At 39.5% G+C, this 288,358-nt stretch overlaps 4 protein-coding genes across 6 annotated transcripts; 1 reads left to right on the top strand and 3 right to left on the bottom strand.

The window, feature by feature from the left end:
- Nucleotides 1–97,056: 97,056 nt before the first annotated feature.
- phip (pleckstrin homology domain interacting protein) lies at nucleotides 97,057–198,270 on the bottom strand. The gene is made up of 40 exons (XM_002936206.5): nucleotides 198,005–198,270; nucleotides 197,823–197,881; nucleotides 197,638–197,667; nucleotides 197,102–197,161; nucleotides 179,540–179,690; nucleotides 179,353–179,451; nucleotides 170,056–170,216; nucleotides 166,199–166,420; nucleotides 164,789–164,889; nucleotides 164,055–164,125; nucleotides 162,580–162,680; nucleotides 162,118–162,158; nucleotides 161,488–161,586; nucleotides 160,959–161,106; nucleotides 159,265–159,399; nucleotides 158,133–158,261; nucleotides 157,164–157,389; nucleotides 150,965–151,102; nucleotides 148,049–148,232; nucleotides 141,892–142,012; nucleotides 139,363–139,497; nucleotides 135,450–135,541; nucleotides 134,445–134,676; nucleotides 133,500–133,619; nucleotides 133,010–133,117; nucleotides 131,852–131,976; nucleotides 127,977–128,059; nucleotides 127,073–127,184; nucleotides 125,311–125,372; nucleotides 124,703–124,858; nucleotides 124,483–124,603; nucleotides 120,520–120,645; nucleotides 118,156–118,228; nucleotides 117,634–117,684; nucleotides 107,162–107,311; nucleotides 106,393–106,545; nucleotides 106,069–106,232; nucleotides 105,424–105,689; nucleotides 103,892–104,050; nucleotides 97,057–99,359 (listed from the first exon to the last, which is right to left on the bottom strand). Exons 1-40 carry the CDS (start codon nucleotides 198,045–198,047, stop codon nucleotides 98,659–98,661), a joined length of 5,508 nt encoding a protein of 1,835 aa, XP_002936252.2. The 5' UTR covers nucleotides 198,048–198,270; the 3' UTR covers nucleotides 97,057–98,658.
- An 18,801-nt stretch (nucleotides 198,271–217,071) lies between these two features.
- Nucleotides 217,072–226,209, bottom strand: hmgn3 (high mobility group nucleosomal binding domain 3). Of its 3 annotated transcripts, XM_012962994.3 has the most exons (7): nucleotides 225,995–226,209; nucleotides 220,944–220,994; nucleotides 220,468–220,497; nucleotides 220,277–220,327; nucleotides 218,070–218,183; nucleotides 217,864–217,963; nucleotides 217,072–217,585 (listed from the first exon to the last, which is right to left on the bottom strand). In XM_012962994.3, exons 1-7 carry the CDS (start codon nucleotides 226,007–226,009, stop codon nucleotides 217,572–217,574), a joined length of 375 nt encoding a protein of 124 aa, XP_012818448.1. In that variant the 5' UTR covers nucleotides 226,010–226,209; the 3' UTR covers nucleotides 217,072–217,571.
- A 16,439-nt stretch (nucleotides 226,210–242,648) lies between these two features.
- Nucleotides 242,649–263,562, bottom strand: lca5 (LCA5, lebercilin). Its single transcript, XM_002936211.5, has 8 exons — nucleotides 263,199–263,562; nucleotides 258,105–258,476; nucleotides 254,925–255,454; nucleotides 252,861–252,998; nucleotides 249,500–249,596; nucleotides 246,863–246,996; nucleotides 244,979–245,120; nucleotides 242,649–244,461 (listed from the first exon to the last, which is right to left on the bottom strand). The coding sequence occupies exons 2-8, from the start codon at nucleotides 258,472–258,474 to the stop codon at nucleotides 243,722–243,724; spliced, it is 2,151 nt and encodes a 716-aa protein (XP_002936257.3). The 5' UTR covers nucleotides 258,475–258,476; nucleotides 263,199–263,562; the 3' UTR covers nucleotides 242,649–243,721.
- An 8,192-nt stretch (nucleotides 263,563–271,754) lies between these two features.
- Nucleotides 271,755–285,294, top strand: sh3bgrl2 (SH3 domain binding glutamate-rich protein like 2). Its single transcript, NM_001016155.2, is given in 4 exon segments — nucleotides 271,755–272,083; nucleotides 275,170–275,355; nucleotides 282,726–282,806; nucleotides 284,815–285,294. Coding segments are annotated over 4 exon segments (321 nt in total). The 5' UTR covers nucleotides 271,755–272,038; the 3' UTR covers nucleotides 284,824–285,294.
- The last annotated feature ends 3,064 nt before the right edge of the window (nucleotides 285,295–288,358 follow it).

Genomic DNA, 288,358 nt, shown 5'->3' with positions numbered 1-288,358 from the left:
AGAATAATTCTTAACGAGCTACAGAATTGTACAGTTGTCATAGTAATTAAACAAAGCTTGAGATATGGAGCTGCAGCAGCCCTTCCAGTACCCTTCAGCCCTTGGGATTCTTTTTTCTTTGAGACCAATCCCAAGAAAGCCACCTATAATAAGGAAGCCCTGAAATAGGCAAGCCTCTGTACAAACCTGGCCAGGAGTATATAGCAGGAAACTACATTTAAATCTATCTAGTGTGGTGCTGCTCTGTCCTTCTGTGTGTGACATGTACCTCAGGAATTTCCTCTCTTTTATAGTCTCTCTTTTGAAAATTGGTACTGAAGGTCCATAGTAGTTCCATACCTCAAGCTATGAGCATCTTTCATTTTTACCCTTAAATGTTTCTGTATTTTACATCAATACTGTTCAGATTATTTAAATCTATATCCAGTTATATATCTATAAATTGTTTTAATTGCTGAGTTGTCCCTTCATTACCACCATATTTGTAGAGTTTTGATGCAATTATCTTCTTCTTTATTTTTCTCCATTTGCCTCCAGGACATCCGCCCCCTGCCTAATGTCATATGTGGGGTATATTCTGCCCCAGGGTTCAGGTATGCTGAAAAGTGGAAGAGCAATGGGATGCACTTGCTTTTATCGACTAGGAAAATCCCATAGCACCCCTGGGCAAGTATAAACAATTCCCTCCCACCGGTCAAATATTACACATATAGAATGTGGGGGAAGTTAACTCTTTCTTACACTTTTATTCTATAGCCTTTTTCTGGATTCCATTTGAGATACAGTAATTAGGATAATGTAACCTGGGCAGCAAGTTGTGTTGTTTCATATAGAGACAATGGATTTGGATCCTGTTCAAGGTAAATGGCAGGGGAGTTGCTTTTCTAAGATGATGAACTCAAGCAGCTCTTGAAATTGTGTTGCTATACTTCACTAGGAAGTGGTTCCATGTTACAGCATCATTATTTATGTGCACTTTCCAGCAACTCAGCATTGTTGTCTTAATTGTCCTTAATGAGCCACTAATGTATATATAATTGCTCCCAATTTCAAGCACAAATGCTGCTCTACTACTTATTGCACACTCAGGTCTTAGAAAGCTGGAAATGCGACCAAAACCACTGCATTGCAGTATTGGATGTCCCAAAAGATGGAATAAGTACATTCATATTTCTGCCAGACATGAAAAATTATATAAGATTCAGTTCTAGCACAGAATCAAGTCAGCAAATGAAAAGGAAAAGGAACTGACTTGCATCAAAAGTTTGGTGTAAATGATTTGTTATGTAAATCAGATTAGAACTATGTTCCCTTACAGAACTTAACAGAACTGGATAACTGGAAGTACAATGCATTTCTTTCTGTGTTAAAAATCCTGTAAGATTGTTACTCGTGCAACAAAGCTGTTCTACCCATATATTAGAATAATTATGTTCTAAATGTACGATTCCTTTTTAGGCACATGCTCTTGTACTCCTTGTACAACATGAACTCCCTTGTCCCTTCAGTACGAAGTGCTGGCAGGTGTCTCATGCACCCAGGCACAATTCTTTCCAGTCCAATTTGAGAGCACAAACAAGAAAATAGCTTTTTGCACCTTTCATCTTGCACACTGTAATGAATGAGCTCTAAAATATTTAAGGTGATAGGTAAGCTACCAGATTGCACAGCCATGTGGTTTTTCTTTCCAGCATTTACGAGAGAGGAAAACCACATGGCCGTCCAGTGTCGATCTTGTAGCCTGTAGTTCCAATACCATGTCTCCAATCTCAGTTAGTGGAAATATATCAGAGAAAAGCCCCAGCAGTGTAGCGAAACCAAACAGATCAAAGCCACCAGTTCATTAGTCAAAATTGCCATCACTCAAAGGTGTATATCACACAGCACCAATTGAATCACACAATTCTAAAACAGCACACAAAAATAAAGAAAATGGTTCCAGCAATCAAACTAAATGATAGGAAAAAGGGGGCAAAAAACAAGGTCAATGTGAATAATTTTAATTGAACAACACTAAGCAGGCATCAACCAAAATCAATAAACTAGCCTATAAAGGCCAACAACCCAAGCTCTTCATTAATTCCTGCAGGGACCAGTGATTGGAATTGGTAAATCCACCAGCTCTCCTGCAGGAAAGACTATTCAAGATTGCCTCCACGTATACCCAATTTGACCCGCTCTAAACCTATACATTTTAAAGAATCAATCTATCTCTGTACTCAAAGGAGCACCCTTCTCAGCATCATCCCTAGCACAGCGAATAGTGCATGTATTTGCACCCATTTATGCAATTTCTGCATAGAATTTCTTGCATGTACAAATCAGTAAAGTTTTACAATTGATAAAATCCTTGAGCTTGTATACTATTTGATGTTGAGAATCCCACACAGTATCAGTTCTATCAGCGGCCACAAGGAAACATGCCTTTTAGGGATACTCGGCTACCCAGTTTGTTCACCAGACTGAAGTGACTACGGGTCAATGAGTCATTAAGGCTTTTAGCCTTTTTAGCTGTCAAAAGTGGACAGGTAGGTAAAGTGCATTTGAAACATTCAGTTTGATCCCTCAATGCTTAGTGAGAGCACAGTGAAGGTTTTTCCATTCCAAGTAAAAGGGAGTGATAAATCTAATATAAGTAGTCCGACCGGTGGTACATGTCACGTTAGTGTGGGCACACGGGTACTGTGAGAGGGTTTTGGTATGCGCCGGGCCCCTCCAAAGACTCTTTGCAGAGGGGCTCAGCGGTGTGTCAGAATGCTCTTGCTATTAAAAAATTTGGTCTGTATGTATCTATCGTGGAGATAGCAAATTGAGGTACTAAAGCTAGGGCATCTTTTCGCATTGCCTCTTCTAGTTCTGGTATTTCCCCACATCATTGGTGCCGAATATTGTTTAATTAAGTTGTATTGAACTGCATTAGTCCAGTGTACATACAAGTCTTTTGCCAGCTCTAGTCATCTTAAGTATAGCTCCAGGGTAGTTTCGGTAACCAATAGTAGTCTAAAAGGCAATTATGACCAGAAGACAGCTCCAGGTTTGGCTCCAGCTCTCTAATCAACATAATGTATATACTCCCTGGTGACTGTAATGTCTCCTAATGTTTTCAGGGACCAAGTTAAAGAGGGAAGATATTTATTGCCCCGTATAAGGGTCTATTTGGACCAGATCCTCTGTTTCCTGTTTCTGCCTTTGATATCTTCTTTTCATTTTTGAGTGTTTATCTTTTTACCTACTTTGGCTTGAACTGGATTTCTGTATTGAAAGATATGTACTGTAAGCCAGGACATCAGTAAAATTGCTTTGCAAAACATTTCTTGGCCTTGGAAGATGCATTCTGGCAGCATTAATGAAAAGGTAACAATTTAACTAAGCCAGGAGAATGCAGAACTAGGACAGGAAAAACGTCAATGCATATTAATGCACACTTTGAGTTCTTAGGAGTAATTTTTCCATTCATGAGTTAGTCATTTGCAATGCTGTTGCACTATTTCCAGGATATAATGATTAAGCGTAATGGCACACAGAGCAGTTTTAAGCATTTCTGTCGCCCAAGCCTTGTAGTTACTTAAGAAGGGACAAAGTACTTGAAACCACCTGTAAGGGATTAATTAAATGTTAAAATGTTGCTTTTCTTTTGTTACATAGGGTAGTCCCTAGATGGCAGTGTGGGACAGTAAACCCCCTTTAGAAGATTCTGGAAGGAGGTGGTGCTTTAGTCTCAATCAGGAGCAAGTGGGATTGTCTTGGAAAGTTTATACAAGATAGCGGTTAGTGTGACCCAGCCTTATTTTGACTGATGGAGAAGAAATAGGCAATTAACCCAAGGGGCCTTAGGTCAGCTACCACAGAGAAGTGCCTAAGATGAGCCTGCTATATGTGCCACATAGATAGTCAAGCTTGTGGTAGACCATATTTCATGGAGCTCACTGCAGGTGGTGGAAGACAGAGGTAGGCCAACTAGTTGCGCATCTGGGGCTCCACTGAGTATGAAGGATGGGGTTGGTACCCTAGCATTACCTTACCAGTCAGGGCCAGAGTTAAATTTGCAAAGGACTAGATAGGCCCTTTATCTGCAATAGGCTATACCCCTTCCATATGTGTTGTGTCCTGGGTCAGATACCTGTATGCCACATGGGTTCCCTGAGTGAAGGAACAGTCTTACAGAGGTCAGTAAGGAGAAGCTGAGTCTATAGGAGATGGCCTTCTCCTAATTTTGAACTTTCTGGATAACATGTTTCCGGATAATGGATCCCATACCTGTATACAATTTCCCTTTAGTTTATCAAATATCTTTATGCAGTGGCTCACAAATTCACATTGTTGTGAAACCCACTAGGACACACAGATTAAAGGCATTCTCTTACAAGAATTTCCAGTGTTTGCCTATCCCCTTGTTTAAGTGCATACATAGGGTTTATCCATAGGTCGAGAGATCTCATTAAGTACCATTTGGTAGCTTGAAAAACAAATCATTAAGGGCCCATAACATTCTTAAATGTTAAAAGGTTATAGACTGGAAAGTTACTGCTGGAAGAAAATTCCAAGCACTAAATGGTAAAGCAAAACATGTACTGTAATTATAGCTCTAATTAATGTAGAGGTTATTTCAAAGTGTAATATTCAAAGCGAGGAAAGATATGTATTCAGGTCAGTTGCAGTGCTTCTGTTACTAATATCCCCAAACTGAACACATTCAGCCTCTGTGTCTGGGTGCTGATAATCAATGGACTCCTGTGTTAGCACTTGTCTGTTTCAACATTCTGGGCAGGTCTCCACATGGCACTCACCAAGCAGGCCTGGATTCACGGCGATGTCACAAAGACCCAGGGCCCAGGGCGGCACAAATTTAGGGGAGGCATGCTGCCCAGCTGCACCTAAACTTCAGCACGTCCTGCCCCCAGTGCTCTATTTGTGAGCTAAATGGAAGCACGTGAGTGAGATCCTGAGCTGGGGGAATTGGGGTGGCCTCTGGGTGACGAAATTATAAATCCGACGTTGTAAGCAAGCGCAAAAGTACCTCAGGCGAAACATTAAAACACTTACTTTGTTACTGAAAGTTATATAATTTCCATTTGAATATAGGGTTGCCACACGGCCGGTATTTTACTGGTCTGCTTGATGTCAATGTTGTTAATAGGAAAAAAAAATACAAAAATATAGGAAGGCAAGTATTTTTTTTCCAGAAAAGGTGGCACCCCTATTTGGATATCAATATACTGTACATGTAGGTCAACGAACGTGTATATACAAATAATTACCCATCACATAAGCTTGCACCTATAGTATGCATACCAGTTTGAGCAAATTACATTACATTAGAGATCTCACTAATAGGCCCCTGCAGCCACTCCAAGACATTTGTGGTGCTACTACTTTTAAGCAGGTGAAATGGAATATAATAGGAAATAAAGAAATGATCTGACTTAACTAAAGAAATGTGTCCATTTACTGCATTTGCTTTCTCATGCACTTGAATGGAGTGCCTCAGGAATCCATGCCCAACTTACTCATAAATAGTAATTCATTTCAACTATCCTTGGTCTAATCGAAGTGGACTTAGCAGATGTTTGCTAACTAGGATGTGTCATCATTTGTTATATGCTAATACTATCTTATGTTCTAATGACATAGCTTCCTCATGTCCATATAATATATACACATATTGTATTTAATAAAGATATAACACAAAGAAGTCTCCCTATGGTAACAGCAGGAAATTACAGAGAGAGTGCACGGACAGATATAATAATTAAAGGGGCAGAATAAACCCTTGTATAACATGAATCATCTTTAAAACACGCAATATACACACGTGAACTGTCCCCAAAATAAAGACTAGTTATTTGGGCAAATGTATGGCTAAACACATGCCAAAACCATTTTTTTTTTAACGTGTACCATCAGGTTCCATATTGTGCCATAGAAGTTCCACTCCAATATGTCAACCAACACTGTGTCAATCAGCACTGGAACATTTTTCGAATTTAGAGCAGTTTCCACCTAATAGCAGCTGTTTTGCTTATGTTAGATACAGACCAACATTTATATATTATTCATGAATGAATGAATGTATACTTTACTTTATTTACAGTTACGGAAAAGTTACTATTTTTGGGAAAAGCTGTCATTATATTTTTTGCGTGTATATATTTTATTTCTGCCAAGCTGACAGCTCTTCAGTTAATCAGCCAACAGATCAGCTAAGCCTCATTCCAGGCAAGTCTTCTGAACTATAATTCAGGTTTCATTTTCAGTGCAATAGCTTGCAGTTCAGTATCCTGTCTATTAAGAGCATCTCTTCTGAGACACTGGAGGTGACTGATATTCAAAATTCATTCTTACCTTTATGGGAACAACTCACAACGTGGGATCTGACTGGTGATCTCAGCATGCTACAGCACCACTTTTTTTATGTGTTATTTTTCACATTTCAAGAACTCCAGGAGAGTTTAAAAATAAGAATAATGTTCTAGCAAGGATAACATTAGGGGTGTATTGTTAATGCATATAAATATTGTTTGTAGCCCTTGTATACCTTTCAAGCATTTTCAAAAGTACCCTTCAAAACTTCCATTGTTTGGAAGGCCTTTCTCAAATCCAGCTTCAAAACATGAAACATTCTACAGCAAAAGTAAAACAAAAAAGAAAAAAGACAACCCAAAGTAATAAACTAAACTTTAAATTATGATTATGTTAGCGACCCAGTTTACATTTTGATGGAGTTATTGATTGATTATAAAAACAGTCATTGGATTCATATTCAAAAGGATCTATGTGATGTGCAGGAGAACATATCTAAATACCGGAATATAGATGAGTTTTTAGAACTTAATAACCATTTGAAATCTAAAGTAAAGAAAGCTGAGGATATGGTTTTATTACGCAAGGCTAAAAAATTGAATAGAGATAAACAGGACTATGAGAATAGTAGAGTTTACATGAGGAGTCACTTTAACCTGAAAAAATATAAGACATATGGTTCAAAGCAACAGAGATCAATATTAATGGGATCACGGTCATTTTAACATGTGAGGTCATCACATCATGTGTCATCATTTAGCACTGATGATGACTCTCATGTCACAGACAATAGTGCCTCTTTCTGCCCCTCGTTGTCCTCTGCTTCTCCTCAGCGTGATTGGGAGTCTAGAGCGGCTGAATTATTTCATGATATTGGGTCCAATTCGAGACAGCCATACAGGTTCCGCAGCTCTTGGGCATACAACAACTGAATAAGTGGAGGTATCAATTAATTATTGCATGGCCTCTCCCTTATATCCAAAGTCCAATGCCCCCCTGTTGGTAGACCGTTAGCATCGGACATATTCATGTATCCCTCATGATCATTTGGATAAATATGGTCTTTATGATGAGGTAATAGGGTTGATTCACTAAAGGTCGCTAAGTTTTATCGCATGCTTTTTTTGCGTTAAAATTGACGCGGAAAAAAACCGCGCAATTCGCTAAAGTATTATCGCATGCGTTAAGTCGCATATCGCGTGCATTAAATTTCACGTGCGTTAAATTTCACGCTACCGCGCGCCGAAATAATACTAAGGCATGATTCACAAACACTTAGACGAGCTAAATATCGCATTTGTCTGTGCGAAAATATCAAGAGTGCAAGAATGAATTTTCACAGAGAGGAATTTCACTAGGTTCAGCTTGGCAAACAAACATTATAAGGATAGAGCAGACAATTTTGCATTTTATTATATACCTTATTTTCTTGTTCGTTAAGTCCGATAGGAGAAAATTTGCACTTTCAAAAATATAACCCATAACCTCTACCTAAACAAGAAAACAGAGATTTCTCATTAGCATAACAGAAGCAATATTTTTTCCACTGGAACATTTTCTTACCAGGCACAGAACTAACTTATTAGTTTACTATCCCCCATAACCCCAGCTCTATCCATTAGTACTGCAGTTTTAAATCCACTGGGTGCTTCCGGGCCTCAGTCCAATGTAGTTTATACACTGAAACAATTCAGTTGAACCAGGAATACATGCTGCAAGATAATGTTTCACAGACATTTATTTATAAAGTGAAGCAGGCAGTTAGTGAACTATACATTGAAAACTAGCCAGTTGTTGCTTTTCTGATCCTGTGCCACTTTAGGCACTGGGTAATCTGATATGCACCAGATTTGTTGTATTCTGGCTATTTTGTTAAATTTTGGTATATGCCCAATGCCAAAGGGCTACATGTTTAGCTTTCTGCTTTTCAACTTGCATTGTTTTAAAAGCTATGAGTAGTTGACTTGAGAGCTATGAAAAGTGAAATGTGAAAAAGAGGTCCAATTATAGGATTTGAATGTACATAATTATTCCACAACAGCAGGATATTTAGATACCATGCTGGTTTTCCCCTGACTTTCTACTCATATTTATGTTTTCCAAGAAGCTTGGCAGAAATCCTTCCTAGAAATCTGAAAAGTAAAGACTGAAAATCTGCCTTATTTTCTTAAGAACTGCTCTAGATATTCTAGTAATGTAGATGTATGCTGCCTCTCCTGGGCTCTATTTATATTGTTGGGTTTTACCGTGGCATGAGCATATTTCGGTAGTACCATTTATCTACACGTCTGTGCATAACCAACATCAGAGAAAGGATAAAAAGGATTAAAACAGCAACATAATATAAGAATATAAGAATAATATCATTGTACAGCTAATTCCATAGCTGCAGTCTTATGCCTTGTCTCTTCCTTTACTTGATTCATATGTACTTGATTATTCTTGTTTAGGCACTGTTTTTTTTACAACTCTTGAGTTGTAAAATTGTCTTTAACAGAGGGCTTCTAAACTTCCCTTGGACTGGTTAGGAAAAGAACATGGGTAATAAACAGGCCAGGCCAGAAAGATCCATTGAATATATTGTTGGTGTATGTTGTGTTACTCATTGGCCTATTCTGGCTGCTAAACAAAAAGTATAGACTCAAATTAATGTCTTTAAAAATACAAGTACTTGCAATGGAGCCAAAAGCTTACACTCCATACATCAATACTACATACTACTAATACTAATACCTCTACCCCTAATCATTCACAATTGGAATGATAGCCTCAGTGGAACTTAAGCCTAAGTAGCCCTAATGCATCTAATTCAATATTGAATTCAGCCTTGTTTTGGTTATCCCTCATTAACAGGATGCATTTATCTAATATGGTAGAAGTTTATATCCCCATGGTCTGTACATTCAACCATATGTACATACATACAGTGCATACATGAATACTGGGTCTATATATAAATCAAGTCCAAGAGAAAGATCTAAATGCCTTCTCTTGCATATTTACTCTTGAGGTGAAGGTCACATTATCCTAGACAGAACATCACCTGTAGTGTTGCTCTAAGTCATATATGTCAAACACAAGGACCGGGGGCCAAATCCGGCCCACTTGGCTGTTTTATGTGGCCCTTGGGGAGTGTGTCTGACCATCCAGCCTGATCAATTTCCATTTTCCTCACATAGTAACTAAGACTAAGGGGTATATTTATCATGCTGTGTAAAAAGTGGAGTGAAGCATTACCAGTAATGTTGCCCAAGGCATCCAATCAGTAATCAGATTTCAACAGTAGCAAAGTATCTATTGGCTGCTATGAGCAACATCACCGGTAATGTCTTACTTCACTTTTTACACATTGTGATAAATATACCCCTTAGTATCTTACTAAGTATATTAATAAAAAATTTGGCCCGCGACTTAGCCTGTGTTTTACATTTCAGCCCCCTTATGTGATTGAGTTTGACACCCCTGCTCTAAGTGTTTTAACTATACTTCAGAGATGCCTCCCTTTAACTCTTTTACTGCCAAGCACGTATGGCATACGTGCTGGCAGTAAAAGGGCTTAAACGCCAACGACGTGTCTCATACGTCGTTGGCGTTTAAGCGCTGCCCTCTGCAGCGGCGGCATGTGCCGCCGCTGCAGAGGGCTTCTAACAATGACAGCCCCCCTGGGCAATGTGCCAGGGGGGCTGTCATCAGGGTCCTGCGAGCCGATCGCTCGCAGGACCCTCCAGGAAGCAGCAGATGCGATCGCATCGCATCTGCTGCTTCCTGCTTCCTCCCTCTCCCCCAGCGCCGGCCCAAATGAGGAAGGAGGCGATCGGTCTTCAGGAACAGGTAAGGACTTTTTTTTTTTATTGCATTTACACACTTTTACACACTTATACACACATTTACATACATTTATACACACTTACATACATTTACACACACTTACAGCACACATTTTAGCATTTTTTTTTTTTTTTTTTTTTTTTTTTTTTTTTCATTTTTCACACTTTTATACACTTATTTACACTCATATACACACTTACACACTATCACACAACTTTTACACATGTACACACATGTATACACAAACACTTTGGTTTTTTTTTGTTTTGCTTTTTTTTTTTTTTTTTTTTCATTTTACCACTTTGTTTTTATTTTCTTTTACCTAAAAACTGTTTATTTTGACAGCGTAACTATTGGATCAGATATTCTGGCCACTAATTACACTGTCATGTAACTTATTTTGTTGTTTCACTGATTTGCACAATTTTTGTGGTTTTATCACATTTTATCCCTATATAAGTGTTCCTGATCTGTTTTTAGCGTAGCTTTGGCAGGTGTAACTTTGGTGTACAAAAATAACTTTACCTATTTTGAATTCATCAGAATGTGTACTTTCCAAAAATATATGGTTTTCTGGGGGTCACTGTATAGTTAGGGGGGGGTTACTGCACATAATACACTGACAGGGGGCTCTGTGTGCAAAAGCTGAGCTGGCAGGCGAGAAATCCTTATGCGCTATTTTCATTTTGGGTTCAGTACATACCGCAGACTTTGGTATATCTATGCATATTGGGCATCAATCTGTTCAGTAGGCCTCTGGTGTTCCTATTTGGGGTGACTTGCCTTTGTACGCAAGAAATTGTGTGAGATAAATGCGACAAATTGCAACATTTTTAGGCAATTTTCTGAAATGTCATAAAAACCAATAACTTTAGGAAAGCTCTGCAGATTGGTACTTTGGTGTAGAAAGGATTCTTTACCCTTGTTGGATTTGTCAGAATGTGTACTTTCCAAAAATATATGGTTTTGTGGGGGATCTGTATAGTTAGGGGAAGTTTTGGCACATAATACACTGACAGGGGGCTCTGTGTGCAAAAGCTGAGCTGGCAGGCGAGAAATCCTTATGCGCTATTTTCATTTAGGGTTCAGTACATACCGCAGACTTTGGTATATCTATGCATATTGGGCATCAAACTGTTCAGTAGGCCTCTGGTGTTCCTATTTGGGGTGACTTGCCTTTGTACGCAAGAAATTGTGTGAGATAAATGCGGCAAATTGCAACATTTTTAGGCGATTTTCTGAAATGTCATAAAAACCGATAACTTTAGGAAAGCTTTGCGGCTTGGTACTTTGGTGTAGAAAGGACTCTTTACCTTTGTTGGATTTGTCAGAATGTGTACTTTCCAAAAATATATGGTTTTGTGGGGGTCTCTGTATAGTTAGGGGAAGTTTTGGCACATAATACACTGACAGGGGGCTCTGTGTGCAAAAGCTGAGCTGGCAGGCGAGAAATCCTTATGCGCTATTTTCATTTAGGGTTCAGTACATACTGCAGACTTTGGTATATCTATGCATATTGGGCATCAAACTGTTCAGTAGACCTCTGGTTTTCCTATTTGGGGTGACTTGCCTTTGTACGCAAGAAATTGTGTGAGATAAATGCGACAAATTGCAACATTTTTAGGCGATTTTCTGAAATGTCATAAAAACCAATAACTTTAGGAAAGCTCTGCAGATTGGTACTTTGGTGTAGAAAGGACTCTTTACCCTTGTTGGATTTGTCAGAATGTGTACTTTCCAAAAATATATGGTTTTGTGGGGGATCTGTATAGTTAGGGGAAGTTTTGGCACATAATACACTGACAGGGGGCTCTGTGTGCAAAAGCTGAGCTGGCAGGCGAGAAATCCTTATGCGCTATTTTCATTTAGGGTTCAGTACATACCGCAGACTTTGGTATATCTATGCATATTGGGCATCAAACTGTTCAGTAGGCCTCTGGTGTTCCTATTTGGGGTGACTTGCCTTTGTACGCAAGAAATTGTGTGAGATAAATGCGACAAATTGCAACATTTTTAGGCGATTTTCTGAAATGTCATAAAAACCAATAACTTTAGGAAAGCTCTGCAGATTGGTACTTTGGTGTAGAAAGGACTCTTTACCCTTGTTGGATTTGTCAGAATGTGTACTTTCCAAAAATATATGGTTTTGTGGGGGTCACTGTATGGTTAGGGGAAGTTTTGGCACATAATACACTGACAGGGGGCTCTGTGTGCAAAAGCTGAGCTGGCAGGCGAGAAATCCTTATGCGCTATTTTCATTTTGGGTTCAGTACATACCGCAGACTTTGGTATATCTATGCATATTGGGCATCAAACTGTTCAGTAGACCTCTGGTGTTCCTTTTTGGGGTGATTTGTCTTTATCTGATCTTTATCAAGAAATTGTGAGAGATAAATGCGGCAAATTGCAACATTTTTATGCGATTTTCGAAAATGTCATATAAATCTGCAAACTTAGGAAAGCTTTACAGCTTGGTACTTTGTAGCAATAAGAAATATTTACCCATTATAGATTCGGGGGGATGTGTATTTTCCAAAAATATATGGCTTTCTGGGGTGAATGTACTTTTTTTGTAGCATTATCCCACATAAAGGATGTAAATGTGTTGATTTTGCAGGAGCTGAAATGATAGATCATATGGGGGTATGTTCCCATTGGGGCCCCTACATGCCACATACTTAGGTAAACCTATACATATTGGGCATCAAACTGTTCAGTGGACCCCTGGAGTTCAAATTTAGGGTGTTTTATCTTGGTACCTAACACTATGTGGGAGATAAGATGCTGCAAAGTGGAAGCTTTGAGGGGATTTTTGGAAATGTCATCAAAATTGCTAACTTTAGAAAAGCTGTGCGGCTTGGTACTTTGGAGTAGAAAGACATGGGTACCCATTTTAGATTCGGGGGAATGTGTACTTTCCAAAAATATATGACTTTCTGGGGTGAGCGTACTTTTTTGTAGCTTTATCCCACATATAATGATGTAAATGTGTTGATTTTGCATGAGCTGAAATGACAGAAATGACAGTATATATGGGGGTATGTTCACATTGGGGCCCCTACATGCCACACACTTAGGTTAACCTCTACACATGTTGGGCATCAAACTGTTCAGTGGACCCCTGGCGTTCAAATTCAGGGTGTTTTATCTTGGTACCTAATGCTATGTGGGAGATAAGATGCTTCAAAATGGAAGCTTTGAGGGGATTTTTGGAAATGTCATCAAAATTGCTAACTTTAGAAAAGCTGTGCGGCTTGGTACTTTGGAGTAGAAAGACATGGGTACCCATTTTAGATTCGGGGGAATGTGTACTTTCCAAAAATATATGGCTTTCTGGGGTGAGCGTACTTTTTTGTAGCTTTATCTCACATATAATGATGTAAATGTGTTGATTTTGCAGGAGCTGAAATGACAGAAATGACAGTATATATGGGGGTATGTTCACATTCGGGCCCCTACATGCCACATACTTGGGTAAACCTATACATATTGGGCATCAAACTGTTCAGTGGACCCCTGGTGTTCAAATTCAGGGTGTTTTATCTTGGTACCTAATGCTATGTGGGAGATAAGATGCTGCAAAGTGGAAGCTTTGAGGGGATTTTTGGAAATGTCATCAAAATTGCTAACTTTAGAAAAGCTGTGCGGCTTGGTACTTTGGAGTAGAAAGACATGGGTACCCATTTTAGATTCGGGGGAATGTGTACTTTCCAAAAATATATGACTTTCTGGGGTGAGCGTACTTTTTTGTAGCTTTATCCCACATATAATGATGTAAATGTGTTGATTTTGCAGGAGCTGAAATGACAGAAATGACAGTATATATGGGGGTATGTTCACATTGGGGCCCCTACATGCCACATACTTAGGTAAACCTATACATATTGGGCATCAAACTGTTCAGTGGACCCCTGGCGTTCAAATTCAGGGTGTTTTATCTTGGTACCTAATGCTATGTGGGAGATAAGATGCTTCAAAGTGGAAGCTTTGAGGGGATTTTTGGAAATGTCATCAAAATTGCTAACTTTAGAAAAGCTGTGCGGCTTGGTACTTTGGAGTAGAAAGACATAGGTACCCATTTTAGATTCGGGGGAATGTGTACTTTCCAAAAATATATGACTTTCTGGGGTGAGCATACTTTTTACTAGCTTTATCCCACATATAATGATGTAAATGTGTTGATTTTGCAGAAGCTGAAATGACAGAAATGACAGTATATATGGGGGTATGTTCACATTGGGGCCCCTACATGCCACATACTTGGGTAAACCTATACATATTGGGCATCAAACTGTTCAGTGGACCCCAGGCATTCATATTTAGGGTGTTTTATTTGGTTACTTTATGACCTGTAGGAGATAAGATACTATAGACTAGAAGCTTTGAAGCGATTTTTAAAAAAAATCACAAATTTTGATAAAAACCAATAACTTTAGGAAAGCATTGCGACTTGATAGTTTGGAGTAGACAGACAGTTGTGCCTATTCTGTATTCCCCAGAATCTGTTCTTTCCAAAAATGTACAATTTTCTGGGATAAACCTTCTGTTAGTGGAATTTTGGCCTTGAAATCCAAAGTATGCAGTTTTTTTGGAGCAGTGCTTTGGGAATTTGGTAGTGTACTGCTGGGAGTTTTTGACCTATACAAGTGAGAAATCTCCATAAAACTATATATATTTGGTATTGGCACGTTCAGGAGACATGGGACTTTCCAAATCAGTTGTATATTCGTGCATAAAATAATTTTTGTTTCTAGTATGTGTGATTATATTATGGAAAATTTGATTTTTTTTGCATTTTTAGACATTTAGAAGCCTATATCTTGTTACAGAATTGGAATTACACAAAAATTCTACCATATTTTGAAAGCTTAGGTTGTTCTGAAAAAAACGATATATTGTTTTCCTTGTTAAACTAAAAGTCCCCCCGAGGAAAGGCCCCTAAAGTGAAACAGTGCAAAATGTTCAAAAACTGTCTGGCAATACAAGTTCCGCTTTGACCAAAATGGCTGGCAGTAAAAGGGTTAAGCCTTATGGCACACCTGCAGCCACTTCCCATTCATACAAATATGAACTGGGTTATCAATGGCAAATGCAGGCAAATGAACATTACTGAGCAACCCCCCACATGACAGCACAACTATCTGCCATCTGTTGCATGTTTTTACATTCATATTGGTAAGAATATCCTGTGTGTCAAAGGGCTTAGGGCAAAATAGTTACTAGTTTTACAGTCCGGTAACCATAACAATACAATGTTATTGTCTTAGCAGAGCAACCATTGAAATCAACTTTGGAAAGATTAAATTTCCGTCCCAGCTGGCTATCTTTTGTGGCTTTTGCCTTTCATAATGTTTCCCCATGAGTCACATTTGTACTTGCAAGCATATTAAATTTACAGTTTATCTGTCTACTAAATTCAGTCAGTGTAGTTAAATGAAATTAGGGCTGTTATGCCACAATGTGCAGAACAAATTAAGGCACTGAATATTCCAACAACAATCTACCATCATAACATGCAACAGGAGATTTCTATTCTTTCAATATAGAATAAAAAACAACATACTTAGCGTTAAATGTGTAAACCACCAATAAAAACAAAAAAAGGGAAAGAATATTACATTTGATACAGAATACATAAACGGCGAGCATGATTTCTAAAAACACAACCTGAGCATACAGAAATGGGAAATTGCAATGCATTAGTGTTTCTGTAATAGAACTATAAATGGTGAGTTTACAAGTGTTATTCCCTGGAAATAGAACAAGGGAAGGTGCTGTAAAAGGTGTGTGTAATCCCCTAGCCCAGAGCAACAGAAGGCAATGGGCAATTACTGATGCACTACCCTGCATATGAGAAAAGAGATGAAAAAACTTCACATTTGGAATCAAACTCCCAAGAGGAGTAACATAAAACATATTTCTCTCATGTTAATTGTCTCTTTTAAATTTGACAGTGGGAAAAGAAACACCTTGATTCTGACAAATCCAACATGGGTAAAGAGTCCTTTCTACACCAAAGTATTTTTGGAAAGTACACATTCTGATGAATTCAAAATAGGTAAAGTTATTTTTGTACACCAAAGTTACACCTGGCAAAGCTACGCTAAAAACAGATTAGGAACACTTATACAGGGATAAAAATGTAATAAAAACCACAAAAATTGTGCAAATCAGTGAAAATATCAGTGAAATAAGTCACACTAATTACATAAGTGTAATTAGTGGTCAGAATATCTAATCCAATAGTCACGCTGTCAAAATAAACAGTTTTTAGGGAAAAGAAACTAAAAACAAAGTTGTAAAATGGAAACAAAAAGTGTGTAAACATGTGTAAAAGTTGTGTGACAGTGTGTAAGTGTGTATATTAGTGTATATAAGTGTGCAAAATGAAAAAAAAACTGCTAAATTGTGTGCTGTAAGTGTGTGTAAATGTATGTAAGTGAATATAAGTGTGTGTGTAAGTGCAAAAAAACCCCACCTTACCTCCCCTGAAGCAGGGATCGCAGTCCTGGTCCTCCTGCTGCAGTCCTCATCAGTGGGCCGGTGCTTGGGGGGGAAGCAGGAAACTTCTGCAGAGAGAATCTTTGACTGCCAAACGACGAACGAGTTGTTGGCAGTTAAAGCCTTTTCCTGCCACAACGTATCCCATACGTCGTTGGCAGTAAAACAGTTAAGGGTCTTGTTCACTCAAGCCAAACTGCCACCTACAGAAAAGGCAAAGAAGAGGGGGGGCAAAAGAGGTTTAGGGGTATTATTTGATAATGTGCAATGAGCTGTGGCATTTTTTACATTTTTAAGTTTGCAAAACATTTTTCCTAAAATATCTTGTGTTGTTGTGAAATTTTACCTTCTCAACTGTATTAAGTGCTGGGCAACAGGGTTGCCCTTTGTATCAGTAGTGAGAGTATGATAAAAAAAAAAAAAACCCCAAATTTCCCATTGACTTTGATAGGGAAGATTTTTAAACTGCTGCCACACTTACAGCTTTGAAGCTACAACCCCCAAACTTAAATAACATAATCATGGGGTCACCCTGGATGAAACAGTGACATTTGTTGGATGACCCAAAGTGGGAGGGGCCAAAAACAGCCAATCAAATTTTGCCCTTTGACTTTAATGGGGAAACTGAAACTGCTGACAATTTTACAGCTTTGAGGCTACACTCCCCAAACTTGAATCACATAGTCATGAGGTCAGCCTGAATGAAAATATGATGATTGTTGGATGCCCAAAAGTGGGCAGGGCTTTGAACAGCCAATGAGATTTTACTTATTGACTTGGCGGAAATTCAACCTGCTGCCATTCTCACAGTAATAACCCCAGGGTCCCCAAACTTTGCATGTGCGGGTAACTGCAGTTCAAGGTTAGACAAATTGGGTGGAGCCACTAACAGCCAATCAGATTTTACCTATTGACTTAATCAAATTTTATTAAGACTTCATGTTTTTCAAACCAACATGAAGTTTGTTCTCAAACTTCCCTTTCTAGTTTAAAACAGCCCTTTATATCACCGGGAACTGCAAAACAACTGCCTGTTGCTGCCTTTGTCTTTTAAAATAGTAATAAATAAGGAAATATAGAGTTGTAGGTGGTTGCCTAACTAGCTGTATGGTGAATATGGCAGAAGCCTCAATTAAGGCAAATAGGATATGATGTTCCCTATTTTGAAATAAATCCTAATCCATGGCTTGGTGACACTGTGACTCTATATGAAGAAGATGAGTTTGACTACTGCTCTCTTTCTTTTACAGCCCTAGATATTCTACCAGAACTACATTTTTCCTTGATTAGATATTTTTTTTAAAATATACTGCTTTTGCTAGTGAGACTGAAGGACAGTGAATTGTGTCCATAAAGAAACTGGTGATTTTACCTTCAACACCTATGTTATCTAGGATTTCTAAAGAATAGTTCTGAAATGACTGTACTTACGCGTGGCAGCAATTTATCATTTACAGGTGCCATTTAGATTCATTTCATTGGAACATGTTTGCCCTCAGAGGCATGGCGGTGAATGAGAGAGACAGCATTTAGGCAACTTGAAATGGGATTTTATTTTACAGAACAGATCAATATATATCGATCAAAACCTTTACAGTAAGGGGAAAACTATTATGGAAACACAGTAACTGTTTTTCAAAAGTGATATATTACTAACAAGATTATGTAAGATCATATTGCTCCCAAATTAATTCTTTAAAAACATATGCTAATTTTCCTTTAGATGATATATTCATTTATGCCCATCCTTTTACCTTTTCATCCTTTTGTTTCAAGGCATTTTGCATCAGTAATGATTACACCATGCCATGCTCGTTTGACTCAAACCAATCTATTTATTCTTACCAACAATTAGTGATGATTTTCCCCAAGTGCAAAAATACAGGAATGAAAAAGAGCACTTATCTAAATTGCATCGTCACAGTAAAAATTCCATTAACTTAACCCGTTTCCTCTACTCATGCACTGGGATATCTCTTTTGATGCAGCAGTAGCAGCCTTTGACCTTTGCCATAAGCTCCTGCGGATTGACCGATTCACTAAAATAGTGATGATATATTTCCTTATATGTGCTATACAGATGTGCTACATAGAAAAAAAAAACTAAGAAAAAGGCAGCACTCTTTTTCTAAAAAAGTATACTTTATTCTGTTAAATATAAAAACAAAAGTGGCTGCTGGGAAGCAAACAGCCTGACGCGTTTCTTGAAAAACCCTTAATCATAAGTTCTGTTCTTTGCACATTTTGTAGACTACTTCACTTCCTCCAGCTTTGCATTCCACCCTCAAGTGTTATTCATTTCCAAGGTCATAGAAAGTCAATCCACCCATGCAATAACCAAAATGAGTTGAGCATTTACATGGCTAGCTAAATAAGAGCAGTACAGAGATGATATTAGAGCTTTTATTTTTTTATACCCAGTTGGAAGAAATCCCTCCCTCCCTAGTAAGGACATCGTCTTACTCCACTGATGCTCTGAGACAGATGGGCGGCTACAAAAATATCTTGTATAGCAGCTGTTTTAAGAGATAGAGTGATTGGTGGACTGAATAATGACTTTGCTGGAGGTATCAGATTTAAAATACCCATTTGAACTATGTTATAGACCAGGGGTGGGCAAACTTTTTGGCTCATGGGCCACATTTACTCACCCCCGGGCCGGACCGGGCCAGGGCGGCAGGGCGGGCAGGGCCAGGCCAGCGTTACGCCCCCTTCGTCTCTTTAATTCCGGGCCGCCAATGACACCAAGTCTCGCGTGATGAGACTTGGCGTCGGCGGCGGGCCGGATTAAAAAGGCCAAGGGGCCGGATGTGGCCCACGGGCCGTAGTTTGCCCACCCCAGTTATAGACTTTATAGGCACTCTTGTGTGGTACTTATGGAACTATAATGTCCATACAAGGGCAGGAACATATAAACTGTTAAATATGCCTCTATATGATGTATCTAGCTTTGTTAAGGAGTTAACAACACCTTTCTCAACTTCTTTGTATTCTAGGAACATTTGGTAAGTCCTTCTTGGGCCTAAAGTTATGAGTATCCCCATTCCCAGTGGTATACCACAAGAGCCAATGCATGATATGCCCAACAATGCCCATCTTATGGTATGGAGATGCCAATTACAGGATAGAAAAAAACAAGGGGAGAAGCAGCACATTCCCTTTGTAGCCAAGTTTATTCATGGAAGCGGCTATTTTACGTAGACATTGGGGGTTGTTGAAGTCTGCTTATCCTAGAGGTCTGGAATTCAATAATACCCCACTGTATCATCTTCAATAATCCCCCACTTGCCAAGTGTGTGTCCCGCACACTTGGCAGCCGGTTGGTGAGATTTGATTGTGTCGGGGGACAGGGTTGCAACATGCACTCTAGGGAGATAGGTCCAGAGGGATGTATCCCTGTCTCCCCTGCAAACAATGTTGCTGTGTAAGAAAAGGATGTTATTTTACCCATCTGCAAATGGGATGTAAGTATCAATTGGAAGGACATTTTACATATTTAACCAAATTTGTGGTATATATGCTTGTCTGTCCATGTGGTCTCCTCTATGTGGGGGAGATAATTTTGGAGATCAACATTGATCCACCATATGTAAAGGTAAAACATTTTAACAATATTGGCCATACTGATATGGATTTGAAATGTATGGTGTTGGAACAGGGGGGTGTCCACAATTATGGAGGTGGGGTGTGAATTATTGTTGAGGAGGAGGGAGGTATGGTGGATAAATCAACTGGGAACTTTAGCATCAAATGGATTTAACAAAGATTTTGATTTATATGTCTATTTATAATGAGTTCCCTGGTTTTTTTTTTTGTTCCTTGTGTTTTCTATTTGCCTTGCAGGCTTGAATGGGTGCCATGTATATATACCATGGATTCTGTTCTAAGGAGTGTTGCTATGTTATTATGCTTATGTCACTTCCCGTTTAACCCTTTAAGAAACAACCATTATGTGGATCATTGATGTTTTGCTCCTTGCTCATGGCTTGATAAAGGTGCTTGTGAGCACCAAAATGTTTTTGATTTTGGGCTATGTTATTTAGTATCATTTAACTGCATTCAAAAAACTTTATTGGAGTGCCGAGTCATTTTTTGTTTTTTTTTGTATACCGTGTCCTCAACAGTGGGGACTGGTTGCTGGGGACTACAGGCACCAAGTATATACGTGGGAGTGCAGCATACATTTATATATATATATATAGTATAAAAAAGACCAGCAACACCGGGATTTCTTGTGGAAAAATCAAAACATATATTTAAAGTACATAAACAGTTTGTTTTTTTTCCATACTATTGGAACCTTTTACCGAGCACCCGAGGTATGTTATGTAGCGGTGTGCCATCCTTTGTTTATATATATATATATATACTGTATATATATATATATATAATTATTATGAAAATTACTGAAACCTCCAGCAATCAACCTAGGCTTCCTGGGAATGCTGTAAAGTAAATTCCAGTTTAGAGCTGGAAATCTGAATATTGCATTTAAGCCACCATGGGGGTCTAAATAAATTAATCATTGCTAATATACAGTCAGTGTTAATCAGCTTACTGATGACTCAATGGTCCAACAGGATTTTCTTTCAAGAAAAAAAAAGCATAAGGCTGAGTGTGCCACTCCCTCTTTGGAATATAGTACAAATTTGCCCAATATTCTACAATGATTACATTTCTCATGATAATTACCTAGGAGGTAATTGATTAAATATAACTAGCAAAGCACTGTATGTTTTTGAGCCATTTTGTAGCAAACTTGATTAATCTAATTAGAGTTTTGTTATGCACATTCTGTAATTCCATATATGTAATACTAAACAACTGAGCAGGTACCCAAACAGATGCGGTGAACAGATTCTTTACTTCAGATGGAAAACTGCAATACAGGTCTTCATCCTGTGGTAATAAATCCTTCATTACAAGCTCCCTAAGCATGCTCCAATTATGATCAATCACAGCGTTAGAACTAACTAACTGAGGCTTCAGCACCTGCTACTTTATAACAATGATCTACAGAAGAGAAAAAAATATATTCATAGGGGTTCATTTGGAAAATCTTTGTGCCAAAATTCAATTGTCCTCAGACAAAGGACATACAGTTCTAATTTAAATCCTGCTTCGATTTATTATATAAGGAAAATGCTTTGACAGCTTAGACACTCTTTGTGGTAATTGGCTCTTCTATGATGGGCAGGTCTGCAAATTAAGATGCTCTAACCTGCCTTGCATCAGTAAGAAATACATATTAAATACTGTTATGGTGTCACGGATACATGATGCAGTTATACTTCCAGTAAGTGGTGCATTATGCACAGTACAGATGGAGTGATAGTAAATATTATGGATAATGAGGATCCCATAATTAGACAACAGGATGACAACAGGCGTATACGGGATATGGGATCCCATATTCATATGACCTTAGGTGAACAAAAGTAGCAAACTCAAAGGATTTCTACATAAAAAACATAGACAGTAGTGATGGGCGAAAAGTTTCGCCAGGCATGGATTCGCGGCGAATTTCCGCGTTTCGCCATTGGCGGATTGTTTCGCGAAACGGATGAAAAATTTCGCCGCAGAAAAATTCGCCGCACGTCCAAAAATTGTCGCGGCGTCAAAAAAGAATAGTCGCGGGCGACGAAACAAGAGCCGCGCGACGAAACAAGAGCCGCGCGACGAAACAAGAGCCGCGCGACGAAACAAGAGCCGCGGGCGACGAAACAAGAGCCGCGCGACGAAACAAGAGCCGCGCGACGAAACAAGAGCCGCGGGCGACGAAACAAGAGCCGTGCGACAAAATAATAGCTGCGGGCGACGAAACAAGAGCCGCGGGCGACGAAACAAGAGCCGCGCGTCGAAACAAGAGCCGTGGGCGACGAAACAAGAGCCGCGCGACGAAACAAGAGCCGCGCGACGAAACAAGAGCCGTGCGACGAAACAAGAGCCGCGCGCGACAAAATAATAGCCGCGGGCGACAATTTTTTTTGTCGCACGACATTTTCGCCGCTTCGCAAATTTTTCGCCGTTTCGCGGATCTTTTCAAAGATTCGCGAATTTTTCGGCGAAGCGAAACGGAACAGATTCGCTCATCACTAATAGACAGGTATAGGATCTATTATGGGTAATGCATGGGACTTGGGTTTTTCCAGATAAAAGATCTTTCTGTAAGACCATAAGACCACTAAACGTCATTTAAGTATTAAATTCACCCAATTGGATTGTTCTGTCACCAATATGGATTCATGCAGCTTAGTTAGAATCAAGTACAAGGTACTGTTTTATTATTACAGAGAAAAAAGAAACATTTTTTTAAATATTAGAATAATTTACTTTAAATGGAGTCTATGGGAGATGGCTTTCAAGTATCCATCCTAAAGTATCCATCCACTGTACATGGAATACCCCAGAGACTGGGCATCACTCACTAGGTTTTAAAGTACAGTCAGGGCAGTATGCTGATCAGATTCCCAACTACAGAGCAGGTTTGGCCTTATTGAGCCTCATCAATGTGGGGTTTTCTGATTAGTAGATATGTAGAGCCATGGAAGTGGATCCACAAAAAAATCCAGTGAGTTGTTCAATGTAAATGTAAATTTTAGGATTGATACTGAGGGGATGATGTATCTATGTTCAAATTAAAAGGGCACTAAAAAGGGCACAAAACAGTGTGCGTATCAATGCTATTTGCAAAAGAAACTTGTGCCCATACATTCCCTCTGTACTTCCGAGTCCCTGTACTTGTGGGGAGTGTCGGTGCTTCTGCCCAGCCTGCTCTGAAAAATGATGCACAAGTACACACACTGACAACCCAGTTTCACGTAAATCACATGATGCACAAGGCACATCGTACATAATTGTGTCACATCTTTGCACATGGCTGCACTGATGCTGGAATTCTGGGACAAAATCATGGCAATTTGCATCTAAAAACATGCACTTAGCAACATGAGCTGCATTGTTAAATGAGCCTTCTGACTGCTTGATGTGTATTACTAGGAGTAGCACAAATCTTCTGCCAATCCTTTGTGTTACTGTGTGTTATTGTGAGTGTGTAAGAACAAGTATATAAATCATATTTGTGTTAATGGTTTTTGTTAAAAGTGTTTTGTCATCAATGGTTCTCTCTAAACTGCTCCTACTGTATTTTATTATGCTGAAACATATACGGTATATCAGGAATAAATGCTTCATCAAATTGCACCTAAATGCCTTTTCTGCTGTTGTGTAAGTGAATATTTCAGACTGCTCAGAAGAATTATACTCGGTGGAATAAAGGTTTAATTGAATAACAAAATAATTAGGCCACTTCTATATTATATAATCTTAATGATGTCCAGCGGCACAAGGTGAAAAACTGAAATTAGAAAATGCTTATATTTAAATTCTGTACTGAATTGTGAGTGAACAGTGCACAGCACTAATGGAGGCTGGCTGCTCAAATAAATTATGAGAGTTGAGATTTTTATTGAATGCTGCCATCTTTACTGATTAAAGTCTTTACAAAAATGAAGTTTTCGTTGAGGTCAGTTTTCTTTCTGTGTTTAGATGAGTTTTCATCTTTCTCAAGCAAGGGCTTCCTAATAGTTGTTCAATGAGGGTAAACACAATTCCTCTTTGCATTTTATTTTTTATTCTTTAAAGGAATCATGTATTGGTACGGGACTTATTATCCAGAATGCTCGGACCTGGAGTTTTCTGGATAAGGAGACCTTCCTTTATTTGGATCTTCATAGTTTGTCTACTAAAAAATCATTTAAACATTAAATAAACCTTATAGGACTGTTTAACCTCCAATAAGGATTCATTATATCTTAGTTGGGATCAAGTACAAGGTACTGTTTTATTGTTACAGAGAAAAAATAATTTAAAAAAATCTGAATTATTAGATTAAAATGTAGTCTATGGCAGCTTTCTGTTACGTATTTCATATAACAGATCCCATACCTGTACCTCATTGTTTAACATGAGTTCAATAAACAGGGCTTAAACTAAAACTATACATTTTTTGGCTGTTGCTTTAATGAAGAAGAATCAATGTTTGTTGTTTTATCTTGAGCTAAATAGGGCAAACATAACTGAAGCTGTTTCTAGCTTTCTGATTCTTGTAAAGTAGCAAATCATATATAGGTATCGGACCCCTTATCCGGAAACCCATTATCCAGAAAGCTCCGAATTACAGAAAGCCCATCTCCCATAGACTCCATATTAATCAAATAATGCAAAATTTTAAAACTGATTACCTTTATCTCTGTAACAATAAAACAGTGTCTTCTAACTGATCCCAACTAAGATATAAATAATCCTTATTGAATGCAAAACTATCTTATTGGGGTTAATTATTGTTTTATTGATTTTTTAGTAGACTTAAGGTATGGAGATCCAAATTACAGAAAGACCCCTTATCCGGAATACCCTTGGTCCCGAGCATTCTGGATAAGGGGTCCTATACCTGTACCAGTGCACAAAATAACCCCTGCATTATGGACTGTATACCAACAAAAGTCTGTAGTGGGGGGGGGTTGCTGATACAGATCTCATAATTGCAAGTTTACCTTCCTCAGCTAATTACAGGGGATTTAAGTAAAATAATATGCCTTTTTATATTTTAGATTTATCTTGCTCATATTGAAAAAAGTTGATTTAAGGTATATACTGCCCTTTTAAGATAGATCAAGTTTACTTTACCCTTTAAACAATGTTCAAAGCATATCTCAATCAGTAGGACTCAATAATCACACCCAGTAATGTCTATGATCTCTGCATTCAGGCCAATGTCGTGATATACTGGAACTTTTTTGGTGCGATTCTCCTGTAAATAGATGTGTCTATGTGAATGACTTGGATTAAAATCACTTGCAACTTTCAGAACAGCTTTGGCTATCCCTCCAGCTAGAGATCATAAAATGCACAAGTTTATTAACATAATTCACTAGTAGGTAAAACCTGTGTGGAGGCTGCTCAAAAGTCACCAAATCAGATTGCAGCTAAATAATTCTAAAGCAAAGTCCAATGCAATGAGGAAGTTAGGGTCTGAGACCCTTTTGGTCCTGTGTGTCTGACTGCACCACATCTCAAAAAGTTACTTAATCAGCAGAATATGTATTTTCCTTAAAATATTTATTTGGTGTTTAAAGGAGAAATAAAGGTAAAAACTAAGTAAGCTTTATCAGAAAGGTCTATGTAAATACAGTCATAAGCACTCACAGAAACGCTGCACTGACTTCTCTGTGAAAAGATTTATTGTGTCTGTAATTCCTGTGCCAGAGACACGCAGCTTTCTCTTTCTCCCCTGTCCTGCTCCCCCCTCCCTCAAGAATGCTAAAAAATCACTCCCCCCCCCCCTTAGAAATGTGGATCTGAGCCAATCAGCAGGAAGCTGACTCGTAGCGGCAGATTTATCAAAACACGAGTTTGAATCCCAAATGGGAAAAATTCGGATTGGAAACAAAAATTTCTGAAGATCGCAAATATCACGAAAATGCTTACAAAAAAATCGTATTAGTCACGATAATATTCGTATTGGAGATCCGAAAGTCACAAAATTTTCGTACCGAATGATTGTAAACAGCAGCAAAACCGATCCGATTTTTTTGCGCTAAAAATACAAAAAATCCGAAAGTCGTGCAAGCGTCGAAAAAGTCACAAAGGCGTCGAAAAAGTCGCGCAAGCGGTGAAAAATTCACAGAAAATACGATTGGACCAATCGAATGAACGCTCGGCGCGTTCGTGGGTAAGTAAATATGCCCCATAGTCTAACTAACTGAGCATGTTCACTTGGTCTGGGTGACTGTGCAGGAGCGAGGCATAATGGGAACTTTCTTTACACAGCTCAGCGTTTTTTCTTCCTGTTTGGCTTCTGATCATCTGAACAGGTGAAATATGGGGAGACATAAGGGCACTATTGAGAGAACTGAAGGTATGCCTGCAGCTTCTTGAGATTAACTCTTTATTAGCCTTTTCTTCTCCTTTAAACTTCAAGCCGGTTTATCCCACCTTAGCCGAGGGTGGGCAAGGTAAAGACCACCAACCAGCACAGCCCCTTGCGGAGAGTAGCCTGGAAAAGTATCTGCGTCATCAGGATGTGTACCTTAGCAGCCAAGGATCCCTCACAGCCGACTAAGGATCAGGGATCCATAGTCTGAACCGTGGTCCTACTCTAAGACTACAGTGCCTGTAGGGAAGAATCCAGCTAACCTCTCCTGGTTGGAGCCAGAAACTGCTCTTTCTAACTCGTCTCACTATCTCACTTTGTTGATCCTGTTCCTGATCCCAGGCTCAGTGAAACTTCCACCTGAGTTAAGAGATGCAGCCTTTCCTAAGCACTATATTGAAGTGCAATGGGAGTGGTCTACCTATTAACCAATAAGGCACATATGCAAATGGAACACTACATACATGGGTCTTTGCCCAGTAACAGGATAAAGAAGTAAAAGGTAGGGTTTAAAGCCATAGGGGCATATTAACCCTATGGGTCCCTACATGTATGATGTTTTGTTTATATTTTTTTTATTACATAGGAACATTAATATACCCTATAAGACTGACATATTTCTGTTACCTGTACATGAGACCTACACTTTGGTTTCACCATTTTGCGCTTTTGTGAAGTTTAATATTTGTTCTCCTGAAAGGACTAGCAAAGCAAAATAAAGGTGAAATAAGGGCAGAGAGCTCTTATCTAAGCTGCACAGCATAAAAGAAAATGGAAAGAAATGCTTCCATTTATGTCATACTGTAGGTTGAAAGGCAGCTAGAAATTATCTGGCTACAGTTTAAACACAAAAGGGAAAAGGAAATTGCAAGCAAACTGTCTAATCCATGTTTTTATGATGGCCAGTTTTTATGATTATCCAGAATAACTCCTGAAAAGAAGGAAAAAGGGCAGTTCTCCTTCTCAGTCTGGGCATATGTATTTACAGCACAAACTGAAAAATCAGGTTAGAACCAAACAGTATTTTGACCATTACATGATGAGTAGAACATTCCAGGAGACAAAGAGCAATTAAAAGCACAAAGTTTTAGAACAAACATTAGTTGTTTAACAATAAACACAGCCATATTGTTTAATTGCACTGCCAATACACCATTAATATCAGAGAAGATGTTATGCTATTAATGATAACCATATTCACTAAATTCATGAGTTTTACACAGTTATTAAAATTTTATCTTTGTATTTACATTGAGGGGCACATTTACTAAGCAATTTTGAGAAAAAGTCGATTTTTTTTTTTACTTCTAGATATTTGAGATTAACTAATGGGTTTCTGTCCGTGTTCAATTTTTCCAATATTGTTTCTCAAAACAATTTTTGTTTTTCGAGTTTTTTAAAATACCTACCATAATTCATGATTTAATACCGTTTAGTTAACTTTTTTTTTCAGCAAAAAAAAAATTCTGCAAGTTGATCTGTCGAGTATCATTGAGTCCTATGGAGGCTTAGAATAGAAGAGGAATAGGAAAGTCAGTAACAGCCTGTCCTTGACACATTTTCAAAGGGAAACTAATCCCATTAGTTTCACATGACATCTACGTGCCCAAGATCCCACATTGGTGTCATCCTTAAGAGCACCTGTAATTCAATATTTGGTCTCGCACCATTTTCCCGATTCATAAAGGCAGTAGAGGTACAATACAGTAGACATGGACTCTAAAACGTCAGTCTGCATTTCCTTTCCAATCAGTCATAAAGCTGCCAGCTGATGGTAAACAGGAAACTCAGTTCAAGGGAGTGTTTAATAATTATATACAAAAATCACACAGACTAACAGAATTATCGTATTTGAATAGAAACTTACCCCCTATTTAGGTGGGTCCAGGTGCTCATGCCCCAGACCATCAGCTCGGGGAGTCATGCAGAAACATACAATAACAGATAGGCAGGCACATCTGGGGTCCCTTTTGCGTCAAAAAAGTTGTCAAGAAGCAGCTTGTAGTGTTGATAAAAGTATCAAAATGTATTTAACTGCAAAAGCCTTACGCGTTTCGTACCTACCAGGGTACTTAATCATAGGCTCTATGATTAAGCCTATGATTAAGTACCCTGGTAGGTACGAAACGCGTAAGGCTTTTGCAGTTGTTTTTTATGGAATAAATACATTTTGATTCTTTTATCAACACTACAAGCTGCTTCTTGACAACTTTTTTGACGCAAAAGGGACCCCAGATGTGCCTGCCTATTTGTTCCTGTATGTTTCTGCAAGGGAGTGGTTACCCTTGACTTTTAGTATAATGTAGAGAGTAATATTCTGAGACAATTTGCAATTGGTCTTCGCCTTTTATTATTTGTGTTTTTTAATTATCCCACTTTTTCTTCAGTAACTCCCCAGTTTGCAATTTCAGCAGCTATCTGGTTGCTAGGGTCCAAATTACCCTAGCAACCAGGCACTGAATTGAATGAGGGACTGAAATATGAATTGGAGAGGCCTGAATAAAAACATAAGTTATAAAAAGTAACAATAACAATAAAACTGTAGCCTCACAGAGCAATAGTTTTTTTACTGCTGGGGTCAGTGACCACCCCCCCCCCATCCCAATTTGAAGACCAATAGAAAAGTTGCTTAGAATTGGGCATTCTATAACATACGAAAATTTGACTTCAATATGAACCAACCCCTTTCGTGTAAAAAATGACTAGTTTTAGTATATTTTGCCATTTACCATCTGGTTTTGCCTTGAAGTATGCTTTGTTCTGGTGCGGTATGTTCAAAATCCTCTTTTGTGTTTATGTTGGTTATATGCGAGTCTATACAAATCTCCATAAAATTGAATAAATATGGTATTGGGGTGCTCAGGGGTATACGGTGCTTTCAAAGTCAGCTGTGTATACAAACATATAAACAATGTGTTTGCAATATATTGCTCTATATTGACCCAAAGTAAAAGAAAACACACAATTTTTAAGATTTGCATGTAGGTTTGTAAAAGTTTATCTGATGCTCAACGTTCATTTAATTATGCATACAGAAGAGGATTATTGAAGATATGTAATAAAAGTAATAAATGAAAACTAGTTTGCATAAAAAGGAACATTTTGAAGCATTTCCCAAAGTTATATCATTTATTAGATAATAACTACACTGCCAATTTTAACTGCACACAGGGCATTTTATTAAAACCTGCTGTAATAACATCTTTTTTAAGTTACAAAGTTACATTGTTACAAGTTACATTGCGGTGCAAAATTTGAGCAAACTTTTTTTTTTCTACTAGATGGGTCTCTAAATCCTTGCATATTCACAAAAGCTATGTTAAGTGCATCGGGTCTAGTAATCTAGAGCAACTAATCAGCCAGCATTTACTGGTAACCCGTGTGAAAGCAAACATCTTATTGGTGGATATGGATTACTAGACCAGGTGCGTTTATGCTTTTAATTACATTAACAACAATTTACCCTAATCCCAAGAAAGTGGAAATCCACAGAGGCACCCACCTTTACCGAATGCCTAAATAACACAAATGACATTAGACAAATGGAGGAAATAACATGTATGATACATAATAAAAGTGCACACTACTGGAATATTTGGACACCGTGGTTAAATTATTTAAACTCTTTATAATGGTTAATCTCGGTCATTCAGATCAGCTCTTGACTTTACAGAAAATTGCATATAGAATCCTTACTGTATAAGTGAATATGTAGACATGACTTGTTGAATGCTATTGCTAAAAACTCAATTGTTAGAAACGAAAAAGATGTACAATAACAATGTTCCCCTCCCCATACCCTCCCCTTTTCCTTCTGTACCCTTTCCCGTATATAAAAATTGGAAAATAAAGAATTGAAAAAAAAAAAACAAAACAACAATTTACCCTAAAATATCCTCAATAAAACCTAATGAGAAAAAGACCCCAAATAAAGTGCAAAGTTTCTATGTGCCTCCCTTTATCCACCCTGCCAAATGCAGGCAGCGCTGTATCCATTGTGGGGCAAAAAGATCATCCTGGGCAGTAATTGTTTTATGGCAAGGGCTGGGCACAAAATTGCTCCCTGCCCTGCACATAATAAATGACCACTTATAAGTTATAAATATACAGGTATGGGATCCCTTATCCGGAAACCCGATATCCAGAAAGCTCCGAATTACGGAAAGGCTGTCTCCCATAGACTCCATTTTAATCAAATAATTCAGATTTTTAAAATTGATTTCCTTTTTCTCTGTAAAAATAAAACAGTACCTTGTATTTGATACCAGCTAAGATATAATTAATCCTTACTGGATGCAAAACAATCCTATTGGGTTTAATTAATGTTTTAATGATTTTTTAGTAGACTTACGGTATGAAGATCCAAATTACGGAAAGACCCCTTATGCGGAATACCCTTGGTCCCGTGCATTCTGGATAACGGGTCCTATACCTGTATTAGATGACATACATGGAATGCAAACACAACATAATTCTGCTCCTAAGAAATCATCTACCTAGAAAATGTACATTTTCTCATTCATCTGACAAAGGCTCAATACTCACCTGGACATCTGTGCTGCCATTCACTGCTGGTGACATTTAGTTTTTAGCCTGAAAATTCACATTTGTGCAAACATTAGTTTGCATTTGTGTGAATGGCTGTAATAAACCAAAAAAGCAAATCTGAGCAGAATGCCTACAGACACTTCCCAGTAGCCTTCATCTCATACTATGGCTACCCATAGGGCCCAACCACATGGTTAGTTTCCCACGAAATAGTTTTTGAATATGCAACTCATACCCAATTTTTAGCTAAAACATTATAGAAACTTTGTGGAAAAATGTTAACATGGTAAATACTCTGTATTTATGACACTTATAAGCCAACGAATGATCAGAAATATGTGGCTTTGAAAATAGTTTTTAGGTGTAAGGCAAAACAGGGATATTGCTTTGAGTTGCTTTCATTAATCTACACAAGAGGTAATTGATATTAATAGATAGGTGTCTTGTATATAATAATTAAATAATTTCTCATCTCATTTTGTGCTGCTTATAAGCAATTAGCCTTTTTTTTATTATTTAAAATTGTATTCCTATTTAATCTAGAGAATAGCAATGATTCTGAAGTCCTCTACTGACCATGAAACTGCCGTTTATAAAGATGAACCTGTAAATCGTCAGCAGAGTGGTCATTCTAAAAAGTTCATTATGAAATTACCATGCACCGGTAATTTTCAATAGTTTGGTCAAAGTTCTAAATGAAATGCTGAATTTAACAATTGGTATGGAAAATGAGCTAGTAACAGTTCATTTATTCCTGTTTACACAAAGGAAAAATTGAAGAACAGACGAGCGTGCCCATACTGTTCCTTTACTCAATGATTAGTTTATGGCTTCTGTTCATGCATTTAGAAGAACATTGTGCAAACAGCTAACTAGACAACAGTTGGTGCTTTCGCTGGACCACTGACCATATATATGTTGATTTACAGCCAATTTAAAGTGTTTTATTATCAAGTGAACTGCAGCTTCAAAAGGCAGAATCAAAATAATTTGTATTGGAAAGTCATATGTGCCACATTGGTCAGCTGAACCTGGAGTTCTGAGCAGAAACCTATTAGTAAGGTCTCGCTAATAATCACTAGGGATTACAATTTGATTGGATGGTGAGCTATGAGCTGAAAAGGATAAATGGAGAGAAAATATAAACTATAACAATACACTTTTCAACTTAATCCATGGGTTTATTTTATTCAACATATATTATTAGGTCTAGCTCCCCTTTTATTAAAGAATCAATTTTCCCATAGACAGGCAATTAGCAATGTGATTTTGCCACTAACTAAATTGAGTTTTAGAAGTAAGTCTGCAATGTTTACAATTGACCGATCAAGGTTTTTTTCTATTGTTCAATGCTGAACATATTGATTGTATTTTTAAATACCTAGCTTTAGGCTGCTAGAGTGAAGATGAAAAAAAATTCTAAATCTTTTTGATTCAGTGTAAAATGCTACATCAGGAGACCGAAATAATATTATGTAAACCCAAGAATGATAGAATAAAAAAAAGCCTGGTCATATCAGGTGAAAGCTTACAGTATGAATCCTCTGTATTGTCTCCTAACCCTTTAATAATGCTATTAAATTAAATTACACAAGATACATTTAAAGTGTACCTGTCACCCAGACATAAAAATCTGTATAATTAAAGACCTTTTCAAATTAAACATGAAACCCAAATTCCTTTTGTAGTAGCACATCGATACCAATTCCAAATGGCATATATAGTGTTTGGGAAGCCATGTTTTTACTGATCTTTTCTTTATGTGAATGCCTCAGCTACTTTACTTCCACTGTTCTAATGTTTAATCTTTGTTTATTGTATTGTAAATGACATGTGCATATTGTGTGCTTTGTAAAGGTGGCCACACATGTGCGACCATCGGTTGAACGAAAGATTGTTCAATCCGCCACTAATGTTCAGGGCTGAAACGGCAGATAAGGAGGTAGAAACAATATGATTTCTACCTCCTTCTGCCGATTCAGCCCTGAAGGCAGATTTTGCTCAGGCGCCTTCTATGGCGCCCGATCAAAATCTTTTAACCTGCCCAATCGACCGATATCAGCAGCCTCCTGCGATATCAGTCGACTCGCCGACTTGCCATACACGCACCGAATATCGTATGAAACGAGGTTTCGTACGATATTATCGGTGCGTGTATGGCCAGCTTAAGACAACTGACCATGAGTAACCCCACCTCTGATAAAGTGCCAGATGGAGCCATGAAGTGTATCAAAAGACTTAAATATCCTGTAATATGATTCTGAGGGAGTATTGCCCTAATGCTTTTAATAGAAGGACTAATAAAGTATTGTTTCTATTAATCTAAGATCCCATGGGTAGTCCCATGGAAGTAATGGAAAAATCTGATTTTATCCATCGAAAAAAACAAAGCAATAAAACATTGCCATTACAAGACAATAGAAATGTCTATTTCATAGTTATTATATAAACCATTAATAGACTTCATGGAAAATGTAATCTAACCTTTAGTTAAAAAACAAAAAGTATACAATTGTACCCAACAGCACAATATTAAAAGAGAAGATAAAGTATTGGTGTCAGGAACCGTCGCCGCTCCCGCTCCCTACCTGCTCCTGGTGTGCGGCGGCGTCTTCCTTCTCAGCGCGGCGAATCCAAGATGGCGGCGCCCAGGACTCCACGTGGGCGCAAGGACGCCGGCGCGATGACGTCACGCGCTATGGCGCCAAATTCAAACTCAAAAAGACGCCAGTGACCCAGGTTCAATGCCCGAGTATAGCTCAACATACCTATTGTGTTCCTGGGTCTCTAATATTCTTATCTGCTTCCTGTTGCTGGTTATTTGCCTGTTTCTGACCTTGTACCTTGCTGCCTGCCTTTAGTGACCTTTGCCTGAACCTGACCTCTCTATTGGATTATCCTGCATCTGTACTTCGCTCGGACTCGCTGGAAGCGGCCTTCCTCCTTGATCCTGACTTCACCTCTCCCGTGGGTGCCGGAGGCCCCCGCTGACATTATACTCGGGCCATGGATCCCGAGGAAGCGGTACCGGACGTCGGAAGAGCCCTTCGCGGGCTGGCGTCCCGTATGGAGGCTATGAATCCCAGCAAGTCAGAATTGGGCAAGTACTTGATTCCATTTTGTCCCGTTTGCCCGTTACTCCCGCTGTCGCGGAAACTCCTCCTGCTGTGGTGGTTTCTCTGCCAGCGATGCCGCCAGCTCGTGAGCCACGAATACCTCCTCCTCCGCGCTACAGTGGCAATCCGCAGTCCTGCAGGGGATTCGTGACTCAATGCCAGATTCAGTTTGAGTTCCAACCTTCCCAATTCTCCTGTGAACGAGCGAAGGTGGGCTACGTTATGTCTCGTCTGGAGGGCAAACCACTGGAATGGGCAACTTCTCTCTGGGAGAGTCAGTCACCCCTGACATTTGATGTGAAGGAATTTCTACAGATGTTCAGAACCATCTTCGATGCCCCTGGTCGGGTCGCTACTGCCTCTTCACGCCTGCTGCAAATCCGCCAGGGCAGTCTCGGTGCCAGTGAGTATGCCATAGACTTTAGAACCCTCATGGCGGAAACTTCCTGGAATGAGGAGGCTTATAAGGCAGTCTTCTATCAAGGCCTATCGTCCCGTCTGAAGGATGACCTGGTATCCAGAGATCTACCTGACTCCCTTGAAGATTTGATTGCTCTCGCTATTAAGGTAGACACTCGCCTTAAGGAACATCAGGCTGACAAAGAGCGGAGTAAAAAGTCTCATCCAGTCCTGGCTCCGCGCTTCCAGAACCCTATGATACCACCGTCTTCCCCGCAGTTTACCTCTTCCCCTTCGGAGGAACCCATGCAACTTGGGAAGGCTCGACTATCTGCACAAGAGAAGCTTCGGAGACGCCTTTCCGGCCTATGTCTATACTGCGGCGGACAATCCCACTTAGCGGTTTCCTGCCCTGTCAAGCTGGGGAATTCTCCTGCTTCAAGTAAGACTATTGTTTCTTTTGCTGGTAGTATTGTTCCTAAGTCAGCGGAACAATCTCACCAATTTCATGTTCCTGTGCAGATCCGGTTGCCCTCCCAGGCAATTCCAGTCTCAGCCTTCCTTGATTCCGGAGCTGCAGGAAACTTTATGGACTTGGCATTCGCAAGAAAGGTTGGCATTTCCCTCTTTCCAGTGACTCCTCCTATTCGGGTCCTCGCCATCGATGACAGACCTCTCTCCACGGACACCATCACTTTAACCACCGGTGAACTATCTGTGCAGATTGGAGCACTACATCTGGAAAAGATGTCATTCCTGATCATCCCATGTCCTTCGTCTCCTGTTGTGCTGGGGTTGCCATGGCTACGACTCCATAACCCCTCCATTGACTGGTCATCGGGTCAAATCTCCCGTTGGAGTCAGTACTGCCAAAGACATTGTTTAATTCCTCAGCCACTCCAGCGGGTTACAGTCTCCTCTACGAGTCTTTCAGCTCTGCCCTCCGTCTACAGGGACTTCTCTGATGTTTTTTGTAAAAAGTCAGCAGAGTTTCTTCCCCCGCATCGACGGTATGACTGCCCTATTGATCTCCTTCCTGGAATCATGCCACCCCGTGGGCGGACCTATCCCTTATCCCCTGCGGAGACGGCTGCCATGAAGGAGTATGTCTCTGAGAATCTCCAGCGTGGATTTATCCGTCCTTCTACCTCTCCAGCAGGAGCTGGCTTCTTTTTTGTCGAAAAGAAGGACGGTGGACTCCGCCCCTGTATTGACTACCGGGGTCTCAATAAAATAACTGTTAAGAACAGATACCCTTTACCCCTTATTTCAGAACTTTTTGACCAACTAAAAGGGGCCAAGATTTTCTCTAAGTTAGATCTCCGTGGGGCCTATAATCTCATCAGGATCCGAGAGGGCGATGAGTGGAAGACGGCTTTCAATACCCGTGATGGGCATTACGAGTACCTCGTGATGCCCTTCGGCCTCTGCAACGCTCCAGCCGTCTTCCAAGAGTTCGTAAACGATATTTTTCGGGACCTCCTGGGGAGGTCTGTTGTCGTGTACCTGGATGACATCCTTATCTTCTCTCAAGATTTGGAGACCCATCGCTCCCAAGTCAAAGAGGCCCTTTCTCGCCTTAGAGAAAATTCTCTTTTCGCCAAGTTGGAGAAATGCACTTTTGAAGTACCAAAGATCTCCTTCCTGGGCTACATTATCTCGTCTAGGGGCTTCGAAATGGATCCTGCCAAGGTATCTGCTATCCAGAAGTGGCCACTCCCCCAGAGTACTAAAGCAATCCAGAGGTTTATAGGATTTGCGAACTATTACCGCCAGTTCATTGAAGGCTTTTCTTCACGCATTGCTCCTATCCTTTCCCTCATCCGCAAAGGAGGGAGACCCAATTGTTGGCCCCCTGTGGCCCTTGAAGCCTTCCAGTCCCTGAAGGATGCCTTCATTTCAGCCTCTGTTCTTCGACACCCGGAGCCCCATCTACCCTTCTTTATTGAAGTCGACGCCTCTGATGTAGGAGCAGGTGCTATTCTTTCCCAGAGACATTCTGCAGATGGTAAGCTCCATCCATGTGCATACTTCTCCAAGAAGTTTTCCTCCGCCGAGCAGAATTACGACATTGGGAATCGTGAACTCCTGGCTGTCAAACTCGCCCTCGAGGAATGGCGACACCTCTTAGAGGGAGCATCTCATCCGGTCACGATCTATACCGATCATAAGAACCTAGAATTTCTACAGTCTCTAAAGAGACAGAATCCCCGTCAGGCGAGGTGGTCGCTTTTCTTCTCCCGTTTCAATTTTGTCCTGACGTATCGTCCTGGGACCAAGAATCGGAAGGCAGACGCCCTGTCCCGGAGTTTCTCTCCAGAGGATCGTCTACCTATAGAGCAAGAGCCTATCATTCCTCCATCCAGGATCATTGCCTCTGTATTGCCCCAATTCGCTGAACAAATACTGCTAAGCCAGTCTGCCGCTCCTCCAGATACTCCCATAGGGATGGCATTTGTACCTCCTGAGTTACGCCTTCCCATTCTCCAGCAGACTCATAGCTCCAAACAAGCCGGCCACCCTGGTTCTGAAAAAACTCTTGAACTTCTTCGACGCCTAGTTTGGTGGCCGACCATCCGCAAGGATGTCCGAGACTTTGTCGCAGCTTGTACTGTATGTGCCACCACTAAAGCCAGCCACTCTCGACCCTGCGGTCTTCTGCATCCTTTACCAGTACCCTCTCGCCCATGGACGCATTTGGGTATGGACTTTATTGTGGAGTTACCGCCCTCCTGTGGTAACACTGTCATTTGGGTAGTGATTGACCGCTTCAGCAAGATGGCACACTTCGTACCCTTGAGGAAACTCCCCTCGGCTGTAGAACTGGCTCAACTCTTCATACAGCATATCTTTCGTTTGCATGGTTTCCCTGTGGAAATTGTCTCCGATAGGGGGTCTCAGTTTGTGTCCAGATTTTGGCGCTCCTTGTGCAAGTCTCTGGGAGTATCTCTTCAGTTCTCCTCGGCCTATCACCCTCAGACCAATGGGGCAGCAGAGCGTGTCAACCAAGCTCTTGAACAATTTCTGCGAAACCATGTTTCCCTTTGCCAAGACGACTGGTCAGATTTACTCCCGTGGGCAGAATTCGCTCACAACAATGCCAGTCATTCCTCCACTGGAAGATCTCCTTTCTTGTCAGTGCATGGTCAACATCCTTTGGCCTTCCCTCAAGATTTTCTCCTCTCCGAAGTTCCCGCTGCAGATGACCTGGCGGCTCACATGTCTGTTATCTGGGCTGCCACCAAGTCTAATTTGGAGAAAAGTTCCCTGGTACACAAAACCTTCGCTGATCGTCGGAGAAAGCCTTCCCCTCCATACAAGGTTGGTGAAAAAGTCTGGCTTTCTTCCAAGAACATCCGCTTGAAGGTACCATCTCCGAAACTGGGTCCCAAGTTCCTGGGTCCCTTCTCCATCTCTGAGGTGATCAATCCAGTGGCTGTCCGTCTACAACTTCCCCCAGAGATGCGGATTCCTAACGTGTTCCACGTTTCCTTATTGAAGCCAGTAGTGTTCAATCACTTCTCCTCTGCTCAGTCCCCTCCTTCTGCCGTCCTCGTGGATGATCAGCAAGAGTACGAGGTTGAGAAAATTCTAGATTCTAGGCTCTCCAGGGGATCACTCCAATACCTCGTCCAATGGAAGGGATTCGGCCCTGAGGAATGCTCCTGGGAGAAAGATTCTGATGTACATGCTCCTCGTCTTGTGAAGGCGTTCCATGGTCAATTTCCTCAGAAGCCTCGGCCTGGTGGTCCAGTGGCCCCCCGTGGGGGGGGGGGATACTGTCAGGAACCGTCGCCGCTCCCGCTCCCTACCTGCTCCTGGTGTGCGGCGGCGTCTTCCTTCTCAGCGCGGCGAATCCAAGATGGCGGCGCCCAGGACTCCACGTGGGCGCAAGGACGCCGGCGCGATGACGTCACGCGCTATGGCGCCAAATTCAAACTCAAAAAGACGCCAGTGACCCAGGTTCAATGCCCGAGTATAGCTCAACATACCTATTGTGTTCCTGGGTCTCTAATATTCTTATCTGCTTCCTGTTGCTGGTTATTTGCCTGTTTCTGACCTTGTACCTTGCTGCCTGCCTTTAGTGACCTTTGCCTGAACCTGACCTCTCTATTGGATTATCCTGCATCTGTACTTCGCTCGGACTCGCTGGAAGCGGCCTTCCTCCTTGATCCTGACTTCACCTCTCCCGTGGGTGCCGGAGGCCCCCGCTGACAATTGGCCATTAACTGTTGCTTTCTTACAATCCCTGCTAAATGAAATCTATTCCACTCTTTTCAGCAGCACTTCACAGACAAGACATTGACCAGAACAGTACTGTACATATTACCATTATGTGTTGTAATGATATTTTATCACTTTTTAGAAATCATCCTCAATGACATAACAACTGTCATAAACCCAACGTACAATCAGGCAATGACAAACAGAAATTGCTTGTGTCATCAACTTGCCATTAGGCAGCCAACCACGGAACTATAATCTGCAGAACCATTCACACATCATGATTACATTAACAGTCAAAACAGAATATTGCACTCTGATTATGTTATCTTGGAAGAAACAGCCTTAAATTGCCTAGTTTTAAGAGCTCAAATATAGATGCCAGGATGAGCTGCACTGCATATTAAACAGAATAATTATGCAGTTTTCTCTGCATTGAGCAGTCTGGGTTACGCAACAACCAGAGCAAAATCTTAGTGTATTCGTTAATGATGTAAAAATCCAAGTGCCTTAAACACTATGTAAGTAACAAAGACTGCGTTCAAGGTAAGCTTAATTATAACAATGCACTTTCTAATTTGTCCAACAAATGGGTATACATGACAAACAGCCAAATTAGAAAACTAAAAATGACCTTGAGAATAAAAAGGGAAAAGTTAGTGTAATTATAATTCTGTGAAATATTATGGAGGCAGGCTATGTACATAATATAATAGTTTAGTATATTCTATTCCTATCACTATACAGAGCAAAAGTACAACATTACAATATTTTTTTCTAATGGAGCAGTTTAACAAGTGCTATGAATAGGTTTTTTGCACTTTTTGTTTTTAACAGGAAAAAAACTATGGTTTTTGCTATTTCTCTAACTAAACAGGGAAACTGAAGTTACTCCATTTTTGGTCCTTGTGAGGTTGATAATTAGATTACCAGTGCACAGATAAGCAGAAGTCCATTATTCAGTGGGATTACCTGATCTAAATATCTACCTCATCCCTTTTAAGGGCTCTGGCACACGAGGGAGATTAGTCGCCCGCGACAAATCTCCCTTGTTGCGGGCGACTAATCTCCCCGATATGATATCCCAACGGCGAAAATGTAAATCGCCGGTGAGATGGCATATGCGGCCGCGCGATTTGTGGAAATTGTTGAAGTTGCCTCTCGAAGCGGTGGGATGTCATATTGGGGAGATTAGTCGCCCGCAACAAGGGAGATTTGTCGCGGGCGACTAATCTCCCTCGTGTGCCAGAGCCCTAAGGGGTGATCTACAACATTCTATTTTTCTAGGACTGCTGCAATTACAAGAACTACAGTTATATATATAAACAAAAATATATTGTAAGACTGACACACCCTGTAAAAGCAATCACAACTTTTATCATAAATGTGCACAGAATAATCCAAAATTGAGAAAGGTCCTATTAAGGAGCGTAACGTCGGATTATTCTGTGCAATGTGTTCACAATAAAGATGTGATTGCTTACAGTCTTACAATATACAGTATTTTTGTGTATACTATATTTGACTGTGCACCCCGTTAAATACAAAATTTTTGTATCAGAGTGCAGACACTACAAGGACTGATATATATATATGTATATATGCACTGGCTGAACTTGATCGACTATTGTCATTTTGCATCCCAAATTAACTATTTATGGGAGGCAGTAAGGAACATAATGCTACATGGGGATTAAACAGGAAACCCAGGTTCTGTACTACATATGGACAGAATGTAGTACAGAACCTGGGTTTATGATATACAGAGGAGTGTGATTAAACACGGGGGTATACTAATGCAGGACCCTGTGTTGCACAACATCTTAGTTAAAACTCCCCTCTTTACTTTCAGGAGAGCTAGAAATGTAGCTTCTTGGGTATCCAAAAGTTTGTACTCCACTGCTGTATATAGCAGGTCCCCGGTTTTATACCAAGGAGATCCTGACAACTATACATGAACCAGGAATGAGGCATGCCAAAACATACTAAATCAGAAACAAAAGTAAATCCTGGGTTGGATCATAATACTTGGTGCACTCCAGCTATGGAGCATTCAAGGGTATGCCCACGTGCCATCCACATCTTTGCCTTCTCTGTTTTTAGTACTGCCAAACACAGGCAGCAGTGCATACCTTGTGAGTCCCAACACTTTGTACTTCATACTAGGATCTCAAAGAGTGCCTCAGTGTCAGACAGGCAGGGTGGGTGATAAGTGCAACAAATATCTCTAAACTATTTTTTGCACTTTGCACCTAGCCCCAACTTAACAAATAAGTCCTGCTGCCTGCTTGTTGCATTTATTATATCTGGTTTGTTTCTCTTTATCACACTTTACTCCCAATATATAGCACATTGTTGCACAAGATGCTGGTACTTCATAAACTGAAATAGTAATGATAATAGAATTGCAGACAAATGGTCAGATCTGTAAAACCGGAGTCATAAATCACTGAAAACAACCTGCTAAAATGTTAATTTGTACCTGGAATGGCTGCCCATTGTTCCATGGTCCCGCTTTTGTTAAAGAACATTTATCTGCATTTGAGAGTTGACAGAAAGTAACCTTTGCTACAATCTTATTACAAAAGCCATCATATCTAGCATGCTAAACACACGCAGCAACTTTTCAAAGCAAAGTGCTTTGGCCTGAAGAAAGACCTAGATTGAACTTTCCTGCTTCAACCACATGAGGTATATTTAGGGGAAAAAATCACATAAATCATTTGAGGAGCATCATGACAAACGTGCTGGAAGTTAAGTATTTGTGGGTCTTTTTGGATTTGGTCAAATTTCTTTTACCAAATCTCCAAAATGAACAGCTATTTTACACTATTTCCTTTAAATAGAAATTGTTATTCTTATTCATATCATATTCTGCATAAAAATATTAAAATAAGCTGCCTCATGCTGCTTGGGTATTTAAGATGATCTTTTAGATCTTAATGAATTAATCATCATGACATATTTATAAATCATTAGAAAACCCACAATGGTTCTTGTATTTTAATTAAATGCTTAGGTTGTTTTAGGAACTATGGTGCTTCAAGCTATTTAATTAGTTCTGAATACCATCTGCACTATGTAGGGATCATTTTATAAACCACTCTTTATTGTCAGTTTTTAGCTGTTAAATCATTTGCAATATCTTAAAAGTATGCATCTAGCAGTTGGAGGAATTATTCCCCACACTGATAAATCAGGTTGCATTGCATGATACTTTGCACTCCATTGACAGTGAACACCAGCTGACTGCTAAGCAGTGAGTGCTACCAGAACATATCACACATCAGCAGTGGGTCCCAACATCAATGGCCATGTTATCACCATGTTATTAGATTTTCAATCTAATCCTTGAGCACACACTTATATGGCAAGCAAGAAGTGCTGCTTAAAGGTGATGAAAAATTAAAATCACTGGGGGGTGCCAAATATTAGGCACCCATTGTGATTAAGATTGCTTACCTGATACCCCGGGGCCGGTGCTTCTATTTGCAGAAAATAACACCAGCGTTCCTCTTCCTTCTCCTGTCTCTGCAATGCCAGGGCTTATGCATGAACAGTACAGTAAAAAAGTCAACTTTTTAGTTTAAGTGCAGCTTTTCACTCTACTGTGCATGCGCAGCTGGAGCAAAGAAAGAGGATGGAAAAAGATCGCCAGCTGGCATATGCGGTTTCTTGCTGACAGGAGCACCAGCCCTGGGTATCAGGTAAATGAATGCAATCACTGGGGGTGCCTAAAACTGGCCATACACGCACCAATAGCATCGTCCAAAACCTTGTTATATATGATATTCGGTGCTTGTATGGTGGATCGGCAAGACGACCGATATTGCAAAGGCTGCGAATATCAGTCACCCCGCCGATCGGGCTGGATAAAAGATTTTGATCCAAATCTACATTAAGGGCTGAATCAGTAGATGGAGGTAGAATTCCTATTGTTTCTACCTCCATATCTGACAATTCAGCCCTGAACGTCAGTGGGGGAAACAATGGTCGCAGAAAAGATTGTAATTGCTATGTGTATGACCACCTTTAGATTTTGGCCCCAATGATCCAAACTTTCCTTCTCCTTTAAGCAGCACTTCTTGCTTGCCATATTAGTGCTCAAAGATTAGATGTTTCCCCGTCTGCTATGTTTTCTCTTAAAAGCATGCATTTTAAGGTGGCAGGTTAATTGGCTCCACTAAAATGTAACCTTGTGAGTGTATAAATGCTAAAGAGAACTAGAATGCAGGCTTTACTGGGGTAGGGACTGATGTGAATGAACACTTTCTATGTAGCACTGTGTAACGTTTCTTCTAAATAAATAAAATATATACATATAAAAACAATAAAACATATAAAACAATGTACCCCCTGTAAAAAAATATAATAATATTATCGGTCACTGAGGCGTTCCATGACCATGTAAAAACACAAGGCCACTTATTATTCAATACATTTCATGATTTTTCATACCAAGCCTGAAGCAGGGACCAAAGTACTCCCGACTAAGATAGCCAACAATATCCTTCCTTATATTTTGATCTATTTTGGTCTTGATCTCTGGCTAATACAGTACAACTCTCTGCTCCCATCGTTCATGGACATCTTTTTAACATACAGATACAAATTATTTTCTACTGATTTGCCAATACCAAGCTAGCTTACATATACTGTAAATACTATTTCACTCATGAGATCTTTTAGCTTGTTAAGTAAGTAATTTATTATAAAGATAATTGTAATGCTTATTACACCTGAACCAACCAGCTATAACTCTTATGAGATAGTTAACAGAATGAATGTGCAGTGGCAAGGAGGGGCATAAGGTTAGTGATCTATAAGCGGGCAGGATCTCCAATGAACAGCTGATGAGCAAATGCCATTACCTTTGTAGCATCATTAATGTCATCAGATTGAGTAAAATAATATTATTACACAAGGCAAATCTGTTTCAGAAGATCCATTTTTTAAATTTGCCCAGATTCTAAAAAGAGAGCAACATCATTTAATAATCTGTACGAATGCTAAAAACAAACAAAAAATTCATCATGTAGGAGATAACTGATTTGAAGGCAATGTCACTGTCATGGGCCTGTTCCAATTTTACTTCTTTCCTTTCTAGCCTAAGCTTTAACTATAGCAGCCACTGTAGTGCCTCCTCGATTAAGGCAATAAAGAAGCGATGTACCATAATGTAGGCAGCCATAGGTACCGGATAGGGAGAGATAAGTCAGTCGAGGCTTATAGCCTTAGGGAAGTGAAGGGAAGGGGAATAAAGTAGTAAAACAAACAATAATCTCAGCAGGCAGGAAACTATATGTAATCAGCACCTACTGTCCAAACCTTGAACATCAGAACAGTGCAGAACTAATAGAGCTGTGCCAGGCAGAGAGTGAAGGCAGCATGATAGCATCACAGTGTGCCCCACAGCTTTATCAGTTCCACAGGGGGGTTCTGAACAACAATGAGGATTGGATAGACTACTGCTGCAGCAATATTCACCTTCTGCAATCCGGCAGCCTCCTTCTGGTCACAGCAGATGTTTATGCTTATAATATTATTGATTAGTGCTGTGCATAGAATTGTACCCTTTATCTACCGAGGATATACAAACATTTAGCATGAAAAATAGTAACCTAGCTTTACAGTTAGGATGCGTAAAACATTTTCTACTCCGAGAAAAAACACTGACTCAATATAATGTATTTCACTTTATAATATTATAACTGTTCCATTTGATCATCAATTGAAAGAAACCACAAAATAAAAATGCAGTCACTTTTTTTTTTATTTCACTGGAAATATCAACTGCCAAGCCACAAACAAATGCGGGAATCATGAATACTTCAGAAAGCTATTTACCAAGGGGAGACAATACTCCAGAAAAGGGTAATACTTATTAATCCTTAATGAGTTTTAAGCATGGAAATATCGTGCCAGCAGAAAAGAAGGGAAAGTGAGTCGTATACGCTGCCTGATATTTTCAGCGCTACTAGAAGTCAATTGTATGTGAACTATCAAAAATGGAATTGGTTATTGTAAAATAAATTTCAGTGAAGCCTGACACATCCCTTCAAGGATTTCCAAGTTGTAAATAGTTTTTAAATCATTTATGCATTCCAGAGAATGCAATAAACAATATGAATGGGCGCCAGGCTCTTTAATTTAAGAGACAGAATGTCAGTTCTTTTGAGCTCAGGAAGGTTTAAAGACAAATTTGTCTTCTTTGGTTTCATACTGATGATATTGCTGGTTATGGTTATTTTTTGTACATGCAGTGTCAATGATCTCTATAACTTGTGTATGGGTTCCTGGGCCCTATGCTATGATGGAAAAAGGGTCTCACACATCAGTGCAAAAGTCACCTGAATACTCAGAAGGTGAATCTGATGGGTCAGAAAGTTACAGTGTGAATAAAATAAGATTTTGGAGCCATTTCAGAACTTTATCTCACAACATAATTGCATCAGATACAGAGGAGCTGCACAGCCCATGAAATGGGGATTTATAAACAATCTTCCTGCTACAGAAAAAATGCTTCAGTCTATCAGTCTTTTTATGATGTTGCTATATACTGTACATATTTGTATACGTCTGCAACTGTAAGATGAACCCATAAATTATCAGCAGGGTATAATTATATCAAATATTCACTTTTGCCTGAAAACTATTTGGAATTCTGTGTGAAGTGCATTCATTTAAGAAACAAATTTTACTTTACTTCTAATCTTATTGATGCGTTATTAGGGGGTAGAGAAATCCATTTACTGGTGACTTACCCTGGTCATACATGCAGCAACTTTCAGTACAGTTATGGGCCAACAATGCCAAATGGTATCTATGTACCATGGATATTGGTCCGTTCATCAGTTGGACAGGTTTCAAATTTTCATTTGCCAATGTCCTTTCGGCCACTGGATGGCGCATCACCAGATAATGAAATAATCTGGCAGCCCCTCTTCGCCTCCTACTGTTCCATTCAGTTAAGATGATAGAAAGGTGGAAATGCCCAGGGTGATCAGTCGGATACATCATGTATGGCTGCCTTTATTCTATTTACTCACTGGCAAACAATATAACCCCTGTCTTGCTCTAAATCAGCCATTTTAGATTTCATCTTAGGGGCAGATTTATCAAAATTTAAGTTTGTTTAAAAAAAAAAATGAACACGGAAAAAAATAACCGCAACAAAACTCATGCGGCTTTTCTTCTCGAATGCTAGCTTATTTAAAGTGATACTGACAGCCAATTAAAAAAAAATTTTTACTCCTGCTGTTATGTTTTAGTTTGTGTCAGCTTTAAATTCCTTATAAACTAAATCTACAAAGTTTTTTCACTTCATAATTATGGTAGCACGAATTACAGACCCACGGAGCAGCAATGTTTGTTGAAATGCCTCCCAAGTGAATAAATATGCCCAATCACAAACCTGCAACGCCCCTTCTGCATTCAGCCAGTGTGTGACATAAGCTCAGCTCCGTTGTCTATGTGTAATGGGGAGGGGGAGCCCTTAGAAGCAGGCAGGCAGACAGGCACTGGAGAGCTTATGCTGGCCCACTATTTAATTCTTCGTGGGAAGAGCAGAGGGGGGGGCAGCCATTTGAAGTAGGCAGGCAACGGAAAGATCAAGCCTGCCTGCTATCTAGCTCACAATGCAATGCTATGCGAGGGAGGGAGGGGAAGCTCTTTGAAGCAAACGGCAAGCTGAATCCTCCCAGTTTATGACTGATATTGAGATTTATGACTGAGATTGAGAAGCTACAGTCGGGTTGCCAGACAGTCGGGTTCAGGATCTTCAGTAGGATTTACGTAGAGAAACAGGACTTTTAGGAAAAAAGTGTCAACATGACCTATAGGTAGGTTTGGAAGTAGGTTTATATTTTTAAAACAAATTTTTTGGTGTCAGTATCACTTTAAGAAAAAACATGAAAGAATATTCCTGCATGCATTTCATTTCAGAAAAAAAAGAATTTGCGGTGAATTTCCACATTTCATCATTGGCAGAGTTTTTTGCAAAATGGGCACAAAAAATTACATGCATCAAAAAAATTGTCATGCATGTCATTTTTTAACGTTCTTCATTTTCCACGTTTCACAAATTTTTCGCCATTTCACAAATCTTTTCAAACTTTACGTTGAAGCAAAATGGGACAGATTCACCATCACTAATGGGGATATATATAGATTAGGTTGTTAAAATAAATTCCTGCTGACTGCTATTGAGGTTTTTTGTGGCTTTTTTCTTTAATAAATATAGACTATTTGTGGTTCTTAAGAATATTCTTGAGTATATCCCGTTTCCGTTTTTCGCTCAGTTTTTTCTCAACTCTTGAAAAAATATTAGCTACAAAATTGCCAAGGGGTGAACCTTGCATACGGGAAATAAAAAATGTGTAGTGCTTGTTTGCTGATAGAGGGCTGAGATCTGGTGCCTAGGGCAGTGCCAAAGCTAAATACAGCCCACATACACAGGTCAATAAATAAGCTGCTGACTTTGCCTGGAGGGACTAAGCTGGCAGCTTTAAGCAGCCTGTGTATGGCCAGCTGTAGCTTAGGCAAAGTGGCGGTGGAAGATAACAGAACCCTATTAAATTCTAAATAAAAATAATTATGACATTTGGCAGTCACCCCTCTATTTTTAAAAACCCAGGTCAGAAACCCACAGCGGCCTACAAAACTTTTTGATTAATAATTCAGCTGCAGTGGACCGATCATAGCTTTTTTGGGAGGATAATGGGAGTTGTAATTGAACAGCTAGAGTGGTGTAAACTGAACAGCGCCACCTTCCAATTTGATATAAATTAGGCCACATGCAGTGTATGATTTAATTTCTGCACTCTGCAGGTCTTAATAAGTGAGTGGCATTGCATATATTTATGCATATACAGGTACACCAGCCAATGGATTGTAAATTTTAATGTACTGCTACTTGTCAGAAAGAACGATATGTTCCCGTGTCAGTGTGAACAGTCATATAAATGATAGTATCCAGCTGAAAGCTCATTAATGTATATATTAAAATAGGAATCTGCCCTGAAGTGCACTCTGTCAACTGCATCAAAGTGAAATGATAAAACACATGATTAATTATCCCTGTTATAGCTCATAGCTATCAAGATTGTAATGACACTGCTGAATATACATATAATTAATTACATAAGTAAAGTTATAGTTTTCTTCATTTTTTATAAAAATACAATTGTGCTTAATGCAGAAATATACATTTCAGTGGTTTTAGATTTATTTGTCTATTTATTATGTAATTGCACATGAAAGCAGAATTTGTTTGTTGTCTTCAGTTCTTTTCATCTCCTTGTACCTCAAGAAAAAATTCAAGATGGCCATGCATTCCATTGTGAAATGCATGGCCATCTTGGATCTTTTACAGAAGCCAGGCAGGGGAAGCATATAGAAAGACAAGCAGCATGGAAACAGCACGAAAGAACATTGGTTTTGGTATTCTGCCTGTGCATGTGTAGGTGAGGGAATGTTTTCAATCTATTCATGTCTGTATTCATCTTAATGGCATGTCTGGAGTTAATAGAGTGCTCAGTGGCCATTTTTCAGTGATCTTACTGGCTTGTCTAGGGTTAAGGGAGTGTTTATTGGCCATTTCTACAGTGATTATACTGGCATGTCTGGAGATAATATGTTGATTATCCTTTTTCTGTAGCAATTACACTGGCTGGGTTAATATGCCTGTTATACAGGTATATTTTATTTAGTAATTATACTGGCTTACAGTATCTGGGGTTAATATGCTTAATTTACTGTAGTAATTATATATGTTTGTAAAATGGGTGTGGTATTTAGGGGCTAAAGGAGCAAGATAAAGTTGCAGGAATGGACCAGTGAGTTTGCTTGTGGCTGGCATTGGATAGATTTCCTCCAAAAACTCTGGTACAAAAATGTATGTGCAGGGTAGGTACGCATGCCTAATCTTGACAAAGGTGGGAGACTCTGAGATGCTGGCAGAGATACATATTAATGTGTGCAGGACTGACAACAGCAAAAGTGTGAGAAAACACAGTGAGCCCCCAGAATCAGTGGGCCCCAGACAAATGCCCCTTTTGCCCATTTATTAAAGCGAATTACCCACAATTTCACAATACATTAAGGTAGACAGAGCCTCACTGCTCTTTAAAAGCAGTCAAAATCACTTTCCAGTTGGAAAAAAGTGACAGGCGCCCCCTCCTTTTTTAAGAGTGTAAAAAACATGGGTAAAAAACTTGAAATGTAAACTAAGGAACTATACCTAGTCTGGGGGTGATTTTTGCTTATCAAGCCCTTTAAATTCTGATTTGTTTTTGGTTTGTTGCCAGCCTGAGATGACAAGACTGTGTTTTAGCAGTTATGATTCTGAAATATATTGCCTGCTGGCCTTGGATGAATCACGGTTAGCAGCATTTCATGATCTAAAGGAAAGAAAATGCCAAATGTCCAGCATCAAATTCCCTCAAAACTCATGTGTTTGCTGAATTCCCTTTTAGATAAGAGTATAAATTAGTTAACAGTTTGTTTCTCCTTCTTGCAAAGAGCTAAACTACGGCCTATTTCATATTAGAAATAGATTAAAGGGATTCTGTCATGATTGTATTGATGTACTTTTTATTTCTAAATTAAACTGTTTACATAGCAAATAATTCACTCCACCATTTAAAATGTCATTCTTTAACCAACAAATGTGTTTCTTAGCTGTAATATTGGTGTGTAGGCAGCCATCTCAGTGCATTGTGCCTGAGTCTGAGCTTTCAGAAGGAGCCAGGGCTATACATTAAAACTGCTTTCCGGTTAACTATTGTTTCTCCTACTCCCATGTAACTGGAGGAGTCCCAAGCCAGACTTGGATTTCTTACTATTGAGTGCTATTCTGATATCTACTAGGAGCTGCTCTCTTGCTGCCTTGCCATTTTCCTGCTGATTGGCTGCTGGGAGGGGGTGATGTCACTCTAACTTGCAGCTCAGCAGTAAAGTGCAACTGAAGTTTATTAGAGTACAAGTCACATGACTGTGGCACCACAGGAAATGAAGAATATGGCTAGCTCCATTAAAATAAATATTTAAAAAATTTGTTTGCATTTTTAAAAAATGGATTTCAGTTCAGAATTCTGCTGGAGAAGCTCTATTAACTGATGCATTTTGAAAAAAAAATCATGTTAATAAATCGAACCCTACATCAGCTACCTCAGACATTGTAGGTACTGCCTGGACTATGCTGCCTGTGTGTATGGCACACACAGGGAGCATAGGGTAGGTAGATTAAGGCACATAGGCAGCATAGGGCAGGGAGGGTATGGCACAAACAGGTAGGGCAGGCAGAGTATGACACACACAGGCAGCATAGGACAGGGAGGGTATGGCACACACAGGCAGCATAGGACAGGCAGAGTGCTGCTTGTGTGTGTTATTCTCTGCCTGCCCTTTGCTGCCTGTGGGAGGTAAACCTGGCAGGGGTTTGTTAGCAGTTGAAAATAGCCATTAAATGGTCCCTAAGGTGTGTAATTATGTGCTGGGGGTTGCTGTGCTATCCACAGGGGAGGAGGAGGCATGTGGATTTAAGGGTATATCTTAATATGACATAATGTAATTCTTTCACATATGAATGATGGTTGATATCCCCACAGTAGGGATCAAGCATTTGGGTTTTTGCTGCACTACCACCATTGTGATAAAATGGATGTGGTTTGAAGTGGGTGTGGTTTAAAAAAGGGGAGTGGTCAAAACTGGCTTCCATTAATCGGCCCTCCACCATGTATGCTAGAGAAATTCCATCCCTCGGCACCACAGAAGTTGGACAGCACTGCTGTAGAATATTCATATTACTGTAGGGTTGCACCAAACTCAGGGTAGAGCTAAATAACATATTTTTGCAGTATTATCATTCATTCTAATCCTTGTAAGTTGCTGGAAAATTAAAAGAAACAACTTTTTTCAGATTTTCAGTGCAATTTTATTTTTTAGACTTTGCTCTATTTTAAACTGCCAAAATGGGGTAAGGATTTGGTTTGTCATTCTGATATAACATTTGCGGAGGATTAGGTATTCAGCCAAATGATGGTTTCTTTGTATCCCTAGTTGGTACAGTCCAGTGTTACCCAACAGTTGTGTGACTGGAGTGGCTGGCTCAAAGCTGCCCTTGTGAAGTAGGCAATGCCCTTGTGCTCACATGTCTGAATCACTGTGACATAATATTACATTGATTAATCCAATGAGATTCAATTAATTGCAGAGCACCCTAAGGCAATGTACAACTGGTTAAAAGTTAGATAAAATTGGATGATAACATCTGAATAGGCATTGAAATTTGCAATTTAAAGACTCCTGCTTTTTGACCACAAGTATTGTCACTGGTATAGCAATTACAATGGATAAGATGTCAGCAGTAATGTATGGTGTTATTAAAATCAATATGCTAACAGAAAAAAGGTGCATAACCTTATTTGACCTCATTTGAAGTAGAATTAAATGAATGTTAGTCAATAACTAATTGCTCTAATACTGTTTTATAATGAGAGGAATGTGTGCTTCTCTGTTGGAGAAACTCATGTTATTTATATTTGTTTATCTATGAAATAAATAAGAACACTTAGAACACTGGAAAAAAGAAAAAAAAAATATTATAATTTTTAGAATAATTTATTCTTTAATGTGTCTTCTATATATTTTTTATGGAAGTGAAAAAGCATTATTCTTTTAAAGGCAAGAAAAGTATTAATTGTTCTCAGCTACTTATTGAGTTTCTCATAAGTTTATAGGTGCAGACCCCTTTTTACTAATATGCTATATCGCCTAATGCCCTGATAGGCTGACTGCCAGTCCATTTTCCTCCTGCTCACTTTTGCCTTTCTCTGCTCCAAGAATGCTTGTGCATAGTTCTGTATATAATTCCTAATGATGTCACTGGCTGGGGCCAGGGCGCATTGAGGTCAGGTCCTTTGGTAGGCCTCATATGCCCAGTCTGACACTGGAAGTCTGACAAGCATGCCAATTGCTATGACAGTAATAACAGAAAAAAACTAGCAGTTAGCAGTTTCAATTCGCAATTTTACATTTTTAACCTCTCCCTTTAATATTTAGAATATTGTTTGGGGGTAGGTCAGAGCCTCTGTTCTTTTCCAAGTGTCCAGTCTCTGGCCAGCTATCAAAATGTAGGATAACATTTTTTTGGTCATCTTGTCTTTCAGATCTGGGACTATACAGGTCAGAGCAATGTTTGGGGATCAGGGTATTATGATGTTTAGCGTGTTTTCCACAATGTAGAACACTTATTTGCAAAATATGATGTAGCTTATTACAGCTCAACCACATATGCAACACAGTTCCTTTGTTTTTACAGTTCCTCCAGCATTCTGCCAATGTTCCTGGATATATGAGGGTAAGTTTCTCTGGAGTTAAATACTATGTATGTAAGACTTTATAGTAGTTCTTTAGGTGGTCTGCACAGCTTGTGTTCCCTGGTGTCTGGTTTGTAGATATTTATAAAACTCAGATTTATGGAGGCCAAATTCTTTTTGTAGTTGATCAAAGGATTTCAGGTGTATGTGGACTTTAAAGTAACCATTCCATATTTGTCCAGGTACTAAGGCATACCGGAACATGGAGCTCTAATGTGCGCATTGGATTGTTGAGTGATGAAAAGGGCATTTTGTTTTTGTAACCAGTAAAGGATGCCCAAACTAGTAGACCTGCTTTAACTGTATCAAGCATTACTGACTTAAGCAGTTTTTCGGGGGTCAAGTGACCACAGAATTTGTGTTAAGGAATACGGGGCGAGATAGTATTGTTTCAACTCTAGCCATCTTTTATTCTGAGAGGGTAGGTGCCACAAGAATTTTTGGGCTAGAATTTTGGCTCATTGTACCGGGACCTGGGACCGCCAGGCCTCCTTTGTTGATAGTCAAAGTCACTAAATGGTGTGTGATCCTAGGTTTCCTATGCTCCCAAATAAACCTATTTATTAATTTTTGGAGTTCATGAAGGAAGGGAACCAGGACTGATATCGGGACCATTCTAAATTTATATAACCTTGTTTCGTACGATATTCTGTGCATGTATGGGGGTCAAAGAGGCGAAGGCTGCGGATATCGGTTGTCTCGTTGATCGGCCAGGTTAAAAGATTATGATCGGGCGCCATTGAAAGCGCCCTAGCAAAATCTACGTCTAGGGCTGAATCAGCAGGTAGAGGTAGAATTTCTATTGTTTCTACCTTCATATCTGACGATTCAGCCCTGAACGTCAGTGGAGGGTGGGAACTATCTTTCATGCAGGCAATGGTCACACGAAAGATCAATATTGCTACGTGTATGGCCACCTTAAGGAGAGTGGCTAGGAAGAAATCTGAATATATTTGTAGATTTGTAGATGTTGAAATTTAACAGGCCAACTTTCTTTCTGGGTTGAAGGAGCGACAAATTCCAGCCCACCCCCTTCCCCCAAGAGTTCCCACTTTTGAATACAAACCTGCATTTGTTTTTTCGTAATCAGTATGTTTACTGAAAATAAAATTCATTCAAAATAGGGTTTTGAGCCATGATATATTTATTATACATTATATACTCAGCTACTGAAATTGCTAATCTTAAATGAATCTCCTGGAATACCAGGGATCTAAATTATAATCTAAAATTAAAATTTAAAGTTTAACAATGAAAAAAGTAAAGCAACTAAAACTTATTTAGGCTAATCTGTATAGTGCATAGCGATATCCTTTATTCAAATAGCAACCTTTTTACGATTTCCCAAAGGCTAGAAGGAACCCTCCGCTTTGGCAGTAGGAAATTTATGCTAGTTTCTTTTGAATATTGTCTGTATTTTATTGACATTACAAATGGTTTAAAAAGTACTTGTAAAATCTCAGTCTCATTTAGTGACAGAGCACAAGAAATATTATTTGGACCAGTTCATCATGTGGGCAATGCAATGGTTGGATACAATAGCATCCTCTACTGCAATGGCCCCCAACCAGTGGCTCGTGAGTAACATGTTGCTCTCCAACCCCTTGGATGTTGCCCCCAGTGACCTCAAAGTAGGTGCATATTTTTTCATTCTTGACTTGTAGGCAAGTTTTGGTTGTATAAAAACCAGATATACTGCCACATAGAACATCCTGTTGGCTTCCAGTTCATATAGGGACTACCAAATAGCCAATAACAGTGCTTATTTGGCACCCCCATGAACATGTTTTATGCTTGTGTTGCTCTGCAACTCGTTTTACATTTGAATGTGGCTCATGGGTTAAAAAGGTTGGGGATCCCTGCTCTACTGTATAACAGTTATCTCTACAGTTTCAGTCATTTATAGCAAGATCAACCTCTGAAAAGGGAAACAAAGGAAACAATACTATTCAACATTTTTAAAAATGCAAATCAATAGATAACCATAGCAATTATTTTTGTAATAAGAAAAAAAAGAAAAACAAATAAGACAGAACCTGACAGGATGCTGATTGTGATCCCACTAGTAAATATAAACACAGTACCTATCCTGGGGAAAATTGGTTTATCATCAGGAGAAGAAAGGAAAATGGCTTCTGGGCTTTCTGGTAGCAAAAGATAAACATAATAATCATCTTTCCCAAGCCAGGGCAGCAGGAAATACTGGATGGCCAAATGCTAAAATCATTGAAAAGGGAACTATATAATTAGACATTTTTGTATATTGTGTTATTGTATATTAATGTTAAACATTATATTTTTATATTGATATAGTGTGGCTCCGTTAGAGGGCCTTGTAATTGTACCTACAAACTTTACCTACATACATTTTTTCATTGATTTCTCAGTACATTTGATGGACTATTTACAAAGCGGTGCAAACCGCCATGTTTTTTGCACACTTCTTGCCTGAATTTGTCCATACTGTATACATGAGGTGCGGGCTGGAGGCACATCATTCAGACATGCAAGTTAAGGAGTGCAGCCAGGCCCAAGTGCTTTTTGAATGAGCACTAAGGGGCATGCTTTTGCGTCCATTAGTGCTCTAGCCTGGGCCATATTAAAGTACCCTCTTTGTCTTTCCCTAAAATATAGTAAGGGTTTGTCTTACCCTAAAATATAGAAATGGCTCATTTATAAACACTAAACATGCTGCTAAGTGCAGTTTTCAACTGGAAATCAAATCTCTATCCCAACAGAATTGCAGCTACACTGGTTTTTAAGTGTGCAAGTTCTGGCAATTATTGTTAGATGGTGGCACTTCCAGTGGTGACAATAACAACATTAGACTGTTATTCATTGGGTGTTAGTTAGTCAACACAACCTGTCTGGCAGAACTACTGTCACATTGTGCACAATTAAGCAGATAGGCTGGGCAGGCATTAGAGGAGTGTTCCCCAACCAGTGGCTCGGGGGCAACATGTTGCTCGCCAACCCCTTGGATGTTGCTCTCAGTGCCCCCAAACCAGGTAGTTATTTTTGAATTCCTGACTTGGTGGCAAGTTTTGGTTGAATAAAAATAAGATTTACTACCAAATAAAGCCCCCTGTAAGCTGATAGAATGCATAGAGGCTGCCTAATAGCCAATCTTAGCCCTTATTTGGCACCTCCATGAACTTTTATGATGCTTGTGTTGCTCTCCAAGTCTTTTTTCATTTGACTGTGGCTCACGAGTAGGAAAGTTTGGGGATCCCTGCATTAGAGCATCCTACAAGGACAAGAAATATGTTTGAGAGCAAATACCTTATGAATGGCAACTTTGCATTCATGTTTGCAAATTTCATGATTTAAAAGCTAGTTAAGGTACATTATTTTATATGAGTCATCCTCTGTGAACAGGTTTGTAACTGCACAAACAATAGCAAATCATAAGAAGGAAGTGTCACATACAACTGTGATCTGGATCTGGATCTCCCAAGCTTCCAACCCACCCTAAAACTGTTAAAATTTGCTAAAGTAAGCCTAAAAAGTAGCTTGAAAACAAATAATTAGAAACTTAAAACCTTTTGCACATTGGTTGCGTGTTTTTGTAAGGTAACAGCACACAATCAGGTTGCACACTAGTATAAATCTTCCACTGATCAGATTTAATTAAGGATGCCAGTTTTCCCTTCCTTTGTCCCCCAGCAGCACAACAAAGATAACCTGTTGTGGTCCAAGGAGAATACTAAATGTCAGACTGACAAAGCATCTCTTTGTTTTTCCTTATGTGACATTCTAGATTTGCTGTCTCATCAATAGTAGGTGACAAGAAATTGAATATGTAAACACCTAACTTCTCGCTGGGTCAGCTATATTACTTAACAACTAGAGTTCTGTTAAGATGTTTGTCATGTAACCTAGCAAAAACTTGGTGTGCACAATAGTAGGCTACAAATTAGCCATAGCAGTATACCTCTGTTTCTTGGAGGATATAGAGGATATAATTAAAGTGGCAAGACACACAGTTGTGCATTAAAAAACAACCCGAGCAGGATGAACTTCTAAAGATAGCACACTGTCTCTTACAACTCATAGTAATAAAAAAATGAGAGAACATATAAGTTATAGTAAAACTTTAATGAAATACTAGATAGAAATGTGTAATCTTTAAGCAAAAATGGGAAAGTTGTGCTCAGCACTAAAATTTTAATGGCCTAAACCATTAGGCCATTAGTTAAGACCTTGAAAGCAGTTAAAACTTAGTCCCTGTGAATTCATAATGAATCAGATGGCATTGAGAGTAGGACTGACCAGTCCGAGGGTGACTTTGACGTAGTTGGCCAGATTGAATATATTGAGTCTTAACCTAAGTCCCACCTAAGGTGACTCCTGCATTGCTGCCCCCCCTTTGCCACCCCCGTGCTTAAATTTACAGCATTGGTGGGGGTCCAGAGGGGGCCGTATCGCTAGTGGAGAGAGCACAATTGCACCCTATGCACTAGCAGCGACAACATTTTCTTTTAAAATATGGAAATTCGGCTCTTAAAGTTACCAGGAGAGGCTTTTTGCCGCCCAGTTGCATTAATATCAATGCTGCGTGTTTATCACATTAGAGATAGATAGATACAGAAAAAAAAGAGATAAAGGAATCCTCAGGGTGTTATAATATGAAAATACCAACATACCCGTAAATAACTATTACAGTAAACTTATACAAAGAGAAATGCATTAATATCTTTATTCATATGACACTACTTGTATAAGCAGCATTGTAATTGTCACGGTAGATTTATTATATAGATGGGGGAACTTACAAAACAATAAATAGAAATAAACATATACTTTTACAAGATTAAGTAATACATGTTATGAGACACAGAAGGAACAAGGACCCTTCCCTGTAGTGCTTGAGATTTTCAATTGATGCAAAAAAGGGTCATCTAATACAAAAATGCACTACTGAAATGGGGACACAGTAGGACACTATAATACATAATACAATGCTCTTCCCATTAATGATTCTAAAAGTTTAAATATAAAGTACCATTGCCCACTCTGAGAGCTCATTTTTAAATCATTTGTACTGATAATTTCCCAAGAATATATTCTCTTTAAGCAAAGCAGTTGCTCCCACATGGCCAGTCCTCACTAACTCTTGCATTCCATTCTATTCCATTCTGTTAAACTGTTTTAACCTTTTATTATAAAATATCCTAAAATCTTCTTATAAAAAAGTGGAATTAATACTTGTAGCTGTCTTTGCCATTTATAAATCAGATAAATAAATATGAAATTAAACTGAATGAAAGACAAGAACAAAGCGTTTGGGTAACCTTCTGTTAACTGTGTTCTTTCTACAGCAGAATAATGTAATCTCTTTATCCAAAAATATGGTACATTAATAAGGATGAAACATGTTTTCCTGTTTCACAAACAAATCTATTTACAGCATGTACTATTATTTTATAAAACAAATATTTAGATGATAGAATAAGATAAAAAAAAAAAACAAGATAAGGGGATGACAATTTTATAGTAATAAAGTTAAACCTGACAACATGGGGCTCTTTGCATTTGTAAATGTAGCTGTATACACTATTTGGATAGGTTTTACACATCTAAGAAAATAGAACATACAGTACAATCTGTAAGAGACATTTATTGCCACTCACAAGAAACACATATCATAATCATAGTATAGTAAGTTCACATCTTAAAGATGGCAAACAACATTTCCAGCAAGAAAATTGTCTCCCAGTGATGGCAAAATCCTCCTCTGACAAGAACTCATTGACAGTTATCCATTCTTGGAGCAAATAACCTGCTAATATAATTTGCAAACTTTCTGAGTGAAACATCACATTGCAGACATTATTTGTTAAAGTGTCCAAAAATGAAAGAAAGCATGCAACCATTTTTGCTATGATTCTGATTAATGACAACAGAAGGCTAACTAAATCGAATTTCTTTTTAGTGTAGAATTAAATTTCACTAGAAAGATAGGTATTTCGCCAATTAAAGTAAAGTAAAAATATGAATTCAATGTTCCCTGACAGCAAATGTAGAGAAACTATTATCTGCTAAGTCAGAAAATAATTTAAAAGGCTGCTGACTTTTAAACTGTGTCTTGATCCATAGGAGAAGTATTCAGTTGACTTATTTCCCCTGGATGGCATCTCAGAAACGATGACAGGTTCAGGCTGTAAAAAGTATGGCTGGAATAGATGCTATCTGTCATAGTGTCCCTCATATTTGCAGATTAGAGAACAGATGAAAGATAGTTGCATTGTATAATGGAGATGCTAAAGAGTGAGATTAATTACCGGATCAGCTTCCCTAGGTTCTATCTTTTTGATTAATATGGACACTCACTGCTTGAACACATGGCCTGAAATAAGTTATGGTTATGCTTCACAAAACAGAAATTGTTGTAAAAGTGAAAAATGTTTATGCAGTCCCCTTGGCCTTTTAAAGGCTAATGCTATTTAAGGTAAACCATCACAATGTTTCTTAATATACATGGATTATTATGCATCATAACAGAATGCATTGTTATCAGTTGGATGAATCATCCATCTGCTTTAGGTTTTCACTTGGAGACTTCCCATTCAATATGTAACATGAAGAGTGTATGCATATAAAAAGGCAGCCTTTGATGTACCCTATTATTGTTGCTAACCTACAAGTTGCTCTACATAAAACAGCCTTCCCTTCAACTTAGAAAATGTAATTGTAAATATTTTATGCAGCTTTAACTGTGCATGTCCTGCAGGCTCTAAGTAAGTGAGTGAAAGAGAGTGTTGTGTAGTGATGGAGGCATCATCAGCAACTTTTTAACTGGTCATCACTTTTATTTGTTATGGTTTCCAAATGTTTCACTTTCTTCTGTCTTTTTACCACTTTCAAATTAAAAACTTGAAAAAAAGTATTGCTCTGTGATCTTTCTGTTCAGACCTTCTCCTTTCAGTTTCTCATGGTTGCTAGTATAAACTGTGTAAACTGGACCCTAGCAACCGGATAGCTGCTGAAATTCCAAACTGGGAAGCTGCTTAACAGAAAAAAGCTAAATAATTCAAAAACCACAAAACAAATACATAAAAAACTGATCTGAAAAATTCTAACATAAAAAATACACTACCAAAATAGAAAATATTGGAACTTTACTTGTTGCTGTGTTAAAATCTAGAAACAAAGATATGGGAAAAACATTATTCAAAGCATTTGAAACTCCGGAGATTCTCAGACAGCCAAACCTGAACTCAGCATGTTAGACAATGAGGTTCCTTGGTTCAGTTGGGAGGGGGGCAAAATAATCTGTATCCCTGTAATATACTGCAATTCAAGAGTAACAGAGCCTGATTCAATATCTTACTACTAATTATTTTAAGCATATATACAGAACAAAAATGAATTTGACTAAAGTATGCAGTGTAATTTTCCTGATTGCAAAACAAAAGTTTATACAAAAACTGCATAAAACAAAACAAAACTGTACGTGTTTAAATAATACAAAGCTATTGCAATCAGCTCCCCATCCACTTATTGGCCAGTGCAACAACAGAACATTTGGAAATATAGGATTTTGTGGTTCTGATTAACCCCAAAGCAGCTCTCTTTACCAGCTGGAGTCCTGACTGAGCATATTTCAGAAGAACAACCAATAAGTAATTACAATAATCAATTTGCGAAGCATGCTTTGGAAAACTAATTAGTGAATGTGAGATTCATAATGCATAATGCTCAGGTGCAAAGAGGAGATTTTCACTGCTTAAATTAAATGTGTCCTGAGAAAATACTGTAATCAACATTATTTTACTGAATAACAGTTGTTAAAGCATTGCATAATTGTTGTTACCAAAGTTATTGAAAGTGAACTTTGGAAAACTTCTTTAAATATAATTATCTTAATAAACTCTTATATTTGTTATGAAATATACTTTGTTATTCTTGACTTTGCTAATTCTTATTATAGCACAGGGACATCCAAATTGCTGCCCTTCAGCTATTCTTGAAACTGTGACAGCAGCAAGGGCCAACTTTAACTGCAAAACCACAATGAGAGGGTCATGTAAACTGCGTCTCATACAGATGCACATCTTATATGATCTCTCCAAAAGACCACATAGTATTGTAGAGATGGAAACCTATGGAAGTGATCACAGTTATAAATCTGAGATACTGTGAAGGGCATTAAGGGTCAAAGCTTACTTAGCTTGTTCACATAAGCTACGTTCAATTCATACAAAGGAAAAACTGTTCGTACAAAGGGGGTAAATAGATATGGCTGTGTAAGCCATAAGCATCATCAGTAAGAGTGATGAACAATGTTGTTTACACAAAAGTTGCAGACAGTAATATGGTATCTATATGTCAGAAAATCAGATAGTCACGCAGGATCTAAGACAAGAAGATAACTAAAACCCTCTAAGATTAAATTTCCAAAGGGTGAAGATGGAAAAGGGCAAGAGTATGGTGCTAAAGTTCAAACCATGAAATTCACTAATAGCCTGGTACTGCTAGCAGGAAGGAGGAAGCACACAATAGGGGGCACAGATTATACATGAAAAAGATTTCAGAGGAGCAAGCTGTATATTGCCTTTAATATGGTTGCCAGTTCATGTACAAAACTGGGGGCAATTCTTGCAAAATCAGCTGGAAAGGCAACTGTTTGTATTTAAATGTAATCAATTGAGCCCAGAAACCTTAGATGTGACCCTGCTTTTGTACATGATCTGGTAACCTTAATTCTCTACTATCTGATGCAGCTGGAAGCAAAGGGAAGAAGAGTGGCTGCTTTGTAATTTGGTGAGTAGGAACAGGCAAATATTTAAAAATACATAAGGCTAACATAATGAGGAAATTCACTTGAGGCTATTAAGCACTAAAGAAACATATATGGTACTCAGCTGAAAATCATACTTATATGGACACAATGGAAACCTACAAATAAAGCTAACCTTGCAACAATATATGCGCCCGTGTCCTCAAGGTAAAGGGTTTATTACTGTGGCAAATGGTCAGGGCCAGGGAAGTCAAAGAAAGCTCAAGAAGGTACAGTTAAATATTAATAAGATTATAATCAGTAGAAAACGAACATGCATCAGTAGTGATCCCTAAGGTGTTTTAGTGGATAAATCATTATATTTAGCTGTGGTATAAAAGTATATTTTTACTGGTAATGTCAGGAGCTTCTGAATAAACAAGATGTTTGCATATTCGACAGGCAGATATGAATGTATTTTCAAAACTATGAAAAGTACTTAGAAAGCAACACATAAATAACAAATATGTGTATATATATAAAAAATGTTAATGGTGTATTTGCCTCAGAAAGAATCCATGCAGAAGGTATTAGAGGGATCTCAGCAAGCCAGTCTGACCCTCTAAACACAACTGTGGTTTATGTAATGTTATGTAAGGTTATGTATCTGAGATGTAAAGTGTATAAAGTACAGTGTAGGCCTCCAATACACCAAAGGGGATGTAACTGAAATATACAGACTGCTGAGATGGACAACTAAGCTAAGAAATTGTATGAAAGATCCTAGTTCTCAAGAAATGGTGGCCTAAAGAAATTCAAATGAGGCAGCACTTAAGTTAAACACTTTGATATTATTCTTGCTCTAAACCAGATCATCACATAAGTCATGTTCTGAGTGACACTAGATGAAAACATTTTCTTAGTGCCACTAACATACAACAAATATTGCCGTACATATACTTTTTATGGCAAATATGTATAGATTAAGGTAAACATTAAACAAGAGCTGCTTAGCCCAATTAATTTAATGAACTCAAGTTTCTGACAGCAAACCCTTGGCGCAGTGGCATAACTATAGAAGGGGCATAGGTTCCCCATGACGCCTGGGAAATATGCAAATTGTTGGTCATGATGTTGTGCATTGGGTCCAGCCCCTCAAGTTGCAACCCAATCACTATTTATTTTTAAAGATTTTGGCCTAACCATATACAGACTTCATTCTGGATTTTACCGATTTCATATTTCAAAAAGGCATCTCACTCTTGCTCAAAGAAGCTGTTGTTTACAGCTTATTTACAATTCTACATTTCAGGAACCTTTTTAAAATGAAAATCTACTTCTATAGTGGACTAAAAACATGGGCTGAAAATATTTTTGACAATGTAAATCATATCCTATAGTAGTGCAGTGAGTATTCCCGCTGAAAGTAATGGTAGATCGAATAAAGGTTAGCTGTTTGAAAGTTGTGCTGAATTCTGCCTGAAATAGCATGAAATAGGGGCATATAAAATTAAAATGGATGTAAATGTTAAGATGTTAAGAACCATTGGTTGTTAATGGTGTATAATTTTTTCATTATACCAAGAAGTACTATGTATAGTTAATGGTTCAGAATAAAAACAAAAAACAGAAAACACACATTGGCTAAAAAAATAATGTAACTTATATATAGTAATAATTGAGTAAACAGGTTGTCATGGTATCTCTTTGTCCAACTAATCTGGGCTTCTAACATTATTATTGTTAATCCATCCTTTCTCTGTGATATACTTTGATGTTCACAGCATGCAGCATTCTGTGTATTGGCCAGGGCATGAAAGTATAGCAAAACCATGAGTCAGCCTTCTGCAATTCATGAATAAACAATATCTCGGGCAGAGCAGAGCTACATGATTTATCGTTTGAACCTTTGGCAGTGTATCTGTGTTGCAAAATTAATCCTAATAATTGCTCTCTTAGGTCAGTGACATGACAACAGAGATCACAGATTTACTATACATACAATACTTTCAGTTCATAAGATCCTAGGTGCTTGTCTGAAATCCATAAAGCTGAAATTTAGCTTTGTTCTTATAATGCATATCTTAGTCATTTTACAGTATACACAGAGGCTAAATATTAGCGGGGCTGGTTCTTTGGTTTCAAGCAGCTGGCTTTTTGGCACTTTGCAAATCAAACAATACATTCATTTACACACTACATTTCACTTAAGTCTTTAAGTGCTGATTGTCTTTGACCTTGCTGTGCTGCATTGTCAGTAAACATATGGCATGGGACAGAACAAAGTGAAACATCTATGGCATTGGCACTATGGTAATTATTATGCTGGTGCCATAGATTCTATGCAATTAAAGCCACATTAAAGGCATAGTTATGAATTTCTGTGTTTTTTTTAACATACTGGCAGAGGATTTGATTCAAGAAGTACTAAAGGCTAAAAACTGAATTAGGCTAGAAGTTCTGTAAATTATTTATTGGCGCTGCTGTGCCAACCATGCCATGGGTATAGAAGCCAGTGGCTGTAATGAATCATGCCTCTGAAGCTCTGTATTGCTTTGGGGATTGTCGTAAAATACAAAAAAGCCTATAGATCCAAAAGAAAAAAATCATTTTAAAACCTACATTATCACTAATCAACTGTGAATCTTAATATAGACTGAACCAGTTTGTAACTATGCAATACACAAGGGAACTAATTACTATCCAAGCAGAATGTAGACTTTATAGATGTTCTGTTTTTAAGGGACTGAACTGCAAAGTCCATTTGACACCTTTAAAATATACACGCTGCATAGCTAAATGGTAAATTAGGTCAGGTGCACATCCCACAGCAGTGTGTGAAAAAATAAAAACAAAAGGATAAATCTGAAATTATTTGTATTCTGCAAACGTGCATTAGAATTTTTTTGTGAATTGTCCAAAATATTTTAGCATTTCCCCAATCTGAGCTGATACTTTCTGTGCCACCTGCTATAGGGCATTCCTTTCCATAAAGGTCTATTTGAGTAGGACTGAACTTTGCAGCAAGTGGTATGAAGCATGAGGTCCAGTTATTCACAAAGAACACAAGGCACATTTCAAAAACCACTAAACAGAGGGAGTTGATCAATGCATATTCCCTGGTCCCATGGTTTCTTAGTAATTTAGTATTCTGTGCAAATGCATACATATTTAAAAACAGGGTATTTAGTTATGATCTTATGATAATGAAATTGCTAACCCACCATATCACAGTAAGGTTACGCCATAAGGGGTTTAAGCCTGCCATGCTTGTATAAAATTACCCTTAATTTTCATAAATGATAACCTTTGGCCTAAGGAAGCATCTGAACATGCCTTTTTTAACAGATAGCTTACCTTCTCTTATGGTAAGAGATTAAAAAGAGGTTTCTGCACTAGCAATCTAGTTGCTCCCCCAGGGAGCAGGAAAATAGCCTGATGCACCCTTGATTTGTGGAGATATCAGACTTCTACTTACATTAGCATCAGTGTTAATTTTAAAAATGTGTTTATTATCTTATACTCTATTTAAATTAACTTTTGGCTGTGATTAATTATTACTTGGATATATTTTAAGTACATCGCGATATACACTCTTTAGCTTTACAAATCCATTTCTATACAATAAATATGCTAAACAATCTCCACACAAGACTAAATGGAAATTTCAATAAACAAAGTACCTTTAGATCCCCATAATATTGAGCTCACTTGATTAGATTATCAAAATGCCAAATGATTCAATCAGGATATTTATCACAATAAAATATCATGTACAGGTGTGGGATCCCTTTTCCAGAAACCCGTTATCTAGAAAGTTCCAAATTACAGAAAGGCCATCTCCCATAGACTCCATTATAAGCAAATAATTCTAATTTTTAAAAAATTTCCCTTTTCTCTGTAATTATAAAACAATACCTTGTACTTGATCCCAACTAAGATATAATTAATCCTTATTGGAGGCAAAACACTCCTATTGGGTTTATTTAATGTTAAATTATTTTTAGCAGACTTAAGTTAAGGAGATCCAAATTACAGAAAGATCCCTTATCCGGAAAACCCCAGGTCCCGAGCATCCTGGATAACAGGTCCCATACCTGTATCATGTACATAAAATATATGTATCACGGCTTCCCATTGATAAAGAATACATTCTGTGTTGTCAGATTTCCTACGCCCCATCCTTTAGTGGTCCATGAAGGATGTTGTAAAGAATTACCCTTCATTCCGGTATCAATGAAGTTAAAGCACTAAAGCGGGTATTATCACCTATGTACTCTGTTATTGTTTAGAGTCCAGCTGAAGGCACCGGCCCCCCTTACTTGGATGGATGCTGTTCTCAAGCTTGGTTCGGCCTTGAGGGTCATGCCAGCTGTTGTGGCATAAGAACAGTTCTTTGTTCGAATTGGCAACACCCATACTCATACGTAATTACGTTGTATACTACCATGACACAAAGGGGAATATTTATCATGCTGTGTAAAAAGTGGAGTGAAACATTACCGGTGATGTTGCTCATAGCAGCCAATCAGATGCTTTGCTTTGGTTTTCTAACTGTTGAAATCTATTTGTTGATTGGTTGCCCTGGGCAATATCACCAGTAGGGCTTCACACCACTTTTTACACAGCATGATAAATATACCCCAAAGTCTATAAAATCCCAGTGCTGTCTTTGTTCTGGTGTTTGGTTCTTTGCTTTGTTCAGAACCCACGGACGTATCTAATAAACCTTTACTTCAAACGACTTTCGGTTATCGGTGTTTCGGTATCTGAAATTTCGATAACACCATTAAACAAGGAATAACTTACAAACTCTCACAACCATCAAAGCCCTTTATTCTTCGGCACCTCACTACATTGTGTCCCCATACATTCCTGGCAGACCCCCCACTACTACTGTTGTTTTCCATCTTAAACCCTTCTGTCTCGTTACTCCTTATATCTGGAATGCCACCCCTGAATTCCTCCAGAGAGAATCCTCCCACTCTTCAAAACTAAACTCATTGACTACCTCTTGGAGCACTTGCACAGCACCTGATCTGGGAACTAGCACTTATATTTCAGTGTCACCCACTGTAACCCGCAGCGCATAAGTTACCCTCACATTTAGAATGTAAGCTCTACAGGGCATGGACCTCCATTCTTTTAACTATTTGGCACTTAGCTCTGTAGAATCTTTAATGCAACTGTACTTTGTATTTCATAGTATTTATTTTGTAGATGTCTTTATCTGTCTATTATTGTATTTACCCCCTGTAATAATTTATTGTTCTGCTGCACAGTGCTGCATAAATAAGTAGTGTTATATATAAAAAAATTCATACAAAATATACAAAAAAATCATTATTGGGAGAAGACAACCCAGTAGTTGGAAGAATATTTTATCTTTAAAAAATGTACCATGGACACTTTTTTTTCTTGGTATTAGACTTTATTCCTGTGCAATATGACTGCAATAGCATAAAGGTGAAAAGTCGAATCTGGTTAACAACAAATTGCTTTCATTACTTAAAGTTATACTAACAAGTTTCTATAATGGATAAGAACATGTCAGTATCACTAGTAGTAACACAGGACTAAAACATTTTTTGTTAAAAAATCACAGCTGAGCCGAAGTAACTAGCCAGTTCTGACTCTCCAATCAGGCTCTTGTTCTATGTGGTGAGCTGTTCTATTGCTCATGCTGAGCAGGTGGCAGTAATATCCTGCAGCTGGCTGGAGTATTGCTTACATTTTCACCCTATAGAAGGATTGTGTTGCTAATAGCCCAGTGTAAATAACCAATGGAATCGGCATTAGAACATGGAAATGTCAGGGGCTATACATTACACTGTGCAGGGGTTATCCCAATCTTCTGTTACTACCATTAATATAGCTAAGGTGGTGGCAAAGATAAAGGCTCTAAGATAGGCAGAATAAATAAACCACTGCTGATAATACATAATATATAAACCATGAACCTCTAAAGTGAGAGGACTGCAAGGGCAAAGACAGACCGACTCTTCCACATCCGCATCAAAGCGTCCGAAAATACCTTGTAATGCAGAAGAAAGGGTCTACCTCATGTAAAATGCTTTCTAAGGCTAAGGTTTGTGATGGCTAGCAAGCAAACATTTTTTTAAAGCCTAATACCTGGCACTGTGCAATTGGGTATAGCTAAACAGTCTAATATTAAATATTTCATTTCTATTTTGTCTTAAATAAAGTCACCTTCTTTCCTTCACTGATTCTTATCAGCTCCCATTTTTCATTAAAAAAAACCTATACAGAGTAATAGATAAAATCAGTTCAATTAATTTATAAATACAACCAACAATTCCCCTCTAACACAGAGTTCTTTCAAATTGCCGATTTCTTCTTAAACTGAATACTAAAGCAAGGTCAGCAGATTTTATTGTTGCACAAAGTAAGGCACACCGTAATAACTGCATTTCATTGCATTATTTATTTTTAATTGGATTATTCTACAATAAACAAATGTACAGCACAACTTTACGCTCTGTTCATTATTACAAGTACACTGTACACTGTATAATTAAATTATATACGTTTGTACTTTTCTCTGATCTGTTTATCTAGACGCCTATTTCAGGACTGATCTAGCTCTATACATTCTGCAGAACAGAAAGTCTTCAGTGTAATAATAGCATTGTATTTTCCCTTCCCAATGAATACCCAAGATAAGGGTGTTTTTGTGTATGTGCTTGTCTGTGTTGACTTGACCCATAAAGGGATAATTCAACACAGGAAAGATCGTTCCTTTGCCCAACTGATGTTCAGGGCTGAATATGGAGGTAGAAACAATAGGAATATTACCTCCACTTGCTGATTCAGCCCTAAACGTAGATTTTGCTCAGGCCCCTTCAACAGCACCTGATCAAAATCTTTAAATCCACCCAATCAACAAGACGACCGATATCCGCAGCCTTTACGATATCGGTCATTTTGTCAAGCCGCCATACACGCAATGAATATCGTATGAAATTAGGTTTTGTATGATAATATTGGTGCATGTATGGCCAACTTAAGGAGGCTCATAAAAGATGAATGAGGCAGGAGAAATTGTATCTTAAGCAACTCATGTTCACTACCTCTAATTTTCTAAACACCTGTGGTAGGAAAAAGAAGCGCACTCAGAGGTGGTATGCAGCAGCAGTGCTAATAATATACATATACAGGTCTTATCATTTACTGGGAGTTCCCAATGTTGGACAATACTCGGATATAATAATGTGCATGGATTTCATGTTTTTTTGTGTAAACTATACATGCTGGGGCCTACTGCAATACAGCTGTCCCCTGCCATATGGGAGACTCCCCGGGTGAGTTACGTAGTCATAGCATCAAGCGTACTTGATGGTGTAAGGCAGTGCTGTCCAACTGGCGGCCCGCCTGGCGACCCCCCTCTGTGTGGCCCCCCACCTGTCTGGCTGCTTTGATGGCTTAACTTTGAGCAAGCATTAAATGGTATCAGTACTGAGATTAACTGGCCCCCTGCATGGTTATCACCTCAGATTCAGGCTGTAATCCCTCTGTATTGTTTAAAAATGTAATCCCCTGTGTTTTTCACACCTTTTAATCTCTGTATTGTCCACCCCCTGCAGTGTTCACACCTCAGGCTCAGACTGTAATCACTCCCATTGTTCACTTCTTCACACCTCAGACATAGGTACTGTAGGCAGGGTATGGCACATACAGCCAGCATAGGGCAGGCAGGGTATGGCACACACAGTCAGGGTAGGGCAGGCAGAGTATGGCACACACAGTCAGGGTAGGGCAGGCAGAGTATGGCACACACAGTCAGGGTAGGGCAGGCAGAGTATGGCACACACAGTCAGGGTAGGGCAGGCAGAGTATGGCACACACAGGAAGGGTAGGGCAGGCAGAGTATTGCACACACAGGCAGGGTAGGGCAGGCAGAGTATGGCACACACAGGAAGGGTAGGGCAGGCAGAGTATGGCACACACAGGAAGGGTAGGGCAGGCAGAGTATGGCACACACAGTCAGGGTAGGGCAGGCAGAGTATGGCACACGCAGTCAGGGTAGGGCAGGCAGAGTATGGCACACACAGGAAGGGTAGGGCAGGCAGAGTATTGCACACACAGGCAGGGTAGGGCAGGCAGAGTATGGCACACACAGGAAGGGTAGGGCAGGCAGAGTATGGCACACACAGGAAGGGTAGGGCAGGCAGGGTATGGCACACACAGTCAGGGTAGGGCAGGCAGAGTATGGCACACACAGTCAGGGTAGGGCAGGCAGAGTATGGCACACACAGTCAGGGTAGGGCAGGCAGAGTATGGCACACACAGTCAGGGTAGGGCAGGCAGAGTATGGCACACACAGGAAGGGTAGGGCAGGCAGAGTATTGCACACACAGGCAGGGTAGGGCAGGCAGAGTATGGCACACACAGGAAGGGTAGGGCAGGCAGAGTATGGCACACACAGGAAGGGTAGGGCAGGCAGAGTATGGCACACACAGTCAGGGTAGGGCAGGCAGAGTATGGCACACGCAGTCAGGGTAGGGCAGGCAGAGTATGGCACACACAGGAAGGGTAGGGCAGGCAGAGTATTGCACACACAGGCAGGGTAGGGCAGGCAGAGTATGGCACACACAGGAAGGGTAGGGCAGGCAGAGTATGGCACACACAGGAAGGGTAGGGCAGGCAGAGTATGGCACACACAGTCAGGGTAGGGCAGGCAGAGTATGGCACACACAGGCAGGGTAGGGCAGGCAGAGTATGGCACACAGAGGCAGCATAGGGAAGGCAGAGTATGGCACACACAGGCAGGGTAGGACAGGCAGAGTATGGCACACACAGACAGCATAGGACAGGCAGAGTGCTGCCTGTGTGTGCCATACTCTGCTTGCCCTATGCTGCTTGTGGGAGGTGAACCTGGCAGGGGTTTGTTGTGGGAGTTTGTTAGCAGTTGGAAATAGCCATTAAATGGTCCCTAAGGTGTGTAATTATGTACTGGGGGTTGCTGTGCTATCCACAGGGGAGGAGGAGGCATATGGAATTTAAGGGTATATCTTAATATGACATAATTCTTTCACATATGAACGACAGTTGATATCCTCACAGTAAGGACCAAGCATTTGGGATTTTGCTGTGCTACCACCATTGTGATAAAATAGGTGTGGTTTGAAGTGGGTGTGGTTTTAAAAAGGGGAGTGGTCAAAACTGGCTTCAATTAGCGGCCCTCCACCATGTATGCTAGAGAAATTCCGGCCCTCGGCACCATAGAAGTTGGACAGCACTGGTGTAAGGTGATAACATCAGCCTACCAAGTATGTTACTGAACTACACTTAAAGGGGAATCTAAACCCCAAGGAAAGGGAATAGTTTAAGGAGAAATTCTTTCTTCTAATTCTTTTAGAACAAATCTCATCTACATTACATTGCCACTCTGCAATGAAGGCTCTTTACCAGTAAACTCATCTCCCCCTGTAATGTAATTTGTAAGATGAAGGTGACGTTTGGAGAGGTGCAGTAACCCATAAAAAACAGTAAAAATGTTTGCTTGTATTTAGGTGACCAGTAAATGTTCCTGCTGATTGGTTGAAACAATCAATTAAATCTTTTACTATGGAAACCCTCTGGTGATCTCACAGCATTCATAGCTGGCTCCATCCATCACAGTTCCATTTTTTCCATTCTGTCTATTTGTAGAGGAAGACATATTTCTGGTTTTTATGCTGTTCACCTTCAATCCCATCTCTGATACACTTTTCACCTGTCGCATAATACTTTCCTAAAGGTCTTGCATTCTTTAAAGGGATTATAAACCCAACCATAACATTGTCCCACTGCGCCCCCTACATATAGAGATAATTATGTCATATTTTCCCTTCATTATAATTGTATGACACTAGAATCAGAAATGGGTATAATAAATAGACTTGTTTGGTGCTGGGAAACTGTGCTTAAAGCTTCTAACTCCAATTGCAGGAACAAAGAACATGGAGCCAGATTTACACATTGGAGGATTTATTGCATTTTAAAGCAGTCGCTGTCTATGGAGAGTTTGGGAAGTTTTCAAAAAGTGTGCAATACTGCTTTAAGGACACAACCCTGGTAGTGATTTTTGTTGCTGAAAAATTTACGAAACTGCAGAAAAAATTCGCAAACTGGCCAAAAATTTGCAAAATGCGGATACCTCACGACTTTTTTGACACGTGCAACTATTTTGACACAACCGTGCCCTTTTTTGATTAAACCATGTCTGTTTTTTATGCGGCAGCAAATTTTTATTATTCTAAGTTTCTTTTCCCCATGTGTAGATGGTGATGCTTAGTGCACTTAATAACACCACTGCATATCAGTAGCTCTGTATCAGCAGCTATCCACAGGGCTACAATCCATGTCAGCAGGGATGTGTGAGGGCTGCTACACCAGGGGCCCCGACTGTCCACTTACCCACTGCCAGCCCCTTCCTCCCCCCACGTGTGTACCGTATACTCAGCCGCAATTGGGGGAGGGAGGGCAGAGGGGAGTGGCAGGTGGAGATTGGGTCTGGGCTGGTGGGGCCCACTGGGTTTTTTTCTCGGTGTGCCGCTGCCCCAGTCTGAAACTGGCTACAATTACATCTAAATTTGTCATTACAAAACTTAGATAGATCATATTTAATATACATTATCTGTAAAGGATAACAGTATGAGCAAGAACAGCTAAACACATTAGCAACAATGCCAAGCATGTCTTTAAGTGAAACATCAATCATTGAGCTACATGACTGTTCGGGTTTATAAAGTCTTCAATATGGCAAAATGCAGGGATTTTGTCACTGATGCTATAAACTCTTTGGAGCATATGCCTAATATAATTAGACTCAGGGGGACTTTAATAAGGCACAGATGTCAAAGTGGCATGTTGTTGCATCCCAGTTAACATGCAGACAGTGGCAGGATAAACGCTACCAGCTGCGAGGAACAGAAATCAAAACTGTAAGAAAATGAAAGCAAACCTACGCCAATCTACACTGCAGTCTGGAGTTGTGACCAAACTAGAGGAGGCAATTACCATGCTGAGATACTCTAGTGAAGTGTGCAAACAGATTCTAACGGGAGAGGAAGACAAGTGCTGCTTGAATGTTTTTCTATGGCAGTAATCATGGGTTTTTATTTAAATAACAATGCTACTAAAACTGGATTTTCTTTCAGATGTTTTTATATCGGATGTTGGACTATACACAGCCATTTGAAAAAACACATCACCCTATGTCAGTTTTTCTACATATGTGGACAAACTGTATTTTTTTTAAAAAAAAAAAAAGGAAAAAATGACTGTGTAAATATTTATTTAACAAACAATTAACAGATATGCCAGGCCCTGATGCAGCAAAACAGCCCTAAACCATAATATTTCTACAATTATGCATTATAGTTGGCATGTAGTTATTTGGGTAAATGCTCTCTTCGGTTTTAACCATACATGTTTTTATCTGTCCATGGCACATTGTATCAGAAGTGCTGGTGTTTGCCTATGTGTCCCTGGGGAAAATTTACTCTTGCCCTATGTTATTTCTGGAGAGCAATGGTTCCCTCCTGGCACTCCTCCCATTTAGATCTAATTTGTGCATATTCTTTCTAATAGTAAACTCATGCATTTTGGCATCAATAATAGTGAAGGCTTCCTGTAACAAAATTCTGTGTTTCTTTTAGCAGTTTGTGTTCTGCTCTAGTGCTGAACTTGCTCGAGCAACTTTGCCTGGGAAAATTGACAGTTTTTCAAATCTTCTCTACTTGTAGATGATCTTTTGGATAACGGAATAATTGATGTACAATTATTAAGCAATCTTTTTAAATCCCTTACCAGACTCCTCTTTCCTCTCTTTATAAAGGCATCAGAGAACTCTTTCAATTTGGGCTTGGTGTTATCACATACTTTAAACACAAAAAGCAAACCAAACTAAAATGTCTGGGGTTTTAATAAGACAAGTAAGGTTCTACAAAAAACTCTCTTACAGTGTTCTTATCATTAACACCTCATTATCATTGACACCTGTAATTTTAAGTTAGTGCTACATTAAGCGTACTACCTGTTTCGACATGTGAAATTTATGTTTATTTAAATTATGCTACAGACTGTGGAAAGTAAATGGTGGATGGCATAAATTATAATACTTCACATTCTTTCAATATTGTTAAAATAAAAAACAAATATCTGTATGTTGAAAATTTTCAAAAAAAAATTGCCATGTGGTACACTTATAGTACAGTACCTACTGTACTGACTCATAATAATGTTTCATTAATTAAGCTGCACGTTAGCATTAATATGTTGCTTCACTCCCTAGTAGTATCTTTCTGTAACATTACTTGCAGGCTGTGCACACAAAGGCTGAATGGTACCACTAGAAGTGATCTAGCAATGCTTTAATTAAAGTTATTTTTTAATAAAGCATCTACCAGAATAATATATCTCCATAAAGCTAATTCCTGTCTACAGAGCAAATAGATACAGTGCTTTCAAAATGCTAACCAAAATGTTGGTCCAATAAAAAAACATGTTAATATATGAATGATTGATTCTTAACCTATGGGTCAGGATAGAAAATTGAGCCATCATGCTTTTTGTGGCTGGTCACCATAACCCCTTATAGTAAAGTGAAGGTTAATGCAAGGAATGGTGCCAGTTAAGGCAAAATATCTTGGATATTCCATGCTTTGTCATTACTTCATTAAATGTCCCTGGGGTGAGCTAAACTTTGGAGCGCAAAGCTGAAATGCTGAGAAATGTTAATGGGTAAATCCCCTAGAAGTTTTGCAAACAGCCTAAATGCTGATATGAAGCATTACAAGGCAATTCAAATCTCAACCTAATTGCAAAGCTCAGGTGTGTATGGTGTCTCCTGAAGGATGGCACCACCATATTGGAACCCCACAAGTGCTACACACCATCAGCACCATATTTGAGCCCTTATAAATCCAAATCTAAAATAAATTATCAACACAATGCACATTATTTCAACAATAAAAGTGAGAGCTTGCATTCTAAAAGGGAGAGTGTGATGTAGAGTTCCTGTTGGTTAGAATGCTGATAGTAAGTTCACTATATGCAGATTTATGATTTACATGCAAGTTCTGCATGCTAAAATTGAGATGGAAAGGGGCATTGCAGCAAGGAGTTAAAGGAAGTTATTTTTTTAAATATGTAAATGCAAGTTATACACTAAGGGGCTGATTTACTAATCCACGAATCCGAATCCCGAATGGGAAAAAATTAGATTGGAAACGAACATTTTGCGACTTTTTCGTATTTTTTGCGATTTTTTTTTTTGGCGCCGTCGCAACTTTTTGGTGAATTGTCGCAACTTTTTCGTAGCCGTTACGACTTGCGCGAATTGTCGCAACTTTTTCGTATTGAGCGTTAGTAAACGGCGGGCAAACCTTTCCAATTTTTTCGCGACGGCTACGAAAAAGTTGCGACAATTCGCGCAAGTCGTAACGGCTACAAAAAAGTTGCGACGGCGAAGAAAAAAAATCACAAAATACCGATCGTTACGAAAAAAACGCATTCGGACTCTTTCGATCCGTTTGTGGATTAGTAAATCGCCCCCCCCCCCCCAGGTGGTAGTATTTTGGGGGGATCCTTAATTGAAAAAGATCTTTTTTAGATCTTTTTAGAAAAAGATTTTTGTAGATAACAAGTAGTCTAATTCCAGGCAGTGTCATTCTGTGGCTACTAAAGCAAATAAAGTGCTGTCTTTTATAAAAAAAAAAAAGGCATTGGCTCAAGGGATGAAAACATAATTTTGCCACTTTATAGGTCCCTGGTAAGGCCTTACCTTGAGTATGCAGTGCAGTTTTGGGCTCCAGTCCTTAAGAAGGATATTAATGAGCAACTAAACTGGTAAAGGGGATGGAAGATTTAAACTGTCATGGTTGGGGTTATTTTCTCTGGAAAAAAGGCGCTTGCGAGGGGACATGGTTGCTCTGTACAAGTACATTAGAGGGGATTATAGGCAGATGGGGGATGTAAATTTTTACCATAAAAACGATCAGCGTACCAGAGGCCCCCCCTTTAGAATGAAGGAACAGAATTTTCATTTCAAGCAGCTTAGGTGGTTTTTCACAGTGAGGCAGTGAGGTTGTGGAATGCCCTTCCTAGTGATGTTGTGATTCTGTTAAAAGAGACATATTGGATAAATGGAAAAAAAACCTAATTTTGTAGGCAATTATGAATAATATATGGTGCTGGTTTCACATTGGTCTAAAATTGAATATAATGTCTCCTTTAATATCTACAATCTACAGTTAGTATTGATGTTGGTATATATGGTTTATATATGTGAGTGTATAGATAGGTAAGTATAGGTTTGTGATAGGTGCTGGGTTCACTTGGAAGGGTTGAACTTGATGGACTCCAGTCTTTTTTCAACCCTATGTAAGTATGCATGGACATATAAGGGTCATAGAAGCACTGAGACATTGCATATTGGCCGAGAAATCGCTGTTGGTTTGACTTGAAGCTGAAACATGATTTTCAAAATTTCTAAGATGTTAAACAGCACTTTCTTCTGTGTAAAAGCCCTTATTATGACCTTAACAAGATGGTAGCATCTTTTACTCTTTTTCAAGCTTGCAAATTACAAAGTTTATGACTTGCTTACAAACATATATATTTAAATTGTGCCATCTAGTGGGAATGTAGTAGATACATTTTATCAATAAGAGCATTTTTAAGCAGTGCATTTTGTAACAATAACTTATTTATCTAACTTAGTGTAAGACTAAAAACAAAATGAATTAAAAACTAAAGCCACTATCCCTATAAAGATATTAAAAACTAAAATATAACATGAATTCAAATTTTTATTTCCAACATATAGTAGAATGTTCAGTTTATTATGTAAAATTGAGGTTTCACTGTATATATACTGTATTACAAGTATTCAGTTATGTTATTTATAAGTTATTTATAAATATATTCCCTATTAAAAGTAGTTTGTGGCTGTTTTTCGCTATTGCTTGTTCTGCTGGTTCTGATTAATCAGTATTTTTTTTAAGAGTTTCCAAATGAAAATCGGTACTTTTCCCCATTCCAAATTAGGCCTGCCATTTCAGTTATATTAAGTTCTAATTTACAAAAAAGGCAAACATGTCACCAATTAAGAGAGGTTTTGTTTTTTTAGGTATTACATTTTGATTAATTTTGCCATTTTGGATTTGCTAAAAATGGAATAAAAGATTTTTAGGCGATTGTGTCAAGAACCATCTGATTATTTAAGTAAGGTTTATTTAAAACCAAATACTTTTGTGTTTAGGCAATTCATAACAAACACAAATGGATTTATAAATAAAAGGGTGTCTTAAAAATAAAACTTTGAATTAGACTTGCTTCTTAACTTTCATTTTCTGATTTCTTGAATAGGTTAAAAGATATTAACAGGTTTTGCTGCAAAATAGAATTCACAAATCAGCAGCTTTCTCTGAATATGCAGAGCACATTGCTAAATATATCACTCCTTACCTCCCTGGGGATTTTAAAGCTGTATTGACAGTTGGAAGGAAGTAGTTCCTTGCACCCAGAACAGCTTACTAATGGGGGAATGTAATAAAAGTTGTAAACTGAAATAAAATGTGCACAAATAAGAATAAAAATTTGCATTGCGCAATGTAGCATTGTTCATTAAACTGTTATTGTATTGTGAATTTTATTGCGCATTGTAGACTTTTTAAGGTGGTGTTTTGGAGCAAACTTAACAACTTTTTCCTTAAAGGAGAAGGAAAGGCAAAGTCACTTGGGGGTGCCGAAATGTTAGGCACCCCCAAGTGACTTTAATCGCTTACCTTTTACCCTGGGCTTGTGCCCCTGTTCCGAGAAAACCGCACCAACCCGGGGTACCTGTAGTGAGCGCTTCCTGCTTCCCTTTCCGAAAATGCCAGCGGTCGGCGCATGCGCAGTAGAGTGAAAAGCCGACTTCTCTGTTAAAGTTTGGCTTTTCACTCTACTGCTCATGCGCGCGCAGGGAACCAGAAAGGAGGAAGCGATCGCTGCTACCCCGGGCTGGTGCTGTTCTCTCCTAACAGGGGCATAAGCCCGGAGTAAAAGGTAGGCGATTAAAGTCACTTGGTGGTGCCTAACATTTTGGCACCCCCAAGTGACTTTGCCTTTCTTTCTCCTTTAAGAAGATTTATTACATACACTGCGCACTGGCGCAAACAATAACATTTGCAAACTGGTCTCTAAACAGTTTCCACTTTCGCAATGCCCATATAAAATTTGTGCAAAGGCAAATTTGTTCACACAGAGGCACAAATTTTAGAATTGCGAATAATTTTCCCGTTACAGATTTTAATTACATTCCCCCCTAAGAAAAAAAAGACAAAGAAAAAGAGGGGTTGCCCACTTGAAGCTACACAGTTAATATTCAATTGCCACCCCCATCCCAGTGTGCTGGGGGGCTCAGTAGACTTGTTTATAAGACATCATCATTTCAATATAATTCAACCCACAAAAGTGTTAGGAGGAAAAAAATGGCCGCAATACATAAAAAGCAGAACAGCACCAACTTAAAGCACTTGATATTGTATAATGGGAAAAATTGGGAAGCTGAGAGGAAGGAAGCTGCTCTCTCCCTATGGGAGAAGAGTAAATTCCCCTTGGATTTAGCAGGCAACATGCAGAGCATTAGAGACTACTTGCTTTTATTTAATTAATCCAAGCACAAGCCTTTATTAGCTTTAGAAGCCCTTTATAAGAATAGATTATATGAAATGTAATTTATGGACTAGGCATTCCTATTTTGTCAGTTTCCATATAAAAAAGACACTATGCAGTCAATTCAAAAAAATGTTGTTTATCCTTACTAACAGGAGCAGAATTATTTTGCTTTAAGCTGTTATTTTCATTATGTAATGTGAGAAAAGCAAATTAGCAAATATTGCATATTAGGTAAACAGCACCATCTACTGACTAGAAAATATAGCAACCTTACTTTTTGAAGCAGTTTCTCTTGATTAGGAATAAGGTTTTGCACGGTACTTTATGTCATTATTAATAGGAATTAATGTGTCTCAAGAGCAAGTGAAATCATTCTCCTACTCTGTATGATTTTGCTGTTTGTGTACTTTACGGCTGGCAGAGGTTTAGGATGCATAAATATATTTTCTTGGTTTTGTATTACACAGGAGATTTGTAGCTGTTACAACTAGCAGGTTATTTGTTTCCTTTGAGAGCAGATTAGCCTTCTTGCCCCACAACAAATCTTAAACCTATTTATAGAAAAAAGGAGCAATTACTTTTTTCCTTGTGTGTTCATATGGACAGTTCTAAAAGTCACTACTACTAAACCCATTACTGAAACAGTGTCCTTAATACAGATAACTAATGTATTATGATGCTGTTATGGAATATGACATAGGAAAAGAGAGTACAGTTAAATAGGTAACAGATAAGTATGACAATACAGCTGTAAATGACAGCACAATGGACAGTGCTCTCACCAAGAACTCGCCTGAAAACAGAGCAAATATTCCTTCTGGGCAATAGTTAACCAGGTAGGATCTCAAAGTACTTGTGCCTTCCTGCCATGTTAGGAGCCACCAATGAATCTGCATGGCTACATAAAGGGCATAGGGTGCCATACCACATCACATACTTATCAAAGGAAAGATTGTTATTGTAACATGTATGGCCACCTTAACTGTCTTCTGTATTTTCCAGCAGTTTTACCGCTGGTGATTTACACTGACACCAATGTTAAGTTATTTTCAGGAGATTTGTCACCTGAAGGTAGCGCAGATTTCTCATAGGTGACACATCTTATTTGCCATTTCCATTAAGGTTGAAATACAACATGAATAGTTTAAGGCAAGAGAATAAAGATTACAAAGGGCCTAGTTACAGTCAGCTAGCAAGCCAACCATATTTCAACTCAAGGAAAAGTATGTTCAATGCAGTGTTTCTAAGCAAATTATACTGTTTGTTGTGCTAACAAACTGGCCTTTTTTTCTCATTTAGGTAAGTGTTATATACAGTGATTTTGATAAACTACAGAGAAGCTGTAACTTGAAAAACTGGACAACTCAGTAAACATATGTAGGGGATCAGAGAACTCTTTCCCTTGTTTTTCTGTCTGTGACATCACCAGTGCACTGTTGGAAAGAGAGATCCGGAGTGAGTAGCCAGCTACTTACTGTTGTGTTCAGACTACAAAGAAAGAAGTCTGCTGGGCTGCTGGAGATTGCTAATTCCTCCGTGTGAATCTCCATGTGTGTCCCCTGGTGAGGACAGGTATCGCTTGAGTGCCTGCTATGTGGGAGCAGCCGCCTTTCCAAAGGGAAAGGTACTCTGGGGCAGGTAGAGCTACCTGGGGGACTTAAGAGATCTTGGGAAAGGGACTGAACTGAAAAAAGGTTTTTTTCCTATCCAGGTCAAAGTGTGGGACCAGGCACCTTAAGAGACTGTGCTAGGATTGGATAGACTGCAAAGGTTCCCCAGGGCAGGATTATCAGTTATCCATATGGATGTTATTTACTTTATTTCAACTGTTATATAAAGTTATCCTTGCTGCAAAGTGTGTGTAATCATTTTCCTAGTGGAATTTCCCCTGAGGTGTGCTCCTCAGTGTCCACTAGGTGGAGGCACTACACTGTGAATCCCAGTTTCCCAGTATCCTTTAACTATTGCAAAGTAGCTCAGGGGACTAAGCACAAGCCAGATAAGTAAGTGTAATCCAAGATTTGCAGTGTGCCAAGAAAGGGTTACACATAAGCCCGCCACATTTCATCATACAGCAGATTGCTTGGAAGATCGGTGGCTTGTCTATTAGGATGCTTATGCATAGAGAAAGAATTAAACAAATTTGTTCCAAGCACACCAGTCTATTCAGTATAAAATTAAGATTGCCGCAATACTGTTATGCAGCTTCAAAAGTTTTAGCAACCTTTGAAATTGTATAATCCTGTAACAAGATATAGGCTGAAAATTAAAAGAAAAAAATTCTTTAATACAAAGACATAGGTCAGAAATAATTTTTTCATGCACAAATATACAACTGATTTGGATAGTCCCATGTCTCGCATATGTGCCAGTACCAAATATGTACAGGTTATACATAGTATAGTATATATAGTATATATATGTCTTTCTTCTCCAAACAACTAAAGTACTATTTTTTTCCTTATTGGTTTTTATAAAAATGTATTACAATTTTTAGAAATAGCCACAAATCTTCCAGTTTACAGGGCATTATTTGCCCATATAAAACAACCTGAATATGAAAGCCAGGGGTTTATAGTATAACAGTTTGATGTCCATTGACAGCCTTTGCCTGCCAGCATGTATTAGATATCTGTTTGGCTGGCAAAGTATTAATTAACCTGTCTAAGAAAAGAAAGAGACTAAATAGATAATTAGATATGTAATTTTATCATACCCAAGAATAATTAACTGTAGGGTTTGTGAAATAATGACCATTTATGAGTATACTGGCAAAGAATGTGCTATGCTCTTTTGCAAATATAGGAAACAGGTAAGGGAACAGAGGACTACAGAGCCTGACTGTGAGAGGAGCAATACAAATGAAAGATGCACAGGTGCCAGTGGCGCAGCTCCCTATTAGAAAACCCCATAGTGACCATGTGGGGGGACACAGGTAGAGGGGCCTGGTAGGCATAGGAGATGTAGTGGGCTAGGGATAACACAGCAATATGAACTGGAGGCAAGTACAAAAACTTTGGCCTGGTGGTGCCAAGCTACATCACTAACAGGTGCTTCTGCAACAGAATAATAAAGGAATTCTATCATGATTTTTATACTTTTTATTTCTAAATTACATTACACATTGCATAGCAAGTAATTCACTCTACCATTTAAAATTGTATTCTTCAACCAACAATTGTATAAATTGTAATACTGGTGTGTAAGCAGCCATTTCAGTGCATTGTGCCTGATTCTGAGCTTTCAGAAAGAGCCAGCGCTGCACATTAGAACTGCTTTCAGATAACCTATTGTTTCTCCTACTCCCATGTAACTGGAGTCCCAAGCCAGACTTGATTTTCTTACTACTGAGTGCTATTCTGATATCTAGCACTTTTAGCAATACAGGTGTCAGGTAGCTGATGTCTTCCTACCTCCCATTGTTCTGCTGATCGGCTGCTGAGGGGAAGGGACAAGGGTGATATATTTCTAAATTACATTGTATATTTCTAAATTACGTTGTTTACAAAACAAATAATTCACTATACCTTTTAAAATGTTATTATTGAAACAACAAATGTATGTTTTGTTGTTGTAATATTGGTGTGTAGCCATTGTTTACATAGCAAGTAATTCACTCTACCATTTAAAATTTTATTCTTCAACCAACAAATGTATAAGTTGTAATATTGGTGTATAGGCAGCCATCTCAGTGCATTGTGCTTGAGCTTTTAGAAGGAGCCACATTAGAACTGCTTTCAGGTAACCTATTGTTTCTCCTGCTCCCATGTAATGGAGTCCCAAGCCGGACTTGGATTTCTTACTATTGAGTGCTATTCTGATATCTACTGGGAGCTGCTATCTTGCTACCGTAAGGCTTCCATAGCTGCAGAAGGAAAGTGACGTCACAAGCCACGGATCGCCCGTTGAGAGAATAACTGTGCAGCTCGGGGGATACCTACACTGCTCTTTAGTAAGTTCCCGGCCAGGATATTTGTTATTTTTAATAGGGGGATTGTAAAGCTTTATATGAAGCCATTATGGTACTAGTATTCTGGTAATTGTTAACGGTTCTTTACTACAATAGGAAAGGAATGCACTTACCCTACTTGTCAATATTATATACAAGCATCTGTGAAGTTGGGTATAACCCTTGGGTTTTATATTACAAGTCTCTTTCCCGATATCTAGAAATGTATTGTATTTAGATAACAGAACTTGGGGGATAACTATTATATAAGAGAAACCTACAACTTGCAATACCACCATTGGGTGTACCTACTCAGAGAGGGAGCTAGATTCAGGAGAACAGATTAGTTACCTGGCTCTCTATTTGATATATATGTACTGTACATATATTGCTCTTTTTAACTTCCACTTAAGTCTGATTGCTTTTTAAACTTCTAATTGTATCTTATTGTTTTTAATGTATAAAAAAGCTCTATATAAACAAACAAACCCCTTCCTTTTCTAAGAATCAGCCTTGGAGCAGCTCATTATCAGGAGGCACTTCATTCATTATTAACTCCCCCATTGCTCTGTGGGATTACAAATTGTCAGGAAATGCTAAATTGGGACTGGCTTCATATTCTTGTTCACTGCCAAAAAACAAAAATATGCACATTTCTAAATGAAATCTGTAGTCAAAAAGTAAAAATGATGAAGAGTAAAAATAATATAACATTACCACTAGAGGTCACCAAATATGCTCGTAGTGGATACAGGTTCTGCTCCCCCTTGTTGCGGCCCTAATTAGAACATTGTGTGTAGATGAATAAAGGGCATTTTTTCTTTATAATTTTACTGGCACTTATATTTGTGATCAAAAGGAATTAATATTTATTCTGATCATATTTTTATTAACCCTTTACATGCCAGCAGAAATTCACATATCAGTTACACTCAGTGCCAGATTGTATTTGAACATTTTGTGCTCTCTCATTTTATGGGAATTTGCTGGGGGAGAGGGGGTGTAGTTAAGATAGAAAAATATATATATAATTTTTTTAAAGGAGAGTCTGAGCTTTCTTTCACCAACAAAAAAAAAAAAGAAAAATTGGGTTTTTTTATGATATAGGGATTTACACCAGAAAAATATCTTATTTTATGGACAAAAACTAAAAGCCTCAGGTCTCTGGAACGTGCCAGATTTCGGACTTCTATAGATCCCCAGCAGTAAATTACAGAAATTTCAAAGCACTAAAGCAGGATAGAGGTTTTGATGAAATAAAAGCATCTTATCTCTTACATACTATAAGAGCAGGTGTTGACTATTGAGTACTCTGGGCTCCCTGTTAAAAGCCTACTTATCTAATTAAGTTTGAGAAACTTTGTATCTTTTTTTATATTAAGTACAGGAGATCAAAGGGAAATGAGCAACTTTTCAATAAGAATCTGGGACTGTGGGCTAAGCTGTTAAAATAGGGACTGTCCAGAGAAAATAAGGACAGTTAGGAGGTGTGACACATTTGTTGGTTCAAGAATAACATTTTATATGGTAGAGTGAATTATTTGCTATGTAACAGTGTAATTTCGAAATAAAATTAGAAATAAAAGCACACCATAAAATCATGTCAGAATCCCTTTAATAAATATATAATTAGCAAAATGCAAAACTTGAGAAAATTATTGGTTAGTAATAAGGAACACCAGTGACAACACAGTCACAACAGACAAATGTATGTATTGCACACTAAAGAAGAGAAGAAGCACAGAATTGCACAGTGGGGAAGAAAATAGGCACATAATTGGATAATGCACAATGTATTACTTCTTATGGAACAGAAGAAGAGGGACAAAATTGCACAGTAAAGAAAATAAGTAGCACAGATTTACACAGAGGGGAATAGAAGAAGAACATCTACACTGGGGAAGAAAACATGCACAGACTTGAGCAGTGGGGGTTAAAAGGAAGAATACAATTATAATGCTAAGAGAAGAAGCATAAAATGAAACACTGGAGAAGAGAAGTGGTCCAGGATGGTGCAATCGGGAAGAGAAAAAGCACCGAACACTTCGGAGAGAAAGGAACATCACATCCAATCCATGGGTTTTCTGGTGGAATCCAGCACAAAAAATACAGTGGCAAAATATGCAAATGGTGCAGATTCTTCAATCACCCTATCAAGAAAAAGGGGACTCTTTTTCCTATATAGTTCATCAGGTGCAAAGGTCTTCGGCCCCTCTCACAAGTGAAAGGGCCCCCTGTATCATGGATGGAGCCTAAGGTGCAAAGTTGTTTGGCCCCTCCCACAAGTGAAAGGGCCCCCTGTATCCTGGATGGAGCCTAAGGTGCAAAGTTGTTTGGCCCCTCCCACAAGTGAAAGGGCCCCCTGTATCCTGGATGGAGCCTAAGATGCAAAGGTGTTTGGCCCCTCCCACAAGCGAAAGGGCCCCCTGTATCCTGGATGGCTCCTCAAGTACAAAGGTCTTTGGCCCCTCCCACAAGCGAAAGGGCCCCCTATATCCTGCATGGCTCCTCAGATGCAAAGGTCTTCTGCCCCTCACACAAGCAAAAGGGCCCCCCGTATCCTGGATGTTAAGGTCTTCGGCCCCTCCCACAAGCGTAAGGGCCCCCTGTATCCTGGATGGCTCCTCAGGTGCAAAGGTCTTCGGCCCCTCCCACAAGCCAAAGGGCCCACTGTATCCTGGATGGCTCCTGGGGTGCAAAGGTCTTCAGCCCCTCCCACAAGCGTAAGGGCCCGCTATATCCTGGATGCTAAGGTCTTCGGCCCCTCCCACAAGCCAAAGGGCCCCCTGTATCCTGGATGGATCCTCGGGTGCAAACGTCTTCGGCCCCTCCCACAAGCGAAAGGGCCCCCTGTATCCTGGATGGCTCCTCGGGTGCAAAGGCCTTCAGCCCCTCCCACAAGAAAAAGGGCCACCTGTATCCTGGATGGCCCCTCTCACAAGCGAAAGGGCCCCCTGTATCCTGCATGGAGCCTAAGGTGCAAAGGTGTTTGGCCACTCCCACAAGCGATAGGGCGACCTGTATCCTGGATGGCTCCTCGGGTGCAAAGGTCTTCAGGCCCTCCCCAAATTAGCTTCCCAGAAGGGTTGAAAATTTTCAACTTCTGTGTTTACGTGACAAAAAGGCCGAATCCCGAACCGAATCGCAAACTGAATCCTGGATTCAGTGTATTCCTAATTTTAAGGCTTCATAGGACTCAATAGTATTTGACAGCTCAAACCTGCTGAAATGTTTTTTTTCCATAAAAAAGGTAACTTTATGTTAATAAATCAAGAATTATGGGAGCTAATTTAGAAAAATAATAATTTTTCGTCTAAAATTTCCAAAAAAACACCAGAAAAATACCAGAAAAAATGTGTACTGACAAAAGCAGTCATAAATGTCGAAAGTATCTACACATAAAAAACAAATTTTCTCAAAATAACTGTGCCCCTTAACCCCTTAATTTAGCTATTTACATCTACTGAAAAACTGAAAAATGCATGATTTCCCAAAGTATACAGCTTGTAGGGACAATAAAATAAAAATAGTGCATACAAATTTTCTTGGCTGACTATACAGCTTCTACCAACACATCAAACTAACTGCATCTAACTAACCCATTATCACTACAAAGACCCAAATATTTTTGGGAACTACACATTCCGTTGAACTGCAAAGTCTCACTCAAATGATGCTTTCTTTCCTCTGCTGAACCCTTATCTCTTTTTTCCAGCAATGCCTGATATTATGAATTTCTGTCACAAATATGACATTGGTACAGTATAATATATACATGCTTACACAGAGATGAATAAGCTGGAGGGCCAAACAGAAAGGGACATATCGCCACACAAAATACCCGTTTTAATCTCCTTCTCTCCCTGCCCTTTCTTTGCCGTTGTGCGACAGACTTATCTTTTTGCCCCCGTGCTCCTATATCAACCATCTGCCTTTTTTCTGACATGTCCCACTTTTTAGTATTTTGTCATTTTCTTTTTACCTTTTTAATCTTTCCTCTTCTATTCTACTTACTCTTTCAGTTATTTTGTCTGTCTCCTTTCTGTAAGTCTCTCTTCCCTCCCATTCTTGCCTTGAGATAGAGAGAGACACTTAGCAGCACTAAGGAGGGATTGGCTGTAGCACCTATTGCTCCCCTGCTCCTGGCTTGTGACATTCTCAGGTGAGGGCCGGGCCAGCAGTGCCACCTGTGAGACTGATCTGCTACAGACTGTTCAAAGACTGTTCTTTGTTAGGGGATGTCCCACAGATAAGGCTGGATGCCAATTAGCCCCCCTCCTGACACCCACACAAACAGGGAAATGTAGTTTGAAAACCAGGACGAAATTTAGTGTGAGCAAACCAGTGCTATTAGGGGCCGTATTTTTTTTTTTTTTTTTTTTTTTTTATTGAGCCCATCTTCAGGGCCCACATAAGCACAGTGCCCAATAGGTATAATCAGCCTAAGGCGGCTGCCACCACAACCTCTACCATGGTGAGTGTACTGCAAGCTTTCACATTTACTGTTCAAGTGGTAAATGGCTACATCCCCAGCCAATCACCGGTTGGCTTACACACTAGAATATATATGCCTTTTATAGTGTAACTCTATATTTGTTTGGTCTTGTAGGCCAGGTGCTGTCCAACTTCTGTGGTACCAAGGGCCGATAACTGAAGCCAGTTACCTTTTTTTTTAAATCGCACCCATGATATCACAAGAGCTTTTAAGACCATACCCACATAAATGGTGGCAGCATATAATTACTATCCATATGCTAACAAGCTTCCAGAACAAACTGCCAGGTTCACCTCCCACAGGCAGCATAGGGCAAGCAGAGTATGGCACATACAAATGAAGAGCTGGGTATCCCAAAAATTTAACTAGTCACAAACAGAATAGCCTGTGTTATCTCGTGCCATCTCCCTGCTGTGTCAGTTGCCTCGCGAGGCTTTTTCGTCGATTTGCCGAAATCGCGCCGCCGCGTGTGCCATCCCACCGGCGACTTACACTTTCACCGGTGGGATGGCAGGTGATGGCAACTCGGGGAGATTAGTCACCCGCGAACAGGGAGTTTTGTCGCGGGTGACTAATCTCCCCGTGTGCCAGAGCCCTTAGGCTGTTATTCTGTTTTTAGACAGCAGGTGGTGCCTGGAAAGTGAACACTTTGGGGGGGTCCACTTTGACACCAGGCTTCTCCTGCCTTATCTTTATGTTCTTTTTTCTGGAATGGAGGATGCACTAAGAGTGATTAAGATGACCCCCCTGGTAAAAGCAAATAGAGCACTAGCCTCTGTTGTGGGTAATTACACACTGGGCTGTTTCTGGGCACTGCATCAACCTAGGTGCAGACCATCACAGCGTTCATTTGCCTGTAGCTACACAGAGCGAAGATCAGGCTGAAAATGCAAAAGCAGGCCGGGCCGATCTCCACTTCCACTGGGCTCTATGTAGCTGACAGCATTGCCAATCAGCGTTCTTTGACTAATCCAATTGGTACAACGTATATCAGGTGCATAATCATATTTTTTATATCGTAGTTTGGCATTTTTCCCTCCTCTCTTCACACATTATGCAATTTTGTTTTCCTCAATAGTTTAACTATTAGAGCTCCCAGATCCCTGCATAGAATGGGTCCAGACAATACATAAGTTCAAGTAAATTTTAGTACAGTCAGCAATGATATAAATAATAGGAACTGGACTTAACAGCAGATGATAGTTTCCTAACATCCCAGGTCTTAATAATTAATCTGTTAGTAATGTCACTCTCAGCACTCTATACCAGCTACATGTTCTCTGCTTACCCCTATGCATACCTATTGGCCTGTTGGTGTATTGAAAATTGGTCAGATATCAGTGCTGCACATGGCAACAAAAGGCCCTCTCCCAAAACCAGCCTAACCACAAAGAAAAACAGCATAAAGTACAGGTACTGTTTTATTATTACAGAGAAAAGGGAATCATTTAACCATTAAATAAACCCAAAAGGAGTGTTTTGCCCCAATGAGGGGTAATTATATCTTAGTTGGGATCAGTTAAAGGTACTGTTTTATTATTACAGAGAAAAGGGAAATAATTTAAACATAAAATAAACCCAATAGGGATTGTTCTGCCCCCAATAAGGGGTAATTATATCTTAGTTGGGATCAAGTACAGGTACTGCTTTATTATTACAAAGAAAAGGGAATCATTTAACCATTAAATAAACCCAATAGGGCTGTTCTGCCCCCAATAAGGGGTAATTATATCTTAGTTGGGATCAAGTACAGGTACTGTTTTATTATTACAAAGAAAAGGGTAATTATTTTTACAAATTTGAATTATCTGATAAAAATTGAGTCTATGGGAGATGGTCTCTGGATAACTGATTTCCAGATATGAGATGCCACAGCTGTAGAGAAATAGACACAGATATTTACCTAGCCAGTGTATTGTATAAGTCCCATAGGTCTGGTAGAACAGACTATGACATGGAGTCAAATTAGAGTGCGGCTGTGTTGGGAAGGAACTGTAGTTTGCTGGTCTTTCTGTTCCACCATTCAATTGTAAATTTGCTTATCACTAATGTTTCCCAAACTGACTACCCTGGCAAACTGATTTAGCTGGAACTAAAAGTCCCAGCATTCTCAGCTGCCAAAATGGTGAAAAATTAAAAATGAAAAAAACAAAAAAAAAAACATTTTTCCATGGAACATGGAAAACCATTTTACTAAACATCAGCAACCCCTATAGCATTCCTGACAATATAAGTATACTAAGTAGGGTTGCCACCTTTTCTGGAAAAAATACCGGCCTTTGTATAGTTTCTTCCCTATTAATAACATGGGGAGCAAGCATCATTTTTACCAGATGAAAAAAAAAGGATGTTTGGGTTTTTGCATATTTTCAATAAATCAACTCCAAACTCCACCTTTTTAAGCACATTCCTTCTATACTTAGAGGTGTAAAATGCACTGGCACATTCATGATTTACACACAATATGTCTTTATTAAGGTTGGCAGTCAGTCATAATTGAATAAATTAACAAAATATTTATGAAGCTATTTATTTGGAGCCATTGTAGGTCTCCACCAGTAGCACACCATTATTAAATCTAATACTTTTAAGTAAAGGTGCAAATCTAAATCCCAGAAACATTCAGCCAATTTGGCCAATTAACAATCATTCATGTAGCCCCCTCCGTTTCCATGAAAATGCAGAAATCCAGCAGAGGGGTTGAGAAAAATTCAGGGCAGCCATTGGAGCCTATGGGAGTTTTTTCCCTGCAAAACCTGGTGAAAAATTTTGCTCATCAGAAGCTATTATTATACACATATGTGTAATATATACTTGGAATAAATTAAATTGGTTCATTCTAGGAGCATTTCAAAATCCATCTCTGGATAATCTATGTCCTTCATAGATAGAAATCACCTTTTGGTTTATCAGTTTTCGAGTTTGTGAATTTTCATATAAAATTCTCTCTTATCTATTAATAAGGAAAACTCATTTGAATAAAAAAAAACCTTGAATTTTTAGCATTTACAAACTTGAGTTTGAAAAATATGGCTTGACTTTGCCTAGGACAACTCCGATTGACTTCTATAGAAATGTACAAGATTTTTGATAGTGAATTTTTACTTTCGATTTATTTGGTTTTTGTACTTATTAAATAGCAGACATTCACATTTTTGAAACAATTTAAATTTGAGTTTTTCTAGCACAGAAAAAAAAAAATTAAACTGGAATGTTGATAAATCACCCCCTTAGCCATGGGTGGTCTCTTTGTTCTTATCTTCTACATATTATTTATTACCAATCGAGTGATGTCTGAGAACCAGTATCATTAAAGGAGCTGCATTTAAATGTCCTCCAGCCGAAAAAAAAAAAAAAATCTTTATTTTTCAATTAGTAAAGATTAGCTGCAACAAAAATCGCAATGGAGAAAAAGTAGCAGTTGCGTGTAAAAAAAGGAGATTTTGTGTACTCACCGTTAAATCTCTTTCTCTCCAGTCGCTTGGGGGACACAGGAACAGTGGGGTATAGCTGCTACCACTAGGAGTCAGGACACAACAAAGAAAGAACTTGGCTCCTCCTCCACTGGCTATACCCCCGGCAGGCGGAGCCCAGCTCAGTTAGTACCAAATACGCAGGAGTGAGCGAAATATTGCATTAAAAGACAACTTTCTAACTATATACATGTCTGGTGAACGCAGTGATGGCCTCTCTCTGGGAGGGAAGTCCTGTGTCCCCCAAGCGACTGGAGAGAAAGAGATTTAACGGTGAGTACACAAAATCTCCTTTTCTCCACTGTCTGCTTGGGGGACACAGGAACAGTGGGGACGTACCAAAGCTGTCCCCGAAAGGAAGGGCGGGAGAGAGGCCTAGGTGGGTTGTTCCACTGCAGCTTGGAGCACCTTCCTGCCAAAGCGGGTGTCAGATGCAGCAAAGGTGTTGAATTGGTAGAATTTGGTGAATGAATGGACTGACGTCCATGTGGCTGCTTTGCAGAGTTGCTCTGCTGAAGCTTGGTTCCGGAAGGCCCAGGACGTACTCATCCCTCTCGTGGAATGTGCCTTTAATCCAGAGGGTGGCTCCTTGTTCTGTGCCGTGTAGGCTTGTTGGATTGCTTGCTTTATCCAGCGGGACACTGTTGATTTTGACGCTGGGGTGCCCTGTCGAGGGCCCGAAGGAAGGATCAGTAGGGAGTCCGACTTCCGGATGTCTTGGACTCTGTGTAGGTAAAACTTGAGGGCCCTCACGGGATCCAGGGAGTGAAGGGCCGCTTCCTTAGGATTGGAGGGCGAAGGGCAAAAGGTAGGGATGATTATCTCCTGATTTAGGTGGAAGGAGGATACTACCTTGGGTAGGAAATGTGGAACCGTTCGCAGGACTGCCCTGTCATGGTGCAAGACAAGGAAGGGGACCTTGCATGATAATGCGCTGAGTTCTGAGACGCGTCTTGCAGATGCTAGAGCCAGAAGTAGGACCGTCTTCCAGGTGAGCCATTGCAGAGGTATGGAGGCTAGTGGCTCGAAGGGCTTGTGTTGGAGGGCCCGGAGGACTAGGGTGAGGTCCCAAGTGGCTGTTGGGGCTCGGTCGGACTGGGAGGATCCAAGGCTCTGCCACTGATAGGTTGATGAGGTCTGAAAACCAGGTCCGGCGGGGCCAGTGAGGAGCTATGAGTATGAGAGTTGTGCGCTCCGCTCTGAGTTTTTTGATTGTCCTGGGAATGAGGGGTAGGGGGGGGGGAAGGCGTAGGCGAGGTGGAAGTCCCAGACTGAAGTTAGGGCGTCGACGTCTAATGCCAGCGGGTCCCGGTACCGGGCGATGAAGTCTTGGACCTTCCTGTTTTGCCTTGAGGCCATCAGGTCTACCTGTGGGGTTCCCCACTTTTCCGTTATGTCTTGAAAGATTTCTTCTTTTAGTGACCATTCGTTTGGGTCTAACGTCTGCCGGCTCAGGAAGTCCGCCTCCCAGTTTAGGAGGCCTGGGATGTAGATGGCCGATAGCTGGGTCTGGTTGCGCTCCGCCCATCGAAGGATGAGCTTTACCTCGTTCATTGCTGCCCTGCTCCTCGTGCCCCCCTGGTGGTTGATGTACGCTACGGCTGTGGAGTTGTCCGATTGGACTTTCACTGCTTTCCCTGTCAGGTCGTGCTGCCAGCGGAGTAGCCCGAGACGAATTGCCCTGATTTCTAGGAGGTTGATCGGGAGGATCTTCTCTTCTGGGGACCATTGGCCTTGGGCTGTCCGGCCTTCTAGAGTCGCTCCCCATCCGAAGAGGCTTGCGTCGGTCGTCAGAATGTGCCAGCTGGGTTCCCCGAGGGGCCTGCCTGAGGAGAGGTTGCTGGTCCGTAGCCACCAGGTGTGTGAGGTTCTTGCTTGTCGAGACAAGCGGATCTCCTGAAGCAGGGACTTCTGCTTCCAGGAGGCGAGAATGTTCCACTGCAGTTCTCTCAGGTGGTGTTGAGCAAAGGGGACTGCTTCGATGGTGGATACCATTACCCCTAGAACCTTCATGCAGAATCTTATCGAGTGGGTCGGTTTGGACAATAGAGACTTGACCAGGGACTGTAGGTGAGCGATCTTGTGCTGAGGGAGAAGGACCCTCCTGGTCTGGGTGTCAAATTCCATGCCGAGGAAGGTCATGGATTGGCTGGGAGTTAGGGAGGATTTGTTCAGGTTGATGTACCAACCGAGTTCCCGGAGGGTGGACATAGCTGAATTGAGGGCGGACTGTGCCTCCTGAAGAGATGGTGCCTTGATGAATATATCGTCCAAATAGGGAGTTATTGATATTCCCTTGTTCCTGATCACTGCCGTGGCTGTCGCCATGATCTTGGTGAAAATCCGCGGGGCTGAGGCTAGCCCAAACGGAAGGGCAGTGAATTGGTAATGTTGGTTTTGGAAGGCAAATCGCAAGAATTTCTGATGGTAAGGGAAAATGGGTACGTGTAGATAAGCATCCTTTATGTCGAGGGAGGCCAGGAACTGTCCCGGGGTCATCGCTGCGATGACCGACCGGAGGGACTCCATCTTGAATTTCCGAGGCCGAATCAGTTTGTTGAGTTCTTTGAGGTCGAGAACTGGTCGTACCGATCCGTCTTTTTTGGGGACTACGAAGAGGTTTGAGTAGTAGCCCTTGAATCGGTCGCTCTGAGGGACTGGTGTGATCACTTCTGCCGCCAGGAGCTTGGAAATCACGTCTAGAAAGGCTCTGCGTTTGGAAGTTTCCTGTGGGAGCCTGGACATGAAAAATCGGCATGGTGGGGGAGAAACGAATTCTATGCGATAGCCTGTGGACACGATTTTGTGAGCCCATGTGTCTTGAGTGAGTGAGAGCCATGCGTTGGCGAAATGGCGAAGCCTTCCTCCAATGGCCGTGTGGTCTGGAGGATGTGCATAGTCATGCTGAAGGGGACTTGTCGCTTGGTTTGGAGAAGGTCTTCCTGCCTTGCCAGGCCGATCTCGGTTTGTTTCCGAAACGGTTCTTGCTTGATGTCGTTTGGCGTGTGGGGGATGATCTTGAGTGCTTATTTTGTGAGCCACGAAAGAACCGTCCCCTGCGAAAGGGGGTGCAGGTGTTGGGTTGTGGGAGTAGGGTACTCTTGCCCCCGGTGGCTTGGCTGATGAGTTTGTCCAGGTCCGGTCCGAAGAGGAGTTTGCCCTTGAATGGCAGGGAGGTTAGTGACTTTTTGGAGGAAAAGTCTGCTGACCAAAGCTTCATTCAGAGGGATCGGCAGGCTGCCACTGCCAGGGCGGAGGAACGGCTGGCGAGTTGTGCAGCGTCTAGTGCTGCCTCACAGATGTAGTCGTTTGCTTCCTTGATTTGGGCGGCCTGTTGGGAAAGTTCGTGACGAGGGGTCCCGGAGGCGAGCCCCTGAAGAAGTACGTCTACCCAGGATTGGATCGCTCTGCTGACCCATGCTGTGGCCAGAATCGGACGCAGGGAAGTGCCCGAGGCTGCGAAGGATGAGCGGAGAAGGCTCTCCATCTTCTTGTCCATAGCATCCTTGAAGGAGGAAGCATCAGGGACTGGAAGGGCTGTAGTCTTGGATAAGCGGGAGACTGGGGCATCCACTGATGGGGGAAGAGGCCCATTTGTCGATGACATCTGGTGCAAAGGGATACAACTTCGTGAAACGGCGGTTTACTTGAAAACGCCTCTCTGGTTTGTCCCATTCTTGTTGGATAATGAGATCCAGTTGGGAGTGTGTAGGAAACACAGGAGAGGACTTGTTATGTCTTTTGAAAAGCGCCTTGGCGGAGTCCGAAGTGGTTTTGGGTTCCTGTAGGTGTAGAGTCTCAATAACCGAAGAGATGAGGGTGTCCACTGCCTCATAGGAATGTTTGGCTGGTTCGTGCTCCTCTTGGTCTGAAGAGCCAGATAGCTCTCCCTCAGATAGGCTGTGTTCCGGCAGTATAGGTGAGGGTGCTATGGAATATTCTTCGCTGTCCTCGTCTGAGGGTGATGGGGCTCTGCGCTTGGAGGGTTTGGCCTTGGGATTGTCTAGGCGCGCAAGGAATGCCTGTAGCTAGCTGGGAAGCCCATTCCGGGACTGGCTGGGCATCTGTATGTGGGAGCTGGGTGGTTGCTGTGGATTCCTCCTGATGTGGCTGGTTCCCTGGAGGGGGAGCAGGCCCTGGGAGTTCCGGATCAGGCTCCCGTGGTTTGCAAGAATTACAAATGGGGTCCTTATGACCCGCGGGGAGGCGTTTGCGACATTTGGCACAAGCAAGGTATTTTATTTGTGCTGAGGACGCGCCCCTAGAGAAAAGGCTATCATTGGAACCCTCAGACATGATGAGGGGCTGTGAGGATAGCGTGGGAGAGGAGCTACATGGGAGAGCGAGGGAGTCCCAAGGGAGAGTGCCTGCAGTAGTGGCAGCAGCTGTACCTGAGAGCCGGAGTGTCACCGCTGACTCTGATGCTGCGTGGGACCCAGGCAGGCGAAGGCTGCTTGGAATAGGCAGGCAGTCCGGTGGGGGCCCAGTAAGAAGGGTGCTGGCCTGAGGGAACGCAGTCGCCAGTGTCCTAGTGTGGCGCCAAGAGCAGGAACATCCGCTTCCGGGTTGCGGAGGAAGAAGGGGGCGTGGCTAGCGGGCGCGCGAGAAAGTGGCGCCAATTTCAAAAAAGTGATGGCGCCAAGAAGAAGCCCGGTGCTGCCGCCTAGAAGTGATTGCCCCTAGTGTACAGCGAGACAGTGCTCCTCGGGGGGGCTTAGATGGTGAGTGAGGGACTCCCTGGTCTCCCTATATAGTGGCAGATGGCTGTTAAGGGAGGGGGGGGGGTGGTGGCGATAGCCCCACTACCTTACCTGCCGAGCCGGTTGTTGCTCTGCAGTTTCCTCCCCAGTCTTCCGGCCAGCTGCTCTCTTTCTGTAAGGAGGAGAGAGTTGCTGCTGGAGGTAAAGTGCACCCAGAGTGTTAGCCCTGGCACTGGTTACCCCGGAGACTTCTTCCCACGTTGGAGGATGCCCGGGGAGACCCTCTACTCAGTGTAGGGGTCTTGGCTATCCCCTAAGACAGGCTTGCTGTCCGATAATAAAAATAATCTAGTAGAGAAAATAAAAAGATCCTGCACTCCTGAGGACACAACAAAAACTGGGCTGGGCTCCGCCTGCCGGGGGTATAGCCAGTGGAGGAGGAGCCAAGTTCTTTCTTTGTTGTGTCCTGACTCCTAGTGGTAGCAGCTATACCCCACTGTTCCTGTGTCCCCCAAGCAGACGGTGGAGAAAAAAAAAGTTTTTGCAGTAGTGCCACCACCGGTTCATTGCTGGAACAGTTGAGAACTGTCTGTTCACCCCTTAATAAATATGCCACTTACCACACGTGGGTGGGATCCTTTTATCTAGGCCAGGACTTTTGTATACATTAATTTTGCAGGTTTTATTATTTATTTATTTATTTATTTTTTTTTTTTTTTTTTTTTTGCAACAACTTGTTCTTGGAAAGACTCTTGTACTACTACAATTAAAGTCCTCAATAATGTATCTATTGTATATACACTAAGGAAAATAAATGCTAAGCCTTTTGTAGTTCTACATTGAAAGTCTTCAAACACTGATTTCTCTACTGTACATACCAAGAAAAAAAAAGTTATTAGCCACATTTGTCTTTTCAGTACCTCCTGTAACCATTTTTTTTCCTTTTGCTACTGATACACAATTGAAGAAATGAATTCCTATGTTCCTATTTTGTCTGCTTTACAATGATTTTGTATCATGTATGGGTCTTTAATAGTGTTTCCATTCACTCTGGCTAATAAAGAGTTAATCTCAAGCTGCAGGCATACCTTCAGTTGTCTCAATAGTGCCCTTAAATCTCCCCATATTGCACCTGTTCAGATGATCAGAAGTCAAACAGGAAGAAAAAAACGCTGAGCTGTGTAAAGAAAGTTCCCATAATGCCTCACTCCTGCACAGACACCCAGACCATGAACATGCTCAGTTAGTAAGACTTGGGGACACATTCATGAAAACGCGAGTTCGAATCCCCAATGGGATAAATTCGGTTTGGATATGATCATTTCTGAAGATGGCAAATATCATAAATATGCTTACGAAAAAATCGTATTAGTCACAATATCGTATTGGCGATCCGAAAGTCACAAAATTTTTGTATCTGAACGATTGTAAAACGCAGGAAAACCTTTCTGACTTTCATCCTTCTGTGCAGGTTTTTGGAAGCCTCCCATAGGACTCAATGGCACTGTGCAGCTCCAACCTGGCCCAAGGAAAGTCACGATACCGAAGCTTGAATGAATCCAAAACTTTCGTACTCGGTGCGACAATAAGATTTTGTCGCACAAATTTTGATCGCAAAGTACAAAAAAGTTGGGTGGGGGGGGGCACTAAGTAAATATGGTCAGAATCTCTAAAAGTTTAACTCTCAATATGCATAGCACTCTAGGGCACAGAGAAGCAAGACAATTTTTTGCAAATAAATAGGTGATAAGTTTGTTTATGTTTGAGGAATCCAAAAATGTATTTTTGTCTTTGACTATAGATCCCCTTTTAACAAAACTTTTAGTGGTCTGTGTTCCCTTTTCTATCACAACCACACAGCCGAATGAAGAAAACAGGAGGACATAAGAATACAATTTACAACATAATTGCATGAAAAGGTCTGCCCATGACCCAAAAATGGGTTTGTTTTCCAGCACTGAGAACAGATGGGAAACCCCTAAGTGAGGACAGCGAGAAATGTGTCCAGATAAAGGGCTATAGAACTTTTTTTTTTTGTAGCAGAATTTTGTATCCAAAATGTTTATTATTTAATAGTCAGTGCCACAAAGCTACCCATAGAAACTACCACTTACCAATAGTAGGTTACTCTGGCAAAAACTGCTGCATGCTCATAGACATCTACTAATGTCAGTTAGCAGCCTGCTGCCCAGGCTATTTTGCGCTTGCAGTATCATAATACTGTATGTAAAAAAATGTTGTTGCAGCTGACACACATTCTTAAAGCAACCGCTTTAATAAATAAATCTACTTAAATTTCTGCTAGCTATCCAAACGTCTTATTTGCACTGTGTGTGGCAGGTCTAAATATGACACTCTCAGAACAGTTTTCTGGTTAACAAACATGCTTTTTATTAAGTATGAATGAATGAATAAATGAATGGATGTATTTTCCCCACAGTATCAGGGCAAGGGCACACTAAGCATTTGACTCCATTTGAGAGATCCACTTCTAGGTTTAGCTGCACCGATTGCAGCTAAATCAAGCATCGTAGAGTGGAATCAGTCTGAAAAAAACCCAAAAGCATGCGTTTCTGTTGGGCCGATCTCTGCTCTACTCAGCCTGAAGCTGTGCCTGTCAGTGCAGCTATAAACCTGAAAGCGTATAGGAGCAGATCCTCGTCCTTCCACCTGCATTTTGTAGCCAGGTAGGGAAAAGTGCATCCACTCCTATACACTTTTGGGTTTAGCTGCACTAACAGGCACAGCTACATATGTAAAGCCAACATATGCAGCTACTTCTTACTAGAAAAAATTGGAAAGAAATACAAGACACGCATATTAAATAAGATTTTGCTTTCATTTTAGATTTACTTTTGTCAATGTTATGAACATCAAAGACCAGAATAAAATAAAATAAAAACAGTGTGCATTGACATTACTTGGTAAAAAAAAAAAAAAAAAAACAAAGAAAAAGAAAAATGGTTGACCTTTCAGTAATGGAGAGTATACTATGAACCTGTAAAATCAAACTACTGGATGACATGTTTAAAATTAGTTTTATATTCTACCACTTTCTAAAAAGTTGTGTAAAAGATTTCATATCTGGATTATAAATGCAAAATGTGTGTAAATCTATGTGTAATTACACATACATATATACACATATGTACACATTTAATATATATATTTATATACACATACACACATTTGCAATGCAAGTTAACATTATTAAAGTAAACAAAGATATAAACAAATAAAAAGGTAGTTTGGTAGTTTCCCTATGAAGCAAATCATTTCAAATCATTAGCACTGCAACACTGATTACAACCATACAGTACTAATGTACATCTGACTAAATTAGGTTTTAGCATTAGAGTGTATCTTACAATATTTGCTTTAATGTTTTGCAGAGGCATATAAAATGCACTGCATAACTATCTAACTCTGCATCTAACATATCTTTACGGTAGAAAACACAACCAAAAAGTGTATATAAACAGTTGTGTCCATTTGTTATTAACTAATAAAACATTGAGAAGGCAACATCTTCATAGCAATAAAAGAGTATTGCTAATATCACATTTATGGTGAATTTCCAGGAAAAGTTTAATTTAAACCCCTAGAGAACAGTTTACATATTCTAAAAAGTCTTTCAACAAAGATGCCCACTGCACCTTTTTTTTTTTTTTTTTAAACCAAAAGTACCAATACAGGATAAGTGAGCACAGCTTACAATACCTTAAGATTAATATACAAGTTTGCTTTGTATTTATGTTATATACACAAACATTGTGCGCAATTCTGACAGTCAGAAATTCTAGGCTTTAACTGTTTTCAGTCTCAGTCTTTGGCACAATAAACTGATTTAAGTATGGGTACAAATATCAAGGTCTGAAAAATTAGACATAAATGAAATACTTTCCAATGTGGATATATAAGTGAATATATATAAATATATACTGGGAAATATATATAGTATATTGTTATTTCAATGCTAATGTGTGAAAACACATAAGCCTTGTTTGTTTGCATTACCATTATAACTCTGCAATTTTTAGGATATAAATGTGCTAATTTCACATTTGTTTTCACTTCAGACTTCTGGAATAACTACCATTAAAAAAAACAATAGGGTGCAATTTCTGAATCCAATGCAGTGTACTCTCGTTTGTTCAAAAAAAACCCTGTTCTTTCAACATTTGAAAACATTGCATGTGACTAAGCATGTTGTTGGTTTTTGAAACTATATGAATTCTGAAGTGCAAAACCTTACTTTCTTTGAAATTAAATGAAATTTGGTGAGATAGAATTTCACTGTATTAACATCAAGCCCAAGAACTCCCAATCCATTGTAGCAGCAAAGAAGCTGATGTATTTCCAATCATGTCTACAGCACGGCTTTGATTTGAATAGGTTTCCAAATGCACAGCTTGTTAACAGTTACCAGCCAATTAAATTTGCTTTTGCCTTTTCTGTCAATTTCCGTACCCTTCCCCTACTTGAAGTACCGAATGTCAAGGAAGTGTCTTCAAAAAGCAGCTGTCTTTGTTCCTCTTCCGAATCTTCTTCATTGTAAAAGGCAGTCCTCCTTCCCTGATTTCTAGTTCTCATTTGGATTTCAGTATTGTTTATGTCTTCAGATACAGTCAAAGACTCACCCTCTGACTGATCTGACTTTTTACATTTGCTTCTGGTTTGTATTTTGACAGTCTCCTCTCTTTTAAGCTCATGTGCAGAAGGTGCTGGAATAACAGCAACAAGACTAGTTGGCTCTGTCTTTACCTTTGGTTTTCTACCCCTTCGTTTTTTTGGTACCTCATTCTCAGTCTTCTCACATGGAGCTGCATGAGAGTTGCAACTGGAAGAAGCAGGTTGTTCTTTGATTTTACCAGTTTCCACAACAGAATTTGGAGGCTTTTGTGAGACACTTTGTAGAGCTTCATTCCTTGGGTATTTAGGCTTCCTCCCCCTTTTCTTCGGTACCACCTGAACAACTGTGATTGTTTCATAGTTATTGCTGTTGTTAAGGATGACTTTAGGTTTACGACCAGGCCGTCCCTTTACAATTGGCTTGAGTGGTTCACTGCTGTGTCCATTGACTTGAATGCTGCTTGCTTGATGCAAAATCTCTTTTCTGTCAGCTGTAAAACAAATACCCACAAATTTTGTGTAAGCTCAATTTTTCATTACAGGAAAACAAGGATTTTTAGAATAGTAAAAGGCATTAAGAATTTCAGCAATATAAACACATCTACACCAATAAAGAGAGCGAGGATTTGTATTTATCGGAAATCCGTTCTACAAAGGCATCACAACTAAAGTTGTAGTATCAGCAATCAGAAAATCAGACAAAAGACTAATGTTTTAAAAGCAATGACGGAAGAGCATTAAAAAAAAAATCAATAAATTACAGTTTATTATAATATGAAGGCAAAAGAAAACTGCGTCATTTGGGACAGAGGGAAAACGATTTAAGTACAAATCCTAGATTTCTGTGATGTCCCTACAGGAAGCCTAACTAATAATCTTCAAAAAGTACAAAGAACAGAAAATTTTACATATTACAAGTATTTAATAGGATTTTTGTTACTCACCTTACTCACCATTAAATCCGTTTATCTGGAGTCGATAGGGGGACATGGGGATATGGGGTTAAGCTCCACCCTCCTGGAGGCAGGACACTTGATTTACAAATTAAGGGGGTATGCCAGGTGCCGGCTTTACCCCCACACTGTACCCGATCAAATCAGTTTGTACCAAAAAGTGCTTTTACACCGGATAAGAAAATGATAAACATGCAGAACAGGTAACCGAGGAAATGTTCCAACTACTGACCAACATGGCCAGAAACTTGATAGGGGCGGGAAGCCGTGTCCCCCTATCGACTGCAAAAAAATTATTTATAATATATATAATTAAATCTGTTCCTCTGCTGTCGATAGGGGGACATAGGGAGCATATGGGGACTAAAAGGACAAGGAAAGGCTAAGTCACTCTGGGTTGCCAAAATGTTAGGCACCCCCAAGTGACTTTAATCGCTTACCTTGTACCCCGGGCTGGTGCCCGTTAGGAGAAAACAGCACCAGCCCGGGGTACCTGTAGCGAGCGCTTCCTCCTTTCTGCTTCGTTTTGCTGGCAAATTCCCGGGACCGGTTAAAGTTCGGCTTTTTCACTCTACTGCGCATAAGCGTGAGCGAAACAGGAAGGAGGAAGCGCTGCAGATACCGGAGAGAACAGCACCAGCCCGGGGTAAGGGGTAGGCGATTTAATTCACTTGGGGGTGCCTAACATTTTGGCACCCCCAAGTGACTTTGCCTTTCCTTCTCCTTTAAAGCAGCCCCAGCAAGGTGGGATACTAGACAAAAACGTTGACATATTACTGCACCATGGCATGCAGCACCTTGCGGCCAAAGGAGGCCTCAGCCTCTGTAGAATTTTGTAAACGTGCACAGATGACCAGGTAGTTGCTTTGCTGATCCAGGGAGGCCGAGTTGTGCCACACCCAAGAAGCCCCTATTCACCTCATGGAGTGAGCCCGGAGTCCATCTGCTGGTTCCTTTGGACAGCAAAGCTTGGCAGATGGTCTCTCTGATCCATCGTGCAATTGTCCACGGTGAGTCCTGGATGGAACTACAAAAAGCAACTGGAAGCTAAGAAAAGGAGGACTCTATGTCCAAACTGTGAAGACATTGTTCCTTGTCATTTTTAGGATCCGGACACAAGGACGGTACTACGATCTCCTGGTTTACGCGGAAGGAGGACACCACTTTAGGTGCAAAGGAGGGGATTCTGCTTAACACTGCCTTACCCTTATGAAAGATCACAAGAGGGATTCCTTTGTGGCCTGGGATAGACTGATCATTCGAGACAGAGGTCCCCCCCTTTTCCATGCTCTTAGTATGTTTGCTTGAAGGGGTCGTAGATGAATCTGCACAAATAGTACTGCCTCGATGTAGGATACCATTGTTCCAGAACCTTCATTGCCTGGTAAAGGGTGGGATTCTGGGAGCGCAAGTAACATGCAGATCAAGTCTTTGATCCTGTTCGTTTTGTCCCAAGGAAGGTATACTGTCTGCATCAGGGTGCTGAACTCAAGACCTAGGAATGTCATCTGGTGCCTTGGGTGATTGATAGTGCATTGATGGTCCAGTCCTGAAGAAGTAAAATTGCCTGTTGTAGGTCCTCCCTGGCCTGCTCTTCCATCCTGGCTTTGAGGAGGAGATTGTCTAGATAAGGTGTCACAGAAACTCACTGAAGTCGCAAGGTCGCTGACATGATGGCCATCAGTTTCGCAAATAGCCTGAACGTTGACAATCCAACCGGTAGCGCCACAAGGGGATTGTGCTGGTTCACATGGTTCGGAGGTAGCGATGATAGGGAGGCCAGATTGGGACATGAAGGTAGGCATCCTTGATGTCTAGGGACATTATCCCCGCTCCATTCCTCGAATTATAGACTGGAGCATTTCTACTTTAAACCGTACAGACCAGATGAACTTGTTTAGGCATTTCGGGTCTAATACTGGCCGAAAGGAAACGTTGTCCTCTGGAATGATAAAAAGGTTGGAGTAAAACCCTAAGAATTTCTCTGGCGGAGATACCGGTCCGATCAGGGGCAATTTTTTGTTGACACAGGTATCTGAGGAGTGACGAGTCCACACCTCCAGGAATCGCAGCAACTGTCCCGTAACAGTTCTGTCGACTCCAGAGGGGTGCCCTGTCAGACTGATGTTGGCTTGTCGTTTGGAGCCTTGTTGGACTTCTTTGAAGGATAACTCGTCTCTGGAATTGGACATGAAATGTGAGCACTGAGGTAAGCCGCTACATCTGCCAAACCGCCTGCTTTTGCCACAAAAAAATGTTCCCCGCCTGGCTGAGTTAGTGGAACGGGACTTGGGCTGGAAAATAATTTTTACCAGTTCCTCCCCGAATACTTGTTTCTTTTAAAGGGGAGTGAAGTCACTTCTTTGAACTAAGATCTGTCCACCAGTTCTTTAGCCTAAGGTCCTGTGTGCCGCTACAGCTAATGCTGATGTGCGGGTGATAATCTGAGATGTGTCCAAGAGTCCCACTCATCCTGTATTATGTTAAGATGCTGGTCATGTGATGGAAAGAGGGCCGGTTACCTGTGTTGACTCTTAAACACTCATATTCTGGGACTGCAGCTCCATTGTCTGTCACCCCCTTGATGATGCCTTTGATATCATGATTGGTATCTGGTTTCTTTCCTGGTCCTCTTTTTCCTCTGCCCTGGGGGAAGCAATGGATGGGGGGAGCTCCCCTTCTGAGTCTGAGGAGCCCAGGTCCACAGAGGAGACATCCGAGGGATTATTGGCACTTGAATAACCTCTGGAGCCCTCTGATCACTTGCTCTTACAGCTGGGTTTGTGGCTAAACACAGCTAGGGCTTTTCCCAATGAATTGGCAAGGGTAGAGGAGTCCCTGTAGGGATGCCAAGGACTGGGATAACTGGACAGCCATAAAGGAGCTGGTGGGTCTGCAGAGTGGCAAGCCACCAAGTCTGAGGAAGTGTCCTCCAGCGGGGAATCCCCAGGCTGTGCTACAGTTGGGTTAGAGTTAACCCCTGCAGCAGAGATTGCCCCTTTTCCCATGGCACAAAAGAGTGGGCCACCCTGGCATTTGGTGCAGGCGAATTATGTCAACCTGTGCTGCTGTTGGTCCCCCCGCCCTGGGGAATAGTCCCCCTGACCTACCTTCTGGCATATTTATCAGTGGGAGAGTTAATCGGTTGGAATGGGGTAGGTGAGCAGGGATGGACCGTGCAGCCTGAAGTGAGTATGTGGGTCTGCTGCTTCACTACTCCATGTGTAGGAGCTGGGTGTAGCAGAACTGGTGTCAGTATCTAATAAGCTACATCTAAAACTTTCTAGTGTTCATTAGAAGGAAGTCAGTAGGAGGAAGTGCAGTTTGCATTCCGCTTCTTGGCGGCAAACTAAGGAGCGTTGTTCTGCCAAACCCTCCTCCCTGCAGTTGCGATAAGATGTGCCCCTTCTTGTGCCAAGAGTAAAGGAGTTTGTGAAGGCTTGCACCGGTGAGCATTTGGAGCAGGGAGAACCCTATGCGGATCAATGGCACCTGAAAAGGAAGGGGGGGGGGGGACTGAGTGACAGCATCCGGAGTAGCAAGCTGGGAGTAGAAGCAGCCAGCAGAGAGGAAACTGCACACTATACTTATTATTCTGCCACCCCAGCGACCTACAGCTTCCCCCCCAGCTCCATCCTTCAGCGATCTCCTGCTTCCTCCCTCCTTTGGCTGCGTCTGTCCCCCGGCTCCCAGCTGCGCGCACACACGGGGCACAACCAACCAGGGCCTGTAATTCTTTAAAGGTTGCCACGGAGTCGGCGGCCAGCTGTGGCCCGTGGGCCGTAGTTTGCCCACCCCTGCCTTAGCTCCTATGGTTGGCAAACCAAGTCTCAAATTGAGCTCAAATTGTGGCCTGGTCATTCAAATTGTGGTAAAATGTGCAACTTAAATGTACCCAGTATAACCAGCAAGCACTAAATGAAATGCCAGGCATGATGAGCAAAATTACCCACAGGCGTTGTGTTACACGATCTGCTTTGTAATACCTATTTACCTAAAATGTCAAACTTGTTGTTTACTAAGCTCTTCTTTAATAAATAAATAAAAAAAATATTTTAAATAATTATTACCACGCAGGGCCATGTTTGAAGATGCTTTCATCCTTCGTTTCAATGGTTTATCTTTCTCCAACTTTTCTTTGGGCACATTGTTCTTGATTAGGTGATTGGATGCCTGGTTGGGACTCGTATTCTGGCTTTTGAGAAGTTTTGCAGCATTTTCTATCATAGCTGTTTGTGGACAGAAAAATTAGTATTTTTTTCAGAATAAATCCACCTCCAAAAGAATGGGCATGTTTGTTTCTTATTTCCTTGTCATACATTACTAAACAGTCTCCCTGTTTGAGTAGAATCACTGCACAAGTCATCATCAAAATGAAAGTGCCATAGTCTACTTAACCTACAAATGAAGCAGACTTTGACACATAAGTTTTATTATTAAAAGTGTATCAGACAATAACATTTGATCCAAACTGCTGGCATATAGCCATGCTCACACTAAGAAATATTCACCAGGCTACGGGCGATTAATCCACACATAACCCCTGGTGTACCTTGACAAGTTGATACCACATGGAGTTCTATCTTAAAACTGTCACCAAGTATATAATGTAAATGATTGTACTTAATGATGATGTAAGTGCCAAGTTACTTTATTTTATCTGTTTTTCCTTTGTTTTTTTTTGTTTGTTTGAAAATGCAAAAAAAAAAAAAAAAGAAATTTTCACCAGACTAATATGTTAAAATAGATGGTCCACAAGACACTGAATTCCTGAAATACATTGGCTGCAAGCATGTTTGGTGCCTGTATATGTAATACTGGGGGCCTGCAACAAATTTAGCTTTTTATATTTTATATTATGAAACTAGTTAAATATACATTGTCATGGCATAATCACCCCCTTTTTATGAAATCATCTATTTTTTTTTTTTTTTTTTAAACAAGCTCCTGTAATGAAAATTGCATACTGCCCAATAGTCCTATTGTTTAGTAAAAACGCCACACTTTTGGCTCACCTAATCAAATATTTACTCAGTCACACTTACTTCACATTTTCTAGAACAGGCAGCCATCTCTAAAAAGGTATTCTCCCTTCCTTTCCCTCCTTGCTTCATACTGCACATGTGTTTCATTCCTCCCCCCCCCCCTCCCCTCTGCCAGATCCGCTTCTGATTGGCTGGAGAACAAGTGTAGCTCAGAACAGCAGACAGGATCAAGTTACACACATGCTCAGAGAATAGGAAGGGTGCCGCTGGCAGCCTACAGGAAGGACAGAGATTTCAGTGATGTCACTGTAGTCTTCACACTGCTGTAGGCTGCCAGCACCATATCTCAGAGAAGCAAGCAGGGATCTGGGAATTTAGATATGCAGTAAGTACTTAAAAAGAATGCCTTTAGACTTACTTTTAATTTATATTAACCTTTCATTGTCCTTTAATCATTGCTTTCACCCTCAATGTTAAATCAGTCACACCAATCAACAGTTTAAAAAATATTATTGGGTTGGTACACCTTTACATTAATTTTTAGTACATTATAGACATTCCTATTCCTAGCAACTTTGCAATTGGTTTTCGTTATTTTTAAATTCTGAGAGCCATACCTGACTTTCCTGCCACTGTAGAATGATTAGACTTTGCAGTCAGTTGTTTAGGTGTTCCAGATGTGGTTGGTTTCTCAGGAACAGCAGGCTCTACCTGACGTTTGTAACTCCTGGTTCTAGCCAAAGTACTTGGTTCTGTTGCCTTGCCATTTACCAGAGAGTTTGTCACCTTATGTGCTACTGTGCGTTGGTGCACTGATGCAGGGGACATAGTAGTGTTTTCTGAGTTTGGCTGCTGTTTAACATATCGTCTTTTTCTTTCAGGACTATAACCAGAAAACAAGCAAAAACCATTAATATTCCTCTGTGCTAAATAAAGCAAGACATGAGAAAATCTTTTGGAAGCAAACAGATGTTTGTGCAGACATATTTCATGAATATAACATAAGCAACTATTGATGTGGGATATCTATAATCCCACTTTTGTATGTCACTGACCTCAAGCTGGCCACATATAGGTTGACTAATTCAAACAAATCTTACTCTCCCTATATATAGTACATTTTCTGGATTTTTGGCTGATCAATAGCGATTATATGTATAAGAAAATGTAGGAATTTACTTAGAAAAAAAGAGGGTTTTTTTGGTGGGGGGGGGGGGGGGGTTAGGCCAGGAGATTAAATGATTGCTTGGTGAAAAAAATACCTGGACGCAGGACTGCTGCTGGAAGAACTGCTTCTGTTCCTTTTCCTTCTGCTTTTGGTTTTAGTGTTTCTATTGTGAAATCGCAAAGCAGACCTATAATCAGCTAAAATGTTGCTCATTCTTTCTTCAAAGAAAGCAGAAAGTCTTAGACTCATACTGTATATCTAGCAGAAAAAAAAAACACATAAGAAAAACAAAAGTGATTTTAATGAAATTTGGAGGTAGCAAATGTATAGTAAGGAATTTATAATAAAATGTAGGACATTTAACACTAGACATTTGTTAACATGATAAATACTAAATGTTAAAATGCTAAATTCACACCTTTGATCTTTTGCTTGGAGTGTAAGCTTTTGAATTGCTAAAAATCAACCTCACATCCTTGCTAAGCTCCAATGGAGTTTCATAGTTTCCAGCCTCTAATGTTTCACGTACTGTCCCAAAATCCATTGGCGTGTCAATGATCTCTCTGTAATCCTGAGGGGTAAAAAAAAAATTACACAAAAATGTATTAAATATTAATTCAAATGACAAATTGTTTAGTGATTGCATTGAATGCAATCAAGTAAATCCTTTTCACACACAGTACATTTATACCTCCCTATTTGTTCTGAAATACTAAAATTGATTATTTCATGCAGAGAACCAAGAATACAAACTGAATGGATAATATAAAATTTGGAGTCCCCTGTGTAATTAATGAATTATATTGTCCTGCAATAGCACAGTTTCTAAAGGACAGTAACCGCAGGAACCGAGTGCGCCTAATATCTAAACCCATCATAAGGGCACCAAGGATAAAATTAATCAGTCATTTTACACAGTCTTTTGGTGTGAAGCTAAACTGAGAAAATGGATTATATCATATGTCTAAAGGTATCTTAACATAATATTGTCAGAACCAATACTAAATAGCAGTATGGAAGCATTATGGTCATCAGCAAAACCCATTGCTACAAGCTGCAATTGCGTCTTACTGAGTTTGTGAATACAGTAATCTGAGGTTCTATTTTAACAAGCAGATCCACAATTATAAGAGTAAGATAGGATAGAAAACCCTTTTTATATAAAAAAAAAAAAAAAATAAACTTACAGAATATTCCAGAAGGTCAACTGGCTGACGAAAAGGTTCTGAATCTTCACACTGGAAAATGAGGTTTAACAGTTCCTCACATTGTTTCTTCCAGGAGTGAAGATCATAGGATGGTGCCCTACTGCGTAGTTTACGCCTTGGTTGGTACTCCTGGCAAAAAAAAAAATTATTATAGGATTAACCACTTTACTTTCAAATTTCATTCACATGTCATGAGGGATTCACAGAAAACATTTTTGGCAAATCCAAATTGAAGCCTTAGCATAAGAAAATTAGCTAAATGTTAAAGAAAAAGAATTCAGCAATCTACAAACAACCTAATTGCCACCTTCTGCCTCTCCTTCGTGCCAAAAAAGGCTTTGATTTAGTGCAGCTTTACATATAATTTCATACATCGTGTGGGGATACTTTTAAGCATATAACGTAAGGTCCGGTTTAAGGGTTCATTTATGTACCAGGCATGTATTACATTATATGCCTGAAGTTATAGAGCACTAATGATGACAACCTATTTCATCATCAAAAGATGCAAAGCTTGTCTGACTACAAAAAACAACTAGAAAGGGAAGTTTGAGAACAAACTTCATGTTGGGTTGAAAAACATGAAGTCACTGAATGGGCTCCGCCCACTTTCTCTAACCTTGGACCCACAGTTATACAGTAAAAACCACTGTGCAAAGTTTGGGGACCCTGGTTTTAATACTTTAATACTGAATGGCAGCAACTTAAATATCCCCACTGAAAGTCAACGACATCTGATTGGCGGTTGGTGGCTCCACCCCCTTTTTCTAACCTGGAACTGCAGTTACCCAGTGACTAACTCTGCAAAGTTTAGGGGCCCTAGGATTAATAGTTAAAGAACGGCAGCAATTAACCCTTTAAGTGCCAGCCGAATTCATCATTTCAGTTCCCCCCAGTGCCAGACGTTTTGTAAACATTCTGTGCTCTCTCAATGTAGGGGCTTTTACTGGGGGCAGGGTTAAGTTTAGGTAGGCAAACTATATATTGTTTTTTTCAGGAGAACCTGAGCTTTCCAAATCTACCTGAGTTTTTGTGTATTTCCACTTCTGGAACAAGATTTAGAGCTTGAAATACAAAAAAAAAAAGAAAAAATGCTATTTTTCATGATATAAGGATTTCTACCAGAAACATATTTTATTTTATGGACAAAAATTCAACTGATTTGGAAAGCCTCATGTCTCCCGAACGTGCCAATACCTGATATGTATAGTTTTATTGAGATTTCTGACTTCTATAGATCAAAAACTCCCAGCAGTAAATTACTAAATTTTCAAAGCATTACAGCAGAATACGGCATACTTTACATTCCAAAGCCAAAAATCCTGGAACATTAGGTTTACCCCAGGAAACCATACATTTTTGAAAACTACACATTCTGACGAATCCGAAATGGGTAACTATGTCTTCCAACTCCTAAGTACCAAACAGCAATGCTTTACTGAATTTAGCATTTTCTATAAAAAATTATGAAAATTCTAAAAAATCACCTCAAATCTTCCACTTTCAAGCACCTTATCTCCCACATAACATTAGGTACCAAGAAAACACACCCTAAATATGAAAGCCAGGGGTCCACTGAACGGTTTGATGCCCATTGTGCATAGGATCACCGATGTATCTGGCATTTAGAAACCCCAAAAGGAAGTTAGTACATACAAATTGCCCAGGAGATCTCTTTTGCTACTGAAAATTCAATACATTTACTGCATTTTCTGTGGGGTAAAAACACAAAAAAATACATTGACCCCCCCAAAACCATATATTTTTGGAAAGTACACATTCGGACGAATTCAAAATTGGTACCCATGTCTTTCTACTCCAAACTACAGAGTCGCAATGCTTTCCCAAAATTGCCAGTTTTGATGAAATACCTAAAAATCACATCAAATCTTCCACTTTCAAGCACCTTATCTCCCAGATAACATTAGGTACCAAAAGAACACACGCTAAATATGAAAGCCAAGGGTCCGCTGAACAGTTTGATGCCCATTGTGCATAGGATCACCAATGTATCTGGCATTTAGAGACCCCATAAGGAAGTTAGTGCATACAAATTGCCCAGGAGATCTCTTTAGCTACTGAAAATTCAACACACGTACTGCATTTTCTGTGGGGTAAAAACACAAAAAAATACATTGACCCCCCAAAACCATATATTTTTGGAAAGTACACATTCAGGCAAATTCAAAATTGGTACCCATGTCTTTCTACTCCAAACTACAGAGTCGCAGTGCTTTCCCAAAATTGCTAGTTTTGGTGAAATACCTGAAAATCACATCAAATCTTCCACTTTCAAGCACCTTATCTCCCACATAACATTAGGTACCAAGAAAACACACCCTAAATATGAAAGCCAAGGGTCCGCTGAACAGTTTGATGCCCATTGTGCATAGGATCAGCATTGTATCTGGCATTTAGAGACCCCATAAGGAAGTTAGTGCATAGAGATTGCCCCAGAGGTCTCTTTAGCTACTGAAAATTCAACACATTTACTGCATTTTCTGTGGGGTAAAAACACAAAAAAATACATTGACCCCCCAAAACCATATATTTTTGGAAAGAACACATTCGGGCGAATTCAAAATTGGTACCCATGTCTTTCTACTCCAAACTACAGAGTCGCAGTGCTTTCCCAAAATTGCTAGTTTTGGTGAAATACCTGAAAATCACATCAAATCTTCCACTTTCAAGCACCTTATCTCCCACATAACATTAGGTACCAAGAAAACACACCCTAAATATGAAAGCCAAGGGTCCGCTGAACAGTTTGATGCCCATTGTGCATAGGATCACCAATGTATCTGGCATTTAGAGACCCCATAAGGAAGTTAGTGCATACAAATTGCCCAGGAGATCTCGGTAGCTACTGAAAATTCAACACGTTTACTGCATTTTCTGTGGGGTAAAAACACAAAAAAATACATTGACCCCCCAAAACCATATATTTTTGGAAAGTACACATTCGGGCGAATTCAAAATTGGTACCCATGTCTTTCTACTCCAAACTACAGAGTCGCAGTGCTTTCCCAAAATTGCTAGTTTTGGTGAAATACCTGAAAATCACATCAAATCTTCCACTTTCAAGCACCTTATCTCCCACATAACATTAGGTACCAAGAAAACACACCCTAAATATGAAAGCCAAGGGTCCACTGAACAGTTTGATGCCCATTGCGCATAGGATCACTGATGTATCTGGCATTTAGAGACCCCAAAAGGAAGTTAGTGCATACAAAGTGTATATACTGCAATATAAGCTACCGGCATGTGCATTATGCGGCATAAGACCCCCTAACAGTTAGGAGACTCTAGAAAACCATATATTTTCCGAAAGTACACATTCTGACAAAACAAAAATGGGTAAATACATCTTTCTACTGCAAACTACCAAACTACCAAACTACCAAGCTATGCTAAACAGAACGGTTTTTATGACATTTCTGAAAATTGTCACAAAGCTTGCATTTTACCCCATTATGTATCCCCACATTTTGTACCGTATCAACATAAAACATTCTAAATATGAACGCCATGGGTCTACTGAACAGTTTGATGCCCTATATGCATAGATTTACCAAACTATGTGGTGTACAGGGGCACCCAAGCAAAAATAGTGCATATGAATTTTCACATAAGACGCTCCGGCTCATGCAGTTTTTGCACCCGGTATGTGTATTATGCGGCATAAGACCCCCTAACAATAGAGACCCTAGAAAACCATATATTTTCCGAAAGTACACATTCTGACAAAACAAAAATGGGTAAATACATCTCTCTACTGCAAACTACCAAACTTCAAAGCTATGCTAAACAGAACGGTTTTTATGACATTTCTGAAAATTGTCACAAAGCTTGCATTTTACCCCATTATGTACCCCCACATTTTGTACCGTATCAACATAAAACATTCTAAATATGAACGCCAGGGGCCTACTGAACAGTTTGATGCCCTATATGAATAGATTTACCAAACTATGTGGGGTACAGAGGATGCCAAATTGAAATACAGCAGACAAAATGTCCATGTGCAAAGACAAGTAACAAAGAACAATGTAAAAAGCCCTAAAATTGATAAAAATAAAAAAGAAATCACTAAAATCATTTTTTTTTTTTGCCTAATAATATCTGCAGGCAGAATAACAGTTTGAGTATTTTGGCTTGGGCAAATAAGTTTTACAGACAAAGTCAAGCGAACAACAACTATGCATAACTGAAAATGCTATAAAATGGCTAAACATGCAGTAAAAAACCCAAAAATGCACCAAAATCACAGAACATGTAGTAGAAACACCAAAATAATACACAAAAGGTATTGCGCAGTGCGGTTAGCGAATACGCTATCCGCAAAGGCAATAAAACATTTTTTTCAGGCAAGAATAAAAACGATGCGATAGAAAAAAAAAAAAAATACAAAATTACATAAGTGTGTAAGTGAGTGTGTACACGTGGTAAAATGTGTTTTTTGTGCATGTGTGTGAGTGTGCAAGTGAGTGTGCAAGTAAGTATGTGTAAGTGTAACTGTTCTGAATGTGTGAAACCCAACAACTACCCAAAATGTATGTGTTTGTGTGTAAGTGTGAGTATAAGTGTGTATTAGTGTATTATGTGTGTGTATGTGTGTTTTTTTACACTTACCTGGGACAAGCAGGCACAGACATCGTGTGAAGGTGGGAGGAAGGACCCAGGAGACGCAGCAGCTTCTTTCTGCGACGCTGATCCGGTGAGTATGAGAAGGGGGGCCAGGGGGGAGGGAAGGGAGAGCAGGAAATGTCAGGCACGCATAGACAGCGTTTCCTGACATTTCCTATGGGGCCCCTGGGCGATCGCGCCCCAGGGGCCACTCGTTCCCCACCTCTGACTTGTGTCTGGAGGCTGGGGAACGAGCGGGGAGCGAAGAAGCGGCTTGAAAAGCCGCTTCTCCGCTCCCAAACCCGGAAGTGCCCCAGGACGTAGAATCTACGTTCTGTGGCACTTTGGTCCTTTAGTACCCAGGACGTAGATTCTACGTCCTGTGGCACTAAAAAGGTTAAACCAATAAAAGTCAATAGGTGAATTGTGATTGGTGGTTCCGCCCACTTTTTCTAACCTTGAGTTGAAGTCACCCAGTGGCATAAATAGTTTGAAAATTACAGCATTTTAAATTTAAACCAATAAAATTCAATGGATGAAATCTGATTGGCTGTTAGTGACCCAATCTACTTTTCCTATTTTTGAACTGCAGTCCCCCAGTGACCAACTTTGTAAATTTTGGGGACTCATTGTGAGGCATTCATTGTGAGGCTGACAGCGTTTTACACTTCACCATTGAAAGTAAATAGGTGAAATGTTATTGGCTGTTGGTGGCCCTGCCCACTTTTTTTTCTAACTTTGAATGGCAAATACCCAGTGACTAACTCTGGAAACTTTAACAACCCTGGAATTAACATTTAAATAATGGCATCAGTTTAAATATAAACCAGTGAAATCTAATGGGTGGAAATGGATTGGCTTTTGGTGGCTCCTCCCACTTGTTTGGGAACCCTGACATAAATAGTGTGAGCAAAGCAATATTTTAAATATAAACCAAAAAAATTCAATAGGTGAAGTCTGATTGGCTGTTGGTGGCTCCACCCACTTTTTAAAACCTTAAAAATGCAGTTCCCTAGTGACCCTGTTGTTAATACTGTGAGAATGGCAGCAGGTTGAATTTCCCATTGAAAATCAATAGGTAAAATCTGATTGGCTTTTGGTGGCCCCGCCCACTTTTTTAAAACTAAAACTGTAGTTCTCTAGTGACCAACTGTGAAAAGTTTGGGGACCCTGGTGGTAATACTGTGAGAATGGCAGCAGGTTGGATTTCCCCATTTAGAGTCAATAGGTAAAATCTGATTGGCTGTTGGTGGCTCCACCCACTTACAAAAATACCAAAAACCTTAAATGCGTAGTCACCCAGTGTCTGACCAGTTTGGGAACCCTGGCAATAAACCAATAAAAATCAGTAGGTGAAATCTGATTGGTTGTTGGTGGCTCCGCCCACTTTTCAAAACTAAAATTGCAGTCCCCTAGTGACCAACTGTGAAAAGTTTGGGGACCCTGGGGTTAATTCTGTGAGAATGGCAGCAGATTGAATTTCCCCATTGAAAGTCAATAGGTAAACTCTGATTGGCTGTTGGTAGCTCCACCCACTTTTTCTTACCTTGAACCCAGTTACCTGGTGCCTAACTCTGCAAAGTTTGGGGACCCCGGTGTTATTACTGTGAGAATGGCAGCAGGTTGGATTTCTGCCAAGTCAATAGGTAAAATCTGATTGGTTGTTCACATCTCCGCCCACTTTTGGGCATCCACCAATCATCATATTTTCATTCAGGCTGAGCCCATGATGGTGTGATTCAAGTTTGGGGAGTGTAGCCTCAAAGCTGTAAGTTTGGCAGCAGTTTCAATTTCCCCATAAAAGTCAATGGGTACAATATGATTGGCTGCTGTTGGCCCCTCCCACTTTGCGGGGTTTTTTGTTTTTTTTAAAAACAAACCTGAATGCGTAGTCACCCAGTGACTGACTGTGCAAAGTTTGGAAAATCTGGCATCAAACCAATAAAAATCAATAGGTGAAATTTGATTGGCTGTTGGTGGCTCCGCCCACTTTTCAAAACTTAAACTGCAGTCCCCTAGTGACCAAATGTAAAAAGTTTGGGGACCCTGGGGTTATTACTGTGAGACTGGTAGCAGGTTGGATTTCCGACAAATCAATAGGTAAAATCAGATTGGCGGTTCACAGCTCCGCCCACTTTTGGGCATCCAATAATCATCATATTTTCATTTAGGCTGACCCCATGACTGTGTGATTCAAGTTTGGGGAGTGTAGCCTCAAAGCTGTAAGATTGGCAGCAGTTTCAATTTCCCCATTAAAATCAATGATTAAAATTTGATTGGCTGTTGTTGGCCCCTCCCACTTTGGGGTCATCCAACAAATGTTGCTGCTTCATTCGGGGTGACCCCATGATTATGTGATTCAAGTTTGGGGGGTGTAGTTTCAAAGCTGTAAGTGTGGCAGCAGTTTTAAAATCTTCCCTGTCAAAGTCAATGGGAAAATTGGGGGGTTCGGAGCGGCGCCACAAAAAGACGGGGGGCCGGATCGCTTAGAAAAGCACAAGCAACCTTCTCCGCTATAGGGCGAAGAAGTGTGGGGAGTTTGGGTATTGTACCCCTAAACCTGTAGGAGGAGTAGCGTTTAGAAAATGGGGGGCGCTAAGAATAATAATAAGAAGAAGCGGAAGAATAAGCTAAAGTGGAAGAACAGTATGTTGGGGTTTTCAACCCAACATAACTAGCAATCTTTACAGTGATATAATGGCTTCATTAAAGCTTTATTTTGTGTAAAGATGGTATGTTTTAGTGGTGGCATGTGTATACCGATGACTTAGAGGACATAAAACTTGCATATGCATAGTCATAAAATAAACATGCAAAACTTACAGCTATAAACACTAATACTTGCAGTCACAAACAATGAGACCCAATTTCCAATTAGTGCTTTGCAAAATATGGATTTTAAATTAAAAGAATAGGCAGAATGCATTTTCAACACAAGTTCTACTTATTGTGCTCTTTCTTAAGAAAGGTGTTTTAAGTGTATTTTGTCCCTTTAAGACTGGAGAGTGCTTGCATGCTTGCAGGGGCACAGATTGCTTGTATCAATTGTTTTCCACTGTGGTCAGTATTCTGAAGAAGTAAAGAGGTGGCCACCAAACACCCCAAAGCAGGGGCAATGCATAAGAGCAATTACGAAAAAAAATTGGGGGGCTGCGCTCTATGTGCACTACCTGCAGTTTTTCAGTGTTAACCCCCCTACCTGTGAAATAACCCCCACAAACTACATATTTCCAAAAAGTGCACACCTTCAGAGGCACCACTCTTCTCTTTCTACATGGAAAATTGTGGCCACAGTCCCTTGCAGAAGTCAGCACTTTGGTCAGAAATCAAGGAAAAACCAGATACAAACCTAGATTTCTCCCCAAAATCTCAATGGCAACTACCAAAATTTTATTAAACATCAATCTGCAAGTTCCCCTGAATAAAACAATACCCCATATGTATGGGTGCACATAAAGACTGGCCAAATCAAATAACGAAAATGCAATAAAACCACTAAAAGCAATGAAAGAACAATAATTGCAATGAAATCAGTGGTCAGAGCCCTGGATCCACCAATGTCACTGAAAAACCAACCTTTTTTGGGGCACTAAACATGCAATAAAGAGCAATGCAAAGAAAACACAAAAAAATCACCTAAACCAACAGAAGATCTACCAACGACACTGCAGAAGCAACATTTTTTGGGGCACTAAACACGCAATAAAGAACAACGCAAATGTAATAAAATTAAATCACGAAAATGCAATAAAACCACTAAAAGCAATGAAAGAACAATAATTGCAACGAAATCGGTGGTCAGAGCCCTGGATCCACCAATGTCACTGCAAATTCAGCAATAGAAAAGTTAAAATGCAATAAAATAATTAAAAAAAACAGAAATCAATTATAAAAACGCCAAAAACACGAAAATCCAACCAAATTAATCAAATAAATTATAGAACAAGATCAGAAAAAGTTTTAGTGAAAAAAAAATACTGCCAAAGAAAGCAAAGAAAGAAAGAAAATAAAGGAGAAAAAAAAGTGTGTGTGTGTGTGCACGTGTGTGCGTGTGCGCTTGGCAAAGTTGTCTGTGTGTATGTGTGAAAAAGTGTGATAATGAGAAAGGCAGAATTTTTTTTTTTTGACAGTTTAGATAGAAACAAGCAAAATAAACAGTGGTGTAGAGTTGTAGTTCAGCTCACCCATGGCAGGCATGTGACCAGGGGCGACCAATCCAGCAGGAAAGCAGCAGGGGGGTACAGCAGTCACACGTGCAGGCAGGAGAGGAGGCGGCGACGGTAGGGGGGCGCTATTTAAAGGGACAGCAGTGGACACGTCATCATCGCGTGCCCACTGCTGTCATTGGCTGAGGGACCCGATCGGCGGCGCTGGGGGGAGCGGATCCGTGAGTATGTCTACCTTTGCTCGTTACCTAGGGGGTTGTGGGGGGTTTACAAGCGCTGCGCTGCTTTAATAGCGAGCTCAGCGCTTGTAAACCCGAAAGTTCTGCAGGACGTAGATTCTACGCCCTGTGGCACTTACCGTATATACTCGAGTATAAGCCGATCCGAATATAAGCCGAGGTACCTAATTTTACCTTAGAAAACTGGAAAAACGTATTGACTCGAGTATAAGCCTACGGTGGGAAATGCAGCCGCTACTGCTAAGTTTCAATAATCAAAATAAATACCAATAAAATTACATTAATTGAGGCATCAGTGGGGTATATGTTTTTAAATAAAGAAAACAGTAAACTAGCTCTGTAAGTGGAGAAGAAGGTCAACAAAAACAACAGGCACTGGAGGGTCTGGTTGCGGGTGGCCTAATTTGCACACAAAGGAGAGAGGGTGCTAGTCTGGAGGGACCCTTGGCACCTGACTCGAGTATAAGCCGAGGGTGACTTTTTCAGCACATTTTGGGTGCTGAAAAACTAGGCTTATACTCGAGTATATACAGTAGGTACTTTGATACCCAGGACGTAGATTCTACGTCCTGTGGCACTTAAAGGGTTAATGCACTAACACAGAAGCTTTTAAATACCACAGAGACCATAAAGAAAGCAGGGTCATACTGAAGGGTTATGTGACGGTGACCATCATAAGATGTTATCTTTTGAAGTCACTAGCAAATGTATGCACTTGCTAGAGCTGCCCCAGCCAAGAGAAGAATTCACAAACACTTTCTCCATATTCACAAACAGAAACCCGCCTAAATTCTGACTCAACGACTTTTGTAAATTGTCTTTCAAATGACATTTAAACAACATTTTAACAGCTTTTTCCCCCTGCAATTTTTAAAATGGTCTTTACAATAGACAATACACAAAAGGTATGTTCAACACAAGCCTTATTCATTGAACTTATGTGGAACAATGGGTTAAACTGCCCCCTTTAAAAGGAACAGCTCTTTGTAAAAAAGTAAACTAGTTAAATAAAAAATATTTCTTATACAGTTAGCTGCAGTGGGAGGGTGTCTAACATAATTGCCAGAATACTACGTCCTCCTTTCAGCTGTCTAATATCTTAGTCAGCGACATGGGGGTAGGACACATGGGACATAACTGTTCACTTAGTTTGCTTTTGATCCTGAGCACACGGATCAGATTCAAAACCAAAGAGTTATGTCCCATATGGGCCTCCCTCAAGTCAATGATTGGTTACCGAGACCACTAAAAGCTGCAAAGAAGGAAGCAGTATGCACCAGTTCATTCCAACCTTAACAGATTATATTTTTGGCTATATTGGAATTACATTCGTAATTTTGCACAGCCTATCTATTTACCCAGTTACATTTTTACACTGAACTGTTCATTCAATATTGCAGAGTATACTGTACTTTACCTTTCTTTTTCTTGTGGAAGTTCCAGGAACATCTGCATCTTTCTCTTCTTCCTTATAGATGCAAAGCAACAGTTTCATGTATAAATGGTTTAAAAACATGCACTTCATTAATATGATAATATGTGCTATTATACTGGACCAATACATAGCACTAATACACATTGTGCTTAAAATAACACAATCCTATTTCTCTTTTGCATTAAGAACAGCAGAGCAAATGTTTCTACATTTGTAAGTTTTAAAGATACTGTGACATTTGAGTTTGGCATCTCTCAAATATTTTAAAGAGCTATAGGTACATTTCATTTTTATTTAGTAAAAAGGCATTACATGGGCCTACACAAGCTGTGGCCACTTCTCCCTGCTGTTTACTGCCATGTTCATTATCATATGCCAACACCCTGTGTACACTTCTCTAAAAGTCAAATGAATGCTTATGTAAATTTTATGTATTTTATTTTTGGTCAGCAGTGGCAGCTACAGTAGCGTGCGTTCTAATTTTTTTTCATAAATTTAATTTACCTCTTCAGAGTCTGACAATAACTTCTTCTTCAAATTGTTGTACAGTGGAATGATATCATAACAACACTGGTCTCTGAAACCAAACAAATGTAAATTTAGTACAAATATCCGTGTAGTCATTATCGTTTGCACTATGCAAAATAAACAGACACTACAGACTACTACTACTTACTTTAAAGGACATGTAAAGCCTATATTTGCCTACAATGTATATCACTTGGGCACGCCTCCTCCACCCAAATGGCATCACTTGTACTGCATATACCCCCTTCCGTTTGCCAGCACCATCACATTTTCCTAAAGCAAATAGCAGCTTTCATTTTACCTCTGATACATAATCAGATACAATTAAATCTGCAAACAGCATACACACACACAGACCCTTATTCAGCATACATTTCATCAGGAATACAGGCTCACACAGGCAGAACTGTCTCTGATAAAAGTCCTGCTTTGTTTGAGCACTGTAATGGTAAAGCTGAGCTCAGGAGAAAAAAATTGAAGCAGACAGTTAGAGCTGAGTTTCTATGGGAACCAGCAATGCCATCTCTTCACTGGCTGCTAGACTGGGGGGCGTGTTTAGTAATCTGAGTTTAGAACAACTGAGCAAGCCCAGAAGCCAAAGCAAATTGCTGAGGGAGGGGGCCCGAGTAGATTACAGGAGGAGAAGCAAATCTATGTGTGTGTATTGAAAGATTTTAAAGAGGCTGTTCACTGATTACATTTTTTTGTGTGGGATTTACACTTTTCTTTTAAATACAGTTGGAGGTATTGGTGATCTGAATAAGTGCTTACATTCATTTTCTATAGATTTTCATTTAAATCACAGCGGTAGATCTATCAGCACCACGGCAGTTACCAAAAATAACAAATTAGCTATTTGTATCCTCTAACTCAGTGCTGTCCACGGCCGTTCACCCACCTCTGTGTGGCTCCCCACCCGTCTGGCTGCTTTGATGGTTTACCTTTGTGTAAGATTTAAATGGTATCAGTACTGAGATTAACTGGCCCCCTGCATGGTTCTCACCTCAGATTCAGGCTGTAATACCCCTGCATTGTTTAAACATGTAATCCCCTGTGCTGTTCACACCTTTTAATCTCTGCATTGTTCACACATCAGGCTCAGGCTGTAATCACCCACATTGTTCACCTCTTCACACCTCAGACTGTAGGAACAGTGGCACTGTATGTACTGCCTGTACTCTGCCTGTCCTATGCTGCCTGTGTGTGCCATACTCTGCCTGTGGGAGGTGAACCTGTGCCCTTTTCAAAATACAGTATTAAGCAGTATGGCAGCATTTGATATTCTAAAGAGAGTTATGCGTTAATTCTACAGCAGATTATACAATCCCACTGAACTGGGCAGTACTACAAACACAGTCCGAAGAAGCTCCTATTAAAAGCTTTCTATTACCAATATCAGTTTGAGGCAGGCAGCTAAGATCAATAGTTATAGAGTTGTTACAAAAAGCAGTGCGGTTATCATTAATTTGATTTCACATTGGTCAGAAGGAATACATTCCAGAGCAGCTTCTTAAAACTGTGCTTCTTTATGGAAAACCCTCAGCAGGGCAGCTGGATTGAAAATTCTTTGGCCAATGCTACACTTTAATGGCTGTTTGGCAAATTTCAGCTCAAAAAACACAAGAGTATGCTTTTTCACACCAAAATCTGCTCTGTCGGTCTCCACACAGGCCGGTGCCATTCCGGTTAGTGTAGGTACATGATATAAGGCACAGAAAAATGGGGGAAAAAAAAACACACAGAAGTGAAGAAGCAAGAAGCAAAAGAACAAAGAAAAAGAAAAAGAAAAAAAAATACAACTGCACAGGAAAAGCAGACTGGCACAGTGCTTAACTTATGTACTGCTGCCCTGCAGCACTGGGGAACAAGATTCATTTGGGGATCTCTCCGTGCCAGTTCCAAGTGCATTTCAATGTGTATAATGTGATTGTGTTTCCTGTGTCTAAGACTTTGAATCTGTTGACATTAATTCTAAATGCTCTCGCTTGAATATGTGGTGGGGATGCTATTTTATTAACTATTGCTTAGTGCTAAGGCTATAACTCCTTTAATATCCAAGTGAGTTTTGCCTGATAATGATGGGGGTTATAGTTTAGGGCTGCAGTTTACCAATGTCTATTGATCACTGAGATCATATGTGTAAATTATTTAAATTTAAGAACACATATGTCAAATGAACAAATTATACTGTTTTTCCCAATAAGCTTTAAACAAATCCTTTACTCCATATTATTTGACCAAAAATGATAATTTACATGTACAGGACAAAAGTATATGTAACTGGAAAATGTAAAAAAAAAAAAAAATTAAAAAAAAAAAAAAAAAAAGCAATAAACATACTTTACAAAGTGCAGAAGGACATCTATGACAAGTTTGGCAGATCTCTCAATAGGACTTCCTGGTTCATTAAATGTCCGTGTATTATGCTCTATATAACGCACCTCCCACATCAGTGATGAAAGTCGTCTATTAAAGGAGACAAAAATAGTGTTTATTATTATTAGAAAACTTCTCCCAAAGAAAAAAGTACAAAAGCAAAACACAAAGATGCTAATGCCAAAACAGTGCTCAATGTTTGTTTTAGATAAAAATGCACTAATGAAATAAAATGAGTATCCTCAACCACAGTCATAAATATAAAACCGTGTGGCTACTGTGAACCAAACAGCCTGAAGCATTTCGGGAAGAACTCTTAATCATAGGCTAATAGACAGCCTGTGTGCATTTCTTTTTAACTCTTATAAACAGTACCATCTATAGCTCAAAATACCAATACATTTAAAAACAATGTAACAATATAAAACAAACTTCAAGGGACCAAATAAAAATAATTACTAAGATGGGTAATATTCCATCTGGATTTTAAGCCTAGAGGAATACTCATTTCAAAAATCCAAAAAGCTTCTCTCAGGTTAAGAATACGTAAGAAATTGCCACCTCGCAGTTGATTTTGAACCTTTTTATTCATTTGAACTTTCAGGTCACAGGAACCTTTCTGAGTGCAACTTCTAAAATGTGTACCTATAGGAGACCTTGAGTTAACATCCTCTATAGAGCGAATATGTCCTTTTTAGAGAACGTGTGATATGGTCAACGTATTGTTTGTGGCAATTGAAACACTAATAAATACAACTCCTCTAGTATTTCAAGTACCATAGGTTTTTATTTCATTCGTGTTATGTGTTACATTGGATCTAAAGGCTGCATCCTTTGAAACAAAATTTACAGGTTTTGCATACTCTAGATCCAAAGGGAAAAGTTCCCACACTACGTAACCAATTAGATTTATCCTGTTGTGAATTCACCACACTTGGAGTATGCAGCCCAAAGTTGGAGCCTTACGTGATCTATATTTAATTGGATGGGGCAGTAATACGTTTTAATCAAGGATCACTATATAGAACTGGTAAAAATTTCCTAATATTACAAGTCTTTCTATATTCCGCACTGTATTCAGTTGAAAAATAAATATTTTTAAAAAAAGTGTTCGTTTTTTTAGGGTTCTGATTTAAATAAATCATTACAATTTCTCTGTTTTGCTTTATTATATGCAGATTGAACAATATCTTTCGAGTAACCTCTAGTGTGAAGTCTATATTTCAGATAGTTTGCCTGCTCATCAAATAGTTTTATAGTATTGCCTGCTGATGGTTTTGTAAATACTTTGTTTTCAATTGTATGTGAAGAAACATCTCCAAAGAGACTGATATATAGGAAATCAATAGTCAAATCATGATGTGTCATGGTGAATTGTAGATTGAGGCAATTATTATACTCAAAAAAAATTCTTTAATGATTCTATAGTACCCTGTCAAATCATAATCAGGTCACCAACATAGAGACCATACCATATTATGTCTTTCTTAAAGGGGTTATGGCCTCCAAAAATGTAGGACCGCTCCCACCAACTAATATAGAGATTGGAATCGGAGGGGGCAAACAAGACAACCATAGCGGCCCCACATTTCTGGAGAAAGAACTGCCCATCAAAAAAGAAAAAATTATGACTCAATAAAGATTGAAGTGCCAGAGAAAAAAAACAAAAAAAGTTTGCACTAATGGCTACCTTTATGAACAGGAGTCTCAGAAGTGCAGGTCAACAATATACCAATAGAGGGGGAAAAAAAACACCTGCATTGTTAGCCTTAAAGGGGAACAATCGTGAAATTAATAATCATTAAAATGAATCATCACATGAAGTTATAAAAGTCTCTAAATATAATGTATTACAAATTTTATACAGTTTTTAATATATATCAGTTATCACTGTGCTCCCTCTGGCAGCTGCTTCTCTCAACCCTGCCCCTAGCCTGCTATGAAGTCGGGGGCGGATTTATCTTACTGACAGGTATGCCTTTCATTGGCCGCCAGTGCTGTCAATATTGAGCAGTGTGTGTGTGTGAGTGTGTATATCTGGCTGTGTGTGTATATATGTCTGTGTGTGTGTCTGTGTGTGTGTCTGTGAAGAAACCGTCACAATAGGTCAACTGTGTATGCAAACTCACACGGGAAAATATAAAAAAAAAAAAAAACCTCTATTGTGTAAGATTTTCCTAAAAAAAAAAATAAATAAATAAACTTCAGATTTGTAAATGTTTTTTCCCCAAGTTTGTGTTTCTGATTGTAATTCCTACTCTGAACCCTGAGGGGAGCTAACAAGGCAGAATTAAATGAGGTCAACTTATTGATAGGGCTCTGAAAACCCATTTTAATTACGGTTTGGTATGGTACAGGGTTGGCCAAGAGTTACACTAAGGCTAGTGCCACGCAGGGCTGGATTGTCTGAACTAAGACCAAGAATCAGCCTCTCCACTGGCATCCGCCTTCTTCCTTGCCTGCACGCAGTACCACTGCTTTTTACAGGGTGCGCACACGAAGTGGATTTCAGCTCTGCAATGTATGAGTATGCATTTAGGAACTGACACGTGTGTACGCACCCTGGACAAAGCAGTGGTTCCGGGCGCAGGCAAGGAAGGCTGCCGATGCCAGCGAAGGGGATGATTCTCTGTGTTTTTCCATATGTGTGGCATTAGCCTAATATGAGAATGTTCTCTAGGGCATTTCATTGCAATTATTTTGAACACATAATGCAAATTCTGGGAAAATTCATGTGCACTATTTTCATTTAGGGTCTATACATCCAACATACTTTAGCAAGAAATTGGGTGAGATGTGGCAAATTGCAACATTTTTAGACATTTTTCAGAAAAGTCATAAAAACAACTAAATTTAGGAAAGCTTTGCAGATTAGTACTTTGGTGTATAAAGGATTCTTTACCCATGCTGGAATTGTCAGAATGTGTACTTTCCAAAACTATATGGTTTTCAGGGGTCACCCTACATTTCTGCAGTTTCTACCCCACATAAAGCTGCCACGTGTTTATGAATTAGGTAAAAGGTAAGCCATGAAATTAGTGTGCACAAGGTATATTTTGGGGTCTCTAAGTGCCATGTGCTTTGATAAACCTATGTACAGTGGGCAAACTGTTCAGTAGACCTCTGGGGTTCATATTTAGGGAGTTTTATATAGCTACCTAATGACCTATAGAAAATAAGATACTGCACTGTGGAAGTTTTGAGGTGATTTCTGAAAAGGTCATAAAAATCAGTAAACTTAGGAAAGCTTTGTGGCTTGGTACTTTGGAGTAGGAAGACATGGGTACCCATGTGTACTTTCCAAAAATATATGGCTTTCAGGGGGAAGAGCACTTTTTTGTAGTTTCATCCCACATAAAAAGATGTAAATGAGCTGAAATGACAGAAATGATAGATCATACGGGGGTATGTTCACATTTGGGGCCCCTACATGCCACATACTTAGTGTAACCCTAAATATCAAACTTTTCAGTGGACCCCTGGCATTCATATTTAGGGTGTTTTATCTTGGTACCTAGTGATTTGTGGGAGATAAGATGCTGCAAAGTGGAATCTTTGAGGTGTTGGAAGGATACTTTGCCTTCAGCATAGGAGAGGGCGGGACATTGCTACTGGTTTTGTGACATCACAGCAAGATGTTGCCACTCGCATTCAGCAATCACTTGAACTGACTCTCTGAGAAAGGCTTCTAATAGTCTGTAATTGTATTTATTTTATTTAAAAAAGTAAGCATTTTTGGTAAACAAATTTATGTGAGAATATTATTATTATTCATTAGTTCTGTCCATCTGAAAAATTAAATTTTCATGATAGTTCCCCTTTAAGGTGGCTATACAAGAGCCAATAAAAGCTGCTGATAAGGTCTAACATTATTGCAGAACAGCCATTGTTTATATGCTTATATTGCTTCTATTTAGCAAAACAAACCTATAGAATCTGTTCTCTAGCCGTTGCTTGATTGTGCTTAGATCAGTTGGATAGGCCACAACAGTGCTATACATAGGATAGGCTTGGAGGTCAACTGGAGCCACAAAGGCTGAGGCAATATCTAAAAAAAAAAAAAAATTATAACATGAATGAGAAACAAGAAAACACAAATGATAGAAGTTGAGAATCATAAATCAAGAAGTCCATCCATCAGTATTACCTAGCGTCATTAACTGATTGATCGCTGCAGTAATTCTATCACACTCTTCATCTCTACTTCTGCAACCCCACTCTCCATCAAGACTTCTATAAAGCAATGAGCGAACTTCTTCTTCTATTAATGGGACACTTGTGCCAAGCTCTTCTGGAAATACAGCTACCAAATATAAGACAAAAATGAAAATTAAACTCACTAGTAAAATTTATTTAAAGTATTACACACAAGTATTTCGTTTGTTTCTACTTTAGACTTATGTCACACTTATGAAACATGTGGTGCCTACGTAGGGCAACTTGCAGCACCCTACACTTGCAACTGATGTCAGTGGAAAGCAACTTGCAGCAAGTGAAACAGGACTGCAAGCAGGACTCTGTGTGACAATGTCCTTAGAGGTCTGAACATTCAGTGGAAAGACACAAGACAATCTACATTAAACCAATCTCTGTAGACATATGGGTGATTTTTTTATTGTTTAGGGAGTCTAAAAAATGCTACAAAAAAAGGCTGAAAAAAAGCATTTTTTTTTAGTTGTCAGATAGGTTTGGGGAGGCTTCACTACCGCCTTTTTAATTCCCCTTATTTTTTTGTTTTGTTTAAAGAATACTAACCATTATCAGGTATAAGTTCCATGTCCCAAGGACTCATCTTTTCAGTGTCTCCATTGTCCCAGCTAAAATAAATATAATATGGGTTAGAGGATGAAAAATGGGGAGATCAGTCGCCCGAAGTTAATCTTGGCTACAGCAGGCAACAAAGTGAATCGCCGGTAGAAAGACATACACAATGCTGCTGGAGGACACTTCACACAACATTGGAAAAACGAAGCGATGCATATGCTCATTTTTTAACTGCCCCACACCCTCCTCGACTGCTCCCCCTCCAAGCTCCCTCCCTGCAGCATATATTCTCTTCAAAAGTTCCCATGTGATGACCTGCCTTAAATCTGCAGCTCAGCGTAGAGGTGTTTAAAGGCACCATCTTGCCCTGACTTCTGACCTCTCGTCAGTTCTTCTCCACATCTTGCTGGACCATAGGCAGTCAAAAGTGATTTAGGAGGTAGATTTGGCTGTGCATGGTCGTGCAAGATCCATGTTGGCAGTCTAACAAAAGAGGATCTGAAGATGGGAAGATGCCAACTTTGAGCTCAGCTGCAGCAGCTCTGCAGATTTATGGCAGGTCAGCACACAGGGACACCTTTAAAGGAGAAAGAAAGGCTAATAAAGAGTTAATCACAGGCTGCAGGCATACCTTCAGTTCTCTCAATTGTGCCCTTAAGCCTTCCCATATTTCTCCCATTCAGATGATCAAAAGCCTCATAGGAAAATAAAACGCTGAGCTCTGTAAAGAAAGTTCCCATAATGCCTCGCTCCTGCACCAAGACCGGTGCACATTCTCAGTTTGTAAAACTATGAGGAAGCTTCCTGCTGATTGTCTCAGATCACACATTCCTAAGGGGGGGGGAGTTCTTAGCATTCTTGAGGGAGGGGGGGCAGAATCTGCCATCACATCATCACTCAGAAGGGCATTCCACAACCTCACTGCCATGAAAAAACACCAATGCTGCTTCAAATGAAAGGGGTGGCCCCTGGTGCACTTTTGGGGTTTTTTTTGGGAAAAAGAACATCCCCTATCTGTTTACAATACCCTATAATGTACTTGTACAGAGTAATCATGTCCCCTCCCAAGCATACTTTTTCCAGAGAGAACGACCCTAACCTTGACAATCTAACCTCATAGTTTAAACCTTTATCTCATCACCTTTACAAGTTTAGTTGTACGTCTCTGCACTCTCTCCAGCTCATTAATATCCTTCCTAAGGACTGGAGTCCAAAACTGCCCTGCATACTCAAGGTGAGGCCTTACCAGAGACCTATAAAAGAGGCAAAACTATTTTTCATCACTTGACTCAATACCCTTTTTTATGCAAGACAGCACTTATTTGCTTTAGTAGCCACAGAATGACATTGCCTGGAATTAGACAACTTGTTATCTACAAAAATCCACAGATCCCTCCCCAAACACACTACCATTTAGTGTTTAACTTAAATGTAAGTTATTCCTACCATAGTGCATAACATAGCAAATGTATATAGAGGTGTATACTGCCTCATTATACAGTTAAATTACAAGGCACAAATTCAGAATCACTGTTCTGGGCCCAGCAGGGGCCAGCTCCATTTATGAACAGATGATTTATGGGCATATATGAGGATACCCTATATTTCAACTAAACTGTTCAGTATGAATATTTTTTTAATTTAAATCATCACATATTAAATAGTATACACTTGACCCTTTGATGAAAATCAATTTATCTTTATTTAATAGTTCATTCACTCTGAATTGGATAAATCATTTAGAAATACTTGCCAAACATTGTAGCATTGGAATAAACTGTCTGGATAGTCTTGATGAAGTGGTTCTTGGCTTTCTATGGTTCCAAACCACCAAGCATCATCAATTACAGATCGGAACCGGTCACCTAGACAAGATGGATGAATGTTCTGATGAATACCATTAAACAAAAAGAAATTGTATGTTTGCTTTCAACATTAGGATATTGTAAGTCTGAATACAGCTGTGGCCCCCATGTCCACAACTATAGAAGGCTTATTTATTACTGACATTAGAAAAAACGGTATAAAAAAATAAATAACAGAATATGAATAATATCAGATTTGCTACCAGACTGTTGATACCAGATTGCTTGGCCCCCCGGGCCAAAATAGACATACCATATAACTGGACATACACAAGGATGTCTAATAGCCTGAACTGCAATTTCTTCCAATGTACCATTGATCTCTTGATTAGGTGCATCAGAAGTTGAAATTTTTAAATTGGACAGATCATGTACGTACGTACGTACGTACGTACGTACGTACGTACGTATAACTATTTATAAAGCGCCACAAGGGTACGCAGCGCTGTACAATCTTACAAAATACAAATTACACACAGGGAGGACAAGTGTTATAAGAAATAAATACAATAAATATATATATAAATGCACAGATGTATATGTAGATGTAATATGACAGAACTGCAGATAGAACTGCCATAAAAGCTCGGGCAGTGAAGGGCCATGACATGCATGATAGGAAGTGATGTAATGCGCATGCATATCACTTTCTACCACAAAGCATACTTCGTCACTTCCTTAACATGTGCTGAACATGGGCTGGTCCACTGAAGTTCGGTGCCTAGGACAGACCGGACCAAAATACAGTACTAACTAGGGGCTAACAGATAACAAATTAATTATTTTACAAACCTATGCTCCATTGCCTGCGTCTTGCTTCGTCAAACTGCTGACGGAGAACCAGAAAGTCGATCACATCCGGCATGTCATGATATCTAAGTATCAACAGTACACAGCGATTAACACTCTATGAAATAGAATGTGCTACATTCTCAGTACTGTTTAAATAACACATTATTTTAGATGAAACAGCACAAAAAGCTATTGGAAGCATCTCCTTTCTACCTAGTTTCAGGTAGTTGAGCAAATTGCTATATTATATATATATATATACAGTGGTGTGAAAAACTATTTGCCCCCTTCCTGATTTCTTATTCTTTTGCATGTTTGTCACACAAAATGTTTCTGCTCATCAAAAACCATTAACTATTAGTCAAAGATAACATAATTGAACACAAAATGCAGTTTTTAAATGAAGGTTTACGTTATTAAGGGAGAAAAAAAACTCCAAATCTACATGGCCCTGTGTGAAAAAGTGATTGCCCCCCTTGTTAAAAAATAACTTAACTGTGGTTTATCAATTTCAATTTTCAATTTCAATATCAATTTCTGTAGTCACCCCCAGGCCTGATTACTGCCACACCTGTTTCAATCAAGAAATCACTTAAATAGGAGCTACCTGACACAGAGAAGTAGACCAAAAGCACCTCAAAAGCTAGACATCATGCCAAGATCCAAAGAAATTCAGGAACAAATGAGAACAAAAGTAATTGAGATCTATCAGTCTGGTAAAGGTTATAAAGCCATTTCTAAAGCTTTGGGACTCCAGCGAACCACAGTGAGAGCCATTATCCACAAATGGCAAAAACATGGAACAGTGGTGAACCTTCCCAGGAGTGGCCGGCCGACCAAAATTACCCCAAGAGCGCAGAGACAACTCATCCGAGAGGCCACAAAAGACCCCAGGACAACATCTAAAGAACTGCAGGCCTCACTTGCCTCAATTAAGGTCAGTGTTCACGACTCCACCATAAGAAAGAGACTGGGCAAAAACGGCCTGCATGGCAGATTTCCAAGGCGCAAACCACTTTTAAGCAAAAAGAACATTAAGGCTCGTCTCAATTTTGCTAAAAAACATCTCAATGATTGCCAAGACTTTTGGGAAAATACCTTGTGGACCGACGAGACAAAAGTTGAACTTTTTGGAAGGTGCGTGTCCCGTTACATCTGGCGTAAAAGTAACACAGTATTTCAGAAAAAGAACATCATACCAACAGTAAAATATGGTAGTGGTAGTGTGATGGTCTGGGGTTGTTTTGCTGCTTCAGGACCTGGAAGGCTTGCTGTGATAGATGGAACCATGAATTCTACTGTCTACCAAAAAATCCTGAAGGAGAATGTCCGGCCATCTGTTCGTCAACTCAAGCTGAAGCGATCTTGGGTGCTGCAGCAGGACAATGACCCAAAACACACCAGCAAATCCACCTCTGAATGGCTAAAGAAAAACAAAATGAAGACTTTGGAGTGGCCTAGTCAAAGTCCTGACCTGAATCCTATTGAGATGTTGTGGCATGACCTTAAAAAGGCGGTTCATGCTAGAAAACCCTCAAATAAAGCTGAATTACAACAATTCTGCAAAGATGAGTGGGCCAAAATTCCTCCAGAGCGCTGTAAAAGACTCGTTGCAAGTTATCGCAAACGCTTGATTGCAGTTATTGCTGCTAAGGGTGGCCCAACCAGTTATTAGGTTCAGGGGGCAATTACTTTGTCACATAGGGCCATGTAGGTTTGGATTTTTTTTCTCCCTAAATAATAAAAACCCTCATTTAAAAACTGCATTTTGTGTTTACTTGTGTTATCTTTGACTAATAGTTAAATGTGTTTGATGATCAGAAACATTTTGTGTGACAAACATGCAAAAGAATAAGAAATCAGGAAGGGGGCAAATAGTTTTTCACACCACTGTATATATATACACACACACACAAACAGGAGCACACCATCCAAAAGATCAGAGGCCCTGGGTGCTGGCAAAAAACAATAATAAAGAAGCAGAGAGCCGCACACACAGGGACTTTGCAAAAAGATAAAGCATTTATTGAAAAAGATCCGACATTTCGAGCACCAACAGTGCTCTTCTTCGGGGACAAACCAAAAGGCCGTGTGCATCCACCCCCATTAAATACCCCCCTGTGTAGAAAAAGGCACCAGTCCCAGTCATAGTAACAATGGTAACCATTGTAAACAAATCAGAGATAAAGAACATATAGTTGATCACTATTATCTTCGCAGAGAAACGAAGTGGTGGAAGCACATTGGCTTCTCTCCAATATCCACTGTCTTGAGGAAAAGTAATCAAAATGTAATATTCTTTATTAGAAAGTTACAGCACTGCACAATGTAACTGTGCATAGGGTACTTTTAAGGAATACTTGAAGGTGGTGTAAATCTTGGGAGCAAAAAAAAAAAGTAAGTTTGCTTTATTGCATACACTGTGCACTGGTTTAAACTATAAAATTCACAATCTTTCTTACACTGGCGGAAGAGTTCGTTAAACCGTTTCAAGGTTCACGAAAGCTATATTTGTGTAAAGGCACAAAACAATTTTTAACCGTTTAATAACTTTTAGCACATTCCCCATATGCTTAATATATTCATAATAGGTGCTTGCAGAGGATCTCTTGTCTTTGCATGAATTGTGAGTTCACACCCTACATGCACCCCCTCCTAATGGTTTAGTGGTGAGTTTAAGTGGCTAGCAGAAGCAGTGGCTATCTTTGCATTGTAGCCTGTGAAAATGTTTAATGTATAGTAGCAGAAATCATATTAACCAGGTGTCAACTGGTGAAGGTATGACCAGTGGATAATGGAGAAGTAAACTGCCCAAAGCCTGAAAGACATGTCCTTTTTGGGGACCAGCAACAAGTTGGAATAGTTGTTGCTTGAAAGCCAAAAAGCGCTTTAAAAGGACAAGGAAAGGCTAAGTCACTTGGGGGTGCCAAAACGTTAGGCACCCCCAAGTGACTTTTAATCGCTTACCTTGTACCCCGGGCTGGTGCCCCCGTTAGCAGAAAAGAGCACCAGCCCGGGGGGTGCCTGTAGCGTACGCTTCCTCCTTCCTGCTTCATTTTGCCGAAACCCCACGACCGGAACATGTGCAGTAGAGTGAAAAGCTGACTTCTCTTTTAAAGTTCGGCTTTTTCACTCTACTGCGCATGCGAAGCAGGAAGGAGGAAGCGCTGCAGCTACCCCGGGCTGGTGCTGTTCTCTCCGAACAGGGGCATAAGCCCGGGGTAAAAGGTAGGCGATTTAAGTCACTTGGGGGTGCCAAACATTTTGGCACCCCCAAGTGACTTTGCCTTTCCTTGTCCTTTAAGTCCCATTGAAGAAAAGTACTATTTAAATAATTTCTACCTTATTCAGTTCATATTAAACATAGGTAAAATGTAAAAATTTCAGAATAGAACTTAAAACTGCCTTGCTGACAAATATTGTTATACAGGTATGGGATGTATTATCCAGAATGCTTGGGACCTAGGGTCTTCCGGATAAGGGATCTTTCCACAATTTGGATCTCCATACCTTAATTAAGTCTACAAAAAGATCCTTTAAACATTAAATACACCCGATAGGCTTGTTTTGCATTCAATAAGGACTAATTATATCTTAGTTGGGATCAAGTACAATGAACTCTTTTATTATTACAGAGAAAAAGGAAATCCTTCTAAAAATAAGAATTATTTGTTTAAAATGGAGTCTATGGAAGATGGCCTTCCCGTAATTTGGAACTTTCTGGATAACGGGTTTCTGGATAATGGGTCCTATACCTGTACTTTATATCCCTTAATTTGAGCATAAAATTTCAACACTGGCTGGAAACCCAAACCAAATTTTAATAAAATCAATTTTCTTGAGCTTGCCTGCTACTTGAGTAATTGTTTCCTTACTTCATTGTGAAAGCTCCGCCTGTCAGTTTACCAGTGTCTGAATCCAGAAAAGCTAGCTTGAGACAACACAGCGTGGGCAGTCCCACTTCATACTTTATTCCAACAATTTTCATGAGTTCTTGCTCCTGCAGAAACATAGATCAATGAGAAGAAGCTTTTTACACCTATATTTGTTTTCAGTTTTTCTTAGCCTGTTTTGCGATTACACGAAATATACAAATGCATGGCAAATGTTTTCCCTCTGTTTTTGTTCTGCTTCACTGGACTATAGAACAGGCTGACAAAAATATATCTTTGAGAAAAACAAACTTTACATATAACAGATATTTAGACATAATTTCCTTCAGTCTTATTTAGAATTATAAATCGGTACTCCCCCAATCCTAAATGCCAAAATGAGCCCTGTCAACTACTAATACTGTCCAACCTAACCTATGTTTTGGAAATTCAAATAGTGTTTTTATGCACCTCTTCTACATAAGCCAAAAGGAATACATCACTTCACAACTTATCATGGTGAGGGAGGGGTTGCATTAAACAGACGTCTGAAAAATAATCTTACATTTTGTTTTATATATTTACGTGTTAAAAACACTATTTAAAGCATTATAATGCCAGATTTAATACTATAACTTAACAAAATTTACAAGATGATCTGGAGAAAGAAAACTGCTAAAAACGTATTTGTTAAAGGAACATTAACACTAAAAAATGCAACAGCTTTAAAGTAATACAAATATAATGCACTGTTGCCCTGCACTGGTAAAACTGGTGTGTTTGCTACAGTAACACTACTATAATTTATATAATACGCTGCTGTGTAGCCACGGGGCAGCCATTCAAGCTGTAAAAAAGGAGAAAAGGCATAGGTTACATAGCAGATAACAGATAAGCTCTGTACAATACAATAGTGTTTTATCTGTTATCTGCTATGTGCCTGTGCATTTTCTCCTTTGAATGGCTGCCTCCATGGCTACATAGCAGCTTATTTATATAAATTATAGTAGACTTTCTGAGGTAAACACACAACTTTTACCAGTGCAGGGCAGCAGCACATTATATTTTAGTTACTTTTATACACTTTCATTTTTTGGTGTTACTGTTCCTTTAATAAGTGGATTCTGTCCTATATGGGAAAAGTAAATGAAAATCAATTACCCGTAACTCCATTTTATGCCAGGGCTGTTTTTTGGGATTAATCCGATAGATCTTATTCTTCTTTGCCATTTCTACGTATGCTTCATGACCTTGCCGGAAATAGTAAACCTGAACAGCAAAAAAATGAACAATGTAAGTTAGAATAAAAAAAGAAAAAAATATATACATAAGTATTATCGGTTTTTCACTTAGACATGTTTGGAAGTGGGGAAAAATGGGTAATTAAGTAGGATGTTGGCACTATAGCACTTAGCCTGTTTCCAAGCAAAGGCAGGAAGGCAGAAAAGTCTTTCTGCAATTGTTTTCAAAACCTTGTGGCCTTTTTCAAGTTTCTTTGGTAAACCTAGCTTTTCTTTTACACACAAACAGATTTGTAAAACATAAATCAACTTTCCAGTTGTAATTCACATTTGCAGATGTCTGCATTTTGGTATTTTTTAAAAGCATCAAGGATATATGTTCAAAAATGTGTACCCCAAATTGACAATACCTCATCACCCATTTGTGGCACAAAAGGACAACGTCTAGGAACAGTGTCTGTAATCCAAGCAGATGGTAGCCATTCTTCTAGAGAGAGGCCTTGTTCTGTCAACTCCCCAATTGGTAATCGCTAGAGAAGAAAATATGTATTTTAGTGTGCATTGCTGCACCTTTCATATTATTTCTTAATTCATGTTTGTGATACACAAGGTGTATCTATATTTTTATAAAACAGTGATAGTACAAATGGGAATTGTAAGCTCTTGCAAGCAGAGCCCTCTGATGCAATTTTTTCCCCGCAAACCTCGTTTGTTAAATTATTGTAATTTAAATTGCACTGCATACATTGCTAGTGTTATATAAACAAATAAATGATGAAGGTGTTCAAACACTGCAATACATAAACATATACAGTCACAAAGATTTGCGCCATAAAGACAAAGGTTAGAAAACAGTTTATTATGAAAAAAAAAAAAACTGAAAAAAAACAATTATGACAACTAGGGCAAAACATGAGTTGTGTAATGTCCAGTCTAATTAGAGCACAGACTTTCTCAATATAAAAGTTTTTTCCCCCTTTCATTAATAAAGTGAAATTGAAGGAGAAAAAATATCTTGCACTCAAGGTTGAAAACTATAAAGTTTCATATAATACACAAAAGCCATAAACACCTGTACAATATATCCTTATAAACAAGGCTAAGTGATATTATGAAAGCTTAGTGCTGTCACAAGACACAATGAATAGTAAGTCCGTTGAGTTTCATGGCCTATATAAAAAAAGGCCTGCACAGGCATGCACTGAACCCATGATTTTTTTTTCTTGTCAGAAACAGGATTCTTATTATAATTTGACAATAATATTTGGTCACAAATATTTGGTCACAAAAAAGGGCAAAAAAAAAAATTAATAATGGAAAAAGACTATTGGCTTTTGTTGAAGCTACTTTACTACCTTTTGCTTCCTCTCTTTGGGTTTTTTTTTCTTTGGGGAAGATGATCCGTCTTTATCCTCCATTCCTTTCTTTCTTTCCTTCTTGTTCTGCTTTTGTTTAAACTTATCAGAATTTTCTTCATCTTCTGAGCTGCTTTCTGCTTTCTTTGTTCTGTGTTTCAGTATTTTCTTTGGTGGCTGCAGGTTGATTCCAGCATCTGCAGTCCAGTCTGAATAATCACTTGAATAGTCACTAAAAGAAATTAAATGCTCAATAAAAACAAATTACTAGTTCAAAAATATATATGATATCCATACAAAGGATGCTCTAATTTTTAATAGACAATATAGGATGGTCAAGTTCTGACCAACACGCATGGAGAATGGTTGTACACCTATAAATGTCTGAAACATTGTCCAGAACATAAAAAAGTATTCTTTTAGTATAATTTGTCAATAGCAATTTCCAGTGTCTTTCTAGGTTGAGTAATTATATGATAGTATTGTGTCAGCAATAATCACCTAGATGCCAACAATGTGCAGAACACCAAGGGAACTAAAAGCTGATGTAAGTGCGCTGCTCAGATAGTTTTTTTTCTACAATCATCCCTTTTTATTTAAAAAAAAAAAAATGGATATGTATGGGACCTGTTATATGGTCAGGACCTTGGTTTATTCGGATAAGGGGGTTTTTCTTTAATTTGAATCACTATATCTTAAATCTACTTAAAAATCATTTAAACATGAAATAAATCCAATAGGACTGTTTGACATCCAATAAGGATTGATTATATATAAATTGGGATCAAGAACAGTCTGCAGTTTTTTTGTTACAGAGAAAAAGGAAATATTTTTAAAAATTTAAATCAATTGATTAAAATTAAAACTTTGGGAGATGGCCTTGGACATGTCGGACATGTTACTCACATATATATAATAACTTATTGCCCCACTTTGTTCATTAACATCATGGACGTCTTTGTTTGGCGTTATTGCATAAAAGGTAAGTGATAACAAATCACTTACCTTGAACTACCATCACTATTCCATTCTTGTTTTTCATCCTCTTCAGATGTTGCCCCACTAGCAGCAACTGCTTCGCTCTCGACATAGGCTTCCTAACAAAGAGATGTATTAATTTCTTTGTTTAAAGGAACATTGCAGGATAAATGTATCAATAAATGCAGATAATAAAACAGATTTCTTCTCATTCATCATTGAAAATATGTTTTTTTTCAAAATGCATCAGTTAAAGGATAAGGAAAGTCAAAATCTATTAAGCACACTATTAAATAGTACTACTATTGCTGGCTTGCCTAATGAAAGATTTACAGCGATACATATACTAGAACTTACATACTTGTTTCAGTGAACGGCGCCGCCATCTTGTCCAGCATGTCACAGAGTGTCTCCCCCCCCTACCCCACAGCATGTCAGAGATTGTCCTCCACTCAGTTCAACTCAGTTCAGATCTTCCACTGCCGGCAGCACCCCCCCCCCCCCCCCCCTGCCACAAGTCGCTCTGCCATACAGCCTACAGGAAGACCTATACCATACTCACCCACCACCCTTCCCCGTCGCTCCCCGCTCCTGCCACAAACCGTCCTTTGCTCCACACACCTGCCCCCCCGCTCCCCCCCCCCCACCTGCATGGCACAGATTCACCGTCGCCATGGCAACCAGACACTCCTGTTGTGTGCACATGCACTGCCTATAGTCACAAGTCCTCAAGTCTTGGAAAGGGGCGATGCATTATGGGGATCTTCTCTACCCTGCTCAGCGTTTTTTTTTTTCAGGTTTGGCTTCTGATCTTCTAAACAGGTAAAGTATGGGGAGACTTAAGGGCACTATTGAGACAACGGAAGGTATGCCTGCACCTTGAGATTAATTCTTTATTAGCCTTTCCTTCTCCTTTAATAGAGCTTTTCTAGCAGAATACTGCATTGAATTTCATTTTTCATTTATATTTAATTTTGAAATTTTACACTGGGCTAGCCATATTCTTCATTCCCCAGGGTGCCCAGAGCCATGTGACCTGTGCTCTGATAAACTTCAGTCACACTTTACTGCTGAGCTGCAAGTTGTAGTGATATCACTCCCCTCCCAGCAGCCGATCAGCAGAACAATGGAAAGGTAGCAAGATAGCAGATCCCAGTTGATATCAGAAGGCACTCAAGTCTGGCTCATTACTCCTCCAGTTACATGGGAGTAGGAGAAACAATAGGTTATCAGAAAGCAGTTCTAATGTGTCGCACTGGCTCTTTCTGAAAGCTCAGACTCAGGCACAATGCACTGAGATATCTGCCCACACACCAATATTAAAGGAACAGTAACACCAAAAAATTAAAGTGTATAAAAATAATTAATTTACTATGTACTATTGCCCTGCACTGGTAAAAGTTGTGTGTTTGCTTCATAAACACTACTGCAGTTTATATAAATACCCTGTTGTGTAGCCATGGGGGCAGCCATTTAAATTGAAAAAAGGAGAAAGGGCACAGGTTACTAAGCAGATAACAGATAAGCAGCAGATTCCCATTGTATTCTACACAGTTATCTGTTATCTTCTTATGTAACCTGTGCCTTTTCTCCTTTTTTCAATTTAAATGGCTGCCCCCATGGCTACACAACAGCTATTTCTATAAACTACAGTAGTCTTTCTGAAGCAAACACACAACTTTTACCAGTGCAGGGCAACAGTACATTATATTTTAATTATTTTAAAACATTTTTATTTTTTAGTGTTACTGTTCCTTTAAGGTGGCCACACACGCAGCGATTGTAGATCTTTTGTGCGACCACCGGTCGCACAAAAAATCGTACAATCCGCCACTAACCATTCAGGGCTGAAACGGCAGATAAGGAGGTAGAAACAATAGGATTTCTACCTCCTTCTGCCGATTCAGCCCCGAAGACAGATTTTGCTCAGGCGCCTTCTATGGCACCTGAACAAAATCTTAAAACCGGCCCGATTGGCAACTTGCCACACACGCACCAAATATCTTGCGAAACGAGGTTTCGCACAATATTATCGGTGCGTGTATGGCCAGCATTACAGTTAGAATACATTTGTTGGGTCAAGAATAACAATTTAAATGGTAGTGAATTATTTGCTATGTAAACAGTGTAATTTAGAAATAAAAAGTACACCATAACACCCCTCAAACTAATGAAATTTGGGAGGAGACAGGATGGCCTCTGCCCAAGATGTAAATCCCCTGGGGCTAACTTCCTTCAAATGATTTGGTCCTGCCCCCTCATACACGAATTCTGGTCCAAAATAATGGAAACACTGGCAAGCGAACTGGGTACACCAGATAGTGGACCCAATAACTTGTTTGCTACAACTCATAGACGAAACGCTATCCATCAAAGTGGCAAGAGTTAGGCTACACACGCTCATGTTCTATGCAAAGAAAACGGTAATTATGCGCTGGATGGAAGATAGCCTTCCCTCCATAACATTCTGGAGACAGCTGATGGATGGAGCTCTCCCCTTCATTAAATTAACTTATGAAACAAGGGGTGCATATGACAAGTTTGATAAGATCTGGGGAAACTGGTGCAACCAAGATAACTTGGATACATAACTCACCTCCTTAAATGGAGTGTGTCCGACCTGACATAACTAAACACAGTAACCTATCTAGAGACAACTGCAAGCCTAACGATAGTATGCTTGCTTGTACTGACCTAAACTCAACTTGACACCATTCCAATGTCAGTATATCAAACACTGTTTTGTATTTTATTGTTCTGTGATGTTGTAAAATTAATAAAAAATTACCTTAAAAAAAAAAGTACACCATAAAAATCATAACAGAATCCCTTTAAAAGGGTAAGGCACATAAAACTGCATATTTCTCCACTCATTTCATCTAAAACTTATTTTTTGGGATGCTGGATCCAGGATTTAGTTTAGGATTTTGCCAAATCCAAGCACTTTTTGTAGGATTCTGATTTGCTGCTGACTTGCTGAAACAGATCTTGATAATATAATCCAAATTATACATATAATTATATATTGTGTTATAAATTCAGCAACATGCAGGGCATCAGCCTCTCGGATTTAAGCATGAAAACATGTTTTAATGGGAAACCAGCAGTGGCTAAAACACCCTTCTCCATCTGTATCAGCTTATGGTAATAAGAAATTTAAAGCGCCATGGCTGACACACATGGAGCGGTGACCTTTTACTGCTCCATGTACGTGACTGAGGGTGCATTCCATTTATTATCAGGCGTAGTAACAAAGCACCTTAGCTGCCTCTGACCAACCGAGAACAAAAATAACAGAAGACATAAGAAAAGCAAAGTCAGAACAGAAGCTACCTGAAATGACTTGCATGATTCTGAAAGCACAGGATCATGTTTTATCAACTAAGATTGCTGCCTAGTCATTACATTTTATTTATTAAAAACTACCCATAAAAATCACGGCAGTATCCCTTTAAGTAATGGGTGTGAGGTACAGAGATAGGCCAAGATGCTGGTGTAAAGTTGTGTGGTGATTGCAAACAAATATTTGGGGAGCCTATGTGTCACTATTACTAACCCACTACACAGGGCAGGCATTCATTCCCCTTCTAAAAAGTCGACTGGCCTAGTACTTGCCAACTGAAATATGCACAATGCAGAAATCACCAAGAAGTTCATCACTGAGCCCAGGCAGAGCTGCACGAGAACAGGCAAGGTGGCAGCTGATGACTCTCTATAAATTACATTGGGGCAGATGTTTAATGCTTAGAATCTTAGAACCTCCAATAGTTTCTTTCATTTAACTTTGTATAGAAGATTTATGAAATTGATTCTTTCCACTTTAATCATACCTACTGCACATTTTCTCTAAAATGATCAATAAAAGCAATCAAATCACAAAATGAAGCGGTTATTAGCGGACATGCACATGTGACGGAAAGCAAAAATTACAAAAACTTACATCTGATGAGCTATTCTCAACATCTTCAGTAGGCACTGCTTGTTCTTCAGGAGCAGCTCGAGTGCGGTAGTTGTATGAATTGGATGACTGCCTTTTAGGGTCTTCAATGTCCAGTAATAGTTCCAGGGAGTGGTTCTACAAACATTTTAAACAAAATGTAAGAGAAACAGGGCAGATGGGAGTTAGAAAAAATACTAAACATTCAAAATAAAACATAATATATAATTGACCTATTAAAGAATCTAACCAATTATTTTACTATGTCAGCCACATAGTTTACCCCAAAAAACTACATTATACTACTATATTCTCATTACTTTAAAATACTTCTATTTTTGGTGTTACTGTTCCTTCAAGTCTGTGGCTGTGACTTTTTACCCTGTGTAAGCTTTAAGGGCTCTGGCACACGAGGGAGATAAGTCATCCGCGACAAATCTCCCTTGTTGCAGGCGACTAATCTTCCCGATATGATACCCCACCGGCGATAATTGAAATCGCCGAAGTTGCCTCTCTATGTCATACCGGGGAGATTAGTCGCCCGCAACAAGGGAGATTTGTCACGGATGACTAATCTCCCTCGAGTGCCAAAGCCCTTAAAGTTTACACAGGGTAAAAAGTCACAGCCACAGACTTGAAGGAACAGTAACACCAAAAATAGAAGTATTTTAAAGTAATGAGAATATAGTAGTATAATGTAGTTTTTTGGGGTATACTACGTGGCTGACATAGTAAAATAATTGTTAAGATTCTTTAATAGGTCAATTATATATTATGATTTCCGCAAATCATGCAAATACGCCGCTGTGTATGCCATCCCACCGGCGATTTACATTTTCGCCGGTGGGATGTCATATCGGGGAGATTAATCGCCCACAAAAAGGGAGATTTGTCACGGGCGACTAATCTCCCTCGTGGGCCAGAGTCCTGAAAGGTAGCAGTAATAAGTAATTTAATTGGTGCATAGATTGTTCACAACTTAGATAAAGATGAAGCAAGACTGACCATCATTAAAGACCTCAGAAAAAATATTTACAGCAGTTTCTTCCGGTTACAGTGAAAGCTGCATTATTTCTTGCCATGAGATCTCTGAGGGAGAACACAGCCCATCACTAAATGGTGGATCAAGGAAAGGATGTAAAAGGGCAATATTTACTGATATATATTCCAGTTTGGCGAGATTCTTTAATCTCTTAATTTAATTTTTTTTTTAAGGTCACTTAACAGAATATAAATTATCTGTTGGTTAAGTATTCATACTGGGGGTATAGTTTTTGTTTAATAAGGATTCTTGCACTGATCTTTGGCTTTTTCCTGACATTTGCCACATGCCCACTCTGGTTTAACTGTGTACGCTTGTGGAAAATAAAAACATTACTTAAACTTAAAGGGGTTGTCCACCTTTGAGTTAACTTTTACTATGGTTTACTACTGGTTTTATTGCTCCTGAGGAAGCGTGCCATTTAGCACACGAAACGCGTTGAGAGTTTTCCTTTTGCCATGCTGTTTTCTCCAAATTGTGAGTAGTCTGCACTGTGCAGCTTTTGTTCTAAAATAAACGTAATCACACTATTTCTTGTTCTCTTTTTCTGGTACATCCTATTGAGGATTCTGGCTAGACCTACAATCAAACTGCAAAGTTTTTTATTATGGCCTGTATCCAGTGATATCTGGTGAGCATATATTACGTCTGCACAAGTGGGTGTTGATTCACTGTGCACACATCACATCACTGTTACTTTCGCTTTTACAATCTGCACTATATGTGTTTTTTGTTTGTATTTTCCATGCGCTTCCAACATTGCATCCGTACATAATTTTGAGACCCAATCAAAGGGGTTGTCTAAGAGGGAGCTGCATATTCGAACACCTTAACTGCACTGAAGACTTTGTACAAGACATTCCACCAAGAGTGCTGAGTTTTGGTATATGTTCTATATACCACTTATGATGTAGAGAGTAGATTGGTCTTCATTTTTTAATATTTGTAGTTTTTTAATTATTTCAGTTTTTGTTTGGCAGTTCTTCAGCTTGGAGTTTTAGCAGCTATTTGGTTGCTAGGATCCAAATGGTTAAAATGAAAGACTGATATATAAATAGGAGAAGACCTGAATAGAAAAACAGAAGTAATATAATTTAACGAAAACAATTAAACTGTAGCTTCACAGAGCATTTGTTTTTTGGCTAGGGGGTCAGTGACCCCCATTTGAAAGCTGCAAAGAGTTAGAAGAAGGTGGCAAACTATGAAAAACAAATAATGAAGAAAAGTTGCTTAGAGTACTAAAAGTATTCCCCTTTAAAGGGGATGTAAAGGCAAAGATAATATTGCACTTAATGCTTCTCCAACTAAAAAGTATATTTGCAATATACTTTGGTTAAAAAACTGTACCGTTTCTTTCCCTCTGGAATCAGCTTACAGAAATCCTTTGATGGCAACAGCTGGCCAGCGCCGTTTAAGTTTAAAACCAAAATGGATTCTGAAATATTGGTGTAATTATGTGGTGGCAGTATTTGACAAATTAAGTTGGTTACCTTGGAATATGAAACTTTGCTTTCTCTCACAGCATGATTTGTAATGGTTTTCTTTTTGTCTTCTGCTTTGTACATACGAATCTCCTCTTCTCCTTTTGCAGTTCTCCATTCTTCCTGTTTACTGGGAAACCAAATAAATGTTCATGCTCTGTTTCTTTTGTTTCACAAGGACACAGGCTCGAGCATCAGGCCAGAACAAAAACACTAACTTTATGTTCAGATTTAAATGTATGTAAGCATTAGTTTGACTCCACCTGGCATTTTGTAACCTCAAGCACCTTAACTGCCAACAAAAACAGATTTTCAGATAACTCCACAGTTTTCCCAATAATAGGTTTATTTTAGTAATAAGCGAATAAGGAATTTCTGAGGAAAAGCAAATAATACCTAGTCCCAACACATACATGAAACATCTTTGGGGGCGAGAGGTTGAGAGGGATTGCGATGGCTGCTTACACACCAATATTATAACTAAAAAAAAATATATATTTGTTGGTTCAAGAATGAAATTTTAAATGGCTATGTGCTATGTTAACATTGCAATTTAGAAATAAAAAGTATATCATAAAAATCATGATAGTAAAAAACAAAACAAAAAAATCACAACACCCACCAAAACAACGCCCATTGCCATGTACTTACAGGTATCTGTGGCCTAAAAAAGGGATTTTGTAAAACTTACCGTAAAATCCTTTTCTCTCTGAAGTCTGTGGGACACAGGGCCTCCCTCCCTGGAAGTGAACTTCTGAGTTTCCTGATTACATTGTTGTACATAATTAGTTCAGTTGAGTTTTCACTGTTACCTTTCGTTGCTATACAAAACTGAGCCTCAGGCAGCTAGGCAGAGGGGTATAGCACAGGAGGGAGGAGTTTTTCCTTACAGTGTCCTGCCTCCTAGTGGTGGAAGCTATACCCCATGGTCCCTGTGTCCCACAGACTTCAGAGAGAAAAGGATTTTACGGTAAGTTTTACAAAATCCCTTTTTCTCTGTTTTGTCTGTGGGACACAGGGACCATGGGGACATACCAAAGCTGTCCACTTTAGAAGTAGGGAGGGAGGAAGCGAGGCTTAGATATGATCGACTACAGCCTGCAGAACCCTCCTTCCAAATTGTGCGCTCTCTCGCTGAGTTCAGATACCCGTCTTGCTGAAGCGACGACCATGAGAAAGATAGTCTTCCATGTAAGCCATAATAGAGGAATGGTGGCCATTGGTTCGAATGGTGCCTCTTGTAATGCGCGTAGGACTAGGTTAAGGTCCCAGGCTGGGATCGGCGCCCTGTATGGGGGTACTAAGTGTGCAACCCCTTGGAGGAAAGTGCGCACGTCGCTGAGTTCTGCTATTCTTGTCTGAAAGAGCACCGAGAGTGCGGAGACTTGAGACTTAAGTGAGGCAAGTGAAAGGCCTTTAGTTAGACCGGCTTGAAGAAATTCAAGTATATAGGGGAGAACTGATCCCAAGGGAGGTGTGCCTGATCGCACCACTCCTTATAGCGCTTCCAGACCCTATTGTAGTTTTGTGCGGAAACCGGTTTCCGTGCTGCAATCATGGTGTGTATGACTCCTGGGGAGAATCCCTTACGGCGAAGGACTATGGACTCAGTAGCCATGCCGTTAAATGTAGTACTCCCGGATTGGGATGGAATATGGGTCCCTGAGAGAAAAGATCCTGCGACAGTGGCAGGGGCCAAGGATCTGCCCTGCTGAGGTTGACAAGTTCCGAGAACCAAGCCCTTCTGGGCAAGTGTGGGGCTATGAGGATCACTTTGCAGTGTTCCCTCTTGATCTTTTTGATGACCCTGGGTAGTAGCGGAAGAGGGGGAAACACATAGGAGAGAGGGAAGTCCCAAGGTGTTGTTATGGCATCTGCTGCCATGGCCAGTGGGTCCCTGTAGCGTGCCATAAAGGCTTCGACCTTGCGGTTGTGCCTGGACGCCATGAGGTCCACGTGTGCGTGTCCCCACATTTGTGTGATGGTCTGAAAGACTGATTGCTTTAGGGACCATTCTCCCGGGTCGAGTGGCTGGCGACTGAGATAGTCGGCCTGCCAGTTTTCCAGTCCTGGGATGTATACTGCTGATAACGTGACGTTGTGGGCTTCGGCCGAGGACAGAATGAGGCTCACTTCCCTGAGTGCTGCGCGGCTTCTGGTGCCTCCCTGATGGTTTATGTATGCTACCGTGGTGGCATTGTCGGACTGTATTCGGATTGCCAGTCCGGTGAGCTGAGTCTACCAGTGAAGGAGTGCCCGGCGAGCCGCCCGAAGCTCTAGTATGTTTATCGGTAGCTGTGTCTCCCGGGGGGACCAGAGTCCCTGAGCTGTTTGGGCTTGGAAGACTGCCCCCCATCCTTGAAGGCTGGCGTCTGTGGTAAGTACTAGCCAGTGGGGGTCCCTCAGGGACTTGCCCATGGAAAGGTGCTCCTGGTGAAGCCACCAGCGAAGTGATGACTTGGTTCTGGGGCGCAAGACAATTGGTTGTGTCAGTGACTTGCGTGTCCACTGATCCAGAATATTCCACTGGAGCTCTCTGAGGTGGAACTGTGAGAATGGGACTGCCTCTATGGAGGCGACCATTGACCCTAGGGTCCTCATGGCAAACCTGACTGACGGTAGAGGTGTGGTCAGGAGATGTCTCACCAGCGATTGGATCTTGGCGATCTTGTCCGGGGGGAGGAACACTCGTTGGCTTCTCGTATCGAAGGTTAGTCCAAAGAATGTGATCCTCTGACTAGGAGTAAGGGTGGACTTGGAATAGTTTATGGTCCAGCCGAGGCCGGAGAGAGACCGGAGCACAGTGTCTCGGCTGAGCTGTGCCGCTGCATATGAGGGAGCCTTGATAAGGATGTCGCCCAGATAAGGTGTTACGGATAGGGCCTGTTTTCATAAGCCCGCTGTGACCACCGCCATCACCTTGGTGAAAATACGGGGGGCTGTGGTCAGGCCAAAAGGAAGCGCCTGGAATTGGTAATGGTGCCCCTTGAAGGCAAACCTCAAGAATTTCTGATGCGGTGGGAAGATGGGAATGTGTAAGTAGGCGTCTTTGATATCTATCGCTGTCATGAATTCCTGAGGGTTCATGGCCGCTATGACTGACCGTAGTGATTCCATCCTGAACCGAGTGAAGCGAATGAAGGTATTGAGTTGCTTCAGGTCCAACACTGGACGAAAGGACGCGTCTTTTTTGGGGACAATAAAGAGATTGGAGTAAAATCCCCGGAACTTTTCTCCGGGAGGGACCGGCGCGATGACCTGTTCGGAGAGCATGTGCTCCACGAGGGCGAGAAAAGCGTTTTGTTTGAGTTTCTCTTGTGGAATTCGAGACATGAAGAATCGAGGCGGAGGAAAGGTCTCGAACTCTAGGTGATAGCCTGAGGACACGATTTCGTGTATCCAAGGATCCGGTGTGAGTTGGAACCAGGCCTCTCTAAAGGAACGCAGTCGCCCGCCCACTGGATAGGGGGGTTTTGGCTGCAGAATGTAGTTATGTGGATGTGGGTTTGTCGGATGGCTTGGATTGGGTGCGCCGGTTTTGCCAATTGGATTTGGGGCGATTCTGATAGCGGTATTTGGGGCCTGAGTTTTGCGGAGAGAAATCTCTGCTGGAAGTGGAGGCCTTTGATGTCTTGGAGGAGCGAAAAAAGCGGCCCCGGCGAAAGGACGTGCGTGCCTGAGGTTGGGGAAGAAGTGTGCTTTTTCCGCCCGTGGCCTGACTGATGATTTTATCTAGTTCAGGGCCAAAGAGAAGTTTTCCCTTGAAGGGAAGGGTAGTGAGCGACTTTTTTGAGGAAAGGTCCGCCGACCAAAGTTTAAGCCAGAGAGTACGGCGTGCTGCCACTGAAAGGGCCGACGCACGGCTGATTACCTGTGTCGCATCCAGGGAAGCCTCACAAATATAGTCGTTGGCTTCCTTGATTTGCGAGGCAATATTGGGGAGATCTTGCCTATGCATGCCAGAGTTTATCCCTTCTATGAGGGAAGAGGACCATGATTGGGTGGCCCTACTAACCCAGGCCGATGCTAAAACTGGCCGTAAGGCTTCTCCAGATGCCGCGAAAATGGCTCTGAGGAAACCCTCCATTTTCTTGTCCATTGAGTCCTTAAAGGACGAGGCATCAGGGACTGGTAGAGCCATGTGCTTTGATATGCGAGATACTGGAGCATCGACAGAGGGTGGAGAAGACCACTTGTTGAGCATATCCTGTGAAAAGGGGTACAGCCGTTGAAAACGGCAGTTGGCCTGAAACTTCTTTTCCGGATGTTCCCATTCGGATTGTATAAGGGAATCTAATTGTTGATGAGAGGGAAAGACCAGAGCAGATTTTTTGCCTTTTGAAAAGGGAGCTTGAGGAATCGGAGGAAGATTCCTGTTCCTTAACATCAAGGCAACGAAACACAGCAGAAATGAGATTATCAAGGGCCTCAGAGGATGATTTGTTAAGGTTATCCCCTCCCTCTGCCTGGTCGGAGGAGATCTCCCCTTCACTAAGGGATTGCTCTTCCCAGGTATGAGAGACTGATGGTGACTCTCCATCGCTATCCTCCTCTACTAGGAGGGGAGCAGGTCTTTTAGTGTTTTTTGTGCGGGAGTCCCCTGAACCCTGGTCTAGTTTATCTAGCAATTTGTCTAGGCATGCCGCCAATTTGGGTATGCCAGTAGATAAGTGCAGAGCCCATGCAGGAGGATCCTGATTGGGCACAGGTGACTGAGTGAGGGTATCAGGGATAGCCATAGGAGGGACATCCCCCTCTTGTGCGTTTACAGTAGTGGCAGTGGTTTCCTGTGCCTGGGTAGGTAACTCAGCAGGCTGACTAGTGCAAGAGGAACACAAAGGATCTTTGCGGCCTGATGGTAGGCGTTTACGGCATTTAGCGCAGGCTAAATATTTGACCTTGGACTGGGTAGCCCTAGAAAATGGACCTTCTGAATTGCCCTCAGACATGTTGTATAAGCAAACAATATGAGTGTAAGATAGCTCACAGTATGCACAATATGTAGTAAATAACTCCCCAAACACTTCCCTATCCCATGCAGCAACTGCTGCAATTACCAGCTCCTGCTTCCCAGAGGATTTCGCTTTGCTGTGGCAAGGGTCCCTGTGAGAACCGCTTCTCCCCGTATACGTTTCTGGCCTTGGGAGCCTGTAAAAATGGCGATCCTGGGTCTGTGCGCAGCTCCGTGTGAGGAGGAGGGTGCGCGCCGTTTCTAACTATGTGCGCCACTTGGCGCGAAGCAGTAGGCGGAAGCGGAAGTGGGAGGAAAGCGGAAGTGCGGAGGTGAAGGACCCGCCCCCTGTGTATGCGCACCTTGGCGCGGATGGGCCCGGAGTGAGCGCTATGCTAACGGTGAGCTGGAGGGGAGGCAGGGCTGATAGGGAGTGAGGAGTATTAGGTGTAACTCACCCTTGGAAGCGCTGGTAGGTCTGCTATATCCAAGCAGGCAGCGCGTGTGTGCAGGACAGTCACCTATTCCTTAAGAAGGTAAGGTACACAACTGTGTGGCTTGCTCCAAGAGACTTACTAGCCCCTGCAATGCAAATCCCACGTAGGGGGAAGCCACAAAGGAGTCACTTTCAGTAAGTGCTCTGGGTCGACCCCTGGTGCCAGTATAACACTGGCCGAAGTAGTTATGTGACATCTATTGTGAGAGATGATCCTGTCTCCTTGAGGACACTGAAAAAACTGAGCCTCAGGCAGCTAGGCAGTGGGGTATAGCACAGGAGGGAGGAGTTTTTCCTTACAGTGTCCTGCCTCCTAGTGGTGGAAGCTATACCCCATGGTCCCTGTGTCCCACAGACAAAACAGAAAAAATATGTTGTACTACCTTCTCCTCCTCAAACTGTAACTTGGTATAACTACACTCCAAACATGCAGTCAGGCTGACTTCTGAAAAAATTGACCGAAGTGTGAGTGAATGTGATGGGACCTTAGAGTGTCAGCTAAAATAAATATGGAAACAGGTTCTAATAAAGCCTAAACCCCAGTGTACAGTGATTGGTTGAGTTGCATAATATGTTGTTGAAATTTCAGTCCAAAGTAGGCCTCTTGGGCAGTACAAGGGACAAGTGATATTAGACAAAGTACTAAAAGTATGAACTGAAACTACGGACATTGAGGTTTTATCCATAATAAATTTGATGGGCATGGCAGATGGATTTACCTTAATACTCCAGTAGAGAGCTCAGGAACAACCACTCTTCTACTCCAAGCAACAAGATCTCTTTCAGTTGCAATTTCACTTCTTGGAGCATTGCTATGCATCTGTCTAACACCCTCAATTTGTCCACTGCGTCTTAATCCAATGTTTGGTGGTGAATGGACTTCTGAAGAAGAGCTTACAGAGGCTGTACAAGAAAGAAAAAAAAATGTAATATATATATATATATATATATATATATATATTATAAAGTTTGAACTTTTTTTTTTTCCCCTCATGTGCTGACATTCTCTATTTCACTGTCTATGCCCTATGCTTTATTTCCTTATTGCCTCAACTGGCATCAAGTCACTATAGCCTCAACTGGCATTAGCCCCTATTGCCTTAACTGGTACTAATTCCAGATTGCCTTCGCTGATCTAAGTCAGGCTAACTCTGGGATCATAGGGAGTACCATATAATTTTTATTCTATTATTTTTCTTAATTTTGAAATATCCACACATTTGTTCCACATGTATGTGACCGTGTCTATTGGTTGTGCACTTGTGGTCATTTTTTTCTAATGAAACTTCATATTGGGGCGTGTAAATCGGCCAGCTTGTAGGTGCTCTAGGCGCTATTATGTAGTACTATTCATCCTAGCAGGGTCAGCATTCTTGTGCAGCTGGTGAGCGTAAAATGGTTCATGGCGTGGTTTACAATTGCACCTCTGTTAACAGACCGCTACGTCTTAACCCTGCACCCGCGTCTGCTACAGCATAAAGTTTGCTGCCTTTCCATTTTGATTAACAATTGGGCTTACTGCAAATGGTGTGAGTTATTGTTTCATCCTGCAAGTGGCGTGATTTATAGTTACACATCGCAAGTGGTGTGAGTTATAGTAACACCTTGCCCTACTGGTTGACTTTACTTGTGAGGTAGTATCACCTCTAGTCACGCAGACTTCTACGTATTGGTGCAGGGCACTTGAACCTGCCACTGCCTGCCAGCTGACCCGCTGTCAAGTACTTCAATCTTGCTTGACACTCGATGTGCCTATGTGTCTAATGGATGCAATGTCCTAGATGTACCCACCATACCCGCACGCCAGCTAAGTAGCGCTTGTCCTGTGTAATTTCATGACTTGGTGCTTCCATGATTGGGCACTGCTCGTGCAAGTGATGCAATTCGCTCCAAATGATGATTGAGAGACCACACTGTTACACTGTTTCAGACACGCATGACTCTGTCCTTCATGAGTTAATGTGGGCGATTCAATACTATTCTCCCTGATTTGCCTTGAGTCCTGCTGTTGTTTCTCTGTTTGTCCGATATATCGTGTGAAACTTATTCCCTATACTTTAATGTTTAGATACTTTTTGCAACATTCTTTCACTTGATACATGTGTCAAAACCTAATAACCACTTACACTTAACTGCAACACTTAACACTATAGTTTCACCTATTTTCACTCCATTTTACTATATTTCTTTGCCCCTTTTTGCTTCTTTTCTCCATGCTGTTTTGTGGGAGGGTACTTAATTTGTGTGTTGGTGTTAAGTCTCTTGGTTTGGCCCTGAAGAAGAGTACTGTTTGTACTCAAAATGGAGTTATTTCAATAAACTTTTTTTCCCTGAGTGTGCGTTACTCTTTCTCTCTCTCATATTATATTATTTATTATATATAATTATATATTTATTATATATAATTATATATTTATTATATATAATTATATATTATATATAATTATATATTTATTATATATATATATATATATATATATATATATATATATATATATATATATATATATATTTCGAAATTTGGATCTCCATACCTTAAGTCTACTAAAAAAAATCAATAAAACATTAATTAAACCCAATAGGATTGTTGTTCATCCAATAACGATTATTTATATCTTAGTTGGGATTAATTACAAGGTACTGTTTTATTACTACAGAGAAAAAGGAAATCAGTTTTAAAATTCTGAATTATTTGATTAAAATGGAGTCTATGAGAGACAGGCTTTCCGTAATTCGGAGCTTTCTGGATAACGGGTTTCTGGATAAGGGATCCCATGTATGTATGTATGTATGTATGTATGTATGTATGTATGTATGTATGTATGTATGTATATATATATATATATATATACTGTGTATATAACCATAAATAGGTAGGATGTGGGTAAATAATTTTTGGGTTTTAAACCATACATTTCTTCTGCTTCTTACTAAAATTGGTTACAATATTAGACAAACTATACACACTTCACAAATATGAACTTCAACATCAGTCTCCTTGAAACTACTCTTACAACAATGACACTCAGGGTGACTGCAATTTCGAACTCCACTGGCAGGTGACAATATAATCAACTATGTTCATGTATATATGTTATGTTCAATAAGTACAACAACAAATGCAGAGAAGTGCACCTTTATGTAAAGAAAAAAATAACTTATTTTTTATTATAATTGAGAAATGTGTATTGGGTTGCTTATAAGAGCATTTGTAATTATAAATGCCACCTGCATTGTTTTCCCTTACTAGTATGAAAGCTTTTTGTTTTCCCTTACTAGTATGAAAGCTTTACTATATTTAAATTTTAGTCTTCCCTAAATCTCAAAAATTCACAGGCAGGCTGACTTCAACATTGCTTATAAACCTCCTACAGTTCAACCTGCAGTGGACAAGGAATCCAAAAAGAAGAGTGCACACATGGCCGAGTGCACATGGCCTGATATCCCCCAAAAAAATGGTAACACGTCAACATTTACCAAGAAAAAACTTTTGAAATAAGGCACTCCAAAGGTTTGTGTATCCTTGTTGCATCTTACCACTAGAAACAATACATTTTGTTTTAAAATTTCCAACTAGGCAGAACACTGTCCCTTTGATGTATAAATCCAGAAAAAAACAACAACTTTATTCTTACCTCTGCCCATGCGGCTGCTGGAACCACCAGATGTGTCTGCATTCATTCTCTGGTCTTGCTCTAGTTGAAGCCTTTGAATCAAGCTATCCAAAGGACTCACTTCATTGTCTGATTGCTGGCTGAGTACCTGGTTCATTCCTGCATAAAACATGAAAAAACATAAGAAAGTCTTAAAATTAAATTACATTTTTAAATTTTTTAAATTTAATTAAAAAGTAAAGCAAATTGAAGTATATCGGATACCAATTTTTTTTTTTTTTTTTTACCAATTATTACTGAATACAATTACACATAACTAAGTCAAGCTTAAAGAACAAGGTAAGGCTACTACTCTATTCTACAGTATATCATAGAGGTCCCTTGTGTGTATCTGACAGGCAATTTTGTCTTTTTTTTTTTTTTTTTACTACTTCTGTCTCCTGTATTGCCCCGTGACAGGTTTCACTATTCCCCTGCGTTGCGCCCGCCATATTAGTTTCAATGATGTAATAAACATGGCGGCCATCGAATTAAATGCGCATGTATCTGGCATTCAGGCAGGGCTTTGTAGGGGTGCGTGCTCCTACTCAAGAAGTAGAAGCCGTGCACCCAAAGATTAGTTATACGCATGTGCCACCCGTTCCTCCATCATTCTGCGCACAATCAAAAGCCTTGGTCTTGCTGAGATAGAGATGAATCACAGGAATTTTTAATAATTAAGTTAACGGTTTTGCCCAATATGCAGGGATTGTATTGAAAAAGAGCTTAATTTAGAAGGGAATGGAAAGGACAGACAGCATCACTATAGGTATGACTTTTAACAGAGGTTAACTCTTTCATACCCTTTTCTTGTCCTTTAATTACTGAATTCACTCTTCATTTACTTGACTGCCTTTACTGTATTTAATGTCTTTAATTAAAACAAAACAAAAAAAAAAAACAAACATTAGGATCACAAAGGGTGTATTTTATGTAAAACATGCATAGGGAGTCCACCAATCACTAAAGGGATACTTTCACCGATGGCGCTATTAACATAAATTGAAACTGCCTTTGTACTAGTAGAGTTAGGCAATTTCCATCAGGGTTATGACACACAAGGTCTGCCTGCAGTCAGCGACAGCTAAAAGAGGGAATTTTGTACTCTCACCGTAAAATCCTTCTCTCTTCACCTACATAGGGGGACACAGGCACCATGGGGATGAAGATCCTGCAGCAGGAGAACCGACACTAAGCAGTTAAGTGACTCCTCCTGCTCTGGGCTTCATCCCCTGCCTACTTCCTGTTTTTCTCAGTTTTCGTACAGAAGAGACGTCTCACCCCGGAAACAACAGCAACAACAGCCATGTGAAAAGAACTTATCAGAGAAACAACATTTACCGATAACTTAAACTAAAATCGAATAATCAACCATCACTTAAATCACCATCAGGTAATGTAGGTGAAGAGAAAATGATTTAACAGCGAGTACAAAAATCCCTCTTCCTCTTGACTAGATTGGGGGACATAGGCACTATGTTCCAAAGTTTGGAAAACTGTGGACAAAAGACCCGACCGCAGCTTACAGATCTGCTAAGCAGATGGCAGACTGCTCGTTAAGTACGTAAGTATGAGCAGAATGAGTCTGTACCCCAAAAGTTGGTACCCTACATTTAATTGCATAGGTCCTTAGGATATTGGATCTAATCCATTTGGCAATTACTGCCTTGGAGGCTTTGTGGCCCTTCTTGGGCCCGTCAGAACAACAGTATCACAATTCGGATACTGCATGTTAAGTGTGTGGACTACATCCAGATTGTGGTGTGCTGCTGGTTGGTCTTGGGTTCCTCCGCAAAAAAGATTTTTAAAGGGCTAGTCCTGTTTGTAGACAACGCTGCGGAATATGTTGGCGCTTTATAAATAAATGTTAATAATAATAATAATAATAACAGAGTGCCAGTGCTTTTGTCGCTATTTGGTCTTGAGTTCCAGATAAATGGAGAGAACCACTATATCTTGATTCAAATGGAATTCGGAATTCGGAGACTACCCTAGGAAGAATTCCAGGACTGGTCACAGTACCACCCTATCACCATGAATGAGGGCTTGCACTACAAGCCGTCAGTTCCTAAATCCGTCAGGCGGAGGCAATTGCCAGGAGGACCACCACCTTTTGAATCAAGTTGCAAAGGGATGGGAGTCCAGAGGCAGAACAGGATCATTCTGTAGCATGGACAGGATCAGCCCTGCAGAAGATATCTGGCAACTTTAGGGAGTAATTGTCCTTGTGCAGACCTTTTTGTAGGAGACAGAAAAGACTGCTTTCCTCGAAACACCCGAGGATCTGTGTTGTTGTGTTTACACCAGGCAATAAGGGCTTTCAATACCCAGTGGTAATCCTCGTTGATAGCGTTGTTTGCTTTCCACCTAGTTGGTATGACAGAAAGTGGAATACCTGATTTGGTCAAGATGAGGGCCTCCAGAGCCACAATGTTAAAGCCCTCTGAGGTGAATTCAGATGGACCAAAATGGTGCCACCAGGATGGTGTTGAGTCTATTCCTCTTTATCCATTTGATGACTTGTGGAAGCAGGATGAGGCAAGGACATGTGGCCATGGAGCTACAAGAGTGTCTACCTCTACCGCAAGAGGATCCCTGGTTCCTGTTTTAAACCTGGGTAGCTGCTTGTTGTATTTGGACACCCTGAGATCCACTTCAGGTATTTCCCATTGTTTTACAATCATGTGAAAGACCTCTGGATGGAAGCTCAATTTTACAGGATCGAGGGTCTTGCAACGGAGGAGTCAAATATCCAGTTGTCCACACCTGGAATGTGTACCACCAAAATCTCGAGTACTGTTTCCCCACTGCCCACTCAAATATCTTCTGTGCTTCTGTTAGCATTGCTGGACTTCTTGTGCCCTACTGATGATTCACATACATGGCCGTGTCACAATGCTGGATTGTTTCCTGACAAGATGGCCTCTCGGGAGTTCTGTGCAGTTGAGAGCGAGAGAAAGATGACTCTGAATTCCAAGATGTTGAAGGGAGAGACTGTTCTGACCTGCTTCACTGACCCTGGACTGCGTGGCAGCCAAGGACTCCCCCTAACCTCAGATACTCACATCTGTGGTTATTCCAGTCCATTGTTTGTGGATGGCCTTCCTGGAGAGGTATCTCCTGGGTTGGAGTCACCAATTAGAGATACCCTGAGTTGGGCAGGGATTGGAATAATTCTGTCCAGGTCGTGACAGTTCTGTCTCTGATAACAGCAGATGAACTGCCACAGAGGTCTAGTGTGTAGTTGTGCATACGGAACAGCCGAGAACTACGCAACCATTGTTGTGCACACTGGCACGAGTAGGTGGACTGGGCCCTCTCTCTTGGATGTGGGGATTTGACTCTGAAGAGTTGATACCTTGGCCTGCAAGGGAAAAACCTTCCACTCCAAGGGATCCAGGATTAGACCCAAGTATTCTTTCTGGTGGGTTGGTGAGAAGGCAGATAAGAGATAATTGATTATCCAGCCCATTTCTGTCAGGATCTGCAGTACCTTGGACAGGCGAATAGCGGCAAAGCTCCATGAGGGGGAGGGGCCTTGACCAGAAGGCCGTCCAGGTAGGGTATGACCTGAATGTTCCTGTAGTTGAAGACCTGACAGTTTAGTGGCTATAACCTTGGTAAATATGTGGGGTGCCAAGGACAGATCAAAAGGGAGCGCCGCAAACTGCTAATGCTCCCCTGCTACACAGAAGCGCAGGAATGCTGGTGGTTGCAAAGGAATGGAATATGGAATTAGGCACCTTTGATATCGAGTACTGCCAAGAAATTCCCAACATCTAGGGACACAGTGAAAGAATTCCATCTTGAGGTGGTGGTTCTGGACAAAACAACAGAGAGTCTTCAGATGCAATAGTGGGCAAACAATGAAGGGACTGGAATAAAACCCTTTTCCCCTTTACAGAGGGGGCACCAGTTGAATCACCCCCAAAGAGCCGAACTCAAAAATTACCCTTATGACCGCTGACCTCTTGGGTTCCCTCAGACGGGAGGAAGGAGTAGAAACTCTATTAGATGTCTGTGGATTTGAGCTGCAGGACGCTGTTTGGAGGTGCACTTGGATCACCATGCCATCTGTGGATTCTTATTCTGTGTCCTAGTTCTAGAGAAAGGAGAGAAAATGGCCTACATCTGAATGAGGGTACTTTTGACACCTGTAGTTTGAGTGATAATCTAACTCAACTCAGAGTAATTGTTTTCCCAAGAAGCAAGAAGGAGGACTTGACTGATATCTTGGAAGTTAGGTCTTTAAACACAGGAAACGCCGTGCAGCAACCTATTTGGCAGATGCACTGGCAATTAGCTTAGCAGAGTCTAGAGCTGCATCAACATATATGCGACTGCACTGGCCATTTTGTGAGAGAGGGAGGTTGGTAGCAGAATCATCAGACCCAATGAGTTGGGTGAATTTTTTACCCAGTTCCAAATAGCTGGGGTATCCTGTAAAAGACCCTCTACTTCCCTTTGAGTGTCTGGGCCTGCATTGGATTCCACCTCCGAAAAACTTACTCTTCTTTCCCAGAGAATTCCTCCATGTTGTTCGGAAATCAGGAGAGGAGGAAGGGGGGAGCTGAAAGAGCAGCTAGATGTTCTAGGACTATCTGGAGTCTCCAGTGTCTGGCTATTTCTGTAGGACTGCCAGAGAAGGAGATAAGCATGCACCAGTCTGAGAACAGGTGTGCTGCCATAGCAGACGCTGAGCCAGATGACAGACCCATAGCCAAGTGGATAGTAGCAGGTGATTGGCTTTACAGGATGCCACACACACAAACGGTCAGTGGTAAGTTTAGAGGTTTTTTGAGTAAGGCATCCTAACAGAGTGATTCCTTTATAATACCTATGCCTTAAATCTTATGGGATCCTCTCTGAGGCTAACAGAATTAGACAGGAGGGGGTGAAAGTTGGGAAGCACTGAATAGTATCGGGTAGATGTGATGTGCTGTGGGACAGAGTGAAAGAATATCCACATAATGTACCACATATACCTTTAAAAGGTCAGAGGAGTATTAGGATATATCTTTTATTAAGTGGAGGAACTGACTGGGGAGGCAGATGACCCTGGATTGAAAATCTGTTACAGGAGTCTTTAAGATAGCCCAGTTAGATTGGAGAATGAAGTCACACTTGATTCAAGATGGCCACAGTGAAATGTCACGTGATCCACGATGGCCACCGCAAAATCTTGTGTGATCCAAGATGGCCACCGCAAAATCTTGTGTGATCCAAGATGGCCACCGCAAAATCTTGAGTGATCCAAGATGACTGATGAGAGTTGGACTGCACTAAGGACTTGGCACCAAAATGAGACCAGGACTGAGAAAAGCAGCTCTGAAGGTGTGGAGCTGCAAGAATAGTTTGTGTATTGAGGGGTGGAGCGCCGGTCGTATAAAGGGTTGGGCCGGCACTGCACTTGGGGAAGCTGTGGGGTGATGGAGGGTGGAAAACCCCTTGTTGCCAGCCTGAAGTGTCCAAAGGGGTTCCCTGTAGTAATGGATCGGTGCAGCCTCCATAAAGAGGGAACAAGATCCCCCCAGGGATAGGTGGACCTTAGCCTGCAGACCTCCAGAGAGCGTAAAGTCAGTGGGCAAAGAGTGAGATGTAACCTCTTAGGCTGGAGGGGCTCTAGAAAGACAACTTTGGCCCATGTGGCATGGTTTTGGTAAGAATCCCAACCACTGCTCCAGAGCCCCAAGTGTCAGTCCTCCTTCTGAGGACACTAAAAGAAAACTAAAATGTATTTTGTTGTTTTTGTAATATTGGTGTGTAGCCATTGTTTACATAACAAGTAATTCACTCTACCGTTTAAAAATGTATTCTTCAACCAACAAATTTATAAGTTGTAATATTGGTGTATAGGCAGCCATCTCAGTGCATTGTGCCTCAGTCTCAGCTTTCTGAAAGAGCCAGCGCTACACATTAGAACTGCTTTCAGGTAACCTATTGTTTTTCCTACTACCATGTAACTGGAATAGTCCCAAGCCGGACTTGCACCCTGGGAAATGAAGAATATGGCTAGCCCCATGTGAAATTTCAAAATGTTGTTGAAAAATAGATTTCAATACAGGATTCTGCTGGAGAAGCATTATTTACTGATGCGTTTTGAAAAAATGATGTTATGTTAGTATTCCTTTAAAAATGTTCAAGTAAGAAACTACAAAACTTAAAGGATTTAACCACAAACCTGAGGACGTCAACCCCATTTGAGGAATAAGCTGTTCATCTCTACAGTTTTCCCGACCAGGGACCAGTCGCTGATAACGTGTTGGATGTGGGTTACCATCAACATCTACTAGAAATGGAGGGGGCATAAGATGTGGAGCCTGTTGTGTTTGTTCATCCAACACATAATTGTTAGCATCCCGTATAAGAGGCCGATAATCACTGTGAAAAAACATCTGGTCTGCTATCTGCAATGGGCAAATAGAAGAAAACAAAATTAAACGGTATATATTTCTTCCTTAAAAATGCCAGTGCACAGTATGACAGGTACACCTAAAATCTGCCCCTTGCACATTTGAGAGTTGTGTAGCCCCTCTTTCTTCTCACTGTAGAAGTTGCAGTGTCAGATAAACATTTAGATGTGACAGGAATATGGACAAGTGATTTTAAATGGTTTTGCTATCTTCTAGTCATCAGTGTTCACCACAGGTTGCATAAACTGTGCTCAACAATCACAGTGGTGTTAATGTTATGCTATGGAAAAGTGGCATATATTAAATGTGAGTGCAGAGGATGCTTGTTTAAGATAGCAGCTTTCTACAGCGTAAACAATCTACAGTGTTTTCACAAGTGGCATGTCTGTTCTGTGCATTATACAAGCTCTCGATATTATAACTTCTGCAAAGTGTGTTAAAAAACTAATCTAAATCAGAATCTAAATAGTCTTCGTTTAATGTACTTTTATTTTGTAGGTAAATAATATTTGATGCTACTGTATGCAAACTCTAAATAATAAACTTTTCCAACCCTGCAAAAATCTGAAAAAGGGAATGCATTACCAGCTGTCTAAAGATTATATACCCCAATAGAAAATCATGTAACAATGAATATTAATGTACAAGAAACTTGATTTGTACTTGTGTATGTAGTTACTGGTTAAGTAACTTGCTAAACTGCCAAGATAGTTATGAATACTACATTTTTAATTTACCTTATCATACTTGCTGCTGGAACCAAAGCCAAATATCAGTAGATGGCCATGGGAGTCCGTACAAGCAAAGTGCTGTCCATCTGGCGAGCACTTACAGTCAAAAACAGCTCCATGACCTTGTCCCTCAATCTGTTAAACAGTTCATAATTAGCTTAATGTAAGAATGCCCATTGCTACAAAATAATCATTGATGAAAATTATAAAACATTGCAGGGGAGTTGCTTAGCACTATATGAACAGAACAAGACATTTGTCTTGATTGGCCTGGTAACTTTAAAGGACATGTAAACCCCACACACAAAAATTTAATCAGAGAACAGCCTCTTTGAAATCTTTCAATACCTGCCACACTGGTTGTCCAGAGGTTAATAGTAAGGCTGCAATATGTCCTTAATCCCTTAGATTTCCTTCTCCTCCTGTAATCCACTTGCCCCCTGCCCCCCCTTTGGAATTTGCTTTGATTTCTGGCTTGCCAGACATGCTCAGTTGTTCTAAACTCAGATTACTAAACCCACCCTCCAGTCTAGCAACCCGTAAAGAGATGGCATAGCTGGTTCCCATAGAAACTCAGCTCTAGCTGTCTGCTTCAATTGTTTTCTCCTAACCAACTCTCATGAGCTCAGCTTAAACAGCACAGAATTTTTATCAAAGACAGTTCTGCCTGTGCAAGCCTGTATTCTTGATGAAATGTATGCTGAATAAGGGTGTGTGTGTGTATGCTGTTTGCAGAATTAAATGTATCTGATTATTTATCAGAGGAAATTGGCCACCGGGCGAAAGCTGCTATTTGCTTTAGGAAAATGTGATGGTGCTGGCAAACGGAGGAAATATATGCAGTACAACTAATGCCATTTGGGTGGGGGAGGCATGCCCAACTCATGTACATTGTAGGCAAATGTAGGCTTTACATGTCCTTTAAATACTCAACTGCTATATTAGTAGTATCACAAAAGTCAAATTTTAAAGTGCAACCAATTTTAAACATTACAAAGTATCAACATAACATAAAATGAGTGATATTCAAATATAAATAAAAAGTAATTTGTGTCCATTAACCACAATATTACAAGCAATAAGACAAAGGCAACTAAAGGGGAGCAGGGAAGATAATTAAAACAAAGAACTAACATACCATGTTGAAGTAAGATCTTATCTTCACGCCTCGTGCTAAATCCCATACTATGACGTTTCCATCATGACCAGCAGAAAACAAAACTCTTGGATCAAAGGGGTGCGATTCTAGCACAAAAACCTCATCTTCATGACCCTGAGGAAATTTAAGCCCAAAATATTAGGTTCACAATCCCTTGTTTTATAAATATTAAAACACAGCCTTATAAAAATGCATAATTGTCTTTGTTAAACACCTCCACTGAACTAATCTTACGTTTTCTTTCCTTGGGAATGCGTACCTTTAAAGGAAAAATGCACCAGTATGTGGAAAAACAAAGTGCCATTCCAACAGCACATCCCTCTATACAAAACTCTGCTAAACTGTGTGACATGCTGTGGGGTAGTGGGGTTGTAGCCGGTGAGCGGTGAACGGGGGGGGGTGTCGGCGGCTAAACTGTGTGACATGCTGTGGGGTAGCGGGGGTGGCGGAGAATGCTCTGTGACATGCTGTGGGGTAGCGGAGTGTAAATTCTGTGACATGCAGACCATGCAAGTGCGGGGCAAACATATGTGTCAGGCAAACATATGAAGGGAGGGGTTTGTGAGCAGGTGCGGGGATCGGAGGGGGGGCTGGCTTGTGCTTTTCAGCAATAGCCCATACAGACATGCTGGACAAGATGGCGGCGCCGTTCACTGAAACAAGTATGTAGGTTCTAGTATGTGTATCTCTGTAAATCTTTCATTAGGCAAGCCAGAAAAATAGCGTTTTTACACAGCAATAGTAGTACTATTAGATAAGACAATAGATTTTGCCTTTCCTTGTCCTTTAAGCAGGAAATGCTGAATACAGTTTGTGAAGGATTTCCACATAAAAGAAGACCATTACAAAAATGTAAAGTGCACAGGTCTTTTTGATTAATGCCTACATGCATATCCTATGCAGACAAACAGCAATCGAACTTAATAGTCAAGTTAGTTTTAAAAACTTATGCCATTAGCCCAAAGAGGGCACATTAATCATGCTACGGAGTATTTACATATAGTAACATAGCAGAGGAGTTTTTAAGGAGAAAAAAAAAAGTTCAACCTTCTTTGTCTTAAGAAAACATACCTAGATGCTAGCTGAAGGAAGGTGGAAAAATCTAAAAACTCAAATTTGCCTTAAAAAGGGAAAGAATCTGGGGCCATGCCAAACCCATGCAATGCAACAGGGCCACGCAATAAAGCTGAAATTGTGTAACCCAAACTATGTACCAAATATCCGTGTCTACTTATGTAACCTACTTTTATTTCATCTCGTTATTCCTTTATTATACTGTTATAAATAAAAGAAAAATAAACCTTTAAAAAGGGAAAGAATTCCTTTATGACAACCAAGAGGGCTATCAGAGCAGTCCCTGGATCAACTTTGTACTGACTTAATTTCAGTAATTTGGTATTTTCTCACTTTCTAAAAATACATCATCCCTTTCTTGATACTATTTGTTTTCTGCCAACGTAATAGCCTCATTTAATATAGATAATTGCATAAAAACAGTAAAAAAAAAAAAAAAAAAATCTGTAGCAGTTATTTAAATAGCTGCTACAATTTTAATTTAGTATACATTTTTTAACTCTGTTTAGTCCTGGGAGTTCAGCCAAAACATTTTGAAGATTTACAACTAATTTACAACCAATATTACAAAGTTCTTTTGCGGATGTCTAATTCATTACCATCAATATGTGGACAAGTTGTCCATTGGAGGAGTTCCAGACTTTCAAGGTCATGTTATTAACAGCTGTGATAACAAAGTTGTCATGACGGTCCCAGGCCACCATAGTTACTTTTAATTTTGTTATCTTGTCTTCCACTCCCTGAACACTGAGCCATGTAAAGAAGAGAAAATAAATATATTGCAGATTTACCATTAAATTTTTGTTACCACATCAAATGACTTTTTTCACATTTATGGCATTTCTCATAGAAACATTACAATTATTTTGTTCTGCCAATGCATACATCATTTTCAGCACTCATCGAAAACTGTAAGCAAACTTACAACATTGCTCTTGAAAATTTGCAAGTAATATTTCTAAAAGTGGACCCCTGCCAGGTTCTCCTTTATAAAATCGGTGAAGTTTATGTAACGTTAGCCAATCAAAAATGTAGCGTACAACTTTACAAAAACGTTTCATATTAAAAGTCATAACTATAACTAAAATGGGTGAATGAATGTTCCAGAAAAAACTGTTACAGTCTTACCCTGTTGGGCGAGTTGTCATATCTAGCAAAATACTCTTCCATTCACGTCTCTTAAATTGCCAAATGCGAGCAGTCCCATCACGACTTCCACTAACAAATCTTTAGAAAGAAAAGTTACAAATCAATAAACCAAAAGAAGAAATGGGGGGCCTTTAAAGGGTTTTCACAACTGTGCTGCTACTTTGAATTTAACATCACATTAATCAGTGAGATTTTTTTTTTTTTCAATTCTGGTGTATTTTCAGAACTAATGCAGTGGCTCACATGTATACAAGGAGGTGTAGTTATGGATCTGACAGCTTACGTACAAAACTGTTTTCACAAATATCCCATATGCCTTTAGAATATTAAAGCATTCAGAAACAGGACATATATATTAAAGTAGTAACATCAATGTTTGAAAACTGTTGTGTACATATAAGGTCAGTGACACACAAGGAGATTATTCGCCGGGATTAAAGGAACAGTAACATCAGCGGTAGTGTAAATTGGTGTCACCTCATGAAGAAACTTCGGGTGACATTACTGCTGATAAGAAAGCATTCAGAGAAGATTAGTCGCCATTATTAATCTTCTCATGTATTATATGTATTATTCTACTGGAAACTAACAGACCCTTTCCATGCTTACCTATTACCAGTATTAGAAAACTGAATGCTGTCCACTTTGTCCTGTTGGGGGAAAAAATAATGCCTTTAATTTCTGCTAATTAATTGGGAACATATCATTTAGATGTGGAAAGCCATACCAGGATAAGTAAATAATCAAGCACATTTCTGCCTATCACTATCTCATAGATAGAATATTGATCATAGGAGGACATACAACCAAAGATATAGTGGAGGTATACATCCAAATAAATATTTGAGGTGTTTGGCTGAGTTACAGGATCACAACAATTTGGTAATTACACAAGCAGACATGGTAGAAGCAGTGGTATTAATAGATAAGAAATACTATACTGAATGTATTTACTCAGCATTAGAAGATGAAGTTTCAAATGTTAACCTTCCAGTACCTGTGCTACCCAGATATGAATAAGAAAATGTGTTTCTGATATATGCCAAAACCATGCTCTATTATAACACTCACAGTGTGAAATTCAAGTTCTGAGATTTTCTCTGGTTGACCTGATCCAAAGTAGTAAACTCTAATGACGTGATCAGTGCTCCCTGTTGCCAGAAACATTCCACCTAAAGCCATTAATAGGAAAAATGTCAACTTCAGCAAAACTTAAAAAGCAGAGTGATGAACTTTTCACTAGTAACTGAAATAAGATTTTTGATTGAATTACTCTCAAGACTACTGAAGATTATTAATATAAAATTGATCTATTGAGTCATTTAAAAGTTTAGGATTAGTAAAAGAAAATGCATAGTGCACAGTGTATAATACTATGCAATTTTGTGTCTAAAGGCAAAGATAATACATTTCAATGGAAATAATGTTCATGAATAAGTATAGGAAACATGCTAAGGACATAGTAATTATCAATGATTAAGTTTACCAATGATCAAGTATACAGGCAGGCTAAAATAAGCACAACACTGGCAGATCAATACTGAAACTACTGGTGTTTAGATTATCTAGCATGGATTGCAATAATTTTATGATGAAGATACCGATACTTTGCCTGGGCAGTTTCTTATTTCTTTTAAGATACCTTCTGGCAGTATAAGTTGCTCAAAAATCTAAATATATATATCGCTCAGCTTTAATGGTGCCTTCCCAGATGGACAAGTTGCCCATGCCATGTGAACTAATGCACCCTCATACCATCAAGAACTCTGGCTTTTGAACTGTATGCTGATAAGACATATGGCCTTTCTTTATAGATTAAATGATGCAGCATGCATGATTTCAAAAAATAATTTTTAAATTATAATTTGTCACACCACATGACAGATTTCCACTTCACCTCTTTGCTTTATCTTAATGAGTTTAGGCGCAGAAAAGGCAGCAGTGTTTCTGGCCCATGTTTATATATGATTTGTTCTTTGCATGGTAGACTATTAACTTGCATTTGTGAATGCAGCCACGAGCTGTGTTCAACGACAATGGCCCAAACTTTATAGGCATCCAATACTGGCTTTTTGCCTTGTTTCTTGCATACAGATTTCTCCAGATTCGCTAAACCTTTTAACAATATTATGGTCTCTTTTTAAACAGAATTTGGTAAATACTCATTACTTCCCATATAAACTTTTTAATACTTTATGTACTATCATGACTGAACTCTTGAGGCACTGTTCATTTAATTTGAACTAGTAAATGTATATACAAAAACCAGAAAAAAAATAGGGTTGGAAAGAAAAAGATGGAAGAGAATTAAAATAAAAAAACAGGAAATGATAAAGGGTACTACATAATAAAGGGTAGGGAAAACATTCTATAATGTATCAGCTAAAGTGACCTATCACAAAATGTGGATTGTTGATTTATACTGATTTACTTGAACTGGCGATTTTTCATCCCAATTTTCTTCTTAATTTTCAATGTAAGACAGACTGTAACCAAGCAAGGACAACAAGTAACACTACTACAGAAAAATATAGTAGCATTGTTACCAGAGCTAAAAGAGGAACAAATCATCTGAACTCCAGGCCTAGGTCGCTCAGTGTACTTTGTTGGTCGGGGGCTGTCGAGACAAAATTGAAGAATTAACAGATAAAGAACTTTTCATAAACTCAGTTTAAAAAAATGTAGTTATAAAACCTTTTTTTGTGAGAGGTGAACATAACCACTGTTGGAATTTGGGGCATTACAAACTTTCCACAGAGTACTGAGCTACTTTCAGCATGCCTTGGAATTTTTCCATTGGCCTCTAAAAGTAAGTCTGAAATTTCAGTATGTGATCAACAGGGACAATTAAAGTCCTTGTTCATCAACTATTTAAATATATAACTAAGTAAATATGCTGTACAAAATCAATAATATTTCTAATATAGTTAAACAAAAATGTAATCTATAAAGGGTGAAGTTAGTGGAGGTTTAACATAATAGACATAACACTACTTTCTCCTTTGCAACTCTCTAACCTCTTAGTCAGCCTTTGATCCTTAGCACACAGGTCAGATTCAAAAGCAAACTGTCCCAATAATGTGGTTAAATACTATTTTAGTTCAAAATCTAGCACAAAGTACAGTTTTAATATTATAACCAAAATTAAAAATGAAGGTTTGTTTAAATAAACAGTATGAGAAGTGACACTGCTGTATATAGGAATTTTCTGTATATGTTCTAACTGCCAACTGCATTAACTTGCTCTCATCTAAAGAGATTGTAGGTGTGATATACTTACTTTATTTTAAGGGTCCCTGCATCCCAAAGCCAGAAACAAATGGTACCATCAGCTCCAGTGGAAGAAAGGTATCTCTTTGATCCATTGCACAGAGGTGAAAACTGTATAAAACAACAGGGGAGATCTGTGAGAACATTGATAGAGAACCCTTTGGAAGCCTATCACAAAGAACCCCAGAAAACTATCCAAAATAAAAGCGGCCATCCACAGGCCAACAGAGAGCACCGCCACTCTGTATGGACACCTTCCTAATGTTCATGCAGAACTAACACACAATAATTTTTTGCCTAATGTTTTGATTAAGAAGTATTAATGTTTTTGTTATTTCTTGAACTGAACAGGGGAAACAGCGAAATCACGATTCAAGGCCTACTCCTGTTATTTAGGAGCAAGTTCAAAGCAGCTACATAATAAGGTAGCTTTTAATTTAAGAGGCTTTAAGAGGAGAAAAGAGAAGGTTGTTTATACAGAGGGACTGCCAATTTATTTTGACCTTGCTTCTAAGAACAGGAAGTAGAATTTGACTAACATTACATTTCAGGTTCTGCCCTGTTTAGCGCAAGAAATAGCAAAAACATTAATATTTCTTAAGCAATTTTAAAATTAAAACAGGCAAAATGATCAGCACAAGCCTTATTCATTGAACAGTTGAAATAGCAGTATATACTCCCCTTTTAAAGATTCTAATTAGATCCAAAATAATCCTACAAATGCAATATGTGCAAAATCTGTACAACATGCCTTGTTATTTAGGGTAATGTGTGTTGGTGATAGCCACTGCAGAGACAGGAATGACCTCCCTTCTGTAACATTTTTTATATCACCTCATTCACCTTAAAGGCTAAATAGGCATTGTTTGAACCAGAGGTCAAGGGTAAGACCAAGGGTCGAAAACATCCTTATTTCATTTCAGTCCATTTAAACATATCACAAAGTGTCTGACAAACCATTATAGAATAGTCAAGTAAATTGTGGAAGCAAATCTCAAGAGAAGGCAATTTATTTGCATGGCAATTAATAATATAAGGGGAGTATGGCAGATGCAGAATTTTTAAATAAACTTTAGGGCTATGGCACAGCGGGTGTATTCTCTGCTGTCTAAGCACCAGAACTTGCCACTTTTGTCTTCCAGATGACACAAATCAGAAAAAACACATCAATGGTACTGTACTGGAATACAGTATTCAAAATGGTGAAATGATGGCAACATTTCCTTGCAATTCTATCCCTGTGCCACAGGCAACATGCTTCCCATGAGCTACAATGGAAAGGGAGTGGTTCATTTAAAACATTGTCTTAATATAAGAATTTAGCCTGCAATAGCCTTGCTCTGAGATAACACTGGGGGTCATGACTCTAAGTTATACAATTGAAAAATTTCAGAAAAAAAAAATCTGCTTCCTCCAGTACCTGTAATGATGTAATGGATGCACTGTGACCCTGCAGTATAGCAAGTGGTGCACATGTTCGAAGACACCAAATTCTGATCATTTTGTCGCAGCTTCCAGCAGCAATCATAGTGTTTTCAAAGTTTACTGCCATGTCAGAAATTTCTGCTGCATGTCCTCTTAATGTTGCGAGGAGACGACCATCATCTGTTGACCATATCTTTACAAGACAATCATCAGAGCCCTAAAGAAGCAAAAAGAAACATTTTAAGTGACCCCATTATGCATTAAATGGCCATCCTTTATCCTAAATATTAGCCTAACAAATTAGAGATAATTGTGAATTTATTTTACTTTAGCTGTTTCCATAAGACTGCATGGAGGTAATAAAAACTCACCAAACAGCTTTTGACCTTGCTTAAAGGACAAGGAAAGGCTAAGTCACTTGGGGGTGCCAAAATGTTAGGCACCCACAAGTGACTTTAATTGCTTACCTTGTACTCCGGGCTGGTGCTCCTGTGAGGAGAAAACAGCACCAGCCTGGGGTACCTGTAGCGAGCGCTTCCTCCTCTTTGCTCCGTTTTGCCCGGCAAATTCCCGGGACCGGCACTATGCGCATTAGAGTGAAAAGCCGACTTCTCTGTTGAAGTTCGGCTTTTTCACTCTACTGCGCGCGCGAGCGAAGGAGAAAGCGCTGCAGCTACCCCGGGCTGGTGCTGTTCTCTCCGAACAAGGGCACCAGCCCGGGGTAAAAGGTAAAGTCACTTGGGGGTGCCTAACATTTTGGCACCCCCAAGTGACTTTGCCTTTCCTTCTCCTTTAAACAGCCTATTAACATATGTCATGAAACCAAAAGCGCACAGAGTCTTGAAGGCCAGCAGCACTGTCATCATTAAATGTTTGATTAACTAAATACAGCCTAGTTTTACTTCCTACCTGTAATGGTAAATATCAAATCTATGCAAGCACAGGTGGACCCCTACAGTAAGCCCAATTTCGCAGAATTATTTAATGTTACCAATCCCTTTTAAATTTACCTTTGTTTAATATATATAGTATAGTACAGTATTCTCTCAAAAATACTTGGACAGATTCACTCCGGCTGACTGTAGCTAGCTCTTATTTTATTCTCTCACACTTTTCAGAGAATAACACAAAGATTCAACACAAGCAGCTTTCTTGCTAATCCAGTATCAGAATAAGTGCAAGGTCACAAGGCTAACAATCCATCCCCGCACATAAAAATGCTTTTAGTTGTTCCTGCACCCAGAGGCACTGAATCCACCCAGGTGCAGGCACACGGAGTTGATATCCACCAACACACAACAAGTATTGTGCCTGTCAGCAGATATCGGCTGTGTGTGCCTGCATGGGGGCAGATCCAATGCTTCCAGGTGCAGGCACAACTAGAAGATTTTTTTAATGCACTTTTACGCAGGATTACAATCAGCCCAGTGCAACCTTGCCCTCATTCACTTCTTTTTTATCTCTGACTTTTAAGTATATTTAAATAATGAAGCTGAAGTTTCAGGGAAAAGCACAGTGTCTGTAAACGAATACTGTTTAAGGGGAAATAAAAACAAATTTCAATGCTTAGAAGACAAATAAGGTTCAATTATCTGATAACAAAAGGCTTACTACTGTTCAGATAACCCTCCTGCATAAGGGCTCTGGCACACGGGGAGATTAGTCGCCCGCGGCAAAACTTCCTGTTCGCGGGCGACTAATCTACCCGAGTTGCCTTCCCCCTGCCATCCACCGGCAAACATGTAAGTCGCCGGCGGGATGGCAGACGCGGCGGCGCGATTTCGGGAAATCGCAGAAAAAGCTTCGCGAGTCTTTTTCGGCGATTTGCGTGTTCGCCGGTGGGATGGCAGGGGGAAGGCAACTCGGGGAGAATAGTCGCCCGCGAACAGGAAGTTTTGCCGCGGGCGACTAATCTCCCCGTGTGCCAGAGCCCTTATGCAGGAGGGTTATCTGAACAGTAGTAAGCCTTTTGTTATCAGATAATTGAACCTTATTTGTCTTCTAAGCATTGAAATTTGTTTTTATTTCCCCTTAAACAGTATCTTACACATGTTCACCGGTGGGATGGCAGGGGGAAGGCAACTCGGGGAGATTAGTCTCTGGCGAACAGGGAGTTTTGCCGCGGGCGACTAATCTCCCCGTGTGCCAGAGCCCTAATGGGTTTCTGCCAACAAAAACATTACAACAAAGGGAAAAGAGACAGGGTTGCATAACGGTAATCTAATTCTCTACCTCGCAAGGACCAAACATGGAGTAGCTTCAATTTCCATGTTTGCTCTGCTGAAAATGTTGAAGCCAGAGATTTTTCAGGCAACAAGCAAAAAGTATGTTCAACATGTTGAACAATAGTGCATTCTACCCCTTTAATTAAATGGCATGAATAAGGTAAGTGTTATTTTTAAAAACGGGGAGATTAGTTGCCCTGCTACAAATGTAAATCGCCGGTGGGATGGAATACGTGTCGTTGCAATGTCCCGCAGCCGCCCGAAGTTTCCTCTCAAGGCAGACAGTGGGACATCGCAGAGACGCGTATGCCATCCCACCGCTGATTTATATTCTAGCCGGTGGGATGGCATTCCGGGGAGATTAGTCGCTGGGCGACTAATCTCCCCGTGCACCCCTGCCCTAAGGGTGAAGACACACGTGGCTACTAGTAGCAGCTACTTGTCAGGGCTACTAAAATAGACAATGCTGATCATTGTTACATGTTTTTAGCAGAGGCAATTCTCAGTATTGTCTATGGCAGGGTACTTTCTGGAGTTTAGCAGCCGCGACACGTAGCTGTTACTAAGTAGCTCCATGTTTATGTATCGTCACCCTTAGACTAGAATACTGGCCCTGCATAAATATCTAAACCAAAAAAAAGAAAAAGAATCTTTGTATATAGATAAAACAGTAGGTCAGCAACTGCAAAAAGATACTAAACATTTTTCAATATCTATTTACAAAAACATAGGTTTGCCGAAAAGAAGCAGAGATCAAAATGTTCCCTCATGTTCCCTCAATACCTAATATTACTTATCTTTTAGTTTCTTAGTTTTTAAATATTTTAAAGTACAGGTATGGGACCCCTTATTAACCCATTAGGCAGACAGATCTGAATTATGGGTAGGCCATGTCTCTATATTAAGTAAACAATTCTAAATTTTTAAAAAATATTTCCTTTTTCTCTGTAATAATAAAACAGTACGGCTATGGGATCCCTCATGTGGAAACCCATTATCCAGAAAGTTCCAAATTACGGAAAGTCCATCTCCCATAGACTCCATTATAAGCAAATAATTCTAATTTTTAAAAATGATTTCCTTTTTTCTGTAATAATAAAACATTACCTTGCACTTGATCCCAACTAAGATATAATGAATCCTTATTGAAGGCAAAACAATCCTATTGGGATTATTTAATGTTTATATGATTTTTAGTAGAGTTAAGATATGGACATCCAAATTACGGAAAGATCCCTTATCCGGAAAACCCCAGGTCCCGAGCATTCTGGATAACAGGTCCCATACCTGTACCTGGTATTTTATCCAAACTAAGACATAACTAATCCTTACTGGAGGCAAAACAATCCTATTTGGTTTGTTTATTTAATGTTTAAATTATTTTTTAGTAGACAAGGTATGGTGATCAAAAGGACCCCTTATCCGGAAAACCCCAGAAGCCAGGCATTCCAAATGACAGACCCTCTACCTGTAATAAAGACATGAGGGGTTGCTTTTAATCCACTACTAATTTTAGAAATAGGCATTGCACAAGACAATGCATCCTTAATATGATATAAAGATTATTATTTTTTATGTAGTAACCCTACATCTATAGATAACTAATTACTTTAGTCCAAGCACTTACTGTAAAAATTCTTCTGCCAGTCCTGTCAAATGTTACACAGTATACAGAGGAAAGGTGTCCTAGAATTCGTTTGTGCATTTTCATGTGCTGGTAAACAGCTGTTGGTACAAGGTTTTCAAACTGGTAGTTTCCATTCAGCTTTCTTGCGAAAAACGTATTCGCTTAAAACAAGAGAAAGGGACTTAAGTCAATAAGACAGCAGTAACATAAAAACTATACTTGAACATTTAGCAATCTTTATGCCTTAAAAAACCATGGTGGCTTTCAAAAAACACAAATTTTGACATTTGAAAATTATGAAACAAACAACAAAAAAGGTCACAAAGAAAAGACTAGTAGAAAAAACAGAGAAGTTTGAGAATGTTTTTTGTTACAAAAAAATTGACAACAAACAAGAAATTTTTTTGCACATTTAAAAAAAAAAAAAAAAAATCTCTACTTAAATAACCTGGCCCTTATAAAAAAACCCTTTACAGGTTTGGTAACTCTTACCACAACGATAACATATTTTTCAGCACACTGCCTCAGCAGTATTTGCAATGTAAATGATATTTTCTGTCCAGATAAGCTACTGTCTTTTTATATCAACAGCACGATTTTTTTTTTAGAATTCACTGAGCAATGCTGGAACTTCATCAACCGTAAGAAAACTACTACTAATTTCATGTTTTTAAAAATTGCTACTTATATTGGTAAATGTGTTTTTTTCAAAGAGTATTCTTTAAAGACGAACTAAAGCCTAAAGGTGAATTTGGCGTCATCACAAATTATCAAGCAGAAAATGAGGCTGGCCTGTCATATAAATTGATCCTACAGGGCAGATATTCACATTTTGATGCTGGTTGCACTGGTTTCAGAGCTGCCATATAATGCGAATATGAATGAATTACGATTAAGCCTTATACTGTTACATTTATATTATATATATATATTATATTTATATATATATATATATATACACACACAGTATATTGTGAGTCTTTACCTAAGCTCAGTAACTGAAAGCAGCACAGAGCATGTGCAGTGAATCAGCAGAAAAGAAGATGGGGAGCTACTGGGGGCATCTTTGGAGGCAAAGATGTTCACTGCTAAAGAGCTGTTGCCTTGGGCTGGTACAGAAGCTCAAAACATAATGTCCAACATTTCTAGCCTATTTCTTTAGTTAAGCTTTAGTTCTCCTTTAATAGTGCTCCTCAAGCAGAATCCTGTACTAAAATCTTGAAAGCCAATGAGCCAAAAACATTGTTATATTTAAAGCAGTAGTTTTTCTTTGAAACACTTTTTAGGTTCAGTTGTTTTCAGACAGTACACAAGAAAACATTTTTTTCAAAATTTAATTTTCTTTTATTTTCCTTTGATCGTTATTTAATACTGTAGCGTCATGATACAGGGCTGTAAGGGTTAATCAAGCAGGCCAAGGTATTCAAAAATCTTCCCTAGTGTGCCAGAAACAGATAGGCAACAGGCCTCTGTTTAATAGGGTCTGGAACCAGCCAAGTGTAAAGATCTCACAACCTGGGGTGCCCTGCTCTAAGCCCTGGCTAATAAGAGCCATGTGGCCATATGGGGGTGACTTAGAGTTCACATGACGACCCATCATAGGTGATATGGAGGTCACACCAGAACATAAACTCACACACATTTACCCCCTTAGAACCCATAACAATGGTACCAAAAACTGAGTATAAGTTTTATTGGATATTGTCTGTCAAACGAGTCCAAACATTACTGGCTTTGAGTACTTGGTTTGTCAGATAGGAATATCTAGGCAGAGGCAGGTCCCACAGCAGTGATGTTCAGTCTGTGGGATCATATAAAATTTGGGGTGCTGTGACACTAGACTGACCTGTGTGCAAGGTGTGTGAGACTGAGCAATTGACCCTCTAGGTAGTCACACCTGAAATCACGTGCATCTGAAGTGGCGTAATCATGACATGTAGTTTAATGTTCCATTTCGACATTCTCATTAATGATGTGCAGGCCAGACTAAAACGCACACAGCAAGTAGGTAGGGCTGGGTGTCTGTACCTCAGGTCTAAGTTGAGTGTGGGTTATATATGTCCTGTTGCAACACACAAATATTTATTTATTTATTTGTGTTTATGTGGTGTGGCAGGTCTCCGATTGCCCAGTCATGTCATCCAAGTCTCAGTTTACTGTTAAGGTGGCCATACATGTTAAGATTGTAGTCTTCTTAGGACTAAAGTTCAGATATTAATCATACGTTTAAATGCAACAATCTAAAGGTGGCCACACACGTGGCAATTTTAGATCTTTTGTGCGACCATCGGTCGCACAAAAGATCGTACAATCTGCCACTAACTTCATGGCTGAAACGGCAGATAAGGAGGTAGAAACAATAGGATTTCTACCTCCTTCTGCCGATTCAGCCCTGAAGATAGATTTTGCTCAGGCGCCTTCTATGGCGCCCGATCAAAATCTTTTAACCGGCCCGATCGGGGCCGGTTCAGAGGATGTTCTGAACATAAAATAGTTGCATTTTAGGTCCCCCAAGGATATCGACACAATAAATGCGCAGACTTTATAGTTATCTGACCAAAATTTTCTAACCTGTACTATCGACTAAATGACTGATTGCCCGCAAACATTCCAAAAATCATACAAAGCTACATTGCAAGTCGGAGTGATTTCAATAAACAGTTTGTAAATGCCTTATGTATGTAAGGATTTTTGTCCAATCTACCTTGCAGAGCCACCTTGCATGTTTAAGATCTACCCCCAGGGGACTTTTATTTTCAAGTAGCTCATGGTGGCATTTGAAGTATATTTATGACCACTGTCTTGTAAGAGCCATCTAATTTTTCAGCTTCTTGGCTGACTGTTTCACACTGGCATTCAGTGATTGCTGATATTCAGCAAAATGCAATTTCCTTACTAAAAGTGCAATGTTTCCTGTGTCACTGGCTTGCACACAACCCAAAGCACAATGGATCCACGACCATGTTTAAGAAGAGTCACAGTTTATTATTCCCATCAAATTCTGCTCTGCTTTTTCTCCAAACACATTTGGTGATTGTGGCCAAAGTTAAATTTTTATGTCATCATTCCACAGAACTTTGTCTTAATGTTGTTCTTCAGACCTCAGACATTGATGTCTGCGATGAGGTCCCAGGTAAGCCTTCCTCCTGATAACCCTTCCATGCAGATTATGTCTGAGCAAACAACAATTATCAGTAGGAAGGTGCAAGACCACTCCTGCCAGCCAAACCTTCCTACATGTATTTTGCAGTCATAAGAGGGTATTTTGCAGTCATAAGAGGGGTTTGCCTTTTTGCATAGCAGCACAGTCCTCTCTGAAAGTTTTCTTGCTTTTCCAGATTCCTCTGTGGTTCCCATTAACTGGCATTTCTTAATATTATGGACAGTGAAAACTGCAAGCTGGTATAGCAGTCTAGCACTATTTTTTAGGCATCAATTAGCTTTAAATTTGAATCCATGCTCGATGGCATAGTTAAGTTATAGTCAAAAGTTTTGGGTTTTTTTGTTTTTTTTTAAATAGGTGCTGCAATTAACTAATAAAGGGTTTATCACTGGACAAGAAGAAGGGTGTTTAATGTGCACACATACCACAGTTACTTTTTCTGGATTTGTGTGTTAAAGTTTGTAAAATACCATACAATTGTGCTTTAACATCTGCAAATATGTTGCTTTTAACACACTGATACCTGCAGTAGTAGTTTATTACTTTTCATTTACAAAATTGACTAAATATATAATTTAGCCAGGGGTGGCCACACTTTTGCATTCACCCTACCGGTTTCTTCCAGTTTATCAATTTATATTGCAAATGATACAGAACACATAAAATATTAACCTCTTATGAACACTGTACTTGTACAAGAACAAATTTTAGTTACAACAAAATTTGCATCTCATGAACTGCATCTAACGTCTACCAAACATGAAGATATTGCTCAAAGACTTAAATTGTATTAAGATTATCGCTACAAAATAAAAAATTTTCTGGTTTAAAAAAAGCATTCAGTAGGCAGAGTGAAAAAGTACAATACACTTAATGCTTATATGACCAGGGTGCGACTGGTGGCTCGATGTAGCAGATAAAAGAAAGCTGTCATAAGTCTTTGCAAATGTCCCCTAAGATCTCTGCAGTGCAGGAAAAGTTGCCCACATATCAAACTATGCTGCTGGCAGGAATTCTGTCATGGGGAAACCTTTTTTTATTTTTAATAGTCAAAATGCATCAGTTAACAGAAAATACTGCTAGTACAGATGGTAATGCTCTAATGTGTCTTTTTGAGAAAACCTGTTATAGAGTAACAAGCAGAGTATTCTTACACCAAATACATTAGGTACAGTGAGAGACAGTGGAAACTTTAGCCCTAAATACATTATATACAGAGAAAGGCAGTTCAGATTTATATAGATCAGAGATCATCTGCACTGCTAACCCTGCCCCCCCCCCCCCCTTTAACTGTCAGCTGATTTGGTCAAAGCGGAACTTGTATTGCCAGACCGTTTTTGAACATTTTGCACTTTTTCACTTTAGGGGCCTAAAGGGTACTTTTAGTTTACCTGGAAAAACAATATATCATTTTTTTCGGGACAACCTAAGCTTTCCAAATATGTTGAATTTTAGTGTAATACCACTACTGTAATAAGATATAGGCCTATTGTTGTGCCTATTCTGGCTCCATCAGAATCTGTTCTTTCTAAAAATGTATACCTTTATAGGGTAAACCTGCTCTAAGTGGAATATTTGGCCTTGAAATCTAAAGTATGCAGCTTTCTGGAGCAGTGCTTTGGAAAATTAGCAGTGTACTTCTGGGACTTTTTGACCTATACAAGTGAGATATCTCCATAAAACTATATATAATTTGGTATTGGTGCATTCAAGAGACATTGAACTTTCCAAATCAGTTGTACAGGTATAGGATCCCTTATCCAGAAAGTGCCGAATTATGGAAAGGCCATCTCCCACAGACTCCATTATAAGCAAAGAATTCTAATTTTTAAAAATGATTTCCTTTTTCTCTGTAATAATAAGAGAGTACCTTGTACTTGATCTCTCTGCCCTGCATTGCTATATTGTCCTATTTCAAATGACTGGATGCCAAGTTTTAGCAGGTATTTTCTAATAAAGCATTCAAAATAAATGGTTTGCAGGACAGGGCAATTATTGGGGCAGGGTAGAATAGATTTTTTGCTTAAAAATTTTTAGTGTTACTTTTCCTTTAAGTTATGGAGATCCAAATAACGCAAAGATCCCTTATCATCTGGAAAACCCAAGGTCCTGAGCATTCTTTATAACAGGTCCCATACCTGTATTTTTGTGCATATAACATAATAACTTATGTTTCTGATATATGTGTTTATGTTATGCAAAATATTATTTTCTTAATTTTTTTTAGACATTTAGATGCCTATATTTTGTTAAGTAGTGGTATTACACTAAAATTCTAGCATATTTTGAAAGTTTAGGTTGTCCTGAAAAAAAATTATATATTGTTTTTCCAGGTAAACTAAAAGTACCCTCTTGGAAAGGCCCCCAGAGTGAAAGAGTGCAAAATGTTCAAAAATAGTCAGGCAGTAGAAGTGCCACTTTGTCCAAATCGGCTGACAGTCAAAGGCTTCAGGTTCCTTTTCCTTAAAGTGATTTTGCCTCTGCACCCATAAGCCAACACTTCCACAAAGATCGATGTTTTAGCAAGACAGGGATTACCATGTTTACATCCTGGGGACCAGTCTGCAAACCAACCTTACTAGCTAACTAGTTTCCAAAAACCTCTATACTGTATTATAAAATGTGCAGGATGTTTCCCAAATACCCATATATTAAAAAAAAGAAACATTCCATTACCAAAATAGTGAAGGGATGAAAGAAACCCTAAAATAATGGCACCGACCAACAAACTTATGTACCCTTAAAAAGGAATCTTTTTTTGGAAAAAAAAATAGAGACACCGCTAAAATCACTTAACAACCTGTTTGATTTAGTCTCAGGCTACGCATAACATAAAAGATAAATTATTACCACCTTACGATAAGTTTTAACTCAGTGTCATGGTAATGTTCACTGCAGCAGAGCACAGCATAAATCGATAATTAGAGGATCAAACTGTATTACTGCCCTCCACCAGATCTTTCCTGGCATTCATGTATAATATTAGAGGATCCAACAGCAATCTTACAACTGTCCAATGGGCAGTCAGCACAGCAACTCTTCCTCAGGGACGCAGTAGATAAGAGGTGCTGACCAAGCAAAGCAGTGTAACGGCGCTGAAGTACAAATGAAGATGTTGTATGCATTATCCTGTAACCCTTGCTTGCAGAATAGTTTAGATTGAGAGACTTAAAATATCAATGAAAGCTTACAATATACAACCCAGGGACTTTCTATATAATCTATCCTTATACTATCTCACACATTTTCTTGCAAACTGAAGAATGGTTATGTGAATAGCTGTCACAGATTGTCACATTTTTTTTCCTCACAAGGAAATTTCAGTTGACTTTGTAAAATGGAGCAACATCTATGTTTTACTTTATTGCCAGTGGAAAAGCATTTTGGGGAGATTTGTAGCCCAGATTTAACCAAGGGGGAAAAAACTCTGTGTACCATTAGCCTTAAAGGAGAAGGAAACTGACAGAAACGCTGCACTCTCTTCCGTTTTCTTTTGAAAGAGAACTGATTTCTTGTCTTTGTTTTCCTGCGCCAGAGACACGCAGCTCTCTCCTGCTCGCCCCTCCCTCCTCTCTCCTGCTCGCCCCTCCCTCAAGAATGCTATGAACTCCCTCCCCCCCTTAGGAATTTGTGATCTGAGCTAATCAGCAGGAAGCTTCCTCATTCGTCTTACAAACTACACATGTACACCGGTCTTGGTGCAGGAGTGAGGCATTATGGGAACTTTCTTTGCAGAGCTCAAGCGTGTTTTTTTCCTATGAGGCTTCTGATCATCTGAACGGGAGAAATATTGGGAGACTTAAGGGCACTATTGAGAGAACTGAAGGTATGCCTGAAGCTTGAGTTAACTCTTTATTAGCCTTTCCTTCTCATTTAAAAGCTATAACTGCTGAATCTGCTGTCCTGCAGCATAAATGACTTCCTTTGCATTGTTGGAACTGTAATCTCTCGTTGCGCAAAAACATGCAAAAGTCACCAACACCACAGATGCAAAATTTAGGGCAATAGGGCATGGTAGGTTTGTCTTCCATGCTTAATTTCCTTCAGCACAGATGGCAAAATGTCACCGAATGTTGCACTGGAATTAGTATGAATTGCTAATAATAAAAAAAGTTGCAATGAGTAAGTGCCAAAAATTGCTTTCTCCAATTTAAATGTTTTACCAGCGGCAACTGACATTAAAGGAAGAAACAATGAAGACTAATTGAAAGGCTGCTGCTTAGAATTAGGCATTCTATAACATACTAAAAGTTATCTTAAAGGTGAACCACCCCTTTTAAGTAAGGACAAAAAAACATAGTATGCCACCCTAACGATGGAGCATATGGTTTTGAATAGTAAATTTCTGTTCAAAGGAAAACTATACCCCCAGAATAAGTATTTAAAATAGTGGTTAAGTGGCCAATTAAACCATAATATAGGTTTTATTAAATATTGTCCTTTTATATCTTATACCTTGAACCACCACTTTGTGGTGGTCTGTGCGCTTTCTCATGGATCACCTGACTAAAAATAATGCAGTAATAGGAAGAAGTGTGGAAATTAAAGGAGACATATCCTATAAAAATGATGAATGTGCCAGGGAATTATACTCCTCTAGATATAGAAGGATTGTGCTTAAAAAGTTGTGTTTCTGACTGATTTTTTGAGAAATTCCACCAAAACCCCACTAGCCCCGCCCATCCATTCCACTTCCTGCAGGCTGAATTCTCTGGATGAGCTGGGGAGCCGGCAGCCCTCTGTACCCTGCACTGTAGGATAGGAACCAATCAGCAGCTAGGCTGACCTGATAGGGAACTGAAGCCTGTCTGTGCTTGTGTGAGTGCAGGGCTGTGATTGGCTCTCCCCCTCCTACTGTGCTTCTGGCAGGGACCGTTAGGACACGCCCACCCCTCATGTGAAACACAGACAGGGACCTGAGAGGATCTATAGGGAGCACCAATAAAGGGGCCATTGTTACAGATAGGGTTAATGTTTAGCCCAAAGTGAAACCAGCACCGGATATTATTCATAATTGCCTACAAAATTAGGGTTTTCCCATGTATCCAGTATGTCTCCTTTAAAGTGAACCTGTCACCCAGACATAAAAAGCTGTATAATAAAAGTACTCTTCAAATTAAACAAGAACCCCAAATATATTTTTATATTAACACATCCAAACCCATTATAAAAGGCATTCAAAAATCCCAGCTGTCAATCACATATTGCCTGCCCTGCCTCTATGTCTTAGGCATAGAGGTGGGGCAGACAAGCACTTTAACTTGCAATTCAGCTCTCACTTTCCCCCTCCCTCCTAACCATCTACTTCGCCAGTGCATGGGCCTGGGCATCTGGTCCCCCATTCTGGAACATACACAAGATTTTGGGGTGATACGAAGCTTGCCTTAATAACAGTGTCCACAAAATGGCACCTGCCTATTTGATGTGATTGTTTAATTCCAGGACAACAAGATTTATATTACTTATATAGTGTAAGTGAAGTTTATTTTGCTTAACACAATAGAAAAGAATTTTGAATTATTTCTTAGGGTGACAGGTCCCCTTTAAAGACGGAACTCTGTCCATTCATTGGCTGATGTGACCTAATATGTATGTGTGCCTTTAGTTTGTGCGCCCATGGGGGCGGCCCTGAGAACTTAAAATGGCAATTTACTATTAAGGGTTACCCAGTGGCACATGCTTCTAAAAAGTGCATTATGAAAATGGTTTATTTAGATCAAGCAGGGTTTTACATACGAGTTAATTTATGAGACATTTTTTTTTTATAGAGACCTACAATGTTCAGAGTTTTTTTTTAAGAAAAACATGTCAGCAGAGATACTGTTAAAGAGAAGCATGCTTACAGAGGGAAGAGCTTTTCAGAGAGATTTTTCTTTTCTTTAACAATAGTTTAACAAACAATGTAACCCCCTACTAAGATATTAGGTTCTTTTCGGTATGCTATCCAAATTTTTCCTAGACAACAGTCTATTTAGAAAACAGAAATTTCTCTAATTTACAGAAAATTATTTCTTCAGCAAAACAAGGGAGCATAGACATTCAAAAGAGAAACAGATGCTGGCTAACATTAATTAAGGTGCTTTATATATAAAATACAAAGATTTAAAGATGTGTCAGAATCAAACATGCTTTACCTATGCTTGGTGGGCTTCCATAATTTATGGGTGGCTCTGGAGGCCTTCCACAGTGTAAAGCTGCAAGAGCTGATCCCTTCCACACAACATGCTTGCAACCTACAGAGCAGAAAGTATGTAGAAAATTTAAATCAGCGATAGGAAAACATTTATAATAAAAGACAAAACAAGTTTTATTTTTACTTACTTTTGTTTGTGCGCAGCAGAGATTGTCGCCCAGCACCCAAAAGTGTCTGTACCCCTGGGACACTCTGAGGAACTTCTTTTTCCAGAAGGGGGCCTATCCTTTGACATATTTGCAGTAAATGGTCAGGTGCCAAGTGTCGATAATATTTCACCTGTTGCAGGAAACAAAACAAAGCATTTTGATTTGTAGTTAGCTAAATACAAGTTGCTTATTAAGCAACTTGTAGCCAGATTAGCAAATGTCTGGTAGAGGTCAACACAGCAATGTAGTTTGTCTGACTAAAAGCCAAAAATAACAAAAAAAACACCAAAATAACAAAAGGTAAACAACTGGATTTGAACACAAAAAGAGGCAATGAACACCTGAAAAGAAAATATTTACTGAGAGAAAAACTATCATGTAAAATTTTAATATTCATTAGTAAGGTTCTGCAAACATTTTCTGGAGAATACTTTTCAGTATAAGTTACAATTACATTAGAAATGTTTAATGGTTTAAATTTGTAAGTGTAATTGTAACTGAAATTTAAAACAGTATCTGTCCCCTGTTATTCTGCAAAATGTTGGTTCTGACTATTGAAACAACTTAGCAGATGTCAGCTAATCAGACCATAAAGAAGCAATCAAGGCATTGTCTTTCATGAAGGAGAACTGACAACATTGCAAGTCAGAACCAGCAGTGCAGGAATGACAAATATTGATTTTAATTGCAATTATTTACAAAGAAAAATGTAAAACCCTTGAAAAACTGAACTGGTTAAAGGACCAGTAACATTAAAAAGTGAAAATGTACATTTATATTACATTACTGTTCATCCAGCATCTACAAATAAACTACTTTATTTTAAAAAATGGACTAATTTATATGATATAAAATATATGAGTCTGTAATCCTGCAGAGAGCAATGAATGTTAGCTGACCACTGTTTATCTTCCTGTGGAAGAACTAAAACCATTGTACTCTACACAGCTTATTTGTTATCTGCTATTTAACTAGAATGCCTACCCCCATCATTAATGTGCTGTTTTGACCAGGCCAGACAAAACTATTCTTCAGTGTAGATGTTGGTGCAAATGAGAACCACAATAACCAGCCAAATCATAAGTGGTATAATATCTCCTTAACATCAAAAAGTGCAACCATAAATATAAATTGGTAGTGAAAGGAAGAAAAATAAAAAAAGCAGTTACTTTTGCCTAAAAGTTTGTAATGCCATGTGAAAAAAATGTAAAGCTAACCCAAAGATAAAGATAAAGATGGTTTATACAAGTAGACACATTTAATAACTCTTCATTTAATCTCCATAAACTGAGATAATTAAGATACAAATAACAACAAGTTGATGACAATAAAAGGTAGAGAGGCTTCAGGACTTATAAATGATAGTGGCTGAAATGGTAAATGAATAGCTTGCATAGCTTAAGACTATTTAAATCTGAATTCATTTTACAAATATAAAATGAATATATAAACAAATTATTTAAACCAGCACTAAGTTAATATGCCTTCAGAATCCAGATGCATGTTTTTAAAAATGCACATGGTACATGTGCAAGTCTCTCTGTGCCTTGTATCACAGATACATGTTAAAGTAAAAATATGAATCCTGGTGACAATTGAAGATTTAGTTGCATCCATAACAATTGAGCATAAACCAACTAGTGGTGATAGCCACATCTGTAATTCACATAAAGTAGTCAAACAAGAGACACCAAGAAGCGTAAAATAAGTCCACAAAAAAAGAATAATAAAAGGTAAAGTTACTATCATACTGCACTGTGAAATACTCAACACAAAATAAATGCTTTCTATATTGTACAGGTATGAGATCAGTAATACAGAAAGTTCTGAATTACGGAAAGGCCATCTACCATAGACTCCACATTGATGTGGTCCCTGAACAGACGGCGCCTATGACCAATGTTTTTATTTCATCGTTTAGCCCAATATCGCCAACCCCATAGGTGGGCACATCAGGAGAAGATCCTCTAAGACTTTCAGAGCAATAATGACGTATCAAAAAGGCATGCAGCAACTTTCTCTCTAAGATGCATGTCCCTGTAAATAAAAAGGAAGGGAAAACACAACACTAAATTTAAAAGGATGCATAAACAAACTCATATGTAAAACCCTGCTTCATCTGAATAAACCATTTTTATAAAAATTTACTTTTTTAGTAGTATGTGCTATTCTAAAATCCTAAATAGAAAATTACCATTTTAAAAATTAAGGACCACCTCCTGGAATCATAGGATTCAAAATGCAGACAAACAACCCAAGCAAAACAATACATGCTAGGCCACATCAGTTAATGCAGTGCTGTCCAACCGGCGGCCCGCGGCCCGCATGCGCTCTGTGTGGCCCCCCCACCTGTCTGGCTGCTTTGATGGCTTACTCTTATGTAAGCTTTAAATGGTATCAGTACTGTGATTAACTGCCCCCCTGCATGGTTCACACCTCAGATTCAGGCTGTAATCCCCCTGTATTGTTTAAATATGTAATCCCCTGTGTTGTTCACACCTTTTAATCTCTGCATTATTCACCCCCTGCAGTGTTCACACCTCAGGCTCAGACTGTAATCACCCACATTGTTCCCCTGTTCACACCTCAGACTGAAGAGCAGTAGAAACCCATAAATAATCCCTGCACACTACAAAAAGATCAAATACTGAGGTGGTACTGCAATTAAAAAGTTTGTTAATATATATTTATTCTGCAGACTGTAAGAGCAGTGCCAGCATTGTGTCACTGTATGCTGCATGTGTGTGCCATACACACACAGGCAGAGTATGGCACACACAGGCAGGGTAGGGCAGGCAGAGTATGGCACACACAGGCAGGGTAGGGCAGGCAGAGTATGGCACACACAGGCAGGGTAGGGCAGGCAGAGTATGGCACACACAGGCAGGGTAGGGCAGGCAGAGTATGGCACACACAGGCAGGGTAGGGCAGGCAGAGTATGGCGCACACACAGTCAAAGTATGGCGCACACACAGTCAAAGTATGGCGCACACACAGTCAAAGTATGGCGCACACACAGTCAAAGTATGGCGCACACACAGTCAAAGTATGGCGCACACACAGTCAAAGTATGGCGCACGCAGGCAGGGTAGGGCAGGCAGAGTATGGCACACACAGGCAGGGTAGGGAAGGCAGAGTATGGCACACACAGGCAGGGTAGGGAAGGCAGAGTATGGCACACACAGGCAGGGTAGGGAAGGCAGAGTATGGCACACACAGGCAGGGTAGGGAAGGCAGAGTATGGCACACACAGGCAGGGTAGGGAAGGCAGAGTATGGCACACAGGCAGCATAAGGCAAGCAGAGTATAGTACACACAGGCAGGGTAGGGAAGGCAGAGTATGGCACACACAGGCAGGATAGGGAAGGCAGAGTATGGCACACACAGGCAGCGTAGGGAAGGCAGAGTATGGCACACACAGGCAGGGTAGGGAAGGCAGAGTATGGCACACACAGGCAGGGTAGGGAAGGCAGAGTATGGCACACACAGGCAGGGTAGGGCAGGCAGAGTATGGCGCACACACAGTCAAAGTATGGCGCACACACAGTCAAAGTATGGCGCACACACAGTCAAAGTATGGCGCACACACAGTCAAAGTATGGCGCACACACAGTCAAAGTATGGCGCACACACAGTCAAAGTATGGCGCACACAAGCACGCACACACAGTCAAAGTATGGCGCACACACAGTCAAAGTATGGCGCACACACAGTCAAAGTATGGCGCACACACAGTCAAAGTATGGCGCACACACAGTCAAAGTATGGCGCACACACAGTCAAAGTATGGCGCACACACAGTCAAAGTATGGCGCACACACAGTCAAAGTATGGCGCACACACAGTCAAAGTATGGCGCACACACAGTCAAAGTATGGCGCACACACAGTCAAAGTATGGCGCACACACAGTCAAAGTATGGCGCACACACAGTCAAAGTATGGCGCACACACAGTCAAAGTATGGCGCACACACAGTCAAAGTATGGCGCACACACAGTCAAAGTATGGCGCACACACAGTCAAAGTATGGCGCACACACAAAGTATGGCGCACACACAGTCAAAGTATGGCGCACACACAGTCAAAGTATGGCGCACACACAGTCAAAGTATGGCGCACACACAGTCAAAGTATGGCGCACACACAGTCAAAGTATGGCGCACGCAGGCAGGGTAGGGCAGGCAGAGTATGGCACACACAGGCAGGGTAGGGAAGGCAGAGTATGGCACACACAGGCAGGGTAGGGAAGGCAGAGTATGGCACACACAGGCAGGGTAGGGAAGGCAGAGTATGGCACACAGGCAGCATAAGGCAAGCAGAGTATAGTACACACAGGCAGGGTAGGGAAGGCAGAGTATGGCACACACAGGCAGGATAGGGAAGGCAGAGTATGGCACACACAGGCAGCGTAGGGAAGGCAGATTATGGCACACACAGGCAGGATAGGGAAGGCAGAGTATGGCAGGTTTTTGCTGTACTACAACCATTAATATGGGTATGGTCATGTGATAACACGGATGTGGTTTCAAAAAGGGGAGTGGTTAAAACTGGCTTCCATTATCGGCCCTCCACCACGTAGGTCGGAAAAATTCCGGCCCTCGGAACCACAGAAGTTGGACAGCACTGAGTTAATGAATAGACAGAGTTCTGTCTTTTGCTTCTACACTTCTTCCTGTTACAGTTAGAGTTGCATTATTGCCTGTCAGGTGATCTCTGATGTAAAAGGGAAAATTGTACTTAATTTGTTTACTTAAGACATATTGTTTTAATTGTCTTTAATAGGTCACTTAACATAACATAAATCTGTTGGTTAAGGATTCATTCTGGGGGTATAGTTTTCCTTTAAGTAAAGGAAACCCTTTCAAAGCATTAATAAAGGTCTACCCAATTACAGGACTCAGTGGCCTGCCATGTAGAACTATATTCCAGTTATAAAATGTACTATTGAAAATTTCCACAGCCCTATCACAGAAAAAAAAATGTGACTATTAATCTTGGAACAACCTAAATGACAGGTATTTAAAGATTTCAAAGAGGCTATTCACTGATTAATTTTTTTGTTTGGGAATTACATGTCCTTTAAAGATGCCCCTCATGCAACTACAATAACATAAGTGTGATGGCACGCAGGGCCTTCTTATGGAATACAACTGCATTTTTGCACAGTTGCTAAACAAAAGTGCTTTACCTGCAAGAATTCCTATTCGGGGCAATGAAAATGTACTTTTCCACATTTGTCAGCAGCAGGGAGAGCAATTTTGCATGGGGAGGACAAAGCACCTTGCATGCTATAACTCAAGTCAGGTCTCCTCCAGGTCTGTAAAGCAGCTGATTTGCAACACTGATTAAGGAGTCAAAGTCAGGAGTACACAGAATGCAAAACAGAGCCTGCTTTCAAACGTGATAAAAATTTACAAAATAACTTATACTTTATACTTCTGTAGTTCCTCTACAATTACATTTTCTTTTAATACACAAAGAAGTTTTTGGGAGGAAGACCATTTTAACAAAATAAAATTAGAAAACACATACAAACATTATCCAACTCTAAAGTAAAGGTGACATGATCTGTCTTTAACAAAAACAAACTCATTACTACTTACATTACTACTTACAATGTCATTCTCAAAGACATAATTTTGAATGTACACTCTTAAGAAACCTTTAAATAACAAATCCTGCATTTCAATGAGACAATCAGTGAACACATTTACAGATTACTGGACACCTATCAAGTACTCAGGTTTAATTCCTGATTAGGCACGCAATATTGTGCACAAGCCAATGGAGATGATCAAATATGATTGAGGTCATCTCCCAAAAAGTCTACTTTAAGCAAATAATCCAATATTTTTATGGTTTCTTTTTCCTTTTTTTTTACTGTAACTAAACTGCATGCAAAACAATCCTTTTTATGTTTACTTAACTTTTATATTTTTTAGCCATACTGAAAGTATGGTTATCCAAATTGTTCAGAAAACCCACAAATCCCAAGTATTCGGGATAATAAACTCCATTCCTGTACCTGAATGAAACTAAGCTAGTATAAATCCATATTGATGGAACAATACTTATAAAAAAAGAAACCTTAAAGGGGACCTGTCACCTTAAGAAATAATTCCAAATTGGTTTTTTTTTTGTGTTTGTCAAGCAAAATTAACTTTATTTACACTATATAAATTGTTTTAATCTTATTTTCTTCAGCCTTGGAATTCACAATTGCAGCAAACAGACAGGCACCATTTTGTGGACCATGTTATCAAAGCAGGCATTGCAGGCACTGCATCCTGCCAAAATCTTGTTTCTGTGCAAGTATGGGTGGACCTGATGCCCATGTCCATGCACTGGTTACATAATTACATGGTGAGGAGGGAGGGGGGATGTGAGGAGAGCAGCAGCATCTAAGAAGTTCTAATTGGAAAGTGCAAGTAACTATCTGCCACACCTCTATGCCTAAGGCATAGAGGTGGGGCAGGCAATATATGACTGATAGATGGGATTTTTAAATGCTTTTATAATGGGTATGGATGTGGTAATAAAAAAATGATTTTGAGTTTCTTGTTTAATTTGAAAAGGGCTTTTATTATACAGCTTTTTATGTCTGGGTGACAGGTCCACTTTAAATTCCAAACATTCTGCATAAGATATCTTATAACAAATCAGCAGAAGGTTTAACAGTCTTTATCATAACTGCGTTGTTTATTACTTTAGGATTTGCAACATAAGATAAAGTTTTGTAACGGAAGTCATAGATGATAACTGAATACCTTAATATATTTTTCACAGTGATTTTCCTGAAGTAAAAAGTTCCCAGGTGAGGCTAATTAAGATGTTGTTTTGCATGATCAAATTACACTTTCATATGAATAATGTATTCTTAACCTTTCCTTTGAATAAAGTAGTTTATCCAGCTGTCAAGTTTGAACTCTGCATTCTACGGAAATATCAGTAAATCTATTTAGTAACATTTTCATTGAAATATGGCCAAGCAGTAAAACAATCAAAGTAGAAAAAACACCATCTTTAGTAATGCAGAACTATCAATTTTGCATTACATCCAAGCCAATTTTTGACCATTTATGATATACATACATGTAAGATAAAAAACAAAAAAAACAAACAATGTGAACACACCAGACCAAAATGAACAGCAAACACAGTACAGGAACCATCAAACACAAACTAAAATGACAGCAACACTGCACGACAGAGACGTGCAGGTCCAGCATAAAATCTCCACATGCCCACACATGGGTTGAGCTTTTACTTCCGCCAACCCTGCCCACAACCTTACAATGCCCCACTTCTGCTTCCAGCAGCCTCTATTTATAGGTGTGCGTCTGCTCCAGGTGACTAGCGAGACAGGTAGGGAGCAGGTAGGTTAGGATCAGGTATGGTTCAAGAAAAAGTCAACCTGTGCATCACTACTATATGACAAGACTGGTACAGGTATAGGACCCGTTATCCAGAATGCTCGGGACCAAGGGTATTCCGGATAAGGGGTCTTTCCGTAATTTGGATCTCCATACCTTAAGTCTGCTAAAAAATCAATAAAACAGTAATTAACCCCAATAGGGTTGTTTTGCATCCAATAAGGATTATTTATATCTTAGTTGGGATAAATTACAAGGTGCTGTTTTATTATTACAGAGAAAAAGGAAATCAGTTTTAAAATTCTGAATTATTTGATTAAAATGGAGTCTATGGGAGACGGGCTTTCCATAATTCGGAGCTTTCTGGATAACGGGTTTCCGGATAAGGGGTCCGATACCTGTACTAGGAATGTAGTTCCAGACTTTTTGTACATTGTTGAAAACAATGTTTACTTTTGTTGCAATACTGCACCATGCGATGATTGAATAAACGGACTATTTATACATCTACTGCCGTGAGTGCTTTCTATATGTGGACTATTTATATATTATATATATTACATATATATTTAATAGACCTGGAAATAGAAATCTATGTTTTCTGCTATTTCTTGAAATGTAAGCTACTCCATGTTTAGTTTTTAAATTACCAGGGCAAAGACTTCTGCTTACCTTAGACTGTAAGATCCACTGGGGCAGGGATTGATGTGAATGATGTATAAATTCTGTAAAGCGTTAAGTATGTGTGTTGGCACTATATAATGGATAATTGTGAACTGGTAATGTATCATACATTGCATTTACCCAACATGGGGTAGCTTCAATTTCCCTGTTCACCTTCTTTAGTTCAATGTGAACGTAATGACAAATACCTGCATTGGAGTATTTCCATCCTGTGTGTCGAGAACACTGCAATAAAACTGGAAATACTCCACCCCAGAATTTCAGGTATTGGTGTCATTACTTTCACACTGGATATTTATACTGAGGAGGCCAGCACAAATACCTCTATATCCCTATATCGGTATTTTGAAAGACTTGTATAGCTAACGGCAACAACAGTTTTTTTGGTTATTTAAACAATAGGAAAAAAAGTATGTTCAGTCTAAGCCCTATTCATCGTATTCATGTTTACAGAGTGAGATTCCACAATAATGAAAAAATGTATCAAGAGTTTGAAAAAAATACAGACTTTTCATCAGAAGAATTTTTTTTCTTTATAGGAGAGCACATGCACAACATCAAGCATAGGCTGGAGTGTTGGTCCCCTCTGAACTTGTAAGAAAAAACATCAGCACTATATGGATTTATTTTAAAGAGTACAGCCCTGCCATCTTTATTATTTGGCAATAAACGCACTACACTACGTATTTCTTTCAAAAAAATCAAAGTAACCAGGTTGAACCACTTGAATGGAATCCAAATAGTGCCGCTGTTTCATTTTGCAATGCCTGCAAATTTTTTTTTGTTTTGGAGGGGGGGGATTGGTCTCCCTGTGAACAGCTGAGCACTGGGGAAAACTTGGAGTGCGCTGTGAACAAATTCTATTTTCTGTAACATCAACAATATACAATCTGCCCACCTAAGCTGCCCGATATTGGTTTAGCTCTAGTGCCAAATCATAAAATTACAACAACGGGAATTCCCTGATCAAACAGGAAAATCAAAACTACCCAATTGACACCTGGCCAATTTTAAGACAGATATCGATCAGGGAGGCCTCATACATAGGCTGATAAGCTGCCAAAACAGTCTAAGGGCTCTGGCACACGGGGAGATTAGTCGCCCGCCACAAATCCTCATGTTCGCGGGCGACTAATCTCCCCGGATTGCCATCCCACCGGCGAAAATGTAAATCGCCGGTGGGATGGCAAACGCAGCGGCGCGATTTCAGTGAAATCGCGGAAGTTTCCTCTCAAGGCAACTTCCGAGATTTCACTGAAATCGCGCCGCCGCGTATGCCATCCCACCGGCGATTTACATTTTCGCCGGTGGGATGGCAATCCGGGGAGATTAGTCGCCCGCGAACAGGGAGATTTGTGGCGGGCGACTAATCTCCCCATGTGCCAGAGCCCTAAAGGACCCAAATCAGCAGCTGAAATGTGCTGCCTGTGTATGGACACCTTAATCCTAGGTGTGTGACAGGACCAAAAAACTACCAACAACTTGAAAAAAACGTGCAACTTCCCCTCAGTCTTCAGATAGGTGAAAATTACATTTAACACAGGGACAAAGGGAGGTGAAGCACCCACAACTGTAACTGGTGTGCACAGCTCCTATTTCCATTACTGGATTTGACTGAGGTGTCAGGCAGGAGTCCATCTACCATTTGCACACAAGCTACTGTGCTCCCTTATTCAGCTTGCATAATGGACTTAAGTGTTTGACTTCAAGACACCTTATTTTTCTTGCAGTTTACAAACACACACCATTCACAGTGTGATATTACTTCTAAAACACAAGGTAAAAACAAGCAGGTTGCAGCAACACTGTCTGCAATTCACCTTTTTTATGGTAGGCACCAATTAATTAGGTGAATTTCAGACCAGTAATGCGGTGTCCTGCATGTTTCTACGTTGTGTTTTAGAAATGTAAGGCTGAAGGCAAAAAAGGCGTACAGTATGCTGGCAAAAATAACAAGACAAAAGCAATCTAACACTTTACTGTAGCTCTACACAGCTACCTTGATGTAAGTAAGAGGGAGAGGGGCTGGCCATCTCACATTGCACTGTAAGCACTGAGATACTATCATTAAAGGTAATACACAAGAAAAGAATGCAGACAAACATGTTAGATTTTTAAGAAAAAAGTGACAGCAAAAATGTTTTAAACTTTAATAACAAAATAACTATGTATACCACTTAACAGTTTAGCACAGATATCTATCTATATTGTCAGAGCATTGTGTGAAAAAGATATTTGACATTTTTATTTACCAATGTTGAGACCTTGCAAGAAATATAAACAGCATCAAGTTGTTAATATGCGATGAACAAGAAGAATAAGCTAGGAAACACTGACGATAATAACTGCTGCACTGATTAGCCCCACAGAGAATTATGGAACTTGATACCTGTGATTTTTAGCAGCATATATAAACTAGCTAGAAAAACAGGTGGGAATAAAGAAGCCAGTAATAGCCAAAGACAAAATAATGTACATGTTTTACAGTTTACAACACATCAGCATAATATATAATATATATATATAATATATATAATATATATATAACACATAAACATACTTCCAAAAAGATGCCAGCACTCACGTGTAGGTAGGTTGCTGGTGCCTGGGTGCAGGTCCAAAAATTGCTGTATGTACCAAAAGGAAGGTCAGCACTCTCAGGACTTATACAAAAAAAAAAAAGTAGTTTTATTATAAAGGAGATTTCAATGGCGCCCGATCAAAATCTTTTAACCTTCCCGAAGGCGAGTCGGCCGATATCCGCAGCCTTCTGCGATATTGGTCGCCTCGCCGAGTCGCCATACACGCACCGAATATCGTACAAAACAAGGTTTTGTACATCATTGGTGCGTGTATGGCTAGCTTAACGTTTCGGCTAGCACTCTTAACTGATCCGGATTAATACAAGTCATCAGTTACTTTCACAGCACTTCCCTGACAGCTAGCTACAGTAGCGTGTTAACTTTGATACTTTTGTTTCTATTTTCAATAAGTTACTCAACTTAGACCTTGGACACAATCCTGTATAGTCTGTCTATTTAGATTACTGTTTTTACTGCTTTAATTACATGTTTATTTTTACTGTTAATTTTTTGTTTATCTCTGGTATACTGTCTCTGTCTGGTGACGTAGGATAACATCATCTCCACTTTTTCCCGCCACTGTGTGCTTTTTAGACACTGAGTTTGTAGCACACACCACTTTGATAAAGGCTAGAGTGCTAGCCGAAACGTTATTCTCCTTTATAATAAAACTACTTTTTTGTATAAGACCTGCGAGTGCTGACCTTCCTTTTGGTATTGGTATATACCGTAAGTTCCACGAGTGCTTTTTTTACGTGGAGATTATAATAAATATTACATTTATTATTTGTCAGGATCACCCAACAGATGCTGGAAGCTACAACATGGCCCTATGAAAGAAAACAGGCCGACATTTCGGTATACATCTAGGACCTTTCTCAAGACAGTTTCCAATTAAAAACAAGCTAAATATATGCATTTAAAAACACACATCCACCCAGGTTGTGACATTATTGTTATCAAGATTTATTTATAAAACACCAGCATATTCTGCAGCGCTGTACAATATGTGTGTGTGCATGAATAAAAATATATACACAACACATCACCCAGCAGGGAATTCTACAGCCTCACCACCCTTAGGGGCTGATTTACTAACCCACGAATCCGACCCGAATTGGAAAAGTTCCGACTTGAAAACGAACATTTTGCGACTTTTTCGTATGTTTTGCGATTTTTTCGGATCCAATACGATTTTTGCGTAAAAACGCGAGTTTTTCGTATCCATTACGAAAGTTGCGTAAAAAGTTGCGCATTTTGCGTAGCGTTAAAACTTACGCGAAAAGTTGCGCATTTTTCGTAGCGTTAAAACTTAACGCTACGAAAAATGCGCAACTTTTCGCGTAAGTTTTAACGCTACGCAAAATGCGCAACTTTTTACGCAACTTTCGTAATGGATAGGAAAACTCGCGTTTTTACGCAAAAATCGTATTGGATCCGAAAAAATCGCAAAACATACGAAAAAATCGCAAAGTACCGATCATTACGAAAAAAACGCAATCGGACTCCATTCGACCCGTTCGTGGGTAAGTAAATCAGCCCCTTAGTGTGGACAATTAGCTTCATGCCAAAGATCTGTTGTTCTATAGGAAAAAGTGATACCAGCTTTCTTTCTATAATGATATTTAATGTACTTGTAAAATGTAATCCTGTCCTCTCACAAGCACTTTATCACCAATGTACGTAGCCTTAAAGGAGAATGCAAGTCAAAATTTAAAAAGCATACTGCCCAATAGTCCTCCTATTGTTTAGTAAAAACGCCACACTTTTGGCTCACCTAATCAAATATTTACTCAGTCACACTTACTTCACATTTTCTAGAACAGGCAGCCATCTTTAAAAAGGTATTCTCCCTTCCTTTCCCTCCTTGCATCATACTGCACATGTGTTTCATTCCCTCCCCTCTGCCAGATCCGCTTCTGATTGGCTGGTGGGCATGTGTAGCTCAGAACAGCAGACAGGATCAAGTTACACACATGCTCAGAGAATAGGAAGGCTGCCGCTGGCAGCCTACAGGAAGGACAGAGATATTTCAGTGATGTCACTGTAGGCTTCACACTGCTGTAGGCTGCCAGCACCATATCTCAGAGAAGCAAGCAGGGATCTGGGAATTTAGATATGCAGTAAGTACTTAAAAAGAATGCCTTTAGACTTACTTTTAATTTATATTAACCTTTCCTTGTCCTTTAAATTAAGAAAACTGCATACGTTCTCCACTTTTATCAACTTGTTACTGGTATCAACAGTATACTTTCTAATGAAATTCCTTCGGACTGGTTCACAAATAAGAACAGTTGAGGGGAGAGGTGAAAATTTTTTTGTGTGAACACCCAATAAAAGAAACAAATGAGCTGAAAATGGAACAACAGCATAACAACATCATATGAATTAAGTCAGACCAAGTTTTCTCTCTGCTGGCAGAAAAATGCAAATACTGTGTCTTAGCAGTGAAAGGAATGACATCTAACCAGTCACTGTACGCACATTTTGACACATAAATTCACATTTAAATGGCATAAGGCAGCATTCCCTGACATTAACCTAACACAAGCAGGTATATATTCAGACGTATACATTAGGGTTTTCTAATCTTAGAGGACATGGCAAAGGTGTGGAAGAGAGAGATTATGGATACCATCGCTATGTGTGTAAATATAGTGATTTAAGCATTAACCGATATAAAAAAAAAAAAGGTAAAAATAACAAAAAAAATGGTACTGCTAGGCATTCTGTCTACATAATCACAACAGAGGCACTCTCTGTGAAGAAACTATAAAATTCTATTTTACCTTTACAGAGAGATATGTCCAATTTGTCACAGGCACAATACACTTCCTCCTAGGGACTCCAATCTAGAGCTGTATATGCCATACAAGGAACCCATGGTTTCTATAACTTAATTCACCAACTGCTATACAAGTAAGCACCTAAAACAAATATACACTTAGTTGTGCTCTTCTCATAGCCAACGTGCGTCAACACGTAGGCCAAACTACATTCTCTTCTCTGATAATAAATGAAAATATTTCAAAAAGCAGAAAAACATCAGATAGCAATAAATTTACTAATACTGCTGCCCTCACAATACTAAAAATTGATTTTCAAGTATTTAACCACTTTAAATTTACTTAAAGGTGAATCTCCACATTGCTGCAAACACACACACACAAATGTGTTTTATCAGTTATCTTTTGTGCATACTTTTTGGAAATGTGGTAAAGGCACTCCTGAACAACCACTTTATTGTTTAATGCATAAGATTGCCATAATGTTAGTGTTTTAGAAATCTTTCCGTCTAAAAAAAGCCACGGATGGATTTCTGACTGCAGGATCATACATATTTTTAAAGGGGACCTGTCACCTTAAAAAATATTTCTAAATTGTTTTCTATTGTGTTTGTCAAGCAAAATAAACTTTACTTACACTATATAAATTATTTTAATCTTATTTTCTTCAGCCTTAGAATTCACAATTGCAGTAAGCAGGCAGGTACCATTTTGTGGCACTGTTATCAAAGCAGGCATTGCATCCTGCCAAAATCTTGTTTCTGTGCCAGTATGGGGGACCTGATGTCCATATCCATGCACTGGTTACAAAATTACATGGTGAGGAGGGAGGGGGAATGAGAGGAGGGCAGCAACATCTAAGAAGTTCTGATTTGAAAGTGAAAGTAACTAAGCCTAAGGCATAGAGGCGGGGCAGGCAATATATGATTGACAGCAGGGATTTTTAAATATCTTTATAATGAGTATGAATGTGGTAATAAAAAAATGATTTTGGGTGTCATGTTTAATTTGAAATGGGCTTTTACTATACAGCTTTTTATGTCTGGGTGACAGGTCCACTTTAAATAAATTGCAACTTAGTAGGGAGGTGCCTATGCAATATGTTAGAGGTATCATATGAAATATACTAGACCCCACTGATATGAGCAATCTTATTAATAGGAAAACACCACAAGCATTTGTATAACATTTAAATTCCATAAAACAGCTATTGGGAAACACTAAACACTCTCCAGCTAGCAAACCATAGCGTAATAAAATAACAAAAACCCTTCAGCTACAGAAAAGGGAAGATGGCAGGCTTCAACAAGTAATGTATGCAATAAAATCATGCAGGCTTCAATAACTAATAGATGCAATAAAAGCATGCACATGAACTAGTAGAGATTAAATTAAAAAAAATGTCAAGCAGAAAATACAACTTAAACATCCACTACTGAATGTTTGAGTGGTCAATAAGCCAAAGCTTTTTGGTAAAAAGCCTTATTCTGAATTCCTCTCTGAAATAGCTGCTTCCGCTCCATGGACCTAGTGTAAGTGTCTGTGTCAAGACACTGGTATAAAATTTCAGGGGTCTGGCTGTAGAAATTATGTTAGGCAATGCAATACACAACTTTAACAAATAGCTTAACAAAAACCACATTTGAAAGTTTTGACAGATATGTAAAAATATTGTAAGCATTAGACCACAAGACGATACACACTTTATTAAATGTGCAACTCAACTTTACACTCATTAACAAATTCATTTCATAATAATAGCTGCTAAAGAAATACCTATAGAGGTTTTCTGGCTAAAGTGGACAGTTCCCAAGAACAAATTAACTTCATATTAGCAATACTGCAATTGTATTGTAATTATAGTGCACTGTTTTAAGTTGAGTGACGCAGATCAAAGAATAGTACAGAAACAAAAATTATTCAATGTTGCCAGTCAGCTGGAAAAGTAGAATTTAAAAGCCCCTAGCAGGTAAAGGGTTAAACAACATCATGCCTGAGGAAAAATAGTAAGAAATTAAAGGTATGGGATCAGTTATCTGGAAACCTGTTATCAAAAAATTCCAAATTACGGAAAGCCTGTCTCCTGTAGACTCCATTTTAATCAAATAATTTAGATGTTTATAGTCCTTTTTCTAAGTAATAATAAAACAGTACCTTATACTTGATCCCAACTAAAATATAATTAATCCCTATTGGAGGCAAAACAATCCTATTGGGTTTAATTAATGCTTTCATGATTTTTTAGTAGACTTAAGGTATGAAGATCCAAGTTATGGAAAGACCCCTTATCCAGAATGTCCTTGGTCCCAAGCATTCTGGATAATGGGTCCTATACCGAAACATTATTAGTGTTTGTTTTTTTTATCACAATTTTTGACAACAATCAATCTAAAAGATTAAAGAGTAAGCACTGACTTGAGAAAAGGTAAATCAACCAACCATACAAAGAGATCTGCTTAACAATGGTCTATATGGGGAGGTGGCACAAAAGCAGCTATAACTCAAAAACAGGCATGTCTAAAGCTCATTTGGAGTTTGCCAAAAAGCATAAATGACCCAGCTGCAAGGAAAAATAAAGTTTTGAGGTCACATGAGACCAACATCTTTTTTAGCCAAAGCTCACCCATTGTTGTGCGAATCTAACACTGCCCCAAACCTCATAAATACTTTATCTAAAATTAAGTATGGTGGTGGCAATCTTTACCAGAAGGGATAAAAAAGGAAGAAAAGGAAGAATACATAGTTCAAAATACAGAAAATATCTGTTTCAATATGAAAGCCTGTGGAGAAATGCAAATATCCTTTAAAAGCCCAGTATATGCCCTGATTCAAGTTGACAATCTGTGGCACTATTTGCAAACTGAGGTACATCAGAAGTCATTCTACTAAGATAAACAAGCCTGTCATGACAAATGGTCAAAATGCATTATTTTCTGAATGGCTATGGGTTCACTGCACAGTATTATGTCTATATGTTAAATTTTGTGTGTCCTTATATATTTCAATGCAATTTTCAATTTTGGAATTCTACAGTACAGACAACTCACGTTACGTTGTATGAGTATATATAAATGTGAGTGTATTGAAAGATCTATATATTTATGTGTCTTTAGGAGCTGGGGTGATTAAACAATAAAAAGGGGTTACTTACAAACACTGGAAACTATATATGAATCCACTATTTAGCCTGTGTATGCACTGCACCAAAATTCCAAAGAAAAAAATGCCTAAAACATATGGCAAAATCTAAGGTGTATAGCAGCACAGATGTTGCCTGTAAAACATATTTTAAAAAAAGACTGAAAAAAAGTAAACAGGACTGCTATGTTGTATCAGAAAAAGTACCACAGATTTAATGGACAAGGAGTGCATTGACAGAATTTCCTTCACACATAACACATCACACATAAACTACTTGGAAATTTGTCTGCCCATTACCGAATATTTACAGCAAGCCAAACAGGACTGTAAAATAAACTAGAGAACTACATTATCACCACTAATGCACTCTTCATAGAGGGAAGTAGAAAACATACACTGCACAAAACAAGTAACATTTCAATTTAAGGTTTGAAAATAAAACATTGCATGTATACTTCCGCCACAAAGCTAAGGCATTTGGCTTTGAGAAATAACTCAAGTGAAGAAGTGCTGATTTTAGCTAAGTAGCCAGTTTGTGACAAGCTGGCGAGGAGCTGTGCCTGAGGCACTGTGTGTATGTGGGATATACAGAAGGCTGGTCGCTGGAGCAGCAGCGCTCTCCTTCCTCCCAATACACTAGTACTGCAAGCTCCTCCCCAGCCCTTCCTCCAGATTTTCTCTGCACAACACCTATGACGTCTCTTTTATTTCCAGCACCTCCAATTCTCCTCCCGTGTGTGCTTATAACCCCCAAAATGTCAAATTCTCCCCTCTGAAACTACTGACTGTAAAGCTCCTTCTCCAAATGTTAAATGCCTTGCCCTTGCCGTGGAACTCCCCGGCTCTACGGCTTGCATTCCCGTACTAAACCTCAGTGGCAAGCACAGAAATTGCGGGAAATTCAATTCTATTTCACTGTGTGAAAATATAAGGTAATAAAAAAAACTTTTTCTCCAACGAAAGAAAGTCTCACCAAATTCTGGTAAGTCCTTGCGTGTTCTTTCCCCGTCCAGTCTACCCTTTTCGGCAGCAACTATAATAAAGTAAGGCACCTCGTTAAAAAGTGACATTATCTTCTGGTCAATTCAGATCAAAAAAAGTCCGGTTCATTTGTATTTCCACACGGAGCTCAGACTACACAGCCCGGGCGGCTAATCCCAGCTAAGCGCATTCCTACAGCAGCTACTCCCAGCGCATCTCTTACTCCCCCAAACACTGCTCGGTGGGATCCCAGAGACTCCATTTAGCTACAAGCCCCCCTAAAATTAAAGACAATTAGCAGCCCCTAAAGAAATGCTGCTGCGTTTGGAAAGGGGAGGAGCAGCAGCATCGGTGCCTGTAGGGGGTTTCTCACTCGCTTTATTATAAAGCGTACAACAAAGCTGGGGTGCAGCGATCAGTACACGGGTTCTGAGGTGCTTATGTGCGCATTCAGTATGCCCCCCGCCATTGCGCTTCCCTGCCATCCCACCACCCCCACTCCGTTAGTGACATGCTAGCGCTACCCACCTCCTTCTCCTCCACTTCTCGGATCAGAACCTGCAGGCAGATAGAAAAAAAAAAAAGTCACGGATCACAACATAGTCTTAAGCTTTTCCCTAGTGAATCCCCCAAAAAGCGGGGTGCTGGGGGTACACTACAAGAAACCGAGCGCTAACAGCGGACCCACCCCCTTTCCTGAGAGTATTTTATACCTGTGCTGCTTGCTGGCAGGGTCCATCTTCCAGAAATCTGGCAATAAGGAAATACAGCTCTGCAAAAGACACACAAAACAGACGGTCAGCAACACGACTATTCTCCCCATACATACGCACGTACAGACATGTTTTATATTGTTTATTAAACATGGTGGATGGGGCAGTGAGGGCGCACATACCGGATTTGAGCTCGGTGCTGTGCTGGTTGTTGAGAGAGGACATGTTGGGGTAGCTGGGTATGCCCCCTCCTCTTCCCTTCCTAGTATTGCTTCCCTCCTCCTCCCGCTACCGCCGCCGGAGCGGATCCCCGGGCCCTGCCCCTGGAGCTGTCAGGGTTTAGAGCAGGAAGGAGAAAGGGAAGCCTGCGCTCTCCACCATGCAAAGCCAGGCGGAGGGAGGAGGAAACAACAAGCCAGAATGAGAGGAGGAAGATCTCAGTAATGTATCCCTCCGCCAGAGGAGAAAAGAGTCCCTTTTTTTTTTTTTTTTTTTTTTTTCTGAAACAAACAATCTGAGCAACTTTAATGTTTCGCAACATTAATGCCGATGGACCGTATCTCACATGCCGATCGGGAATTACTAGAACTGCTGAAACTTGCTTGAAGTAGGAGCCAAATCAATTCTTTTTATATTTATTTTTACAACTAGGAGTTATCACGCCTCTCCCACATTGTAACTCTTTTCATTTATTTTACAGTAATGGTTTTCAAATTGTTTTTAGCTCAGCTAGGTGTATGACTAGACTGTAAAATGTTTTTGTCATTATCCTTCCTGCAGCTTTCACTGAATTTTGGCATGACCCAGTATACACATAATAATGCATTGTTACTATTTAATCCAAAAGGCAAAACTATTGGTGTAAAAATAACTTTACATTTATAAATAATATTGCTGGTTTTCTTAGCCTGTAAACTCTATATGTAAAACCTATGGTGTAGGTATTGATAAAGGGGTCTGAATGACATGCAAGTTGGGGAGGGGGAGGGGATGTCTCGCTTGCCCCTGAATGCAGGCAGCACTGTATTCATCAGGAAGGAACAATTCCTTGTAGTGCATTCAGGTGCAGAAAGGCCTGTAGCTGTAGTTGCAAATAGCAAGACAGGGTGCAAAGTGAAGTCATTTAAGCAACCCAGGACAGGAGTGCAAGAGTACTAAGGGGTGTTACAGTATGTTGTTACAGTATGTTGTTTTGCAGGGGCCCACCAGAAAACCATGGACCATTATCCTAGTCTCTTTTTTCTACATACTATACTCTATTCTTCCATCTATCAATATTCCTCATTCCCATACATAAATAGGGAATGACCATTAAATAGGCTAAATAAGTAGAAGCAAGAGGGCCCACTGACACCTGTGCCCACCGGGAGTTTTCCTGGTATCCTGGTGTGCCAGTCCGACACTGCATACTTGCATAATTAAGTTGGGTTGAAAAATGACCAAAGTCCATCAAGTTCAACCCTTCCAAGCAAACTCCAAGGCACACACACATAGACCCATACCAACCTATCTATACACTCACATACATAAACTATATACACCAACATTAATTCTAATTGCAGATTGTAGTATCACAATAGCTTGGAATATTATGCTTGTTGAAGAAATCATGCAAGGCAGTCTTCCAATGCCTTCCCAATTCTTCCATTTATCCAAACCACCTACGCTGCTTCCTTGTACCTGATGAAAGTTTGAGCTGCCTCAGCTAAATTGAATGCTTTAAATGCACATTTTTTCTTACCAACATTTTTATCAAACCATGAAGGTTTTGCTCTGCGATATCTTTTCTTGCTTACAAGAGGAAATTTTGTGCTGATGTAAAGACCACTTTTGCTTGCACCTTGCGGCAGATAAAAAAATCAGATGCGAGGAGCAGAGTGAGTGCAGCATTGGTGGACAGAGGCCAGCTCTGTTCTTTACACTCTGTCAAGAAAGAGATCACCAATGGCCAGTCAAACAGAGCCAAAGTGATTGGGACACAGCCCCCAGATTAAAGGACAAGTCAAGCAATTTACTAAACGTATCCCACACTTTACAAAAAAATCAAAAAGAAAAAATTCAAAAAAGAAGAATCATTTTTTATTTCAACACCATATTAAAAACATACAAACCCCAAAATAAGCCGCCTTACTTGTTTCATACCCCAGCGGTACTTAGTCATAGGCAGTTCTAACCCTATGGGTTCCAAAGAATATATTTAAACACAAAATAACCCCTCTCCTCTTTAAAAAAAATTATTACTTAAAGGGACACCACTCTCTTTATCCCAGAAATAATTCTTTACAAATACATTAACAGGGTTCCGTATAAAGTAATTGTATTGTGTAATTATTGTACACTGTCCATTAAAATTATTGTGAATAGTAAAAAGTTAAAGAGAGCGGTGTCCCAGCTCTGTTCTTACCATGTGTGCATATAGGGCCCCATATAAGTTTAATGCCCCGTTGCAGCCTGTGTCCTCCTCTGCTTTCTAGCCTTGGTGCAAAAATGTTTGCACTTTGCAGCCTGCCCCACTATTGCAAAATAATTCCTTTATGGGAGCAAAGCAGCTTACATGTTAAAAGACATATAGAAACAGCATAAATAATTGTTGTAATTGTATTGTTTCTCCTACTCCCATGTAACCTGTCCCAAGCCTGACTTGGATTTCTTACTATTGAGTGCTATTCTGATATCTACCGGGACCTGACATTTTGCTACCTTCCCATTGTTCTACTGATCAGCTGCTCGGAGGGGATCCAATTTATCAACTTGGCCACCCCAGGGCCCCACCTTAAGTCGGCACTGGGTGGCAGTGATGGGGGTCTAGAAAATAAAGACATCAGCAAACACATGATTTTCAGATTGTCTGCTGTTTTTCTAGGCAGGACCCACTCATTCCTAGTCTGTGCTTTTTGTCTAGGGGCAGGGGAACAAGCAGAAGTGCTGGGCTAGTGTTAACAATCAGAGGCAGGAATGCTGCAGATCATAAATTTGCATGTCTATAAAATATATTGCATAAACATTTCATATAAATACATCCTTTTTCTAGTAGTATATGCCATTAGATATTCCCCTATAGAAGAACTACTATTAAAGTGTGCCCTGTGCCTTGTATGAGTCACTGAGCTTACATACAAATTAAGGGCATACATATGTAGGGATCCCCAAAATTGGCCCCCATGAGGGTTCCCGTTTAGACAGACACTAGAGGGTGGCCTCATGGGATTTGGACACATAAAGGTGGTCCTAGTTGTTTTTGTGTGAAAAAGGGAGTTTCCCTGTAGTTCTGGCAGTGGCCACTTGGTGGTGTGTTAGAATATAAAAAGGGAAGGTTTCCTAGTTCAGCAGGTTTTCTAGCCCAGGACCTCCCTCTGTTCAGAGGCTTATAACTGGTTAGCATCTAGATAGTGGTTAAGGAAGTAATAGCTCGCTCTAGAGGTAAGTTAATTAGTACAGACAGTCATCGCCCCAACAGGAGCCAGTGGGATTAAGTTCCCCCAGCACTACATTGCTGGAGTCAGGGTGTATAGTGTGCAGTTTAGGAGATTCCTAATCCAGTGGGTGCTCAGGCGTGAGTACCGGGGTGAGGTCTCAAAGGGGTGTCCGCTTGGCGGGAGTACCGGGGAGAGCCCTAGAGAGGGTCTTCCGGCGTGAGTACCGAAGGGAACCCCAAAAGAGGATCACTTGGCGGGAGTACTGCGAGTAGCCCCAGGGAGAGAGGTTCTCCAAAGGGAAATGTGTGTGTAACCTGACATATAAGTGTGCCCCTGTATAACCTGCCTGTCTGCAAGTAATAAACTACATTCTACTGGTTCAACATCATACCAGTGTCCTGGTCTCTTCATACAAGGAGGATCCTCACTGCCTGGTAAGCAGCTACCCCAAAGGGAAGGGGCAAGGTACTGGGAGTGCAGGGAGTCCCTGACCAAGGATTACAGTACAGCACCAAGTTCCCAGGCAGGGGAGTTATAGTTTCACCTATACCTACCCTGGGTGGAGGCACGCCATTAAGTAAAGTAACATCTGTTCCCCCATGTAAGCGGGGCTCAGGACTCCTGTTTGCACCAAAAGTATCAGCAGGTAGCAGCACTGTCACAAAAGTGGGCTACACATACATGCTTGTTTATCTAATGAATGGACAGAGCAGGTCATTTACTCCCACACTTCTTTTTAAAGATAAAACCTACATTTTCTCCTGATCAGAGAGTGATACACAGAACAGAACTAAATGGTGGCTTAAGGGCACTGGCACACATTACTACTTGTCCCCTGTGGTAGCACAGATTTAACCGTGGGTGACAAATCTTACCGTGTGCCAAATTTCCAGAAAGTGACTTGCCACAGCATAACATTAGAATCCCCCCTAGTAAAATATATTACTCCCTGCAACCTGGCTTGATGGTAGAAAATTGTCTCCCTTCTGTAGGTAATCCATACTAAAGAACAGCAGACACTCAAAGATGTTGCACAGACTATTAGGCATTTGTAAAGCAAAAGTATACTTTATTACAAAAACATAACCTACAAAACTTCAACTTATGTTTTGTGAACAAATACACTTCTGCTATTGTGCTGGTGTTTCAAGTGGGCTCAAATGCACTTCACCTGAAAGGAATTGTCCAGTGTAAAAATGAGATTAGGTAAATAGATGGGTTGTGCAAAATAAAAAATTCTTCAATATAGTTAGCCAAAAATTTAATCGAAAAAGTGAAGTGAACAGGTGCCAGGTAGCCAGAACACTATTTCCTCCTTTGCAGCTCTCTAACTTGTTACCAGTTGATAACAATCAGTGACTTTAGGGGGAGTCATATGGGCATAACTGTGTACTTTTGAATCTGATCTGTGTGATAAAGATCAAAAGCAAATTAACTGAACAGTTAGGGCTCTGGCACACGGGGAGATTAGTCGCCCGCGGCAAAACTCCCTGTTCGCGGGCGACTAATCTTCCCCCTGCCATCCCACTGGCAAACATGTAAGTCGCCGGCGGGATGGCAGACGCGGCCGCGCGATTTTGCGCAAATCGCACCGCCGCGTCTGCCATCCCGCCAGCGACTTACATGTTCCAATGCAAAACATAACCCCTGGCTACCAAAGTCTGTATGTCCTTTGTATTGATGGGAGGGGCCATTGAGGGTGTGGGAGGAGGGGGGCCCAGAAAATTTTGTTGTGAGCGGCCCTGTGATTTCTGATGGCGGCCCTGTCATCAGCATACAGATGATATTTAAAGCAGAATGAACGGATAAAATCTCCCAAAGACGGCATGTAGAGGGAGAACAATAACGGCCCAAGTACAGAGCCTTGGGGTACCCCCACATTAAGAGGAACTATATTAGAAACATTTTTGATTTTGTACACCCTATCTATTTAACCAGTTTTATTTTTACACTGAACTGTTCCTTTAATTAAACACATTCAATGGTTTTAAAGCTTTTTATAAATATAATTGCTATTGAAAGCAGTATCTGTCTGACTGTGCTCCTCTTACTGACTCTTGAAACAGTGTTGCAAGCCAGCTGATTAAAAGACCTGAAGGAGAACTGACTCCTGTTACAGTTTTGAAAGTCAGATCCAAAGAAGAGAAAGGGATAAACAAATACAGCTTTCAATGGCAAATACATTAAAATAACTTTTTAAAACATGCAATGTTTTCAAATAATGCCAGTTGACACTATTCCAATCGTAGATAAGCCAAAGACTAACCAACTAACCTGGGCAGACGAAATCAAATATCTAGGTATCATAGTATCTCCACTATGTTCCTTGTTCTAGGAACAGAACCTAGAACCACTATATACAAATTTTACCTCTACAATTGCTACCTGGCAAAACCTCCCTCTCATGCTATGGGGGAGAATAAATTTATTTAAAATGATATTCCTCCCCAAAATTCCCAAAAAAAATTTCAGTAAAATGAATGGAACCATTTCCTCCTTCCTATGGGCAGGCAAGCAACCAAGGTTTTCATGGAAATCACTTACCGCACCCCTGGGAAAAGGAGGCCTCCAACTGCCTGATTTGTATTTATACCATATAGCGGCCCATTTATCCCATTCTATCCCATTTACATCTTTGGTTTCTCCCAGATGCAGAGGACCCCAATATGACATTAATAGCCTCCATCCTGGGCTCATTAGAAGCAATGGCTCATTGTCCCTTAGGCAGACTATGTGATTCCAACCCACTACCACCGGTACTATTAGCAACCTACCAATCCTGGCAAACTGCCAGAAAGCTAACCAAATCCACCCCATATTTATTAGCTCCTCATACACCGCTATGGGGCAACTCCCACTTTATGCACTTCCGATATTTGGAAGACTTTATATACTGGCCCAAAATGGGTATTAAAACCCTGGGACAAATTCTTCACAAGGGCACTTTAATGTCATTACCACAACTCTCGGAACAACTGCCAGACCAGAGAATTGAGCAATTCCGGTACATGCAACTTAGACATGCATTTAAAGCTCAATTTGGATCATATCAAATAAAATACCAAAACTATCCCATTGATCCTATACTTAGAAACCCTAACCCTAAAAAACTGATATCAAACCTGTACAATATACTACAAGATACCATCAAATCTCCCTTTGATAGGGCACTTGTTAAATGGCGCCAGTCTACCCCAACTATTACGGAAGAACAGTGGGAAGAAGCCACAGACTCTGCGTATAATTTTTTAATATCTACCAGGGACAAACTGATAAACTTCTAAATCCTGCATCAATTCCTCAAGAACGATTTTAAAAAGCTAGGTGCGAAGTTGAGGGCGAGGACTTCCAAGGTAATTTTCTCAGAGATATTACCTGTGCCACGAGCAACATTAAGAAGGCAGCGGGAGCTTAGGGAGATTAATGCGTGGCTGAGAGATTGGTGTAGGGAGGAGGGCTTTGGGTTTCTCCAGAACTGGGCTGATTTCTCAGTCGGCTACAGGCTCTTTGCCAGGGATGGGCTGCACCTCAATGATGATGGGGCAGCTGCTTTGGGGGAAAAGATGGCTAGAGGGTTGGAGGAGATTTTAAACTAGGAGTGGGGGGGGAGGGTGCAGAGGGAAATTCTGTGGTAGACAGGATAGATGAGGTAGTGGGCATAGTAAGGGAAAATGGGGGAGGAGACTTGCTTCGGGATACTGATAATGGCAGGGAGGCCCATAAGATGTTTACACGTCATTCTCACGCCGGAACCAGTATTAAATGTATGTTTACCAATGCAAGGAGTCTGACTGGTAAAATGGGAGAGCTGGAGGTACTGGCGTTGGAGCGGAAATATGATGTGATTGGAGTTGCTGAAACTTGGTTGAATGAGTCTCATGACTGGGCAGTTAATATTGGGGGGTATACATTGTTTCGGAGGGACAGGGGCAATAGAAAAGGAGGAGGAGTGTGTCTGTTCATTAAGCAGGAATTAAAAGCAAATATTAGGGAGGAAGTGATGGGGTTAACAGAGGGAGCTGAATCCTTATGGGTTGAGCTTCTCACAGATAGTAAGGAATCTACCAAACTAATTGTAGGGGTATGCTATAGACCCCCTAATGTAAGCGAAGAGGAGGAGGCCCAGCTCCTGTTGCAAATAGAAAAGGCTGCTAGTTTGGGGCAAGTGATAATAATGGGGGATTTTAATTACCCTGATATTGACTGGGGCAATAGTACTGCCAGGACAGTAAATGGGAACAAGTTCATAAACTTGCTGCATGACAACTTTATGTCACAAGTTGTTGAGGAGCCAACCAGGAACCATGCTATACTAGATCTAGTGATCTCTAATGACCCAGAACGTATAGCAAATGTGCAAGTGGTTGAACCCCTGGGTAATAGTGACCATAATGTTATTTCATTTAATGTTTGGTGCAGGAAACAAATTTACACGGGGGCAACAAAGACAATGAATTTTAGGAAGGCAAATTTTAGCTCCTTAAGGGCAGCGCTTCAGGGCATAGATTGGGGCATTATGTTTTCTGATAAAAACACAGAGCAGAAATGGTTGTCATTTAAAATGATATTAAATCATTACTGTTCTCAATTTATTCCATTAATAAGAAAAAGTAGAAGTGTTAAGAATCACCCTATGTGGCTTAACTCTGAGGTAAAGAAGTTAATAGGGAGAAAAAGGAAAGCTTTTAAGAAATATAAGTCAGAGGGGACAGTAGCTGCGTTTAATGATTATAAACACTATAACAAGTGTTGTAAAACAGCAATCCGGAAGGCAAAGATAGAAAATGAGGAGCGCATCGCGGCCAAGGCCAAGACTAACCCCAAAAAGTTTTTTAAGTATATTAATAGTAAAAAGATGCAGGTTGAGGGTGTGGCCCCATTGAGTTATAATAACAATATGGTTACAGCGGATACAGAAAAGGCAGATGTGCTTAACCAGTTCTTTTCTTCTGTGTATACAGTAGAGGATCCAGTGGGACAAGTCCCACCCAATAGCTGCACTGTTGCCTCAGCTCCAACTACACAGTGGTTGGCACAGGATATGGTGCTTAAAGGGTTACACACGATAAATGTAAACAAGGCACCTGGGCCAGATGGAATACACCCTCGGGTACTGAGAGAGCTAGGGGCAGAATTGCAGTGGCCCCTGTTTCTGATATTCTCAGACTCTCTTTCATCAGGTATGGTACCTAGGGATTGGAAGAAGGCGAATGTCATTCCCATATTTAAAAAGGGAGTAAGATCTCAGCCTGGCAATTATAGGCCTGTAAGTTTGACATCCGTGGTGGGCAAGTTATTTGAAGGCTTGTTAAGGGATCACATTCAAAATTATGTAGTGGAGAATGCCATTATGAGCAGTAATCAGCATGGCTTTATGAAGGACAGGTCATGTCAGACCAATTTAATTGCTTTTTATGATGAGGTAAGTAAGAAGCTGGACAGTGGGGATGCAGTAGATATCATCTATTTGGATTTTGCGAAAGCATTTGATACCGTTCCCCACAAACGACTGCTTTCTAAGCTAAGGTCTATTGGTCTTAGTGAAGCCGTTTGCACATGGATAGAAAACTGGCTACAGGATCGGGTACAGAGGGTGGTTGTTAATGGTACATTCTCTACTTGGAATAAGGTCCTCAGTGGGGTCCCTCAGGGTTCTGTACTGGGTCCACTTTTGTTTAATTTGTTCATAAATGACTTAGGGGAGGGTATTATGAGTAATGTATCAGTGTTTGCAGATGACACAAAACTCTGCAGACCAGTCAATTCTATCCAGGATGTGACATCCCTGCAGCAGGATCTTGACCAACTGGCAATCTGGGCAGCTAAGTGGCAGATGAGATTTAATGTGGATAAATGTAAGGTCATGCACCTGGGATGTAAAAATATGCAAGCCACTTATACCCTTAATGGGACCGCACTAGGCAAATCCATAATGGAGAAGGACCTTGGAGTCCTTGTAGATAATAAACTTGGCTGTAGCAAGCAATGCCAGGCAGCAGCTGCAAGGGCAAACAAGGTTTTGAGCTGTATTAAAAGGGGTATAGATTCACGGGAGGAGGGGGTTATTCTTCCCCTTTACAGAGCGCTGGTAAGGCCCCATCTAGAATATGCTGTTCAGTTTTGGTCTCCAGTGCTCAAACGGGACATTACTGAGTTAGAGAGGGTACAGAGAAGGGCAACTAAGCTGGTAAAGGGTATGGAAAGTTTCAGTTATGAAGAAAGACTGGCCAAGTTGGGTCTGTTTACACTGGAGAAGAGGCGCTTAAGAGGTGACATGATAACTATGTATAAATATATAAAGGGATCATATAATAACCTTTCTAATGTTTTATTTACCAGTAGGTCCTTCCAACGGACACGAGGGCACCCACTCCGTTTAGAAGAAGGGAGGTTCCATTTAAACATTCGGAAAGGATTTTTTACAGTGAGAGCTGTGAGGTTCGGGAATTCCCTCCCCGAATCAGTCGTGCTGGCTGATACATTATATAACTTTAAGAAGGGGCTGGATGGATTCTTAGCAAGTGAGGGAATACAGGGTTATGGGAGATAGCTCTTAGTACTAGTTGATCCAGGGACTGGTCCGATTGCCATCTTGGAGTCAGGAAGGAATTTTTTCCCCTCTGTGGCAAATTAGAGAGGCTTCAGATGGGGTTTTTTGCCTTCCTCTGGATCAACTAGTAGTTAGGCAGGTTATATATAGGCATTATGGTTGAACTTGATGGACGTATGTCTTTTTTCAACCCAACTTACTATGTTACTATGTTACTATACCCCTGCTAGATTGAACCGAATTTACTCTGATAGAACATCAGCATGTCCCAAGTGTCAAGAGGCTCAAGCCAATTTCCATCATATCATATGGTCTTGCCCCCAGATTCAGAAATACTGGAAAGGAATTATGTGTCTAAATGATAACCTAGCCATACCGCATATTGTAGCAATTGAATTCTGTCTATTTGGGGTAATAGACGAAGTTATACCACTTAATAAAACCCGTATATTGTGTAGATCAGTACTATTTTATGCCAAAAAAATATAATTCTGAACTGGTTGAAACCCACCACCCCCACTATCTCCCAATGGTTGAACCTAGTGAATAAAATGCTACCAATGATTAAGCTAACGTACGAGGCTAGAGGAATCCCCGACAAATTTGATAGAGTCTGGGGCACATGGGTGGATGTCTGTCCTATATCCTAAACACTACTGACTAGGGCCTGTCCCATAAGGTTGAAGGAGAAATGCCTTTTTATTAATATATTGTATAAAGAAAGACCAATAATACACAATGTACAGCTCCTAGGTAATTATGTTTGATTTACATTCTGTATAGATATCCTCTGTATACTGATGATTTTACGCTCTGAATAAGAAATGATTGTTAGTAAATGTCATATGTCTTGTCTGTTTTGAAATAAAACAAATAAATACGTTAAAAAAAAAAACATGCAATGTTTAATTATTGTATATTGGAAGGATGTTTACATTTAAAACTTCTTTCACTACGCAAAAAACAGTTTTGGGTAAAGGACCCATAAAGAGAACCACCAATGAGTGTGTAGCTCATATGGCATCATGTTGCGATGGTAGTTGTGTCTAAAAATATCTTTTTCACAGCTAATACTAGCCTAATACAGCCTTTGTTTTTTCCCCCAAAGTTATATGATTGGAATGTAAAAGTCAAAGGATGGGGCATAGTCAGTTGGTACAATTATACATTTTTACTTTGGGATTACTTTTCTCTTCTCTATGCATTGGATGTGGCTTTCACCCTTTCACTGCCAGCCGTTTTGGACCAAAGTGGAACTTTGTTCTAAAACTACTGCCAGACAGTTTTAGAACATTTTGCACTGTTTCACTTTAGGGGCCTTTCCTCGGGGGGACTTTTAGTTTAACCAGGAAAACAATATATTGTTTTTTTCAGGACAACCTAAGCTTTCAAAATATGGTAGAATTTTGGTGTAATTCCAATTCTGTAACAAGATATAAGGGTTGATTCACTAAAGTGCGTTAATTTTCATTGCACGCTTTTTTTCATTAAAATAGAAGCGACAATTAGCGCACGAATCACTACAGCATTATAGCATGCGTTAATTTGCGCGCAACCGCATGCATTAATTAGCGCGCAGAAATAATACTAACGCAAGATTCACAAACACATAGACGCGCTAAATATCGCATTAGACTATGCAAAAATTAACACTTACTTGAGGCAGGCGGTAATTATAGAAAAGTACAGTTAATGAGCTTTTGGCAATAAAATATGGACTTTGCAGTGTTATTTATTCAAGTCTGTGTTGGCCCCAGAGTGATGTAGCCTCCAGTTTTCCGCATATAAATAGTAGCCACATATAAATAGTGCATATAAATAGTAGCCGCATATAAATAGTAGCCACATATAAATAGTGCATATAAATAGTAGCATATATGCACTATTTACATGCGGCTACTATTTATATGCTACTATTTACATGCGGCTACTATTTATATGCACTATTTATATGTGGCTACTATTTATATGCTACTATTTATACGCGGCGACTATTAGCGCACATAATAATAGGCGTTAATTAGCGCGCATGCGGTAAATGCCGCATCGCGCATAAATTAGCGCAAGTATGCTTATAGTGAATCGAGCGTTAAGTGGCGAAAATATGCATAGATATACCAAAGTCTGTGGTATGTACTGACCCCAAAATGAAAATAGCGCATATGGATTTCTCGCCTGCCAACTCAGCTTTTGCACACAGAGCCCCCTGTCTGCGTATTATGTGCTGTTAACGCCCCCAAACTATACAGAAAAATCCAGAAAACCATATAGTTTTGGAAAGTACATATTCTGACAAATCCAACACGGGTAAAGAGTCCTTTCTACACCAAAGTACCAATCTGCAAAGCTTTCCTAAAGTTATTGGTTTTTATTACATTTCAGAAAATCGCCTAAAAATGTTGCAGTTTGCCGCATTTATCTTACACAATTTCTAGCGTACAATGGCAAATCACCCCAAATAGAAACACCTACGGTCTACTGAACAGTTTGATGCCCAATATGCATAGATATACCAAAGTCTGTGGTGTGTACTGACCCCAAAATAAAAATAGCGAATATGGATTTCTCGCCTGCCAACTCAGCTGTTGCACAGAGCTCCCTGACAGCGTATTATGTGCTGTAACACCCCCTAACTTTACACAGACCCCCCAGAAAACCATATATTTTTGGAAAGTACACATTCTGATGAATTCAAAATAGGTGAAGTTATTTTTGTACACAAAAGTTACACCTGGCAAAGCTATGCTAAAAACAGATCAGCAACACTTACACAGGGATAAAAATGCAATAAAACCACAAAAATTGTGCAAATCAGTGAAACAACAAAATAAGTCACACAACAGTGTAATTAGTGGTCAGAATATCTAATCCAATAGTCATGCTGTCAAAATAAACAGTTTTTAGGGAAAATAAACTAAAAATGAGTGGTAAAAGGGGAAAAAAAAAAAAGGTTGTGTATACACGTGTGTACATATGTAAAAGTAGTGTGGCAGTATGTAAGTGTGTATATGAGTGTATATAAGTGTATATTAGTTTGCAAAATGGAAAAAAAAAAAAGTGCTAAATTGTGTGCTGTATGTAGGTATAAATGTATGTAAGTGTGTGTAAATCCAAAAAATAAAACACATATTGTCCAGAAGCAGGGATCGCATGGCAGTCCGTCCTGCTGCAGTCCTGGTGAGTGGGGGTAGTTGGGGGGAAAACAAGAAGCGGGGAGCAAGTAGCAGACGTGATGCGATCGTGTCTGCTGCTTGGGTGGGCAGCCCTGCTACGATCGCGTCGCAGGGCACACATGACAGCCCCCCTGGCGTACGTTGTTGGCAGATACAGCCTTTTTCTGCAACGCCGTACGTCGTCGGCAGTTAAAGGGTTAATGAAGAAGGTGGCATATGGGCACAGAGCACAAACACTCTGCACCAAGGCCCAGTTTGTGGTGAGGCCACAAAGGCCAGGGCCTAGGGCGGCATGCCGCCCAGCCACACAAACATTGTTTAAATACGGAGCACTGGGAACAGGACGAACAGAAAACTTTAGCGCATCCTGTCCTCAGTGCTCCGTATGTGAGCTTAATGGATGCATGCGGTCCTTGGAGGGGGGGAGCTAATTACGGCAGCCTCTGGGCACCGTAATTTGATATCTGTCATTGTCTGCACTATTACAGGGGAAACGGGGTCATTATAATAAGGGCAAATTGCCCAGGACCCACAATCAGACATGTTATTTGGTACAATATTTGTTATAAGCATTCACCCCCGAGATTGCAGACCCCTTAACTGGAAGAGTTCTACAACATGACCATTTAAATTGCTTTGCTTTTTTCTTGTGGAGTCCCCATTTTGCAATTGTGTTGGGTTGAAAACCCCAACATACTGTTCTTCAACTTTGGCTTATTCTTCCGCTTCTTCTCAATGCCCCCAAACCAGATAGTTATTTTTGAATTCCTGACTTGTTGGCAAGTTTTGGTTGAATAAAAACAAGTTTTACTACCAAATAAAGCCCCCTGTAAGTTGAGAGTGTGCATAGAGGCTACCTAATAGCCAATCTTGGCACCTCCATGAACTTTAAGATGCATGTGTTGGTCTCCAAGTCTTTTTACGTTTGACTGTGGCCCATGAGTAAGAAAGGTTGGGGACCTCTGGTCTATGGCAAGGTATTTTCTGGCATTTAGTAGCGGTGATAAGTAGCTGTGACACACGGGGAGATTAATCACTCCGCAACAAATCTCCGTTGTTGCGGGCGACTAATCTCCGTTGTTGCACGTGACTAATCTCCCCGCAGTGCCATCCCATAGGCTACAATGTAAATTGTTGGTGGGATGACATACACGGCACCGCAATTTAGCAAAGTTGTCAAAGTTTCCTCTCAAGGCAGCAGAGATTTGTTGCGGCATGACTAATTTCCCCGTGTGTCATGGCCCTAAGGAATGTTGTATATTAGAATATACTGAACCTGCTTATCACACATTGTCCCAGTGGGTATAATCTGGAAAGCCCCAGCTCCTGAGTATTTTAGCCAAATAAATCCACACACAGAATATACAGTGATAAAATGGATTTTGGGTAGGGTGTCCACCTTTTCTTTTCTTCCTATACTTCTGTATCTTTTTCCCTATAGATGAGATTGAAATTAAGCATAATTTTTACTAGCAAGGGCAGTAAAATACAAATGTGGCAGCCCTAATTGTGGTTCAAGTTAAAGATATGTAACTATTTTGCTCATACTGCTTAGAGTCCCATTATAAATCACTGATTTTATATGGTGTAAATACCGTGCATGGGCTCATACACGCTGGCATTTTGCCCTGCATTCCCCTGCGGTGGAGTTCTCCCACGTTTCACTGTAGGGGAGTGCAGGATGAAGCGCAATCCATTCTTTCTTAAAGGACAAGGAAAGGCTAAGTCACTTGGGGGTGCCAAAATGTTAGGCACCCCCAAGTGACTTAAATTGCTTACCTTGTACTCCGGGCTGGTGCCCCTGTTAGGAGAAAACAGCACCAGCCCGGGGTACCTGTTGAGAGCGCTTCCTCCTTCCTATTCACTCGCTAGCCAATTGTCCCAGACAAACGCATGCGCAGTAGAGTGAAAAGCCGATTGATCAGGAAGGAGGAAGCTCTGCTGGTGCTGTTCTCTCTGTACAGGGGCACCAGCCTGGGGTAGAAGGTAAGCGATTAAAGTCACTTGGGGGTGCCTAACATTTTGGCACCCCCAAGTGACTTCACCTTTCCTTCTCCTTTAAGGGGCATTACTGACACAGGTGCATATACACACCAAGTGCAGGTGGAATGCATCTTGTTGCGTTCCACTTGCATTTGGCGCTTACATGTGGGCACTTTCAGCCCCATAAAAAAAATAATGGATTGCATTTTGTCCTGTGATTACAGCACCATAAAAAAGAATGGATTGTGCTCCCCTGAGGTGGAATGCAGAACGAAACACCAGTGTGTATGAATCCTAAAGCTACTCCTTTGTTCCCCAGCCTCTAGGGAATGTGCAGAAGCAAAGAATGAGCAGCTCCTGGATGCAATCTCCCAGGGGCCCCCAAGCAGCAACACAAACATGGAAACGCTCTGTCTACTGCAGCCTGTATTTCTTGGCCCCAAAGCATCATCCTACCTGGATCATGTGCCTGATGTTGGCCCTCTTCCTCTGTCCCTTCTGCCTCCTAATTGATTTCCAGCCACTTACACACATACATTTCTGGGGGAACAGGGCATTTGCATATTCACAGTGCACACATACTTGCACATGCAGTATATTAATGCATACTGGAGACAAACATCACCGGTGATGTTGTCCATAGCAACCAACTAGCAATTAGATTTAAATGGTCACCTACAAGTTGGAAAACAAAAGGTAAAGATCTGATTGGTTGCTATGGGCAACATCGCCGATGATAGTTCTCTCCAATTTTCATAAATAAGCCCCAATGTGTTTGCTAAGTGTACACAAACACACAATTTTGTGTGTACGTTTTGCCATTGCTAATACCTTTTGTAATGCTGTCTAAGTGATTACATACCATTTTGGTACTGTTGTTGCATTTTTATAGATGTTATTGTATTTTCAATTCTGTGTAGATGTTGTTTGCTTGTTTGTGTCTGTAAAACTATTTAAACTGTGAATCTGACAATTACACTAGGCAACTTGGTTTTGCCCATGAAAATTTATTAGTGTGCTCTATTTACATTTGGGTGCCTCTGTGTGGCACATAATTTGGTACATGCATATTAGGCATCAAACTGTTCAGTAGGCCCATAGTGTTCATATTTAAGATGTTTTATCTTCACTCCTAGATATTTAATTGCTACATTTAGTAAAGCTTTGTGACTAAGCTTTGGAGTAGATAAGCATGATTACACAATTGGATTTGCCTGAATGTGTACTTTACAAAACAATATGGTTTTCTAGGATAACAATATTTTTTGTGGCTTTACCCCGCATAAAATGCAGTATGTGTTGCTTTTTCAGTAGCTAAAGTGACCTCCATATTGGCCAGGGTCTCAAGTATCCCTAGTCTTTAAAGGTAAATCACCATGTGGTTCTCTCTGAAGGGGTTGGATAGTGTCTCAAGTAGGACATCTAAGTAGGTTAGACTCATGTGAGGTAGAGGGGTTTTTTTAAGCTCTCCCTGTGGAGTGTATTTACTTACATGTAAATTTTCTCTTCTAACTTTTTAAATTTCCTCCCAGTTTGTCAGACACATTCTCCTAACACATCACATATTTGAAAAAAAATCACAAGTACACTTTTAAGAGAGATAATGTGGCACCAGAAAGAAATGTGGCAACTTGTTGTACTCTGATACTTATTAAACAGTCAATGTTGTGAGGAATTTTTATTTTTGGTGAAAATATTTCACATTTTAGCTTTGGCCCTTTAGTATCTATGTAACCCCTATTGTAAAATATTTAGATATATATATATACAAAGTCTCAACAGGCACTCACTTAAAAAATCTGGAACAAATGCCTGGGTGCAGTACAGTAAGTTAATGAAATACAACGAAAAAACAAGGTTCCGCACTCGCAGGTCTTATGGGAAACAAATTAAAAATTTATTAGCTAAAATGTATCTGATGTTTCGGCTGCCACAGCAGCCTTTTTCAAAGACAAACAGGGCCAGTGGAAGTGCACTCATAAACACAAAATGGCGCGAAACAGTGTGACGTGACAGTGCTCAAAATACATGTAAATGACATTGCCATTACGTGTAATAGAAAATCAATGTGAAGGATAAACATGATGTAAAACACAAGGCGAAACCAGGAATGAAGTTGAAGCGTGAAGGCAGTAGTAAAATATCAAAAAAGAAAGGGGAAATAAAAGATATACAGTGTACCTAATAGCTGAACTATAACTCCCATCAAGTTGCGGATTCTTTCGGTAATAGGAGCGGTAAAGGACCTCCGGCGTATTGTCACACAGTCTTAGCTACAGGTAACGCTATCGTCAGGGACTTATCATATAGCGATCGGTAGAAATAAATAAATAAAGGATTAAAGCAAGTACCGTGCCTTCTATTTTATGCGTGCGGGTAGTACTCGCGCTGTGCTAATACATTTTTCATTTGTTTCCCATAAGATCTGCGAAACCTTGTTTTTTCGTTGTATATATATATTCACAATATAAAGAGGTATGAATGAGGAATTTGTCACATAACTCACCAAATATGTGCCCGCTGTTGTAAAATATGAGGATATTAGAAGTCACCTTGAAGGTGCCATATCCTTTGCCAAAGTGCTTCCTTTATTTGGTCATGGAACATCTGTGTCTTAATATCCTTATATTTTACATTAGGTGTACATTATTTTTATAAGTAATACATTCATTATAATACGGTATTTTAAAGCAGGAGGTACTTTAACTAAATAATACACGACCATGGATATGATGTAAATTTTATTTCTATAAATGGTGCTTAGTGTAATGTCATCTTTAATATTCGGCCCTAAGAGATATTTTTGTCACGACTCACTAAAACCTGTGTATAATAATAATAATATAAAATATGAGAATATTATATCTCATAAGATATAAGGATATCAAAGGTCACCATGGAGTTTCATAGCTCGTATAAAAGCATTACGGCCTATTGCCATTGAACTAATTGAAGCACAGGCAACTAAAGCTCGTCATAAACTTGCACAGTCCGCAAAGAGTGCATCTTTCTTCGATATGCTCACTTTGAGGTGGTTGGTATCTGATTGGCCTGAACGATCGTATCAAATAATCAGATCAGATTGACGGGATGCAGGCAGACGGGTGAAAACTGCATCAACTAGCCAATGCACTCCTTGCCAAGATAAAATTTTTAAACCTGCCCAATCGATATTGGCCAGATACTGAGGGCCCCATACATAAGCCGATAAGCTGCCAACAGTTGACAGCTTTTACAGGCCCATGTTATGTCCACCTTTACAGTAGCATGATACATGTGCATTATATATAGCATGTAACCTTTACAGAGCGAGAAACCAACTATGGTTTGTGTAAATATTTCACCATGTGCATGGGCTAAGACATAGTACTACAGTCTTTTTTTAAAGTCCCAAGACACAACATAATTATATGGTCACAAAATGTCCTCTCCAAGTCCAAAATGATTGCCAACTTCAGCTTTGTGCATGTACAATTTTTTAATTTTGTGAGCAAATGCTTGAAACCGGCGTAAAGCAGCTTAGGTGGTTTTTCACGGTGAGGGCAGTGAGCTTGGGGAATGCCCTTCCTAGTGATGTTGTGATGGCAGATTCTGTTAATGTATAACAGGACACTGAATGCCCGGGTGCAGTATTACCAAAACCAAAATGTATAGATAAATGAAAAAAATGCCGCACTCACGGGACTTACTGATAGAAAATGGTGATTTATTTCTCAGGGTTATGCTGTGAGAAATAAATCACCATTTTCTATCAGTAAGTCCCGTGAGTGCGGCATTTTTTTCATTTATTTATATATATATATATATATATATATATATATATATATATATGAACAATGGGGTTTATTTGGAAGGATTGATCTTGATGGACTTTTCAGCAGTATTCAGCTGAATGAATCCTTAAAATCAAGTGACTTTGCATCACATGAACATTGAAGTTGAATTTTTTTTGCAGGACACATGGTTTTCTTTAATCTGTTGGTATCCTAATTTGCATATCCATATTAAGATTTGCTCGAATACCAAAGTAGTGGATTCAGCATCCCTAAACTTAACTATATTTCCAAATTTGTGTCGATATTCAGGCTGCATAATCTGAAATGCTTAAATAATAAACAAACACTTTCTATAAAGGCAAGACCTTTATTTTTAACAGTTAAAAGAAAAAAAAAAAAAAAACTCAGCAGATGCTCACAACAATTTAGTCTTTTTCAAAACCACAAACATTAAAAGTACAAAAGCACCACAGATTATTGCTATAGAAAAACTGCATGGGAAAATTCTAAATCTGCACAGTAAAAACATCACCATATGCACTGTAATTTTTTCTCTTTTTCCTTTTTAAAAGCAAATAAAAAGTACAGATATGCAATCCAGCCAAGCACGCATACACACACTAAAGTTGATATTTATAAAAACTTGTAGACAATGAGCGGGGAAAAGCAAAGCATGAATATGTGAAGGAAATGTTCATGTACATTATATATATGTAAAAGTTAAACTACCGTTCTAAAAAAATTAGCATTTACAAAATACTTGAGAAAAATATTTTTTCTTAAAGTTCTTCAAGAGGTACGTAAAATCAAGATTTCCATGGTCATATCATTCCTTATCAGAACCCGCATCTTCAGTTTTCTGTGCCTGCGAGATAGAAGCCATATATATTTTACATTAGCATTTTAGTCAAAATGATGGCAGTTTAGCGAGCTGCTGCTATCTAATTTGAAATCAGAGGGGGAAATAATGCACCTAATCAAAACCCTGTACTTCAAGAATACAAAGACCAAAAGCTACAATTTACTTGGGGTTTCAACATTACAACCCAACAATCCCTTACCTGGTAGCTTTCATTTTCACACTGAAAATAGCACCACACTACTAGCTTTCTATGCACTGCACACAAAAAAGATCTACCGTACCCTTAACTTTCACTGTTTCAATCTGCCCTTTTACTGACAGTGTGGTGGGCAGGGCACCTCTGGATGTTGAAACATTAACAGATGAGCGAGAGATGCGAATCTGTAATAACATTTTGGGCAATAAAAAGAGGCATTATGAACATGCAATCAATGGCTGTAAATTGTATCAAAAGAACACCACCACTGATTTAATTGCTGGAATGTACCTCATCGGCTCTAGTTTCACCATTTTCAGATGGTGTAGTACCTTCCTTTGCAGCTTCTTGTTTTTCCTCCTTCTTTCCTTTAGCACCTTTGTTTGCTTTTGTTCCTGGCTCCTTCTGCAAAGAATTAAAAACAGATTAAAATCTAATTTAGGTTTCAGTATTTTGTGTACACAGTAGATACTCACTCATTCTTTAGATTAGAAAAACTGGTGAGCAGGACCCTTTGATCCTAATTACACTATTATAAGAACTCTGTTTGTTATACACTATAAATCATTGCATAACTTGATGACACTATATAGATAATATTACTCACATGTACTTTAGCTTGTATCTCTTTTCTATATAGCTTGTCACAGACAGCCAAGCAACTCTCTTCCATTATGTACTTTCTTTGCTTAAAATGAACATAGCTAACACCGAGCTGATAATCTTTCCACCATCTTTAGCTAATTAGTGGCCTGACAAATCCATCACTGTTAACTTAGCAGCTCTCAAGTTGCTCTTTAACTCACTCTCTGCATTCAGATGCTCACTCACAAAATCCTGCCACCTTGAGCTTAGAAGCACTGTTCATATTCAAATTACACACACACCAAAAATAATGCTGCATGCTTACACCATATCCCATAGACTGCTCTTGCAAAACTGCTCATGCAGGCCTGTTTTAAGGGCTCTAGGGCAATGACAGATGGAAAATCACCTCTCCTCTCCATATTAATTTAAATCGCCATGTCTAAGTCACTTTGCATGTAGCAATCTCAGGTACTCTCAAAGGAGCTTCATGCTACATTTTTGTGCAATTACTCAGGATTGCCACATATAAACGGTTCTATGCAAGGAGATTCAAATAAATGTGGTATTTTCAGGTGATAAAGCCCACGGGAGAGGAGATTCCCCATGAGCGATAAAGCACCCCATCTGCCCTTAAACAGCAAGTTAAGTAGGCTAAAAAAAAAAAAAAAAAAAAAAAAAAAAAAGCACAGGATTGAAATGCCAGAAACTAGCAATAAATCCTACTTGAGATGGGATAATTTTTCAAGAAGTGTATTCAAGCAATTATCACAGATGCAACATATGTTTTTATTCCACCCCAACCTATATATAGTAGAACCCAATTTTATGTTTCCTAGGACGTCAATTCAGAGAAAACGTAAAATACAGGGACATAAAATTAGGGTTCTACTGTAATCAATATTATGGTGCATGTTCAAAGAGCACTGTATGTATCGGTTTACATAATGCACTTTAAGTTCCAACAAGGCTCCAAAAGGTAACCACTTGCAGCATTCAGTGATCACATTGTATTTTGATAGCACAAAACAATTTGAAGCAGGGCTTTCTACATGGAGCATTCAACATTGCTTTACATGCTAAATTAAAAAAAAAAAGTGAAGTGTGACTGAGTAAATATTTGATTAGGGGAGCCAAAAGTGTGGTGTTTTTACTAAACAATAGGAGGACTATTGGGCAGTATGCTTTTTAAATTTTGACTTGCATTCTCTAAAGGTGGCCATACACGCACCGATAATATCGTACGAAACCTCGTTTCGTACGATATTCGGTGCGTGTATGGTATGTCGGTGAGTCGACCGATATCGCAGGAAGCTGCTGATATCGGCCGACTCGCCGATTGGACCAGTTTGAAAATTTTGATCGGGCGCCATAGAAGGCGCTGACCAAAATCTCTCTTCAGCGCTGAATCGGAGGTAGAAATCCTATTGTTTCTACCTCCTTACCTGCTGATTCAGCCCTGAATGGTGTGTGGCGGATCTGACGTCGTCAGATCGCCACGTGTATGGCCAGCTTAAGTCTCTAAGTCTACTAAGAAAACAATAAAACATTAATTAAACCCAATAGGGTTTCATCCAATAAGGATTATTTATATCTTAGTTGGGATCAATTACAAGGTACTATTTTATTTCTACATAGAAAAAGGAAATCAGTTTTAAAATTCTGAATTATTTGATTAAAATGGAGTCTATGGGAGACGGGTTTTCCGGATATGGGGTCCGATACCTGTACTACTTAAAGCAATACTGAGACTACAGTTGTGATGAAAATGTACTCTGAATGATGTGCCACCCAGAACGAGCTGGGTTAGAAATCGGAGGCAGTAGCACGATATAAAATATGCATTATGTCACAATTTCTGTTTTTATAGGCATTAGCTATAATTTGTTCTGTATAAGCACTTAGGTTGTTACCTTGGTGGTAGTTTTTTTCGGTTTTGCTTCAGGTTTAGGAGGTGCAGGTTTCTAAATCGAAAAATAAGAAAGAACATTTTCCAGCCATGAAAAAAAAAAATATATTCCAGAAGAGAAATCTTACAATAGGAATGAGAAAGTCAGAAGATCAGTGTTAAACTTCAGATATGATTAATGCCAAATTTACTTACTGCTGACAATCTTGCAGACCTTCTTGTAGGCTAAAAATAAAAACAATAATTGGTCTTATTATTTAAATCTGGACACATGACATCTTACTACCCATGGCCATTTTTAGTCTTAATTATAATCTTAATTCTTTATTGATTACACATTGTCCATGTTTTATCATACTACTTTTTGTACTTTGCAAATGAAAAAAGTATCATATCATTTACTATTAATGATAAAGTTCTAATAAAAGATATAGAAATATAATGCGGTTATAAAAGAACAATTGCTGCAAAATGCTTCCCATACAGGCAGTAGGTGGAGTTCTGTAGTTGCTTGGTATAGACAATACACCTTCTTTCGAAGAAGGCAGATACATAAATTACATGAGGGCACACGCTGGCACAGAACGGCTCACCAGAGCATATTTGGGATCAAAAGTTTTCTATTCAAGAGAGTTAAGAGCAAAGTACCTACAGTTAAGTTGCATACTTGCCTCTTGTTTGGTTACTTTAGCTGCGTCTTTGGCCTCAGCACCTTCTGGAGACTAAAACAAACAAAAAAAAAACACTTGTTAGCAAGCACAACCAAGCAACAGCAGAGATTGATAATGTATATTATTTATGTGATTGCCTGCATCTACAGTGACAATATATTAGGTATGACATTCCTAGGGCTACACAGCACAATTTAATTTATTTGCTCAATTTAACTGGGCCACCTACTGGCAATTTTGTACAGTCCCATACTACACAAATAACATGGGTGTCTTGCAATGCACCTGTTTCACTTCATGTTATTTGTACCTCTCTATAGAGTAAAATCGTACAGCGCTGCATATCCTAACAGCTTTATATAAAATTATACAAACATTTGCATTCTCAAAGAAATGCTGCCAAATGGCTCATTAGAACAATTTTGAACGCAAACATGATAGCAGCATGAACAGGTCACTCCAGCAACAGTTCATTAAAAATCACAATACTGGGTCAGGCCACAGCTGTACTTCAAAACTGTCCCATCCAGGTTGCCCTATGCTTTTACCTACAAACACCTTTGCAGTGTCTCTTTCTAGTGGCAGTCTCTCATAGTCACAATGTAATAATTTTTTAAATCCAGAAATGATTTTTTGCTTTAAGCAAGCAGCTACCAAAAAGAACTGTGTGACCTGTTCCTCTAAACAAATTCCATTTATGGTGTCAGAAAATATTAAATTATGGTAATTACACAAACCAGTAACAAAAATCTGATCAGGTGGCCATCATCCCCCAACTGCTAGAAAAAAATTAAAGTCAAACAGAATCCATGTATTTATAATGCAATCTGAACCTATGTACTAGAACACCAAAGTGTCATCATCCTATTGTTGTTTTATAATGACATTTATTTTTCATTGGTGGCTTACAGAATCAAAGCTTACTTACAAAAGTACCCATGGTACACATTATGGGGAAAATATATCAAATAATAAACTAGGCAATACAGAGAAATTCCCAGAATTGTGATATTTTTCAGGCCCTATTAACAATTTCCTGCCCGTTAGAAAACATTACCAGAAACATAGATTTATCAAAGCATATCTGTCAGAACATCATTCTGTTTTGATAGAGTGCAGCAGAGCTGAGCTCCAGCTCTCCTCCTAATTATTGCTTCCCACTGCAAATAAATAACTATTCAGACAAGTTATTTTCCCTCTAGAGCTAAATCCTGCTATTGTGGAAAAGATTTTGGTTAAAACTGAAAGTATTAGTTATTATGAAGCATTAATCATGGCAAAAATGATCAAGGTTTCCCAAAATCGCCACCTATATTTATTAAAGGAGAAGAACAGCTTTCTACACTTATACAATTCTCCTTTAAAGACAGCTTAGGCTAAAACACTGGAGGGTGCCAAAACTGTAGACATTTCAGTGGAATAATTATTAGATATATCTTATATATAATTATTATATTTACATATTCATGATAGATCCCTTTAAGCTGAAAAGGATTTTTGGACTTGAAGGATCACTTTGCCATCAACAAACAGATTTATTAGTGACACAAATGCAATAACAACAGTTTTAAAGGGGACATATACCCACCTATATAACAATGTCAAATGGCTCAGAGTGCTCCTTAATTCAAGCTATTTTTCAATTTAAGTATTCGAGAACAATCTGAAACTTGGTACTTATTAATAATGAAGGGTAGAATGTGATTTCCTCAGTCTGAGTTGGTCCTTTATGTGTTTAAGTGATTGTGTATTTTTAAAAAAATATTTGAGGGAAAAAAAAACCAAAAAAAACTCAAATTAGAATTTCGATAAATTTGCTTTTATGTAGATTAGGAGGCACACTTTGAAAGCCCTTAGTATTGAAATCTATCTAGTCCAGCAGGAATGATAGGATTGTCTGAAGCATTCTTCAACAGCACAACATTCCAAGCTTTACAGTTAGGACTCTTTTACATGAACGGTGTAAATGCTTGAAAAATCCACCTCAGGACAATGCACATGCTTGTGCGTAAGTGTGAAGACACATAGGGCTACTAGTTGCAGCTACAAAAATAGACAATGCTTATAACTTACTGACTATTGTCTTTACATGTTTTTAACAGAGGCAATTCTTAGTATTGTCTATGGCAGGGTATTTTCTGGCATTTTGTAGCCGTGACAAGTAGCTGTTAGTAGTTACGTGTGTCTTCACTCTATGAGTTCTTAGATTGTGGTGTCCTGTTACAGTTTATATAAAGAACATGAAAAGTAAGCAAAACTGCATATCAACGTTCCCTCTAATTTTTTATAGGCTGTGTGCGCAAAAAATATAATCCGTGCGCATTTTAAAGCAAGATTAAATTTTTGTGCGCTACAGAATGTTTGTTGGAGTTCAGTTATGGGCATTTTTGCGCAGATCTTTCAGTTTGTCTAAATCAAGTTACAAAAATTTAATTTTTGTGCGCGGGTTCGGAAAGTTGTGTGCGCGCGCACACGCGCACAGCTTAGAGGGAACAGTGCTGCATATGCCTGTATATAAACAAGTAAGGGCCAATTTGGCTTTCAATTTTTTTCCCCATCGTGCCTCTTTAAAACTGGAACTGGTTAGTTATGCTAACAATCTATCATATCATCACGTTTCTAGAAGGTAGGTAAAGCAAATTCCAACATACACTGGCATTGAGCAGGCCCACTATTTTAGCTTACTATTATCTTCGGAACAAACGAAAATGCTGTAAAAAGTCAAACAATGAAATGAATGATGGTACAACTGACATCAGCCATGCCTGACTCGAACAGTCCAGAGATCAACTGCAATTATTTCAGCTGACCAATCAAACAAAAGAACAGCAAATTACACCTGTAGTGGTTGAAAAAGTACTTTTGTTACCTTATGCACCAAATGTAGCTTAGAGTTAAGTATAATTTTAACAAAATAAGCAGATACGAAAGAACGATTTCACTTAGTGGGGCATTATCTTACCGCCAGTTATCTAGAATGCTCGGGACCTGGGGTTTTACGGATAAGGGGTCCTTCCGTAACTCTGATCTCCTACCTTAAGTCTGCTAAAAATGTATTTAAACAGTAATTAAACCAAATGGAATCATTTTGGCTGCAATAAGGATCAATTATATCTTAGTTGGGATCAAGTATTTACTTGAAAAGTGTTTATTACAGAGAAAAAGGAAACCATTCTTTTAAAATGCAAACTATTTGATTAAAATGGAGTCTATGGGAGATGGTCTTTTCGTAATGCTGAATTTTCTGAATAATGGGGTTCCAGATAAGGGGGTCCAATAACTGTACTATATATATATATATATATATATATATACACATATACACACACACACACACACACACACATATGTGTGTGGCTATGACAACAAAAACAGTGATCTGCTTTCTCTTTCAGATTTTATATTTGTATTTATATTTGTATATTTTTGGAATGAATTAAGATGATGTGATAGAAACCAGCTGTTGTATATCCTAATCCTAAACCATTTTTCTGCAAGTTGCTTAAGTCAGTTATACTGTAACCTAGTCAGAGTAAATTGGGACATTCTATAATAATAAATATCAAGGAGTACAAATTACCCAGTCTCCCTAAAAGGCAAAGAATTGAGGCTTGCAGATGTGTTTGTATTATTTGTAACAGCTCTTAGTTGCTGCAAAATACTTGAATTTTGGGAGCTGTGACTAGAACAGGACTGGAAAAAGTTCTAACAAATGATGATCTTTCCTCCCTCTTGACTGTATGTCAGACACTTTAGCATTTAGAGGCAGATGTATTAACATTTGAGCTTATTAAATATCGACTAAAAATATGAAAAAAACTATGTACTGCAGTGAAATCACATTCTATCTTTAATTTATAAATCTGCTAAATCTTGAAACTCTAAATAAAAACAGCTTGAAATCTGAATATACAACTCCCACATCTTCTAAATGATTTTGCCGGATTTAATACCACATTTTTCTAGTTTTTTGTGCATAATAAATATTGACAATTTTAATTTCAAAAACTCAAATGTGAGATTTTTGCTGGAAAAAAACACAATCACAGTAAAAACTCAAATTCATATGATGATAAATCTCTTAGTATTTATGGAGTAGTTCAAACTATTGTCTTAAAAGCAGTGAGATGGAAGTTGTATGCCGGAAGTCTGACAAAAAAAAACAGCCGTTAAATCAAACTTCTAGTAAAACTCAGAAAAAGTCACCATTCTAGTTTTGATTTTAGCAAATGAGCCCTGGAAATATTAATTCCACCACAAACGAACAATGGCTTGTATTTTGAAAGAGATAACGAAATATGAGGCCACATGATTCTGAAGTTTATTTCAATACAGATTGGCCAAAATTAACAATAACGAGTAATCATGTAAGACCTGTAAGGTTGGAACTATAGTGTATTGCCATTTGCAGAGCCAGAGCTGCAGAACACAGCATGCCATACTAATAACAGCAGATGTGAAGCAGCAGCTTGCTGGAGTATGCAATAGTGACAAACAACTGTGCGTAGTTGGAACTACAACTCCCACATCCCTTAGCTTTCTATCCTGGCTATCACAAGCTGGCAAGGGGGCATAACCTGCAAGCTAGTAGAAGTCATAGAAATGCGATGAGAGCACCAGGGGCCAGACCCTCGTATCACCTAAATTCTGTCACTTACAATTGGCTCGAAGCTAAGACTGCTGGAACGTTCCTAATGCTCCAATCTCTGACAGTTTCGCGCTTGCACAAGCAAATGTATTGAGAACCCGAAAGCCCAAAATAACATTCCAGCTGCTGGCTTGGATCATGGGGAGACGAGCAGGCTCAAACCATGACAGTTGCAAGAGAAGCTGATCCGCACTTGCCATGGCAGAAGGAGCGCAACTCTGCACGATACCAGAGCAGCTGCCGCCCGTGGGGATTTCTGTTCCCCAACAGCTGGAGGGCCCAAGCTCGCCTACCCTTGCACAAGACAAAAGCACGACTGAGAAGCAGGGAGGCTGCGACTCGGAAGAACGGGACACCAAGAAATGCGACAATAGTTACAAACTGCAAACGCACAGCAGCTCACCTTTCTTTTAGGCATGGTGCACCTGATTTGTGGCCTCGCCCTGGAGTTACTGCTGAGAATGGAGAAGGAGGGTGATGATGATGGTTCAGAGAAGGAAGTGCAGTGACTGGATGTTCACAGTCCCTCACCGAGCAACTACAGTCTCTACCCCTATTCCCCGCCTCCAAAAGCGTCCTCCGCTCCCATTGGCTAGTTTATGCTTACAAATTCTATACTCCCCACCTACCAACCTGCGCGGGCAGTCGACTGCAGCTTCGCAAGTGGGTGTGGACACGCATGGTACTGACACAATGATTTACTACGTCCCCACCTATTGCTGTGAGCGCCGCCCATCAAGGCATTTCCACCAATGGGAAGACGAAGATTGGGCTCAGCCTACATAGTTCATGAAAGAGGCAGTGGGTGGGCGCTGTTGGCGTGGCGGGTTTAATGTCCTGACCGTTGGTGTGGGTAGGGTGTGTGAATTTTTGCGCCGCCCTTTACAGAGCCGGCTGTTTATTTTTGAAATGTGATGGTAGGACTGCGTTCGTCGCTTTATGGTGGGCTTGGGCGCCATTTTGCTGTGGTTACGGTGGCTTGAGAGATGTAAAAGCGAGTAAAACGTGGAATTGCAAAATGAAGGTTGCTTATTGTTTGACCAGCTCAAGGTCAACGCGTTTTTAAGCAGAGCTATAGGGTGATCTTGGACGTATTTTAGTGATATAATTTCAGTAAGCCATTTTTACTAAGGCTTTGTAGAATAGGCTATTGTTCCCTGTTTCTGGTGGTTTCATCAGCAAAGGTGGAAATAGAAGCGAGAACCTGTACCTCCACATAGATAAGGCTAGTACGTTAATTGCATCTAACTTATAGATTACTAAATGTGCAGGTACAGAATAGTTTCCATTATTATCATCATTATTATTTTAAAGGCCACAACCACTTTTTTTTGTTTAGTGCAGTTGTTAGATGAAGTAGAATATGTCTTGTCTGGTACACAAATACATAAAGCACCATCAAATAATCACTTCCATTGGCCTCAACCCAGAAATGATTTCTGTAACAGCTACCATGGATTATAGCAGCACAATCAGCTCCCTCGTGTATTACAGCAACTCTAGGAATTACATCCAAGCACAGTTGTTACCACTGTGCTCCCTTTGTAACATTTTTGTGATTTAGGCTGAGAGTATTACACCCTCACCTATTCCTGAGGAACACATTCAAGCTGCTGTATCCTCATAGTAAATACTGTATAATATATTCTTCTGTATTAAATTGTATCTAAACCCAAAGATAAAGCTCATGTAAACTTTACATAGTCTTCTCTGAGAACTTGCAGTTTACATTATTTAAAACCATTTTCATACATTGATTATTAACATCATTGGTGACATAAGTACAGGTATTGGACCTATTATCCAGAATGCTCAGGACCTGGGACTTTCTGGATAAGGGATCTTTCCAAAATTTGGATCTCCATACCTTAAAGGAAAAGTAACACTAAATATTTTTAAGTAAAAAATCTATTCTACCCTGCTCCAATAATTTCCCTATCCTGCACACCATTTATTATTTTGAATGCTTTATTAGAAAATACCTGCTTAAACTTGGCTTCCGGTCATTTGAAATAAGGCAATACGGCGATGCAGGGCAGAATCCACTATGCGACGATCGATTGATCGATCCTAGCCTGACTCCTTCCTATACAGAAGGAAGGCTAGGAAAATAATGGTCTCTGTTAACTTCTGTACTTTTGTGTGGGGGAACATGTCAAAAAGCCACCACAGGGAAACAAATCCTGAGGCACCTGTGTAAAAGGGCCCTAAATGCAAGATTTGTTTTGGAGTTGTTCTTTCTTTTTAATTATAGCTGTAATATATCATCTAGGTAAAAGCTGCACAGACCAATGATGTATTAGAGACAACTGTCCATCACAAATTAAGTTTTTTAGGGGACCTGTCGCACTAAGAAATAATTCCAAATCCTTCTGAATCATGTTAGTAAAGCAAAATAAACTTAACTTACACTATATAAATTATTGAATTTCTTTTTCCTTTAGTCTTGAAATTTGCAGTCAAAGCAAGCAGGCAGGTGCCATTTTCTGTACACTGTTCTTTAGACAAGCTTTGTTTCACCTTGAAATTTCAAATACATTTTCTATTTAGGTGATATCTAGGAAGTGTTAAATGGAAAGTTAAAGTAATTGTAGATAAAAATCTGCTCTGTCAATGATATATTGCTTGCCCCAGGGCAGGGCAGGGCAGACAATTACTTTCACTTTTCATTCTGGAAAATCCTCAGTTACCCCCTCCCTCCTCACCAGCTAATTGTGCAGCATGGGCATTAGGTCCCCCATTCTGGCAAATAATATAAAAAGTCAAAAGTACAGCTACATCTGTGAAATCATGCATTTTTACATGCCACTTGGTTAAGTAAGCCATGGGATCCCAAGCATCAATAACATGCTGGACCTGATGGTAGTTAGCAATACATAAGTGCAAGGAGTTTATGTCGCTAAAGTACTTTTAATGAATGGCATCAACATGCAAAACATTTGCATCTGTTTTAGGATGAATGCCCTTGCAGCTGCATTTTTAATTTACCCTTTTAGCTCTAATCCGATATAGCTTGCATGCAGCATGTGTGCAAACACACGGAGCAGATTTCAGCATGGAAATGTGTCATTATGCATTTTTGTGCCATGCTTCACATGTCTGCACACAGTTTTGAAAGTGTGTGACTCTAGCCTAAAGACAAGATGGAGAAGGTAGGAGTTGTGTGATAAACAAAGATCATTTCAATCGAAAAACAGCCTTTTAGTTAGCACGTCTATGACTAAGTGCCCATGCGCACGAAACGCGTCAGGCACAATGCTTTTAAGGAAATTAATAAAGACTGAAGTTTTAGAGACTGTGGCTGTCCGGCGTGCTAACTAAAAGGCTGTGTTTCGTTTGAATTGGATTGCTCCCTTGGGCTACGGGTTCGGGGCCTAAGCACCCGGACCATACATCGGCTTTGGTGAGAATTGATTGATGTACTTATCTTTATTGAGATTGTGTATTCATTGGTGGCGTGCCCATGGTTTGTACACCTGGGCCATTTGGTTATTTGGGTACGATTAACCTTCATACTTGATTCTATATATTTTAGCACTGCCTTGTTATTTATTAACTAACTTATTAGTTTTGGCTTTTTTGGGGGGATTTATTTTTTGGTTTGGTATAAACAAAGATGATGACTAATTTAAACACTTTCTAATTTTCTCCCCTTAATTTAGCAAATTGGCAGTTTCTTCTCTTTTTTTGAATGCAAAAGACTATTGTACCTTCCAGGGTTGTTTTGTGCCCTACCAGTAAATTAAAGTATGAATACCCGGGGGCTTACTGATTCCAGAATACACCCATGTTTTGTGTTTAGCTTGGTATTTCCCTGGCCTTTGTGACCCAAAATCTCGTGAAGCACCACAGTGTCAGCTTTTTCTTTTTTTGGCTGCTGCACAGTTCACTACAGGTAAACACATTATTGTGCACTAATAAAATAATGCCTCATTTAGTAAAGGAAATGTAGCTAATAGTATACATCCCTGGAGTGTGTCAAAGCCATGATATACATTATTTGTTTACTTATCTCCAGGTTCCAAAAGTGTTGTATGGTATTAAGATACTTTTACCCACAATATTTCTACAGCAATTTAAAAAAAAAAAAAAAAATTTGAATATGGTTGAACAGGGTTTTTAGAGCATAACTTTAAAAGATAAATCAATTGTAATTTTTGCCATGATTTTCTCAAATTTTGGTAAAAGTTCAAACTCCAATTCCTCTGTCTAAAGTCTTTTAAATGTCACAGGCAGAGCCCTCTGAACTCATGCCTTCATTGGTTTATGCTTGTTTCATAGTTTATAATTGATTTTCTTCACTTTGTTGTACTTCTGTATTTTTTATCCAATCTACTGTACTACTGTACAGTGATATAACGTAATGTTTCCATAATGATTTAATAGTATTTATTGAATTCCATTGACATTTTTGGATAAGCTATAATAGTGACATTTAATTTTCTGTTATTAAAAAAAAAAAGGTACACAAAAAGGAAACTCAAAATCTTTCACAGTACAGGGTACATGTGACAGGGTATCCTGTGCATTATATTAGTTACAACATTAATACTAACTGTAGATATTAGTATCACAATGCTTGTTCAAGAACTCATCCAGGCCCCTCTTAAAGGCATTAACAGAATCTGCCATTAGTGCTACCCTAAACTGTAATAATTATTAAATACTAATACTTAATTTAAATAAACAAACGATACATGGATATAGAACAAAACAATTACACAATACTAACCAAAGAGCAAACCTATAAATATTAATTGGGTACCTGGGGGCCAATATATCAATGTTTGAATTTTTCCTTCAAAAACTGCGAAATTCAAATGATAGTTTCCAAAATGTTATATACGGTATGTATAAGTGTGAAAAAATCTGAAAAACTCGCATATAAAACCTCTGCATCTAAAAGCTTAAGAGTGCATGTAGAAGTAAAAATTCAGGTTATTTTTTACTTTATAGGGGTTGTTTGCTATTACATTATCTTTTAGTGCAGGTATCAGACCCCTTATCCCGACACCCATTATCCAGAAAGTTCCGAATTACAGAAAGGCCATCTCTCATAGACTCCATTTTAATCAAATAATTCACATTTTTAAAAATGATTTCCTTTTTCTCTGTAATAATAAAACAGTACCTTGTACTTGATCCTAACTAAGATATAATTAATCCTTATTTAAGCCAAAACAATCCTACTGGGTTTAATTACTGTTTAAATATTTTTTTTAGAAGACTTAAGGTAGGAGATCTGAATTACAGAAAGACCTCTTATCTGGAAAACACCAGGTCCCAAGCATTCTGGATAACAGGTCCCATACCTGTATGGTGTTGACTAGGGTGCTGTTTTGTGAAACTTTGCAATTGGTCTTCATTTTTATTTACAGTTTTTGAATTGTTTAGCTTTTTGCATAGCAGCTCTCTAGTTTGGAATTTCAGCAGGTATCTGATTGCTAGGGTCAAATTTATCCTAGCAGCTAGGCAGTGGTTTGAAAAAGAGACAGAAATATAAATAGGGAGACTAAATAAAAAGACAAGTAATAAAAAGTAACAATAAAATTGTAGCGTCACAGATCAGTAGCTTTTTGGCTCTTGGGGTCAGTGACCCCCAACTGAAAGCTGGAAAGATGTAAAAATGGAAGGCAAATCATTCATAAACTATAATAAATAAAAAATGAAGACCAATCAATAAGTTACTAATAAAGAACTATTTTCTAACATACTAAAAAGTTAATGTAAAGGTGAACCACCCCCTCTTAAGTTTTTAAAACATTTTTTTGAAAGTTTTGAAAACCATGAGTAGAATATAAATTTGATGCATTCAATTTTCATTCTGCTGTTTAATTTGTTGAAGTTTTTGCATATTCTAATTTCTTATTAAATAAGCAAACCTTCAAGTTTGGTAAAATTTCAAGTTTGTTTGAGTTGAAAATTGATAAACAAGCTGAGGGCCTGATTTATCAATGTTGGGATTTAAATTTTTTTCTAGATTCAATTTTTTTTTACTCCACAATGGTGAAGCTGACACACTTCTTGGTCCTTGTGAGGGTTTAAAGGTGATTTTGGTTATGTACACTGTCGACTAAGCATATCTGATGATGAATTGCTGGATCGGAAACAGGTTGTGTATTACACAAAAGATGACTGGATGATTTGTGTGGTTGTCCAGAGTTATATTTTGTTTCAGATTTGTAAGGTTTGGATAGCTTGACTGTGCCTTTACTCTGTATGAAGAACCCATATACAAGATTAACGAGGAAACAACTATCTACTACTGTACCTGTAACATGGATCTTGTATATTTTAAGGAAGAAAGACTGTTCACACTGCAAACTTTGCTTTACAAAGGCCAAGTCAGATCTGACAAGTGGCATGCAGTGTAAACAGTCTATTTGTGTTTTGACTGTACAAGTATAGGACCTGTTATCCAGAATGCTCGGGACCCAGGGCTTTCTGGATAAGGGATCTTTCCATAATTTGGATCTCCATGCCTTAATTCTACTAAAAAATCATTTAAACCCAATAGGATTGTTTTGCTTCCAATAAGTCATTATATCTTAGTTGGGATCAAGTACAAGGTACTGTTGTATTACTATAGAGAAAAAGGAAATCATTTTAAAATTTAGAATTATTTTTTTATAAGGGAGTCTATGGGAGATGGCCTTTCTGCAATTCAGAACTTTTTGGATAACTGGTTTCCGGATAAGGGATCCCATACCTGTACTGTTTCCAAGTGCTTAGTTCTGATAGAGTTGCAACTGGAATTTGGTCTGAACAGAGAAGTCAGGTTCATTATCGAGAAAGCTCTGAATTGCAGGCACCGTTTTGATAGATAATTACAAATTTTAAAACATATATTCTTTTTCTCTGTAATTTTAAAACAGTACCTTTATACTTGATCCCAACTAAGATATAATTAATTCTAATTTTAGGCAAAAGAATTCTGTTTGGTTTATTTAATGTATAAATTATTTTTTACTAGACAAAGTATTAAGATAAAGACCTCTTATCCGGAAAACCCCAGGTCCTGAACATTGAGTAAAAGGTCCTATACCTGTAGTGTAATATGTCATGCATTTTAAAAAAGGTTATAGATACCTGAGACAGCTTATCAGTAATGGAGTCTAGGCAAATATTTTTTTTTTTTTTTAATATACATGTAGTTAACTTACTAGAGGTAATGGTACATTGCATAAACTGGTGACACCACACATACAGTCTAAAATCTGTTGCTGGTGGTTGTACATTCCCTACCAGGCATAGGTAACTGGAGGTCAAGTTATTTGCTCTAGAAAGGTTAGAATGTTCAGGACTCAAACTGAAAGAATGGCATACAATTTTGTGTGTGTGTGTGTTCATTTAACGTTTGTTAATAAGTAAGTACTTTTAAGGGAGAAGTATCCTACTAAAAGAAAGGTAAGCACATAAAATCTTGGGACTCAGGGATTCAACATATTCAAGAAAACATTCCTGATGATCTTTTGGAATACTATGTATATAATTATGTGTAAAGTAAAATAAAAAATGCAGGAGCAATAGGTGCATTTAGTTAAAGAAAAACCTGGAATATGGTAATAGGATTTGCTTAGTCAATCAATCTCATGCTGCTTTTTAAACATAACATCCATTAGTGTGAGGGCAGATTCAGCTAGGGATGGGTCAAACAGCAGCACTGTGTCAGACAAATCTAGGCCTCTTTGAAAAGATTTTCTTTTGTAACAAAAAACAGCCAATTGCTGTCACAATAGAAAACGGTAGAGTAAAATAGTGATGAAAAGACTGCTGGTTGAGCTGTTCCTTTATGAAAACAATAGGGCATTTAAAGGCAATGGAATGACCACTGCTAAGCCCATGGTGCCTTGGTTTTCTTTGCTACGAACTATTCCTTTCCAAACTAGCAGTTATGACTGATAGCAGAAACAGTGTCAACATGTATACCATTATTTTTTATAAAGAAAAAACAGTAGTGAAAATAAAACAGCTAGTACAGGTATCGGACCCTTTATCCAGAAACCTATTATCCACAAAGTTCCGAATTACAGAAAGGACATCTCCCATAGACTTCATTTTAATCAAATAATTCAATAATTTTTAAAAATTATGACAGTAGCTTGTACTTGATTCCAACTTAGATATAATGTATCCTTATGGGAGCCAAAACAATACTATTGGGTTTAATTACTGTTTGAATAATTTTATTAGCAGACTTAAGGTACAAAATCCGAATGACAGAAAGACCCCTTATCTGGAAAACCCCAGGTCCCGAGCATTCTGGATAACGTGTCCCATACCTGTATAACATTATAAATTATAGCTGTGTATATATGTGTGTATATATATATATATATATATATATATATATATATATATATATATATATACACAAAAGCCATGAATATCCTGTAAATTATAATCATGCTTAATGTAATTTCATGTCACATGACTCACTAATATGTGTGTATTATAGTATGAGGATATTAGAAGTTACGAGTTACGTATGAGGATATTAGAAGATCACTGGTCACTCCTAAAATCCCCTCGTTCCCTACAAATAATTTGTGTGTTGATATTGCTTTTCAGAGTTTGTAACTCTGTGTTCGGATACATTTGGCTTACAATATGTCCAGACACTCTTGCTAAGAAAAGATACTGGCACAACAGGCTGTTACAAGTGGGGATTTACTTTGCGTGTTTAATTCACATGTGCCGGTGTCTTTTCTTACTTCCCAACACTCTGCACTGGCCTCACACTACAGGAAAAGCCAGGGTTTGCTGGTGATTCCTTTGAATTCATCAGACCGAGACAAGGGGTCCTGTCATTTACCCATTATCAATATATTTAGGACATCAAGACATTTTGTGCATTAAGCTACTAAGAACAAAACAGGGATTGGTTGTCCATACATTGCAATACTGTTGGCTATCTTGAATCAATTGCAATATATGGACAAACAACTCCTGTTTTGTTTGTAAGGTGTTGTGAAAACGCTGGGATACAGATGTTGAACACCATTGTATGCAGCAGACAGGTGACATCAAAGGCCCCTGCCTCGGTTTAGGGATGGTTTCTCCACCTTAACATGAATAGTCTGTTTTACACCTCCTTCAAACCAGTGGTCTTCTCTTCCAATCCGCCACCCCAGCCTTGTGACACGATCTCTGATAAACTGCTGACTCTCTTTACTGCTATAATTCAAGCTGAAGTTATGTCAAACCCCCACACCCCTTCAGCAGACAATATCATGCAAACAGCGGCAAATAGCACAAGCTTGTGGAGAAACCATCACTTTAAGGATAACCAAAAACAGCTCATTTGTTTCTTGTGGGAAATCACTTCCCGTGGGCAAATTACATTGTTGATCAATTATATGATCCAGAAGGCACAGGTATGGTGACATGCAAAGGTGTTTTTAAGTGGTTGCCACCTGGTGGAGTGCAGTATCCCACAGGCAACAAAATGCCCCATGTGTGCTAAATGCAAGAGCTAAAGCATGTGTGGGAGGGGGGTTGGCTGCTGTTGTGGTCACAGCTTCTGATAATGTTGAAAGAAAACCACCATGGCTGATGCAAATGATGCAGTGACAGGTAAAGGTCACTCTGGAAACTCTCTATTTAATATTATAATAAATGGTAACAGCAATTTAGCTGCTGCTGACCTTTGGCGGACAAAAAGCCTAGTGTGCCATAGTTGTAATGCCCATGAATTAGCTTGTAGCAAAGCCCATGTGTACACTTCAAAAGCATAGTCAGGTTAATTGACTCCTGATAAAATTGTGTGTAAATGGGATAGGGACCTTAGACTAGAAACTCCACTGGGGCAGGGACTGATGTGAATAATTTAAAATATGTAAAGCGCTGCAGAAATGTGTCTGTACTAAATAACTGGAAATGAAAAAATAAATACGGTGACTTTAGAGAACAGTATCCCTCCCCATCCAAAAGATATTTAATGATGAGAGACTAGTGACACCCAGAAAACATTAAAAACAGTGAGAAGCAGCAGGAACTTGAGCCCCAAATACATTATGTACAATAAGAGGAAATGGTCCACCTCAGACACCCCCTTACCTTTCTACAAAGCAGGTTACCTGAAAGCTGAAGCAGGTGTATGTAGGTCAAAATTAGCTAAGACAACTCTGCACTGCTTAATATATGTGGCTTTGTGTCAACTAGTAGTAAGGAGAACTAAACCCCAAAAATAACTATGGCTAAAAATCATCACAAATTATCAAACAGAAAATGAGGCTGGCCTGTCATAGAGGTTGAAGCTACACAGCTTATTCATTCTCTAATGCTAATTGTTGGTGTTTCAGACTTATACTGTGACTTTTATATTCCGCATATTCAGTATATTGTGAGTTTGTCCCTAAGCTCAATAATTAGCATCACCACAGAGCATGTGCAGTGAATTACAGAAAAGAAGATGGGGAGCTACTGGGGCTTGTTTGTAGGCACAGATCTTCCCTGCTAAAGGGTGGAGGTTGCCTTGGGCTGGTACAAAAGCCCAAAACATGTACTACATTTCTGCCCTACGTCTTTGGTTTGGCTTTAGTTCTCCTATAAATCTCTAGGAAACATAACAAATGGTCCAGAATCTGGACCTCAATTCAAAAATGATCAGTATAAGAATATATCAGTATGTTAAAGGAGAAGGAAAGGCTAGTAAAGAGTTAATCTCAAAATGCGCCTATTGTCTCAATAGTGCCCTTAAGTCTCCCTATATTTCAATAGTTCAAATGATCAGAAGCCAAACAGGAAAAAAAAATGCTGAGCTGGGTAGAGAAGATTCCCATGATGCAACGCTCCTGCACAGAATGTACAACCAAGACTGTAGGCGGCGCATGCGCACAAGCAGGAGAGCTCCCCCTAGCGTCTGGTTGCTATGGCGACTACTGCCCTTATAAGAAGCGAATGCAGCGGCAGCTGGGGCCATTACAAGAGGACACAGCCGGCAGACAGGTGCTGGGGGGAGTAGAGGCAAAGGGGGTAGCGGGGGGCGGTTGGCCACAGTGACAGGAGGACACAGCCGGCAGACAGGTGCTGGGGGGAGGAGAGGCAAGTGGGGAGCGGAGCGGGGGGGGGGGTAGTTGAGCTGGACAAGTTGGTGTGTGAGTGGGCATCCCTTGTTAAAGATGGCGGCGCCGTTTACTGAAATAAGTATGTAGAATGTAGCAGGTGTATCTCTGTAAATCTTTCATTAGGCAAGCCAGGAATAAAGCGTTTTTACACAGCAACAGTAGTACTATTTAATAGTGTGCTAACTAGATTTTGACTTTCCTTGTCCTTTAAATGTCAGTATAAAATAAATAGCATATCAAGTATCATGCAGATGGTACATCACTCCTATGAAAACCGTGGGCTTATTCCTTCTGCTACCCCTGTGTGTTCCCAAGGCTGTCAAAGAAGAAAACCCATTACACTTAGTAGCAATGTATGGACCATTTTTGCCCAATTCTGGAGTAGCTTTATTATTATTATTCTCTTACCACATCCTGGCAGCTGCCATATAGGCAAAAGCCCTCAAATGGCTGGCTTCAAAACATCATAGAATGAATTATACACAAAATATTCAGTATATGGTTGGAAGATTATTTAGATTACATAGATAGTAGATAGAGATAATTTCTATGTTTTATAGATTTCAATAATGAAATATGATCCCCTTTATAAATGATTAGTTTTGGAAGTTCTGTCTGCATATATTTTATAATTAAGACTGCAATTACTGTTTGGTTTTCTACTATTTTAATGTTTATTTAAAGTTCACTTTCTGTATTGCAAACAAAAAATCATAATTAAAGAGATAAAAAAAGAGTCATGGGACATGTCTGTGCAATAAAACTACACTTCATTTGCCATACTTGACTTATCAAAAAAGGTATGCTTTACTATATTGTCGATAAAAATTCTAAAAACATGGGAGTACATCCCCTTAAAGGTTATTTTTATCACGTAAATCATACTGGCAAAACCTCACATGAGTGTTTTGCACTTCATTGTCTTGTATCAATATATAGATGGAAAGAGACCACCTTATACTGAATACAAGCATGAAACAAGTTCTTTCATTGAGGCAACTTGTTGTCCAGTGTATATGTACACATCAGTAAACATTTCAAATGGTTATATATCCCAAATGTGTTTGCTGAATTTATATACTGCCCATCCATCAACTTTTATTAATGATCTTAACTTGCATTTAAAAATCAATCGATAAGATTTTTACATATGCAGGTATGGAACCTATTATGCAGAATGCACGGGACCTGAGGCTTTCCAAACAAGGGGTCTTTCCATAGTTTGGATCTTCATATTTTAAAGGGATAGTTTACCATCAAGTTACCTTTTTATATGCAATAAAATGGACAATACCTAGCGACATTTCAGCTGGTTTTTGTTTTTTATAGTTTTTTAATTATTTGCCTTAATTTTCCAGCTTTCAAATGGGGGTCACTGACTCTGTTGCTCTGTGAAGATTCAATTTTACCGTTACTGTTATTTTTTATTATCTTTCTATTCAGGCCCTCTCCCATTCAAATTACAGTTACTCAAACCACAGCCTGGTTTCTAGGGTAATTTGAAAACCCAGCAACCAGATAGCTTTTTGTTCAGCAACTCTCCTGTTTGGAATTTTAGCAGCCAAGTAATTGTAAAAACCACAAATAAAAAGAAAAAGCAAATTGTCTCAGAATATCACTCTGTACATCATACTTTAAAGGACAAGTCAACCCAAAATATAATGTTTACATAAGAAAACAAGCAACTTTGCAATATACGTTCATTACAAATTTGTAATAGTTTTGGATTTATTTGTATAAATAGTTACTATTAGAAGTAGTGTCTCCTGTCTTTTCTATTCTTTGCCCTGGTGGCTCTGAAGTTTGAAACAATGTAACACAAAGCAGCAGACTGACAGACCTGTCTTGTTGGAGGAGACTGACCTTTAGTAACATTGTTAAAAATTTTCAGCAAATTCTGCATTCTATAGCGATTACATTTACAGGAGAAGGAAAGGCTAATAAAGAGTTAATCTCAAGCTACAGGCATACCTTCGGTTCTCTCAATTGTGCCCTTAAGTCTCCCCATATTACAGGAAGAAAAAATGCTAAGATGTATAAAGAAAGTTCCCATAATGCCTTCGCTCCTGCACAGACACCCAGACCCAGAGTGAGCATGCTCAGTTAGTAAGACTTCCTGCTGATTGGCTCAGATCCAAATTCCTAAGGGGGGAAGTGAGTTCTTAGCATTCTTGAGGGAGGGGGGAGCAGGAGAGAGGAGACAGCAGAGAGCTGCGTGTCTCTGGCACAGGAATTGCAGACACAAGAAATCTTTTGACAGAGAAGTCAGTGAAGCATTTCTGTGAGTGCTTATGGCTGTATTTACATAGACCTTTCTGATAAACCTTACTTAGTTTTTACCTTTCTTTCTCCTTTAAAGCACTAAAAATTGTCAGTAGATTCATATTGGAAAGTTGCTTGAAAAATATGTTTTATTAGGCAAAAAATTATTTTTGGAGTTAACAGGTGCTTTAACTTAATTTAAAGATGAACAACCCCTAAAAATGGTGAACAAGTATACTTAAAAATTATTTAAACATTAAATAAACCCAATATTGTTGGATTGTTTTGCCTCCAATAAGGATTAATTATATCATAGCTGGTATCAAGTACAAGTTTATGCTTTATTATTACAGAGAAAAATGGAACCATTTTATTTTAACTATTTGATTACAATTAAGTCTAAGGGAGATTTCTTATTCTGTAATTTGGAGCTTCTGGATAATGGATCCCATACCTGTATGGTATTTCAAGTCATTCTTAAGAATTGGTTCTGCCCTATATTTAGAAATTTGCCATGGCATATTGTATTTGGCTCATTTTTAGATTCTTCTGATGAGGATTGAGATAAATTTTGTCAACATCTGTGGAAAACCTATATAACTGCACCGTAACTATTTCTTTGAAATACACCCAGTACTACATGAGCTTGGTTATTATTTGATTTAATGAAGTATTATGGCACAAGTTGTCAAATTAAAAACAGAAATATACAGCCATATTTTCAGAACTAATACCGTATATACTAGAGTATAAGCTGAGTTTTTCAGCACTAAAAATGTTGTCAAGTATATGTAACTGTGTGCTGTTGCTCGCTGTGCAGTTGTAACGCGATCGCTGCGCGCAACGAGCGCGTTACAACTGCTCAACGAGCAACAGCACACAGTTACATATACTCGAGCAACAGCACATGGTTAAATAGATGTAACATGGATGCTGATCCACACATAACGCTGTGAGAGGTTTCTTCTTTTCGCACATTGGTTGGCTTCTCATGCGCAAGCACCCCAATGTCATACAAAAAGGGAAGAAGCTTGATCTGAGTGATCTCAAAGCAGATAAAGTGGTCATGTTCCAAAGGAGGTGAGTTAAAGGTTTTTTTTTTCCAGTTTCACAGTTCACTTTGCCTGTAACACAACACAGGTATAACAAATTCTACTAGAACAAATGGGCTTTACTAAACTTGGAAGGAGTAAAAGTATATTCAGATGTCAGTAATGGTCTGTGAGTATCTATCAGCTAGTAAAGTCACCCTAATAACTTTGTCATGCTTCCAATGCGACGCGCCATAATGGGACGCGCACACAGCACTAATATGATGGGAGCGCACACAGCACTAATATGATGGGAGCGCACACAGCATATGAGTGAAGCACACGATTGATACGATGGGAGCGCACACAGCAGGATGGCAAGTACTTGATAATTAGTATGGCAGCTTCCTTAGCCTTCCCAAACTTGCTTTTGTCTGCTGCTGTAGAATTTTTCTTTCCCTAAAGTTATCTATTATTTATTTATCTGTTATTTATTTGATTATTGAAACTTAGCAGTAGCGGCTTCATTTCCCACCCTAGGCTTATACTTGAGTCAATAAGTTTTTCCAGGTTTCTTAGGTAAAATTAGGTACCTCGGATTATATTTGGATAAGCTTATACTCGAGTATATACGGTATGTCTATAAATGAATGTAATTCCAGGCAAATTCTTGAAAGATACTATGCAAATGGTCTCATAAAAGTTTTTTTTTTTTTTTTTAGAAAAAACTCCTAAATGAGATCTATCATAGTAACTGTATGAGTAAATATTTTTCTACATCAATTTCTATATCGAATTGAATGTCATTTAATAAAAACAGCTTTCATATTTGTCTGTGTGTTTTTCAGGCATACTTATTACATACAGTATAGGCATCTGCATGACAAATATTGTGTTTCCTGCACAAGGATGCCAGTAAGCACCCAAACAATGCCAGAACCAGGCAAGCTGTATAAGGGTAATAGCACAGAGCTTTTCAGGCACTTTTAGTTTAGGCACTCTCTGCCTTACATTGCAATTGGCAAACATATTTACCATTAGGAAATAATTGAGAAACAAGCTGCCAATTTCAGATGCAAGAAATAAAGCTGAAAACACTCCCTTTCCCCGCAATCCCTTCCTGACAGCATCTGCCTATGCTATGCCATAGGTGGTTACTTGCAGCAGCTTTCCCTTATGTGAATGGGAATTGGTTGCAAGTGAGAAAGGACATTTAAAGGAACAGTAACATCAAAAAAAAAAAGTGTTTTAAAGTAATTAAAATATAATGTGCTGCTTCTCAGCAAAAAAAACTGGTGTTTTTGCTTCAGAAAAGCTACTATATAAATAAGCTGCTGTGTAGCCATGGGGGCAGCCATTCAAGCTGGAAAAATGGAGAAAAGGCACAGGTTACATAGCAGATAACTAGTAGATAAGCCCCATATAATGGGGGTTTATTTGTTATCTTCTAAGTAACCTGTGCCTTTTCTCCTTTGAATGGCTGCCCCCGTGGCTACACAGCAGCCTACTTATATAAACTATAGTAGTCTTTCTGAGGCAAACACACCAGTTGTACCAGTGCAGGGCAACAGTACATTATATTGTAATTACTTTTATACACTTTCATTTTTTGATGTTAGTGTTCCTTTAAGCAACTGCGGTTTTCCCAGACCTTAACTTACTTGCCTTGCATGGCTCTGAAACAGTTCATGTGCCTTTTGGTGTAATGGAAGCATACATATGTAATAAGAAGGCATACAATAAATACACAAGTATTGAGTATTTAAAACTGATGTAGGTAAAAATATTTATATGCAATCAGCACATTATAGATCACCCTTTAATATGTAACATTACAATCACTTGGAACATTAACTATGCCAACAAATCCTACTTGTCGTACTATTTGAAAAACATGGATTTGCATAAAACCAAGAAATGAACAGAGATATATAGTTGTACTGAAACTCGACTAGAAAACAAATATTTAGTGGAATGTTTTTGTGGTATTTGTCTTCTAAATAAAAAGGATTTGGAAGAATATTAAATAGCCAAGCAAAAATTTGGTCTTATTCAAATCAAAAGTATTGTTGCCTTTAGTTGTTCAGATGTTGTAAGTCACATGATAATAAAGTGAGTACAATTAAGGGGGAATGTAATAAAAGTTGTATTATTGCACTGTTAATTTGAATTGTGCATAGCACACTTTAGGGCTCTGGCACACGGGGAGATTAGTCGCCCGCGGCAAAACTCCCTGTTCGCAGGCGACTAATCCCCCCGAGTTGCCTACCCCTGCCATCCCACCGGCGAACATGTAAGTCGCCGGCGGGATGGCAGACTCGGTGGCGCGATTTCGCGCAAATCGCAGAAAAAGACTCGCGTGAAATCGCCCCACCACGTCTGCCATCCCGCCGATGACTTACATGTTCGCCGGTGGGATGGTAGGGGTAGGCAACTCGGGGAGATTAGTCGCCCGCGAACAGGGAGTTTTGCCGCGGGCGACTAATCTCCCCGTGTGCCAGAGCCCTTTTAAGGAGGCTTCCTCTTTTGGAGCAAACATATTTTTTAGTAAGAAGTTTTATTCCAAAACTATAAAATGTACAATCTTCCTCCCACCACTAGGAGTGGTTGCTAAAGTTTCCAGGTTCGCAAAAGCTAAAATAAATTCATGCAAAGGCAAACATTTTTACATTAAAAATATTTTTTCTCTTAATGACTTCTTTTACATTTCTCTCTTAGGATTCAGCCCAATCATGATGTGCTCAAATTTAGACGAATCTCAAACCAAATCCTAGATTCTTTATCCATATTCTGTGGGTATCCGAACAATCGCACAATAGCAGCATTAAGTGAATGAGAAATTCAGACATATTCCCCTGTGCTGGTGTCTTGGTGTTCAAATGCATGTGTCTATAGTAATGCCAAAGAGCAGATTTCACAGCTAAGGGTCTACAGTATATGAATATGTGTATGTTAAAGTGCACAAAAAAGTATAAAATATGTTTTACTGAATTGGACATAGAAAACCCAGTGAGAACTGACAGCAGCTGGGGATACAGTTGTAGTTTAACACCTGCAGGGTCCCTGGCTGAACAGTTCCTGCCTCAGTCAGGAAGCGTTTTAACTTGCTTGCTAGGACTAAGGAATTGGAACCAACAGACTTGTTTCAGAGTATCACTTTGTGTTCCTAAATCATTTATGACATATAAATCAATTTTTAAATTTATGGTACATATCATTCAGACCTTATACCAACCTGGGGATGACCCCCCCCCCACCCCTGACAAATTGCGCTCCCTATGGGCGACAAAAAGCTTTTTGAATTGAACGGTCATGAAATCCCCTGTACCTAAGCAGATGAGTTGCGCAATTGTGTTAGGATGCTTTGTTCCAAATTTTCACAGGATTAAACGATTCAATAAGGTGATTGCAATGGTTTTGAATTCAAAAGTACTTTTGGGAACTTCTTAACAGGCAGTTTTGGAACATGGAACCTGGGGTGTTTTGTAACCCGCAGGAAAATATGCTCCCCGCAAGGCAAGAACAACTTGTGAAAATAACAATGAAAAGCCTTGACAACTAGCAGAATTGCATATTAGCATTAAAATGCAACCTAACACATTTTTGTACAATTATACACTATATCTCTTTGGACAAGGTTCATGTGGGTGACAAAATGCCTTGCATTTCATTGCCCTAAACAACAAGCCCATATTAATTGTTAAACAGAAAATGTAAATGAACAATATTTCAATTAAATAAAATTACCACACTGGCTAATTTTAGAATTTAACGCAGCACAACTTCTTCAATTTCATCCTCAAAAGAGCCAACAGCTTTCACTACAGGCCTTCCTGCCGGGAGCTGAGAACGGTGTCTGTTAGAGCTTCCAGTTTTGTCTTCTCCAGAGAAAAGATCATTTTTCACTTTGATCTCACTGCTTTTCTCCCATGGTCGGATACTACTTGCATCATGGCTCGCTTTGGAGTCACTGTGTTTAGCTATAGTGGGAAGTGTTGTGCTCGGACCACTGCCAAAAAGTTGTTCCATTAAATTAGGCTTTCTCTCTTTTTGTATATTTAATTTGGCAGTGCTTATGATTGTTTCATCTAAATCTTCATTATTGAGAACTGATCCACTTGATCTACCTTTTCCAAAGGATGGTGCATAGCTGCCAAATGAAATGTCAACCTTTGGATCAACTCTATTTTCATTTATGTGGCCTGGCGCCTCTAATTTTGAGGAGGCTTCATGGCTCCCTTGGACTGGGAGCCCACTGGGCACTTTCTGAGTTGGATCAGAGAGCTTGTAGATTTTATATTTTGTCTCTGGTGTATGAATTCTCAAAGATGACTCAAAAGGTGATGTCTGAGAAGCACCCTTAAAAGTATCAAAGTACTCTGTACCTTCATTTTCCCTATCAATTTCAAACATCTTAGCAAGCAAGAGTTCTTTTTTATGCCTTTCCTCTTCTGTGTTCTCTTTTTCAAGTTTATTTTTTTGTCTCTCAGGTTCATCTATTTCCCATTCTGAAATGATAATAAACAAGCCATAAAACTTGCATTCTCAAATTTTAAATACAAGCATTTTATATATATATATATATATATATATACATACTATACATGCAGAAAGCTCCAAATTATAGAAAGGCCCACCTCCCATAGACTTCATTTTAAAAATGATTTTTTTGTATCTGTAATAATAAAACAGCACCTTGTACTTGATGGTAACTGAATTGCATGAATTCATATTGGTGGCAAAACAGTTGGGTTTATTTAGTGTTTGAACATTTTTTTAGAAGACAAAGTATGGAGATCTAAATTATGGAAGACCCCTTACCAGAAAACCTCAGGACCCGAGCATTCTGGATAAAAAGTCCTATACCTTTATATATACAGAATTATACTGAAAATAAGTTGTTTTTTTAAAACAATTCATGTGGAGTGACAAAACAACATCTCTAATGATTTATCGATGACATTAACACCTTCTGCCAAATAGCACTAAAGATGGACATGGTGTCACTCAACAATTTGTTTTTACCTTCATGTAGCTTTTGTGCTTTGTCTTCTAAAATATTTTGTTCTTTACCATTTCGGTCTTCTTCCATTTTTTGCTCTGCTCTCTCTTTTTCTCTCTTATATTTCACTTCCCCCTTTAGCAGCCTCTTGAGATGTTTCTGCTCCTTTACAAAAATAAAGAAGTGCCGAATTGCAATTATATATAAATAATATATAAATTATTATATATAAATTATATATAAATAATTACATATCATACTAGCAATAGAAACTTTTCTTCCTTACAGGAAAGCAAGATTAAAATAACACTATGTTTCCATGTAACTCTATGTTATTTACTTCCTTAGAGTGTGATATTTTGTTCTTTTGTCTTATGTTTTATTGGCGGTAGTGTGGTACAGTGGTTTAAAAGTTATGTTTAGGTTCTCTCATGTAGTGAGAAGCTATAGCTGACATATTACATGTACAGGTGAATGGATTATATACAAATAAAAAGCAGTCCTTGCAACCTATAGCAATGCAGCAAAGGGTTGCAAATATACTTTGGAGGGACACATCCAGCTTATGAGCCTCTTCTTGGATAGCCCTTGTTTAAATCATTTTGCTACAAATGAAAAATAAATGTAAGAAGTGGTATGAAGAGTTAGCAGTAGTTCAGAGGGTTATTGGAAGGGTTAGTAAAAGTAAACAGGGGCATCAGAAGCTTACAAAGGCTTAAAAGGTTTTTTTTAGGAGATATTAAAACTGTGAATGAGACGGGGCTGGTGTCAATATGGATGGTCAACAGGTACACTGTAAGAAACAGTGTGCAAGCATGATTCTCAGGTTAGAGTGGAAAAGCAAACAGGCTGTGTTGAGCGGTAGTCATATAAAAGTCTTGGTTTAATTACACTATGTTAGTTGTCAGCTCTGCTATGTTCAGCTGTCTTTCTTCTGTTGTTATATTAATTACCTGTCACAAATGCCCAACCAGAAAATCTACATACAGTTATTACAAGGATCAAATGGTGCCACATATTTGAATGTGCATATTAAGTGGGCATGATGTGTAAATGCTTTTAGGGTATTTTTATTTACTGGTGTTGCTGTCCTTTAAATAACCAGGGATGGTCAACCAATGGCCACCAGCTATTACTGCACTTTTCAGCATGATGTGGCCAATGAAATGTTACATAAACAAAAGCTGTAGAGCTGAAGATTTTGTATTAAATGTTGTTAAGTTCCATCCTTCTAGAGAGGCAGATGATAACATTTTAACTCCTTAGCTGCCTGAGCATGTTTGCCTCTGTAATTCTCCATTCCTCTACCTCTCAGTGGTCCCCAACCATTGGCTTGTGAGCAACATGTTGTTCCCCAACCCCTTGGATGTTGCTCCCTGTGGCCTCAAAGCAGGTGCTTATTTTTGAATTTCTGGTAAGGAGGCAAGTTTTGCATAAAAACCCAGTATAATGCCAAACAGAGCATTCTGTAGGCTGCCAGTCCACATAGGGGCTACCAAATAAATTATAGCTCTTATGGCACCCTCCAGGAACTTTTTTCCTGCTTGTGTTGCTCCTCAAAACTTTTTCTATTTAAATGTGGCTCACAGTTATAAAAGGTTGGGGATCCCTGCTCTAGATTTTCAAGACACACTCCCTGACAACAACCTTTCTAAGATCTTGCCTTAGCAATGGCACACATCAAAGTATACCCTGCCATGATTATGCATGCTGATGCAGAGGCCAGAAAAGTTACATTGGTTGGAAATGGGAGGATACTTATAAATGCAGTATTTAGTGAATTCACAGCCAGTATGTATTAGCTTGTGATAATACTAAACTAGCCACTATGTTCTTGAAAGTCTTAGGGTTAAAAAGTTCAGATTGTTTCTTATTATCTTCCTGATTATGTTAAAACATTTTTTTACCACTTTAAGTGCCTCCTCACACGTCAGCTCTAATGAATCAGCTTGAACAACTGGAGGTGGTGGAGTAGGAAAAGACTCCATCAGCAAGGCAGTCTCATTTGTTTGGATGCCTATGCTTGTGCTTTGGCTTGTCCCTGTAAGAAAAACATTAAAATCCCAATATATTCACAGCTTCTCATTATTTTTGTTTTTAAAAGAAAAGGAAAGGTAAAAACTAAGTAAGCTTTATCAGAAAGGTCTATGTAAATACAGCCATAAGCACTCACAGAAATGCTGCGCCGAGTCCTCTATCAAAAGAAACACAGGATTTCTTGTCTCCTTTTTTGTAAACATGTTCTTAGGGTATCTGAAAAATCCTTCATTCCTGGGGCCAGAGTCTGCACAGTTCTCTCCTCTCTCCTGCTACCCCCTCCCACAAGGACACTAAGAACTCCCTCTCCCCCCCCTTAGGAATGTGTGATCTGAGTTATAACTGTTAACTGCAAGCAGGAAGCTATGAAAACCAAGCTAAAATTGCAGCTGCAGAATAAATATAGTGCAGAATAAATATAGTGTTCTAAGCGGCACTAATGTGGCAAATCTATTGGCAGTAAAATGCCAAAATGACTTTCCTTCTCCTTTAAGAAGTTTTAAGAAATATTCAGTGAACATGTTTATTTCATAAACCACGAGGCCTGAATACAATACTGTAACTGTGCATGTAATAAAATGCACAAAGTTTTCCCAGACGCAGTAACCCATAGCAACCACTAAGATGTTTGCTTTTAAATTGGTGACTAGCAAATTCTACCTGCTGATTGGCTACAAGTAACTAGACCTGTTTGTTTCTGTTATTACATAACCTCATTTATGTTTTGGATTCTGTACCAGCCCAAGACCACCATGTTGTGGGACTGCTGTGAGTGACCTGAGCTTCAATGACTGCAACCAAGGCCCCATGTAGTCCTTGCCTAAAGGGATTTTTCAGTCAGCCAAAATGATATCTGTGGCACTGTTTTGGCCCCATACAAGAGCTGGCAAACAATATTGGCCAGTGTATGCTCAGCCTTAGCCTTCTGTGTTCCTACCACAATTAATGAAAGAATAAAACTTCCAGCATCCCTTGCAGTATATGTTCTTTAACTGCTACAAAGAGAGGCAAGAAAACTGGTTGTTTTTCTGTTGATTGAAAACTACAAGCACCTGGATCTCCTGCTAATTGTTGTACCGCATCAGACATTAACTGAAAATTAACAGCAATAACTGCAAGAAATTGTTGCAGACAATAGGAATCATCATAAAGTACACTATTTGTATTATTGTTAGAAGCTTTTCAGAGAGCTATTGCTGCAGTAAATAAAAAGGATAACATTATACCTAGATGGCAGGTCATGCTAGGAGTTGTAGTTCATATCAAGCATAGCACCAAGTGTTAGTCTGAACAGGCAGAAATTAGATTGCATTACCAGTGGACATGTTGAGCTGGTTTCTTAGCAATAGCAAGAACTATAATGTGCAGAACTCTTGTCAAATATTTCTGTTCTGGGTCCAATTAAAGGAAGGGGTGTGCAACAAAGTAACAACAGGACAGCTTACCCAGCTCCTGCAAATGGGCTTGGTTCTGATGTCTGCACATGCAAATACATGGAAGTGTGTGAATAAAACTGATCAACTTCCCACAGATTAAGACAGCCTTAGTAGGTTTTAGGAGCCTACAATAGAGATCAATGTACTACTGTAGTCGGTCTTTTCCTGAATGTAGTGATGTACATGCTATAAAGGAAAGGCCTCATGTGGTGGTAGAAGTATAACATTTATAATGTAGCACACATTGCCACTTTAAGCTCCGAGCAGTACTTCTGTAATGTTAAACTAGGCTTTAGCCTGAGTAAGAACTAAAACTAAACCTTTAAAAGGTTAATGGATAAGAATATATTATTACCTATTGCATCACGTTGTACAGTTACTAAGTTGCAGTAATTAAAATGATATTGGTCATTAGAGAAAGGTTACATTTATTGGTATTTATTTGCATTAATGACCCTGTTTTTGTCACTGCTGGTAAAGTGCTTGTTTAAAAATTATAATATGGAATATGTACAGATATATTTAGCTTAAAGGACAATGAAAGGTTAATATAGATTAAAAGTAAGTCTAAAGGCATTCTTTTTAAGTACTTACTGCATCTAAATTCCCAGATCCCTGCTTGCTTCTCTGAGATATGGTGCTGGCAGCCTACAGCGGTGTGAAGCCTACAGTGACATCACTGAAATATCTCTTCCCATCCTGTAGGTGCCAGCGGCAGCCTTCCTATTCTCTGAGCATGTGTGTAACTTGATCCTGTCTCCTGTTCTGAGCTACACATGCCCACCAGCCAATCAGAAGCGGATCTGGCAGAGGGGAGGGGGGGAGGGAATGAAACACATGTGCAGTATGAAGCAAGGAGGGAAAGGAAGGGAGAATACCTTTTTAGAGATGGCTGCCTGTTCTAGAAAATGTGAAGTAAGTGTGACTGAGTAAATATTTCATTAGGTGAGCCAAAAGTGTGGCGTTTTTACTAAACAATAGGAGGACTATTGGGCAGTATGCTTTTTACATTTTGACTTGCATTCTCCTTTAAGTAACACAGGGTGCACTATGATCTAAGGTGATAATTACCTTTCCTTCTTGGTGTAATTTCTGTGTTATTCTTTGGCAACGGCTTTGACAAGCGATAAGCATATATATTTTTTGCATGAAGCTCCCGTTCCTTTTCCTGTATTAAAAGATACATGGAAATATAATAAGCTGTATAATAAGCTGTGTATAATAATACTGTACACAGGGGAGCGATGGCAACTAATTTTGTGAAAGCAATTTTCCTAACAAAAAACCATGGATCAATAACATGGATTATACAACACAGAGAATTTCAACAGTTATTAACCAAATTAAATTAGTTAGGTAGGTAGGTACCCTAAATGTAGGTTATAAAACCTGCTTTAAATTCTGAGATTTGTGTTGCTAAAAAGAATAACTGGTCTTGTTTTAATTTGAAAAAACATTAGTTGTTTTACAATTTCATTATTACTATGACTTTGTTTCCTTCAATTTACAATCAATGGGGGCCTTTGGTTTCTTTGATCTGTTGATCAAAGAAGACAAGTGTGGACCTAGAAGAACAGCAGGAGGGAACAGCATACAGAAATATGGATTATAAAAAGGGATCCATATCTCCTTTGCTTTAAGGTTCACATCGTCCCAAGGAGGCCCTGGGCTGCAGGAGACAGCCAGCCCTGCTGCCTGACCTTCATCAGGCTCCTGGAACTCTGGCTGGGCAGGGGACAACCAGCGCTGCGGCGGCCCCTGCCTTCCACAGGCTCCTGGAACTCTGGCTGGGCATGAGACACCCAGCGCTGCAGCCCCTGCCTTCCCCAGGCTCCTGGAACTCTGGCTGGGCATGAGACACCCAGCGCTGCAGCCCGTCCTTCCCCGGGCTCCTGGAACTCTGGCTGGGCAGGAGACAGCCATTGCTGCAGCCCGTCCTTCCCCAGGCTCCTGGAACTCTGGCTGGGCAGGAGACAGCCAGCGTTGCAGCCTGTCCTTCCCCAGGCTCCTGGAACTCTGGCTGTTTTATGAGGAGGTCCCAGGCTTCCCAATGATACCAAACAGGGACTGCCTATACCCACCAGTTAGGAGGGATAGTTTCTGGACTGGGACATGAGACACCCCTCATTTTTGGTATAATTTTGATCACCCACATATGGGTTAAAACAAGCCCCTATTTTCATAATAATATTGGATACTGGCAAGTACCATTATTATATGACAAGAAACTGGCATTAGAAGTACAGCTCTCTACAGGGGAGGTCATGTGACAAGCTCCTGGGCACTCCCTCCTCATGAATACAGTAATGAGGGAGGGGCGCAGCAGGAGGATAAAAAGGGCACAGACCCAGGTACTAGTTAGCTCATTCTGGAGGTCTCAACTTATGTTGGGGGATAGGCAAACTCTTGCCTCAGGAGGACACAAAAGATAACTAGGTAACATATATAGGGTTTTCTCTGTGTTTTATTTCCTTTTATTTTATTTACTGTTTGTTTGTATGTATATGTCTCTTTTTGTAAAACCTTTTCAAATGCACGGTTTACCTTTGTAATATTAAATATAAAATTGAATAAGTTCTGTCCTTTGGCTCTATAAAGATCCCCACGTACCTTGTATAAATGCTCGGGCCTAAATGTAGTAACTGCTTAGTTGTATGTGTATTGAGTAGAGGGCAAGTTCTGTGTAAAGGCTCATTAACCAGTTGATTGCTAGCAGGAGAGTGGGTTTGACTGTAATATTAAACCTGTGGCTGCTAGTGTGCTTGTGGAATTAGTTTAAAGTTAACCCTAACTACAGTAAGAAAGCTTGTGTGATATATTTGTGTATTAGGTTTCTTTCGCCTGTTAATGATAGATGGTGGCAGCGAATAGTTATTTGGGCGGTGGTGTGTTTGGGGGTGCTTGATGTTAGTCTAACCTGTGTGAAAGGTGACTGAGTGTAACCCCTTGGTTCCCCGTCCCTGTGTCAGGCGTGTCTGAGAGTGGAGTGTTCATGACAGGTGGCATAAAGAGAAAAGAATTAACTTAACACAGTGATATAAGGCCATATTGTGCTAATCTAATGGTGTGGTCACATTCCAACAATTTGATCAAAAGAGAACCTGTAAAAGAGTTGGAAGAGGACTGCATCCACAGCCCAATTTAGTCCTCAGTCAAGATATTTTCTAACCTTTAGAAACCTATGTACAATTGAGCCCTTACTAGGTAACCATCAGTTGGACAGTTTGTTTGAATCCATACATGACCTAATATGCTTCTAACTAATTCAGAAGTGTCAGAGTAAGCAGCCAGTATTGGTTTATCTAAGGGAGCTAAAAGGGAAACCATCATGATAGCCAGAGTAAATAGCAATAGGTGCTTTGAGGACAAAATAGCATTTTTGCTAAATAAATCCCCCAACTTCCTTAAGATCTGGTCGATTTGGGTGTACAGAGGTTTCACCGATTGGATTTTAAGCTTCTAAAACAACGTGCAGAACTGCTCTCTTCCTTTTGCCTCTCTCTATGTGCAAATTATTCTGAAGCACCATAAACTTTCTCCCTTTCATTTTTTTCTTTCCTTCTTTCTCTCCCCTTTGCTTCCCTCTCCTCTCCTTCTCTCTTTCACTATCTGTTCCCCTCTTATTCCTTCTTTTTCCCCTCCTTTCTTTTCTCACTTCAGTTTAATTTCCCTGTTTATCTTTAGCATCCCTAATCAGCCTTCCTTCTGGAATTCAGATGAGCAATCTAACTATATCATATGTGTCATATCATATATTCTGCTCTAAATCCTGTCACCAGCATCCAACTCTCTCCTGTATTCTTCTCTGCCATAACCCATTTGTTTTCTTTTCCCTAGCCATCCTCTTCTACTGTCCACTTCTCTCCATGCTTTTCTTATTATCCCACCTCTTTGCATAAGCTACCCTTCTCTTCTGTATTTTAGAGTCTCCATTCTCCTTACACTCTTCTTTTCAGCAATGTTCTTTACTTCTATTCTCCGTTGGGACATAATGCCAGCTTAAAAATGACTCACAACTGCACTTCCAAGTGTACCTCTTTCCAGCCATCTGTGGGAGCTCAAAGAAAAGCTCACTCACAGAAAAGCTCTGCCTTTGCCACCGATCTTAACATCTATTCTGTTCTTCCTTACTCAACGTCTACTGCATTTCACTTTTGCATACTTTCCTGTTTTCCCTTTACTTTACTTTCTCTACTGCAATACCACTATGGCTTCTATGGCTTCACTTTCATCTATCATTATCATCAAGCCTTGCAAACTCCTATACTCTTTACTCTGACCACCCCCACTCACAAGCACTCCTCTTTGCCTCTAACATTGCTTTTTACTGGAAAATCGCATTTCCCTTAAAAAATCTAGTTTTTAAAGATTACACATATTAACTACATTTTAAACAGAGGTTCATTACTTGTTATTGTTTAGTAACATTCACCTTTAGTTTTTGCGTAAGCCTTTGGAGCTCTTCTTGGAATGTCTTATTTTCTTCTTGTGCATCGTGAGCTTTCTTCTTTTCTGAAAGCAACTGCCTCTGAAAACTGCTTTGTGTCAGTTCTAAATTCTTTTCCAAGTCCTAAAACAAATAAATCAAGGGACACAAAATCAACTGATTAAAATGAGAAAGCATTCAAATAATTACCGGATTTGTTTACAGCAATGCTCTACATACCTAACATAAAAAACAAAACAAGATAATATAATGCAAAATTTTTTGGCAGGCTTTTTGCGCGTAATTCAAGTGTAATAAATTCAAAGTGTCAAGTGCAACACTATGGGGTCCATCATGAAACCACAAATTTTGGGTGGTTAAAAGCACGACTGGAAAAAATTCGGAGTAACCACGATCATTTCTGAAGTTCGAAAATGTAATGAAAATTATTTTCTCGGTCGTACGAAAATATTGTGGTTGCGATCCGACAGTCACAACATTTTTGGATCCGAATGAAACCTGTTTCTGGCTTTGAAACCTTTAATGCATGATTTTGGAAGCCTTCCATATGACTCAGTGGCACTCTACAGATCCAACCTGGCCAAAAGATAGCAACGATACCAAAGCTTGAATGAATTCCGAAATGTTTGTAGTCGTTGCAAAAATTATGACCTATTTGTGGAAGTTAACAAAAACCACGAAAAAGTTGTTGAAATTTAACTAAAATATTATGGACATAACCAAAAGTTCTATAAATTAGAAAAAATGAGATTTCATGAATGGGCCCCTAAGCTCCCCGATCCAACTCATTTTTAAACCTGCCTGATCGATTGGCCGATTTCAGGTGGGATGGCATACGCGCACCTCGATTTCCAGAAATCGCAGAAGTTGCCTTGAGAGGAAACTTCCGCGATTTCGGGAAATTGCGGCGTCCGCATATGCCATCCCACTGGCGATTTGCATTTTCGCCGATGGGATGGCATTTCGGGGAGATTAGTCGCCCACGACAAGGGAGAATTGTTGGGGCCAACTAATCTCCCCGTGTGCCGCAGCCCTTAAAAGCAAACATTCTAGGTCCTAAAGAAGCAGACAGGCCCATAAGCAGTTTCTATAGAAATGTTACAGACTCCACATCATACACATAAATGTAATGGTAAATTAAATTTACTACAATAGTAAAATTTGCTGCCAGAACTAGAGGTAGGCAGAAGAGGCAAATGCCAATGCAGCAAAGGCTCTGTTCCTTCAATTTCCTGAGTAAGAGGGAGGGAAGTGGGATGCAGGTGAGCATGTGTCCAGGTGGCTGTTGTGATGAGGGTTAAGAAGAGAGGTTTGGTTAGCAATAGGGGTGTAGTTGGTGCGGTGTAGTAAACTGCTTCAAGAACCGAGGGAAGGTTAGTGGGCACAAGAGCTACTTGGGTGCATGTACATTCTGGCCTGGCTCTGGAAAAATTGGACACTCACATAAAGACCCACTTATTTGTCAATAAGTGAGTGACTCTTAACGTCATTTGGGCACCCATGCAGTGGGCTAAACCAGGATAATTTATATATTATATATACACTTAGATTGTAAGATCTATGGGGCAGGGACCTCCTTCCTACTGTCTTTTACAAAATGGCACTTACATCAAGTTAAATCATGTTATGTTAATATTAATAGTTATTTATTATAATGCTTGTCGTCCCTGTGTGTATTTTTCTACATTGTAACGCTATACAGCACTGCGTATATAAATGAAAACACACATCACGAGAACCAGCTCAAATATAAACACACAGACATAAACACACACATCTTTACCTATACCAAGAGACAAAGATTTAACTCTCACCAATCCATTGCATATTTTACATATATAAGACTAACAGCACTTTCACTTGGCCGATTCCCTAACCATGCTAGGTTTTTCACGCAATGGCACAATATAGATTTTGTTTGTCACAGGCCATTCTAGGAGAAATATGGCAATAAAAATGCAGCTCAGAAGATGATCAACAAATGTATATATTATATATATATAAAATCTTCCTTCTGAGTGTATTTATGCACAGTATTACCAAACATACCTTGACCCTTCTCTCCTTTTCATCCAGTTTGCTTTCCATAATATCTAGTTTTTTAGTTAGCTCTTCACGCTCAGCAAGGTTTCTGTTTTCAGAAAGCTGCTTCAACTTCTTTAAGGTGTTGTTTGTCCTGTACAGCTCCTCTTCTGCATCCTTAAGTCTCTTCTCCATATTTCGTTCTCTCTCCTGGGATTTCCGTAAGCGATCTCTAAGTGTTCGAATCTCATTGTTGTGTCGGGATATAAGCTGTGAGATTTCATTCTCTGTGTCCTCAAACTTTGTCAGTGCCTTTTCTTGCCTAAACTGCAATCTTTTTAGAATTTTATTTTCGTTTTGCAGCTCCTTCAACTTAGTCTGGTGATCTGTCAATTCATTTCGAAGCTCATTTATTTTCAATAGTCTAGCGGAGAGGACTCTTTTAGTAACAAGATCTATGTCCTTTGAAGGAGACTCCTTGTTAAGGCTTTGTGAGCGGATCCCCCATTTTCCTTCTTTTTTATTTAATGGAAACTTGCACCCAACTTTTCTTAAACCTAAAAAAGAAGCAACAAAAAATGTTGTTAAATTTAGCTAGTTATCTATGTCAAGAATACATGTTTTTCTCATCTGCGTGTACCTTGAAGCTTGTTACAGGTTAGAGTGAGCATAGATATGAAGAATGCAGGAAATACACTAGAGCTTTAGGCAGGGCCGCCATCAGAAATCACAGGCCCCTCACAACAAAATTTTCCGGGCCTCCCACACCCTGCCCCCCAATGACCCCTCCCCATCAGTACAAACTACACACAGACATTGGTAGCCAGGGCCCCCTAAAACATTGGTAGCCAGGGCCCCCCAGCATCCTCCAGTTACCCCCCTCCCCAGTCCTCCAGCTCCCCCCCTCCCCAGTCCTCCAGCTCCCCCCCCAGAGTACTTCCCAGCATCCTCCAGCTCCCACCCCCCCAAGCATCCTCCGGCTTTCCCTAAGCTTCCACCAGAAACCTCCAGCTCCCCCCCAGAGTACTTCCCAACATCCTCCAGCTCCCACCCCCCCAAGCATCCTCCAGCTCCCACCAGAAACCTCCAGCACCCCCCCCAGAGTACTTCCCAGCATCCTCCAGCTCCCACCCACCAAGCATCCTCTGGCTTCCCCCCAGCTACCACCAGAATCCTGATGCGGCTCCCCCTAGTATCCTCCAGCTCCAACCCCAGTGACTTCCTCCGGCTCCCCACCCTCCACCCCAGCCTCCACCCCAGTCTCCACCCCAGCTACTTCCTCCGACTCCCCTGCGGCTTCCTCCAGCATCCAGCTCCCCCACCGGTGACTTCCTTCTCCTGCATCCTCTCGATATGTGCCGGCTTCGTGCTGCTTGTGAACATTTTATAAGGTTGCGCCCCGTGCGTACGGACGGATCAAATTTCCCGCTGGCCACCAATGAACCAATGACAGGGCCCGGAGTTCTTTAAAGGGGGCCTGAGCTAAAAAACTGTATCACAGCCGGGCCCCCTTTAAAGCAACCATCGTCTGGGCCCGGGACAACTGTCCCCCCTGTGCCCCCCTGATGGCGGCCCTGGCTTTAAGGTGAAGACACACGGAGATACTAGTGGCAGCTACTTGTCCTGGCTACTAAAATATACAATGCTGATCATTTACTGATAATTTTCTTTACGTGTTTTTGCAGAGGCATTTCTCAGTATTGTCTATGGCAGGCTATTTTTTTGCTGTTTAATAGTCCTGAAAAAGTAGCTGATTTTAGTAGCTCAGTGTAGAATATTTGAGGGTGATTTCCAAAAAAAAAAAAAATTCTTAACTGTAACTTATTGGAAGGACATCTGTAATTAAACAAAGCTAGACACTGATAAAAGGCTGTATGTATGGAGGGGGAGAAGAAGGGGAAGACGCATCACTGCAGTATTTATGATATATGTATTTATACTACAGTATATGTAACAAAAAAATCTCCTTAATTTACCATTAGCAAGTTAACTGTGATCAGCATTCACCCTGGGTCGGTGCAGTTTTCTCCTAACGGGAGCACTGGCCAGGGGTTATTGGGTAACTGATTAACTGATTAGCCTCTCCTTCTCCTTTAATGTTAAAATAATATTTAGCAGACTGATGACGATCAAAATTATGAAAAGATCCCTTATCCATAAAATCCCAGGTCCCAAACATTCTGGATAATAGATTCTATACCTGTACCACTATACCCTTTCCCTTAGTGAAGAATATTTGATAATCTTAAAGGGGTATCTAATTGGCGATTAGTGAAAAAGGCCAAATATTTAGTTATAGCCTTTAGCTTGGTTACACCCAGAAAACAATATTCCTAGAAAAGACATCCAGTTAATCTCAGTACTAAAAGACTTTTTTTTGAAATTTTGGCAATTTAAATTTATTTTCTATTCTGTTTTCAACTGGTCAGACCTGTGTATGACCAAATGAACCAATTTTGTAAATCAAATATGCATACAATATAGGATAGGTTACACCCCAGCCTACACAAAACAAATATTAGCATTTGTTCATTCATATAATGTGTTGTCTTTATAACCAAAAAAAACAAGGTACCCACACTCCAAGGCAGATGCAAGGGAACTAGTATATTGTGTCATAAACAGAACACAACTTTTGGGGGTGTGCCCCTTCATCAGGTGTAAAAGAATGGGCACACCCCAAGACACTATAAACACTAGTTCCCTTGCATCTGCCGGTACCTTGGTTTCCTTGCTTTATTGTATGGGGGAAGTCCATCACCCTAGAGGATCGAGCACCAGGCTACCGTTGTTATAGAGGCCCAGGAGTGCCAGTTACATTGTATGATAACCACAAATAAATCATTACAGTTGCAGAGACCGCTTCATATGTATTCCTTTTGTTTCATTTTATGATAATCAAATATATGTTGGGATATGTACGTGCAATTTATAAACCATAACATAAACATATATAGCATAAAAAAACAAATTATTTACATATGCAAGACGGTATGCAGTACAAAGATAGAGAATTTTTAAGAGTCTGTATTTATAAATATAGTGCAGTTGCTTATATTTTCCATCTATTAGAAATACTGTTCAAAATGAATTGCTGATTGGTTGCTGTTGGCAACTGCACTACATGTTTGTAAATCCACCCCAATTTCTGAAAATAGAATGCAATACACAAGTGAATATAATATTTTAAAATATTTATATGCTTACCTTGGTTTTTTAAAGGTGTAACTGATCCTATTTTATGGACCACTTTTTTGGTATGAGGAGATCTTGTAGTGCTTGGTGTTTGTGACCGGTCAGACCCATATGTTGCATCATAATCATCAGAATAATATGAATCACTGTTTTTATCACAATCTGAGCTCCTGCTTTGGTCAAGATCATGGCTACTTGATGTTCTTCTGCTAATTCCTGTGTCAAGATCTTCATTTTCCTTCATTTTGCTGTGTGTTCCTTTTTTAGCAATGTAAGTTTGTGTGCTGCTTGTTTCTCTTGGAGGTTCTGGGCTCCTCCTAAAATGCTCGTTGCTCTCTTCATTTCTAGAGTATGTGTTTCTAGTGCTCATGTCAATTCTCATTTCTGGAAAAGAGAAAAAAAAATCAAATGTTAAGTTTTTTTTTTTTCTTGATCAAAAATTTTACTTACATAAAGAGAAAACTTAAACGCATAAAGAAACAAGGGAATAAAGAAAAATTGACAAATGCAGGGTTTAACACAAGTTATGATACAGTGGTAGATTTCAATTATTAGATTTATAACTATATCATACTATAAATATATCAGAACAGTCTAAGGAAAATCCAGGTGTGGCACAATGCCTTGCAATGCATGTTCCTTGGGTCCCCTTCCTTCAAAGACGCTGTGTGAGTTTCAGTGGGTTTCCAAAGTAACTTAATTCTCATGAAAATGCCTCTGAATTGGTAAGAAAAATAGATTACAATCTCCAGCGAAGTCAGGACTGTAAATTATTAAATATTCTGTTTTGTTAATGAAAGTGGGAGTGTATAAGGCTAATGTCAGACAAGGCGCAGGGCAGATATTTTCGGCAAGCGAAAAAACGGTTGGGTGCAGGCAACATGTAGCCGTCATAAGCATAAAAACATGGCATTAGCCTTAAAGGTGCAGTTCACAAAATATATCATTTTTAAATACAGGTATGGAGAATGCTTGGATTTTGTGAATAAGGCAACTGTCTGTAATTTGGATCTCCATACATTAAGGGGGAGATTTACTAATCCACGCACGGTCCGAAGGCGTCCAAATGCGTTTTTTTTGTAATGATCTGTATTTTTATTACTTTTTCGTCGCCGTCGCGACTGTTTACAATCGCTCAATTAGAAAAAATTGCGACGGCGACGAAATAGTCGCACAAAATACGATAAAGTTACGACGGAGACGAAAAAGTCGCGACAAATACAAAAAAATCGTGATGGCGACGAAAAAGTCACTAAATTTTAGTTTCCAATCCGATTTTTTCCCTTTCGGGATTCGGATTCATGGATTAGTAAGTCTCCCCCTAACTGTACGAAAAAATAATTTACACAGAGATTTTCAGTACTTTTCACAGCCGCCTGTGTCTGCATACTTTCTCTTAAATACAGGTGCTAAGTAACTTATTCAGCAAAAACAATACAATTCTGGAGGGACTGCCTCCAATGTAATAATTCCAATGTACAAAATCTTACGCATAAACAAAAAGACTAGTTATATGAAGACCAGTCGCAGGGCACAAATAAAAATTTCTGTGTGCTGCAGCTTTCAGGCCAGACCTCGCATCACTTGCAGGGTTGACTGCTCCTATATGGGCCCATGTAGAAAAAATTGCATTCACTTGCCCAGATTTCATTGTTAAATGCAGCAAAGATTGGTTATTTTCCATAGTAAGTTTTTACTGTTTGGGTTTCATTGTACTCTACAGCTCAGTAAACATGGTTGCTGACTTTCTAAATTGTTACAATCTGATACATTAGTTGCTTTTCTTTTTATTTGAGAATAGTATTGCATTAAAATACAGTCATACAAAAACAGTCTACAGAGTCCTATAGCCCTATCATATGGCACACAGAAGGTGAGCTGGCAGCCAGTAGATTATTGTTAAACTGCTAATTTAGCCAATGATTTACTATGGTAAAAATACACAAGGAGCTTTGCTTTACTTTACTTTTTAAAACAGCACACTATATTTTATTCATTATGGATTACTAACACTTTTCTACAAAATTCAAAGTCCCGTTTTCTCATTTCCATCTGTAACCAGCTGTAATTCATTAAATCAATTGTGTGATATTTATCCTATTTTCTTGTTTAAAAAAACACCCCTGGTCTTCTGACTGCAAAGGGAACAGCAACCTTAAAGAACAGAGTGAAAAATATGAAAATGCTTGAAGAAGTTGTTGTTTCTGGGTAGAAAGATCTTCATACAGTCATATATTAGAAATATCCATATACAGGTGTGGGACCTGTTACCCCGAATGCTCGAGACCTGGGTTTTTTCAGATATATTTCTATAATTTGGATCTCCATACAAGAAATCACTAAAAAAAATCATTAAAACATTAAATAAACCCAATAGGACTGTTTTATCCCCAATAATTATTTATTATATCTTAGCTCGGATCAAGTATAAGGTACTGTTTTATAACTACAGAGAAACAGGAATGAATTTTTAAAAATTATAATTATTTTCTTATAATGGAGTCTATGGGAGATGGCACTGAAACGTTCTGGATAATGGATCCCATACCTGCATTATAAAACAGAATTAGCAAATATGTTAACAGTATGTTATTCTGTCCCCTATAAGTGGCTAGGGCCATGCACAGGCTGTGTGGTTAGATACTGTTTTATTTGCCCAAGTACATACAAAAAACAAGAGCAACGTTTCGGGCCCCTCCGGACCCATTCTCAAGCTAGCTTGAGAATTTTTTAGCATTATAATTTTTAGCATTATAAGGCACAACTGGTGATGTGTAATCGTATTTCTCCTGATGTTTACATTTGACACTGAGGTACTGAATAGAACAAGAGACATTGTTTTTCATATTTTTGGTACAGTTCTTTCCCTCATTTGATAAGACCAGAGCACGCTCAAACCAAAATTCCCAGTAAAAGCACAGAGGAAGTGAGCAGTCAATCGAGCAACTGCCTCCTTTCTACTCCCAGCTGAACATAATGTAAATAGAGGAGGCGCTTGTGTGCTGCTCGTTTGGCTTGTATGACCTAGTACACTAGTGCTCCCACCCCCTGGTCAGCACACAGATGTACTATCTGGGAGGCCTCTTATCTCTTACAGCTGTTGCTAGGATGCAGTCTCCCAAGAAACAAACTAGTCAACTCATTTATACCAAAACAAACACATAAAGCTGAATAAATGGTGATATTTACAAATAATGCAGTGTGTAACAAGCTATGTTTATAAATGTCTAATCTTACACTAAGGAAAATGTGGTTGGTATTCTCATAGAGAACAGCCATAGGTTTTTATTACAGAACGAGAATGGTTCAAGCTATAAAAGACATTTCTGACGTACTGTTAGGCTGGGTTCAACATCACTGTGTCTCTTTCACGACATTTAGACCAAGGACAGACTAATTTTAATTTTCCGGTACAAAGCTGCAACTCTCCACATTTATAGCTAAGCCAGTGGTGTGGGAGGATAGGAGCTGTAGTTCTGCTGTCACATGAAAGAGGCTATTTACAACAATAACTGACCTTAAGCATAATGCCACATGGGGCTGATCCTCAGGCTGTAGAAGACCCATTGCGTCAGCCCAGGTGCAGGCATGCATAGTTTAATGTCAGTAAGGTAATGCATACTTAAATGTAGCTGCACTGACATCTATTTGATGTTAGTAGCTGCACTGACATCTATCTGATGTTAGTAGCTGCACTGACATCTATCTGATTTTAGTGCCTGCACTTGGGTGGATGCAATGGTTCCGAGTGCAGCCAAGGAAGAAGGCTGATGCCAGTGTAGGGGCTAATGCCACAGGCCTGCAGACTAAGTCAGTACAATATAGGTAGAGGGTGGCATTACAATGCAATTGTTTGGCCCTAGGGATCAAGATCAAGAACCTCATTGGCTCATTGATGCAGTTGTCGCATCAATATCACCCACCCAAGGTGGGCATATTGGGGGAAAGATTTGTTCATTTGCCAACCTTGCCAAAAGCAAATTTTACAATGTATGGCCTTCATGTGTTTATAATGACATCACTTACATATTCTGGGGCAGAAAGGTGTGGATATAAAGTAAAAATGCAGTCATAACCAGACAACGCACACACTAACATGTTTTCAGACAATAGTTTTGGTTCAGGGAAGGGTTGAACCTGATGGGCTCTGGTCTTGTAACTATATACATAGTTAAGTACTTTTTATTTGTATCAATAGAAAAAGAACTGTGGTGAGCAGCAAGGGTTTGGATTCAAGTGACATGTGACATTGTCCTTAGTGGGCACCTAACGCCTGATGTTTTCAGTCATACAAATCTTAAGATAGCCAGACATACAAATATTTTTGTCAGATATAAGGTTTCATATGATGTGTTTGATTTCAAACCATCTGGACAGATATTACTGAGCCATGGATATTGCAATCATTCAGATACAGTAAATACTATTTTTAATACTAACATTGCAATAACAATAAACAATCTTTTCAGTTAATGACATTTTAAATCAAAATAGGACTGCTCTCTGTGTGCATGGCCTGTCTGGATGACAGCTCTTTTCTGCTAGTTTTTTGCAAGATATCAGTCTTTATGTTAATGACTATACACCAATCATTTTTATGACTGCCTGGCATACGACAGTAACTGTATGTGTATAGCAAGCTTTAGAGGCCACAATCATTTTTATTGCCAAAGTGACAGTAGCATTCTACTCACACAGAGGAACAGAAAATCTAAAAGTGCAGAAACTGCTGTGTTTATGGTGGTAGTTGCACACACGAGTTAGATTAAAGTACAGAGCCTGCCTAGTGATGCCATCTAACAGGATGACGCTACAACTGGCACAAAGTATATAGTAGAATCTCCAGGCTTAGTCTGACTACTGGGAGCCATTTCTAAACAAACCCCATACAGTGGGGTGACCCCAACTCTGGCTTTCCCCTTGCTATTGACATGCTTATACAGCGGTGAGCACTGCAATGGTGATGTCCAAGTCGTTTCATTCAAAAGTGCGCAAAATTGCGCTGTGCGTGCCAACTATTGCAGACAAGCAATATAAATGTGCTACCATGCAAACCATGGAAGTAAAGGGTAAGTTAACTGTACCCCAGCGCTGGGCATTACTTACAATAACAGAGCTGAAGAAAGAGACTAAACACCTTTGTAACCATCCTCTCCCTTGTGTGCCAGCCGGGCAAGCAGACAGATTTCCTTGTGTGACAGCTGCTCGCTGGGATGGAGCGGCTTATCCTGTAACCCTGCAGCAGGGGATCCTGCTTATTGTGTGCGTCTGTCTGGGTTGTAAACTGGATCCCACACCGTCAAACTCCCCCTCCAGCAGCTTTAGCAGCTTCCACTACATTCACTAACGCGCAACAATTCCCTAAGTCTGAGGCTGGACCTGCCTCCCACAGCTTTCAGAGCTCCTCCCAGGCCAGGATGGGGAGGAGATGGCAGCAAAGGAGTCTGGGTCCTACAGTTTTTTTTTTTTCGGAGAACTGTACTATTTAATATGGGCTTGTGGGACAAGAAGGTCGCCTAGTTAGGTTTATGGCCAAGAAATATATTGGGGATTAGGACGGCCCATTTCCTTATAGGGAGTGTTATCTAGATTTTGTTTCAAGCCGATTTGCTGTCTTTGCATTTAGCTCTTATGTAAAGATGCTTCAGCGCCATCTTGTGGAACTACCAAGCATTACCTTTAGATTTAGCTTTTTCATTAGGACTGTGTAGATTGTGAAAAGTAGACCAGTTCGTTCCTGTTGCACCACAAATAGCTTTGCCACCATATCCATTTAACTCCTAAGTGGGCTTTGGCACAGAAGTACCAAAACACCATGGTAAATGTAACATTATGGAAAAAAAAAACACGTTGCCTAGCAACACACGGTCCTGGCTGCAACAGGCCTACTTCTGCACTTAAAGGAGACATATTAGATAAATGGGAAAACCCCTAATTTTGTAGGCAATTATGAATAATATATGGTGCTGGTTTCCCTTTGGACTAAACATTAATCCTATCTGTAACAATGGCCCCTTTATTGGAGCTCCCTATAGATCTTCTTGCTTCTCTGTGTATGTGAAATGAAGAGTGGGCGTGTCCTAACGGTCCCTGCCAGAACTACAGTAGGAGGGGGAGATCCAATCACAGCCCTGCAGTCACACAAGCACAGACAGGTTTCAGTTCCCTATCAGGTCAGCCTAGCTGCTGATTGGTTCCTATCCTACAGTGCCTGTACTGAGGGCCGCTGGCTCACCTGCACATCCAGAGAATTCAGCCAGCAGAAAGTGTAACAGATGGGGGGTTTTTGTGGAATTTCTCAAAAAATCAGTTCTAGTAAACACAACATTTTTAAGCACAATCCTTCTATATCTAGAGGAGTATAATTCACTGGCACATTCATAATTGTTATAGGATATGTCTCCATTAAAGGGGATGGAAAGATATAATTACTGGAGTGGGGGGGGGGGATTTTAAGCCCCTCCCAGTGATTATAACACTTATCTGATACCCTGAGCTGCTGCCCTGTTCACTTACAACTGCACTGGGTATTTATGTAGGAGCTTATTTGTCACTTAAATTTTGTCTCTTTCCGGCTCGTCTTTCTAGACAGGTTCCTGCGCAGTAAGTGAAAAAGCTGCCTCTTTGCGTCTAAGTTCAGCCTTTCACTCTACTGCACATGCACCTTCCCAGAATGAAGAGAAGACGCCAGGTGCTGAAGAAGATGGCAACAATGAGCCTCTGCAGAAATACAGTTACAGTGATTTTATCTGTAAGAGAGTCAGAATTTTTCTTGCATGTTGCTTATTAAAAGCTGTGTATCAGAAGTTGCTTACAATGTTATCCAGTTATCCCAAAAAGTATCTCAGTCACTCATGGCCCAAAGTGGTACAGAAGCATCAAAGTATTTTGACTTCTCATTTAGCTCCTTACTCAACACATGCAGCTTGAAAGAAGCTTAGAAACTAGCTAAGCAAAGCATGCATTAAACACTAAATAGGATAATTTATTATTAATAATAAATAATGCCAACTACTGAAGAAGCTGTTGATTTATTCATGCCGGCATCCAAAAGCATGTTGGTGGAATGAAAGAAAACCAAGGAATATGTTGCAAGTGAATGTGGCTGAGCAAATTGATGCCAATCTGGTTTCTACAAAAAACAAAAATCTTGCCAGACACAGATTAGAAAGTACAAGCTACAAGTTTGAGCTGTAAGTGATGATAGTATCCCTTTAGTTATGGATTATGGTGATATATCTCGTGCTTGGCTGTACAGCTTACTTGTGTTATGTACAAATGTTAAGGAAAGTTTCTATCTATAGCACTGTGTTGGGTTACTGTAAAATGCACTCAACATTGCTACCCGATCTCTTTAAAACCGACCAAAAATAAACTATACATACTGTATGACTGATTATTAATCAGCTTGTATACATGTTATGTCTGCATAGAAACAAATGCAGTTCTGCAGCATGCATCTCTGCTGATTACCAATTAAAACAGAAACATGCAGCCTTCTGTTAGCTAAAATACTGAGGGGCTGATTTGTCAACATTTACATTTTTATGGAAATTTTAAAAATACAATCACTCAAAGCGTGAAAAACTCAAATTTCAGCATTTAAAGGAGAGGGAAAGTCATTTTGGCATTTTACTGCCAATAGATTCATCACATTAGTGTCACCTAGAACACTATATTTATTCTGCTGAAAGCTTTACCATACCTGAGTAAAGAGCCCTAGAAGCTCCCTTTGTAAAACTGTAAAATTGCAGCTGCCATTTTAGCTTGGTCTTCACAGCTTCCTGCTGCAGCTCTAGGGACTGGTAGCTCACATTTCACGTTCCTGAGGGGGAAGTGAGTTTTTTTAATTCTTATGGGGGGGGGGTCAGGAGAAGGGAGAGAGGAGAGAGCTGCAAATACTCTGGCCCTGGGAATGAAGGCTTTTTCTGAGAAAGAGGAAGTCTGATGTTTACACAAAAGGAGAAAAGAAATTCTGTCTTTCTTTAGATAGAGGACTCAGTTCAGCTTATGGCTGTATTTACATTGACCTTTCTGATAAAGTTTTTACCTTTCCTTCTTCTTTAAAAGCTGGCGCGTTCATGTAAAAGTCAGTAGGAGTTGTCCTAGGCAAAACGTGATTACTTTTCAATTAGTTGGTAGATATTGAAAATGATTTGCGTGATTGCAAGTCGTGCTGCTGTCAAGATGTAGTTCAACAGTCTCTGTTCATTAGCCGTTACATAGTCCATGGGTTTTCCGGCTAGTGTAGAGAGAATATCTAATTTGATTTCCTGAAAAAAGACCTTATGTACTAATTCCTCTATGCTTCTCCAAAAAACGTTAATAATCGGACAGTACCACATTATGTGCTGCAATGTCCCAATTTCCCCGCAGTTTCTCCAACACATTTGTGAGGTGTTTGGATATATTTTGTGCAGTTTTTCTGGTGTATAGTACCAGAAGAGTAGGGTTTTGTAGATACTTTCTAGTTGCTTAACACAGGATACATTTCGTCTAACATTATCCCACATTACTTCCCACTCCTCCAATGATATTTCTGTTGCACATATCCTTTCCCATTTAAGCATATAGCTGTGTTTTGGGAAGGGGTCTGTTGGTAGGTCATTCAACATATTATAGAGGGTGGAGATTAGGCTTTTCTTTGGGAGACCTTGTCTACATAAATTTTCAAAGCGTGTGAGAGAGGGTCTTTGAGTTTGCTTGTGTAGGAAAGGTTGGATAAAGTGGGCTATTTGTATATACTCATAGAAAAAGGTGTGGGGAGTTTGGTATTTCTGGCAAATTGCTTCAAATGTAAGAGGCTTGTTGGTAAGTGGGTTTAAAAAATCTTGTACCGTAAACAGTGCTTTCTGCTTCCAATGTAATTGGAACATAGTTGACATCCCTGGGGGGAAGGAGGGGTTAGCTAATATTGGGGTTAAGAGCGTTTTTTGGCTGATTAAATGGTATTTATTCTTACAGCATTGCCAGATATGTAATATGAACTTAACTGCACTCAGAGCCTCAGGCTGTACTTTATGCTGATTGGATACATCCCAAATGTGAACACTAGGGTGGACTGGCTCCATCCATAATGATTCAATTTGGGCCCACCTTGTACGTGTATGGAGGGTTGTCCAGCCAGGTATTTGGCACAGATGGGCCGCTTCATAATATTTTAGAATATTGGGGGCTGCCAGTCCTCCCTGTCTCTTGCTTGCCATCATAACGGTCTTGGCAATCCTATGGCTGGACTTTCCCCATATGAATTGGAATATAGACCTTTGTATATCTTGTAGTGTCGTTTTTGGAACAGAGATGGGGAGGGTCTCGAATAGGAATAATAATTTAGGGAGCACAGACATTTTTACCGTTGTAATCCTACCCAGCCATGAGATTGTTTGGGATTTCCATTTATTGAGCAGATTCTTAATGCTTTGTATAAGGGGTGGATAGTTGTGCAGATATAACTTCGTATATGTATTTGTTAAGTGTATCCCCAGATATTTGAGGGAGTGCTCTTTCCATTTGTAATGAAATTTTCCTGAAAGCCAGTTTTTCATTTCTTTGGGCATATTGAGGGGGAGAACTTTTTTTTTTATCTATGTTTAGTTTATACCCTGAGATCCTGCTGTATGTCGCTACAAGATTATGGAGCTTAGGTAGTGAAATTGCTGGGTTTGTTAGAGTTAAGAGGACATCGTCCGCAAATAGGGATATGACAAATTCTTGTTCTTTGATTTTGGAGCCTGTGATGTCCGGATGGTTTCTTATTGCTGTGGCAAGTGGTTCAATGCTTATGGCATATAAAAGAGGTGACAGGGGGCAGCCTTGGCGTGTACCATTTCGGATTGAGATAGTGCTGGCAGTTGCTCCTGGTAATTTAAGTGTTGCTGTGGGAGTTGAATATAGTTGTTGGATCGCTGTGAGAAAGGGTCCCTGTACGCCTATGCCCTGGAGAAGTTCTAGCATATATTCCCAATTAAGCCAATCGACTTCTATAAGGTCTATTGCCCTCCTAGTGTTATCTCCTGCCTGTCTGCCTTGGATAAATCCAACCTGCCTTGGGTTTATTAACCCCACTACTTCTCCTCAGTTGAGCACAGGACTGCTCTTGCTCACTAACATTGGGATGTATTATGACAGGAGCTAGGCTATCACTTATTAGTCCTCCTTTCTGAGGTCCCCATTAAGCAACTTACCTTATTCTTGATTGCTGACCTACACTCTCCTAGGCATTTGTAGTGACAATGAAAAGATTTCACACATTGTACCCTGGCCTAAATCCAAAGATTTTAATCTTTACCTTACCAATCACTTGTCCAATGACTGAGCTTTCTAGATGGAAGCACAGAGCAGAACATTAATTCCTAGCTCCCTTCTTCTTCCTAAACTCACTTGCTCCAAGGGGGGAGGGGGGGGGGTCAAAAATCCTTCCTCAGACTGACCAATTTGGCTTTTCATTTACACAAATATCAGTATCTGGTTAACTGATGCACTGATGCATTACAAGTGTGTATATGAATGTGTGAGCAGAACTGTGGAGTTGGTGACCAGGAGACCAGAAGCATTGCAGACAAACATAGTTGCAACCAACCCCTTTGGATGCTATGTCTTTTTTCAGGGGAGCATGGCCATTTTCAGGAGTATGGATGGTGCAGTTGGGGAGGGGAGCTCTTCGGGGGGTTTATTTTGTTTCTCTACTTAGCCCAGCATAGATTACATGTTTCTTTGTGCTTTTATTAGATATCCAACACTGCAACATTTGTTATTGTGTTGTGCACTTACAATGAAACACCGCTGTATATTGGGTCATTGGGTCGCTGTATATTGGGACACTGGGTTCCATCTGTGACCAGGGGTGGATTTGCTGGGGAGCATGGGAGCAGAGGGCCACAGTATCAAGCCCTAAAGTAACCCAGTTCTTAGTAAAGTTGAGGCTGTGGGGACTTCAGAAAGGAGGACTAATTAGCCTAGCCTAGCCTAGCTTCTGTTATAATACATCCCAAAGTTAGCAAGAGCAGTCCTGTGCACAACTGAGGAGAAGTAGTGGGTAAATAAACCCTAGGCAATATCAGCCAGAGTAAGGACTCCAATGCGATATGCCTCAGAAGGTGTGTATCCCTTTGGAAATGGGGCTGATGCCTGTATAAGAGTTCCTATTGTACCTGCTGGTGTATTGCCTCATACATTATTGTACCAAGGAAATAAATTATTTTTGATCAAAAACACAAATCCACATGTGCATGCAGCAGTTTAGGTAGTCATTTGTCTTGTCATTTGTCTTGTGGCATTAAACTGTTCAGACAGGAAATGCCCCTAAATTAATCACAGAATATTAAAAAAAAATAGCTTGGAAATTTTGTGCAAGTGCTTAAGCAGTTAAAGGTTAAATACTCCTTTGGCATGCATCCTAAAGCGATGCATTTCTACGCATTTCTTTCCATCATGTGTGTCCTTTGCCCCAAATGGTAACCCCTGCTTCACAGCCCTTATTTGGCATCCCAAATTAGCTTTTTTCATGCTGAATGTGGCTCATGGGTAAAAAAAGTAGTGGATACTCTTTTACTTTAAAAATATAACAGTTAATGCTGTTCTTTCATACTGCTGACAAACTGTTCATCCTGTGTTCCTTTTAGAGTGCACCCCTTGTTACCTACATGGTGCATTTTTTACACCTTCCTTTCCCATGCACCCAAGAAGTGCATTCTTGGTCCTCATTCCACCCCTTTAGAGCACTGCATCCAATTATTCCCTTGCCCCATAAGAAGCCGCATTCCCTACAGTCAAAACTACCCAATATTGCAGATGCCGCCCCCTTCTACCACCGGCACACATCTTTTCCCTATTTCCTTACCTTGTGCATCCACAGGTCCACCTTCAAACTCATCCTGTTTTGTTGTGAAAAGCTCAGTATTTTCCTCCACTGGCTTCTATAAAAATCATCTGCATTCACTTGCTGTGCTTTTCTCCCCGGAAAACTATACAGGGTACAATATATGCCATTGCCTAAAATGAATGTTTTGTTTTAGTGCAGATGTCTTATCCAGTGCCTTTAGCTTGCAAGGAATTCCGGTTTAGTCTCTGCATGGCAACAGAGAGCAATGTGATGGACATAAAGCACTAGATGACTTCGAAAAGTGTAATTGTTTCAAGAACCATACAAACAAGTTCATTTTAAGAATATTTAGGAGGATGTACACATGAATAAATTATTATTATGTGTTTTGAAAACCAATTCTATCTCATTTTAAACCTAAAAATGTAATATAGGAATGCATTTAGGTAAAGGTTACATAATAATATAATGAGCAACACACAAACACTAAATACAGAATAGAATCCTGTCTTGCCAGTCATCTCCGCCATTTTCCTCTAATTCAACTATGTCTAACAATTTCCCAATATAATCCTTACCTTTCTCCCTCTACAACTACCTCAGCCTTTACCTTCTGAAGAGTAATATCTCCCAGTTCCACCTGTACAGCAAACTTTGCCATGTTTCCCTACACAAATATTACTACCATAATACCCCAGTATATCAACAACATTTTCTGTTTCCCTGCTAATTTTCACCAGCAGAGCACTAAAACCACTGGTTGCCAGGTTAATTTAGACTGTAGCAACTAGATAGCTGCTAAACTCCCTAGATAGCTGCTAAACTGGAGCGCTACTGAAGAAAAAAAGTAAATATTTTAAAAACAACAAATAAAAAATAAAGATCAATTTAAAATGCTTTAGAACGTCATGCTCTACATCAGTGATCCCCAACTAGTGGCTTGGGGCAACATGTTGCTTCCCAACCCCTTGGATGTTGCTCTCAGTCCTCCCAAACCAGGTAGTTATTTTTGAATTCCTGACTTGGGGGCAAGTTTTGGTTGAATAAAAATTTCCTACCAAATAAAGCCCCCTGTAAGCTGTTAGTGTGCACAGAGGCTACCTAATAGCCAATCTTAGCCCTTATTTGGCACTTCCATGAACTTTTATGGTGCTTGTGTTGCTCCCCAAATCTTTTTACATTTGACTGTGGCTCACGAGCAAGAAAGGTTGGGGACCCCTGCTCTACATTATGCTGTATGTATGTATGTATGTATGTATAACTTTATTTATAAAGCACCACAAGGGTACGCATCGCTGTACAATCTTACAGAATACAAAATTACACACAAGGAGGACAAGTGATATAATAAATAAATACAATAAATATATATATATATAAGTGCCATGTGGTATGAGACACAGTAGGAAGGAGGTCCCTGCCACGTAGAGCTTACAATCTAAGTATGCTGTGTTTATTTAAAGAACAGCCTGCTTTAAGCAAAATTTTATTTTCATGTTTAAAAGACTTAATTTGCAAAGCTTTACTTTTGTTTCTGGTTAATAACTATACGTAGAAGTACAGGTCCTCGCAAACTGTTTACAAACTACTTCATTTTTTGCAGTCTGCAAAATTCAGAATACAAGATAATAACCAGGAACTTCCACAAGATGGCGCCTCAGGCTATCGCCATAATAAATGCTTGAAAACAACAACAATGCACCACGTGAAGCAACTGAGCGCTAAAGATTGATATTAATGCGCCTCCAGTGTGATTTTTAGCCTTGAACCAATCTAGTTGACGCAGACGCAGATAATACATCGCAGCTCCGCAATGAAGAAAAAACTGTAGGACCCAGAGTCCTTTGCTGCGATCTCCACCCCCTCCTGGCCTGGCAGGGAACCTGGGAGGAGCTGTGAAGGCTGCTGGAGGCAGGTCGATGCTCAGACTTTGGTAATTGTTGCGCGTTAGTGATTCAAGTGGAAGCTGCTAAAGCTGCTGGAAGGGGAGTTCCCCAGTGTGGGATCCAGTTTACATACCAGACAGACGGCACATAATAAGCAGGATAAGCCGCACCATCCCAGGGAGCAGCTGTCACACCTGCTGTAAGAAGATCTCCTTGCCCGGCTGGCACACAGGGAGAGGATGGTCATAAAGGTGTTTTTAGCCTCTTCCTCCAGCTCTGTTACTGTAAGTAATGGGGTACAGTGAACTTCCCCTTTACTTTCATTGCTTGGCTATTAGAATGCAGTAATTAGATGTGCAGCACAATTCAGTGCAAATGTGTATACATGTTGTGGTATCTTGCTGTGATAGTGCTCCCTCTTCTATATGTATTATAATAGTTGTGACTGAATTCCATAGGTGATGGTGCTGTCTGGCCAAGAGTCAGTATCCCAGTAGAGAACTGGAGTTACGCTACATAGCTGTGACCATGGCTCTGGGCAGGAATGGGTTGTTCCATTGGCATTGTTCTTTGTGTGGCAATCCCTGGGTTAGCACTGGTGACTAACTCAAACTTAAAGCTTATGTTTATCTTTCAGTAACAGATACTTGTTGCACAAATAGCACTGCCGTTTAGCCTTAATATGCTTTAAAGGCAAACTAAGCCTTCTACACAAAGTAGTTTTAGTATGCTATTGATGGAGCTACTCAAAGCAACATTTGTCAGTCTTAATTATTTATATTTTATGAATTATTATTTTAATTACAGCACTGTGGAATATGTTGTCACTTTATAAATAAATGTTAAAACTAATTATTATCCTTACTATTCTGCTTATATCTAGCCTGTAAATGCAAAATGTTGACTGGTTATAAAGGGTCACTGAACCCAGCAACCAACAAGCACTTTAGTTATAGCATTTTTCTTATTTCAGATTTTTTTTCTATTGATCTTCCAAAGTGCTATCTAGTTTCCTTGGTAATGAAGCCCTAGCAGCCAGAGATCAGTTGAACTTACATGACTGACAGTTGCAGAAGTAAAAGTGGCTATATTTAAGAAACCACAAAAATCAACACAAATTTTGTTAGAATACTGCCATTTTCATTATAGTAAAAGTTACTTTCAAAGTTGAACTGTTCCTTTCAAAATGCTTTTTCATGCCCCTTTAATTGTGCATGCTGTAGCAGTTCTGCTGAACCACTTTATGTCTGTGCAAACAGATAAGGAGTGTCTGCATGAAACTAATGAGTAATGCTTTCATCCGCTTGTATATTGACATAAACAGGAGAGCCTCTCAGCAAAGGGGATGGTGGCAATGTCACTAAGGAGACAGACTCACTGCAAACTTAAGTTGGCTAAAATCTGGTTTTGTTGCCCATATTCTAATCTGTCCTCTTTTTCAGGCCTGTAAGAATAGACTTTTTATATTAGGCCACCCCACATCCAGAAAAGTCTGTTTCATGTTATTCTTCTTTCTAATGTAATTAATTGTATCAGCCACACCTTTATTTGTTAGTTCATGTCCACCCCTGTGTTTCAGCTTTGCTTCCATTAGCTACTGGAATGTGCAAATGCAGTTTGAGGTTTAAACAATGAAATATGAACCTGTGCATGGGAGTGCCTAGATAAGCCTGCCGATAAACAAGTCATCTTGCCTCATATTACCTCAGAATATTCCCTTAGATAATAAGAATGTATCACTGAGCTGTAAATCACTAGTGTGCATTGTGCATATGGTGCTAGTGGCCAAGGTTTGCTTTGTGCAGCTCAGTTTACTGATTCTGGCTCTGCTCTTGAGCCAATGCAAATACTTACATAGGGATTTACTAAAGTGGGCATTCAAGGCCTATTTACTATATATTTTTTTTTTCATTTAACTGTAACCATTTCAAATCAGGATTTAGTGGGCAGTGATCCCCAACCAGTGGCTCAGAGGTAATATGTTTCTCACCAACCCACTGGATGTTGTTCTTAGTGCCCTCAAACCAGGTAGTTATTTTTGAATTCCTGACTTGGTGGCAAGTTTTGGTTGAATAAAAACAGATTTTACTATCAAATAAAGCCTCCTATAAGCTGATAGTTTGCATAGAGGCTGCCTAATAGCCAATCTTAGCCCTTATTTGGCACCTCCATGAACTTTTATGATGCTTGTGTTGCTCTCCAAGTCTTTTTACATTTGACTGTAGCTCACGAGTAAGAAAGGTTGAGGACCCCTGTAGTAGGGTACTATTGTAGTAGACTGTAAGTCAGTGATCCCCAACCAGTGGTTCGTGAGCAACATGTTGCTCCCCAACCCCTTGGATGTTGCTCCCAGTGGCCTTAAAGCAGGTGCTTATTTTTTCCTGGCTTGGAGGCAAGTTTTGCTTGCATAAAAACCAGATGTACTGCCAAATAGAGCCTCATTTAGGCTGCCAGTCCACATAGGAGCTACCAAATAGCCAATCACAGCCCTTATTTGGCACCCTAATGAACATTTCTCATGCTTGTGTTGCTCCCCAACTCTTTGCACATTGAATGTGGCTCACTGGTAAAAAAAAGGTTGGGGATCGCTGCTGTAAGTTAAAGGACAGCTATTGGCCCAAGAGGTTTATCCCATCTAAGCTGTTTGTTAACCCAGCCCTTACTATGGGTGGGAGAACCATACTTGCTTTGACAGAGGTGCTGCCTGATTAGCTTTACCTACTGCCAACTACCAATTGCTCTGCTGTAAGCCACAGTCGTATGGTGTGTGCATGCAAGTTGGTCAGTGGGCATGGCATATCTAGTGGGTTCCACAGTTATTTTAATGCAGCAAGTGGTGATATGTCCATAATACATTATGGCAGCTCACAACAAGGGATGTAACTCAGGGTGTGCTGTTTATCCATCCCAAAGTATACCTGCTATGCCAGACAACTATAATTGGGCAAGAATATAGGTTAAAAAAAAAACTTGTTAAAGTTTCACATCATCTTCATTTATGTTTTGCCCACAGCCCTTCAGCAAACTGTATGATTTGCAGTCTAGTCTCACTAGTTGTGTTCCCATTTGCAGACAGCCATGCCCATGATATATGCAAACTCCATACCCATTTTGTGAAATGGTGGAATGGCTCAGTAGTACTAGTAAGGTTTTATGGAAAATTTTAATGAAGACAATTCAAAAGGACCCTTTTAAAGATATGTGTTATACAATGTGTGTATACTTGATGATCCCAGTTCGGAAGAAATACCTGTATTTGATACCAACTGTGTACACATTTAATGCAGCCATACATGGGCTGACTTAATACACTCTCTGTCTGATCTGCCCCCATAAAATTAGGGTTTGATTTTTGTTCTTATATAAACAGATCAAGAAGAGGCAGCAGGAAGTTTTGCAGTTTTTGGAAGCCAACAGAATTGAATATGAAGAAGTGGATATTACTATGTTAGAAGAAAAGAGACAGTGGATGTACAAAAATATTCCCAAGGACAGGCTTCCTGAGCAAGGTAATCCACTGCCTCCACAGATCTTCAATGACAATATCTACTGTGGGGTAAGTGCTTATGCCATTCTCTTTTTCATGTGCCCATCACTAGCACAATACTTTTCGTATTGTAAAAGGCTATAATGTCAGTATTTCCAGAGGAATAAAGAAAGCTTTATATGGACCATTATAGGTTTTTAAAGCCACAAATATTTAGCATGGCCTTTATCCTGAGTAAAACAGGTGTTTTTTAAAGCCAAACAAGTTTTCTAACAATTCTTCACTGGCCCCTCAAAAGAAGAATATGGATTTCTGAGAGTGTGGATTTTAATGCAAAATATTTGTAATGTCTACCATATTTCTTTCTGTATTTTTTCTCTTGGCAAACTCATATTTGTAAAACTGCAACATTCTAGTTGCTGGTAGTGCTATATGTGAATTCAGTGGTAGCTCCAGACAGATCCTGCCAGGAACCTAACATGCCCCCTATGATCTCTCTTAATTTCTGTAGCTCTATGAGAATATCACTTAAAGAGAAGGCAGCTGAAAATGCAAAACTGCTATGGGGAGCTGAACGCCCTGATGCACAGGGTAGGAGTGGGTAAGGAACGGGAGGGGAGGACTCCTACCTGCCTTCTCCACCTGCTCCTCTTGAGTCAGTTGTGTCCTCATGCAGGCTGTGTTCCATTTGCAGTAAAGTCCGTAGGCCTCTGTGCTCTGAAATGGAACGTGGAGGCCTGTGTCTATTTGCATAATGCCCCACGCAGTGAGCAAAGTGCCAAAAAAATGGCTATTCGCAGCCTTCTGTTGTACTTTGGCCACTGCATGGGGCATTATACATGAGCCCTAAACAAATTTAAGATCACAGGAGCACTTACCGGGCAGTCAGTGTGTGCTCAACGCACGGCCAGAACCCAGACAGCAAATCTATCAGTAGATAAAGGAATTTGTACAGAGCAAAGCAAATCCAGGTATTTTTTGCCCCATTAATACACCGATTCTCTTTTGAATGTTAAAACCAGACATGGGGTGCAACCTATTGATATTGTTAGGAAGTGTTCTATAGTTGGTAGCAATGATCTTTGTTACAAGGATTGTACCATAAATGTACAGCAAACTTATGTAAGCAGAAATTCCCTACATTCTAGAATGTTAGGGATGAAGGATAAAGTACAGTTTCTGACTGAATCCTCCCAGTTGAAAATAAACAATTATTGCTTGCAAGGTATCTTGAATTAGAATTTCCAGAAATGGACTTGGAAGGAAAACAGCTGCAAACAACCACAAATTTAAAACTTCTGCTTCTTTTTGAGGAAATTGTTACTGCATATGTTATGGTCTTGTATTGGGCATATGGGATATCACTTGTGATTTTGAAATTCAGAAATTGATAAGTTATCTTTTCCCTTTTCATAAGTACAAGTATGGGATCCTTTATCTAGAAATCCATTATCCAGAAAGCTCTGAATTACAAAATGTCCATTTCCTTATTGAGTATATTTAAGCAATTATCATTTTTTCCCTTTTCTCTGTAATAATAAAACAGTTGCTTGTACTTGGTTGCAACTAAGCTGTATGAATACATATTGGTGTAAGAACAATCCTATTGGGTTTATTTAATGTTTTTTAGAATTAGGGGGTATGTCTGATCTGGTAGACCCCACAGTGACAGGGAGCCCCAGTGTAGAAGGGGGCCCAAGATCATGGAGGCTGCATTAATTTAGTTCCCTCTAACAAGCTGCTTCAAACTCACAGCTACAGCCCTGTAGCTTTTGATGCAGGCTGCAGGGGGGTGGTTGCTATAGGGGGTCAGGGGCCTACATGTGTGTGCGATGAGGGTACACTACTGGTCACTATGGTTATTTAAATGTTGATAAGTATATTGTTGTATTTTTCTCATTTCCTCTTTAACCAAAGGGCAAAGAAAGTGGGTTGTATACTGGTATACTGGTAAACTGGACTAAACAAGAAGTAGCTTCAAATTATCTGCTGAGCTCAAGAAATAACAAAAAAAAAACATATTTTTAGTGATTAAAACAATCACCAGTAAACCCTATTCATTGTACTCATGTTGAACATGATGGGATAAAGCCCCTTTAAGGAACCAAGCTTGTTCTCTTGCACAGGTATGGGAATAATATTCTGATGCTCATAGTGGTCCCATGGGGCACCCATATTGTACCTGCCACATTTTAGCTCATATAATGACTAAAATAATTTACTACATTTCCACTATTTTGTACACAGTGGCCACTTTCTGATTTTCCAATACACAATAAGGAACTAGCTCAATTGCAACATTTAACCTTTGGTAATTGAAAGCAAGAAAACTCTTGTTATAGTAATAATTTTTTAAATCAAAAAACTGTATAAATGTAAGCTTCTAGGTATTTATCTGTATCCCTAGTGCTAGTTATCATTTATGTTATTAGCGAACCAAGCCTAAAGGTGAAGTTTACTTTTAGGTTACCTATTATGCTGTTTGATCTTCATTTTTTTATTTTTATAGTTTTTGATTTATTTGCCTTCTTATGTGTCTTTCCAGCTTTCCAGTGGGGGTCACAGACCCCAGCAGCTAAAAACCTATTGCTTGGTTGGGCTACAACTTTATTGTTATTGGTAACTTTTTATTACTTTCTATTTAGATCTTCTCCTATTAATATTCCAGTCTCTGATTTAAACCACTGCCTTCTTGCTAGGGTAAATTGGACCCTAGCAACTAGATAACTGCTAAAATTTCAAACTGTAGAGCTGCTGATCTAAAAGCTAAATAATTCAAAACCACATATAATAAAACTAAAAGTTAATTAAAAGGTGAACAAACCCTTAAACTGTGTTTGATACTATCTGAGAATATACTCCAGATTCATCAGATAATGTAAATCCTCTTGTAAGAGAAAATGTGCCTTTATTTTTAATTAAGGTTTTTTTTTTAATACTGTATAAATACTCTTCATTAAATCTTTATTATTTGCACATTACTTTTTTGTTAGTTTATTATTATTAGCAGGAGCTAGGATATTTGTTACTCTAACCCCCACGTAGGCAAGACTGAAAAATGAGCATCTGTTATGGCCTCTAATAGACATTCTACTGCTGTTGTATTCCATCATGAATCATTCAGCCTGTCTAAGCAGTATGGTAGTTTAAATGCAGACAATTCGAAAAGGGTCTTTTGTGGGGAAAAAAGCAAAATAATGTCAAAATAATTTTAGATGTTTGCAAATAATTAATGAATATATTCCAGATTTTTTTTTTTAGGGAGAAGTAAACGCTAAAAATGAATTTGGCTAGAAATGCCATATTTTATATACTGAACCAGCCTTAATGTTCATCATCTCTTTAGTAGTGATGAATGAGACTCCTCACAGGGGATCACCATACTGTATACTGATACAGGAATAGGACCCATTATCCAGAATGCTCGGGACCAAGGGTATTCCGGATAAGGGGTCTTTCCATAATTTGGATCTCAATACCTTAAGTCTACTAAAAAATCAATAAAACATTAATTAAACCCAATAGGATTGTTTTGCATCCAATAAGGGTTAATTATATCTTAGTTGGAATCAATTACAAGGTACTGTTTTATTTCTACATAGAAAAAGGAAATCAGTTTTAAAATTCTGAATTATTTGATTAAAATGGAGTCTATGGGAGATGGGCATTCCGTAATTCGGAGCTTTCTGGATAACGGGTTTCCGGATAAGGGGTCCGATACCTGTACTGGAATCTGTTAGAAGTGTCTGCAATACTTGCATGCTCAGTGTGCTTTGTGCAGCTGTTGAGAAGCTTAGGGGCCATAGGAAATTATCAAGCAGAAAATGAGGTTTGTTTGTCACAAAGGATAATACCACAGGGCTAAAAGGTCTGCTTTGTTGTTGCAGTTTGTGGTGTGACTTTGCTAAGTGTGTGCTGCGTAGAGAAGATAATTTTAATAGTGAGTTCTCTTGCACTATATAAACGTGCTTACAAACATTTTCTTCAGAATGGTAACTAATGTTTACTTTTAGTTAACAAAGCTATGAATGATTATTATCAAACAGCTTTTCAGTCATAAAGCAGTGTTTCTGGATCATTTGTTGCCTAATAATAGTGCACTCTTGCAAACAAGGTAACTAGAACTCTAGAATTACTGCCTTTGGGTGTAGTTCCGCTGTGTGCATCACACAGTTAATGGTAAAGCAGTATTACCTATATACAGTTTTAAGGGACCGTGGCTGTGCAGCTTGCTTAGCTAGTTGCCCTCTTTAATAAATGGGCCCCACGCTTCTTAGGGTGTGGCTTCTATGTGGCTATCTTACTCATTTAGTTTTCATGTATTCCCTTCATTTAAATCTGGGAATACAGGTTTTGCACAGACTAAAAGTAGGGTGGGTGTACTTTTCAACAATGTGTGGAAAGGTATTTAGGTTTTCACAACAGGTGTTTCAAAACACACCTTAAAATAAAAACTCCCTCATTGTGGGTTAGAACAATAAAAGATGCACAGATATGAGCACAAAATATACATTAAACAGGAAGGAGAACCTACGCAAAACTTTAATTTAAATATGCAAAAAGAACCTGTCTTTTACAGCAGCAGTTTAGCTATGAGTGTTAAAATTGGGCACTTTCTTGCTGTATATTCTGATACATCTCATAGTCAGCTAGATATTGTGAATTTTGCAAGGATCATACATATTAGCAAGTGCAATGCCCTTTTCATTGTAAGCATCTGCTAATTACACTCTCTTCCAAAATAGTTTAATCAAAACCAGATTTATACAGCAGAGTCGAATTAAATGTAGCACGGGTGATATTTGGTATTCTTTTGTTTCTTGGCATAACAATTCATTTTCCAAAATTACCCTTCAGGTCAGACAGTTCTGGCTCATGAAGTGAAACAACATATGAATAAGTACCAGTGCCCAGATGCTGACCAGAGACTTTTAGAGAAGGGAGGGAAAAATAACAATTATATAAACTTGCTGCTCTAACATTTTGCTGAAAAAAAAGATTGCCTTGAGTCTCTTACTCATTATAACTACTTTTGTCTTTGCATTAGAGAGTGTACAGTAGATCCCCTGTTTAAGGTTTTCCTCAGGGGAGCAAAAAAAAAAAGTGAAATCAGAGGTGCAGACATTGTATGGATTTTGTCAGACAATAAAGTTGTCTTTAAAGAAAATTAATGTCAGATACTCAAAGGAAATCAGCAATCAGTTTGTATATGAAATATAATACATTACATATACATTGTGTTCACTCTTGCTGCAACCTTGTAAATGTCGGTTTGAAAGCTTATGGAAAATATTTTTGCTAATTGAGAAATATATGTTAAACTAAACATTTGACCTAATTCTATAGTGGGTTTTTAAAGATTTTTAAATTTAGATACATGGAAGTCATATTGGTTTAGTATGTATGAGCTAAAATGAATATGAAGGCACTAATGCAACAGTGAAAACTAATATAGGTACTAATTCAACCTAATTCAACAGTGCATTTTACTGGCCATATTGTCCTAAAATGGCACAATTTCAACTAGTAACTTCTAATATAAGAGCCTTTCATGCTTTTCCCACTAAAACACTATTTTCAGAATCCCTATCTAGCTACTGCATTAAAAAAAGTTTGCATAGTAAATTTCTAATTTAAAATATACTTTTTCAGAGAGGATCAGCTTGTATTGTACAACTGTACAGTTTTTGGCAACCCAGAACAATATGCCTCTGGTTCACTGCTTCCAGTCTGACATTACACATTTAGTTTTATGAAAGCCCTTTTGTGAACACAAACCTTATATTAAAGGGGAAGGAAAGGCAAAGTCACTTGGGGGTGCCAAAATGTTAGGCACCCCCAAGTGACTTTAACCGCTTACCTTGTACCCCGGGCTGGTGCCCCTGTTAGGAGAAAATAGCACCAGCCCGGGGTAGCTGCCGGCGCTTCCTCCTTCCGGCTTCGCTGCGCGCGCATGCGCAGTAGAGTGAAAAGCCGAATTTAAACATTTAAGTCGGCTTTTTCGCTCTACTGTGCATGCCCGGCCACCGGCAGTTTAGGAAGTGGAAGGCGGAAGGAGGAAGTGCTGCGCTCCAGGTACCCCGGGCTGGTGCTATTTTCTCCTAACAGGGGCACCAGCCCGGGGTAAAAGGTAGGCGGTTAAAGTCACTTGGGGGTGCCTAACATTTTGGCACCCCCAAGTGACTTTACCTTTCTTTTTCCTTTAAAGCCTTAACATTTTGGGCAGTAAGTACTTTGGTAATTGTAGTTTAGAAAAGCTTCCCATCACAATGACATATTGTATGCAGCAAAATTGTTACTTGCGCCTAAATTATTTTGAGGCTTATATTATGCAAACAGTTACCAAAGCACTGAAATGTTTAGTGGTATAAAACTGCTAGTAAAATATACTCAAAGGCTTACTTAAACACATAGAGGCAGTTTCTAGCCTTGTGAATCACTCAGTGTATCTTTATATAAATTCCTTTCTTTTTTTAGATTTATTTTGTATTTTTGACTTTGCAGTGTATTAGTTGTATCATTAAACTTGGTTGCAAAGCTGTTGACCAATAAGGCCTGTAGCACACATGGCATTTAGACTGTGATTGTAATTTAGGAATTAAGCCCTCATCTGCCTTTAACCACTTCCTATAGTGATATGTGAAAAATGTGTGAAGTTACTTACATGTGGCATAATGTAATAAAAATGGCTATGTTCTAGTAACCTTTTAACCAAAAATATAATTGGTTGCTAAACAGCTAAACCTGCTGATTGGTTATTATTGATTAGTTGCCTTGTAGCAAACTTAACTAATATTCTATTACACTGCTAGTGACTTAGATATTAAAAGCAGTTGTACAGGTATGGAACCTGTTATCCAGAATGCTTGAGACTGGGGGTTTTCTGTATAAAGGTTCTTTCTGTAATTTAGATAACCATTCTTTAAGTTTACTAAAAAATGATTTGAACATTAATTAAACCCAGTAGGATTGTTTTGCCTCCAATAAAGTGCAAGGTACTCTTTTATTATTATGAAAATTTTTAATCAAAATGGAGCCTTCCTGTAATTTGTTGCTTTCTGGAAAATGGGTTTCTGGATAATGGATCCCGTGCCGTACATTAAAATAGCCTGATAAAAGACTGTGGTTTGAACATGCTGTTTGCATTGCTCCATCACTTAAATAGCATTGATATTTAGGCCTACTGGGATTAGACAAAGTATTGTACTTTAGAACATTAAACAGGAGATGTGATACAAGCAATATGAAAGATCATTTTAGCATGGTGTGTCCTTCTTGTACCTATTGTGCAACATACATTGTCATTTTAAGCCGATTATGCTGATAGAGGAGATTTGCACAATACTATAAATAAATACAAAATGTGCTGCATTTGCTTTGTTCCGGCATTGTTTTGCTTTCTGTTTTCAAAAAAATCATACCATCTTTGTATTCAACAGGATTACGAAAGCTTTTTTGAATCAAAGGAAAGCAACACTGTCTTCTTGTTCTTACAACTGAAATCAAGGCCAGCACAAAAGGTATTGTTATTAAGTCCACACCAGACACTGCATAATATTTTTGGGCCAAAGGGCACAAAAGTATTAAGACTTATGCTACATGGGGCATATTCTTCACCAGAGTTTTCTAGCTGGCTGAGGAGAGGTCAGTTACGACATTTCGGTCTGTCATTGAGTCACTCTGTCAGTCAGTTCAGTGGAATCTGCCTGTTATTGTTAGGGAATAACAAACTAAGACTTTAGCAGAGTGTACAATTGGGGGCATATTTTTTATATTGTGTAAGCCACATCACCAGTGATCACGGTCATCTACAAGTTAGAAAACAAAAGCAAAGATCTGATTGTTTGCTATGGGCAATATCACAATTATGCTGGCTTACACACTATAATAAATATGCCACTTGTGCTATTAGTGACAAGTCTACATTCTTTTAAAGCTGTGTTGGAGGACCTGGATACTGTTACCTTATAGTACACCAAGGACTTCCCGAGCTTTTTTTCATAGTTTGCTGTGGGTCACAACACTAATATATTTGTGCATTCTCCTTAACCCACAAAAGTATTTAATCCAAAGTGGTGACCCATGGTTTGTATGGATGAATGAGCATGCATAGTTACTAGACTGTATATGCATGTTGAATGGTACCAGTGTGCTAAGGGCATCAGCCTGGCTTGCCAGATTTGGGCCAGTTTGGACTTTGTTGATGAACATGGTACAAGGTTTATGGGCATTTATAAACAGGTAGGATTAGAGCACACATTATTTTATAGTTTGATAAAGGTATGTTGTTAATAAATTTCTGCTTGTGCAATTGGTGATCACTAAAGTAGTGCTTTATAGCTATTTTTGTAAAAGTTCTTCTAGACCACAAGAGTTCTATCTGAAGCCCACTGTTTTATATGACGAAATGGGTTCAAATTCCAAAACAATTTCCAGGTAATTAGAGTATAGGAGAGCATTAATGAATATAAAATTGAGCAAAAATTATCTTATAATCTTTAAGTAGCGTCTGTTATATGCAACACATATCAATAAGATGTGTAGTGTGTTTTTCATGCTCTTCTCTTATGTCTGTTGGGGGACACAGGAACCACTGAGTTAAGCTATTTTTACTAGGAGGCAGGACACTGACACAATTAAGAATTCCTCCTTTCCCCTCCATATATACCTTGTGCTTAACCTGTCCCACTCTAATGTTTTCAGTGTCCTCGAATAGGAGGTAGGACCTTGGTCTCCATCTAGACCACACGCAAGCATTGCATCGGTCAGTGAGTAGCACTGAGACCAGGGGTGAGACAGGAGCTAGGGCCACACCTGGATTCAGGAGTTAGCCCCCAAAGTGTGATTCCTCTGCAGGGGTTGAGATACTTGCAAGCAAGTAGAACATCCAGACCTATATGAGTTTTTTCCCCCCAGTAAGGGGGAGGAACACAGACTGGCCACACACAGAGACTCCATGGGGATGACAGCACCACTACAAGCGGTCAGGCTCTCCCTGAAGAAAGGATAAGGCAACCTCTAGAACAGGCCAGCAAAGAGAAGCCCCACCCCTTCTACTCTGCCATCCTCTCGCACCCTGGTAAAGGCAAATGCCTGTTCGGATAGGATCTGGAGAAGATTTTATCTCCCAAGCGATAGGGAAAAAGAGCACCCTCTTGCCCCAACCCAAAACAATTCCTCAGGCCCGAAATGAGCTTGGTTTTTACGAGGCTTCAGTTTTTGTTGCTCCAAGGGGTCCCCATCTTAGTCTCAAGTTGCTAACCAAAAATGAGAAACTGAGTGGGATAGGTTAATTCCTAATTGTGTCAGTGTGCTCCCTCCTGGTATAAGGAACTTAACCCAGTGGTTTCTGTGTCCCCCAATGAAATAGAGAGAAAAAGATTTAACGATAAGTTATACAAAAAATCTCTTTTTCTGTTTTTTCTCTTAAATTAAAAATGAATATATATTTCTTTATGTTAATTATTGATGAATGGAGTGGAGAATAACTGGTAGAAACATATTTAACACAATGTCTTATTTTTGCAGGAACTTTAGAAGAATTTAATATTGGAAAATAATAAGTACAGGACACTCAGCACAGCTTTGTCATCTATTGTTCCGAGGAGTCGATTGTCAAATTTCTTTGCCAAAAATGGCACCCTGTGACAGATCATGGACTGCATCACCAAATGATATATTTTGCTATAATGTTAGGTGCAGCAGATGTCATCAAGAATGACTCAAGATTAACACTGTAAATGAGTTTCAGTCGAGCTTGGCTTCTGGAGAGGTTTTCTTCAAACACCATCACCTTCATATCAAGTATTCACCCTACTCCTTAGATTTGAAATTGACTTTATACAGTTGTACTTGATGCTTTAATTCCAGCTAAATGTCTTTTTATTTGGTTTGCCTATTGCACTGCTACTTTTAGCATCTGGACTTTGGTTTCTGTGTTATGTGTATGTATGTATATATATATATAATAACAGTTAAGCACCACAATAAAAAACTGTTTTGACCAAATGTGGAACATTTAAGTTGTGATTAATTTAACTTAGACAACCTCTGAGGCCGTCACAGAGCAGCTGTATTTGTACTGATATTAGATTACACACAGGTGCACTCTATTTAGTCATTAGCACTCATCAGGCAATGTCTATGGGCAACTGACTGCACTCAGACCAAAGGGGGCTGAATAATTACGCACACCCCACTTTGCAGTTATTTATTTGTAAAAAAATGTTTGGAATCATGTATGATTTTCGTTCCACTTCTCACGTGTACACCACTTTGTATTGGTCTTTCACGTGGAATTCCAATAAAATTGATTCATGTTTGTGGCTGTAATGTGACAAAATGTGGAAAAGTTCAAGGGGGCCGAATACTTTTGCAAGCCACTGTATGTATAAATATATAAGGGGGCCATACAATAAACTCTTGGATAGTTTATTCACAAGTAGGTCTATCCAGCAGACATTTGGGTATCAATAAGGAGAAAGGAGGTTTCATCATAATATACAAAAAGGTTTTTTTTTTTAGAGAGCTGCAAAGGGAGTTTTTTCTTTTAAACTGTCAGGCAGCTTTCATTAGACAAAAAGGTTACATAGTTATAGTTACATAGGGTTGAAAAAAGACCAGTGTCCATCAAGTTCAACCCATCCAAGTAAACCCAGCACACCTAACCCACACCTACCAATCTATACACTCACATACATAAACTATAAATACAACCACTAGTACTAACTGTAGATATTAGTATCACAATAGCCTTGGATATTCTGATTGATCAAGAACTCATCCAGGCCCCTCTTAAAGGCATTAACAGAATCTGCCATTACCACATCACTAGGAAGGGCATTCCACAACCTCACTGCCCTCACTGTGAAAAACCACCTACGCTGCTTCAAATGGAAGCTCCGTTCCTCTAATCTAAAGGGGTGACCTCTGGTGCGTTGATTGTTTTTATGGGAAAAAAGAACATCCCCCAACTGCCTATAATCCCCTCTAATGTACTTGTACAGAGTAATCATGTCCCCTCGCAAGCGCCTCTTTTCCAGAGAAAACAACCTCAACCTCGACAGTCTCACCTCATAGTTTAAATCTTCCATCCCCTTAACCAGTTTAGTTGCACGTCTCTGCACTCTCTCCAGCTCATTAATATCCCTCTGGAGCCCAAAACTGCACCGCATACTCAAGGTGAGGCCTTACCAGGGACCTATAAAGGGGCAAAATTATGTTCTCATCCCTTGAGTCAATGCCCTTTTTTATACAAGACAGCACTTTATTTGCTTTAGTAGCCACAGAATGACACTGCCTGGCATTAGACAACTTGTTATCAACAAAAACCCCTAGATCCTTCTCCATTAAGGAAACCCCCAACACACTACCATTCAGTAGATAGTTTGCGTTTATATTATTTCTACCACAGTGCATAACTTTGCACTTATCAACATTGAACCTCATTTTCAAAAATAGAAACAGTACTGTCTATGCCCACCTCCAGGTCATTAATAAACAAGTTAAAAAGCAAAGGCCCAAGGACTGACCCCTGCGGTACTCCACTAACCACACTGGTCCAATTAGAAAATGTTCCATTTACAACCACTCTTTGTACTCTATCCTTCAGCCAGTTCTCTGTCCAATTACAAATATTATGTTCTAGGCCAATATTCCTTAATTTGATCATTAACCTTCTGTGAGGTACTGTATCAAACGCTTTAGCAAAGTCCAAGTAGATGACATCAACTGCCATTCCAGCATCAAGGTTCCTGCTCACCTCCTCATAAAAGGCGACTAAATTAGTCTGGCAAGATCTGTTACGCATAAAACCATGCTGGCACAAACTAATAGTATTGTGAACTGCAATGTATTCAAGTACCCTATCCCTTATTACCCCTTCCAAAAGTTTTCCTACTACTGATGTCAGACTAACAGGCCTATAGTTTTCAGGCTGAGAACGGGATCCCTTTTTAAATAACGGCACCACATTAGCAATCCGCCAGTCTCTCGGCACCATGCCAGACCTCAATGAATCCTGAAAAATTAAGTGAAGAGGTTTGGCAATCACAGCGCTCAGCTCATTTAATACCCTGGGATGAATCCCATCCGGCCCTGGACCTTTGTTTACCTTACATGTTCAAGTCTCTTTTGAATTTCCTCCTGAGTGACCCACGTGCCAGTAGCTAAATTACTAGAACTGGGTATATTAAAAGGGAAGCCTTCATTAGCTGGCTCCTCAGATGTATAGACAGATGAAAAATAAGAGTTCAAAATTTCAGCTTTTTCCCCGTTCTCATCAACCAACTTACCCCCCCGTGATAATAAGGTTCCCACCCCTTCTTGCTTCATTTTTTTACTATTCACATAATTAAAAAATAATTTAGGATTCTTTTTACTCCTAGCTGCAATATCCCTTTCCATTTCTATTTTAGCTTGCTTGATAGCTTTTTTGCATGCTTTATTTGCTTCCTTGTACCTGATGAAAGTTTCTGCTGTCCCAGCTTTTTTCTTACCAACCTCGACAATAACACTTTTATTCAGCCATAAAGGTTTTGCTTTGCGATGCCTCTCCTTGCTTACAAGGGGGATATACTGTTGTGTATACCTACAAAGCAATGTTTTAAAGATGTTCCATTTTCCTTCTGTGTCTAACCCCATGAAAAGCCTTTCCCAGTTGACACATTGCAGAGATGCCCTTATACTGGCAAAATTAGTGGATGTGTTTTTTCCCCAACTTAAATTACTATGTAAATTACTGCATGTCCGATCTTTCCATCTTGTGTGTTAGGTGCACATATATTGCTTTTACACACAATTATGTACGCTACAGAAGAACCTTGATGTTTAAAAGTATGTTCCTCTCCTACACTCCAAAATACTGACAATAACCACCGGAAAAACTAAAAGCATTAGCATGTTACCTTCAGTATGCTGTACAAAAACCTGATCATTTAACAAAACATATAATTGCTCTATTATTACCCTTTTTGTTGAAGCTTATATTCCAGCAGCTATACACAAGCTTAAATGTGCACAAAATTAGCCAAAAAACAGGCTGGTTAGATAGTGTGCATTTCTGCACAGTGGA

The sequence above is a fragment of the Xenopus tropicalis genome, chromosome 5, assembly GCF_000004195.4.
Source record: "Xenopus tropicalis strain Nigerian chromosome 5, UCB_Xtro_10.0, whole genome shotgun sequence".
In the NCBI taxonomy this organism is placed as follows: domain Eukaryota; kingdom Metazoa; phylum Chordata; class Amphibia; order Anura; family Pipidae; genus Xenopus; species Xenopus tropicalis.
Note: the sequence above shows the minus strand (reverse complement) of the source record. Positions and strands in the feature narration are given on the sequence as shown.

Bases quoted from the DNA above. Each gene is read 5' to 3' on its own strand.
- phip (XM_002936206.5), bottom strand. From the start codon at position 198,047: ATGTCCTCTCTCAACAACCAGCACAGCACCGAGCTCAAATCCG. The intron at 164,126-164,788 runs GTAAGTATATCA...TTGTCTCGACAG, and splicing joins GCAGGGACCCTTAAAATAAA to CCCCCGACCAACAAAGTACA. The intron at 159,400-160,958 runs GTAATGAATTAG...AAATTTCCTCAG, and splicing joins AACTTGTCCACATATTGATG to GGTCATGAAGATGAGGTTTT.
- hmgn3 (XM_012962994.3), bottom strand. The intron at 220,498-220,943 runs GCAAGTATGCAA...TTTTATTTTTAG, and splicing joins CTAAAGTAACCAAACAAGAG to CCTACAAGAAGGTCTGCAAG. The intron at 217,964-218,069 runs GTACATTCCAGC...ATGTTATTACAG, and splicing joins GTGAAACTAGAGCCGATGAG to ATTCGCATCTCTCGCTCATC.
- lca5 (XM_002936211.5), bottom strand. From the start codon at position 258,474: ATGAGAATTGACATGAGCACTAGAAACACATACTCTAGAAATGAAGAG. The intron at 252,999-254,924 runs GTATGTTTGGTA...TATTTGTTTTAG, and splicing joins AAAAGGAGAGAAGGGTCAAG to GACTTGGAAAAGAATTTAGA. The intron at 249,597-252,860 runs GTGAATGTTACT...CTTTTAATACAG, and splicing joins GGCTTACGCAAAAACTAAAG to GAAAAGGAACGGGAGCTTCA.